At 40.9% G+C, this 288,358-nt stretch overlaps 1 protein-coding gene across 3 annotated transcripts; it reads right to left on the bottom strand.

Annotated features, from left to right (window-relative positions):
• Positions 1 to 70,787: 70,787 nt before the first annotated feature.
• ARAP2 (ArfGAP with RhoGAP domain, ankyrin repeat and PH domain 2) lies at positions 70,788 to 270,756 on the bottom strand. 3 transcript variants are annotated; one of them, XM_039541886.1, is made up of 33 exons: positions 270,441 to 270,756; positions 257,002 to 258,076; positions 237,768 to 237,853; positions 234,437 to 234,516; positions 229,980 to 230,068; positions 228,760 to 229,122; positions 221,876 to 221,945; positions 210,588 to 210,708; positions 206,205 to 206,371; positions 176,562 to 176,677; positions 175,123 to 175,322; positions 172,524 to 172,609; positions 169,601 to 169,783; positions 166,332 to 166,506; positions 164,743 to 164,877; positions 157,135 to 157,279; positions 154,066 to 154,168; positions 153,219 to 153,417; positions 151,039 to 151,102; positions 138,681 to 138,844; positions 136,008 to 136,220; positions 131,707 to 131,812; positions 126,130 to 126,277; positions 125,198 to 125,266; positions 116,594 to 116,668; positions 115,342 to 115,459; positions 109,496 to 109,624; positions 95,450 to 95,589; positions 93,183 to 93,265; positions 90,877 to 90,912; positions 90,282 to 90,345; positions 76,425 to 76,556; positions 70,788 to 71,571 (listed from the first exon to the last, which is right to left on the bottom strand). In XM_039541886.1, exons 2-33 carry the CDS (start codon positions 257,895 to 257,897, stop codon positions 71,224 to 71,226), a joined length of 5,103 nt encoding a protein of 1,700 aa, XP_039397820.1. In that variant the 5' UTR covers positions 257,898 to 258,076; positions 270,441 to 270,756; the 3' UTR covers positions 70,788 to 71,223. The 3 variants fall into 3 exon arrangements, with proteins under 3 accessions (XP_039397820.1, XP_039397821.1, XP_039397822.1); XM_039541887.1 differs by having other exon boundaries at positions 270,544 to 270,756; XM_039541888.1 differs by lacking the exons at positions 70,788 to 71,571; positions 76,425 to 76,556; positions 90,282 to 90,345; ... (1 more) ...; positions 93,183 to 93,265; positions 95,450 to 95,589 and adding an exon at positions 108,677 to 108,775.
• Between the last annotated feature and the right edge of the window lie 17,602 nt (positions 270,757 to 288,358).

Genomic DNA, 288,358 nt, shown 5'->3' with positions numbered 1-288,358 from the left:
CTAGAAAAGGTTCAGAAAAGAGCAACTAAAATGATTAGGGGTTTAGAGAGGGTCCCATATGAGGAAAGATTAAAGAGGCTAGGACTCTTCAGTTTGGAAAAGAGAAGACTAAGGGGGGACATGATAGAGGTATATAAAATCATGAGTGATGTTGAGAAAGTGGATAAGGAAAAGTTATTTACTTATTCCCATAATACAAGAACTAGGGGTCACCAAATGAAATTAATAGGCAGCAGGTTTAAAACAAATAAAAGGAAGTTCTTCTTCACGCAGCGCACAGTCAACTTGTGGAACTCCTTACCTGAGGAGGTTGTGAAGGCTAGGACTATAACAATGTTTAAAAGGGGACTGGATAAATTCATGGTGGCTAAGTCCATAAATGGCTATTAGCCAGGATGGATAAGAATGGTGTCCCTAGCCTCTGTTCGTCAGAGGATGGAGATGGATGGCAGGAGAGAGATCACTTGATCATTGCCTGTTAGATTCACTCCCTCAGGGGCACCTGGCATTGGCCACTGTCGGTAGACAGATACTGGGCTAGATGGACCTTTGGTCTGACCCGGTACGGCCTTTCTTATGTTCTTATGTTCTTATGTTCTTAAGATCTGCAGCACAGCCCCAGCTGGCCCAGGTCAGCTGACTCAGACTGTGGGCCTATGAAAATGCAGCTTAGGGCTGGAGCCTGGGCTCTGAGACTATGTCTACACAGGGATAAAAGACCTGCAGCTGACCCATGTCAGCTGACTTGAGCTGGTGGGGCTCAGGCACTGAAAAATCACTGTATAGGCATTCAAGCTTGGGCTGGAACCTGAGCAGAGGGTTGAAGGTCCCAGAACGTGGGCTCCAGCCCGAGTCTGTACAGTGATCTGTAGCCCCATAGTCTAAGCACCGTGAGCCTGGGCCAGCCATGACCATGACAGAGGTCTTTTATCCCTAAGGAGGTGTACCCGGATATTCTGTGAAGGAGAATGGCTTTTAGAGCCAAGGCTGCAGCCTAAGCCCAAACATCTACATTAATATTTTAATCCTGCATTCTGAGCCCTCCAAACCCAAGTCAGCTGACCCGGGCTCCGACACTCAATGCTGCAGGTGTTTTATCACAGTGTAGACATACATCTCCAAAAATCTCAATCTCTGAGGGTGAGGGAAAATAAACTTCAGTACAAAATCTAAGTCTTTGGGCAGTTTGTTTGTATTATATCCTCATATTCTATATGGTTGCTTTGAAAAAATTCCAGCAACATGTCAAGGAAGGTTTTATGACAGCTATGTTAAAAATATAACTTGATAGCAGAGTGAAAGAAATGCTTAAATTGGGGGCAGGTTTAAGGTGTATGTGGGGGGAAATACAGCACCAAAACCTATCTTCTATGGAATAGGGGTGTTACATCTACTTTTATATATGACCAAACAGTGATCTGTGCTCCTTCCTCTTCTGTATTCAGTATGTGTAAGTCTTCCTTCAACTCGGTGGAAATTAAAAAGAAATCTAGATGAGAAAGAGATTTAGCAGTCCAGGAGTGAATTGGCAGTAACAGAATTGTTGAGTTAATAAGTTTAAAATACACTATAGATAGGAGGGCCTGTTTACTGTGTCATATACTTAAGAATCTGTTTCTTCTACTTGTTGGAAAGGTTCTATGGAACAGTTTAGGAAGCAAGTGAAGTCATCACAGATTACATCCCATAAGTTTTAAAAAGACATATGCAAGAAATAGGAGTGGATGGTATGAGTGGAAATCTGCCAGAATCCAACTGTGGGAGTGTAAGACAGCCCCAGATTGGGGGGACACAAAAATTATTCATGTCAGAAACTGAAAATGCTGTGGGGCTCATTCAAATTGAATGAAAAATTATATTCAACAAGCACAGTGGGGGAATAGAAAATTTGGATGGAATATAGTTAATTATGGAGCTAGAAAGAGTGACCTTTTTTAAAACGAAGTATATTTGAGAGGTGTGACTAGTAGCATATTGCAGTTTAGTGAATCACACTTAGCTCTTTAGTGGTCCACCCCAGGGTTTCTTGTTGTGAACAGGTTATTTCTGCTTTGCTGATATTCCACAAAACTGTATCACTGAAAGGAGAATCAGGTCTTAGTTTTTTTACATCATTTTGTTTGCTTGCATATAAACATGCGGACTTCCCAGGCAAACGATATAGTCAGAAAACATACTTTACTGATATACTCAGTATGTGAAAAAAAATGACATCACAATTGTCAATAAGCATTTCTTTAGCATAACTGCCATATATTCAGATAAGCAGATCATAGAATGCTATCTGTAATCCAGCTGGCGACTTCCAATAAGGATAAGCTTTTTTACAATGATGAGCTTTTTACAGTTATAGAAATATGATCCTTTCATTGACACTGGAAAATCGGCAGAAGCATTTTTTTCCAAAATATTTTCCACACTGAGACCTTTACACACTCTCTCTCTCTCTCTCTCTCTCTCTCATTGTAAAGGGTACTTCCAGTAGCCCCCATCAATCTTATGTTATTGCTTCTGGATCAGTTTCCAGATCCTCCATTTTTCATTAACTTCTACTTCTCAGATTCTCCTGATAGCTCAGATTTTTATGAAACTGCAGCATTAGCTGATCCCAATGCCTTTTTTTCTAATATTGATCTTGTTGCAGTAGTAGAACACTTGAGTCTTACATCATTTTAAATCCATCTTCCCACACCACCCACATATACTGTAGCTATACAAACAGAACGTAATAATATTTCCAGTTACTGATTTCAAGGCTTTGAAAACCTCTTTACAGATTTTATATTTTTGATGTGTTTTCCAGTATTTCAGATATTGTCACACAATGCTAATATGGAGGGAACTGGTATATAATAGGAAACTATTTTTTAAAACTTCTTTCCCTCTGCTAAAAAGATACCCTAAAATATAGTAATTCAAACAGGATAACATACATGTATAATACTGCTCGTTGAACAAAGTTAGGGATTTTCCCCCCCTTTACAGTAGCTCATTCAGCTGCAGAATATTTTAAAGAAATAACTAATCTATTTCCAAAGCAGCAAAACAAATTTTAGTGTAAAATGCATAAATGATATAATAATTAGAATGTCACCGCCAACTCCTGAGTACTTAATGAAATCCAATTCATACTGAATTAGGCCACTTAAAGTAAGAATCAGATCCCTAATCATCCAGAGTACCTTTGTTTGACATCTGAATTTTAAAAGAAAAATAAACCACTTTTTCCTCTAACTGTAAAGTACACTTTATTCTTAAGAATCAGGGTAAGTTAGCATAATACATAAAGCGAGGATGGGGTGCTAAAGGGGAAAAAAAAAGATGGTCACCTTCCGGGCAAGCCTACTTGCTAAGGATTATTGGTGAAAAACAAATCAAACTAGCACCCCTTCTGGAGTGCACTGCTGGAACCAACCAGTCTATTCTCATCTATCAGAGGTGCATAGGAATTGCCATAGTGTACCATACTAAATTGGTGTGTTGACAGTGGTCAAGACTGGTTTCTTCAGAGGAAGATCTAAGCCTTTATAGTGCCTGACATAATGTAATACTATATTATAAAAGGAAATTTCCTATTGAGTTGGTATATTATACCAGCTAGTCATTATTTTATGCCCTATCTTATAACTTATGCCCTCCAGTGAAAATTAATAGTTTTTATAATAATTTTATTTTTTTTACTAACCTGTCTTACTGCATTTTTTTGTCCTTAGTCATTTAAATGTAGAATCTTTCTTTGACTCTTACTAAGATATTTCACTCAGTTATACCTTGCATCACTGATGCCCATGGGATAATAGTAAGCAGTAATGTTTAATGGTTAGTCCAATGGATGGAAAGACCTAGTTTGGGACTGGGTTTTTTTCCTAACCTGACACTAGATCCTTATATGAAGGTGAGTCACTTAACCTCTCTGTGCCTCCCTTTCCTAATCAATAACATTGGAATACTACTACTTACCCATGTTTGCAAAACATTTTGAGATACTCAGATTAAAGGCATAACATAGTATAAATTAATAATTATATATTGAAGAAAAGATATTTTTAATTTTATTCTTGCATAATAAAATGGCAGCACATTGTGTTCCTTCTATCTGCTATTATGTTATCTAATCTCTTCTCACATGCAATCTTCACAACCAACACACCAATACTTCTAAAGTTCTTATGACTGTAGTAGTAGAGTGCTCCTCAACATTGCTGTGATTTAGGAAACTACTAGCCTCATTTTACGCACAGAGAACTTGAAGCACAGGATAGATTGCCCAAAGTCACACAGGAAGTCTTATGTTGAGGCAGGTATTGTGCATTGGCTATGGACACTTGGGACTCTAAGCTAAGAAAACTGTTCCTCTTGCATTCAGAGAAGCAGGACTTTGTACATTCCTTGTAAATCAACAAGATTGCATCAAATACTAGACGCCATCAATTTCTGCTTCCAACTGGAACATCCCCAAGGTCCCCATCTTTGACTAGCCACTTGGATTTAAAAGTGGCAACAGTATTTAAAAATCATCAACCCATACAAAACTCAAAGCACAAAGTGTTGTCATGCATAGACGTTTGGAGAAAGGACAGGTCATGCTTGGAAAAATAGCCTATCAATTGTTGTAAGTCACTGTATTTAGATGAAATAAGTTATGTAACAAAAGACATTCATAATTTCAGAGGCTCGATAGCACTCCAGTTCACATGTATTTCCTAGTTCTAAACAAACTAGTGCAACTGTTCCAATGCCGCATTTGCTACCTTCTATTGTACATATAAAGTAGGAGTTCAGCCCCTATGTTTTTAGGTGAAAAACAAAGGATATCTGCCCAAAATTTTCACCATATAATCTGAGTAAAGTTTGAATTTTCTGGGGAGTTTCAAATAGATCTGTTATCTAATTTGAGTTGTAGTCAGTTACAACGTAAAGTTTAAAAAAGGATCATATTTTAAGTCTTATGATTTTTTGTGTTTGTTTCAAGCTTCAAAAAATGACCCATGTAGAAAATCAAACTTTTGTTCACAAGGTAGGATTATTTTGGTATTGGTTAATTATTTTTTTATTTAGCAGTATTCATTTTAAGTGAATCCTTATGTGCCATGGTTAACTGACAGGGTATGGAATGTATATCAGCCTCATTTGGTCTCCAACACAGTATGGGGAAGCCTTTATGAACACTTTAGGAGAGTAATACACCAAGCCTTTTGACACATGCCCCAAGGAATGTTCCCTACATCCAGGGGTGGCTCTAGACATTTTGCTGCCCCAAGCACGGAGGGTCCGCTGAAGCCGCGGGACCAGCGGACCCTCTGCAGGCACACCTGCGGGAGGTCCACCGAAGCCGCAGGACTAGCAGACCCTCTGCAGGCAAGCCGCCGAAGGCACCCTGCCTGCTGCCCTCTTGGCAACCGGCAGAGTGCCCCCAGTGGCTTGCCGCCCCAGGCACGCGCTTGGAGCACTGGTGCCTGGAGTCACTCCTGCCTACATCCAAAACTGGGAGCTAACTTGTTGCATGGGGAATGTACTTAGATACTTTAGAGGAAATGCAAAACTTTTTCTTCATGGTCATAAAGATTACAGTCAGTCTTATCACCATGTTTGCAATCTTCTTTCACTTGGATTTGTTTTTAACCTCCAAATATTTCAAAGGAAATCAACAGCATAAACAGCTGGTTAATGACTGTATCCTCTATTCTCCTTTCCGTTGAGCTAAAGTAAATCTTAGAATTATGTTGCATTATACTTATTTATGTAGTGCCCTTGATGCAGAGCACAGGGGAGAAGTAATAGAAGGACAGAGCAGTAAAAACAATCAACAATACAAATAAGTAAACTCCTCGTAGTTCTGATTCACACAAAACATTGCTCTTCAAAGAAGAATCAGCAAATCATTAGGAGTAGCATTAAAAAGAGCATAATTGTTATTTTGTGGCATCTCCATTACTGGACGTCTGAAACCATGGTAGCCAATTCTTTATGATTTTCTGCTCATCTCTTTGTGGATGAATAGATCTTTTTCTGCCTCATGTTCCTCTGCCATCAACTGTCACTTCCAGTGTCAGTAAACACATGTTGCCCATTAAACATCTTAAAATATGCCCTGCAAATAGAATTTCTCTGAATACATCAGAGATCTTCTGACTAACTTGAATAAATTCAAGTCAGCAAAGCCAGATGCTATTCACCCCAGAGTGCTGAAGGAATTAGCTGAAGAAATCTCAGAACCACTGGCAATAATATTTACAAACTCCTGTATGACAGGAGAGGTCCTGGAAGACAGGAAAAAGACTAACGTGGCACCCATCTTTAAAAAGGAGAAAAAAGGAGGAGCCGGGGAACTATAGACCCATCACCTTGACTTCAATACCTGAGAAGCTACTAGAACAATGTATAAAATGTTCAATTTGTGAATACCTAGAGGATGAAGGGGTGATCGCTAGCAGTCAGCATGGATTTACTAAGAACAAATCAAGCCAAACCAGCTTGATTTCTTTCTTTGACAAGATAAATGGTTTGGCGAATAGGGGGACTGCAGTGGACATAATCTACCCAGACATCAGTGAGGCTTTTGACACATTCCCACATGACAGTCTCATAAGTAAGTTGGAGAAATGCAGGTTCAATGGATTGAGTGGATAAATAATTGATTAAATAATTGCAAACAAAGAGTAACTATTAATGGACTGATGTCTGATTGGAGGGCGATCTCAAGTGGCTTCCACAGGGAGCTGTTCTGGGTCTGGTGTTATTTAACATCTTTATTAATGACCTGGATGTAGGTAGAAGAGCATACTGATCAAGTTTGCAGATGACAGAAAGCTGGGGAGGAGAGGTTGCCAATACTTTGGAGGATAGAGCTAAAATTCAGAGGGATCTTAATAAACTGGAGAACTGGGCTATCAGCAACAATATTAAATTTAACAAAGACAAATGTAAAGTGCTACACTTATGGAAGAAGAACCAAATGCACAAATACAGATTGGGGGAAATATTGGCTTGGCAGGAGCACTGCTGAGAAGCAACTGGGAGTTGTGGTGGACCACAACCTCAACATGAGTCAGCAATGTGATGCTGTTGCAAAAAAAAGCAAATGCAATTTTACATTGAATTAACAGAGAGATAGCATGCGAGTCATGGGAGGTGATAGTTCCACTCTACTCAGCACTGGTTAGGCCTCATCTGGAAAAACGTGTCCAATTTTGGTCACCAATGTATAGAAAGGATGCACAGAAACTGAAAGGATCCAGAGGCGCATGACAAAGATGATCAGAGGAATGGAATGCAAGCCCTATGAACAAATGCTGAAGGAACTGGGTACATTTAGTTTGGAAAAGAGGAGATTAAGGAGGGACATGATAGTGGTCTTTAAATACTTGAAAGGCTGCCATAAAAAATGGAGAAAAAATGTTCTCTCTTGCTACAGAGGGCAGGACAAGAGGCAATGGGTTCAAACCACAGCATAGCAGATTTAGATTAAATCTCAGGAAAAACTTCCTAACAGTTAGAACATTAGGACAATGGAACAAACTGCCTAGGGAAGTCATGGAAACTCCTTCTCTAGATGTTTTCAAAAAGAGGCTTGGTAGCCATCTGTTTTGGATGGTTTAGACCCAACAAATCCTACATCTTGGCAGGGGGTTAGACTAGATGACCCTTGCAGTCCCTTCTAAGCCTATGGTTCTAGAATTCTATCTCTGACTAGTGTTTGCTGAGTTTCAATGATCTCCAAAAAAAATTTCAGTGGTTACATAGTCTATCCATGATATTTTCATGTTTTTTGTATAAGGCCATAATCTGAACTTAGATTCTTTATTGAGTGTTTGAATGGCCATGTTTCACAGCCATAATTTAACACAGATGGGTGTTGTAAGAACCAGAATTTAGTCTTCATATTTTTGTCCTATCTAACCTGATGTTTATTCTTCCAGAATGTCTTCCACTCTTGTATTCAGTATAGCTATAGGTGTGTCAGTCCCAGGATATTAGAGAGACAAGGTGGATGAGATAATATCTTTTATTGGATCAACGTCTGTTGGTGAGAGAGACAAGCTCTGTGTGGCTCGAAAGTTTCTCTCTCTCACCAACAGACCTTGGTCCAATAAAAAGATATTATCTCACCCACCTTGTCTTTCACTGTTGTTATTCTGGTGCTGACTTTGGTATCCAATTTTCCATCTTCTCTAAGAGGTATAATATGGGGTTTAAAATTAAAAAAGAATAGGGGAAGGGTTTCAAAGATATGGAGATAGAAGGGGAAAGTAGAGTATTAAGAAGTGGCAAGAAAAAATGACAAGAAGATATACAAAAGGGGGCAAACAGGGAGGTAGGAAGTAATAAAAAAAAAAGATAGGTTACTGTCTATTTTCAGAGTTCAGTTTCTTAGTAAGCATGCACCCTGCAAAGCATAAGTAATTGTTCATAAAATGGAACAAAAACATGATGTAGTCATCAAGTTCATTGCACATTATAAAAGTGAGAACAATAGGAAGTGTACGACCATTCAAAATATTAGTCTACATACGATTCTGATTGGTTTCTAGGTGAAGTTTGAGAAACAGGTTTTATCTTAAATAGTTTGGTACCTAGTTATCCGAGGTGAGAGTTGGCCTCCCTCCACATATAGCATCACTATCCTCGTGATCACAGGGGCTGATCATGCTATCAGACTCCCAAGTTGAAAATTGAAAGAGTCAATGTTTTGTTTAAGGAGTGCTTGACTGTGAAATTTCATTCATTGGAGCCTGGAGTTGTTGACCTTCAGAGCATGCTGCAAAGCTCATCTATTTTTTTTTTCAGGCTTTTTCCTCGTATGGTGATTTGACGGATTTGGGCTGGCTGGTGGAGGAAGAGAGAGGGATTGTGTGGGGCAGGACAGATAAATCTATGTATTGTGGTTTTGTTGTAACAGAGCCTTGGTTAGAATGGAGCTTTATAAATAATAGTACAGAAGTATATCAAAATAAATAAAAAACTGAATACTATTGTATAACCATGTCTTCAATATATATTTTCTAATGAAGCCACTGTGTGATATTTGTATTCTACTGCAAAACACCATATCTTGCTCTTCTGATTTATGAGAATGGAAGAATCATTACCACTAAGAAATCAGGATACCCAACAAACTGGAACAGAAAGAAAAAAAATGCAGTTTTCAAGAATGGAAATGTCATGGAAGTCAATAAGGATTGATCTGGTAAATTAGCTACATTCTACTTTCTTTCATTCAAGGATGGTGAAGATGGCACAGAATACTCACAATGGGAAACATAGTTGGTAGTCTGTCAGAGTAAATGACTTCTCACCAGTTCTTCTGATACCTTAGGCTTCCCCCAGTTCAGGCTTCAAAGGAATTCAGTCAGCCATAATTCTGTCTGAAAACGTTTAATCTACTGTTATTAGTAGTAGTAAGAAAACCATAACTAGGATAGGGGAGAATGAAAAAATAGAGAAACAATTATTTTGTCCATTTATTAGCACTTTGTGTGTAGCCAATTTCACCGTTTCCCCCAAAGAGGGTGTCAGTTTCCTCTGTTGTTCCTATGAGTATTATACAACAGAAGAAAAAAAAAACATTCATAAAAATAGAATGTGTGATTGTAAAACCACAAAAATTAGAAGAGAGGCTTAGAGAAAGTTATAGTATCTATAAGTACTTTTCATTTTTTTTTTTAGCTGATTAGATTTCAAGTTGCTAAATGTGATCCAGAGACCTCTTGTTGCCAACCGGTAGAGGGCATATGGGGTGCATAAAAGTTGCAGGGATCAGCTGGGTCTAGTATTTACATTCTAGTTCATCAAAGAATGTCATAGAAGGTCTCTAATTTAAGTCTGTGTCATATTAGTCCTCTTAATCATTGTGAAATGTAGGTAGAGATGATATTTAAGAAGCTATGTATCTGTACAAAATTATGTTCTTAAACATGTATGTGACATGCCCTAGAAGGGTTCCATCAGACAGGAGGTAAGAAACATCTATTTCTCTGGCTACATGTAAATGAAGTACTGTAAGCTTTTCAGTGGAGGCCCATTTACATACCGACTTAAATGCTAATAGTGGGATGGGAAATCAACATCAAAGAAGCGCACAGAAAAGAAAAGAAAAGAAAAAGCTAAGGGGAGTTTATCCTGTTTGCAAATTAAAACAATGGGATAGGGAACTATTTCTAGAGATGAACCCTAGTTATTCCTTCCATATGTAGGACAAACTGCCAAACTGGTAGACTGTGGTATACTGCTCCTTTGGAACCAGAAGATCTGGGATTTCTGTGGGTGTCCAGTCATCATAAGCTGTATAACACAGGGGAACTCGGGGGCTGGGGTGCATCTGTTGTCAACCTGCAAGGTAAAGACAGCAGCCCAAATCAGAGTGCTTTAGTGGTGAACAGGCCAATAGTATTAGGGGCCTAACACCCAGCTAACACAGACAGGACTCCCTGGAGCTGGAGGCAGGTGGTAACAAGGTGACTCTCAGCCCAGGGTGCCCCACGAAACAGGGTTTGCAGTGTCAAGTGGTGGGACAAGATTCCCAATATCAAAATCCTTAATTATTGTTGGATGTCCAGCATTTAAAGCATGCTCATGAAAGCTCAGCTGCATGGGTCTAGACATCTTGTTTGTAGGGCCAACTTGAGAATACTCAAGGCCATATTTTATGGCCAGCTAAAACAAGACCACTACAAATGATAAAGACATACAGAAGTAAAAATTTAATGCATGTCTGGTTGACCCCAGCAAGTGGGAAGCAATAGCCCATAACAGAGCAAGGTGGCAGAAGATTTGTTATGTCACAGTTAACTGCTTTGAAGCAAGGCACATTAACACCTTATGTAAAAAGCATGAACAGTGCAAAGCAAGGGTACAAAAGAATGCAATGGCCATGGACAATCTTGTAACTGTTTGTGGTTCTTGCAGTGGTCTGACCTCACAAATATGCGTTCACCTATGGTGTTTTCTGAATCCTTGTATATCAACATGAGACTCGATCATTATCCGTTAACAGTAGAAAAAAAAGCTTTCAATTTTCCTTACACCAGAATCTGACGCTTTCTCTGTAGGAATCGTCAAATGGTTAAGAGAGCACCTGCTGTTCACAACAAGCGAAACATTTATACTGCCAAAGAAAGTATTCAGTACAAGGCCGCATGGATCAACAGTGGCACCCAGTGGACAATTGATTTGTCATAGAAGTACATTTACTAAAGCTGTATTTGCTAACAGTTCTATACATAATGCTTTCTGCATGAAAGAAACAACTCTTAAGCAAGTCTAGTTTAATAACCTGTAACCAAATATTGCATTTTCACTCATTAAGGTTTTGTAATACTATGTATAGTAGACAGCACAGCTGAGTTTGGGGCTTTGTACAACTCTAAGAGATGTTTATATTTGATGATGCTGTGGGTATTATGCATAGCCAAACTGACTGGCAAGTGAAGACAATTTAGAAAGTCATAATGTTGCTCAGATATTATGGTGATGGGTGTCCTAAACATACCACAGACAGCAGCTGAATTAGATAGCGTCGCAGTTTATATTAAGAAATGGGGAGGAGGGGAAGGGGAACAAACATTATGGAACCTATTACACTGATAAGATCCACACAAATTACTTGGGGCAACTACATGATCCCTCTGCCTTCTCCTCTCCCGCCCCTCCCAACCCCTTCTTTGTTAAACTCAGAATTTAGGTCATCTTGCAAACAAGTGGATTATATCACTAGGAACTAAATGAAAGTGGCCCAGCCTCATTTCAAAATGTTAGGCAGTGCTGAGGTTGGAGTAAAATCACCTCCACATGCTCAACCTGCAGAACCAGATTTTGTTCTCAGATTAATCTGCACTGTGATTCCCCTCCCACTCCCATGCAACATTACTCTATGAAGACAATGAAGCACTATTTGTTTCACGGTATAGATGAAAGGGGAGGATGAATTTAATCTCCTGTCCATCAGTGGACTGACAACATATAAGAAACAGTCCTATCCTCACAGATATTTTAATCTTTTGTTATTCCAAAAATGCACACAGTAGCCTACTTTGCCCACTCACGTATGCAATCAGTTACCTATGAGATATTTATTGTTCGCCTGTGTAGCTTTGAGAACAATTGATTAGAACTCATGTTTTAAAGTCCAGGAAGTTGAAATTCAGGATGAAGCCCTTGAACTGGCAGTGAAAGCAAATCTAACCACCTACAGAGCACACTGCAAACTCTTCCCTACTGATGAAGTATTTCCACCATATGCAACATGATGATAATTTCTTTTTAAAAAAATATCCCAACACAACCTCCTTCAACCAAGGCACAAAGAAGTGCAGAAATATCCAGGAAATTCACCAGGGATCTCACCATGCAGATTTAATTGACCTAGTAAGTTCTTGAATACTGTGGTGATGGACATTATATAAACTACAGTAAACAGACATCAATACATTTTACAAACATTATTTAGTTGCAATCTCACATTATGGTTGGGCAGTGGGTCCTTTGGTATTGTTTTGTGGGTGAGTGTATAAACTGAAATTTGTCTGACTAGAAACTTCAATTTAAATATTGTATTAATAAATTTTAGATGTTTAATGAGGCGCTTGACTTTTTGGGAGGAAATCATAGCTGTCAATAGGAGCCAGATAACCTAAAAGAATAAATAAAAATAATTAACTCTCTCCAAAAAACCATGTGAAGCAAGGCTTACATGCAGGGCCGCCCAGAGGGGGGAGCAAAGGGGGCAATTTGCCCCGGGCCCCGGGCTCCGCAGGGGCCCCCAAGAGAACAGCGGGGGCTCCCGCCTCCGCCCCTCTCCTGGAGCCTTAGCACATCAAGCGCTGTCCTCAGACAGCGCCGCAGCGTGTCTCCGCCGGGGCCCCTGAGCCCCGCACCGCTCAGAGCCGCGTCGTCAGGGGGCGGGGCTGGGAGCTCTGGGCTGAGCTCGGCGTGGAGCTCCCAGCCCCGCCCTCTCCCCACGCGGCTCTGAGCTGGACGGAGCTCAGGCCCCGCCGGCCACACGCTGCGGCTGTTCCGGCGAGGCGCTGAGGCTCCGGGTGAGGAGGGAGCCGGGGGTAAGAGGTTGGGGGCGGGGCGGGGGGGAAGCGGGAGCCGCCGCCGAAGCGCAGCCCGGTCTTGGCGGCACTGGCGGGGGGCCCCTTCCGTTCCGGGACCCGTCGCCCAAGTGCCCCGAAGACCCGCGGTGGGGGCCCCCTGCCGCCGAAGACCCGGGGCCCCCGGAATCCTCTGGGCGGCCCTGCTTACATGCTACACGGTTCTTCCACAAGTAGTTATTGGTTTTTGGCAGAAGACTAAACTGACAGAGGGCAAGCATCTTGCTTCAGCTTATACTGTAAATCAGGGTAATGCAGGAAGAGGGAAATAGGAGTCTTGACTCCCATTCCCATATTCTAACCACAGAAAAAACGCAATGATCTAAATAATCTTCCCTGGACTCTAGTTGAGTATAAACTAAAACAACAAAGTATGATATAGTTCAGAGCATAACTTTTTATTCCAACATTTCTTTTGTTCTAAATACTAAAAACTTTTCATGATACTGTGGGCTCTGAATCTTTTATTTATTTATTTATTTTTAATTTAATTTTCTGTAGGCTGCTTTGCATCATCACATTGTGATCCAGCAGAGCTCAGGCTCACAATGCTGAATAAGCCTCCCAGGCAAGCTTAAGTATTTTTTGTGTCTTAGCTTCAGTTGAAAAGGTTGCTGCATTAAAATTGTTGTCGTATGATGAGTTAAACACTTCTTCCTTCACTTTTAATGTTGGCACAAAATATTTAAGATCCTGAGAGTTGGCACTGAAAAATTCTGGAACCTGATCTTTTTAGTTATACTTTTTAAAAAAAACACAATAATAATATTTTCTACCCACAATGTTATCTTTTTAGTATTATTCTTAATATTATGTACTATATGCATATAGCCCTGTAAAGGATTGGGGGGCTACCTTACAGCATCCCCTTCCGAATGGACCCAGGCTTGTGCCTGCTGAGCCCGCTCCCTCCCTAGGGAAGGTCAGCCTGGAGCCCTCTCAGAATCCAGGGAAGGTAGTTTCCAGCCAGATTAATTGCTGTGGATTTTATTTCTGAATGAAAACAGTATCAATGCTTCACAGTATTTCCCCTCAAAGTCTGAACAGGTTAAGTCCCTTCCACCAAGTTTGCCCCTCACCCCACAAGTTCATCAACCCAAAAGTTCCTGGTTCTTACCTCAGAGCTTTTGGGATAACAGGACTGTCTCCAGTTTCCCTTCTGTCCATCTGTTTCTTAGAAGCATTCTTCCTGGCAGTTGCTCCAGGCTTTGGCAGGTATTGCAGCCTACCTTCCATTTCCTACTCCTCCTTTTATGGGGATCTCCCAATTAAATTGTTGGGTCTTTTCCCAGGTGCAGCAGGTGGGGCTAATTAGCCAGCCAGCCAGGCTGTGACCCTCATATCTTCACAATTCATACTATCCCTCACACCTTCACAATTCCAAACAAAAACGTTTCATTACCCTGGAGCTAGGGTTGAGAGTGTATATCAGTAACTAAAATGTAAAAATCCTCACTAGAATGTTGTAGTTAGCAGTGGGGGAAATTTAAACAGAGTTAAAGAGAGATGAGGTGGGTGAGGTAATATCTTTTATTGGACAAATTTCTGTTGATGAGAGAGACAAGTTTTCGAACTACACCAAGCTCTTCCTCAGGTCTGGCAAAGGTACTCTGTGTACTCTGAGTACCTTTCCCAGACCTGAAGAAGAGCTCAATGTAGCTCGAAAGCTTGTCTCTCTCACAACCAAAGTTGGTCAAATAAAAGATATTACCTCATTCCCCCCATCCTTCTCTCTCTCTCTCATGTCCTTGGACCAACATAGCTATAACAACGCCGCATATACAGAGTTAAAGAGAGTTATTCCAAGCCATGGGCACATTTGAAAGTATGGAAATTGATATTTAACATACTCAAACTTGTTTTTCTACATATTATATTGGATATGAGTCAATGTGCCCTTGTTGCCAAGAAGCCTAATGGCATTTGGGGCTGTATAAGTAGGGGCACTGCCAGCAGATTGAGGAACATGATCATTCCCCTCTATTCTGCATTGGTGAGGCCTCATTTGGAGTACTGTGTCCAGTTTAGGACACTATACTACAAGAAGGATGTGGAAAAATTGGAAAGAGTCCAGCGGAGGGTAACAAAAATGATTGGGGGCCTGGAGCACATGACTTATGAGGAGAGGCTGAGGGAACTGGGATTGTTTAGTTTGCAGAGGAGAAGAATGAGGCAGGATTTGATAGCTGCTTTCAGCTACCTGAAAGGGGGTTCCAAAGAGGATGGATCTAGACTGTTCTCAGTGATACCAGATGACAGAACAAGGAGTAATGGTCTCAAGTTGCAGAGGGGGAGGTTTAGGTTGGATATTAGGAAAAGCTTTTTCACTAGGAGGGTGGTGAAGCACTGGAATGGGTTACCTAGGGAGGTGGTGGAATCTCCTTCCTTAGAGGTTTTTAAGGTCAGGCTTGACAAAGCCCTGGCTGGGATGAATTAGTTGGGGACTGGTCCTCCTTTGAGCAGGGGGTTGGACTAGATGACCTCCTGAGGTCCCTTCCATCCCTGATATTCTATGATTAGGAATGACACAAGTTCCCATTATAAGCATATATGCTTCTGGCATTGCTTGGATAAAAACGGAATATCTATAACATATCACTGTTTTCCATAGAATTCCATATGATTAAAGTGAGTCTCAGCTCATACTATAAACCTTGAATGGGTTTGTTGCATACTTCTATTCTCTAATCATCTGCTTTTCAAATAAAAATGAAAGTCACAAATGGGAACCACCTTACTTCCTTGGTAGCAGTGGTTTCAAAGTATCCATTGCATTAAAAGTCCAGTGTTGGGAAGGAAAATATCAAAAGAATGTTTCATTTGTTAAAACAACAACAAAAAATTTCGAAAACTTCCTATATGGTTGCTCTGTATTTTCACTCCCATGTTCTTTGTTTTGCTGTCTGATTTCTGAAAAGCCAAACAATCCAATATCTTAGCACAAAGAGTTGTGACTGTAACAGCTTACTTAGGGCCTGATTCAAAGTCTAGTGAAGTCAAAAGAAAGACTTCCATTGATTTCATCAAGTTCTAGATCAGGAGTGAAATCCTGGCTCAGTTGAAGTCAATGGGAAAACTCCCATTGACTTGAGTGGAGACAGGATTTCAACTCAAGTCCTTAATACTCCCAGTTGTGCCCTGTGTGTGTGTAGGTGTAAAGTATATATTAAAGTTGTGCTTTGTCTATGCACTTATCACAAAGGAATTCATTGGGTAACAGATAATGACCATGTTTTCCATATAAACATGCAGTTTAAATAGCCTGGGTAGTATTTTAATATCTTCTGTGCTTGTATCACATTTTCTAAATCTAGTGTGGTAATTTGCAGCACCAGAAGTAATACCACATTAAAAAAATGATGATGATGGAATCCTTTCCATGATTACTTTTCTTGGTGTAAACATTTAGCTTTGGTTACTGCCCTCTGGGTTAAGAAAGAATGATGGAGCAGTCAGGAGGGCTTTTCCTTTAAAGCTCATCCAATTTAAAATGCTGGGCCTTTCTTGATTTCTCAGCATGGCTGAGCTTTGCTCAGCACTGGACTTGGAGACAGAGATAGGGAATGAGTGAATTTCAGGACACCTTCATGGCTTCCAAGTTCCAGGGCCTACTGGAGTATAATTCATGCTCTGCTGTAAGGTAGCCATTTGTGACAGAATTGCAACTCTCTGTAGTTATCTTTTGGGGACCATTATATGAAATTTCTGGATGGTTTATGTATGATTGTGTATTGCTCTCTGGGGGGAAGGTTACCACAGTTTCTCCAGCAACTGAAAACAGCAGAAAGTGATTAAAATTAGTTGCACAGAGTGTAAACAACAACTCCAGAGAGGTACCACATCCTGCTGTGGTTTGCATATATCCATTCAGACAACAGACAAAGAAAGGGTTTTGCTATAAAAGAAGTTTAAACAGGCAGGTGGTCTTCCTTTTGATTAAAAAAACTGGCATAGCCTTTGGTCCCAGGGGTACCCACAACCCTTGTTGGGTTTCGAAAGAGTGATAGCTACCAGAGCCCTATATTGGAGATGGTGGATGACTTCTGATAAGCTGCTAGTAAGCATGTAGAAACTTTTTAAAAATATATTTTTCTGTAATGTTTTTGCCCTAAGAATAATTGTGCTTGCTTTGGAAGTCCCGCATGATAACTTGTAACTGCAGGCAGTACAGAGGTCATTGCCCTTGGACAGTAAGCATAGCCCAGGTGCTGGCCAGTGTTCCCTCTAATTTTTCCCACACGTGTGAGGGATGAATTTTGTTATGTGCACCAATATGGAGGTGGTGTATGACACATCACTTTCATATTCATGCACATAACAAAATTCATGGGGTGGGGGTGGGGCTGAGGGGTTCAGAGTATGGGAGGGGGCTCAGAGGTGGGGCAGAGGTTTGGGGTGCAGGAATGTGAGGGCTCTGGGGTGGGTCGGTGATGAGGGGTTCAGGGCTGGGGCAGAGGGTTTCGGTGTGGGTGGGGTGAGGGCTCCAGCTGGGGGTGTGGGCTCTGAGGTGGGCCCGAGGATGAGAGGCTCAAGGCTGGGCAGAAGGTTGGGATGGGGGTGGGAGACAGCTCTGGCTGGGAGTGCAGGCTCTGGGTGGGGCTGGGGATGAGGGGTTTGGGGTGAAGGACTGTGTTCCCAGGGTTATGGCAGGGATAGAGGACTGCCTCCAGTTCTCTCTCCCTGCAGCAGCACCTGAACTGAGGGAGAGAGGCTCCTATCCCCATTGAGGCAGCTCCGGGGCTGGGGCCACAAGGTAGGCACCCCTCCCTTGGCCGCGGCTGGTCCAGGCCATGGCTGGGTTTGGGCTCCCCCTCCCCTGGCCATGGCAGGTCTGGGGCTGAGTTGGGGCTGGGAGAGGGGCACCCCCATAGGTGCCAACTACGTGGGTGCTCCAGGGCTGGAGCGCCCACAGAGAAAAATTAGTGGGTGGTGCTCAGCAGCACCCACTGGCAGCCAAGCTCTCCCCGCCCCCCCAGCGCCTCTCACCTACTGGCAGCCCTGCTGACCAACTCCTCCCTGTCCCTCCCAGCACCTCCCACCCACCACAAACAGCTGTCTCACCATGTGTAGGAAGCTCCAGGAGGGAGGGAGGGGATGGAGTGCTCTCAGGGGAGGAAGCAGGACAGTGCCAGAGCAGGAGCAGGAAGAGGCGGGGTGGGGATGAGGACTTGGGGGAAGGGGTGGAGTGGGGAGAGAGCTTGGGGCGGAGGTGCATGGGATCGAGCATCCCCTGGCTAGAGGGGAAGTCAGCATCTATGGCGTGCCCCTCCCCCAGCAGCGGCAAGTCAGCTGGGTGGGTTCCATGAGCGCCTTAGGTGCTGGCCTTTAGGCAGACTGGCTTACTGAGGATATCACAATATATGGCAAGAGGAAAGGCAGCCTTCAAACAGAATGGAGTAGGAGAAGGGTTCCTACCCAGAGACAGCTGATGGGTGGAGACCTGAGACCTGTGTACTTCTGGAGTAGACTATGGAGGGGGAATACAAGTGCAGTTACCCTGAAACTGTGATAGCTAGATCTGCTAACTTTGTGGCCTTTTTTCAGCAGCAGAGCAACAGAACAGAATTATAAGGGACCTGAGAATTGGGAACCCTGTGTTAGCCCTCAGGGCTGTAAATGGGCTGAGCCAAGCTAAACCTCTATGTTCTGGTTATAGGTTCACTGCGCTTTGCAAGGAAAACACAAACACTAACTTGTCCAAGATTATTACGTTTTAATATGCTGCTTCTTTATTTTCTAATATACTTTGTATTAAATATTAATTTGAAGAGAAAAGATAACACATACCATAAATACAGCTTAAAAAACAAACAAAAAAAACCAACCAGTGACTGAAAGCCAGAGATTGTGCCAGAAAAAGTTTAACAACTGTGCTCTGGTCACAGAAGCCTGGTGCTTAAAAAATAATTTATAGTTTAAAGCTGTTACTGGCAGCACCAGGAGTGTACAAAGCACATTTTCTCATTACCAGAACTGTTTTTAGAGTATAAAATCCAAATGCTCCAAGGTAAAGACAAGGAGGACTTTCAAATCTGTCTAAGATCTGAGAAATGTATAAAACTTCCAGGCCATGAAAAATAGATTCCCCAAAACAAATGAAGTGCTAGAAGGCAAAATAGAGAGTTTTTTAATTCCTGCTTTTTACAGCCATAAAAGGTATCCACTTCACAAAGAATGAGATCATGTTAATTTAATGAAAGACTAAGGCCTGGTCTACACTAGGAGTTTATGTCGAATTTAGCAGCGTTAATTAGATTTAACCGTGCAACCGTCCACACAAGGAAGCTAATTAGTTCGACATAGAGGGCTCTTTAGTTCAAATTCGGTACTCCACCCTGACGAGGGGAGTAGTGCTAAATTCGACATGGCTATGTCGAGTTAGCCTATGTGTGGAGGGAAATAGACCTTAGTAGCTCCAGGAGCTATCCCACAGTGCACCACTGTGTTGACGCTCTGGACAGCAGTCCGAGCTCAGATGTTCTGACCAGCCATACAGGAAAATCCCCGGGAAAATTTGAATTCCTTTTCCTGTCTGGCCAGTTTGAATCTCAATTCCTGGTTGGACATTGGGGCGAGCTCAGCAGCACCGGCAACGATGCAGAGCTCTCCAGCAGAGGGGTCCATGCAATCTCAGAGTAGAAAGAGGGCCCCAGCATGGACTGACCGGGAAGTCTTGGATCTGATCGCTGTGTGGGGCGATCAGTCTGTGCTTTTGGAGCTGCGCTCCAAAAAACGGAATGCAAAGACCTATGAGAAGGTCTCCAAAGCCATGGCACTCAGAGGATACAGCCGGGATGCAACGCAGTGCCGCGTGAAAATCAAGGACCTGAGACAAGGCTACCAAAAAATCAAAGCGGCAAATGGACGCTCCGGAGCCCAGCCCCAGACATGCCGCTTCTATGAGGCACTGCATGCCATTCTCGGTGGGTCTGCCACCACTGCCCCACCAGTGACCGTGGACTCTGAGGATGGGATAGTGTCGACGGGCAGTTTCTCGGCGATGTTCGTGGATGGGGAAGATGAGGAAGGGTTTGTGGAGGACGAGGCAGGCGACAGCGCTTACAATACTGATTTCCCCGACAGCCAGGATCTCTTCATCACCCTCACAGAGATCCCCTACCAACCATCCCCGGCCGTTAACCCGGACTCTGAATCAGGGGAAGGATCAGTCGGTAAGTGCTATAAACATGTAAACATTTATTTTTCAAAAAACAGGAATAAAAACTATATGAAAAGAAGGTCAATGCATATGGGGATAGAACAGAAATCCTCTTGGGAGAGTTTCATGAAGCTCTCGTACAGGTACTCGAAAAGCCTCCGCAGGAGGTTCCTGGGGAGAGGTGCCTTATTGGGTGCTCCGTGGAAGCACACTCTTCCGCGCCAGGCTATCCTCACGTACAGTGGGAGCATTGCCTCCACGAGCATGGCAGCATAGGGCCCTGGTTTGTGCAGGGTTTCACGCAGCATGCGCTCTCTCTGTGTCTTAGTGACCCGCCTCAGGGTGATCTCGCTCGGCGACTGCTGCATCTAATTAGGGGAATTAGTGTAATGTTACTATTGGGAATGCTTCACTTTTCCTTTGCATAACACTAAGTGTCGTTTAACAGCCACGTGGTGGAGGCTGCAGAGGGGAAGCATACAGGGATCTTTCCCGGGGACAGCCGCGAGGGGGTGGAACAGGGTCAGAGTTTATGCTTTCCGGATTGCCTGCAGCAGGAGGGCACTGCTATACATTAACTTTTAAGCAGCCTAAAGTTTACGGCTTACCAGGCCTGGCTGCTACACGGATTCTGCTGTCCTGCCCCGCTTGTCTTATCTCCAGTGCAAGACCCCAGGCAATGAAAGTGAATGCCGAAAATTCGAACTTGTCCTGAGAGCGCATGAGATAGGTGCCGTGTATGGTCTTGTTCACAGAGACAGACTAGACTGTGTTCAGTGTTCGCAAACATGTATCTTTGCAAGGAAATCACTTCCTTTTTCCCATCACACAGCTGCGGCTGTTTCCCGACCTGCCCAGGCATCCCCCTCCCAGAGGCTGGCACAGATTAGGCGGTGAAAGAAAAAGACTCGGGCCGAGATGTTCGCTGAAGTGATGGCCTGCTCCAGAACCGAGGCGGCCCAGCAGAGCCAGTGGAGGGAGACCCTCTCTCAGCAGCAGCGCTCACACAGCGAACAGGAGGACAGGTGGCGGCAGGAAGACCAGCAGTCGACTCAAACGCTGCTTGGCCTAATGAGGGAGCAAACGGACACGCTCCGGTGCCTTGTGGATGTTCTGCAGGACCACAGGCAGGAGCAGAGAGCCCCCCTGAACTGTATCTGCAACCGCCCTCCCCCGCCACAAAGTCCTGTCCACCCCTCACCCAAAATAACAAGAAGGAGGGGCGCTAGGGGCCGTGAAAACTGTCACTCCACCCCAGCAGAGCGCTCATGTACCAAACAGCTCTCATTCCCTAAAGTTTGAGAATTGCTTCCCTTCCTGGCTCACCCAATCCCAAATCCCAGTTTCATCCCCCAACTGTGTAGTTGAGTATTAAAAATAGTTTGCTGTTAATTCCTTTTTCTGTCATGTTTCTTTGCAGAAGACTTTGTGTGAAGGGCGGGGAGGGGTTTGTTAATTGCATAGGACAGCCACCATTAGCAGGGTACAGACAGGGGGGCAGGATCAACAGCAGGTCACACACAGAGTGCAGTCACTAGGCACCTGGGTCACTCTGGGAGGTGTCTGCTGCCCCAGGTCAGTCTGGGAGGTGTATGCTGCCCCAGGGTCCTAGCGCCTGGCATCCGGAAATGGCAAGGTCAGGCTGCCCTTACCATGCCCTTCCACCCTAGCCATGAGCCTCTCTGATGCCCTGTGCCCCAGCCAGAGCCCTCATCCCCCTACACCTACTCACCCTTCCCACACACCCCTCACCCCTTCCTGCAAACCCACCCCTTCCTGCACACCCTCCTGTAACCGTCCTCCCCCCAGAGACTGCTGTAGGAGCAGGAGCCTGTCATTCCTCGAGTGTAGAAGCGGTCTGTACATCACTGCACACCGTACCCACCACAGTCTGCGTCCCTGTTTGAACCTTTTAACGCGAATTCGTTAGTAAAGAAAACTTTGTTAATTAACAATGTTCCAATAACTTTAGTTTTAAACGTCTGTTGGAAGGGGGGAAACCTGGTGAACGGGGTATGTAACCGCTGAAAAAAGTCAATAGTAACTGAAACAGGGGCAGGTTCAGCTTCTCCGTAAAGAGAATGGACAGTCATAGGTTACCCTGCTCTCTGAGGAACCTAGCTTTCAAAGCCTCCCGGATGCACAGCACTTCCCGCTGGGCTCTTCTAATCGCACGGGTGTCTGGCTGAGTGTAATCAGCAGCCAGGCGATCTGCCTCAACCTCCCATCCCGCCATAAAGGTCTCCCCCTTGCTCTGACAGAGATTGCGGAGCACACAGCAAGCTGCAATAACAATGGGGATATTGGTTTCGCTGAGATCCGAGCGAGTCAGTAAGCTCCTCCATCTCCCCTTGAGACGTCCGAAAGCACACTCCACCACCATTCTGCACTTGCTCAGCCGGTAGTTGAAGAGTTCTTTGTCACTGTCCAGGGCACCTGTATAGGGCTTCATGAGCCAGGGCATTAGCGGGTAGGCTGGGTCCCCGAGGATCACTGTAGGCATCTCCACATCCCCAACAGTTATTTTGTGGTCCGGGAAGAAATGACCTTCCTGCAGGCGTCTAAACAGACAAGAGTTCCTGAAAACACGCGCGTCATGAACCTTGCCCGGCCACCCGACGTAGATGTTGGTAAAACGTCCCCTATGGTCCACCAGTGCTTGCAGCACCATTGAAAAGTAGCCCTTTCTGTTAATATACTGGCTGGCCTGGTGTGCTGGTCCCAGGATAGGGATGTGAGTCCCATCTATAGCCCCACCGCAGTTTGGGAATCCCATCGCGGCAAAGCCATCTATAATGACCTGGACGTTTCCCAGGGTCACTACCTTTGAGAGCAGTAGGTCAACGATTGCGTGGGCTACTTGCATCACAGCAACCCCCACGGTAGATTTGCCCACGCCAAAGTTGTTCGCTACTGACCGGTAGCTGTCTGGCGTTGCAAGTTTCCACAGGGCTATGGCCACTCGCTTCTGCACACTCAGGGCTGCTCGCATCCGGGTGTCCTGGCACTTCAGGGCAGGGGACAGCAAGACACACAGTTCAAGGAAAGTGCCCTTACGCATCCTGAAGTTTCGCAGCCACTGTGATTCATCCCAGACCTGCAGCACTATGCGATCCCACCAGTCCGTGCTTGTTTCCCGGGCTCAGAATCGCCGTTCCACAGCATGAACGTGACCCATTGCCACCATGATCTCCACGGCACGGGATCCCGTGCTTTGTGAGAGGTCTGTGCCACTCTGACACTTCATGTCCTCACCGCGCTGCCGGAGCCTCCTCGCCCGATTTCTCAGCAGCTGACTGTGGAAGAGGTAGACGATAAGGTGCGAGGAGTTGACAACGGCCATAAGTGCAGCGATGATCGCAGCGGGCTCCATGCTCGCAGTGCTGTGGCGTCCGCGCTGTCACTGACCAGAAAAGTGCGGTAACAGATTTTCCGCCGGCGCTTTCAGGGAGGGAGGGCGGGAGTGACGGTTGAATGACGACAGTTACCCAAAACCACCCTCGACACATTTTTCCCCCAGCAGGCATTGGGGGCTCTACCCAGCATTCCAATGGGAAGCAGGGACTGCGGGAACTGTGGGATAGCTGCCCAGAATGCACCGCTTCCAATGTCGATGCTTTCCCCGTTAGTGTGGACTCACAAAGTCGAATTAGTGTCCTTAGTGTGGATACACAAATTCGACTTCATAAGGTCGAATCCACAAATTCGACCTAAGTTAAATCAAACTACTCTTGTAGTGTAGACATATCCTGAGGCTACGTCTACACTACCTGCCGTATCGGCGGGTAGCGATCGATTTTTCAGGGATCGATATATCGCGTCTCATCTAGACGCGATATATCGATCCCCGAACGCGCTTCTATCGATTCCGTAACTCCACCGCCCCGAACGGCGGTGGCGGCGTCGACTTGGAGAGCCCCGGACATCGATCCCGTGCCGTGAGGACGGGTAAGTTATCGATATAAGATACTTCGACTTCAGCTACGTTATTCACGTAGCTGAAGTTGCGTATCTTATATCGATTTTTCCCCTTAGTGTAGACCAGCCCTAAGTGTGGTCTTGATCCCTCTCAAATTCAAGTAAAAGCAACATCTTCTAATGTCTTTGTTGCCACGCAAAAGAAAAAAATAAATGTTTACCTACTTTTCTGACTTACAACTATAATGCTACTTTTCATATTGCAAGGGGAAATACAAACACATTGGCAAAATCAGGCATTGGCCTAGAGTTGTACTCCTGCATACACTCACAAGCAGAGCAGAAAGACTTTATTGTACTCATCAAAGATCTCACCGTGTGTATAGGATCAGATAGTTTGTACTTTCATCTGTGATCTGAGAACTACTGAACAAGTCTGAACATTTTTGTCCAGCAGTGTCACTAATATTTTAATGGAGCCATTGAGAACCTTTTTATCTGTCCAGATACTATTATCTGTGCTACTTCCAACACCTCAGTGAATGAGTGTGATGATTTGAAGAGGCGAGATTACTTACTGCAGGAACACAGAGCACAAGAACCAAAATGTGAAAGATATTCTAATGATATCTAGTAAAGACTAATCTCTGATTGTTAATAGTATTCATTGTGCATCAAAAGCCAAAGATATTCACAAACTCTACAAGAAGAGACAAGGTCTCTAAGAGCTGGATAAATCATTCATAGCAAACAATTTCTGTGATAAGTTTTGCCCGTTTTGATGTATTGATTATTTGGACTTGTTTGACAAATAGCTTATGTAAATAAAAGTCATTCCGTGGGTTCATTAACTATTTACTTCAGTCATATGCTACTTATTAGTCATAATATCATTGGTCACCTAAGTAGTAAGGGATAGTTTCTGTTTCCTGATTGGATGATTCAAGCTTTTAAAATCTGAAAACAACAAATAATGAATAATCTTCTGGGGATACAAATTCACTTTTTTGCATGCACATACAGGTCTCCATCTGAAGAACAGTTATTGCCAATGGGAACAATATATTTGCATGAATATTTGTAAATAGCAGGTAAAAAGGGGGCAGGAATATGATCAAAGTGAACATCTGTTCAGAATTTGAATGAAATGTTTCCCAGCATTTAAACTAATAACTTTCATGGACCTGATTCTCCACTGCTTTTGGACCTTATGCAGTCATGTACACTTTTGCAAAGTGAACACAAAGAAGGAGTAAATTGCTACCAGATCAGAATTCTCCACCACATACACTGGTTGTAGTGTTGTACACCCAGACTTTATACCAGTGTAAATGACTACAATAAGAGAAAAGCAGAACCAGGCTCTAACCCTCCAGCCCCACTCCCAGCTGTTTACCTATGCTATTTAAGGTGAATGGAACTTATGCTAGAGAACAAGAACCAGCATTAGATCAATTAAATTAAGTAATTTACTGCTGGTGTTTTTGATAATCCATCATAATTAACGCACCCTAATTGTGGAGTGTTTGTACAAAGGAGGGTCCTCTAAGTGAAGGGTACAGCCACATCTGTCTCTGATCCCTGGTTTGGGGAACATTTCAACAGATCTATTTTTTTTAATTAAGGACATAAGAACGGTCATCAGGGTCAGACCAATGGTCCATCTAGCCCAGTATCCTGTCTTCTGACAGTGGCCGGTGCCAGGTGCTTCAGAAGGAATGACCAAAACAGACAGTCATGAAATGATCCATTCCCTGTCATCCAATCTCAGGTTCTGACAGTCAGAGGCTAGGGATACCCAGACCATGGAGTTGCACCCCTGCCCATCTTGGCTAAAAGCCATTAATGAACCTATCCTCCATGAACTTATCTCATTCTTTTTTGAACCCTGTTATCATTTTGAACCCTTCACAACATCCTCTGGCAACAAGCTCCACAGGTTGACTGTGCATTGTGTGAAGACATGTTGTTCTGTTTTAACTGCCTTTACTGAGAGTCCCTGTACCTTGATCCAATCCCTTGGAACTCCACTGTCAGGATTTTCCCTGCTGGGGGCTGTCCCAGGACTCCCCACAAAGGGAGGTTCTACAGTGCAAAGAAGAGCCACAAGGCTGCAGGAACATTTTCCTGGATTTGCAGCAGGGCTTGGGAAGGCCATTGAGTGCCATTCCCCCAAGCCGTGCAAGCAGGACTCACTTCCATCCTTTGCCTACTCCCTCTGTATTCATGGATCTCTGCCACAACAGAGAATGAGTGACAGTGCCACAAAAGTGGCTGGTCCCGCCCACACAACGGCCCAGGATGGGTACCCTCTACACACAAATCTCAGGGGCACAGTTAGACCCTAGATTTGGATTACTAAAAAAGATCAGAAACAACCCCACCCCCATATTAATTATAATAATTGTTATTATTTCCAGTTGCCTTAGCAAAATTTTCCTTCCACATCTTGTATGTGAATTTTACTTTGCACAACAGATGTCATGCACTCCTGTGCACCACTGAAGAACCACCTAAGTCTTATTTTGAAGATTTCATTGGTGCACAGACCTTGTGTCATTTCCCCACCCAAGTGTGAATTTCACCCACTATGCATGACTCCACATATAAGTGACCGAGGTTAAAAAAAGAACGTTAGGAATTATACAGACATGCTTGCCTGGCACTTGTATCTTGAAAGTAATAATGATACAAATAAGTGGCAGGTGTATATTTTCTCCTCCACCCTTAGAAGATAAGATTTTTAGCTGTTAAGCTTTAACCAAAGGCCAAAACTGGACAAAAAGGTGTCATTTTATTTCATGCTGTCTGAATTGCATCAAGCTTAATACCCATGCTGAGCACAATATAGATACTTATTAAAAAAATGCTGACATTGGCATAAAAATGCAATTACAGTATTGTGCCTCTTTTAATAATAAACTAGTCTGCTTCTCTATCTTAGAGGTGACTCAAAGCCTTAAATTAGAATTCTCAGCGTATTCCACATAGGCAAACTGCAGGATTTGAATGAGGAGATCTGCTTCCTCATCATGCTGCTTACTGCTAACTATAATTACAGTATTTATGAATTTAAACCTTAATGACAGGAAACACAGCAGCTCTGCTGCATTGTGCAACAAATGTCACTTTCATTTTTCTATAAATATCTTATTCAAAAATAGATGACCATTAGGACAGAATGGGGGAAGTGAGGGTGAGGGGGCAGGATTCAGATTTGTGTGTAGTTACAGAGACTGGACAGTCATTCTCAGCTAGACATTAAGGCATTACTGCAAAGCCAAGAAATCCTTCAACTTTCCTGGAGGATCACGAAGTAGCCTGTGGTAACAAATCCCATCACAAAATCTGGATGGAAATTGCAGGAGACACATTATCAATTCTCATCTGGTTTGCTTGACTGACTGACTTTTTAAAGCATTTTGTTTTTAACTATTATATCTATCAGTTATTATTCACTGCTTCTGTACATTTTGTGCAGCTGGTGACCCATACAACTAGTTCTTTTCACATCTGTTTTTCTTGGAACCTTGAACCATCTGTGATATTTTGATTTGGCTCAAAGCATAATAAATTATTTTCGAAAAAATAAATTAAAAAGAAATTGCAAGAGATCATGTAATAAATACAAAATACACATGGCTCACTAAAGCAACTCCTCCCTAACTGTATAGCATGCATACTGTGACAATAGCTGATCAGGTGCAGTGTATACCATATTCTGGATAGCACAGCCAATATTAATAGGGAAGGACTGATCATTCTTCCAACATTGTACATAATATCTGTTGTTTCAACCTGCTGGCTTTTTTCTCCAAATGGCCATTCCCTTAAGCCATCTCAATATCTCTTTCTAATTCCAGGCCACCCAATGGCAACTGCTTAGTATAGGCAAAGCCTAATCAATTTTGTCAGGTCGAAATCACAACCACTGACAATGAGGGAACCAAAATAATGCAACTCCCTGCTGCTGGAGCTGCATTTTCACCGTGGCATGTAGCTACACATATGGTGCCTGAACTCTACACGCTGCTGTAAATGTAGACATAGCCTAAACTACTGTCTGAAGAAAAGGGATCTCTCACTCAGCAATAAAACAATGACCTATTTGAGCAGTACTGTTTTCTCAGGTCAGAAGAGAAAGGAATGCTCGATACCATTTCTTTTCACTTGGGTTACTCTCCACCTTTGTCACACCCTTTCACTCCAAGTGGTTTTGTTTTCTCTCCCTCTTCTGTCATTAAACTACATTTAGGTCCCTTTCAGCAAGCACTTATGCAGATGTCTAAGGGCTTGGCTACATTTGAGACTTACAGCGCATTAAAGGAGCCCTGGATGCACTAGCTCACTACCTGTCCACACTGGCAAGGCACGTAGAGCGCTCTGACTCCACGACTAGAGTGCTTCTGGTACTCCACCTCGGCGGGTAGAATAACATTTGATGCGCCCCTGCTGGAGTGCCCCAGTGTCAGTGTGAACAAGGTGTTGCATTACTGCACTCTGATCAGCCTCCGGAAATGTCCCATAATCCCCTTAAGTCAAGTGGCCACTCTTGTCATTGTTTTGGATGCCCTTTGAAATCTCCGTTTGACAGCCGGCATGCTTATCTTCTCCAAGACAAAGCAACCATTACTGTGGAATGCTGTGTGAGAGAGAGAGAGGTAGAGGGGGTAGGTCTGCTGCTGTCTGAACTTACAAGACAGCATGCTGACATGCTCTCAGCCCCCCCAAAACCCACACTCTCTTCCCCCACATACACACAACATACTCCCTGTCACACTCCACCCCATCCCACCCCATTTGAAAAGCACATTGCAGCCACTTGCATGCTGGGATAGCTGCCACAATGCACTGCTCTCTGTGGCCATTGCAAGAGCTGCTAATGTGGCCATGCCAGTGTGCTGTCAGCTGTCAGTGTGGACATACTACAGCGCTTTCCCTACTGCGCTCTACAAAGGCTGGTTTAACTCAAAGCGCTCTACATCTGCAAGTGAAGCCATGCCCTAAATTTAAGCCCATGAGTAGTCTCATTGAAGTCAGTAGGCCTGTTCTTGTGCTTAAAGTTAGACTGTGACAGGGTCCTGTATTCACTCACCCCTTGCTATCTGGGTCCAGGCAGTCAGTAGCATAGGCCTAGGCATGGGAGATTCCACATAAGTCTACCCCTTTCAGGGCTGTCATAGTTCCCCCCAAATGCAAAGAAAACAAAACAAATTAATTAATGGAAGCTAGGAAATAGCGTCCCATCTGGCAAGGGGCCTCTGGCAATCAGTAATACAGTTCCGGCAAGTCACCCACAGGCCTTCTAATGCAAATGTTCAGGCCCACCTTCTACTCAGGATGCTCATACTGACCATTGTTACCCAAGCAATCTTTCTCCTCACCTACAGTACTCTCCAATAGCTGAGGATACTGAGATCCAACTTCTGCCCCCATATTGGCTAACTGCCCCCTTTGTATGGGTTAGTATATTCCATATCAAGCACTAGTTATAGGCATAGTATGAATGGAAACCCAGCCACATACAATGAAGATGTCCATAAGCTACAAAATCCCACAAAAATATTGCAACCAAAAGGATAAAGGGGTTTTCCCACATTTTCCCTTCATCCTGTCAATAATTCCAGACTGACTATATTATTAGAACTGGTCAATATTTTTTTAATTGGAAATTTCTGAAAATAGTAGTTTTCTTTCTCTCTCTATTTCTTAATTTTAATTTTTTTTTAATTAACTCCCCTCACCCAAACTGAGAAACTGGATTCTTTTTCTCAAAACCAGGTTTTAGTTTTCTCATCTTTTCTTTCTTTCCATTCCCTCCCTTCCACCCAGCCCCCACTTTTTTTTTTCCTTTTTCCACTCTTTTCCATTGAGGAAAAAAAGAAGAAAAGAGGAAATGGGGAAAGTGACAAATTGAAACAATATTTACCATTTTCCACCAGCCCCATATATTATTGTTAACATCACCTGACAAGACAAATAATGAATTTATACAAAGACCAATTTCCAAATTGTCTGATGTCTCTACTAGTCTACATATTGAAAGGTATTTATAAAGTATCGATTTCTTCACTTCACAGCCTTGCCTTACTTTGCATGCTGCAGTTTTCATATATTTTTGCCATTCCAGTACATAGCAGTATTACCATGATGTGAAAGAAAAAGTTCTGTAGATACCTTCAAGGCTACTTCATGGTTATCATTCCATCCTTTTCCCTTTTTCACATATGTTTGTCCAGATATCCCAGATGTGGTCAGCCCTGGGAAGGAATTTAGTGCAATTCTCATCTGCTAATGGGTAAAATTCAGTCAGAGTGAAATCCTGACCCTGTTGACATTAATGGGAGTTTTGCCATTGACTTCTTGGGACCAGGATTTTCACCCATGGAACCATGCCACCAGTGATTTTCAAGAGAACTTACAGAATGTCAAGAAGAACCTTAAAAAACTTCCCTTCATTTTCTATTCTGCCCCAAGAAAGCGTTTTCTCTGATGTCCCACCTAGCTATTTAGCTTTTCAGGGTTCAGAGGAATAGCTGGACCAGCTAGCTAAGCGACAGTTCTACAGAAAAGGACCGGAGGATTACAGTGGATCAGAGGCTGGATATGAGGCAACAGTGCACCCTTGTTGCCAAGAAGACTAACGGCATATTGGGCCGCATTAGTAGGAGCACTGGCAGCAGATCAAGAGAAGTGAATATTCCCCTCTTTTTGGCACTGGTTTGCCACATCTGGAGTTTACATCCAGTTTTGGGCCCCCCACTACAGAAACGATGTGGACAAATTGGAGAGAGTCCAGAAGAGGGCAATGAAAATGATTAGGGGGCTGGGGCACATGACTTATGAGGAGAGGCTGAGGGAACTGGGCTTATTTAGTCTGCAGAAGAGATGAGTGAGAGGGGATTTGATAGCAGCCTTCAACTACCTGAAGCAGGGTTCCACAGAGGATGGAGCTAGGCTGTTCTCAGTGGTGGCAGATGACAGAACAAGGAGCAATGGTCTCAAGTTGCAGTGTGGGAGGTCTAGGTTGGATATTAGGAAAAAACTATTTCACTAGGAGGGTGGTGAAACCCTGGAATGGGTTACCTCAGTAGGTGGTGGAATCTCCATCCTTAGAGGTTTTTAAGGTCCAGCTTGACAAAGCTCTGGCTGGGATGATTTAGTTGGGTTTTGAGCAGGGGGTTGCACTAGAGGACCTTTGGAGGTCTCTTCCAACCCTAATCTTCTATGATTCTAAGACCACTAATAAGGTGTTTATGGAATCCCAGATAAACTAAACAAACAGGAAGAAATAGAAATGATCCATTTGCATTCAGAGTAAAAGAAGGCAAACAGTAAATTCATCATATACTGTTACAAAACAAGTACTAAGACATTTGTAAGAAAAAAAAATCACAAAACTTGCTCTTTGATTAGTGACCTTCAGTTTTACTAATATGTGACTCATCATAATTCCATGTAGAATTAGCTATTTTTCTCCATCGTGTCATGAACTATCCACTCATTAGATGGCAATACTTTTGTAAAATATTTATTTAAGACAGTTAATATTTTCATGGATTCTGCTGGGAACACTTAATCTGAAAAGTTTACTTTGGAGAATACATCTTCAATCTAAAATGAAATCTAATTTCCCTAGTGACTTGATCAGCAGTCTATAGCACTGAATAGGAGTCTCTTCTATTTTTAATAGCCTAGTGTCCCCAAAACAAAAATATGTAAATAGCACATGAAAAATAAATAGGAAAGAGATGTATTTTCAGAATTGCTTTTGTTATATGATTTCTACGTATAATGATATTAGAAAGCGAAAAATACTATGTGATTTATATGGATAATTCTACTCTAATTTCATATCAGTCAGACATTTCCTTGTCTTTATTTTGCAATTTAACTGTTTTTTTTCCTTGTCAATATTGTGTATGCATCAAAACTTTCTCTTGCAACTTTTGCTAAAGTATTTTAATTAAAATGGGAGTGTTTATAGCACATTCATATTCCAGTAGACAAACATTTCACTAAATAATATTGAATAATTAAGAATAATACATTATTAATCAGTTATGAATAGTTTTCTACAAGATAAAACACTATTGTATTATTTGTATTTATTTATCTGTTATTTCAAAGTCAGGTTGATATTGGGAAATGAACTTTCTGATGTGTGTACATGTTCCCACAGACACACTGCAGCAAATTTTGAAATTGCTAGTATCACCTATTACTGAAAGCATAAAAATGAATATTATATTCTTGCTAATTTGTATTCCCCTAGCCCTCGACACATACAAAAAAGTAGGGGATAAAATGACACAAAGAAAAAAAAAAGAACTAGGGTTGAATTTGTTAACAACTATTTTGTTATCTTCTGGTTTCCTTTATCACCGGCCAGATGCTATTTGCATTATTCATCCTTAGAGAGCCTAATGGCACATGCCTGCAGTCCCATCTTTCTCTAAAAGTAAGTGGCCTATTGGTGTAGAATTTCACACAGGGTTAGTTTTTATGCCCTTTGAATTGTCTATGTAGTTGTTTGGTTTCTTTTCATAAAATTTTAACAGGAAGACTTTAAAATTCATCTGTGGCTGAAAGTTTTCCTTCGCAGTCTCTCTTTTCATTGTTCACTAATTGTGTTTAAAAATCACTATCTATCTACATAGCATTTGACAGGGAGGTGGATACTGAGTAGATCCTAGTAGGGTGGATTTTTTTGTTTTGTTTTTTGGAAAGGATTTAGAATAATTTTTTGCCTTTATTCAAGTTTTCACTGAAGGTGTATGGGCTGTGTACCCCAGCCTGATTGATTTCAGCATGCAAAGCTGAAAGTACTCCTGGTTCTGACTCATAAAACTGTCCATATGAGGACCTACACTTTTCTATCAGATGTTATCCACCAGGGCCGCCCAGAGAATTCCGGGGGCCCGGGGTCTTCGGCGGCGGGGGGCCCCCGCTCAGGCGCGTGGGGCGGCCCTTTCCCTGGGGGGCGGCATTTGGCTCCGGTTGAGCTCCCGCAGGCATGCCTGCGGCAGGTCGACCGGAGCCCGGGACGAGTGCCTGCGGCGGGTGCCGTGGTCCCGCGGCTCCGGTGGACCTGCCGCAGTCATGCCTGCGGGAGCTCAACCGGAGCCGCAGGGGCCCCGGAAAACACTCGTGGGGGCCCCTGCGGGACGCGGGGCCTGGGGCAACTTGCCCCTCTTGCCCCCCCCTCTGGGCGGCCCTGATTATCCACAACAGAGAAAGTTCATGCACAACTGCTGATGGATAAAACACTATCAGCTGCTGCACTTCTACATTCCACAGGTCTGACCCACCTGCCTTGTCAAATCCACCCCCAAATTAAACATTAAAAACCCAGAAAATTAATATGCAAAATGTGTTGTTGTGAAACAGTTGGGACTGTCACTCCCACTGTATACCTGACACAGAATAGGAAAATGAAAATTACGGCCACCTATCAGTATATATGCTCTCTTCCTCCATAAACTGTATCATTACAAACAATTAACATACATCATAGATGACAAACTGCAAATTTAACTCTGTCCTGCACATGTCCATTTACCAAACTACCTGTTTCAAGCACAACTACTCCACCAAATTTCTTTAGTTACTAATATTGGGGGGGAACTAATCTATGAAAGGTGTGTGAGCAGAAGGATGGAAGAGGAGCAGAGCCAAGGCTGTGATACACTGGATCAGTTCATCAGCTTCCCCAGTATAAATATTAAATAATAACGATAAATATCCCAGAGGGTAATGAGGAAAAGAGCAAGACTTTAATAACATGTAAAACTTGCAGAGTTCTTTCGCTAATCTCATTTCCCCTCTGTTATTTGCAATACACCCAGATTAGTTATATTGAAGGGGTATTGTAAAATAAGTGAGTATTTTATATTTAGACAACATCTTTGATCCCAACACACAAACTATATAGATACTGAACTGCTGAAATGAAGCCGCTTTTGGAGTATTGTGCAGCCAGCCAGATAATCAGTGTGCAACAGCTAGACCTGGAAAGATGAAAGACAACATTTTAACTTCATGAAGAACACAAGAGCAAAAACCCAACTACATACACCTCCAGGAACTGATATGACCTGCATCATACTAGTACATAAAGCCAGTAGTCCCACAAGTAAAAATTACAATGTTGGCTTGAACTCTCTTTTCCTTCGCTGACACCAGCTCTTACAAATCTGCCATAGGACTACATTCTGAGCGCAGAGGACCTCATTGTTTAAGAGGCTAGACAGCACAGGTAACTGCCAAGTATGCAATTTAGCTGCTTCTGGTGCTGAAATGAACATGCTAATGTTCTGTCATGGTAATTTGCTTCCTCTTCCCCTATTTTCTAGTCAGAAAAAAAAGTCACGTGAAGTTGCATGGGAAGGACTGAAAGTTCAGCTTTGGCTCAATGTGCGATACATTCTTCAGCCAAATTACAGATCAGATAAATATTTAAATCTGCTGATTATATTCAGTAACTATCCCATCAGAAATATGAATACATTACTAACATGCTAAGGTTGTTGTAGAATCTATGCGCTAAAATGACTTGCCACAGTTGATTGCTAATCAACAAATGCTAACCAGTAGCAAGTACCAAAATATAGAGAGGATGGACGGTTTTGTGATAAAGGTATTACACAGGGAAATCTGGGTTTAAATCCTGGCTCTGCCCCACACTTGGATATGACCTTGGGCAAGTCATGAACGGTATGTCTACATTGCACACTAAGCGTAGTGTCTGACTCAGGTTTGAGCCCAAACCCCCCTTTCACCCACACACAAATCAGTCTGACTCAAGTCAACAAGCACTCAGGACTCTGGTTCTAGAAGTGTGGGTCAGACCCCAAGTCCTGCTGGGACTTGGGTCCAAGCCCTGTACTTTTTCAGTGTGGATGCAGCTCAAGCCACAGGACAGAGTCAGGAGGTTTGTGCAGTGCAGTACAGATGCTGTGACAGGTTTATAGACCCCACAATAAGGCTGAGGCAAGGGAAGGTCTGCAGCATTACTGGGCTCAGAAGGCCCTGCCTCTAAGGCACTGCCAAGCATACTCCTGGGGAAAGGACCAGTATAAGGAAGCTCCAGCAGCCACAGAGACAGGGAAGAAAAGAGAGAAGAGATGTCCTAGAGGAAGACCGCTCTGCATCAGCAGAAGAAATCACTGCTAAGGGGGTCTAGCTGTAGGTCATAGAATCATAGAAACAGAGTTAGAAGGAACCACAAAGGTCATCTAGTCTAACACACTGACAAGATGCAGGATTTGTTGCTTCTAACCCCCTTCCCCTTTTGTGACACTACTCTAGAGGGAGAGGTAGAACCAGGGTCAAGGGTAGAACCAATTCAGAGGTCTCAGGCATTGGCCCTAGATTGTGAGGGCTGGAGGCAAGGAGAGTTATTCAGTTGTGGCCACACTCCAAACTGAGACACTGAGCGTGATAGGAAGTGTCCCAGGGGAACATGAACAAGGGTGTGCTGATCCCAGGTTATCCCATGCCGCTACACTTTCAGGGTCCTTGGCTGGGAACCAGTAGAGTAGGGCAATCCAGGTCCCCATACCCAGCCCAGAATCCTGACTCCTGGCCCCAAGAAGGGCAAGGCAAGGGGTTATCAGCAAAGAAGCCAGTCCAGCTGGGATCTTATCCAGAGAGTAAAGGAGATATTGAACTCAAATAAGGACAAAGATCAGAGGCCCAAAGCACTAGGCATGCTGACCGACCAAATCATCCCACTACAGATGCATTAGCATGGCTGAGAGACCTGGGTCCAGCAATTGTAAACCCAGGTTTACAATGCAGAGTGGATACTCAAGCCTGGGCTTGGAAACACCAAGTCTGCTAGGTCCCACAAAGCTGGGTTTATAATCTAGGGTAGACATACTCTTAGGTTTTGAACCTGCCCCCATATAATTCAATAGCAAAACTCCCACTGACCTCAATGATACAGTACTGAGCCCTTAATCTCTTTATGCATCAGCTCCTCACCTGTAAAATGGGAATAATAATACTTTACTTTCTGATTTGTAACTTCTTTGGGTCAAGAAGTGTCTCTTATTGTGTGGTTATACAGTGCCTAGCACAATGGGCTCTGGTCTTACAAATATTAAGTATAATAATAAATCAATAACAATAATGAATAAATAAATTCAAATAGAGATAAAAAGCCTACACTACAAAGATATTAATGTACAAAAAGTACTTATAGAAAAAAACAAAAATTATAACAAAACAGAAGTTGTTAATAGAGGTCAAAGGACAATACATTTTCTGGTTTTTATGCATACATATTATACAAGGTTTAAATAAAAATGTTTCTAAAGGAGCAATATAATATGCACACTATTTATTCTTTGCAAGGTAAGTTTTTCTGTCTTTGTGAAAATCAGGATTCCATCCAAAAGGTTAATTCTTTTTATAAAATTTTTTGTTGCCTTGGCATACATTAGAAAACTATTTTTTCTTTCTTACTTAAACATTCTGAATGACACACCAAACACAAATCAAACATTCATGATGTGTAGGTTTCAAAAGTGGTTATGTCCTTTCAAATTAGTCAACAGGTGATAAAATAGTGCAGTCTATAGGTCATGCAGATTTATTTCCAGGAAAGTACTTGATTTATTTTGTGAAACTCACTCAAGCATGAGTTTCCCTAACAACTTTATCTGTTTATACCAGGCTTTTTACTGCAGTGTTTAAGCGCTTTCAGAGATGGCAAGTTTCTGCAGTTGACAGCCATGGTATTTAGCAATTTGAGTATTCCTTTCATTTCCTCATTTGATTTCCTTTGTTTGATAGAAATTATTGGAATTTGATTTTCTTGCATTTAATGAGAATCATAAACAATATTTGTCATGATGGCACAGAGCATGTGAAATAATACAACCAGAAACATACACACACTCTGGACAATGAAATTTAGAAATAAGTTTTAACATGAAGAATAAACACTTAATTTACAGTGCTGATTACAATCTTACAAATTACAGGCATGTCAATCTACCCATTCTTTAAGGTTCTGATATTGGCAAAGAACCAGGGCCGGCTCCAGACCCCAGCGTGCCAAGCGCGCGCGTGGGGCGGCATTTTGCCAGCAGGGCGGTAGGCGGCTCCAGCGGACCTTCCGCAGTCATGCCTGCGGGAGGTCCACCGGAGCCGCCGGACCTCCCACAGGCATGACTGTGGAGGGTGCGCTGGTCCCGTCGGTCCGGTGGAGTAGCCACAGGCATGCCTGCAGGAGGTCTACCGGAGCCACGGGACCAGCGGACCCTCCGCAGGCACATCTGCAGGAGGTCCAGTGGAGCCGCAGGACCGGCGACCGCCAGAGCCCCCCCCATGGCGTGCCGCCCTGCTTGGGGCGGCGAAATTACTAGAGCCGCCTCTGCAAAGAACTATTAAAACAAAAGATGGGCAATCTTTTCACAAATGCAAAAATGGTTATAAATACCAGTCAAAACAAATATATTCATTTCTAGTGGAAGAAAATGTGTCAATGGACTGATATATCAGGGAATAATATTTCCTATTGTAACAATAGTTATAATTTTATTTTCGTTCCTGTAGATTCTCTAATACTTGAGAGAAGTCTAGAACTTCAGTGTTATACAAACGGGAATATTATGGATAGATTGGGCTACTGAGTGTAAAATTGACTGCAGAGAAAATCCTAAAGATTTTGAGCCAGTGAGTCTTTTTGTGCAAAAAAAAGATCATAAAAGTGTTTCTATTAAACTATTTGCAGGTGCTGGAAACATTATTACTCAGCTAGCAAGTGCTTTGAAGAATCAGATGTGAAAAATTCATTTTTAGTATCACAGGACCCACCACTGATATCATGTAAGTAAAAATTTATGTCTGAGGGGTTTCAGTTTCTGCAAAAATAATTTTACACATCAGAAAACCTGGAAAGCTCCTCATTAGGATTAGTTTGTAGATAAATGATCACGGTTTGCATGAAATATAAATGGAAATTCAGAAAAGAGGTGCATTCAAAGAGCTCAAAACTGATTTCACAGACATTGCAATGCCTTCTTTCCAAATAATTTATTTAAATCTTTTACTGTGGTCCACATCCTTCTCTAATTATGAATTAGAAACACATAGTTTAGGTATGTATTAGTAATATAGTGGAATATAGAATATTCAGTATAAAATTATAATGAAACAGTAGTAATTATAACCCTGATTCAATGGGGACTGGATAACTCAAGGTACTGGTAATAAACTATACAGTCTTTCATTTCTAGGCAGCCAATCTGAATCCTGCCAAGATTGGGAGCAACAAAGTTTTAGCATCTGGCCAAGATTTTCACAGAGAATGACCTACACACCTTTGAGATAAGGATGAAGTATGTTAGCAAGGATGCATGGTAGAAAAAACATAACTGTTCTGTGGATCGATTGGCATTCACCTCTCGGGTACCAATGTTTAGATACCATAATGCTGGGCAACATACAAAAAAAAAACCTAAGGCTCCAATCCTGAAAAGATTCACTCACACATGCTTAACTTTAAACACAAATCGTCCCATTGAAGCCAGGAATGCTAGGAATGAATTTGACTTAAAATGTCTCTAGACAGTGTAATGGAGCAAGGCCGGATGGCTACAGGAAAGTACTGAGGAGCAGGTATGTTAGCTCCAGGCTAAGCAAATCCCTAGTACCATGGGAACCAAAATGGCAGTTGCTCCAGGCTAATCAAGGCACCTGGGGCCAATTAAGAACTTTCTAGAAGGCACCGGAGAGAGCTACATTGATTGGAGCACCTGCAGCCAATCAGAACAGGCTAATCAAGGCACCTGGGGCCAATTAAGAACTTTCTAGAAGGCACCAGAGAGAGCTACATTGATTGGAGCACCTGCAGCCAATCAGGACAGGCTAATCAAGGCACCTGGTATAAAAAGGGGAGCTCACGCCAGTCTAGGGGGGAGGAGCCAGAGGAAGGAAGTGTGCATGAGCAAGAGACACAAGGAACTAAGAAGGGGTACTACTGGAGGATTGAGGAAAACACCATACAATCAAGCAGCATCAGACACCAGGAGGATCCTGTGGTGAGGATAAAGAAGGTGTTTGAAGGAGACTATGGGGAAGTAGCCCAGGGAGCTGTAGCGGTCAAGCAGCAGTTACAAGTAGCACTATAGAGACTGCTGCAATTCACAGGGCCCTGGGCTGGAACCTGGAGTAGAGGGCGGGCCTGGGTTCCCCCCTAGCTCTGCTACTCCTAATCAGACATAGGAGTAGTTGATCCAGACTAAGGGTTTCATCCAAGGGGAAAACCACTGAGGGGAAGAAATCCACCAATAAGCACAGGACCTACTAGAGGAGAGGAGGAACTTTGCCACAACAGACAGTAACTACATTTGTCACAGGGACAGCAAATGATTCATGATATTTTTAACTTTTTATAACTTACCCTCAATCAAAAAGTACTGCATGTTCATTCATCCTGAAAAGTGTTTTTAGAGTCTAGGAGGTCCCAGGGAATTATAGATCAGTGAGCCTATTTTCAGTACCTGGAAAGATACTCCTACAAGTTATGACATTTTTGCAACCAACAAATTGATTACTTGCTATGATAATATTTATTGTCTTTGCTTGCTTTTTTGATATGATAAACAAGCAGATCATAGCCACTGTTAGTAGTTTTTCAAGGCTAGGATCTATTCCCTGAAAGAGTCATCTTTTCTTCCATAATAGGAGAAAGGCAGACTAATTATAATCTAGTCATCACTCTGGTGCTTATCTGATCCTTAATACTGTAGTATCTGATTTTTAATTTCATCACAGGGCTCACTGAAGACATGTTAAAGGTGTATCATCCATCATTTCTGATGTTAGGTGTGTGGCAAATCTATTTGCAAGCCCTCAGAGGTGGCGATAAATGTGATATAAATACTTAAACAGATATAAATATAATTCTGTTTAAATTAATTGCTTCCATCATCACTATAATAATTTCAAAATTATTTTGACAGTCTTTTGTGGATATGATAGGACGAAGAATTAAAGAGAGCAATCTAATTAATGCCATATGAGTTTATGGAAAAATAGATCCTGTCAGACTAACTTGATATCTTTTTCTTTCAAAATGAGATACAGTTTGGTTGATAAAGGTAATAGTGTTGATATAATATACTTTGACTTCTGAAAGGTATTTGACTTGATGCCACATGACATTTTGATAAAAAATTAAAAAGATAAAATTAACAAATGACATGGATTAAAAGATGACTAACTGACAGGTCTCAAAATATAATTGTAAACAGTAAATCATCATTGAATAGATGTGTTTCAGTTAGGATTATGCAGGGATTAGTTCTTGGCCCTATGCTAATTAACATGTTTATTAATAACCCAGAAAAAAACACATCATCACTGATAAAGTTTACAGGTAACATAAAATTGGGGCAGCGGTAAATAATGAAGAAGACAAGTCACTGCTTTAGAGTGATCTGGATCACTTGGTAAGCTGTCTCAAGCAAACAATATGTGCTTTAATTTGGCTAAATGTATAATCTAGGAACAAAAGAATGTATGCAGTACTTACAGAATGGAGGACTCTATCCTGGGAAACAGTGACTCTTAAAAAGATTTGGGGGCTGTGGTAGTTAATGACTGTTGCTGTTAAAAAAAAAAATTACACCTCAGTTCTATTCTGAATTTGTCATGGGTGGTGGGTGAAACTTCCCCTGGGGGAGGCAAACTCCTTGTCCTGCCTCTTCTGCCCACAGCCCCGCTCATGCTCCACCATTGCTCTGCCCCACACAATGCCCCCACCCACCACTGACTCACCACTCACCTCTTCACCTCCCCCCCGAGATCCCCTCACCTGCCTGCCACTCGCCCAGCTGCTGCTTACCTCCTCACCCCCTGCTCTGACCAGACCCTTTCCCCGCCTGCCACAGGACCCCCACCCCCACCTGCTGTGCAGCTGGCTCACTGCCTCACATAAGAGCATAATATAAGAACAGCCATATTGAGTCAGACCAAAGGTCCATTCTGTCTTCTAACAGTGTCCAATGCCAGGTGCCACAGAGGGACTGAACAGAACAGGTAATTATCAAGTGATCCATCCCCTGTTGCCCATTCCCAGCTTCTGGCAAACAGAGGCTAGGGACACCATCCCTGTCCATCCTGGCTAATAGCCATTGATGGACCTATCCTCCATGAATTTATCTAGTTCTTTTTTGAACCCTGTTATAGTTACTCACCCTGCTGATGCTCCACCCCAAGATACCCTCTCCCCTTTTCACTTTAAAGCACTAACAACATTCCCCAAGGGAACTGAACAGGCAACAGGTATAGCCCCTTAATTGCCAGATAGATTATCGTCTGCCTGGCAGGGAGTTCAGTGTATGCTGTATATAGAGAGACAAAAAGCTAGGCTGCCTGCGCCAACCTGAAGCCTAATCTCTCCTTTTGAAAAAGTGCTCGTCATTGACAGCCTGCATTCAGGCAGTAGTTTAATCACCTTTCTTACACAGAATTCCCTGCCAGACTTGTTTACTTAAACTGGGTTTGAATAAAACATCTAGATCAATAAATACACTCACTGCCTATGTCAGCTCCTCCTTGAGCCAGGTTAGCAATTATTCTCCATACCCAGAAGCAGTAACTGAAGGGTCATTATTTGGAAATGGCATTTAACCCCAATAACACATTTTCCTACAATAGTAAAGCCAGCTGAATGTGGCCAAAGGCTTCCTGGGCATTGGCAGATGCCTGTTAAATGGCTTCATTGCCACTTTAATGGCTCTTTAACAGTTTCAGTGATCTTTGCTACTAGGTCTCTGGAAGGATTTTTCACTGTGTAGTTACTCAGGGATCCCCTCTGATCGCCGCCTCACTCCCCCTGTCTGCCACTGACTCCCCGCTCACATTCATGACACACACACACACACACACCCCACGCCCCATGGGGAGGGGTTGGTGAGGAGAGATGTGGCCTGCAGCTGTGGGGACCTCTGAGAGGGGAAGGGGATGGGGTTGAAGAGAGGAGAGGAGGAAGACTCATCCCAGGCAGCAGCAGCAAGCCCTGGGAGTCTTGGGGAAGGGTCAGAGTAGGGAGGGGAAGATGCAGGGGGGAGGGCACCATGGCCTAAGTGGCAGGGATGGCTGTGCTAGGGGAGGCAACACCTCTCCTTGCCAATTATACCCGTTGGCCATGGAATTTGTCTAGCTTCAACTTCCAGCCATTGGATCATGTATTACCTTTCTCTCCTACACTGAAGAGCCCAGTTTTAAATATTTGTCCCCCATGTAGGTACTTATAGACTATAATCAAATAACCCCTTAACCTTCTCTTTGTTAAGCTAAATTGTAACAGACAGGGGATCACCTGTCTGTGTATAAAGACAAAAGAGTGATTCAGTATAACGCAGGATGGAGAAAGACACTATGTATCCATTCACCGAAGAGACATCTTGTTGAGCACATGTGTTTCATGAAAGACCGGATCCTGGTTCCTCGGTAGCCAGCCAGCTCTGCAACAGACTGGACTTTGGGCAGAAAACTTACTCTATTGGATAGAAAAGATAATATAGAATTCACTTGAGCAGTGTTCTTGACCATTTTCTGTTCACTTTCCACAAATATTATAGTAAACAAGTTTGATGGTAGGAATGTTCAAGGATAAAGTGAATTTTATGCAAATATTAGGGAAAGTTTGAGGAATGCAAATGTTGAGGTTGGCATGGATAGTCTCACTGGAAACCTGATTCTAGGGGCTAACCTATTGTAATTAGAACATATAAACAATACAATGTGACTTATGTATCAAGTTAAAAACCAACCAAAACAGCTAGAATCTTGAATCCCAATGAACTACTCATAAACAAATTACAGGCAAAGAAAGATTTGAAGAAATAATTCAGCGTATAATTTCAAATAAGTGATAAGATGGAGAAAAGTGTATGCCGTACACAGACAAATCACAAAGTAAATAACTTACCTTCATTAAATACATTACTTACTATAAGCTATGCATGCAGCTCTACTGCCAACCCATACTTATAGTTGATTTTTTTTTTCATTACTCTCAGTTGTTTGTAAGCCAACCCTACTGTTCCTTATAGGCTCAAAAAATAACATGGACATGAACAACCATCAGGAAAAAAAAAGCAAATATTTATATTTTCCTCTGTATGTATGTGTATTTATGCCTAAGATGTGTTTACTTCTCTACAACTCAGCTTTGAGAATATGATATAGTAATCTTTTGCTCCTCTTGTGTTTGGTTGTTAACATGCGTTCTGGGTGTTACCATGAAGGACACCAAGCTTGACAAAGAAAACTGGCTATTTACAGAGATGCTGCAACTGCAGTTAGCTTTCCTGTCACGTGCCTACAGACTGAGTTGCTGGTGCCTCCTGAGTTGCTGTGCTCCTCCCTTCACATTCCATGCAGGTTGCGACAAACTGTAACCTGGTCCCCTGGAAAGCAGGGCAACCAAGGCTAAGCTGGTCCTACTTGCTCACACTCTTTGCACAGAGTCCAACATCTTTGTTCCTTTTCTTAATCAATCATATACAATAAACACTACATTTATGCCCCTGCCTCAGTTTTCTTACCACTCCAGGACAAACTTTGGGCTCTGGTCAGAAATCCCTTGGGTTGTCAAGAGTCTTTCTGCTTCAGTGCCTGGCTCATGGGTTGCCAAATGCTGGGTTGCTCCACCTTCAAGGACTGAAGGAAAACGGCCCCTGAGCAGAACTGCTTCTGCCCTTTTAAAACTTTGTCTCTCATATTTAAGTTTTTATCCACAGTGAAACAGTCAGTGGGCCAGAAAGAGAGAGTGAGAATGACTCTGTAACCCAGGGGTTAGTGCATCTGGTTGGAAAAACCCGTTGCTCCAATCACTCTTATGTTATCCACAGTGGAACAGCTTCAACAGGAGAGAGAGAAGGATCCTCACATCACATTAGCTCATAGATCAGAAGTTAGAGCATGCTCCTGAGAGATGTGGGAGACCTCTGTAAAAATCCTCCCTCTGCCTCTACCTCAGAGGGAAATTGAACCTGATTCTCCCACATCCAAGTTGAGGGCCCTAACCACTGTCTAAATGTTATAGTGGGTGTATCCCCATACTAAAACTTGTAAGGTGGATGGTTTTGACTATGACCTATCCAGTAGCTGGCATCTGAGCACACCTACTGGATTGTGCCAGGTCGAACAATACACACATCTTCCCCTGGTTTGTGAATAGCTCTGGGGCTTAGGCAGAAGATAGATATCCAGACTAGGCAGGCCATTCATTCAGTTATAAGCTAGACAGTTCTCTTTTTGGGTAGTTTGTTCCCTGTCTGGTACAGAGACAAAACCAGATGTGGTTTTCTCTCATATCAGACAGCGAATTCCATTTTTGAAGAGTGAACTACTCTGTCCACACTGGCAAGACCTTGCAGACACACCATGAGAAATCACAATGGTGGGGCAGAGAGAGTGGCACACCCTTCAAAATTGCATCTCCCCATGTGGCATAACCTCATGGGAGGGTGGGCCTAAACCACTCCTGGAAGTAACTAAATACCCAGCATTCTAGGAATGTGAGAGTGGGTACTCTAGTCTAGATGCCAATAGGGAAGCAGCAGTATGCATGCTCAGAGACAGAAGCATGGGTGTCTAGAATCCTGAAAATTTAGGCACTGAATGAGTTTAGGCACCTACAAAGGTTAGGCAGTAGTTCTGTGCATCACAGTGGAACCAAACCTGGGAATTAGGAGCCTAAAATAGAGACTTAGATGCCTAACTCCTTTTGCATATTGACCCTTGGAATAAGGTAGTATCTCCGACCTTAAATAGCTTGTGAAGCCTCTAGTGGTGCTCACTGTGTTCTATGCTTTAGAAGCTGCCAGAACCCAGTTAGAGAAGAAGCATGTATGTATCTAGGTCTGACATGTTTGCCCACCCTGCACCTTTAGCCAGGGACCAGGGTGCGTTGGCTAGCTGGCCAAATGAAGGGAACAGTGCTTTAATGGATGCTGGGGGTGGGAGGGAGGGGAGATGAAAACTGCGGCAAAAACAAAAAGGTGAGCGTGGTTGACAACTCATTGCCTGGGAATGCAAAGTTTAAAAGGGGCAGCTCGGTGCCTAAAGCCTCCCCTTTTACATTTACCAAGGCTGAAGCAGGACCCATCCTCCCTGCCTTTTAGGTGGTAAAATACCAGGTTTGGTCAACACCTGCTGTGGACATTACACTAGCCACCCCCTTTTTAGGGGGGCTGGCAAGGAATTTTTCCCTTACCACCATATTAGCTTGGTACTGTTAGGGGGGTTTTGGCCTTCCCCACAGTGGGTTTCAGGAAAGGCTCTATTCATGCATGGCATGGCATGATGGGAGGTAGGCCATATGTCACAATTCATTATTTAAGTGTAGGACAGGTGCAGGTAGTCCATAGGAAAGGTATACAGTGACCAGATAAATGGCTTGGAAAAGGACTTAAAAAGAAGTGTTCATTAAAGGAATGAACAGGGGGCAGTTGAGGACTCCTATGATTGGCACAGCAGGGAGCCAACTCCCCATTTTTAACCCCCCCCTTAACCCTCCTACGTGGACGGGGGTGGGGAAGGGGGATAATAAAGTCCTGGCAATGAATTTGCTGGAGGGACCTGGATGGAAAAAGATGGGGAGCTGGTGGAAGCCCCTGGCGTATGCTAAGGTCCTGGCAATGGATTTGCTGGAGGGACCTGGAAGGAAAAAGAAGGGGAGCTGGTAAAAGCCCCCCAGGTAATTATGGAATAGACATGGGATTACCTGCACTGTACACTTTTATCTGCCGGGTAGTCCCAGACATCTAATAATAAAATTGTGGCCCGATTAAACCCATGTCAAATATCTCCTGTCCTCCTTTTTGCATAGCCAGACAATGCGTATATTTAGTGAATAAGGTTATTTGGGCTCCAGTGTGCCTGTGTAGTTAGTGCACACAGTTAGTGTTTTGTAAAGAGCAAAAGATAAAACAAACCTATAACAAGAAAGCGATTCTAAGGCTGAAGTTAGACAAAAATAAACAGAAAGCACATACAGACAGGGCAGTGAGACCCCGAAGAAGAGACAGAGCACATTTAAATTAACCCAGTTATTTTATAACTTTCAAAAAGCATCATTTCCAGACTCGCATCTTTCACCTTGGACTTGTTTTTCTATACATTGCATCACATTTTGGCTTCTTAGGGTATTGTAAGGTCTGGCAGAATGTGTGTATCAGTGGGCAGAATTTGACCCAGTGAATGAAGCCAGCAGATGGAGGACTCTGGTAATTACTTAATTGCTCTGTCATGTCTGACCACCCGTTGGGAGGCACAACAACAGCTTTCACAGTTATTAGTGTAATTGCTAACTGCCATTTTTTGCATGCTTTTGTTTATCGTTTTGTTTCAGTGAAGTCTTATTTTTCTGAAATATCATTTTTCCCCTCCTTCTCCCCAGTCCCCCTGTCCAATAATACATTTTTCTGATGATGTGCTGATCTTTTAATGTTACCTGTATATTTGGGGAATGATTCCTCATATCTCTAGATAGCCATTAACCAAAGCACCATTGAATTTTGCTGATCCATGTTACTACATAAAACACAGACAATAAAAGTAGTCAAGGGATAGGAAATGAAAAGTGACGGTTAAGAAAATATGTGAAGCAATTTGCCTCTGAACTGTTTATTATACCCTGTAAAAATCCAAATGATGTAGCTCAGAACCATTCCAGATGATATTAAAGTACCAAAGATTTGCAAGTGATCACAATATCGACTTCTCTAACCCTAACTGTACCACGGGGGTACAAGAGATTTTGTACACCACTGCATACTAAAAGTCCCTGTGCTCCAGCAGAGAAATAAGACCATACATCTTGCAGACTCTATTCTCTCTTGTGAGTTTAGTTAATAACAAAGGAGAACTTTCTTTGGGTTTACCTGCCAGAGACGTGTTTCATATTTCAGTGAGTGGAATTTTTCTAACTCTCTCAGAAATGGTGGCTTCAGAAGGAATTACTTATCTCATTTCTTATTCATCACTCTCACCAAGACGTGTTAGAAGAAGCAAAATTTAAATCTCTTTATAACTAAATTAATCCAATTCTTCTTTTTCATTTCTCATCAGAATGACAAAGCTCTATTGTCAGCTGAACACACGTACCAAATGCTTGTCACTTGTGTGTGCTAAAAGAGCAAAGACTAAAAAGAGATAATTTCTTCTGATTAATACCTTTCAAAGCAGGAGAGTACTTTTTCCTCAAACAAATGTGCCCAAGCAAATTATTGATTTGTTTGCTTTATACCCAATAAAAACCCATAGCATGAGTGGTATACAGCAGAAGAACTATCATTATGTATTTATGAATGCAAAATAGCCATGGTTCCTGTTTTGCCTTCATTTAATCTTTATAACAAAGTGCACAAAATGTATGGTCTCATAGTGGCTGAATACTTGCCAAAATATTCCTATCAAAATGCAAATTTTGACCTTCCACCTAATATTAGCCATCAGCTTTTTCTCCCAAATTCCTTTGGGATGGACATACTTAATAAGAGGAGTAATATTCTTGATAGATTATGTTTGTTTTGTTTTATTTTTCTAGTCACTTGGCATTCAGAGAAGTGAAGTTTCTTGGAACTGAAAAAGAAACAGAAATCCAGTATGAATAGATTAACCACTATTGTGATCACAAGGAAAACAAATATTATACTATTTATCTGCACTTGTCAGGTAATAAAAACAATATATCAAATAGTATATCAAATAGTATACATTTATAAAGGTATTAGAAGCTCTTCCTATAAAATTACAGATAAGGTTTCCAATAACTTTCGTATGTGTAGCAATACATTAGGATTTGCATGTCTATTCTCATCCTGTTTTAAACTCATCTTGGTGCCAAACTCTGGCTCTGGGAAGTGTAAATGCATGCACATAAAGGCTGGTCCATTCAGACACACTCAACCTTGGCCTAATTTTGCTCCTATTGAAGTGAATGGTAAAACTGGCATTTATTTCAATAGGAGCAGAGTTAAGTCAATCCCACCCAAAATGCCAGAGCCTTAGAGAGGAGTGTGCTGTAGAAATATTCCACCCAGACTCCAGTTCCCCTCAGCCAGACGCAAACATTCACTAGAATCAATCATGGCCTCATTGTGCTAGACACTGTACAAGCATATACTAAGAGACAATCCCAGCTGTGAAGAACATACAATCTAAATAGACAAGAGAGGCATGGAGAAAAAGAAAAGAAGTAAACCTTGCATCCGGGCAAGCATTACCTCAGGAGTATGATTGTTGCCATTTATACACAAAGTACAGAGAGTTTCTGTGACTTGTCCAAGGTCACACAGACATTCCGTGTCAAAGCCAGGATTAGAAAAATCAGAACTTGCTCACACTCCTGGTTCTGACCACTATACTCTGCTGCCTCTCTAATTTTCACAAGGGTGGGGGTGGGGAATTGGGACCAACCAAAATAGGGGCTCACAATAACGTTTACTTTTGCAGAATTAGGACATGCCTGTTGTATTGGCCCAAAGTGTTTAAAATATTAGTAAATTGATATTCACTCAGTTGTTCTATTAGTGCTTGTAGCACCACTGTAGTGCTTAGTTACTCTATCTACTCTTGTACTGATGCACATTTTATATGAATACTTTTTTGTTGTGTGTGTGCACATTGCCTATAACAATTGGGCTGGGTCTTCTAGGCACAGCTACCAGACAATAATTAATAATAAATAGATCTCACTCGTAGGAAAAGAAGGTTAGGTGCATACAACAGAATAGAATATACCTGTTAATCCTAGTTTTCAGAGTCAAGTGCAAAAAGCATTTTACATTTTAAAACACAGTAAAATAAAATTTGGGGTCAAATTGGGTGTATGTGGATCAGAGATGGTGTTGTATTTTTAATCTGTAATTAAATGATATGTGAACCAGGCTGCACTTATAACAAAAAGAAAAAGAACACGTGATCTGTCCCCAATTTCAGATGTTTTGTGGTAATCCCTCCAAAGAAAGAAAGAAAGATTGATTGATTGATTATTTTTTTGGCAGTAAAACCATAAAGCAGACTATGCTCTTCTGGTTCTTAGAAAAGAATGATGGGAAATGGCGAAGATATTTAACTTTGAAAAATACTTGCTTAGTATTCAAAATGGTCAATAATATTTAAACGTCAAATGCATAAATACTATACTTTTGTGTAAAAAGAAAAACCCATTATGCCATTTACTTACATAGGAATGTGTGCTCCACACATAGCAGAAGGGAGGCCAAAATGGTTATGGTGGCTCCTCCCTCATCCCCTGCATCAGCTACAGGATGAGAGAATGAATGTACAGACGGCAGTGAGGGAGCTGGATACTGGGTGGTACAGAGGGTATTTAGGAGATTCCAATCCTAGATGTGGTGTGGTACATACTTGTCTGAAGTCACAAATTTGAACTGAAATTCATAATTTTGTGGGATTTCTCAAGCTTACCTCCAAGATCTGACTCTCTCTGGGGCCTGGTCTACACTACACGTTTAAACCGAATTTAGCAGCTTTAAACCGAATTAACCCTGCACCCGTCCACACAACGAAGCCCTTTATATCAATATAAAGGGCTCTTTAAACCGATTTCTGTACTCCTCCCCGACGAGGGGAGTAGCGCTGAAATCGGTATTGCCATGTCGGATTAGGGTTAGTGTGGCCGCAATTCGACGGTATTGGCCTCCGAGCGGTATCCCACACTGCACCATTGTGACCACTTTGGAAAGCAATCTGAACTCAGATGCACTGGCCAGGTAGACAGGAAAAGCCCCGCGAACTTTTGAATTTCATTTCCTGTTTGCCCAGCATGGAGCTCTGATCTGCACGGGTGGTGATGCAGTCCCAAATCCAAAAAGAGCTCCAGCATGGACCGTACGGGAGATACTGGATCTGATCGCTGTATGGGGAGACAAATCTGTTCTATCTGAGCTCCATTGCAGAAGACGAAATGACAAAGCATTTGAAAAAATCTCCAGGCTATGATAGACAGAGGCCACAGCAGGGACTCAGCACAGTGCTGCGTGACAAGCGTAACGGAAAGCCAAAGAATCAAATGGATGCTCATGGAGGGAGGGAGGGGATACTGAGGACTCCAGCTATCCCGCAGTCTCCAAAAAGCATTTGCATTCTTGGCTGAGCTTCCAATGCCTGAAGGGTCAAAAACATTTTCCCGGGTGTTCCAGGGTGTATGTCATCAATTTACACCCTTCCCCCCCCCCCGAAAGAAAAGGGAAAACAATCGTTTCTCGCCTTTTTTCAATGTTACCCTATGTCTACTGCATGCTGCTGGTAGACAGGATGCTGAAGCGCTGAACACCAGCATCCCCTTCCCGGTGGCAGACAGTGCAAAATGACTGGTATCCATCGTCATCATCAGCCCGTGAGTGCTCCTGGCTGGCCTCAGTGAGATCGGCCGGGGGCACCTAGGTAAAAATGGGAATGGACTCCCGGTCATTCCCGGCAGACGGTACAGAAGGCTTGGTAACCGTCCTCATCATAGCAACTGGAGGCTGAGCTCCATCATCCCCCCGCCCCCTTTCATGTCTAAAGAAGATTCTGTACTCCCTGGACTATCATAGCAGCCAGAGGCTGCGCTCCTCTTCCCCCACACCCTTTAATGTCCTGCCTGGACTATCATAGCAACTGGAGGCTGCCTCCCCCTCATTTTATCTCACTAAAAACTCAGTGTTTCTTATTCCTGCATTCTTTATTACTTCATTACACAAATGGGGGGACACTGCCACGGTAGCCCAGGAGGTTTGGGGGAGGAGGGAACAACGGGTGGCGTTGTTGCAGGGGGCATACAGCTCATCATTTCTGCAGGATCTCTGGTTCTCTAGTACACTTGCCCCATATTCTAGGCAGGACTGACTCTATTTTTAGACAAAACATAAAGAAGGGAATGACCCGGGGAGTCATTCCCATTTTTGTCCATGTGCCCCCGGCCGACCTCAGCGAGGCCAGCCAGGAGCACCCATGATGGCAGCATATGGTATAAAAGGATTGATAATCATTATCGCCAATTTCCAAATGCAAACGGTGCAAAATGACTGATAACCATCATCTCATTGCCAATTTACAATGGCAGACAGTGCAATAGGGATGGTAAACATCTCTTCTACCTTGCAAAGGCAAATGAATGCTGCTGTGTAGCACTGCAGTACCGCGTCTGTCAGCAGCATCCAGTACACATACGGTGACAGTGACAAAAGGCAAAACAGGCTCCATGGTTGCCATGCTATGGCGTCTGCCAGGGCAATCCAGGGAAAAAGGACACAAAATGATTGTCTGCCGTTGCTTTCACGGAGGAAGGAATGAGTGACGACATTTACCCAGAATTACCCACGACACTGTTTTTGCCCCATCATGCATTGGGATCTCAACCCAGAATTCCAATGGGCGGGGGAGACTGCGGGAACTATGGGATAGCTACGGGATAGCTACCCACAGTGCAACGCTCCGGAAATCGACGCTAGCCTCAGTACATGGACGCACACCGCCGAATTAATGTGCTTAGTGTGGCCGCGTGCACTCGACTTTATACAATCTGTTTTTAAAAAACGGTTTCTGTAAAATCGGAATAATCCCGTAGCGTAGACATACCCTGGGTAAAAGTAAAAGTGCATGCTACTATGCATAAGGGTTTCTGTTTAAGCTTTTTTCTTTTGTTTTGTTTTTCTTTTCCAAATAATGTAAATATGGATGTTCTCTTAGCAGACAAAATGCTTCTCATAGTAAAATCCTGGCCTCTATGATGTCTTGTGGCAGTGAGCTCCACATATCATCAGTCAGGCAAAAAAAACTATTTCTTTTAATCAGTTTTATATTTGCTGCATTTCAGTTCCATTGAATGGCCTTTTCTGATAGTTTGAGAATGAGCAAATAGGAGAACCTGATCTAATTTCTTCATGCTAGTCATTATTTTCTTGTTCCTTCATTATTATTTTCCTTCATCGCCTCTCTCAGCTAAACAGTCCCAATCTTTTCAATCTCCTTCATACGTCTAACACTTTTTTCACTCCTCTCTGAACACTATTTCTGCTAGGTCTTTTTTGGAGATAGGGTACCAGAACTGAACACCATATCCAAGTGAGGGAGAACCATCAATTTGTATAACAGCAATATAATATTTTCCATATTATTTTCTATTCCATTCTTTACACAAACTAACCTTTTGTTTGTTTTTTAACCATTGCCATCCATTGAACAAAGCTGACTCCACCTATACCAAGTCTATTTTCTGAGTGGTTACAGTTAATTCAGAAATAAAACCCAGGAACATGCATGAGTGATTCAAATTATTCATATCAATGTGAATCACCTTGCATTTGTTAACCTTAAATTTCATCTGCAATTTCGTCACTCCAAAATTCCACAAGGTCGTTACAAGTATTGATTAACTTAAATAATTCTTCATCATCTGCAAATTTTGCCACCTGAGTCTTCACCCTATTTCCCAGGTTATTAATAACTACATTAAACAAATTAAGGGTGTCTATTTTCAGACGAATCTTGGAGAGATAAGCCAAGGCAGGTTTCACAGTGGACTTCTCTTTACTCGAACTCACTGATACATAGAGCTTTCACATGTCTGCTGCTCTTTGAATGGTCTTTAATGATTATCTCTTATAAACTCAAGAAACAATAATATTATTCATCCAGTATACTGCTCAATATATAATAAACATGTGCCATACTCTCACTTAAAATAGCATAGAAAAAATGGAATCTGCAATCTGAAGCAGTAACAAATCCTTTCAAGATCATTAAGTAACAGCTAGTTACTGCAGACAGTTGCTCTCTGCATTCAGGAAATATATATTTGTACTCAATAAAACTTTCCCCCCAAAGACTTATAATTGACAATAACCTTAAAAAATATAAAAAGCCACTAGAGATCTCAGGCTTCAAAATAATAATACGTGAACATGATGTCAGATTGTTCAGCTAGTCACAAAGAAAAGCATTCAAAAGAGCCAGTCAGTATGACAACAACATGCATTTTCAAAACAAAAAATAATGACTTCCATGCCAGTGACAGGAGGTGATTCAACTAGCTGGCTGGCAGTAAAGGTTGTTTACCAGGTTCTGGATTCCTAATTGGGTGTCTAGCTTGCTAAGTAGCAGCTGGTCTTTAATTAGTTGAAAAATTATTACCACTAAAAGTTGCCGTAAAAAGAAAGAGAACAAAATAATTAAAATGTTAGAATCCATATGGTGGGACACTTATCTTCACTTGTCACTGTTTTTCCTCTCCGCCCCACTCAGCATTAATAAGTCAAAACTGTCCATTTGCCAAATAATTTCTTTGCTTTTAATTTATATTCAAAGAAACAGCAAATCTGAAGTGTGTTCCAAAATGGAAGTGCACTCAGAGACCAGCTCACAGTATAGCAATTCCCTTTGACCATGAAATTATCGAAGTTGTTATTTTCTGTGGGTCGAAGGCAGGATTGATGAGTCATTCTTGTCAGCATACCTAATTATGGCAGGACATCACAATCCCCCTTTGGTTTGTTACCTATAAAGTAAAAGTAGATCAAGTCTCTTAACATATTAAGCTTAGCAAACAACAGCATTCATCAATGTGTCGTATTAAATATGATCATAGCCTAAATGCATATTAGAACACCTGTAACTGAAAATTTACAAGCAGCTGTGTACAATTATATATCTTAATATATTATCTGCCTATATAATTTCTAAAGGGGGAGGGATAGCTCAGTGGCTTGAGCATTGGCCTGCTAAACCCAGGGTTGTGAATTCAATCCTTGAGGGGGCCACTTAGGGATCTGGGGCAAAAATCAGTATTTGGTCCTGCTAGTGAAGGCAGGGGGCTGGACTCAATGACCTTTCAAGGTCCCTTCCAGTTCTAGGAGATAAGCTTGGGAAGAATCTAAAAAAAAAATAAAATAATTGGAGACATGCCTAAGGAACATTTCACTTATCTATATAAGGAACAAAGGGTTTATCTATGAAGCTACATGGTTACTGTAGAACAAGTCCAGTTGTATTCGTAAGATCTTTGCAGCTTCCATCTTGTCCAACTAGTTTTTAGGTGAATTTTTTTTAACTATATTTGCACTGGTGGAAAAGCATTTAAGAGAAAAACAATGAACATCTTCCTTTGAGAAGTTTAAACAGTACATGACTTTGGAATACTTAATTGAGTCCCCCTGAACTTCAAATCTTGGCAGGGTTATCTTGTCCATTCGCCCTTTCAGGACAGGGTGTTTATTTTCAGACCACACCTCATGGAACAAGTTCCCTTTCTTCTGTGCTGGAGCAGATGGGCTGTGTCACAGACCTAAAAAAAATTTCTTTAGGCTGGAGTTAAAATTGAGACCACATGATCAGTACCTTTAAGTTCGAATACCTGAAAAGAGTATTGGTGTTAAACAAAACAAAACAAAACACAAAGCAATAGATGCCCAAGAAATTAAGCTTAAAAGAAACTCAAATATTTGAAAGTATAGAAATACACAGTAACAGCACCCAGCTAACTTTCATTCTGCCCCTGGAGCACTGACTTGAGAAATAAGTCAACTCAAACAATATTTTCCATTCATAATAAAATAGTTGATATTTGGGAGTGACCAAGAACACTAGAATTATTTCATCTTAATTGAATAATGGTAAGTAAATGGTAGCCTTCTTCATGACTATACATAGGCCACACAAGGGACACAGATTTTTACAAAATGTTCATTAAATAAGCAACTTACAATTATTCATTAGAATTTCATGTCTGCCTTGTTTTTTTCCTAAAGTGCCTATCTACAGCTAAATACCAATATAAGTGATGGGACATCAGTTATACAACTGTCAGTAAGTATTAGTATTTGCTATTTGCATTTCCATAGTGCCTGCAAGCGAAGTCATGGACCAGAACTTCTTTTACTAGGCATTGTACAAACAGAACAAAAAGACAGCTTGAATAAGGTGCTAATCTCTCTCTTTCTCTCTCGATATATATATATATATATATATATATATATATATATATATATATATATATATATGTGTGTGTATTATATACATGTATAATATACACACACACACACATATATATATATACACACACAGGGCCGGCTCCAGGCACCAGCATCCCAAGCAGGTGCTTGGGGCGACAATCTGCAAGGGGCGGCAGTCCGTGTGTTTTTGCCCCCAAGCAGCACGCCAAATTGCCGCCACAGACGGCGGGGGCAGTCCGTGTGCTGTTAGGGCGGCATGCGCGTTTCCGTGGTGGCGGCAATTCGGTGGCAGCTTCTATGTTCAGCTGTCTGCGGCGGCGCAGCTTCTGTCTTCTGGCTGAAGACAGAAGCTTTCTCCGAATTGCTGCTGCCACGGAAACGTGCATGCTGCCCTAATGGCACACGGACTGCCCCCGCCGTCTGCAGCGGCAATTCGGTGCGCTGCTTGGGGCGGCAAAAACAGTAGAGCCTGCCCTGTGTATATACATACACAATATATATATATATAGAGAGAGAGAGAGAGAGAATATAGATGTAAATTTCCTGTGTACAAGATCATAAAACTTACATGAAAAAGTAACAGTTACTGTGTTGACAAAGCATCACTCTTTAAAACTATACTCACACATACACGTCTGTACAAGTTGTAAAAGTACAGTCTCTTCTCTAGTTTAATATTTCTGCATTCACTGGCTGCCACCTTTTTCAATTCTTTATGAGAAAAGAGGATGAAAAGAGGATGGCAGAGTTATGGTCGCTGGTGTAGCAATACAGTGGCTTTTCCAAATGTAAGATGTCCAGAGTTCAAGTCTGTGAACTTCTTAAAGCTCAATGGGCATTATTTCATCAACCCATATTCACATGAGTAAGCATCAGGCCCTCAATATGAAAAGGTCAAAGAAAGGAAAATGGGAGGCTGATATCACCAAAAGGAAAAAGTTAAGCTTTGTCGGGTGCCTTTACTGTGTATTTCAATACTTTCAAATGTTTGAGTTTCTTTTAAACTAAAATTTAACTCTGAATGTCCCTTTCCCCTCCCACTTTTTATATTCACTTTAGTTTTCTTATACTCTTTTAACCCTTACATTACTGATATATAGTCTCAGGCATAAACCCAGCTTTGAGATTAACAACTGTCAAATTTCCATTTTTTAACATTTAAATGCAATTTTCTTCAAATATTTCCTGGGCACCAGTCTTCATGGCGATTTTAATTAATTGGAAGGTTTGAAGGTGCCTTAAGAAGATTTTTTTTTAAAGTTAAAGAGAACACCAAAGAAACTTTAAGGCCAGTTCCTCAGTTACGGCTAAGGAACACAGTGTTGGGGTAGAAAGGTGGTATAAAGTCTTGATCCTAGGCAGGGGCGGCTAGGGCACCAGCGGGCTGGCCGCCCGCGCGGGGCGTGCTCATGGGGGGGCGGCGCTTTTTGGGGGGTGGAGCTCCGCAGTCATGCCTGCCACCGGTCGAGGAGAGCGGGGGGCAGACCGCAGCCGCAGGCGGCGCGGGCGCGTCCGTCCCGGTTCGGCTCCCCGCCGCAGCTCATGCAGCGACTGGTCCGGCAGGTCCGCTCTCCCGGCTCCGCTGACCTGCGGGCCGGGCATGCGGAGGACCAGGACCCGCCGGGACGGCGACCGGGCGGCGCGCGCGCAGCGCCGCGCGCTGGGCTTGGCTTGGGCTGATCCTAGGTGTAAAGACTTTTAATGATTCCAAAGGCCAAAGTACCATCCCGGTCTGAATGCAGCTAAGGGTGTCCTGTAGCCAGTTTTTGACATATCAAACAGACCACAAAAAGGAAAAAGAGAAGCTCCCAATTCACAAATGCAACAGGAAAGTCTGATTAGTAAATTAACTGTTTCATAATCTCAAAACTCATCCATGCTTATAGATAGAAAACACCTTGTTTGCTGTATTATGAACTCATCAGTATAATTACATTGATATACATTATCTAATTATTAATATTAAATTGTCTATTTTATTTGTGTTCTCATCACATAGTGTTGTAAGTGATGCAAACAGCAAAAGTTTTGCACAGAAAGTGGGCAAGAAGATCCTGACCTTGCAAGGTACCTTTATTCATTAAAATCACAATTAGATTGGAATGATAGATGAGTAAGGAATACCACCCAGTGTTATGAGAAGAAAACAATACATAGAGCCAAAGAGAACCCCCCCACACACACAATTTACATAAATTGAAAAGTCAGTGGAATGTGAGTTTCTTTCAACAAAGTTAATATAGCAGATGTATGGTAAGCTGTTCACTAGCAACTAAATAAACTAGCCTAATATTTAATAGAAGGGCAAGACCAATTTGTGTGTTTAAGTGTGAGTGTGTGTGAACGAGTGTAAGTGTGACCATGTGAGAAAGTTAACAAGTAGCAAATTTTTCTAAGCCAAAATACACAAAGAGCTCAGATGCTTGGAGCACTTTACCCTTTCAGTGTTAAAACTTGTCTAGGGAAGGAAAGAGGATGAACCACCTGACAAGCCTGCGTTTAAACAACCAATGTTTGGATGCCACATATATTCAATCAAACAGAGATCTCCATATTTCCTCTTAAAAGGTAATACTCATTTTTTTCCTTGACTGAATCAACAGAATTTTCCATTAGCTCATCAGCTCCAGAAAACCAAACTCCTGGATCCTAGTAAAGCTTGGCTTTATCATATTGTAGGCAATGCAATGGGCAACTTGAAAATAAGGGGGGGGGGGGAAAAAAGGAGAAGACACTGAAAAGCACCCATAAAATAATTCTATATTATTTATTAACTAATTGACCTAGATGAACCGTAAGCAGACTTTGTCTAACTATATTTTATATTGTTCTTATTAGGGCCCCAGTTCAGTACAGCACTTGAGTATGTGCTTAATTTCAATTGGTTAAATTTCAAATGGTTAAAGACGAGCATTTGCTTAAGTGCTTGTTTGAATCATGGTCCAGATCCTCTTCAGCAGCCTGTGCCAAAGCTTTTCCTGGAACAATTTAAGATGACTGGGGAATGGTTCAGCTAAATTACACTAGCTTGTAACAGCAGTATATGGAGTCATTATGCCAGCCAGGGATCGCAGGAAGATTGCACTACAGGGAGGGGAAAGGATGAGATCAAGAAATAGCACTGATGGTGGTATAGTCCTGGTTACCCCCAAAATGAAGATCCTCCAGTTATTTCACCTTTAAGCCCCCTTTTTATCACCAGGGCAGCACAAAGTGGTTTCAGCATAGCCTAGGTGTGGACTTACCTGAGTGCTACTTGAAAATTGCTATAATTCATCAGACTATTCTGGTTTATAAATAAACCTGTCTAGTCATTTGCTTTTTAGAATCTCTTCAGTGTTTCTGTTGATGTACGTTCCAACACAGTCAGCTCTCCAGGGCTTCCATCCCATCGTGTTAATGCAAAGTTCTGAAACCAAGAACCTGAAGGGGCAAAAGTAAACAACACATAATAGCTTGTTTACATTATTCAGTATGTGGTCTATGAACAGAAAACATTTACAAGGTTCATTTTATATGCACATTAATTATGTGAAATTAGAGGCACTGAGAGTGGCCCATTAAGTGCTGATTAGACAATAATATCAGAATTTCTGGCAGCGCTGGTTATAAGGAACCTAAATTTACCTCCAAAGGGAAGAGATTTCATTAAAATTTTAATTTGTTTCTCAACAGTTCAATTATAACATGCTTAATGTGCTGGACATTAACTTTCAGAGGGGCTGAACAAAATTATAGGCCAGGCCAAAATTACCTTGCACTTTTTTGAAAACACAGTAGCAATTATTTTCAGATCTTTATTTGCTGTCAAGACTGTTAATGACAACACACTCTTTGTAAGTGGGTAAACTGACTTTGCCCCTTACTGAAACATAGTGGTTTTCTTGGTTAGCCCTCTCCTAGTACAGAGAAAGTGGAAGGACCTAATGGAGTCAGGATCATGGAAGTGAAAGGTCCCCAGAGCCAGTGGGGAAAAGCCAGCACTCAAAGTCAGCCAGACTGACAAGGTGGGCAGGCCAATGAGGGAGTTGAGAGCCCAGGGCCCATTCTCCATATCAGTTGGGGCTGCCATGGCAGCAGCATAAGTTGTGAGCTGAAAGTGAGCTGCCTAAAAGAAAGGAACTTGTCATTTTTCAAGAGTGTCCTGAGAGGGCAGGCAGGTGGGATTTACCCCTAGGTGTTCTTTTCACTAATGATACATCAGAGAAGGGAAAAGTGAGCAGCAATATCCAGAAAGCTGACAGGATTTATGAGAGCGGGTCACTTATTGTACCTCTGGAGGCAAACAGGGCATCTAGTCTGTCTTTAATTTTTATGACAGTGAAAAAAACAATGCAGAAGTGCAAGTTGACAGAGGACAGACAGGGTCAAAGGAGAGACTGATCCTGGATATTAAGTGAAACATCATAGAAGTAGAACAAGGCAAGTGGTAGTGGCCGTTAAAAGCAAAACTGCACTTAGATGATTTTGATAGTGGAGGTTGGAGTGGATGTAGCCTTCTGAGTCAATAGATGCATTATAGTAAACTCCTCTTGGACATGATTTTGAGTTGTAGTTAAGGGGGACACTGACCGCTCGCAGCAGCAGCACCAGCACCACAATCATAATCCCAGCCCAGCACCACAATCATAATCCCAGCCCAGTGTGGACAGACAACCCAGCAGGGTGGGACTGGGGATGAGAGCTGGAGAGCAAGCCTGCCCTGCACTCATCCCACAGTGGTGACTCCTGTGTCACAGGGCTGGGCCTGGCTTCTTACTTCAGGCATTGCAACCTGGCACACAGGGTCACAATGCAACTCAGGTTTGGCACCTTGGGTTTCATGATTTCAGTGGGTGCAAAGCCATGAGCTCCACATTAAAGCTACCCCTGGCAGCAGCAAACCCCAAATCCTGATGAAGTTGGTTGAAACTAAGTGGATGGGGGAGAAATGATAAGTGTAGACTTTCCATGCTTCTTTCAATTCAAGAGGTCCTATTTACATTAAATGAAGTTTCCATTTTTTATTATCCTTTTAACAGGCAGAATTAAGGTAAAGTAAGCCTACTCAAAACAAACTAAGGGAATGCTATCTGACACTAGCTTCGTACCACCATCTTTTGACTTCAGGGTGCAGTAATGTCTACTAAAAAGCCAGCCATAATGATAATCACCCATGCTTTGACAAAACTAGTATACAGTCAGAGAGTGATTTTTTTCATGCCTCTTTGGAGTCCAGACCTGTATAAGTGCCATAAGACAGCTTCCAAGGTGAATTCACTCTTCCTTTGCAAGCATAGAGTGAGTTTTTCAGCTAGTTTTTACCATTCCTTCCTTAGCCAAGGGCTTTTGACCCATGTTATCCATAAATTACAGAAAGTACAAGGTTAGATTAGGTCTAAGGTTGGGATTTTCAATATCACATAAAGGAGTTATTTGTCCAACTCTCACTGAAAGTCCAGTTTGAACTCCAAGTACAACTCTATTGACTCTCATAGGATTGCATGTACTTATGTCAGTAGGAGATTTCTATTTTATTCTGGTTCTTATTTTGTACCCATCACTATTGTATCCAAGTACCTTCCAGGGTTCAAAAACTAAATCAAGGGTCTGATCATAAATTCCATTCCCCAACTCCCTGCCCAGGGGCAAATTGTGGGAGAAGTGGGAAAGAAGTACTGAAACTCTGCCACTTGAGACACCACTCCTAATAGATTGTGTAGGTGTTCAGAATATGACTCTAAAGAAAAGAAGGAGAGAACAGAGCAGAATAAGGACAGAGGACTTAAAACTTCAACAAACTGGAGAGAACTGGTGGGAAGAAAAATCTAAGGGTAAAGGAGTTCAGGAGAGCTGGAACTTTCTTCAAGAGACAGTATCGAAAGACACAACAGCAAACTATCCCATTGTGAATGAAAGATCGGAAGCATAGTAAAAGGTCAATAGGCTGCATCTGGAGCTCTTTAACGAAAACCAAAAAGGAAGCCTAAAAATAGTTGAAACATGGGCAAATTGATAAGGATGGGTACAGAAGAATAGCATAAGCACGGAGGGATAAAATCAGAAAGGCTAAGGCACACAATGAGTAACACCTAGGGAGAGCTGTAACAGACAATAAGAAGTCCTTTAAATCCAATGGGGCAAGAAAAACACAAAAGAAGTGTGGGCCCACCATTTCACATGCAAGGAGAGCTAATCATCAACACCACCAAAGAGACTAAAAAGTGTCTAATGCCTATTTTGCTTCTGTTAAAAGGTTAATTATGGCCAGATGTTTAAACACAACTAATAATAACAACAAAGGGGAGGCTAGAATAGGGAAAGAATAGGTTAAAAGATATTAAGATAAGTTAGATGTATTCAAGTCAGCAGGGCCTGACAAATTTCATCCTAGAGTACATAAAGAATTAGCTGAAACAATCTCTGAACCATTAGCAATTATTTCCAAGAGCTCTTGTAGGATGGGTGAGGTCCCAGATGACTGGATAAGAGAAAGCATAGTACGTATCTTTACAGAGGGGAACAAAGAGGACCCCGGGAAATACAGACCAGTCACAGCTGAAGTTTGATACCTGGAAAGATACTGGGACAAATTATCAATCAATTTTTAAGCACCTAGGACAATGGGGTGACAAGTAATACCAACATGGATTTGTCAAAAATAAATCATGCAAACCAACCTAATTTGCTTCTTTGATGGGGGTACTGGTCTAGTGGTTGTGGGGGAAGCTATATACTTGATATATCTTAATTTTAGTAAGGCTTTTGATACAATCCCACATGACATTCTCATAAATTAGGGAAATGTGGTCTAGATGAAATTACTGTAAGATGGATAAACAAATAGCTAAAAGACCATGCACAATGAGTACTGTTTGCTGTCAAATTGGGAGGATATTTCCAGTGGGATCCCTTGGGGTCAGTCCTGGGTCTGGTACTATTCAAAATTGTCATTAACGATTTGGATAATGGAGTGGAGAATATACTTTAAAAAACTGCAGAGGACCCTAAGCTGGGTGGAATTGCAAACAATTTGGAGGACAGAATGAAAAGTCAAAAGGACAATTATCATCAAAGACTAGACAGGTGATAGCAAAGACATTGGTCACATATATGACCAAATCATAACATGCTTTCTAGAGACTAAACTTAACTAAGAGGTTAACTTCCTGTTTAAAGAAGTTTATCTTACCCAAAGTCCTCTTCAGCCTTTTCAACCAAAGCTAGCCAAGACCCCACTTTCATGAATGCAAACACACTGTCAGTTTACTTCCTAGGTACAGGATGCCAGGGTGCCTTCTTTGCCTTCTTGAAATACAATTGTCTTTACTCAGACAGGATAATCCCCCACCACTTGTTTTTTTACCTGTGTGCTCCTTTCCTGTTGAATTCACATCTCTTTCTTAACATTTGACTTTGTATTTCAATAGGCATCTACTGTGTTAATTTACAATGTTTAATATACATCCCAACAGAGAGCTAGGTGAACAAACACCTCGTCTGACAAAACAACTGTTTTTCACCTCTGCTGGTGATTAATACCTTGATACAGACTCCAAGAACATAATTTTCCATATATATACACATAACTCCTTACATAATATCTGTAACTACAATTCACAATTACATTAATAACCAGTATGACACTGGCTTTCATTTGAGATCTCACATCACATTCTTTGGTGAACCAGAATATACTTACCAGAATCAAGATATTCCTGTGACTCCCTTGTCAGCATTAATAGGTTCTTGCATCACAGTAAAGACATGTATTATCATAGGGAGGCCATTATCAGCCAGGTTCAGACGTATCTCCTAGGTAGAGAGAACTTCTCACAGATAAGAGCCAAGCATCAGCAAAGAGTCCAGAAAAAATACTAACTATAGACTGTAGATAATTTGTGGGCATGGATTCACCACCAGTGCAGCTGGGACCATGGCAGCAAGATTTCTAAAGTGTCCACAAGAGTGGAGGAAGAGCAGGAGGCTCCTGAGCTCCACCTGCCTGAGTACCTTTGGGCCTTATCATTTCTCTTTGCAATTACAATGTAAGTATTTAATGGAGCTGGAGACAGAGAATTGATCCTCATAGTCTTCTACAAGTGAAGGGTGCAATTTCTCATCACTACCATTTGAATTTAGAAGAAAGATGCAAGCCATTTTAAAAGTACTTCCTTGGACTCCTGTCCCCACTTCCAAGTGAGAACTATCTAAAGACCAACGGTATCAAATATTGCAAATAGTTCCAAGAATAAAAGAATTTGAGTCTGGATGTCACCCTCTGTTGTATTATAGCTCCTCCCTGCCCTGCCTGTCACTTTCTCATTTTTATTTTAGAGAGGCAGGAGACTTGCTGACACTTGCATGAACTATAAAGTAAATTGACTTTGATCATTTCCCTTTTCTGGGCCTGGTGAGCCAACATCTTAAATATAGACGAAAGGTAAGTAACCAATTTTTGCAGTTGACCAGTCTGTAACTGTGTTCTTTGAAGTAGACATGTATTCCATGTAGGTGTTCATATGCCCAGTGCACTGAAGCTGGAGCACTTTGCCTAGCAGTACCCCTTAGGGGCGGTGCTTGCGCCGTGTTGCCCTAGCCCCTCCCCTGGCTATATACGTTCCTCCACACTGAACATGAAGAGTACAGACTCTAATGCAAGGGGATGTTGGGTGGGTTGTGAAATACGTCTGCATCTCATCTTGGAGAACAAAGTTACAGTACAGGTAAGTAACCATTTTTTCTTCAAGTTGATACAGCTGTGTATTTCCTGTACGTCACTTACAAGCAGTACTCACAGGAGGTGGGCCTCAGAGTCTATTTAAACAAGGATTGCAGGATTGCCTTCCCAAAGTTTGCATCTGATCTAGATTCATCAGTAATGGCATAATGATTTGTAAATGTATGTACAGAGGACCAAGTGGCAGCCCTGCAATTATTCAACATAGGAACATCACTTAGAATTGCCATCGACATTTCCAGAGACTGCACAGAATGACCTCGCACCCTTTGAGAAAGCATACAAAGTAGCTCAGATTGCACTATCATGATACAGGAAGTAATCTACGTGGAGATCAGTTGTGACGAGACTGCATGGTCCTCCATTCAGTCCACATATGAAACAAATAGGTAAGATGAAGAAAAGAAAAGTTTAGTCCTATCCAGGTAAAAAGCTAAACATTGCCAGACATCCAACGTGTGAAGATACTGCTCATCTGGCATTGAATATGGCTTAGGGAAGAATGCTGGTAGATTTATGACTTGATTCAAGTGAAACTGAGAAACGACTTTAGGTAAAAACTTAGGGTGCAGCCACAGGGTTATTTTGTCTTTGGAAAATTGCATATAAGGAGAGTCTCCCATCAAAGCCTGCAACTCTCACACACTCCTTGCAGATGTTTTCTCTACAAGGACAGCAGTTTTCTGACATAGAAGGGAAAAAGAAGTTGCCAGAGGCTCTAATGGATGTCCCATAAGAGCCATTATGGCCATGCTGGAACAATGAGAATGAATGTGGTATGATCCAATTTCAGCTTGAGATGGACCTATGGGATGATTGGAATTGGAGGAAAAGCATACAGGAGAGTCAATTCCCAGCTCAAGTGAAAAGCGAAGTATTGGTCAAGGAGCCCTGACTGAGACCCCCTCGAGAGCAGAACATTTCTTGTTTTCACTCATGGAGAACAGGTCCATCATTGGAATGCCCCACACCATAAAGATGGACTGCAGGAAGCTGGGCTTCAGAGACCACTTGTGATTTGGGGAAAAAATTCTGCGGAGGCGATTCTCCAGATGATTCTGGAGCCTAGGGTAAGTGATCAGCCACAGGTTCAGGTTTTACCTGATGCAAAACTGCCAGAGCCTGATCGCCTCCTGACATAGCATATTAGTGTGTGCTTGGCCCATTTGTTCACATAATGCCTTGTCATGGTACTGTCAGTAAGGATGTGTACCGCTGAGTCCTTGGTGTGATCTTGAAAGGCCTGGTAGGCACTGCAGATGGCATGAAGCTGCAGGACACTGATAAGCAGAGATGATTTATGTTCCAACCACAGGAAGCCACATTTGAAGAGGACAAATGCACAACATATTAGACTACCTGGGTGCTTGCGGTCAAATGGCCTAACATCCTAAGGTATACTTAGGCAGTGGTTAAGGCTGCAGTTCCAGACATAGGTGGCAATTCCCATGGAATCAATCAGTCAGCAGAAATGCTTTCAAATTCATGGAGACTAGCAGGCTTCCAACCAACTTGATTCTTTGAGTTGGAACCAAAGTCAAGTTCCTGCTGTTTAGGATGAGACCTGAATGATCAAATAAGCTTAGCATGAATTGAACACGAGCAAGAACTTTGTCTCTGGATTGGGCCTTCAGTAACCAATCATCCAGATATGGGAAAACAAATTCCCTTCTGAGGTATTCTGTCACCACAATCATGCATTTGCTAAAAATCCAGGGAGCAGAAAACAGACTAAAAGAGAGCATAGTGTATGGATTGTGCTGGTCTGCCACAACAAACCGGAGAAGCCTCCTGTGGCTCCAGAGAATTGCTGTGTGGAAATAAGCATCCTGTAGATCCAGTGCAGCAAACCAGTCATGATTAACACAGGGAGAATAGTTGCTAGGATGACTATATAGAACCTCATGTATCTGCCATATCTGTTGAGATAATGGAGGTCAAGGATATGCCTCATCCCTCCCCCTTGGGCTTGGGAACCAGATAACACCAGGAATAGAACCCATCCCTGATGCTGCAGGGGAAACCTCCTCTACAGTTTCCAAAGCCAGTAGAGACTGAACCTGCTCAACAAGCAGGATATCATGACAGGGGTCCAGGAAGAGTGACAGAGTAAGGGGGTGGGATGGAGGAATGGAGAGGAACTGTATAGCACAGGGGTCGGCAACCTTTCAGAAGTGGTGTGCCGAGTCTTTATTTATTCACTCTAATTTAAGGTTTCGTGTGCCAGTAATACATTTAAACATTTTTAGAAGGTCTCTTTCTCTAAGTCTATAATATATAACTAAACTATTGTATGAAAAGTAAATAAGATTTTTAAAATGCTTAAGAACCTTCATTTAAAATTAAATTAAAATGCAGAGCCCCCCCTAGAATGGTGGCCAGGACCTGGGCAGTGTGAATGCCACTGAAAATCAGCTCACGTGCCGCCTTCAGCCTTACTATATTTTATATTTGGGACGTGAAAGTGTGGCTGTGCGTATAAGTACCCACAGCACTCACATAGGGAAGGCACTAGTAAGAAAAGTTGCCTAGGTTGAGACAATTTGTAGGGCTATTTAAAAGACCCTCACATTAAAATATGTTCTGCATTTAAGTCTTGAAAGGACTTGAAATTGTCATCTGTAATTTCTGAAAGAACTGCTAAATATCTACTTATCAGAGTATCCTGTTAAAGTCTGAATTATAATATCACTATTGGAGGGAGGGAAAACAATTAGCTACCATATAAGAATTGAAGTCTAAGAAGATTTAAGCATCTAAATGAAAGCAGCCTGAGTTTCTGAGGAACTGAACACCAGAAGCTTTCATTGGCCCCTATCTACCAAGGAGGTCAATGGGTCTGTCAATATGCTTAAAGTTATGCACATGGTGAAATATGTTACTGAACTGGGACCATTAAACAGGTGAGACTAGTCAGCACTGTGAAACCCAATACTTGGTAGGATGTGGTCCTTAGACGCTTTTACTGAGTGCAAAGTAGTATATTTATTTTATCTAGAACACTCAATCTTTCGTGATTAAAAAAGGTTCAGATGCAATCATTGATTTATTGTTTCTTAAAGCTGGAGAGACACCACACTCAAAATACAGACTGAACAAGCCCAAGATATTTTATATCATAATGGATTTGAATAATTAAAATGGCTAGCCTGAGCATGCAAATATCCTGCAAAGGGAGAATAAACAGCAAAAAAAGTTCAGTGCAGGACACCCAAGTGAAGATTGTTAAGCTATTGCAAAATTTAAATATGCACATATAAAGAAGAACTACTCAAACACCAACATCATTAGTTTTAATTAGTATGTATTGGAAATGAAGATAGGAAAGAAAATGACTAGTTATTAAATCTATTCATCTATATAGATAGCAAACCTCAAATTTATTCTAAATTGGTAGTTCCAAAGTAGTCTGCAGTACCGGATAGATCAATACTAACTGAGTTCTAAAAGAAAAAAAAAGGGGTTACTGTTTCTATAACCAAGGTATAATTTGCAAGGGAATGCATTCTGAAATACCAGGAACAGCACATATTATAAGGTCAGCCATGACTAGAAGTACCGTAAATCGTACAGCATAGAACATTTTTCTGATCTCAATGAAGAAAACGGTGTAAATTTTTAATGGTGAGAGTAACTAACCATTGGGACAATTTACCAAGGGTTGTGGTGGATTCTCCATTACTGACAAGTTTTAAATCAAAGTAGGATTTTTTCTAAAAAAATATGCTCTAGGAATTATTTTGGGGAAGTTTTATGACCTGTGCTATATAGGAGGTCAGACTAGATGATCACAGTGGTTCTTCTTGGCCTTAGAATCTATTAATATAAATGTTCATTTCCATAATAATTCCAAAGAGATTTATAAATTAAGATATGCAACACAAAGTATATTGAGAAGGCTGCTCTCCATATTACAACATACCTTCCGACATAGTCTTCATTTTCACTTCCTGGAAATGTAAGTTTGGTGATTATTCCTGGGATAGAACAGCATCTAGCTAACTCTTCAGTGGCTCTTTTAACTGATGAGCTAAAAGTATAAAAAGACTAAGGGGGGATATGATTTTATATACCTATGTCATGAGTGATGTAGAGAAAGTAAATAAGGAAAAGTTATTTACTTGTTCCCATAATACAAGAACTAGGGGCCACCAAATGAAAGTAATGGGCAGCAGGTTTAAAACACAAATAAAAGGAAGTTCTTCTTCACACAGTGCACAGTCAACTCGAAGAACTCCTTGCCTGAGGAGGTTGTGAAGGCCAGGACTACAACAGCCTTTAAAAGAGAACTGTATAAATTCATGTATAATAAGAGAACATGTATAAAACTGTATAATATTTATGGATATTAGCCAGGAGGGGTAAGGAATGGTGTCCCTGGCCTCTGTTTGTCAGAGGGTGGAGATGGATGGCAGGAGAGAGATCACTTGATCATTGCCTGTTGGGTTCACTCCCTCTGGGGCACCTGGCATTGGCCACTGTCAGTAGACAGGATACTGGGCTAGATGGACCTTTGGTCTGACCCAGTACGGCCATTCTTATGTATGTTCTTATTTTAAAAACATTTCTCAGTAGAGCTTGAAAATGTGCAGAGAACTGTGGAAAAACAGTATTGATATTTATTGGCTTTTCTAACTAGGGAGGCTGGAGGAATCTAATATAATAAAGGACCTGAGATTTACTAATTCCTAAATTTTAATCCCAGCTCTGACACGGTTATGATTTGTGCAAACTACTTATTTTAGTTGTGCCTTTCTTTCCTCATCTGTAAGGTGGGGATAACTAATTACTACCATACAAAGGTACTGCAAGGATTAGTAGCAAATGTATGGAGATATGTGTAGAAATAATTGCTACAATTATCATCACTGGCTTGATGATATTTTTTCTGAAGAGATTACACAACACAATTTAAAGAAAATATTTATTCTCTGGAAATTAGTTTCCTTCCCATTCCAGAATAGATGACATACAAAACACAGCAGTCATTACACTATTACAGATGACACACATTTATTCTTCAGTTCTTAGACCAGCCTCAGTGCTTAGTGAAATACTGATTGAACATCAGGTAATAATTTGAATCAAAATCAGAGACTCACAGGTAATGAATTTTAAATGAATTTAATCACACTTCCATTTTATTACAGAAGTTGTGTTTAAGTTAAACAGTGCCACGGTTCAAACAATATGTATTACACATGTAGAAAACACTGAAAGATTATTTATACTTTAGGTGAAATATTTTCACTGATAACCCAGTAGCCATAAATTCAGATAGTTTACCCATAATTGAAAAGTAAACAATAAAGTTTTAATTTTTTTCAAGTAAGCAACTTTTTTTTTTTAAACATTTTTAGTACCCTTTGCAGCAACTGTGCCTCAGACAGACAGTATAAGCACTGTGCTGAAATATCCTCCTTCCCACAAAGATAGGCCCTGATTCAGGAAAACATTTAAGAATGTATTTCACATTCAGCACTCTCTTAAGTAAATGGGACTTAAACCCATGCTACAAATTAAGACTAACAAAATAATCAAAAGTGCACTGGGGAAAATAAAAAAAAAATTACAAACTTGCTTTTAGATTTTACAGTTGATCAAACAGAACAAGTGCAAAGTGAATGAGGAACCCTTGCTACTGCTACATTCCAGCAAACTATTAAAAACAAAACATTATAAAAACCCATTAAATTGTAGCTTCTCTGTCCTTTCTTTTCAGAACATACAGATTACCAAGACACTTGTATTCAGATGGCAGCTTTCTCTTTCAGAATTAACTTCCTCCAGACTGATGTGTTCAGTGCTAACCATCATGAGACGTAACTGTGACATCACAATGACAGTTATGACATCCATTCATATCAGAAAATAGGAACAAGCTAATTACAGAGGACACTGCTTCTGTTCGCACAGAAATATGGCAACAGGGAAAAATCTGAAAATATGCTTGTTAATTAAATAAGGCCAATATTACACTTTATAAAGCTCGATGAAATATGGCACTTTCCCTCCTCAATATTAATGAATTTAGTGCTCCTGAAGGGTACTAGATTGGTAGAGCCTGAAGCCTCTCGTTATCCTCAGAAGAGCTATAGCACAAATTTCAGCCTCTGTCAATGTCTTGCTCCATCGTGATCTGGTGGGACCACCTCTAAGGGTGAAAGGATAATTTTGTCTCCATGCTCATTTCATTCCTGGCCATTCTGTGACAGGATGAGTTAGAGCCAGTTTGATGGGTGGTTTTGTGATTGGGCCATCTGTTCATAAGGAAATTCATTTTGCATGTGATTACTGAATAGCCATCAGATAACAACTTTGTCACTAGCAAGCTAGTCACATCCAAAAGAGGGATCTAAAGATGAAAGTTCTATCTCACATTCCTGATCATATGAGCGAGCCAGTCCCCTGGATACACTTTCTTTAAATCAATTTCAACCTGTTTAGCAGAGAGAAGATACTGCAAGATTTGTCAGTCATCAGATGAGATCATATGTTACTTATTCTTATATATTATTAGACAACTACAGTCAGGGGCGGCTCTACAAATCAGGCTGCCCCAAGCAGCGGCGCGCGCGCGCGCCCTTCCCAGTCCCCCCCCGGTCCTCTTCCCGCCTCCGGGCATCCTGGGGAGGGGAGGCGGTTGGTTGAGCTCTCCGCCGCGCGGCATGCCGCGGCAGCGCGGGGAGAGCGGACGGGCGATGCGCCAGCCGCCCGCGCGCGCCTGCGGAGCGCGGGAAGACGGGACGGACCGGGACCCGACGCAGCAGCATGCAGGTCGGCCTCGTCCCCCGGGCCGCACCGTAGCCGCACAGGCATGCCGAGAGCCTCCCCGCCACCAAATGCCAAATGAGGCCCCAGGATGCCGCGCCCGCCTGCGCTGCCCTGGCCCCGCCCCTGACTACAGTCTGTATGTGCACTTTGGTCTCTTTTTACAAGAAGATTTCTCCCATACTTAGAAAAGGATTCTGGACATACAGAGCATAAGCAAACTAAACCATTTAAACCATCTTTTTTAATTGAAGTACTCTGGTTAGAACACTAACAAAGTCTGCGATCAAAATGATGGGTGAAATCCTGGCCCCACTGAAGTCAATAGCAAAACTCCCACTGGCTTCAAAATCCAGGATTTCATACCAGGAATTTTATACACGTAAAGGTCTCTGTTTAATCTTAAATTATGTCATATTACCAGCACATACCTAATTGTCATTTAAAAATCAGCAGCTGTATATAAACACATTTCACAGTCTCTACACTGTACAAACTGTACACATACTTTAACAAACAAGCTATTTATTGCCTGGAATAATCAAGTTTTTTGACATCTGTCTTACAAATTCAGCTTTAGGTTTCTTCGTGGAGGGCTCTGTTTTTCTGCAGAACTGTATTTAGTTCCTGAATAACATTTGGCGGCAACTTATCAGATTCCAAATTAGATTTGTTTGTTTTGTTCTCATGTTTCTTCAGTGTCCTTGATTCTTTATAGGGACTTTGGTGTAAGTCAGCAATGTCAGCACCTGTGTCCTCAACACAGATCAAGCTTCGATGTTTTTTCACATGGTTTTTCACTTTCTCCTCCTTGCGCCCTAGGCATTGTGCTACGATATATGCTCTTTCTTTTAAATTCTTTTTTTCTTCCGCAATGTCATTTTCATCTTGTTCACTGAATGTCAGCTTTCCAGCTTTAATATGCTGAATAAAGACAAGAAATCAGAAACAGAATGGTTCAAATTAACACAATATTCAATAATATTGAGATTGTGAGTTTTGCTCATTATTTTACACAACAGCTTACAAGAAAAATCAATTTTGCTGAAGAGCTGGGGCAGCATAGCTAATAGCTCTGGCCACAGTAATGGTGTAGGAAGGCATGGCCAGGTCCAGCTCAGCATGCACACAGCCCTAAGGAGTGGAGCTGCCCCCACTGTGCCAACCAGGAACTGAGCGCATGGCCAGGCTCCATAGCAGCAGCACTTCTTCAAACTCAGCCCCTCCCCACATCCTGACTAGACAGACCCCTCTTGTCACACAGCCCCTAGCTACCTCCTGTCTGCATCCTGAATTACACCCCCGCCGGCACCCTGAGCTACCCCTGTCTCTGCACACAGCCCCTAGTTATTCCCTGCCTGCACCCTGAGCTGGCTGAAAGGCTGAAAAGTGAAGATGAGATCAGGTTGAGCCTCACTAACATATATCCCCAGCTGGAAAAACTGGGAGGAGAAGCAGGCACATCCATCCCATTAGAAAGACTCCTTGTCCATAAGTTATTTTATATTTTATTACAAAATTTGATCCTTTTCTAATTAGCTGAGGATAGTATTGGATCTTTACTTACACAGCAGAGAAACACATTTTACACTAAAAAAACTGAACACAATATAATGTTCAAAGTTGGACAACCATTTTGTTTTAAAATGAAATATGCATTTTTAACAAAATTGTTAACATTGTTGTGTTGCTTATTCAGTTTTGTAGAAAATCGTGTTTTCCTGTTTGAACACCACACATTTTGCTCTCAACATTTTTTTTTTTTTAAAGTGCAGCTTTACTAAAACTGTTTGGAGTCAAAGATCTTCAAGTATTTCTTTGAGTGCATATTGCTAGGGATTTCTATCATTACAATTGTTTACATTAAAATGAAAAATAAACTTGTACATTGTTTATTACAGTGTCACAGTTTATATGTATGTAATAATTAATAATTCTCCTCAAGAAGTGTTAATAATGAGCCACAGAGCCTACTGCAGTTACACAGATGGGCCTCAGGGAAAAACTTTGGGAACCCATGGTGTAGGGGATTTGAACATGCCACTGTCAACAGTACACAACTTGGTTGTCAGTGTTGCAGTAGTGCTAACCTGTCTAATAGCTGTGGACATTCTCATTTTCCATGTATATTAAGAATATAAAGTCTGAACAGTAATTCTGCAAACCTCTACAAACAAAATAGAGTTCAGTTAATAAGTATGATGACCCTGAATAAGAAAATCTTCGTAAGTACATATAAAATAACTTTTAGGTGTATTGCCTGGAGCTCTTTAATAAGGGGTTCGATTTTTATCTGAAGATGCAGTAACATGGCTGGAGGGATTTCTAACTGTCAGCAAGCCATGGTATTAAATTACTGCTTTAAAATTCAATCTGGAAGAATGCATTTTATTTACAACCCCTAGTAAAACCATGTTTCAATTGTGCATCTTCTAAGCAGCAAAATAGTGATTACATTTCTTAAAACCCAGTATAGCTCCTTGCTAAATTGGGTACGGTGAGCTCCCTTTTTCCTGACGTTCTCTCCCAAAATTGCTCTTACATGAAATTGGAAAAGGCCTAAAACAATTATCACTTTTGAAAAGTATCTTCTGTTTTGAAATAAACTACCAGATCAATAGATATTCCTTCTACTTAAAGTGGGGCATACCGCTCACATAGAGAACTTTTTCAGTGGCACTGGCATAGGCTCAGCACATGGATGATTTATAATTTGCACGTTGTATGAAACCCATGAAATTGATGAAACCAGCTGTACAAAGTAAACCACAATGTAAGACTATACAGAAGATACAGAGCTAAGCAATTTCCCATACCAGTAATGTGTCAAACACTACTCTAAAGTGACCTGTGATCAGAATTACCATATTGTTCTCCCAATGATTTCCATATCAAAATGTAACTTTTACAATAAAATGATATTTTCCCCTAACTGCCAGCTCTGCAAAAACAATATGGGTATAATTATGATAATCTGGAAGTCAAACTTTTTCCTTCTGCATATCACCAGTAACAAAGATTGGTCAGAGTAAATTATGTCCTCAGTTACATCTGTGCAATACTATTTCTGTCAATGGGATTGCAGAGATATACTTTTCAATTTAGTAATGATTCTGATAATGATGCACAAGAATGGACAAATCTATCTTACATTCTCTCTTTTACCTTTGTTGGCTTTTCAAAGCTAAAAAGACAAAAAACAATAAAAAACCCACCTTACTTTAATCTACCAAGTAAGTAGACACAATTCAGAATACATACAGAGAGCAGATTCTTTGACAAAGGTGGTACAATTTTTTACCATTTATGTGATACTGAGTATACTAAATATTAAGAGTGAAATTCTGGCTCTGCTGAAATTGATGAGAGTTTTGCTATCAACTAAAATGGAGACAGGATTTTCACCTATTTTTTTCCCTTTCGTACCCACAGCACTCATCCTTGACACAGCTGTCCAGATCCTGTTCTCATGCGGATATCATAGCTATTTTGCAACAGTGCTGGAACATGAATCTGGTTAATAATTGCTTAATGACTCTAAGTGGGCATATTTTGATTTTAGTTGATTTTAGTTATTATAAGTTAGTGCTTTCAGCACATACTGCTAAAGATGTTGAACATTGGTTAATTCTAGTTATCCATTACCTTTCACATTTTAAATTTAAACTTAACTAAATGTTTTTCAAACATTTAAAATACATATTTTATTTGTCCATGTACAGCAAAATTCCTTCAAATAGAAATCAGTGCAGAAAATTAGGTACCACAGTTTGTTTGGTATTCATTTTCCAAATACAGCCTCCTTTTTTATTTTTTTGATTGGTCTATGGGTCTCTTAGCAAATCACCTTTCTGCTACCTTTATACTACTATTAAATTAATTTCTTTTTTCAAGTACTTCAGTATCAGGAAGCCAGCCAAACTATCAATGGGGCCAGTGGACAATCAAGGTGCGAAAGGAGAACTCAAGGAAGACCAGGCTGCTGCAGAAAAGCTAAATGAATTCTTTGCATAAGTCTTCACTGCAAAGGGCGTGAGAGATATTTTCACCCCGAGCCATTCTATTTAGGTGACAAATCTGAGGAACTGTCCCAGACTGAAGTGTCCATAGAGGAGGTTTTTGAACAAATAGAATAAATTAAAACATTAATAAGTCACCAGGACTAGATGGCATTCACTCAAGAAGTTCTGAAGGAACTCGGACATGAAACTATAGAACTACTAACTGGGTTATCTAACTTATCATTTAAATCAGCCTCTGTACCAGATGACAAGGACAGCTCGTAAAGTCAATTTTTTTAAAAGGCTCCAGAGGTGATCCCGGCAATCACAGGTCAGTAAGTCTAACTTCAGTATCAGGCAAATTAGTTGAAGCTATAGTAAAGAACAGAATTATCAGACACATAGATGAACACGATATGTTGGGGAGGAGTCAACATGGCTTTTGTGAAGGGAAATCATGCCTCACCAATCAATTAGAATTCTTTGAGGGTCTCAACAAGCATGTGAATATAGTGTACTTGGACCTTCAGAAAGCCTTTGACAAGATTCTACACCAAAGGCTCAAAGTAAGCAGCCATGGGATAAGAGGCAAGATTCTCTCATGGCTCAGTAACTGGTTAAAAGATAGAAAACAAAAGGATAGGAATGGTCAGTTTTCAGAATGGAAAAAAAAAAAGGAGAGCTAAATAGCAGGGTGCCTCAACGATTTCTACTGTTCAACATATTCATAAAGATCTAGAAAGGGGGCAAACAGTGAGGTGGGAAAGTTTGTAGCTATTCTTTATACAGATCTGAGGACATTACCATCATGTGTTTAACAATCTATTGTATCAAAAGGAATGAAAATGTATGCCACCACTGAAATGGTTACCTCCATAAGTTTGGAATCAAATCCTCTGTTGGTTAAACTGAATCGTTATTTTTCCTCCTCCTCTTTTTGAACCATCTCAGTTACATACTTCTTCAGGACAAGACTAATTTGGATTCCAACAATATATGCAAAAAATGCTAGTTTACACTTTAAAATGCTTAGTTTTGTTCTAATTTTCTTAAGGTATTCAAACAGGATCTGTGTAGATCTATTTACATATATCAAGTTCAATTCTTTTTTATGGCAGAGTTAGTTATTAACATTAAGGTTTCACATCACTATGAGCACTAATTGCAAACCTTTTTCTAATATGACTGTCACGCGTTTGGCATGACATAATGGAGTTCTTGCCAACAGGGCACAACAAAATCAAGAAGGTCCTGGTAATGTTTAGATTCAAAATTATGCAGTTCAAGAAAGATAGGTAAAATCTTTACTACCAAGAAATGCTCTTAACTTAATTTGCAAATGGAGCTCGTTGCTACTAATATTGTAGGATAGCTACCTAAAAGTTCAAGACTGCTTTGGAGATAGGAAAAGATATGGTACAATATGCACACAAAGCTATATCATCAAGGACTTTATTTAATAAAAACACCCTTATTATAATGTCTAGTAACATTCATGGCAAAACTCCCATTTAATTCAAATGGGTGGCTCTTACTAAAAAAAACCCCAGTGTTAATTTATCAACTTGCCACAGGACTAGCTCATTATGCATGTAATTATATTGTCCTAACTATTCCTTTACTGGCAGAACAATACAAAGGACACTAATATTAGAAGCATCTACATCTCACATTTATGCAACTCCAGAGAGATAATTGCTCCTGGACTATATAAAAAGGACAACAAAATATAGCATTGTAATTAAAGTTCAACACCAACGTTAACCACTAGCTTACCTCTGCATTTCCTCTGGTTTTAGAAGTATTTTTCTCCTGCTGAATGGGAATTAGAGGTAAGCCTCCAATCTTTGGATTTTTAGTGATAGACTGTTTTCTTGCTTTTCCGGCTGGTGGCCATATATCACTATGCTGTAGAAACAAAATTTCTTATTCTTGGCATGCAATTTTATTATGATATATATATTGCTTTTTACATACAAAATTGCCTCAGTAAGACTATATACTATGCTCTATCATCGCTCCACATAAAACTATGACTTGTTTTTAAGATAACAGGGGCACGCTTTTTATAATTATGTTGATGCTTCTACAAAGTATTGCCGGAGGACTGCAAGATGCTAAGTAAATAGAGCTTTAAGGTCTCAGTACACTGTCTATGTTCCAGAGGTGTTCCCTCCACACTATATATCAGAATATCAAAACATATCTATTGGCAATAGAACAAAATTCAATATTTAGGAAATCAAATGTATCTATTTGTTTTTTAGCTCCAAAATTCTACATAAATTGTATCTATAATTGCAATTATCTGACCCAATATGAAAAATAAATGTTTAAACATAAGGGAACATTTATACTACTAATTTATTACTGTAAGTTAGTTATCATAACAGTTATGGTTCAGACTTCCAAGGAAGTTCAGGGGATTTAGTCATACATCTTCCCCCCATCCCAAAGGGTTAAATGTACTCAGTAGAAAATCTTTAAAAATCTTAACCTACAACAGGTAATCGCCTCATAGTTGAAACATAAAACAGGTAGACAGCAAGTACAACACACCACTTCTTTGGGTGAAGGGATAAATTACATTTAACTGTAAAGAATTATGGGTGGGATTCACAAGGGACCCTTAAGCAGTCCAACACTCACCTGGTTTCAGACCTCTCCTGATGAAGCTTTTCCACTGTGCAGAAATAATCACTGAGACAAGAGGACTAGAGTCTCTCACCTCTTAGGTATGTACCCTAACAATTGGGCTATAGAGTCACACTTATTTTCTTGGGTGACCAATGAATATTTAATTATTTAAACAAAGTGAGACAACTTTAATGAGAGAGATTGAGGGAGACCCACCCCAACATGGCTAATAGCCCAGTGGTTAGTGTCCATGCCCAGGAGGTGGGAAACCCCATTTCAAATCCCTGCTCCAAATCAGTCCAACAGAGATTTCAATCCAGGTCTCCCATATCCTGAGTGCTCTAAGCATTGGGCTAACGGACACACAACTCTTCCTCCTGCTTTGTGTGGGTTTAGGCATACTTTGCACATGTCTACTGGAACGGGCCCCAAAAGCAAGACAGGCGTGGGGAGAAATGCCTATTTTGTGAATTGCTGAGAGTTAGGCACTGGGCAGTGGCAGGAGTTAGATGGCTGTGTGCATGCCCAACCAGTGACTTTAAGGTGGTCAGGTGGAGCCTGAAGTGCTTAAGTCCCCCTTGTGAATCCACCCTGTGTGTCTGTAACAGTTTTAATTGAATGGTAAATAATATATTATGAATATTTGCAACTCATAAGGCAAAATTAAAATTTACTTATTCATAGTTCTGGCTCATCTAGGTGGTTCTTGTCAACAGAAATATATCAAAACATCTTTGTCTTTTCAGAAGCGAACATATATCAAGTCCATTTTGTAAATATTATTCAAGAGTGAAGAGTCTGTAGACTGGTCTTGCAAAGCACAAAGTGACGTGTAGAGTATGTGTATGCTGCCATTAGTGCATGGCCTCTAAATTCAGGGGGGCAAGATATGTTTATCACTCAGGCTTATAACTTGGAGATCATCTTTGACTCTTCCTTATTGGCATGCCCAAATTTTGCAGCGTCTTCCTCCACAGTATATCATAACTAAAGAACTGTAACCATTCCTCAGTTATGCCATTAGTTCCTGATGGATTCAATGAGGTGGAAGGTCTCTGGGAAAGTTGAGCTCAGAGAAATAGTCAGTGTTTGCACTGCATTTATCCAAGAAAGACTGCTGTCATGATGGATGTAAAATGTTTTTTCAAAGCAACTGAACAGAGAATTTTTATTGCTCAACTTACAGTGATTTCTGAAATTCTTTAAGAGTTTTCTAAACATTTTAAAATTCTCCATGAAATATACTGCAAGAATTCTGCATGTATTTATTTACTTTAAAAGAGTCACAAATTCAACTGGCTTTCATAAAGAGGTCTGTGGATAAGAACCCTTAAACCACTCCAAATAACAAAATTTTCTTTTTAAGCAAAGAAACAAGGCTCCCTTAATTGAAGTATTAAGCAGAAGAATTATTGCCCATGTACTTGAAGGTGTATCTTCATCTCGGTGCTAATTTTGGCTTTACTTGTCTGCCCCATGATGTGCTCAGAGGAATACATGCACACAGATATTAGAATTGGAAAAGATCATTTTTGCTCATCTTCCCATCAATACCATATTTCCTAGATAGCTTCAATTAAGTGCTTTTTGTCCAGACTAATTTTATTGAATTCAAGACTGGGCTTGAACCATATCCCATAGGATGACCATACCCCATACATAAAGAAAACAATGATCCTATTTTAGGCATATTTTTACTGTTTACCAATCAAAATACAAAATGAATAATCTCAATACTAACCCAACTTTCTCTAATTGAAGCCAGAGAACTAGAATAATTAGGTTATACAGACGCCTCCCGGGTTATGCAAACCCGACTTATGCAAATCCACACTTCCGGAAAAAGTTCCGTAAGCTAGAAATATATATATATAATTGGCATAATGGTCGGGTATACGTTTCCACTTTATGCAAAATTCGAGTTACGCAAGGCGTTCCGGAACGGAATGCTTGCGTAAGTTGGGGAGCGTCTGTAGTGGGATAAAATTTACAACACTATGATACCTACCTCATCAGAGGAGGGAAAAAGAAATGGATTAATACCACACTGTTCAGCTAAACACAAAAAGTTTCTAGGAGTAAAAGAAAATGGGTCTCCATCACCAAGTTAGGCTTCTTCCACTTCTAACTGCAAAGACTCTACCTTTGGGTAATGTAATGCATCTTGACACCTATATGCCGTCTTTACATTCATCTTGCAGTTCAAATCTAGGTTGATCACATCATTCAAACAAATGAAACCTACTGTCTAAAATTCTATCCACAGAAATGTGTTCAGATACCATGCCAATGAGTCTTGTATAAGAACAGAAAGCATAATAATTTTAAACATGGTCATCATTGAAATGCTGATTCAGGATAACAAATCCAGCTTACATACTTACAATGTTTTTTTCTAATCTGTAGTGGTGATGAGGATTAACTTCATACCAGAGACAAACACTTGCATGTACAAAGCATTCTGAGAGTTTACATCTTCAAGTACTGATTTTATTGCAAATAATACTTTGCCATGGAAAAATAGATCAGTTGTGTCTTAACCACCTAATGGCACAAATAATTAATGGTGTTGCTACATCTGCTAAAGACTGGAATGCTGAATAAAATTGTTTCCTTAATACAGCCTGTTAATATTGTTAATTTATATACTGCGCATCATGAGCAAGGCTGCAATTTAGTCATGGAGGTCATGGAATCCGTGACTTTCAAAGACCTCTGTGACTTCAGCCAGTGCCTGCTGGGAGCTGCAGGGTCCCCTGCTGCCTGTAGGTGGGCAGCAGGGGGGACCTCAAGAGCTCCTGACCGCTGTGAGTGGTTGGGGGAGCTCCCGCAGCTCCTAGCTGCTGCAGAAGGCAAGGGAGGGAACCTCCCTCAGCTCAGAGCAGCCAGCAGAGAGGGACCCTGGAGCTCCAGTCCCCAGGCATGGTGGGGGCCCCTGGAGCTCCCAGCCTGCCCACAGCTGATCAGGCTCCCCATTTTGTCATCGATATTTTTAGTAAAAGTCAAGGACAGGTCACAGGCTTCTGTGATTTTTCATTATTGCCTGTGCCCTATCTATTACTTTTACTAAAAATATCTGTGACAAAATCTTAGCCTTAATCATGAGTAATGAGATGACAGTTTTCAAAGAAAAATAATTGAGGAATATACTGAAGTTGGAAAAAAAAATTGCAACGTGCATTCTTCTGTTTAAACAATCCCCCAAAAGATATGAACTGCTTCTATAAGTCTTCATTCCAGATTGATTAATCAAATACGTTTCACTCCATACTTGCTGGTCAGAGTTGTAACATTATCTTTCTTGTGATCTTGCATCAACAGGACTTGAACAGAGTTACTAAGCTTTGGATGAGTTGTTTTTAAGCAACCTATGTCAAAAACCTGTGAACCTATTTATTGAGACACTACCCTTGTTATCCCCATGAGATGTATTTCCGATTTGGTAGTTGTTTCCATGGAAACCACTATAGTTACTTCGCTTGGAGGAGCTGAATAAGACAAAGGTTTTAAAAAGTCTGTTGCTTCCGAGATGTGCATTACACATCTCACTTCCACTATTTACAAAGGTCAAAGACAGACTCTCCCTCAAAGTCTATGATTATAAATTATGTATTGCAAAATCATGTGTGTATTCTGTATTATATACTCAGAACACATGCAGGATAATCACATATATTTAATTTTTATAAAAGAAGGTACATTAACAATTAAATAATATTTTAATAGAATGGCAGCCTGTGAGGGCTGCTAAGTATTACATTCTCAACTTTAATATTGCCATAAGTGCACTCAAGACAGTGAATTCTAAACAACTTATGACTCTCTCTGCAATTATATCTCCTTGAATATACTGCATTATATTTTTTAGAATATGGAGATATACCTATCTCATAGAGCTGCAAAGGTCCCTGAAAGGTCATCGAGTCCAGCCCCCTGCCTTCACTAGCAGGACCAACTACCGTCCCCGACAGATTTTTGTCCCAGATACCTAAATGGCCCCCTCAAGGATTGAACTCATAACCCTGGGTTTAGCAGGCCAACACTCAAACCACTGAGCTATCTCTCGCCATATTGTTTGATATGGCTGTATAACAACTTCCACACAAAGAAAAAGGAAGCCAAATTTAACAGCAACGTCTACTTCCACATTTGTCACATGTTTATTTTCTCATCTTCGCCCCACAGGAGCAGTGGAATGTTTTGGTTTGGAATTTATATACACACACACACACACACAGCCATATATTTATATTAGAAAAGGAAAGGTCAAAGAAATGTGCCTTGCATTTAGAGGGGAAGGTGGTGAGGTTTGTGATGGTCCTTACTTCCTGTGAGAGTTCATGCTCCATTCTTGGGTCAGCTCCTGAGAAAGCGCTGCACAGACAAAGCTTTACCCTTGTTACAGAAAGTCCCAAAGACCATCTTCAGGTTAAAAAAAGAAACACCTTTGATCAAATAGAAAACATGAGAGAAGTCGGTTACCTTTTCTGTAACTGGTGTTCTTCCAGATGTGTTGCTCATGTCTATTCCACAAAAGGTGTGCGTGTTTGCCATGTGCACCGGTGTCGGAAGTTTCTCCTCTAGCAGTACCCGTAGGGGAGCACCCCAGCGACCCCTGGAGTGGTGACTTCATGGTGCAGTATAAGGGGCACAGCACGCTCCTCCCACCCTCAGTTCCTTCTTGCCAGACAACTCCAACAGAGGGGAAGGAGGGCGGGATGTGGAATAGACATGAGCAACACATCTTGAAAAACACCAGTTACAGAAAAGGTAACTGTCTTTTTTCTTCACCTATTGTGGAATACACATGAGCAATCATTTGATTCCAAGCTATATCTGTTGGAGGTGAGAAGGAGTTCACAAACTCTTGGGACGGAGAATGGCCCTTCCGAACCCAGCATCCTCCCTGGTCTGAGAGACAATCGCATAATGCGAGGTGAACATGTGAACTGAAGATCATGTGGCAGCCCTACAAATGTTCTGAATGGGAACACAGGCCAAAACGGCAGCCAATGAGGCCTGCGTCAGAGTCAAGTGCGCCCTCACAATTGGCAGCAGAAAGATTCCCGCCAGGTCATAACAGATACGGATGCACGAGATGATCCAGTTGGAGAGCCGCTGAGTGGAGATTGGCCAACCTTTCATGCGCTTGGCCAAGGCAATGAACAGTTGTGAGGACTTTCTGAACAGCTTAGTCCGCTCCAGGTAGAAAGCCAGAGTCAGTCTCATATCCAACGTGTGGAGGCGGCCCTCCTCACTGGACGCATGGGGCTTGGAGCAGAGGACTAGCAGAGAAATGTCCTGACCCATGTGATAGGTGGAGACCACCTTCAGGAGGAACAAAGGGTGTGGGCAGAGCTGGATCTTATCTTTATGAAACACCATGTACAGGGGCTCGGAGGTCAGGGCGTAGAAGACATGACTGCAATTAGGAAGGCCACCTTCCACGAAAGATGTGACCTGGAGCACATGGCTAGTGGCTCAAATAGGGGCCCCGTGAGATGGGCCAACACCAGATTTAGGCTCCACTGTGGGACAGGGGGCCTAACATACAGGAAGAGGTGATCTAACCTCTTAAGGAATCAGCCAGTCATAGCATGGGAGAATACCGTGTGGCCCTGCACCGCCAGATGGAAGGCCGATATGGCCACCAGGTGCATCTTGACTGACAAGGGCGCCAGGCCCTGGGCTCTACGGTGAAGGAGGTAGTCCAGAATAAGCTGTATCAGGGCGGCCACTGTGGAAACGCCCCGCTTGTCCACCCATCTGGAAAACCAAGACCACTTTGCCAAGTAGGCTCAGCATATGGAGGGCCACCTGCTTTCTAGGAGGATTCACTGAACCCCTTCCATGCATCTCCTTTCCTCCCTACCTAACCATTGAACAGCCACGCCATGAGGTGGAGTGCCACTAGGCTGGGGTGGAGGAGGCAGCCGTGGTCCTGGGTGAGTAGGTCCGAGTGGGATGGCAACGGCCATGGCAAGGGGACTGCCAGGCCCGTGAGGATCCCGTACCAATGCTGCCTGGGCTATGCCGGGGCAATCAGAAGGACCCGGGCCTTGTCCATCTTTATCTTTTCCAGGACTTTGCCAATCAGTGGGAATGGGGGAAAGGCATAGAGAAACTGGATTGACCAGGACAGGAGGAAGGCATCGGAGATAGAGCCCCATCCCAGCCCCACCCCTGGAGCAGAACCCAGAACAGCGACGGTTCTGCTGAGTTGCGAACTGGTCCACCTGGGGAGTTTCCTACACTTGGAAAAGTCTGTGCACCACCTCTGGGTGGAGAGACCACTTGTGCTGAGAGGAGAAGTCCCTGCTCAAGCAATCCGCCTGCGCATTCTGGGCGCCCGGTAGATGGAAGGCCTGTAGGCAGATGTCATAGGCTATACAAAAGTCCCACAGCCTGAGGGCTTCGTGGCACAGGATTGGGCCCTGCCTTGCCTGTTGATGTAGAACATCGAGGCCATGTTGTCCGTGAGGACCCTGACCACCAGGTGCGAGCGGAAGGCCATGCATACCAGCTGTACCGCCCTGAGCTCCTTGACGTTTATGTGGAGGGTCAGATCCTAAGCTGACCACAGACCTTGGGTCTGAACGTTCCCCACATGGGCCCCCCATCCCAGGTCCAACGCTTCGGACACCAGTTCCAGTGATGGGGCCCTGCCCCGAACGGAACCCCTTGGAGCATGTTTCTCGTGGAGGACCACCACTATAGGGAGGTGATCACTGGCTTGGGCACCATGAGGACTTTGTCCGTCCTGGCCCTGGCCTGGGAGAACTCCGAGGCCAACCAGAGCTGGAGTGGCCTCATCTTGAGTCTGGCGTGATGGACCACACACGTGCATGCCAACATGTGACCCAAGAGCTGGAGGCACATTCTGGCGGTTGTTACCGGAAATCTCGTGACTGTGTCGATGAGTCCCTTCAGGGTCTCGAACCTGTCTGGTGGGAGGGAGGCTCTGGACAACAAGGCATCCAGGACCGCCCCGATAAACTCTATGCATTGTACCAGGACTAACGTAGACTTGGTGTTGTTTACCAACAAGCCAAAAGTGGTGCATGTGGACAGAAGGAGCGCCACGTGATCCCACATCTGCAACCAGGAGCTGCCCTTGACCAACCAGTCGTCCTGATAGGGGAAGATCTGGACCCACCACCACCGACATACATTTTGTGAATAACTTGGGGGCAGTGGACAGGACAAACGGAAGGACCATAAATTGGTAGTGTTCCTGCCCCACTGTGAAACGGAGGAAGCGTCTATGCCCCTTGAATATATGAATGTGGAAGTATGCAACCTGCAGATCGAGGGCGGCGTACCAGCCTCTGGGATTCAGGGAGGGGATGATGGAGGCCAGGGAGACCACGTGGAACTTGAGCTTCACCATGCATTTGTTCAGGCCTCGCAGGTCCAAGATGGGCCTGAGCCCCCCTTTGGCCTTCGGGATAAGGAAATAGTGGGAGTAGTACTCTTTGCCTTTGAACTCCCCCGATACCACTTCCACCGCTCCTAGGCCCAGGAGCCACCCCACCTCCTGCTTGAGCAGAGCCTCATGCAAGGGGTCCTCCAGGAGGGATGGCGGAGGCAGTGGTTGGGTTTGTGTGTGGGAGTAAACTGGCGGGTGTAGCCCTGGGAGATGGTGTTGAGGACCTATTGGTTGGAGGTCAGCTGTGACCACTCTGGGAGGAAAGCACACAACCCATTGGAGAAGGGAAGCTTTATTGAGGGTGGATCCCTGATAAGAACTGGCAGGGTGCCCCTCGGCATCCCATCAAAACCGCCTTTTCCCCACTTCCTTGCCCTTGGAGAACCCAGGTTGGGGGGGCAGGCCAAGACTGCCTCTATGGGCACCTCTTATAGTTCCGCAACTTCTTATAAGCGGTCTTGTATTTTGACTGGGTGGCCTGAGTGGGAGTCTACTGTGGCTTGAACTTAGGTGTAGCCGGAGCCGGAACATAGAGACCCAGAGTTTGGAGAGTCATGCAGGAGTCTTTCAGGCCATGCAGCTTTGTATCCATTTGTTCTGCAAACAGAGCTTTGCCGTCAAACAAGAGGTCCTGCAGGGAGGTCTGCGCCTCACTGGACAGCCCCAAGAGCAGGAGCCATGGTGCCCTTCTCATGGACACCGCGGAGGCCATGGACCGCGCGGCCATGCCCCCTGCATCCGAAGCTGCCTGCAGGGTTGCTCTGGCAGCCGCTGTGCCCTCCTCCACCAGCGCTTTGAACTCTTTCCTGTCATGCTCCTGGAGGAAGTCCTCAAACTTGGGCAGAAAGCCCCACAGATTGAACTCATACCAGCCCAGCAGAGCCTGGTGGTTCACCACCCTTAATTGGATGAATAAATTTTTCTTCCAAATGAGTCCAGCCTCCTTGAATCTTTATTTTTCAGAGTAGGGGCAGGTTGGCCCTGCCATTCCCTGTGGTTGACCAACTCGACTACCAGGGACTTAGGAGCAGGGTGGGTGTATAAGTATTCATGCCCCTTAGCAGGTACAAAATACTTGCATTCCACTCTCTAAGAGATGGGGGCTCAATGAGGCTGGGGTTTGCCACAAGGTATTTGAAATTTTCGCCAACCATTCGTGAAGAAGCAAGGCCACCTGGCCCACTGCCAAGGAAGACAGCACATTGAACAGGGAGGAGCCCTCGGACTCCTCCATCTCCTCTGCTTGGAGGTGGAGGCTTGATGCCACCCTTTTTAAGAGTTCTTGGTGGGTCCTAAAGTCCTCCTGTGCGACAGAGGGAGGAGGGGTGACAATAGCCTCATCCAGGGAGGGCGAGGAGGCCAGTGAGGTACTGTATGTGCCCACTAGCATCAGAGGGTCCACCACCTCATCGGTCTCCGGGCACAGTGCTGAGGATGTACATCCTCGAAAGTCTGGAGAGGGAGGCCAATGGTCCTTCTGAGGCTCTGACCACCAAGCGAGTCTCCACTGGGGGCTGCGTCAGGGGCCACGGTGCCCACTGGTACCATTGGACCGGCCACGGGGCCCAGTGCCACTGCACTTTCTGTGGCACTGGCGGAGCTGGCTATTCGGCCTGGCTGGCCCGGCCTATCAATGGACGACTACCAAGGGAGGCTGGGCTGACATACGACCTGCCAATGTCCCTGGACCAGGAGGTGTGGTGGCGTCGGGCGCGATGCCAACCATGGGACCACAATCCCAAAGTGGAGGACAGGTACTGTTGGTAACAAATGCTCTGTGATCAGCTCCGGCAGGTGGACCCATGACAGCGAGATGCCGGTGATTAGCGCCCGGGGTTGTGGAGGCAGTGCCGTGGCAGCGTCCTGGAGTGGGACACCGAACAGAACGATGTTGACGTTCATGCCGTGATGAGCTGTGATAGCCCCTCCAAGACGAGGACTTTTGGTCCCATCAGTGTTTGCTCCTTGAGGCGGAGTGGTGCCAAGAGTTTCAGTCAGATGGAACCCAACCAGACAGCCTAGTGGGTGTCGAAGGCGATCCACATGGACTTTGCCCTGAACGATCGCTGGGCAGCGAACGGCATCGGGAATGTTCCCTCAAACGAGACCTGTACCGAGCCAGGGGCGACTGCAGAGATCCCAGCACCGGCTTGTCTCTGGAGTTAGGGGCCCAACATTGGCAGTGCTCCTGGTACCGGCATGGACATAACATCCTGGGCCGCCTGCAGGGCCTCCAGTGTGGAGGGCATCTGGACATCCGGAGAGGCCTGCTCTGAATGGGCTGGGCTACTCCGCTTGACTTGAGTATGGGGCCTAGAGGCTGGTGGGGATTGAGGACTGCCTGACATGGGTCTAGCCTCCGTCCTGGGTTTACTACGGTGCTGCGGTGAAGAAGGCCTCTTCCTAGCCTTCTTGGCATTCCCTGTGGACAGGGAGCTGACTCGTTGATGGCGCCGAAGGGTTGCCATGCACTGACACCACGGTGCCGACTCAGAGCGGCGCGCCGGGGTCAGCGCTGACTCCATCAGAATAGCCTGGAGCCTAATGTCCCTTTCTCTCTTGTTCCGAGGCTTAAACGACTTGCAAATCTTGCAGCGATCACCGAGATGGGTTTCCCCAAAACAGCGTATGCAGTCCATGTGCGGATCACTCAGTGGCATAGATCCCCTACAAGTGTCACACAACTTAAAACCTGGGGCCCGAGGCATGCCACGGCCTGGGCACTCTAGCTAAACTTAACTAACTAACTAACTACAGGTACCATACACTGAACTAACAGGCAGTTTTGGGGGCAAGCCACAGCAAAGCTGGAGCAGAGCAGTTCCGAAGCACCTTCACTGGCGGCAAGAAAGAACTGAGGGTGGGGAGAGGGCACAGTGCCCCTCATACCGCACCATGGAGGCAGGGCTGGCTTTATGAATGGCAGGGACCGATTCGAATACCCGGCGGTGGTCCGGGTCTTCGGCAGCACTTCATTGGCGGGGGGTCCGCTCCAGGTCTTCCGCGGCACCGAAGGACCCCCCACCGCCGAAATGCCACCGAAGACCTGGAGCGAACCCCCACCCACTCGCCGCTGGGTGAGTAAAAAAATTTTACAAAATTAAAAAGACGCCTAAGGTGCAGGGCCCTCATAGGCGTGGGGCCTGATTCCGGGGAACCGGGGGAATCGGCCTAAAGCTGGCCCTGCATGGAGGCGCCACTCCAGGGGTCGCTGGGGTGCTCCCCTACAGGTACTGCTAGGGGCAAAACTTTCGGCACCGGTGCACGTGGCAAGCAAACACATCTATTGTGGAAGACGTATGAGCAATCACTCGAAGAAGAAATGTCGCATCCTAAAGTTTATTAGCTGTGAAAATCTCCTCTTCTCCTGTTCAGCCATGGTGTGGGTAGTGAGAGGGTGTTTGTCAGTATTGGCAGGGGATGGGCCATCTCATGTGGGGTTGGGGACAGTAGGAAATACCTACCAGAAATCCCACTTAGTGGTGTAAGGACATAACTGGGTATGAAAATATCCCAGATGTAAGTGGCCATTTCTGTACCTACTTCCTGTCCACATGCCATTTATCCCTTGGCTATGCACTGGTTTGCTGCTGATGATGTGTCTCTTTTCAGTGCTTTATGTTCAGTTGGTGCCCTTTTTACAAAGTCAGGAAGGGTTTTTTTCTGTCCCTCCAACTGGTGAGCAGAATGTGGGTTTTTAGCCTCCCTTCACACCCAAAGAATCTTGGGAAAATTAGCTAGAGAGAGTGTTTATTTTGTCCAATTTTATTTATCTTATTACAATTGCATGGCAGGTGTCCAGTGTGGGTTCTTTGGGGAGTGGGGACCAGAGCTGCCATTGCAATCCAGAGTGGGAGATGGGCTACATCTGGCTGGTGGGCCTGCTGCGCAAGCTGGGGGCGGGTGTGGGGGGGGGAGAGAGAAAGAGCTTCAGCGTCTTACACAGAAAGAGGCACCTCACCATCTCTCACATAAGGAAAGAGCAGAGAAGGATTTGGCAGTTTGGGTGCCAGATCTCTGGGGTGGTTCCACGTAAGGTGCCTCTTAAGCATTTGGCATGCCCTCCATGGCCACAGCTTGGTGAAATGCCCTGGACGTAAGCCACTGGACAGTTTTACTTAAAGTGGTGTAGGGGAAAATCCACTTGAAATCCTCTCCTGGTTGCATTGCAACCATGTTATGCAAGTTGTAGAGGCTTTAGCTAAAATCCTGGATGTGGTGTGATAACTGTTATGCTGGTGTGACTGCTGCTTCTGTTTCAATACTTTCTTAAAAAAAGAAAATGGGCATTTTGCTCTAACTAGCATTACAACAGCCCTCAGCAAAACAGGCAGCATTTTCTCCCCCCCCATATAGTGATGGTGCACCAGACTGGAAGCCAGGAAGTCTCAAGTTCTATACCCATCAATTAATTGGGGATATGAAGATATTTAGCATCGGTGAAATCTGAAAACAGACAGAATTTAAAACACTGGCTGCCACAGGCTTTGGACTTAGAGTTCTAAGTGCTTACATCTCTTGAACATGTGACTTAGGCACTTTTGAAGATTTTACATTAGGAAAATAAAGCTGAGAAAGGCTAAGGATAACATTTTCAAATCTGCCTGCTTAAAGTTTTCTATTTCTGAAAAATAGCTAAATTTTTAGAAGTGCTGAACACACGCTACTCCCAATATTCGGCACTTCTGGAGATCAAAAACAACTAGCTGCCCAAATATGGATACAGGCACCCAAATTTAAATGTTGTCTGATATTTCCGAGCCTCAGTGACCTAATCTGTAAAATTTAATACTTCCTTTGAGGGAATCACAAAAGTCAACATTTGTCAATTGTTACCCGCAGTGACTTTGCCAAGAAACATCCTGAATCCTCATGGAAAAAAGTAGAAGCAAATCTGATGCAAACATAGCACCATTTTCAAGATTCCTGCTAACTGGCTGAGTGTACAGCTCTCCACTCTGGGTGAAATTTTCCACCATCTCTTTTAGTCCCTCTCACCACTACCCAAGCACATTAAAATCCTTTTGTATGGATGTGTTCTTGAGCTGCCACTCAAAACCTTACCCCACCTTCCCTACAACCTAGTAGCAGGTATCTCGCTATTTGACTTAAGAGAATGGGTGAAATCCTGGCCTCACTGAAGCCACTGGGGCCAGGATTTCACCCAGTATGTTTACTGGTGATGGGCAAGTGGGTTGCCTCTCTTTGTCCAGATTCTCTGCAACACAAAAGAAAACCCAGGAGAACTCTATGAACTCCTCCAAAAAACCTACAGCTCAAATGTGAAGCAGTTACTACCCATCACTCTGAGCACCTGAGCTATAGCCCATAGATGGGCTAAGTCCACATCTTCTTGTTGTATGACCTCAAGCATTTCAGTAACATTACTGGCTTAATGGCATTATTCTTTTTGCTACAATATATGGTTCATTCAGAACATCCATCCATACATTTGTTTAATTGTTTTGCAGATAAGTACAAATTACTGGTGAAACTCAGTGATTCACCGCTAAATATGAAATGTAGAGAATTTTTTAAAATTGTATTTCCTCTAGCCAAAGTATTACCTGTGCATTGAAAATACTGGTCATCCACTCCATCTGTGTATCTTGTCCATCACAACACATGTGCCTACAATACAATATGGGGTATCATTAAAATAAACAATAGATTAATGAAGTATCTAATTGTAATTGTCACATACCACAGAAGCAGTTCTTGTTTTGACATTCAAAACCTATTTGGATTTCTCTTAATTATTTAATGTTGTTAGTATTTTATTATTTACATTTTACACATAAGAACTTCTAAAACATATATTAAATACATATTATGAAAAGACTGAGGGCAATGTACATAGGATCCAATCCAGGAATCCGTCCATATTCTACAAAAACTGAAGCACCTGTTTAACTTTAAGCATGTGCTTAGTTCCTGGGATTTCAAATCACAGTTTTAAGCCTGTGCTTTGGGGCTTTGCTGAACAGGGATCTTAGCAAGGATATGAAACTAACAGCTGCAACAAATCAACCAATAATTTTTGTTAATGGGTAAAAATCAAAAGAAAACAAGAAAAACACACACATTAGGTTTCAAGCACACTATTTAAAAAATGTTGACATTAAACAGGCAAACACACATTTGTTGGTGTTGGTTACTTACCAGTGGTGCTTTTCAGAATATACTGTAAGACCCCAGCTGAAAAAAAATAAAACTCCACATTAAAAATAAATATTTATTTATTTACCAGAAACCAAAGCCAAAACAGAAAATTGAATGCTAACTTCTGGGTGCTTGCCAAATATTCCATAGGGAAGTTAATTTTACATGGAGATTACACCTCAAAAGCTATTGCAACAAGTTTAACGTGTGGTTCTAATCTGAAAAGCATTTTCATTTAAAATGGCCTTATGGGGTTCCATGTTTATTGTCTCAATGCTTTTGATATCAACTATGCTCTATTTACAAGTTTTGACAGGACCTTTTCATCTAACTAGCAGGTCTGCTGACTCAGTCAAGCTAGGCTCCTTACACCTCATGAATCATCAAAAGAGCAACAAAGTTTAATAGATCAAATTATGCTCTCAGTTATTTCTGTGCTACCCCATACATTTTATAGTTTCAGTAACGTCTATGCAACCTCATGGAGTATGCTTGGGTAATTTGTTAGAACTAATTTAACTTATTAGGAATTCTTTGATGATATACAAAATGGAATAGCATCCAGCTCATTCGGCCTTAGCTGTGTAGGTTCTGCAGGGCTGCTGTGAGTTTAAAAAAAGCATTTTTGTCACTAAAGTAGGAAAAGCTAGGACTGAATACACAGAAGAAACACAACTGAGACAAGAGATGTCATTTTTACATGTTCACTTTCAAGAGGAACACTGATATTTAGTCCTCTAGAAACACAAATGAATGACTTTGAGATCCTTTGATGAAGGTGCTATAACAGGCCAAAGTATTCCTACTAGCAGTGATAGGCAGGGGCGGCTCCAGGCACCAGCGTAGCAAGCGCGTGCCTGGGGCTGCAAACCACAGTGGGCGGCGTACCGGTCGCCATTAGGGCGGCAGGCAGGCATGCCTGCGGGAGGTCCACCATTCCCGCTGCTTTGGCGGCAATTCAGCGGTGGGTACGAAGGCATAGGACCGGCAGATCACCCGCAGAAATGCCGTCGAATCTGCATGACCAGTGGACCGCCCGCAGGTGTGCCACCGAAGGCCGCCTGACTGCCGTGTTTGGGGTGGCAAAAAACAGAGCCGCCCCTGGTGATAGGGACATGGATTTGAAGCAGGTGGGGCAACTAGTGAGGGCAGTCAAGTGAAGACTTGGTTTCTAGAATAAAGTCAGGCAATATAATCTAATATATGGCACTGCCCCATTTCCAGTGGTGTGAGAGACAAGATCAATCAGCTGAGAGTTTGTAAGTGACCTGGGGTAGGCTGTGGTAAGAAAAATAAATCACAGAATGGAATCAAAAAAGAAAGGAGAAATGGGACCAGAGAATAAGATGGCAGAATGAGCAAAAAAACAGAAGGAAAGACAAGTCAGTGAGAACAAGCGAGCGCATGCACACACTGACCCACACAATAGGGCAGAAAAGTAAGAGGACAATCATATGGATCTTTGAAAATGAACAGCTCTGCAGTGAGAGACCTTGGTTTGATGCCAGCTTCTGTCACCTCTGAGGCCTGGGTGTGCCCTAAGGGACAGAGTGCTCTGCCTTTGAAGACAGGAGACCTACTAGTCTGCAGCAACTAACCTGACTCAGTCAAGAGTGCCACTGACTGGCTCAGATACAAAGAAAAGTCACAGCAATGTGGAACCTGGAAAAGGAAAATCCTTCATTGAGGACCCAGGGACTGGCATCAAAGGTCAGGACTAATAATCTTTTTTGGCACACTAAAGGTGTGCTCACCATTGGAATGCAAGATACATGCTACAAGACTAAATTGAGCTAGTAACAATTATAGCCACAACAGAAAACACACTTCAGATTAAGAAAACCAATCAATAAAGTAATTTTCTAAGACAGAAGAGTTAACACGGAACACAGGACCAGACAGCATCAGAACAAGTAATATTATGGAGTGCAATTCCATTCAGAAAAGGGACAGACTTCACTTGACTTCCTGATTTTGTGTGCATGTCTGCAGGGGCGGCTCTAGCAATTTCGCCGCCCCAAGCACGGCGGCATGCGGCGGGGGGCACTCTGGTGGTCGCCAGTCCCGCGGCTCCGGTGGCCCTCCACAGGCACGCCTGCAGGAGGTCCACCGGACCCGCCTGTCGCCTTCCTGGCGACCGGTGGAGCGCCCCCTGCGGCATGCCACCCCAAGCACACGCTTGGCGTGCTGGGGCCTGGAGCCAGCCCTGCGTGTCTGTGTCTGTGCATGTGTCTGTGTGGTGTTCCATCACAAAACTCTAGTATTTTGCTATACAGAACATAACCCCATTTCTTTTCTAATCTTACTTCGTTGGTGGCTTCATTTTCTTCTTCACTCCAAGATAAAGTTTCAGTGAACTGAGGGGCAGCACTTTTTCGGGTTTGCTACTCTGTGAATGAACATAAGTTTCTAATTACTGCATGAGAAATTTACAAAACAGAATGGTTTATAAATGCCCAGTCCCCTTTTCTCTTCCTTTGGGGGTTCTCTATTCTTCTCTTTTCATTATGGGTCACTATTTCTAATTTTTCTACATCCCCCTAATCACCTTTGGGGAAATAATCAACTACCTCTTACAGACCTAGTATAATTATATATGTGTATAAGGTATATGAGTTTCACAGGTCCAGCTTGAGGCTAAGAGATTGAAGTGAAGTTGACAAATTCTCCAGTAGGGAAAAAAAGAAGCGAATTTCAGTGTCTCATACATGGAGCATAAAGCCACATTGATTTAGTATTTGTCGTTCAGCACTTTTAGGCCTCTATTCAGCACAAGCTTAAGTCCATGTGCTTACAGTTAAATACGTGTATTTGCTGAACCAGGGTCTTAATTTTTCTCCACCATACAAATGCTTTCAGTCTCTCACCCTCAACCCTGGGGGGAGCAGAAATAGAACAGTCAGATTTTAAAGAACACGGTTGATTATACAAAGGAACTTCCATTCAAAATTGTAAATATGCAGAAAGTTAAGAATCAATTGTTATTTCTTTCTCTGAATAGGCGAAGTGATAAACTTTACATACAGGCAAGGCCAATTTAGCGCATATCCCTACCTTCACCTACTGCCTGAAACAACTAAGTAATAGAGATTCCCTGAGCCTATTTTTCCTAAATCTATAATTCCAATATGGCAGCTGAATGAATAAGCACCTGTACAAAATATATTTCGAATCTAGCTCCATTGCAGTGCAATTTGAATGAGCATTTCCTCTTAAAGAAAAGCATGCATCTCCAGCAATAAACTTAATTTGTTGTTAATAAGCATTCATAAATAATATTTAATTAGTACATGCTCTCCACTTGCAAATACCAACCCCCTCAACTATTCTTTTCTAAACAGCACTTAAAATTGAGTTATAATAATTACAAGCGCAAAGACAACTATCAAATGACAGCCAAAGACAAATAGATTCAGGTATTCTGTCAGAACAGTTTTTCCACAATTTACTAATTTTTTTAACTTAAATTCTATAAAGCCATTTAAAGCTCATGCAGTATTTTACCACTTAATAGAAAACTTCATCTGAGTTTAGAAATATATTAAAAAAACAAACCTAAAAACAAAGAGAAAAAAATATGTCTTTTTTTTATGAATCCTTAGATATATTTCTTAAGTAGAATGACCACAGGATGTCAGAAAGTGCCTAAATACTTAGTGCTAAAAACTGAAATTGGCACATATGTGAGCATTAATTAATACTCCTAAAACCTTACTTAGCACCTTGCAATTTATACTAATCCTATCAAACTCTTGCCAAGGTGCTAAGCTATTAATGTTAAAATGAATCAAATAAAACTAATCATAAATACCATACTTAGTTTCATAATTTTGTATAAATTGCACACATTCAAAAGGATTCTACAAAGCACTAAAAAACTTCTGATACATTATGGACCCAAAGTGGACTGGGCCTAAACCAATAATATAGGTTTAATTTTTCTGTTTTTATTATTAAAAAGTTAAGTAAAAATTTCATACTTTTTTCAGAAGGGGCAGGGGAGGGGAGGGGAATAGGGACGAGAGGGAAAGAAGATAACATTCACAAAACAGTACACAGAAAAGAAAGAAGATACTATAGTGAAAGATGTTATTTTCCAAAACTCTTCTATCATTACATTTTTAACAAAAATAATTTTTAAAAGTTATTGTGCTTTTGTACTTTGTCTTTTCTAAAAGCCTTGAAATTTGCAGGGCAAACAAATAAGCAGCTATTGGAGCTTTATAATATTTGCAACACCCCAGTCTTTAAACAAGCTCTGTACATAAAAGATAGATTCTATACTGGCTTCTAAACTATACTAGTTTCTAAAAGTTGTTTTAATTAAAACAAAGTTTATCATAATACATAAACTTAGCTAAATGAGCTCTTATATTTTCTCAGTTTATTCCACTTTAACAACTCTAACATAAGCAAAAAATCTCTCTGCTTATTTTAATCCCTGAATTGCGTAGGCAAGCATAACAATTGCTGATTTGCCTGTCAACCTGTATTCATTTTTTTCATATGTAAAGGAAAGGAGTTTAAAGCTTAACTGCTCATGATTAGAAGGGTGCAGAGTATGTGTTTATACCTTCATATCCTTGTAAAGAAGCAGATTTCCTTCCCGTAATACGAAATAACGCTCCTGAAATTTATTTCCAGACAGTAATTTTGATGGTTCTTCTTTGTATTTCAGATAGCCTGCTTTCACATTACCTTTTGCATTCTTCTCTGTCAAGATGAAAAGCATTTGGTTACAGTATTTTTAAATATTGGAAATCACCAAGTACTGAATTTTAATGTGCTTAACATTATTATGTACCAACACAATGATACCAGAATTGTATTGTTCTAAACTTTCTTATTTAAAAGTTTATGATGAATATATTGGTGGTGAAAGATGTCCTATTCACAGCACAGACAGAAACCATGTAAGCTGTCTACACTGTGTCATCAACGTACTTCAATATGAACATGGAGAGACTAAAGTAAATTTCTAGGAAAGAATATCCCAAAGCTTATTTAGATCTTAGTTTCTTCAATGAGTCTAATACTAACTGATACCTTTTGTTGAATAATGTATTTTGTCATGCTGGCACTGGACTGTGGTAGTCAACTTATTTCTACAGCTGGTCAACAATTTTTGAATGTAATGTGGCGTGGGTAAAAACCTGCCTTTCCTGAAAAAAGTTTTGCAAATATGTTGGCTTTAGGAATTTCTTTTTTTGTGTGTGTGAAAATCTGAGACTTTAAAAATCCAAAACACGGTCAAAAATTTTCACTGCCAAAAATTGGGTGTTGTGTCAATTCAGTTATGTTTTTGAAAAACTGATTAAAAAGTGCTTTAAAAAGGGGGGCGGGGGAAGATAGGTATATCTCAAACCCTGTGCAAGGGAAACAACTTTAAAAGTTTGACATTTTTGCAAGTATCTTTTATTTATTTAACCTGTTCTACTCATTTCAGGTAAGTCAAATGTCAGCTGGCAATGAGTTTTTGTCACTAATGTCTAGGCTAAATTTGAATGAAACTTTGCTAAATAAATTCCATTGGGACTGATATTTTCTAAGTAAAAAAGCAATTACAAAAAATGCCAGTGGGTTGAAGAGAGATGTAAAGTGGGAATCTAGAATGTAACTCTGTAGGTGCTACAGGCTGCCACAGCAACAAATTTGAATCTGGGGGAGCAAGACAACAGTGAACATTGTGGCTAGTCATGTTTAGATGAACAAAGGGTACTCTGCCTTTTATCTGAAAACTACTGTGAATGCACTGTACAGCAAACCTAGGTTCCTGTGACTGGGACACTGCTGGAGTTGGCATTCCTTTTTAAAGTTACTGCCACAAGTCACTGAAAAGATACAGAAGCCAGCAGCATACGGGTGACTTATGGGTGACCAGTAGTTAAAGCAGATTGCCAAGAAGGAAGGAGAGTAATCAGGGAGAGGATGGGTAGCAGTGCTCACACTTCAGCCCCTGTAGGGAGTCATATCCTGGTAACAGAGCTAATAATTCCATTATCCTCAAATACCACTATTCTATAAACTGAGTCAAGTTTTGCAGAGAGTTATTTTTTTTCTGTTTAATTTACACATTTCTTAGATGCTTTTAGTTATTTAGAAAACATGTCTGCTGTTGTTTACCACCTGTAGAACTATACTGTCAATTGTTTTTTCCACTGAAAACATTAGGTTATGTTTTTACATTATTGACTTGTTTTCAATAAAATTGATTTTATGTTTTGCAAAGTTGATACACAAATTGCAACTTATCAACAAGTGACACAGAATAATATAGCTGTAAAATATAAGGGGAAAGGACATAATATTTGAAATAAATTCTCAAAAAATTTTAAGCAAATCATTCATGAAAGTTAATCAGGAATACAGCAAAGAGAACTAATTCATATGTAGATACCGTTTAGTTACAAAGATGGTGATACTTAAAAAGAACAATGTCTCACAGCAAATTACACACTTAATTGTATTTGAGAACTAGTGATTCCTACATTATATCATGATCAGAATCATCAAATTCTTCTATATACATACATTCCTTTGTACAAGTAATCATGATATCAGAGTATGACACAAAATGTATAAATTTGGTATTACAACTGATAAGCCAGAATTAGGAATCTACTTATAATATTGAAGGAGGCAGTAAAACGCATGGTCCAATACAATTTCTAATAATATAGAGAAATTACTGCACCATTACATTTCTTCAACATTCCCCAGTAATCCCCAAATTACTATAATTTCCTAATTTGGCAATATTTTTAGTAACTCAATCATGTGACAAAGAAATGTCTATCTTTTATTAATATTTCAACAGGAGCTTTCAGAGTGTATATTCGTCTCTCATACTCACTGCTTATAAGACTATTTTTACATTAAAATGAGTCAAGTCTGGCATGCCTGATCCAATACATTAAAACATACTAAAAAAACTGGAATTGTTGGTAAAACAGAAGCTAATGGGTACTTAGGTTGGACTGTTAGAAAGAGAAAATAATTTACAGTCTTAATATATAACAATCAGTGCTGTTATACGTATGATGGGGAGTGCAGAAAAATGTAATTCCTCATTTTTGCCTCTTGTTTGTATATGTTGCAGCAGTGCTCATAACTATACAGTTTTCAATGTCTGTTCTCTTTTTTATGTTCTTTGCCCTGTTTTTAAGGGTCCTTTAAAAATTTATTCCATATATTAATAAATGAAGAAAATTGTTTCCGTAAGTAAAACCTTCAAACTAATTAATATTACCTGTCTAATTTTATATACACATACATACATATATACATATATATATATACACACACACACATATATACACATAGACCCACACACACACAGAGCACACACATATATACATATACACACACACGCGCTGGGGCAAGCGATTAAAAAAATTAATCGTGATTAATCATGCTGTTAAACAATAATAGAATACCATTTATTTAATTATTTGTAGAAGTTTTCTATATTTTCAAAGATATTGATTTCAATTACAGCACAGAATACAAAGTATCCCTGAAGTAAAATCCACTCTCCCTTCCAAACAAGGGCTCACTCAACTGAATGGAGCCCACCCACCTAGTAAAAGGAGGTGAGCCTAGCAAGCCCAGTACCAGAAACAATCCTTCCAGAAGCAGCAGCAAGACACTTTCCTCACCTTCCTCCTGCACAAGTTATTGCTTGCTCCTCCCCATTGTCACCCCAGTCCTTCCATGCCCTCCTCCTGCACAAGTCACTGCTTACTTCCCCTCTCCCCTGTCCTCCCTCAACATTGAATGCTTGTTTGTCTGAGTGATTGGCTGAACAAGTAGTAAGACTGAGTGGACTTGTAGGCTCTAAAGTTTTAGATTGTTTTAGTCTTAAGTGCAGTTATTCTTTTATACATAATTCTACATTTGTAAGTTAAACTTCCATGATAAAAGAGATTGCATTACAGTACTTCAATGAAGTAAACTGAAGTTTCTCTTTTACAGTGAAAATGTTTGCAATCAAAAATAAAGTGAGCACTTACACTTTGTATTCTGTGCCATAAATGAAATCAATATATTTGAAAATGTAGAAAACATCCAAAAATATTTAAATAAATGGTATTCTATTATTTTTAATCGCTTGACAACTACACACACACACACACACACACACAGTAATTGGGTCCATATGGATGGACTTCAGGCTTACGTGAATCTCCATCAACTTCACTGGGGCTTAGTATGAGTATATAAGGGTTCAGGATCTGACCTTGTCTGGGAGTGCAGGTTTTGGTGGGGCCAGAAATTAAGGGTTCAGGATGCGGTAGAGGACTCCAGGCTGGGGCAGAGGGTTTGGGTGTGGGGGGGGGGGGGGTGAGGACTCCAGCTGAGTGTGCAGGTTCTGGGGTGGAGCTGGGGATGAAGTGTTTGGGGTGCAAGAGGGGGCTCCGGCCTGGGGCCAAGGGCTTTGGAGTGTGGGAGGGGGTGCGGGCTCTGTCTGAGGATGTGGGCTCTGGGGTGGGGCCAGGGATGATGTGTTTGGAGTGCAGGAGGGGTCTGGGGTAAATGGTTGGGATGTTAGGGGGTGGGCTCCGGGAAGGAGTTTGGGTGTGGGAAAGGACTCCGGGCTGGAGTCCCTGCAGCTCCCAGGAAGCAGCCACCATGTCTCTGAGGCCCCCTTGATGCATGGGTGGCCCAGGAGGCTCCGTGCAGTCTCCTCTCACCCACAGGTTGCAGTTCCTGGCCAATGGAAGCTGCAGAGCTGGCCCTCAGGGCGGGAGCAATGTGCATAGCCTCACTAGCTGCCCATGTGTCTAGAGGCTGCAGGGACCTGGCAGCTGCTTTTGGAAGCCATACAGCACTAGGGCAGGCAGGGAGCCTGCCTTACTCCCAATCCCAAAATGCACCACCGACCGGACTTTTAATGGCCCAGTCAGCGGTGCCAACTGGAGCCGCCAGAGTCCCTTTTCAACTGGGCATTCTGGTTGAAAACCAGACACCTGGCAACCCTGGGAATAAACAGGAATTCAGTCCTCACTCTTCCAATCCAAATGGAATTGACAAATTATTACAATTATATTCATAACATTGGGATTCAACAATAACTTAAATCCCCTCACCCATCAGCTCAAATTGAGAGAAAATAAAGTCACAATTATATCAATAATAAATAATAGGAATCATAGGACTCGAAGGGACCTCAAGAGGTCATCTAGTCCAGTCCTTGCACTTAAGGCAGGAGGTGACTATCTAACCTGCTCTTTAAAATCTCCAATGATGGAGATCCCACAACCTCCCTAGGCAATTTATTCCAGTTCTTACCCACCTTGATAGTTGGGAAGTTTTTCCTAATGTCCAACCTAAATTGCCCTTGCTGCAATGTAAGCCCATTGCTTCTTGTCCTCTCCTCAGAGGTCAACAAGAACAATTTTTCTTCTTCTCCTTGTAACAACCTTTTATATACTTGAAAACTTATTTCCTCCTTCATTCTTTTCTTCTCCAGACTAAACAAACCCATTTCCCCCCCCAATCTTCCCTCATAGATCATGTTTTCTAGACCTTTAATCATTTTTGTTGCTCTTCTCTGGACTTTCTCCAATTTTTCTGAAATGTGTGACCTAGAACTGGACTCAATACTCCAGTTGAGGCCTAATCAGCACAGAGTAGAGTAGAAGAAATTACTTCTTGTGTCTTGCTTACTATGACCCCCAGATCCCTTTCCCCAGTACTCCTTCCTAGACAGTCATTTCCAATTTTGTATGTGTGCAACTGATTGTTCCTTCTTAAGTGGTGTACTTTGCATTTGTCCTTATTGAATTTCATCTTATTTACTTCAGATCAGTTTGTCCAGATCATTTTGAGTTTTAATCCCATCCTCCAAACCCCTTGCAACTCTTCCCAGCTTGGCATTGTCTACAAACTTTATAAGTGTACACTCTACATCACTATCTAAATCTTTGAATATAGAGGATACCCAACTCCCTCCATAGCAAGAGGATTTAAATTAATTATCACAACTGTTTCATGATCATAACTTAACCACAAAAAATAGACAGATACTAGGTCGCTAGTCTGCTGTGACTGCTGCCTATCACCAATCCAAGGAAACAATGAGACCATATTGTACTCCTTTTCTGCCTGTATCCACTTATTGTCTCTTGTCTTATACTTATATTGTAAGCGCCTTAGGGCAGGGATCAGCTTTTTGTTCTGTGTTTGTACAGCGCCTAACACAATGGGGTCCTAGTCCATGACTAGTGCTTCTAGGCACAAAAGTAATACAAACAATAAATCATAATAATCAGGATTATTTCTTTGTTCTGAAGTTAGTCTTTAAACTGATCAAACCACTTGTTCTAAAATCAGTAACCCTCTCGCCATAACAAACCTGTCAAAATCTTTCTCTCAGTTCTATCAACTGATTGACACATGGAGCTTTTTATCCAAATCTTAGGGGAAATTGCTTCAATTCTGTACCACATAATTTATCCTCAAACTGACTATTTTCTATATTCTTTGCCTGCCACTAATTGGGTGGCTGATGCTGAAATTAAACCAAAAATAATTTCAGCTTTTGTCTTAATATGGGAAATTCTCATTTTAGAGGAAGAAATAAAGATTTATTAAATACAAGTGAGCGTTACTGATTATCTCATCATAAAAAAAAAATACTTAAAACACACAATTGGTTTTCTTCTTGCTACTTGAAAGACCTGGATCATCTCTTGTTACAGACCTCATCCTTCTGCTGTCTAAATTTATTACTCATGCTAACGGAGAAGGAAAAACTAATGGTCACCAAAGACATTACTATATAGCCACAATTAAAATCTCCAGTGGGTTCCATGTATAAAAATCTGAGGACATTATACAGATATTTGCTTCTGTCTTTATAGTCTGAACAAATGAAAATCCTGAATGGCCCAATCAGCAAACAAGATATAAAGGAGGCTAGTCATCACAAAAAAGGAAAATTAAATGATAAAGCCTCCATATAAAATGATTTTGGCACATATTGATAAACATAACTTTTAAATTAACCTCTTTCAAATGTATCAAGCAGCTTTTGATAAGTAATTTCCTGGATCTTTCAATATTATCAATTTCTATTATATATAAAAAAATGCTGTATCTAAAAACCTCACCCCTCTCTTTGGTAATGCAAACTTTTGGTGACATGGCTTGGGGCGGCAAAAACGCTGGAGCTGGCCCTGTCATGGAATAGTTTTTTTGAATCCCTGTGATGAAAAACATCTGGGTATTCAGACCCTCCATGCCACTGTAATAATCTTTACACAAAATCTGCCTTGAGAAGTACCATCGCAAACAATTTATTGGTTTTCAAATGGTACCTCATATATATACACATACATATTTACATGTAAGTGGTAAACAGGATTCTCGATAAAGCAGGGGGAGGAGATGGCAGAAAACAGAACAATTTATATTTTAGCAAACACAAGTAGGGAAAGGAAGAACATGGATCATCCTTCATGGGGCAGGGTTCACTTGCTAAGGAGTGGGTGGATCGGCTTATGTGGCCTGCATCTTGCAGGAGGTCAGACTAGATGATCATAATGGTCCCTTCTGATCTTGAATTCTATGATTCTATCACCAGACTCCATGTCACCTTCCTCACTTTTTGGAAAAATTTTGCTTGAGAAGTAACCTTCAGAAGAATCCACTTCAAAGGTTCACTGGAATATAAAAGAAAGGGGCAGAAAATCCCAGTTCTCTCTTTCTCCTAAGAAGACAAAGCATCAGCACCTCTGGCCCTCTCTGACCAAAGAAAGGGTCAATAACTATCTTTCTGGAAGACTGTAGGTGAGAAAGGCCAATTTAAATGATGCCTAGCTAGATTGTGGGCTTGGCTACACTTGCAGATGTGCAGCGCTGGGAGTTACAGGTGTGTTCGTACAGCTGTGTAGGGAAAGCTCTGGTGTGTGGCCACACTCACAGCTACCAGCGCTGCAGTGTGGCCACATTTGCAGCATTTGCAGTGCTGTTGGGAGTGGTGTATTATGGGCAGCTATCCCAGCGTTCAAGTGGCAGCAACATGCTTTTCAAAAGAGTGGGGTGGGGTGGAGTGTGACAGGGAGCGGGGGAGAGAGAGAGAGAGTGGATTTTTGGAGCCGACACTTCAGCTCCCTGCCTTGCAAAATCTGAAAATTTCCTCGACCCCTCATTTACTCTTAACTGCAAATAGCCTGCAGACCAGATAAGCAGCTGCTCCAAGGGACTCCCTTTCTCCCCCTCCCCCCGCTGTTTCTCTCCTCAAGCAAACACTCGTCCCCCTGCCTGCCTCATTCACAGCAAGGTAGTGGGTTATCTCAATTGATTGTTCACAGTCAGTTACAGATTGATCACAGCAAACAAGAGCTGTGTTTGTTTTTTAGATAAGCAGCTCCCGGAGCCCCGAGTTCACAACAAAACAAAGAGAGTAATTTAGTTAAAAGCATTCTGGGATATCTCCTAATACCCTGGAGGCCAATAACAGCGCTGGTGTGTGGCCACACTTGACGAGCAGCCCTGCATCACCAGCGCTGCACTCGTTATACCCCAAGCAGACCAGGTGTACAGCTAGCGCTGCAGCCAGGGAGTTGCAGCGCTGGATGTGCCTTGCAGGTGTGGACAGTTACTAAGTTGCAGCGCTGTAAAGCCTCCACCAGCGCTGCAACTCTCCAGTGTAGCCAAGCCCTGAGTTTTAGAGTTTTAGATGTGTGTTTTCACTTTAATTTGCTTGTAGCCATTTCTAACTTTATCCCTTATACTTTAATTTACTTAAAATCCTACCTTGTTTTGTTAATAAATGTTTGATTTTTAGTGTAATCCAGTGCAGTGTTCAGAATTAACTGTTTGTTAACTGCAGTTAAATTAAGAAACTGCTGAATACTGATTCCTTATGGGGGCAAGGAATCTTAATAACCAGGGGCGGCTCTAGAAATTAGGCCGCCCCAGGCAGCGCAGAGCGCTGCGCCGCCCTTCCTCGGTCCCGCGGCGGGTCCCGTCTTCCCGCGGCAGGTCCACCGGAGCCCCGGGACGAGTGGACCTGCCGCAGGCATGACTGCGGGAGCTCCACCGGAGCCGCGGGAACAGCGAACCTCCCGCGGGCACGGCTGCGGACGGTTCGCGGGTCCGGCGGCTCCGCTTGAGCTGCCGCAGTCATGCCTGCGGGAGGTCCAGCCGAGCCGCGGGACGAGCCCCCCTCCGCAGTCGTGCCTGCGGCAGGTCCGGTCGTCCGCGGCTCCGGCGGACCTCCCGCAGGCATGACTGCGGCAGGTCCACCGGCCCAGCCTGCCGCCCCCTAGATTTGGCCGCCCTAGGCAACAGCTTGCTTTGCTGGTGCCTAGAGCCACCCCTGTTAATAACCCAACTGTCCAGTCGAGGGCTGGACTTTGCAGAACACACTTTTGGGGGGAAAATCTGGGACTCGGAGTGTGTTGGGGTCACTCTGTTAATAGTAACCAAGGATTCTGGAAGCCTGAGTGTGACTGGTGTGTTGCTGGCAAGCTGCTGGGGTCAGAGCTACTGGACCAGGGTTGTCACTATACAGACACTCAGGATGTGACTTGCATGCTGGTAGGCTGTTTACGAGAGACCCAGGTTGGCAGCTACAGCAGCAAAGCATCGTGAGACACCCAAGATTACAGCAGTGACAACCTTTTACTGATCTGGACTGCACTCCATTGACAAGCCCTTTGTATGTTTGCTGTTGGTGGTAACTTTGCACAATGGATCCAAATTCTGAGTTCTGCTCCCAAAGGACTTGTCTCAGTTAATAACTAAAATTCCCCTGGTTTGGTTATTCGGGAAAAGATACTAAGCCCACTCTCCATTTTATTTTTGTTCTACAGAACCAGTGGCTGTATATTTTCCCCTGTTTAATGATGCCTAGGTGTGAAGAGGCCACTCACATGATTTCTCTATATGTTGCTTTCCACCCTCGTCTTTGAAAATTAGTTGGGACTAAAAATAATGTATAAGTGTAGGATTCATTACTATACTCTTTGCTAGAAGAAGTGGGGAACCTTCTCTGCTTTGAATCACACTCACATTAGGGAAACTCTTTGAAGATGTACAAGTATGCTATTTTTGTTGGCTTTTTAAAGGGAACTAAATTGACTTAAGTTCTCATCATTTCAGAACCAGTATTTATACTCTCATGTCCATATCATTTAGTGCTGATGCTATATCAAAGTTTCATCAGACCAGTTATAACCAATTGCCAAAGAAATGGAAATGAAGTTTAGCCAAGCTACAGCATTAAGGGCAATTAACAGAGCCAATTAGAAGGTCTGAGCTTTGCTAGGAACATCACTGCTACAAATGCCAAAAATAAAGGCACACAGTACAGAAACTGCAAATAAAAAAATGAAATCCCTCCTTGAGTACAAAGTGGTTGAAAGAAATTGGAGCCAGATGAGGATGAAACACTGGGTGCTTGATCAGGACACACCAGAAAATAAAACAGATTCAGTAATAATGTTAAAGTGAAGGCTTCAACTTTGTTAACTGTAAGCAGAGAAGGAGGAGGGAGTGAGAGAAAAGAAGACATATGTCCACTGAAAATACCTGGCATTTATTTGGGCCCAACACAAATAAATGGCCTCATGTCAAATATCAAATAGTTAGGGTTGCCCCCCACCCTTCAGCATAATTGCTAGAATCTAATCCATAACCATTAATGAAAGTACACATGAATGGTACCTTAATCTGCAAAGACATAAGGTCTCTCCTTCGTCCTCCAGGCTAATAGGATCCCACCAGTTATCTCCTCCTTCCCTGCCCAGCAACAATCTCCCTGCACATTCTTGGTAGGAAAGGCGCAGAGAAGCCAAGCCAGCCCCTCCCTTCTGCACTCCTCTCAGGATTCCACAGGGTGGCTTTCCCTTGCTGGTCTAATCAAATATTCCTCCCTTCCCTGCAAAGGGACATTGGGGGATGAATCAGAACCATTACCTGGGCTCCCAAAATTTGTTTTTGTAATTTACCAATATGTATATGTCACTGTGTCACCCCCACTCTGAACTTTAGGGTACAGATGTGGGGACCTGCATGAGATAACCCCTAAGCTTATTTACCAGCTTAGATCTAGTAGCTGCCACCACCAAATAGTTTAAACAAACATTTATGGGAGAGTCATTTAGAAACTCTGTCTTCCTTCCAAATATTTCCCCAGTCTTTAACCCTCTTTTCCTGGCAGGATTGAGACTGATTCACCTCCCACCAGATCCAAAAAACCCTTGGATCTTAAAACAAGGAAAAATCAATCAGGTTCTTAAAAGAAGACTTTTAATTAAAGAAAAAGAGTGAAAGGAATACTTCTGTGAGATTAGCATGCAGGCTACTCTCACAAACAGATTCAAAACACAGTGAGCCTCTGGGCAAAAACCTTAGTTAGACAAAGAAACTCAATTTGATTCTCCCTGTATGCAAAAACAAAGTCACAAAAGAAAACAAACAATTTAATACATTCCTTCTCTAAACACTTACTACTTTTAAGAAATGTTAGATGGCTGATTCCTGGATCCTTCACTCTGGCACAAAACTTTTCTGAATAGACAAAAGACTGATTTCCCTCCTCCTCCTTTGAAAACATCTTGTCCCCGCATTGGTTTCTCTGGTCAAGTGTCAGCTAGGCTATGTGAATTTCTTAATCCTTTACAGGTAAAAGAGGAATTAACCCTTAACTGTCTGTTTATGATAGTATACATGGATTTACACATAAGATTAGAAACAGAAGTGTTATGTGTGTAAATGGCAACAGTGCATAAACATCAACACACATTCCACATTTAAGAAGCTTTAAACCCCTTCAAATTATTAATTAAAAATATATACTTTTTTATTTGCTGATATTTTAATTACTATTTGTTTTATGGCAGTTAATATTTACACATTTAAAGAGAAATGTTATCGTCTCTCTATTGCTTTTATTGTTAATGTTTCTGGTAAAAATTAAGGATTACAAGAAGACTTATTAAAACTCTTGCAAAATGAAACTTATTTAAAGCAGTGTTTATTTTTAACATCCTACTGCTTAACTTCTTTACTTTTATTAAAATAAAACCTAGTTACAGTTGATTTTGCTTGTATCATTGACTCTGCTTCATTATTAAGACAAAGCAAGAAAAGCACAGAAATATTCCTTAGCGTTTTTCAGTTTTTACAATGAATAGCAAAAAGTGAGTATTTCTGAAATGACGACTGTTGTGCTGGTAACAAATTGACATTAAATCACGTTTGATTTACTTTCATTATTTCCTTTTTAGATCCCACTGTTAAGGTGTATCGGATGTAATGAATGTAGCAGTAGTGCTGGAGTTGGTAGTCATTGTGATTGATTTGGAAGACATTTGTTCAGACAGAGACAAAGTAAACTGACTATCTAGCTACCCCAAATCTATCACCAAGTACACTCCACATAAGTAGTATTTACAAGTTGGTTGCTGCAAGATACAATTAAGGAGAGAGAGAGGAAAAAAACAACCTCAGGGTTTTAGTCACTAAAATGTATTCACCATGGAAAAGCTTCTTAAAATGGCAATCCTAAATTCAAGAACAAATCCAGCAGTAATTCAAGAGATTATTTAGCTGTGATAATATTGCCATGATTAAGGCTACAATTTGCAACATTGCAGAAATATTCTGAATCCAAATGAAGCAAGAGCACTCACTAAATCTGCTTCTTAAATACACTTTTATTACTTTAACAGCTAAACTACTTTGAATAGCCTGTAAGCATCTAAATACAGTACCATTAAATCAATATGCAGCATTAAAATAAAATGAAGACCTGAACCAACAAGCATTATACCCACAAAACCAATGTATCTGGCCCAAGTCAAAATGCATAGCTCTGAGGCAAACTACCCTATCAGATAACGGAGATCCATTCCAATTGAACATACAGAGACGAGCAAAGAGGAGTTATATAACCCACACACCACCTGGGTGCAGAGCTCTGTCCCATTTAGTGGCACTGAGACCACTTAGAGATTAATGAGTCTGCATCAGCCTTAGCTAACAGCCACAGGGCTATTTGCTCATGCAGTAGAGACTCGTGCATTTAGCTCCAGAAGTCCCAGGTTTGATTCTGCCCGCTGACAACCGGGGTTTGTTGGTGTGAGAGTAGCACACACAAAAAGGTATCAAAATAAATAAAAAATAAGGATAGTTCTTCTGAAGTAAGTGCAAATTGCAACCTCCAGGTTAAATTACTGCAATGACCTATATTTGGAAATGAACCCTCAGACACTGAAGAAATTCTATTAGATAAAGGACACAGTGGTTCACCTGATGACCAACAAAGGCAGATGAAAGCACCTTCTTCTCACGCTTCATTCACTTAACTGGTTACGCATCAAACACTAACTGGGGATAAAGGTCTTTGTCTTCATATTCTAAACTCTCAACCAGGCCTGGGCCCAGCTAACTTCTCCCTTCTTCCTCTCTATTCACTAGCAACTATATAAATTACTACTCTCATGGATGGTGGTACTGAAGAATAAAATTAGCTAAAGTAGTGGACAATGTGTTCTTAGTGGTGGCGCTTCCCTCCAAAAAGAACCAAGGATGACAAGAAAAGTTTGCCACCTTAAGGACAACATGCATCTGACCTTTCTTTGTCATCCTTGATTCTTTTTGGAAGGAAGCTCCACCACTGAGACAGATAGATGAAAGATTAACGTATTTGTATAACTGGAAGTGACAGAAAAGAAAAAGCATATTTACATGGATATGTTGATAGGTAGTTTTAATATTTCATCAAGTCTATCAGAAAAAAAAATCAGCACTAGGTTTGATTGCCACAAACACCACTCTCATACAACTTGAATTCATAATGTACTGGTTTTCAATCTTCTTTTGTTGTAAAACATGCAACATAGATATTCCCATCATGAATCCACCTTCCAATCCCCCATTTTCCCTGAAACAGATATAGTAAAAAATTAACTTAACGCATGAGATGGCTGTGGCTGCAACTGTTAGATCACATCTCATTTTACATCTGGGCTATGTTTACTCCTTGGGTGTCAGACCTAATTTTCTCTTCTTACCTGTGACTTCCACTGCCCTACTCTCTTGTGCAGTTTGCTCCTGTTGTCCTATGTTTGCTCTTGTGCTCCATTTTGGTGTAATCAGGATACACAGTCAATGTTTTTACACCAAAAGGACATTACCCAAGGTAGGTGGCTCTATGTTGTTTTTATTGGTCAAAAATATCACCAGAAACATCTGGTTAGGCCTTGACTGGGCTATGAAAAATCTGGATAGACCTTAACTGCGCTACAATTATCAGCAAGCAACACATGGACTATTTAGCAGTGCTCTGTGAGCCAACAGTGGTATGCAGACCACAGTTTCTGAACTGCTGCCACAGAGTTTTCCTTGGATGTTTTCATATACTCAAACAGTGGATTTTATAGTTAGGGAAAAAAAGAACACCTATACATCCACTTGTTTAGAGAAATTCAGTGGAACCATTGATAGAGCTCTGATTTTTGTACTGTGTAGTACCAGAGACTTTCTCAGATATTTCAATGGTACTTTACACACACAGAACAATCACTGAAACAGTTAACAAGTTTATGCCATGTTGGTACTTTGACATAAAACGTCTAATTTTTCAAAAAATAATAGTACATACCATTGTAGAGTTTTACTGCATCTGCTGTTAGAAACTTCTTTATTACAAGATGTGCAGAGCCAGGCTCAGGTAATGAACTCCAATGAAGAACTTGTTCCAACACATTCTCTGTGTAGTGTAGAGGGCGCTCTAAAAATGTCAAAAGTGTAAAAAAGAAAACTTAACAGAGAAGAAACAACAAAAACAAAACCACAGGTCCTGGTAGGTTACATAAGCCTAAGTATTAACATGGATCTCTTTAGAACATGGAACCTTACCTCGTCGGTTGTTCAAGTGAATGCTACAATTAAGCATTTAACTGTTGATCCTCTACCCCAATACTTTGGCTGCTATGTTCCAAATAAGTTTCAATTTCAAGCAATGCATACCCAGATGAACATCAGCAAAGTGTTTAAAAGAACTCATTATACTGAACTCTTAATGGACCCTTCTGAAAGGACATAAAATACATAACTGTACTACATACTATCTAATTCAAAAGTTGGATTTAAACATAATTTAATATTTATATTATGGTAACACCTATGGTGCCAGCCCAGTTGGGCGAGGCACTGTACAAAGTGACATTCCCTGCCCCCAAAAGTTTGCAATCTAAACTATAAATGTAAAATTTCAGTTATGGCAAATAATTTCCTCTTTCCCATCATCACAATCTGCAGTAATTTATTGGCATAAATTAAATTATCCATTAAAAAGGACACAAACAGATATTGGTCCAAATTCTTGGCCCCACTCCGTTCCCTTTGCAAAATAGTTATACAGTGCTGGCTTATCAAACCAGGAAATCCACAGCCCCTGGCACAGGAGATATAGCCCAATAAAAGAGGGTGTGGGCACAGTGTCAATGCATTTCAGTAATCTTTGAAGGCAGAAACGCACTTTAGGGGCATCAACAGTTGCAAAATAGAGCAAACTGCTTTAAGTTATACACAGAGTCATTATGGCTCTGGCCAACCCAAGGATCATGGAACTGCAAAGGTGAAAACACAAATTGTGCCACTGCTCCCTAGGATACTAATTCAATGCAACTTGGGCTGATGGGCCCAATAGCTACATGTGTATTCACACACAGACCCAGACATACCTGCCGACCAAAGTTCAGCTGAATTTCATGGGGACAAATATGCTATTTCCTTAGCCCCAGGGCTTCCCCCTGCCAAATATCAAACACCTGCTGCAAACAATGGAGGCATGAGACCTCATTAAAACAAAACGAAGTCACAGGAATACCCTATAATAAAGAATGTTAGACATTGTAACTACAGGGGTCCCTACCAGCTCCTCCTATAATAATTTAAATATTTTCTGTTGTTTTGTAAAATTCTGGGCTGTTTATTGCATTATTTCAGTATACAGGCTTGACATTCTGAATGATTAATCAAATTCACTCATTTGTAAACATTTTGAATTTTAGAAAATCATCAACTTGAGTAATCCCTTCAAAAATATTTAACAATACCATTTTATTAAAGTTTCAACTGTTCTATATTGACTATGGTAGGTCCCAAAGGCCTCCCCCCAGCTCTCAATCAAGACTGGCACCAAATTGTTATAGATACTGCAGAAATGCAGGAGTAGTTAAGGACACAACACAAAATCTTACAAATGGTGCTTGTTGCAGGATTAGAGATTAAGAATGCCCCCTCTCCCCTTGGTAGGAGACATTTATTTGATCCAAGTGTCAGGACTTCCTTCTCAGAATACTGATCAGAGGGCATGCCCTTGGGCACGCCCTTGGGCGCCACAGCCCCCCTTCTCTAACCTCTCCCTGGCTGAGAATGCAAATGGAAAACATAGGTGGGGTAGGAGCTTGTGCTGAGGAGGCAGATCCCCTGCCCATCCACTGGCCAATTCAGATGGTGTGTGGGAGCTGGCGGCCTCCAGCAAACCCTCCTCTCTTATGTGTTTAAACATTCTTGGGCATACAGCAGCCTTTTCTTGCTGCTGAAAGTTGTCTCATCCACTCCACCCTATAGATGATGTCGTTATCACACCTGGGTTTCCAGGCTTCCTATGGGCCTAATCAAGTTATCTTTAGGGGTCAGGAAAGAATTTACCCTCTGAGAAGACTGGGAAGGTGTCTGTTTTTTTTGTTTTTTGTTTTGTTTTTGTTTTTTAACCTTCTTAAAAAATGCTATAGGCCCGGTAGGTGGAGATCATAAAAATAAGGGATAGTAACCCACTTCCAAAAAAGGAGGAGGTAATAAAAGTTAGTAAGTGCCACTGTAACTTGGAGTCAGTGTCCCGAGTGACTAAGAGGATTCAAGAGGCCAGATCCTGGGATAAACCTGAGCATGGGACTCAGAAATTATAGAGCCTCTGAAGCCCTCCCCTCGCTCCCGAGACTCTGTCTTCACAGTCTGAGCTCCCTTTCATCTGTGCCTTCAACCCTCTGGCACAAAGGTGGTACAATTCAACAACTGGCTAACTGATGAATTTGGTAGTGGGTATTTAACTAAGGGGAAAAGCTTCATTCTTTGATTGTATGTTGTGATTTAACCCCATACTGGACCCAATTAAATGTCTGGTAGTTTTTTAGAAGGAGGAAGGTCAGCACCCCATTTAATATTAAAAATAATAAAGCTGAAGCCTAGCGTTCTAAATCCTTCATATTCCTCCTAGCATTGACAGGTTTCCATGATCCTAGGTGCCTAATCAATATAGGTATATTTTTTATAAAAATGCCTAGGTGACTTAGAAGACATTTTGAAAATATTTTAATATATTGAGACATTTTGAGAAAGGCATTTTCATAAACATTTCTTAAATTTAATATTAATCTGAATGTATAATGTTATCCTACTTTATATAAACTAAATTACAGCAACCTTACTGTTTGCATTGTCACAACAATTTAAACAAATAAATATAATGTGACTCAATGGAATGTAGGCTCAGTAGGCTGAGCTGTGTGGGAAAAGAACAACATGGCACTCTTTAAACAACGTGTTCAGGAGTCATTAAGGCCAGAATTTTGAAGAGCTCGGTGCCCACAACTGAAACCAGATTTTCAAAAAAGTGCTTAGCTCCCATTAAGGCACCAAAAAAAGCAGTCAGATTTTCAGAAGAATTGAGTGGGTGCATATTGGGCATTGAACTCTTTTGAAACCCAGGTTTTGAAACTCAGGAAACAATTGGGGCCAGAAAGTTCAGCCCTGCATCTCTAAAAGGCCTCTGGCTCCAAGACAGCGAGGGAGAAGCATGGAACCTAGAAGGTCTTGCTACCCCTGTTAAAAAAAGAACAGGAGTATTCTATGCAAGCACAGGCAGCCAGACACGCATATGGACACATCATTGCAGTAACCCGCTAGGGGTTGGTAAGTACTGCAAACTGCACTAGTAGAACCTCTTTTCTTGCACAATGGTGCACTGGGAGAGAGGTATGATGACATCTCCTTTACTCACTAGCACAGTGCAGTGGGAGGCATAATTTAGCTTTGCATAAGAAATGACTTACTTATAGGCATATTAACCCAGTTATTAAGCTTTTTTGTAGTTGTTCAGAAACAATGATTATGGGGCAGATTAGCAATAGTCTTCTATGGTCAGTAATTCAATAATCCCTTTAAAACTGCCTGTACAAGAACTTTTATTGAAGTAATCCTACTTTCCTCACTTAAAAGAAAGAGATTTAGAAGTGGGGTGGCCCTATAAATGTAATAACATTAAACCAACTCATTTCCTTTGTATAAGAGTCAAAATCCACCCTAAAGCAAAACTAAAAAAAACCAAAAAAAGGCAAGATGAATCTGGCACATCACCACATTTTCCTAGACTATAAATGCTCCCAATGTAAACACCTACTCTTTTATTTATAGCTACATTTAAGACCACCTGTCATAATGAATTATATGGTACATAAATCATCATGCTAAAATGCATTAGCTATTTTGCTGGCAACATACCTCCTTTACAAGCTATCCATCTCACAAATATTATTAACAATGACATTGATCCTATTTGATAATATGGTACTATGAGTTCTCTGCAAAAGGCCAGATAATTTTACCAATTATTTCAACTGTTCTATATGTAAATAATTTAGTTGATTTTTAATATTGTAATTTCAGTATTTCTAACATCAAATGGTCAACATACACTTCCAATTACCCTGTTACTAAAGTCATTATGCATTTGAAGGTAAATATCCAAAACAAGTTATTTTGGTCTGAAACAGCAATAATGAGAAAGAAATAACATTTCAGATAATACAAGATGTTAATTTTCTTGACTTCTGGGGGTTCATTTTCAGCATGGTGCCCAAGAAATTGTTTGACAATACACAAAGAAGTGCAGCTCCCCAGAGACTGCAGGGTAGACTCTAATGAACGGAATCTCCCGATGCTCTGGACAGGTGCCAATAGACAAGTACAATGATACATGCTTAAAAATACTTTATCTCTGTACTGATGTGTCTGAAAGAAGTTGTGATCATCAGCATGATTTGAAGCAAAACAAGCAAATCTTATCATCTGGTTCTCCCAGTCTCTTCTCTTATTTGTGTCTTTTAGACTTAAGCTCCTTGGGACAGGGACTGCATAGTCCACAGCATGACAAACAAATGTATTAAATAATAACATTAACAAAGGCAACTTGGAGGAGACAAAATATATTTTGTTGGCTCTTATCTCCCCAGTTTGGGTCCAGAAGTAAAGCGTGTCTAAACTGTAGTATTATATATATTAGCCCAATTAATTTTTATATATATTTCAGACAAAGAATTAGAGAAGTGAAGATAATGGGATCTGAGCCTTTGAGGTCATTATGGGAGTCAATGGGAGTCTTTCCATTAATTTTAATGGAAGTTGGGTCAGGCCTTATCTAGAGCTGTGATGTGAACTTCTAAAACAAGGATTAATCCTGAGAGGCACTGAGTATCCACCTACCCCTATACCAGGATTAGGCCATAGTTAAATTCATGGCAAACTAGCTTTCATGAGTTTAAGGCCAGAAGGGACCATTAGATATGACTTCCTGTATTTTACAGGCCTTTACATTTCACCCAGTTACCATTGTATTGAGCCAAATAACCTGTGTTTAGCTAAAGTGTATCCGTGAGAAAGGCATCCAATCTTGATTTGAAGCACCTCTCTACAACCATTGTTATTTTTTCAATAAATGTTCTTATGTTTAGTTTGGGTTAGATGTTTATGTCTGCACCTATCTAGAATCAAGGTATTTGGGCATTACGTCTCTGAATCTCCTGGCACATGCCATACAGGGGTTCTGACTAAGGCCATATGGCAGTGTGACAGGGTGCTGTCATCCTGGGAGGTGAATTGGAGCTGGGTAGACCATCTGTCCCTGATCAGGGAAGCTTGAAAAGCTGCTGCCTCATTAGGCTGGGGCTGGATAAGAGCCCCAGGGGAAGGAAGTCAGGGTGGGAGCTGGAAAGAGGAAAGGTGCAGTAGAGGAAAAACATAGAGATAGCTTGCCCCCTCTCTCCTGCTGGTGGACTGCAGGAAGGGGACTACTTGTATGGTGGAAAGGTGGTGGGAATACAGCCTGTAAATAAAAGCACCAGGTGGGTACTGCACCTAAAAGTCTCTGGGTGACTCTCTCAGCCCAGCGGGGGGAGGGATGCTGTTACAGGCAGTAACAGGGAACCAGAGACGCATTGACCCACCTGAAATATTATACCCTCATCTCTGAGCACAAGGGGACACTGCTAAGGAAAACTTCCAGACTTAGATGCCTGGTGCACATCCAAACCCATGTATGGAATACATGTAGGGACCATCAATCGAAGAAGAACTATAGAGTTTTGATTTGGTTAACTTTCCAAAATAAACCAATAATAATGTGGTAAGAAAACACAGAAATATTGTTGAAAAAAAGTCACTAACCTAGCTCTCCATTTTCAATCACTTCAAAAGCAGCCCAGATCTCATCCTTGTTGGGAATGATGTTTTTTATTCCTAATACATCATTAGTTAATTCTTCTGCCTCTGTCAAAGGCGATACCTGTGATACAGATTGTAGCAGTTCAAAATTTAATAAATAGTTTCTGAAGTACTAATGGCTTCTGACTTGTGAAGACATTTTATACTTTTGTGATGGAAAAACAGTCCAACTTTTTCTTTTTAAGCACAATCACAGAAATACCAAGTTTGTGAATCCAATAATTATTACTCAAATTGCTGGCCAGTACATTTTCATCAATTTTGTTGCATCAGATTGGAAGTTATCCAGCTAAAAACTGTAACTTCAAACCTTTTCCTTTATCTTCACCCCTTCCTTCCCCAAAACTAAAGCACTACAGCTCAGTTCCATGTGAAACAGAAAGAAAGAGCATGCTGTGATCTAAAAGGTAACTATTACTACAGACACACTATGTTTTTTGGTACAGTTCTCCCTCCCTGCCTCTCTCCCATCCCAGTCAATGATACGGAATTTTTTGGTCTTTAAAAACAAAAACAAAAATCCAGGGTTTTTTTGGTTGATATGTCCCATGCAGCATAAAATGATAATGAAATGGAACTAGACAACCCTAACAAGGTTAATAGGTATCTTGCTAAAATTGCTTTTCTAATCATATCCACCCTTCATTATTGCAGAAATTTAATGTTCTCCTTTACACTTGAACATTAGAGCAGTACTGCTTAGAGCCCAGTACTTTTCAGGAGTGCTATTAGACCCGAGGCTGGAAATCTCAATTATAGTGAGTGGGGAGGTTGGGCTTCTCTGCACTTAAGCAAGGCAGACTGCCTCTGGCAGAAAGAGACATCAGGAGGAAGGCCTTCTAAATAACCTTGTGCTGCTAAATAAACTGCAGAAATCACTAGGCAATTGTTAGTCAGCGGTGTCGCTGTGAGTATCAATACTGCTGTACCCTGCCATAAAACTGAAAGTGGAGGTCTCTGCTTTAAAATTATGCTATAGCCTTCTGCTTAAAAGTACAAGAGAAATACTATTTACAGATTTTAATTAAGCCACAGCTTGAATGTAAAAAGAAAAATTAAATAAAGATGGGAAAAGACATGAACTAATAAACACAAATGTAACAACAGACATGTAAAACTACATATAAAGAAAACAAATTAGTTTCACTCCTTAAAAAAAGTTTATCTATAAGTTATAACAATTTTACATACTAACCCTGATTATAATACTACAGTCTGGCTCTTTTCTTTCCACATAAACTTCAATTAACAAATCTCCCGCTTGGGAAACCTAAAACAAAACACATACGTTACAAAAATTAAAATGCATTAAAATGTATACAGCTTTTTTCATAACTGGGAAAATATAATCATTATTTCACAGCATTAATAGAATCTTTTCAATACACAAACCTTCCATTTTCTAAGCTGCAGAAAGCACCAGGCACTGACTCTGGGAGAAGCCATTCTGCTCCATCTGATCAATCATAAATAGGGCTCTGTGTCTGTCTTGGAGGTTGCAGAAAACATGGACTTTCCATGACCTCTGACTTCTGCAGCAGTCAGTGTGGCTGTCCCCAGGTCCGCCCAAACAGCTGGCTCTGGGGTCAGCCACTGCTCAGGCGGCCCTGGGCAGTGTTCCCCAGGGCGGCCGGAGCAGCCACTGGCCCTGCTCCCCTATCCACCAGCAGCGACTCCCCTCTCTCCCCCCAAGATTTAGTCAGGGGTATTTATAGTATGAATTATGGACAGGTCACAGGTCATGAATTTTTGTTTATTGCCTGTGACCTGTCCATGACTTTTACTAAAAATACCCATTACTAAATCGTAGCCTTAATCATAGGAAGTCTCTACCGTAGGGTTGGCAACTGATTCAGGAAGAAATCTTAACTTGACTAATGCAGACATGATCATATCTATCAAAATGCATATAAATTTTGAAGTATAGGTTCAGTAACAGGAATTCTAGCTATACCAGTCATGGGTGAACATTATCGGGAAAACAGTCTGTGCTTCAGAGATCCACCTCCAGAGTGCAAGTCAGAGGAGATCTGTGTTTAGTTGTCCAAGCTTGGAAATTCAATCTGTTGTATTAGCCAAACTGTATGGTCAGAATTTGATTTCAAATTTACCTGATTCATTCACCAACATAAACCCATTTCACAACTATGATAAAAGAACTTGGGGTAGGGAGAATTTGTAAAGCTCCTAATGCCCTTTGCATGGCAAAAGTTATATTTCTCAGAGATTTTAAACTCTTCATCCACAACCACAAACCAGACAGGAGTTAATGCAACTCACCCTGGCAGCACAGCCAGCTCATATTGTCATATGGTCCCCTGTTGCTGCAGAACAACTGATGTTCCTGAGCATGATTCCTGGCAAAGTCAATGGAACTGAAATTAAACTTCTCTGCCTTAATATGACAGTGGGAAGTTAATGATGGTCCATCTGCAGCTTCTAGGTTGTTTTCCTAGGGTATTAAGCTGCCTGGAGCATCTGCTCTCCAGCATTGTACCTTTGCTATCTACATCACAAATTACTGCTGAAGAAGAACTTGTATGGGCTTTGGAGAAGACATAGCATACATGCTACTATAACACTTCAATATGATTCTTTTTTCCTTTCAGCTTAGTTCATCATTCATTTGCTTCCCCTCACAGGATGAAGGAGAATATATAGCTCTTTATATGAGAAAGCCAATGGTTTGGATTTTGGGGATGGTGGTGGGACAAACTTTAATAAGAAACAAGGAAACAATTAATTAGAAATTAATTGATCATTAACTAAAATAGTTTAAAAACAACATTTAAAGTTCAATCCTCCCTAGTGCTCGCACACACTTTTTTGCTTTGTTAATTATTTCATGAAAGAATATGATCATCAAAATTTCTATTTACAGTGGACACCAATAAAAATAGGATATGTATCATCTTCAGTATTTACATTAAATGTGGGTTTGTGTTGTTTGCAATGAAAAGTATAGCGAATACTGCAAATTCCTGATAACGATAAAGACTGGTGATCAGTAAAAGTTAATGGTACCTATATAACCTTGTACGGGGATATATTTTAGAAATATGTATGACTTTAGTAAGTGGTCAGTGAAAATAATGGCACATAAATGTACAGAAAAACAAAAGGAAATTTCTACATGCAATGTGTAATCGTTTTGTGGAATTCACTGTTCCAAAAGTCAAAGTTTTAAGATAAAATGAAGATCTTTTAAAAAAAAATATCTGTGATCATTAATAGCATTTGCGGTTTTGCATACTAAGTGTAACCAAACCATCTGCTTCCAATCAGAAATAAAACAAGGATTCTGCCCCCCACACATTTACACTCTCCATGGACAACTTCAGGCAATCGGCTAAAGGCTTCAAGGATATTTTTTTTCACTCCCATCTAGACATCAGATATTAGCCAACACAGAAAATAGGATGCTTAGTTTAAAGGGCCAGTGGTCTGGCAAATATTGTGCTAATAAGTAGAATTTTTTTATGATAAGATTAAACAAACTGATTTTATGTTGACTACATATTAGTTCATATATCCAGAAATACAAATTGTAACATTCTTGGTAACTCAGACCTTTACTAAGGACTTGATGATTATGGAAGTAAAGTGAAAACAGAATTTAATGATGACCAAGTGGAATATATAAAAAACTCCAAACAACTATTACTTTTTTTTTAAATGAATAGATAGTGAATCTGGCTTGCTCATTCATAACCATAAAGCCATCTAAGTACTGAGGCTAGGTGCAGAACCTACACTCTTAAGAAGATAGTCATATGCCAATTTAAAGGGGCATAATTTGAAATTCTGTGATTGTGTACGCAGTAGCAGGAGTTCCAGGAAGATATAATATGAAAGAGAATGAAAAGAGTGTGGGGAAAGGGGGAGGTTAATAGTTAATTTGAAAAAAACTGGACCTTTCATATTTGATCCAATATCAAGACTAGCATCCAAATGATGGTAAGTACAATAATTTGGGTCACAATTCTGAGACACAGACACACAATCATGCTATACAACGCACACTTACATGCATATATATGGGTTAAAACCTGAGGAGGCTGACCAGGGTGAACAGATTCAAGCTTAATAGTGTACGTAAGAGGATATTGAGTAGAATAATGAGGTAGCAAGGGAAGCTATGAAAAAAAATTGATTAGTTTACAGAGACTGAAAAGTAAATACACTGCATCACTCAGTTTCTACAAACATTGACATAATGGAGAAATTGTGACTTTACAGTTAGTTTAGCCCCTGAGAATAGAACACTAATGGAAGCATTTGTGAGGGAAAACATTATGAAGCTACTTTGAAGAAAGCTTCTTAATTACAGTGGCACAGACTCTGAAAATCTTATTTCCTGGTAAAGTTTGCTTTTTAGATATTACGAAATAGGGTTGCAAGAAAAAATGAAGTTGACATTTGATTTCTATTGGGCTTATGTAAACAACTGTACATAAACAAAATGTGCTGAAAATTACAAATAGCTGGCAAAATGTTTGGCAGATAGAACACAAAGAGTGGTTAATGAACTGGCAACTGGAATGGAAAACGAGATCATCATAAGTGACATTTCAGACATGAGACCTTTCTTGGGTTGCAAAAGAAATCTGGGCATGTTAGCTTTTCCATACAGTTTTCTATATCAGCAGCACAGAGAAAACGATATAAGTCTAACCTCCCCTTTAAGTTTGTTCATTTTAAGTACCTGCATTATTTACTCTCCCTGCTCTAGCTCCTACATGCATGTATTATGATGGAACAGCAACTATATTTCCAGAGAGCAGTGTTTTGACTCTCAGACATTAATTGCAATAAGATTCTCACTCAGGCTACACCTACACTTGGAGTGTGATTTCCAGCTTGCATAGACATGCTAGTTCTTATACAACTAATGCATGACAAACAGGGCCGGCACCAACTTATCAAGCAGGTGCTTGGGGCGGCAACTCCGGAGCAGGGCGGCACTTTAAGGTATTCAGCGGCAATTCGGTGGAGCGAATGACCTCCCACTGAATTGCCACAGATCGCGATCGCAGCTTTTTTTTTTTTTTTTGGCTGCTTGGGGCGGCAAAACCCCTGGAGCCGGCCCTGATGACAAATAGTAGTATGGCTGTGGAAACATAGGCTACTGACTCTGCAGAAGTAGCTGCCTCCCTCTCCAACTGACCTGATACAGCAATGAAGTGGGAGAGTTTTCCTAAATTGCTTGTCTAATTAAACTGTGGTGATAGAAGCATGGGGGATTTTGCTGCCTTTCTTGATCTATCACCTCCCCTTTCTCTGTATAAGGGTTGGGGGAGAGGGTGAAGAGAGCTGCTTCCCTCGCCTTTGAGATCCTATATACAGTACACAGGTAAGCACACAGACGCTGCTGCTGCAGGTGCGGTGCGGATGCAGATAAAAGATAGAGTGCAGATCGTGAGTCAGATACAAGTGGATTCTTGCGGATGAAGATCGGATGCAGACCCGTATTTTTGTATCCAAGCAGGGTTCTACCTATGGTTATGTATGCAGGGCAGCTAATCCATGCTGTTGTTTGCTGCTCCCGTGCTCCCGCGGCTACACTACTATTTATAGCATGCTAGCTCTAGCAGAGCCAGTGCATGGTTGTCATGAGATGAGAATCACACACGCCTCTGGTACCAAGTTTAGATGTAGCCAAAATTTCAAAGGACTAGATGACTGTGTACCTTATGCAGTATCACTTGGCAGCCAGCTGCAATTCACTTTCATAACACTAAAGAGGAAGGTTGAGGTTTTTAAAAGCACTCAGTATTGGCCTAACTCTCCTCCCAGTGAAGTCCATGGTAATACCCACTAATTTCAATAGAACATAACAACCACCATACTGGACCAGACTAATGGTCCATCTAGCCCAGTATTCTGTCTTCTGACAGTGGCCAGTGCCAGATGCTTCAGAGGGAATGAACAGAACAGGCAATCATTGAGTGATTCCCCTGTCATCCATTCATAGCTTCTGGCAGTCAGCACAGGGAAACCCAGAACATGGTGTTGCATCCATGACAGTCTTGGCTATAGCCACTGATGGATGGACCTATCCTCCAGGAATTTATCTAATTATTTTTTAAAGCCCATTATAACAGTTTTGGCCTTCACAAAATCCTCTGGCAATGAGTTCCATAGGTTGACTGTGAGAAGTAGTTAGGCCAGTGCTGTGTGCTTTTGAAAATCCCACTTAGAATATCTAGCAGGTAGGATAGAAGCACAGTACCCTAGAGGAAGTTTCTGGAGCCACTGTGCTTTAGGCAGGCAGGCAGAACACCCCATGGAGAGGATTCAGTCTATATACCTTGTCCTCCATGCACAAAATAGCTCTCAGAGGAGTGCACGAATACACCAGTGTATTTACATATGCATGAGATACATATAGCAAGTTTCAAAAAGGTTCACTTTAAAGCTGAGACATCACAGTAATACATTAGAAGCGTCTGATCCAGCAAAAAATACTCTTTTCAGTTGCTGACACATAGAAGTTCCACAAGACTCAGTTGCTGCTTGGCCACAGAAACTAATCCTAATTCAGAAGGGAAAATGTATTAATTTTGACAACCGAATTGCCACATATGGCCATCAAAGTCTTGGGAACAATATCAGAGGGACTTCAAATGAAACGGACATAGGAGCACTCCTGACATTTTAACATGGCATCAGGTTATTTCCTGCCTTACTAAAACCAAATGTAAGGACAGCGCTGGTAAAGGAGAAAGGGGCAGGGATACACTACTTTATTTGAGAAGATTTTCCTGCTCAGAACAACTCCAAACTCAAACCCAAATTAACTCCTGGGACACACAAATTTTCAGAAGTTTTTAATCTGATCTTTAAAATAAAAATGCCCACAGTCAAGCTTTCAAAATGAAGCAATAAAATCAGCCATTGGTGAGCATTTGCAGTCTATGTTTTACAAAGAATGAGAAGACTGTATTTTCAAGTGGGAATGCTTAACTTCATGCAGGTGAGAAACAAAGTTAGAACCTGTGCACTTGTCTGCTGAAGTTAAACTTCCACATAAATATGGCAGGATCAGGCCTTACTTTGTTCTTTTATTTTAACCAAAATAAAATATGTTGTAGCAGCTCAGTGTCTATTAACTATGAATAATAAATATACCATGTATTACATTTTAAGTAGTTTCTCCTCTATTAATACTTATTTTTAGAAAATATAAATGAGATTGGAGAAAGTTTTGAAAGAGATTTCTATGGTGGTGAGTTTGACTGTTCTGGAGAATAGGGCTATTATCCCCACCTTTGTTTAAGAACCTCTCTACCAGTCAAATTCTCAGTTGTTGTGTAGGTTACTGTAAGTTATTGCCCAGACTCTCAACACATACATAATTAGAAACTATGAAATTTCACGCAAATATGAATAGTGACTCGAATATTCTTTAAAATAAATAAAAAGGAAGAGAATTTGACAATTGAATACATAATTAAATGGAAGCATTTTCACTACTACTTTCAAAAGTCTAAATATCACATTACACCACAAATCATCACTCTTCAGCTGCGAGCTGGAAATTTCTGGTTGAATATGTTTGTTTGTGTTAAGGTTGAAATAAAAGTGCTTTTTGTTGGAAGAATTTAAACTCGGCTATCGATAGGCTGATGAGACTCAAGCCAGGGGCTATAAAATGCAGTGGGTTGAACAATCACATATGAACTCTGATTATGAATAGAGCAGAATTTGTTGCAAGCAAAGTGAAAACAAATAGTCAGAAACACAATTCAGGCTTCTCACAATTCTTCTTCCCAGTAACTACTAAAGTCCCCACATACTGGTCAATCAGCCACAAGAGTCTGTCCCACTTTGGTTTTACTGTGGAAAAATTAGGTGTATCATAATTGATTCTTTTTTTAAATGACATCAAATGACTGCAGGAAGCTTAACCTTCAATTTTAAAAATGAGAAAGTAAGTCTCTAGCCTCTTTCCTTTTGGAAATAGCCTTCAGAACAAGAACCAGTTCCTAAGGAAAGTGCCATAGTGATCTTTTCACAAAAAAACATGGAACATCACATCTGCCTCTTCCTAGCATTCTGCTTTGTCCAGAACTGTAGTTTTGGTTGAATACACTCAGCTATCAGCAACCAGAGCTCCCAAACTGGTCACCCGTGCCAAACACTTTCTATTTCCCTTTTCCACCAACTCCAAACACATGGAAGTACCAGTGGAATCTTCACTCCCAAGGCACTTCTCTCATTTATGCTCTTAGCTTCAGTGGCTGTACCTATAGCGACACCAGGAGAAACTGCAAATAGCACCATAGCCACTGGAGCTTCCCCCGTTACTTCCTACGGGGATGAAATCCTATGAAAGGGAGTGTTCATTGCAGGCATTTCTTGGTGCTAAGTCTCCAGGAAATGACACAATTAGAAGGTACAAAAATTATCTTTCCTCCAACTTTCTATGTGCCTAGATCTTAGGCATCAAGACTTTATTCCTCCCAGCAAAGGTCTTCTCTCAATAGCATCACCACTCAAAAGCAATAGAGATGAGATGTTGCTGTATTTCTTTTTTAATGTACATTTCAGTCTCTTGCCAGCAGGAGGCATGTGGTGGTATTATATTTAGCCCTTTGCACTGGCAAGTCAGGTGCACACATTGCATGAACGAGGCCAGTGGCAACACAATCTTCACACGAGGCAGAATTTACACACACACACACACACACACACACACACACACAGAGCAAGAGAGAGGCATTCAAGTTTTCATACATGCACATCTACAAAAGGGCCATACAACAGCACCTTTCCCCAGGGCAATGAAATTTGACATCCATGGCAGAAGGGGAGGAGACAAAGCAATACAGCACAGCAGAAATACAGAGAATCGTGGAACATGCGACTTCCATGAGCACCATAACAAACTTACTTTTATTGATGAATTAAGGTACTTTGAGATTTACTATGTGTTACGCCACACACATAACCGAGAAGGGGAGCCACCAATACTGACTCATAGTTTGATCACATTAACTCCTGAAGTACTACTAAATTACTAAACTTCCCAGGTCTTCTCCCCAACCTTATTTCAGATCTCCTAAATAGATCACAAGTTTCATAGGTTTCCTTTTGTCATGGTTAATTCAGCTGCCCATCTGATCAACAGCTTCCCAAGGTTCAGCTCCTGTCTTAGAATCACTGCCATGTGCTCTAATTGAGACCACTCGTGTACACCACTCAAACCTTAGCTAATGAAGCATGTAGCTACTCACTTAACAGTTCTTCTTGCAGAGAGTATAGCATACAACAGCTTCCTAATAACGTCACAGAGCAATTCAAAGCAGGTTTGTTTTTTAAAAAAAATAAACGTTATGGTTTGAAGCCTCCCTGCATTGAAAATGGCCTCTTTTGTGCGTTCTGTTTGAACACTAAGATAATCAGAGGTGCCCAAGCTCACACCATGCCATTATCTATTGACAAGCCTGTTCTATAACTCCAATACATACAGAGAATTATATCCTAAAGATAGGAGCTCAAAATGTTTTCCTAACGCCGATCACTACTTCCTAGAGTTTATAAAACATATGGAAGTAAATACATCTAAAGTTGAAATCTCAATGAGATATATAAGATATAGTCCCATTATGTGTTAGATCATAATTTCATGGGACTAACGCTGCATAGACACAGTTGTTTCACTTTGCTGTTTTATGTCTCTTTTCAAAATGGGTACATGATGCAAATGACCATAAAGAAATACAAAACTGCTACATGACAACAAAATATTCTTTTGTTATGATCAATCCCAAATCAATTGAGTTTCACCACTTACTTGAGTGTCTTTCCACTTGGTAATAAAGCGGTTCTCTGTATCCATTTGTTTGACCTGATCTTCATTTATCTGTTAAAAATGGATATTTCGGTGAGTTAGAAGGAAACTAACATAACACTTTATCATCCTTAGTGGATTCTTTATAATGGCTAACAACACTAAGAAAATCAAGTAGGATCATTATACCCTTAGGAGTAATTACACTTACAGTGTATTTCATCTGATTGAGAGATTTTTCCTAGTATCAAAGAGGAGGCACTTTTTTTTTTATCAAATGTAAATCTAAAGAGAGAATTTTTCCATAAAATCCATCATACCACCGAGCTGTTTATATCAACACATTTCCTCTATGACCCAAGATAAAAAAGAAGAATGCTGCATAATGGGTCACAATGATTAGGTCACTAGTAATGAATAAATTCAGTTGGATTCAGTTCTTCTGCAAAGAGCTTTGGAAGAAAACAGTATCTCTCTGAAGTGCTCATCATTAACTGTGTCAAAAGTCTGGGAATAAACTATCATACCTTAGCTGTAACACAAGAACCATAAAGGGTGAACAAACATACCACTTTCAAAGATCACAATCTTGGAATTCATTAAAAACTATGCCATCTTCATGCCAGTGAGAAGAGTTGTGTGCACTCATTTGGAAAAGACTGATTCACAGCAACTCTATAAACACAGCTTTTTCTCTTCAGTCTAGACTAGTTCAGAATTAATGTCTAAAAGCAGCCAAATAAAAAGCAAAGGCCACAGAGCTAAAGCATCAGAGAATCTTGCACACTGTGAAGCAGTGTAACCAACATTGCACAAAAAAAACATTTGTGAAGACAACATCTTTGTGCAAGATCATGAAATGCAGAGATTTTCACACATTTTACAAAATTCTATTACCAGAGCACTTAGCCCACTATGTTATGTAAGATACTTACATCGAAGAGTTGTACGTAATTTTTAATTAGATCTTCTATTACATTGACTTCTTCGCTGGTATGTCCTTTAGTTTGAAATAAACATGATGAAAATGCCATGGCTAGATTGTGCGGGTTCATATAATTGATTTCTGAACATTTATGCACCCTGTTTGAAGAAGAATAAATCCATTTAGAATACTCCATTGTTCTTGACACTGTTCAAGGCTCGACTCAAGGACACAGAGTGCTTTTCCAACAGCCATATTTTCAAGAGTATAGTTTAATTAAATGAAATTATTAACCTATTTTTATCTAGTCTTTTACATGTATGTAATGATTTAATGTACTTTTACACAAACATTAATTAATGCTTTCTTTCTGCCTCTGATCTATGGTAGTGAGTGGTGTCATGTCAATAATCGTTTTCATACTACTACTACATTTTGTGATCTGTGTAAGTTGGATATGGTCAGAAAATGGGGGAAGAGATAATGAAACTCTTAAAACATTTTTGTTTCTATAGTGCTATTAAAATTTTCTAACTAATTGTACTAGGATTTTTTTTCTACCGATTCCAAGTCAGAAGTGACCATTGTGATCATCCAGTCTGAACTCCTGTATAACACAGGCCACAGAACTTCCCCAAACTAATTCCTAGAGCATCTCTTTTAGAAAAAACATCCAGTCTTGATTTAAGAATTGTCAGTGATGGAGAACCCATCACAACCTTTTGGCCACAGCATCATATTGGGAGCTCATGTTCAGCTGATTATGCTTCCACCACAATCTCCAAATCCTTTTCAGAGTCACTGCTATACGTGCATATACATGCTTAAGCACGTTATGCTCTATATGATTCTTTAAGAAACAACCATTTCTTTCAAATACCACAGGGCACTAGGTGCCAACTTTTGCCATGTCTGCTTAAAGTGAGTGCAACACCGACAGGCGGGTTCAAACCTGGGATCTCTAGAACTAAATGCATAAGCCTCTACTGCATGAGCTAAAAGTCACATGGCTCTTAGCTAAGGCTGTAGCAGACTGATTAATCTCTAAGTGGTTTAGGTGCCACTAAAGGGGATAGAGCACCACCCCCAGGTGTGGGGTTACATGGGCACCTTAAAAACTCACAATTTTCTGATTTTAACCTTATTTCCTGCATTTCCTATACTTGGAAGAGGAGGTTACTTACCTTGTACTTGTGGAGCTTAGGCTCTGTGGGGAAATGTATTCTCAGTGTAAGGTTTTAGGAGTGACACAAGGAATACAGGGCGGTCCCTAAGGGACTGAGGGAACTGAAGCTCAAATGTTACTAAGTTGATATAATACAGGCCAAGGAACTGGTGGCCTAGTTTCTGAGAGGGTCTGTCTGTGCAGAGGTGTTCTGTAAAAAGCCATACCTTTTGTCCCACAGTGTAAGCCAGGCCTTGTTGCTATTAATATTGAAAATATCTTGGTAGACTCTGGGGGCAGTTGCTATCCCAAAAGCAAGTTCTCTGTATTGAAAATGGTTGAAGCACACCATGAATCTTAGAGAGTGATGAATGTCTATGTGAAAGTATGCACCCTTCATATTAAGAGCCATGGACCACATGGACTTTTCTACAGATGGAATTATCACTCCTAATGTGACCATGCAAAATCTGAATTTGTGAATGAAACAGTTGAGATGGCAGACGTCCAGGACTGGTCTCCAAGTGCCCTTCTTTTTGGATATTAGGAAGTAGGTAGAGTTAAACCCTCTCCTTTGGTCTTGAGGGGGGCATGGTTCTATTGCTCCTCGCTGGAATAAGGAGTTCACTTCTTGAGAATACTCTCACATGAGAGTTTTCCACAGGGCCAGGAGGTGGTTTCTGGAGGAGATAGTGTTGCAAAATGTATTGTATAGCCAGAGCAGATGATGCTTAGCATCAACTTCTCCATTGTCATCACGCTCTAGGGGTTAAAAAAGACTTCCAGATGACCCCCAAATAGTGTGGGGCGGGGGGCAGGAGGTGTTGGGCTTAGGGTTTTGTGGCTCTTGAGCTCCCATCAAAAATAATGTTTAGCCGGGGACTGAGATTGAGATGCCAATCCTATTGCTGAGGGTGTAAGGAAGTGGGACTTTTGAACCCTTGGTCTCTTATGTATTGGTTCATAGGTGCTCTGATAGAAAAATTGTTGAGCCATAAATCTAGATCTCAAGTATCAGAAGGGTAGCCGTGTTAGTCTGGATCTGTAAAAGCAGCAAAGAGTCCTGTGGCACCTTATAGACCTTATTCACCCACGAAAGCTCATGCTCCAATACGTCTGTTAGCCTATAAGGTGCCACAGGACTCTTTGCTGCTTTTATAAATCTAGATGTGACCTGTGGGCGGTGAAACTTCCTTTTAGTGACAGGCATATCCACAGCAAGTGGAGGGTAACCCTGGAATCCTTCGGGGTATGGAAGGACTTGTCCGCCTTCTGATTGAAGAGCTGCTATTCATCAAGGAGGAGGTCTTCAATGGTATTCTGGAACTCCTTAGCGAACCCTGACACATGGAGCCATGACTCCTTGTGCACGATAATGGCAGTAGCTATAGCTCTAGAGGCAGCATCGACTACAGATTGGAGGGTGGTCCTGGCTACCAGTTTGCCATTGTCTATCAGAGCTTGAAAAAGAGCTGTCTTGATACGGAAGGCTGTCAAACTTCACAAACTTGGTGTAATTCAGGAAAATGTATTAAGCCAGTAATGCTTGGTATTTGGCTATCCTGAACCGGAGGCTGGATGATGAGAAGACCTTTCCTCCAAGCAGATCCAGGCATTTTCCCTCTTTGTCAGCAGGAGTAGATGGGGGATGCTGCTTTCTAGCCCTTTCAGAAAAGGCATGGACCACCAGTGAACTGGGAAAGGGGAGTGAAAACAAAAATTCTTGGCCAGCACGTAATAATGCTTCTCAGCCTCTTTGGTGGTAGGAGTGTGTCAAACTGTCCTAGCAGGCACCAGTATGGCTTCATTAACAGGGAGAGCTATTTTGTTGGTTCCAGAAGCATGCAAGATGTCTAAGAGTTTGTGCTGGGAGTCCTGGATCTCTTCAAGAGAAATTTGGAACTTTCCAGGAACTCGGCAGAGAAGGTCCTGGAACTGTCTGAAGTCATCAGGAGGCAGGGGGGCTAGGTCATCCAGGGATGACGATGGCAGCCTTGCTGGTTCCAGTGGAACCACAAGATCAGGAGTGTAATGTTTCCTCCTCCTTTGTCATATCCGGGAGCAGATCTGAGCATCCTCTTAGCGGAGAGGCAAGGGGTGTCTCCCTGGCAGATCAGATCAACTCTTCAGGGGAAGTAGACAGTAGGAGTGGTTGATAGGTGGTCACAGGGGCCCCCAGGGCATGGGGTAGCAGAAGATCAAAGTTAGATGAGGCAGAGGTTGTTCCCAAGTCAGTGAGGGTCTTTTGAGTGGTGGAGGACACACACAATAAGGGAAGAGCAGTTCAATAGATGACTCAATCTCCTGATGAGGAGAAGGCTGATTCCTGTGCCAGTGGTGGTACTGTCAGTGCCGTTGGAGGGGAGATGTATTCTGCAGATGGGTCAGATGATAAGCTCCTTCCAGCAGTTGATTCTCCCGGAGGTGGTGATATGTCCCTGGAAATGGAGGGGCCCAATGGAGAAGGAGATTCCGGATCTGAGAGAGCAAAAATGTCCTGTGGGGCAAGCAACAGATACAGATCTCCCTGGTGTGAGAAGGGTTCTGCTTGTCCAGGCCACCAGAGCCTATGAGGAGGGTGGTATCCATAGTTGGCAGTGATCTGACTTTGTCAGCCCTGGTGGATCCTGGGGTTTGGAAGAAGCCAGGAAGGATGGTACTGACGGAACACAGTCTGGTACAGGTGGAGTCCACTGCTTATGGGCTTTCTTGTCGTACCTCTGGGACTTAGGACATACTAAATCCTCATAGGTCAAGCCAATGGGGTTGTTTACAGCTGAGTCTGACTTCTATGAAGTGGACTTACAGGAAGATTTAGTCTCATGCTTCTGACAGTGCTTCCTAGCTTCCCGACAAGACCCTGCCGTGGGGTCTTTCGGGGTAGATTCTCCTGCATCAGCGTCGGACTTTGAAGCAGGACGTGCACTTTTTGCTGAATCAGGCTAATGTACCGGGGTGTTCCCCTGCCTGGGTCCTCCATGAGATATTTGCATAGATGAAGTTCCCGCCTCTCTCAGATACAGCTGGGGAACAATCAGCAGATACTGCACCACACTGCAATGAGAGATTCCCCAAGGAAGTACAAACAGCGTTGTGGTCATTGCTGCCCGAGAAGGATCATGGGTAGGAAGCACTGAGTTTGAAGCCTGGAGTCCTGGGCATAGTCCAGTTCCCGAACAGGGAACAAGGCAGTGGGAAGGTCCCCCTGGGAAACTAATCTAATACTAAACTGTAACAACTATTAAAACTGTTAAGAATCATCTAGTTTGAAAAGTTTTATTTTATAGAACAAAGCCAAAGCTGAGGACACTAAAGTAACTGACCCAGACCATGTGGCAGCAGTGAGAAGGAACTAAAGAGGCAGTTGGTCTGCCCCGACCTTTATCCTCTTCATCATGGGCACGAGATGAGCCAGGACACATGCACAGACCAGCGGACACTGCTTTCAAATTATCCAGCTGCGGGAGCAGGGTGCTCATGCATAACCCACAATGTAAGACAATAGGGACCATCACTCGAAGAAGAATGAAGAATTATTACCAAAGACTTAAATTATTCTATCAGTATAAATAACAATTTATTGCTATCCTGTTATAGCTTTATTCCTCAACTCAGTATATTGTACTGAAGCAGGCATTCCAGAACCCCCACTTCAGATATTCAGCTAGTTTATGACAAATATCAGCGGAATGTATTCAGTTGCTACTACCAAAAAACCACAACAACTATTTAACAACAATTAACACTGATCCATCTAATTCAGCCTGACTTCTGCAGGAGCATTCAAGCTGTACAATTCTGATACACTCTTCACAGCTTACTCTGTCTTAGAAAGAGATATGGGTTTTGCTGTGTGTTTCAGTCTACGGTTTCAAATATTCCCCCAGGCTGTTACACTTGCAAAATTAAAAAGTAATGAAACATAGCTAGGAAAATTAATTCTTAAAGCCATCATACATATTAGACTCTCCCTCAGAGCTTTCTCTTCTCAGGAACTGCTATGCATGATAGAGTTTATGAGAAAGGGCTTTTAAAAATCTTTTAAAACTCCCTAGGTCCTTCTGCCCCATCTCTTTTGGAGGATGACAAATTCAGGTAGGATGGTCTTAATAGACTCATTTAATATTCACTAAATATCTGCAGCTTCCTGCCAGTGCAAGATTGTTCTGTAAAGTGTGTTGGTATCTGTAGTTAAAATTAAAATGTAAGAAAAATAGTTTATAGTTTACAAATTAATGCAAATCCTATTAATCCTATTTATGAATCAGTAAAATTAGCCATGACTAGTTGAATAGCTCTGAATGGTACTTAGTGATATAGGAAGTGTTAATGACATTTCAGTCATGCCAGTGAAGTGAAAAATGCTTATTGAGTGTTCTCTACTATGGTGCGAAATTTGAATCGATCTGCTGACACACTGACCTGTAAAGGTGTTCAATTAAAGCTGCCAAAGTTGCCCTATTGACGGGTGGAAGGCTCTGAATAAAAGTTCCATACTTCCTCACTCGTTCCTTTTCATTCTGTGTATCTAATGGAGGAGGAAACAAAAAGTCACTGGACACTCACCACAATGCATGTCCCAAAACAAGAACAATACTGATCAACTACAATGGCAACGTCTAGTCCAGGGGTTGGCAACCTTTCAGAAGTGGTGTGCCAAGTCTTCATTTATTTATTCTTATTTAAGGTTTCGCGTGCCAGTAATACATTTAAATGTTTTTACAAGGTCTCTTTCTATAAATCTATAATATATAATTAAACGATTGTTGTATGTAAAGTAAATAAGGTTTTCAAAATGTTTAAGAAGCTTCATTTAAAATTAAATTAAAATGCAGAGCCCCCCGGACCAGTGGCCAGGACCCAGGCAGTGTGAGTGCCACTGAATCAGCTCACGTGACGACTTCGGCACGCGTGCCAAAGATTGCCTACACTGATCTAGTCATTTAAAATTACAATTTAACCAGAAAGCACTAAATTGTTTTTCATCAAAGAATGCCTTAATATGTAGAGAGTGCATGTAGTTTGTAAATTGCTTTGATTTGGGAGAGAATATCCTTTTTTTTGCACCTTATTATTATAGTAGTATGTAGAAGCCCCAACTGGGATTAAAACACACAGTGCTCCAAATAGTTTACAATCTAAACAGACAAGAGAGATGAATGGCGAAATGAGAAGCAGAGGCTCACTGAGGTGAAGTTACTTGCCCATGATCAGACAGGAGGTCAGTGGAAGAGCCAGTGATTGAATCCAGTCTCCCGCATCCAGTGTGTTATCCATAGATCTACTCTACTCTCTACGTGCATCTACCTTGACTCTCTACAATGTACCTAAAGCTGAACGTGCTGCCTATCTTGCCAGGTTCGGGAATAAAACCACTAACTCGTATCATGCTTTTCTTCCCTTCCTCTTTTTTTCTGCCTCAAATCTTGTTTTGCAATTTTTCTGTTCTCTCCAGCTAATAACTAACCATCTCTATTAAGTGTTTAGCAAGATGGTGTATTAAGAATACTACATAAAATATAATGCACTGTTGCATATATTGTTTTCACTACCTGGAAAATATAAAAAACTGATTTAAATTTCTGTTCCACATATATCTCGTGTGCCTATTTTCTCCCACTTACAGTTATTTATAACTGTCACACAAGTACCCCTGGTAATATTTAGCTACAACAGGAGTCTCTGCTGCAAAGCTGGAACAGAGTTCTAGTCACATGCACTAGTCAGGATGTTAGTCAATGAGACTTCATTATGGACCTTCCCTGAAAAAACTAATTAAAAATGTTGCTCATGAAACTTTTTCTGACTGCTGATTCAATGACAGAAATCTAAGTTTCAAAATTCAGTCCTACACTTTGTCTTAGTTGAGGTCAAAGGCCAGTTACTGGTACTAAGCCGTGCTATTGTTGCCATGTCGGTCTCAGGATATTAGAGACATAAGGTGGGTGAGGTAATAGCTTTTATTGGACCAGCTTCTGTTGGTGAGAGAGACTAGCTCTTAAGCGACACAGTGCTCTTCATCAGGTCTGGGAAAGATAATCCCATCTTCACAGCAAAATACAAGGATGAACAGATTGTTCAACATAAGTAGTTAGCACATAGTATAAGGGACCATTCAAGATATAGTGGCCCATTAACACCTCTGCAGTCATAGGAGAAAAAGAGGGGGTTAGTGGTTTACAGATTGTTGATTTATGGCTTATTACAAAAATCTGTAACCTACTAACTCCTCCTTTTTGAATGGTCTCCCACAATATGTGCTAGTGCCTAACCCACATTGTCTCTCTAAGTTACTGGTGCTAACTTTCTCAAGTTCTCAAATGGCCAATACTCAAACTTCTATGTTTACCTTCATCTTTTGCAAAGTTAGAGAGCAATTAATGCTGTTATATACTTTTTAAATTCAATATTTTATTCTTAAAATGAAACTGGAGATACATGGCACAATTTTATTGACTATAAATATTGTAAGTGGTATCAATCTTATGTGCGTCATTACTATAGTTCCTGAGCAGCTCACAATATTTAATGTATTTATATTAACAACATCCCTGTGAGGCAGCAAAGTGCTAGCATCCCCATTTTACAGATGAGACACTGAGGCACTGAAAGACTAAGCTACTTGACCAAGGCACACACGGAATCTGTGGCAGATAAAGGAATTGAATCTGTCTCTCCCAAGTCCAAGGCTAGCAATGTAACCATTTGGGCCATCTTTCTTCTGAAAGGAATCTACAATTCCAGTATCGTACTTGGGGGAAAAAAACCTCAGAAGTTTAAACTGCCAGGGTGTCAATATTTATGTTATCATAATCCTTAATTATATTTACTCACTTTTATTTGTAAACAATATCAAGATTTATTGCCCCTACAGGTAAACATAATTTATTTTCATTTCAGTCAATATTTATCTCCAAGGTCAATAAACCCGGATGTTGACCTCAACAAAAGTCAAGGTCATAATAGTAAAATCTTCACCTCCTATAATTATACCAGGAGGCGTAATGCTAGCACTGTTTACAGAGTAGATAAATGTGTGTTTATGTTTTTCCTAACTAAGGACCCCAAAAAACCTTTCAACCAACCACTCGAATTTTAAACTCAGTTAACATGTGACTATCGACTTGATCCTGATCTCTATTAGGTGAAGACACATATTCTTGGGCTTCTAAAATAAGATGAAGTTGGGTTTAGGTTGAAGTCTCACAGTTTTCTTTCAGGGTTAAGTTTGTTTTATTTGTACTTCTTAAAGAGAGGCATATATAAGTAACAAATTACTCAACAGCACAAGTACAGATTTAGTAACACATACATCCATATTAATGTGTATATATACACATATAGAACTACTTAAGCCAAAGGATCTTTAACGACTGCAGGAGTCAAGAGCTTGATTTATGCCTCATGCAGAATATGGCAAGGGTGGCCAAACTGTGGCTCGTGAGCCGCATGCGGCTCTTTTACAGTTGAAGTGCAGCTCCGGGCCCCAGAGCCTCCCACAGCCCCCATTCTCCGCCTACCAGGCTGGGAGGCAGGAGCTCGGGGTTTCTGCCATTCAGTGGGGTGGTGGTGGAGCTAAGGGCTTCTGCCAGAGACGACTGGCGCCTGCTGTGAGTTGGGGGGAGGAGTGCACAATTTAAAGGTTTGGCCCCTCCAACAGGCTTGCATCAACCCCCCCTAGGAATGCCTCCCCTCTCACCCTCAGTGCCTCCTCCCTGCAGCTCCCAGGTGTTAGCTTCATATGGAGAGGCAGCAAACAGATGGGAGCTACAGGGAGGGGCTTCTGCTTTAGCTCCTTGGGGAGAGGCAGCAGCAAAAGCAGTGGCTGTCCCTGCAGCTCCCAGCTGTTTGCCACTGCCTCTACCCAAGGCGCAGCTCTCAGCTTGCCAGCTCCTGCAGCTGCTGTGCAGGGAGGGGGCCCAGTGGTACCATGTGACCAAGCAGGGCCAGCAAACCCTGGCAAAAATCTGGGAGGGCACATGACCCCATGTGCCCCCCCTCACACATTGCCTCTGGCTTTTGCCCAATGGGGAGGACGGTCTTGGGGCTTCAGCTCTAAGTCCTTGCAGACACGCCCTGACTCTCGAACTTCTGAAGATTGTTTTATGTGGCTCAGAGTGTCAGTAAGTTTGGCAACCCCTGGAATATTGCATCACTAGTGTCATGCCCCTTAACCACCAGGGCTCTTCAGTATGTACTCAGAGGAAGAAGCATCACCTACTAAATACATGGCCTCTATTGGAACTCCAATGCCACTTTCTCCAGCACGTGTGTGTTACTTGCAAACCTCACATCCAGCTATTGACTAACCTTACTTAGCTTGGGAGATCTTACTGGAACACAACACAAGATTGTATATTTGCAAGCAGTAGACAGAGAGGACCAGGCAAAGAACATTATTTACAGGTCTGAGTGTACAAATTTATGCTTTTGCTACTGACTTCAGTGGAGCTGGGATTTCACCCATAATTTCTCAAAGTGATTTTTTAATCATATATATAGAATCCTTGTATTGATTATTCAATAATCTGATGTTTGCTGTGTGTGTGTGTGTGTGTGTGTGTGTGTGTGTGTGTGTGTGTGTGTGTGTGTGTGTGTGTGTGTGTATAATACAATATTTTGTATTCAAAATTTTAATGAGTTCACATTTACATGTTCTTTTCCTAAAGATCACTTCTGAGCTATGAAGAAGACTTTTATTTATTTTGCCCTGCATTTATTACCTAGTGCAGAGATCCAAAATGGATAAAGCTCTTTAGTGAGAAGTGCATCATCTATTTGAGACAGGAAACATTTCAGTACATCAGTCACATCTTCCAGCTGATGCGTTCCAGCTCTCAGTTTAACACTTCTTGCATCTTTTTTGAAGCTCTCTAGGAGCTCACTCACATGGGAAGGATCGCCATTCTTTGAGTAGATATGTTTGCTACCTAAACCTTAAATACAGGAACACAAGGGAAAAATCAAGTGTTATCTTAAAATCAAAACATTATTCCTTACACAACATTGACCAGCACCACCAAACCCAGTTACAGTTAACATAGGCCTCTTTCTAGTGGATTTTTAGTAATGTCAAACAGTTCTAAGAGCACTACTTCGGGAAGAGTTTAAAATTACAAATTCCAACAATCATTTATACACTTCTTATAATCATCATAAAAGAGGCGATAAAGGGAAAGGGCATTGCCTCTTTATATAAGGTGATTTCTTTCCGGTTTAATATATCTGCACTTCTGTCCCTCCCCCAGTGACCCTTCAGGACTAATTCAAAGGTATTATTTTAATGTGTGTGGTCGTTCTGAGATGTTTGACTCCTGAGGCCTTAATGACAGCACTGCTGATTCTCTCTCTCATTTTCAGGTGGACAAGTTCCAGACACCACAAGGGAGCCACTGGCAGTTCCACTGTTCCTGTGGGTGGACTGGAAGCTTAAAGTGACGCTGCCAATTTAAAATATAACATACCTAAAAATATGTTATGAACGTCACCGTTGACTACTACAGATAAGTAAAGCCTTTTATATTAAGTTTGTTAAATGTGTGCATTTGACAGCACTGTGTGCGTAGTCAGTTTAATTGTTTCTCTTTGTTGAGGCTGCTTTTCCCTTGCTTCTCCTTAAAAATGCTGCTAACCATGCCAGCTCTGCTGCCAGCTAGTTCATGTTTCCAACAAACGCATCCCTGCTTTTTTCCATGGCACCCTTTATGTATGGAGAGGAACTGTCAAAATCCATGAAAATCACCAGCTTACATTCTCCTTCAAACTCACCTCTACTGTGTTATCTAAAAGCACTATCATTGTTCCGCATTGTTAACCTTGGTGTGGGGCCTGGTAAATTCATTTATGGCAATTTGTTCCTTTTCAGGCATATTTTAAGTATAAAGCACTATGCTAGCAAGAAAGAAGCATCTGATAAGTGTCTCAGCTGAGTACACTTTATTTCTCCCACACTCAGAATACTAATTATTATCATAATCATCCCATTAAAAAGGACACCATATACCTCTGAGCTAAGAACAAGCATTTTAACTCTGAGGCTAATTTTTGAAAAGGACGTTAAAAATGTCTGAAAACCAGGGGTTAGTCTATACGTGCCTTCTCCTTCATAACTACAGCATCACACTTCCCCTGCTTCAGTAACAATTCAACACATACAACTAGATTATGATACTTGGGAGAATAAAATGTTATTTATAAAAATTCTTCAGCTTGCAAATGAATCAAAAAATAATTAAGCAAACACTTGTTCTTGGTTTCAGCCAAGAACACCACACCTTGGGATACCACAGTTTACCATAAGACAGCATTACCATATTCAAAACAAAAATTATTCAGCTAGACAAAGCATCAGTGTCAATATATGTATGTATGGAGCATGCTTCATTAAACATATTCCATGCTGATAGAGGCCATGGACACTCTAATGTTCTGGAAGCATGTCTTTATAGGGTTAATATGTATATAGTACTTCAGAACACTAGGCTTGATTAATTCTCAATGGTGCAAAGGGTGAAGGCAGTTTGCACACACCCTCTATAGGAAACTGTGCTCCAGAGAGATTTACTTTAGTAGAGGATAGATGCCCCTGTCCTCCTTTGGCTGTTCTGTCAGGTGGTGAAAGAGGTCAGAGAGGGAGCAGTAGCTTTAAACAGGGCCAGCTCCAGGCACCAGCTCAGCAAGCAGGTGCTTGGGACGGCCAAGGGGAAGGGGCGGCACGTCGGGCTCTTCGGCAGCAGGTCCCTCAGTCCCTCTCAGAGGGAAGGACCTGCCGCCAAATTGCCGCTGAAGAAGAAAGCAGCACAGTGGGGCTGCTGCCAATCATGATCGTGGCTCTTCCCCCCCGCTGCTTGGGGCGGCAAAAACCCTGGAGCCGACCCTGGCTTTAAAAATACAGTATGGGATCCCAGTTTGAGGCGGTCTCTCAGGACATATGCTCAGCCTGCTCTTTCTTCCTGGTTGACTTTATTCACTTTCTGGGCTCAGCTGACCAGCTCTGGGTGCCCAGGTGCAAAGAGGGTTGCAGAGAGCTTGCACAACCGCATGTAGCAGATTTCCTGCGATATGGGGCTTAAAGCATGGGCTTAACCATGCAGTGACTCAAACTCCACAACATAAAATTATAAAGGGGACGCATGCATTGCCAGCCACGTTCAAGTTGCATTTCCGAAAGTTTCACTTATAATCAGATACGTTGCACTGTACATCTCTAACACATCAAAAACTACTGCAATACAAAGCACCTGCTAAAAGCAGTGACAGGGTTAATAAACGAGTATGGGTTTTATCTACAGTAGCACATAAATGCATTCAATGCAATCAGATAGAGATGCTTCTTAAGTATTATACGAATGATCCTAGGAGATCAGAGAGTTGAATAAAATCTCTACTCCACTTACCATACTGTGTAACAAATGCTATACAGCTGTTCACTATAATAGGAACGTCATTTTTGCTGAGCTGCTGATCTTGTAAGGCATTACCATCTGTACTTGCTGCTTTTTCAATTGCAGTATGCCAGACCGTGAAATCCAACTTCGTATGACCATGGATGTATAATGTTCTGCAAAGTTGGAAAATATTTTGAAACAGTAATAAGGGAAAGAAGATAGAAAACTTCTCACTTCTCCAAAGCAGCACAGTAGTTCTCATGAAAAATGAATACACGCAAATAGATTCAAAGGCTCAAGGTAATATTTGGAATAAGGCATCGGAGCACCTGACTTAAATATACTGCAGGAGGTTGTTGTAATGGCCTATTCTACTTTTAGTGCCTTCATTTTTCACCAAAATATTATCCACAGTAGTACAAGTATTATATACTGGTGTCAGTATGTGTTATAATACATGGAGGGAGGACTAACTCAATGGTTTGAGCATTGGCCTGCTAAACCCAGGGTTGTGAGCAGGGGCGGGTCCAGGCCCCAGCACGCCAAGCGCGTGCTTGGGGTGGCATGCTGCGGGGGGCGCTCTGCCGGTCGCCGGGAGGGCAGCAGGCAAGGCTCCGGTGGACCTCCCGCAGGCATGCCTGCGGAGGGTCCGCTGGACCCGCGGCTTCGGTGACCCTCCACAGGCGTGCCTGCGGGAAGTCCACCGAAGCCGCGGGACCAGTGGAACCTCTGCAGGCACACCTGCGGGAGGTCCACCGGAGCCGCGGGACTGGCGACTGGCAGAGCGCCCCCCGTGGCATGCCGCCGTGCTTGGGGCAGTGAAATGTCTAGAGCCGCCCCTGGTTGTGAGCTCAATCCTTGAGGGGGCCATTTAGGGATCTGGGGAAAAAAATCTGTCAGGGACAGTACTTGGTCCTACTGTAAAGCCAGGTGACTGGATTCAATGACCTTTCAAGGTCACTTCTATGATTCTACAGTAGAGACAGAACAGAATCCATGGACCTTGACACAAGATTTGGGAGGGGCCTTTATTAATGCTTTATTCTTCTTGCTCTTATGCACCCACTCTTGGAGTGCACACTCAGGACCAAGTCACAGTTCAGTAGAGACCACAGCCTCACTCCCACCTTAATAAGATGAATTAACAGTATCCTTCTCTTTTCTGTTTTCTCCCCAAGATCCAGAACTGGAGACAATCTAAGTGAAGGGTGTGGATGGAGGAAGTCCCAGTGGGGAAGCTGAGCTACCTAAACTAATTCCCTTCCCCCATCCTCTCTGCTGCACAGGGCAGTGATTGTCCAGGAATTTTATAGATCTGGGTTCGGGAAGCAGAGCGGGGAGAAGAAACTCTGAGCACCACGGAAAAGTAACTTAGCCAGTTTCTTTATTCATTTCCTTACCATGAGCCATTCACTTTGGCTGTTATTTAAGCTGACTGTAAAAATCCTCACTCTGTTTGCCTGTACTTAGCTTTGGCTCCTGTGAGGCAGCTCCAAGACTTGTTTAATGGTCTACATATACCAAAAGTGTTCAGTTATCTAATGACCTTTCCCAGATTCATTCCTTTTCAAGCAGGAGGAGAATAAGAACCAGATTTATTGTGATTGTTTAGCACAGAACTCTATGAATTAGTAACATTTTATTTATTTACAATATTTTGTGCCAAGTTCATTCATAGCAGGTTGCAGCACAGCCAAGTGATGCCTCAGGTGCCTTCAGGCCTGCCAGGTCCTGTGGCAGGATCAGAGGTGCAAAACACAGCAGGCACTGAAACAGCCCTGCATTTGAAGACCTTTTTCAAATATGTACCCAGACAATAGACGTGCTCTTATTTGGCCTGATTTTAAATCTCCCTATATGCTCCAATAGGGATTATGAAAATACAAATCATTTTGGGGCTGCGGAAAGGTGAGCAGCTATAGTCACCGTTCTCTGAGAATTTGGCTCCCAGTACCACTCGTTCAGAAGTACTGCTTCACCACCTGTCCTTATCCGATAGCACACATTGTACCATATGGCAAACGATTAGGCTGCTCTGTCTCACGCTGGGCACAAAGAGAGGGAGAGCTTTGCAGGGGCCGTGCTCTCAGACTCTGGGGGCAGAGGTTGACAGGAGATAATGCACTGCTCCCAAGCACTTTTTGGCAGCCATTCAGAATGCTAGTGAAGAGGGGGAGGATCTTTTCAGTTCCCTTCCAATATGATGGGCACAGCATTCTCTGCAAAGTCACACATGCATTATTCATTCTTTTTGCTGCTGAAAAATACCAGGATTTATCTTGTGGTTGAATATCGCTCAAAGGAAGTGAATGGAAACCTCAATAAATTCTTCTCTACTACCCACAGATTCTAATACACATAGGAAAGCAGGATACTGTAGGTACAAATATCTTCAACGTCTTCCAGTTATTCCACTCAGCTCAGAGTCACCAAGTGGCATACCAAAATATATTGTAACTTGATAATTTACCTTATTTTCTAAAATTTGAAAGCTGTCATAATAGATCCTAATTCTAATAAAGGAGCGAACGTGGCATTGGCTTCCTTGTAACAAAGAAGGAAGAAATGGAGAGCTATATTTTGATGACAGCCCTGTGGTTTCCAGGATTCCATGGCTTGAAAATTCTGCTACTATAGCAGAACTTAGCTACAATTGCTGGACAAGGCATTGGGCTATGTTATGCAGGAGGTGCCTTCTGGCCTTATGAAAGTTGGTATTCAAACTTCTCTCCAAAATATAGCATTGACCCTACCTCAAACTCCAGAGCACAGACAGCCAAGCAGGCAGGAGTAGCTGGAGAAGCAGTTTTAGCATGTATAGCAGCACCAAACAGGGAGAGAGGGAAAACGAAATCCAGCCATGGCTACTACCACTCCTCCACCCCCAAAAAAATCACTGGACTCTAATCCTTCTCCAGGTCACAACTATTCCCTGAGCAAATATATTAAAGTTGTATTTAAATTAGACCTGAGCACGTAATTGATTTTTCAGTCCTGTGGGCGAACTGAAAAAAATGCAGTTTGTTTTGAACCAAAATTATTCCCCCCCAGTTTTTCATTTCATTTTGATCAAACAACGTTTTGGAACCAAAGCGTCAATTCAAAATGACATTTTGTTTAGAAAAATCTCAATTCAAAATGAGATGTTGAAACTGAAACATTTTGAGGTTTACAAAATTACAATTATTATTTTTATGATGATTATTTTTTCAGTTTTTTTCCCCCATCAAAACTATTCACCAAATTAGCAAATCGTTTTGGTTCACTGAAAAAAAATGTATTTTTCAACTAATTTACTTACTTGAATTACAAACTCTTTTGTTGCCCAGCTCTAATCTAAATCTTATAAAACAGTCAAAATGTGCGTTCAGCTAACAGTGTTATCTATGTATTTTTTTTTAAAAAAACCAACCAGTTACCTACCTTTTTGTAACTGTTGTTCTTTGAGATGTGTTGTTCATGTCCATTCCATTCTAGGTGTGTGCGCGCCCACGTGCAGTCGTTAGAGATTTTTGCCTTAGTGGTATTGGTAGGGTAAGCTACAGCACCCCCCTTGACTGCTGTGCTCATGCGTTGGTATATTAGGTGCTGCAGACCCTACACCCTCTCAATTCCTTCTTGCTGGCAACTCTGACAGATGGGTAGGAGGGTGGGTAATGGAATGGACATGAGGAACATCTTGGAAAGGTAGGTAACCATTTTTTTTTCTTCGAGTGCTTGCTCATGTCGATTCCATTCTAGGTGACTCTCAAGCAATATCCTTGGAGGTGGGCTCAGAGTTCACAGCCTAGCGGCTTGCAGTACTGCTCTATTGAAGCCAGCATCACCCAGGGCCTGCTCGGTAAGTGTGTAATGGTATGTGAACGTGTGGACGGACAACCAGGTGGCAAATGGGCTGGGAAAGCTGTCAAAGAGACTTGCACCCTGGATGAATAAACGGTTATGATCGTCGGACGCGGCACCTTTGCCTGATTGTAGCAGTAGCGAATGCAGGCGGTTATCCAAGAAGAAATTCTATGAGCGGACATTGGACAACCTTTCATTATGTCGGTCACTGAAAGAAACAATTGAGTTGACTTGCGGAATAGCTTGGTCCTTTCAATGTAGAAGGTGAGCGCCCTCCTGATATCTAGGGAATGCAATCTACATTCCTCCTTCGACTAACATGGCTTTGGAAAAAGGAAGGTAAGTAAATGTCCTGGCTCATATGAAACTGAGACCACCTTGGGCAGGAAAGCCAGGTGCGGCCGCAGCTGGACCTTGTCTTTGTAAAAGACTGTATAGGGTGGTTTTGAGGTAAGCACCCTAATCTCAGTTACCCGGCGGGTGAATGTTATCACAACTAGGAACATGACCTTCCAGGAGAGGAGAAGGAGAGAGCAGGAAGCCAGAGGCTCGAAGGGGGTCCTGTGAGCCATGACAACACAAGATTTAACTCCCATGGCAGAACAGGGTACCTGATGTGCGGGTAGAGATGCTCAAGGCCCTTGAGAAACTTGGCAGTCATGTTCTGGGTGAAAACTGACTTACCCTCGAGCGGCAGACAGAAGGCTGAAATAGTGGCCAAATGGACCTTGGTAGATGAAAGGGGCAGGCCTTGGAGCTTGAGATGTGGAAGGTAGTCCAGGATCAACTGAGCGAGTTTCGCTCAAGCCAAATACCTTTATCCAAGGTTCAACAAGCGAACCGCTCCCATTTGGCAATGTAAGTCGCTCTGGTGGAGGGATTTCTGCTGCCCAACAGGACCTGCTGGACAGCAGCCAAGCACTTCTGCTTCTCCACATTTAACCATGCAGTAGCCAAGCCATCAGATGCAGCGCTGTCAGGTTCAGATGCAGAAGACTGACGTGGTTTTGGGACAGCAGGTCCCACCTGAGTGGTAGCTGTAATAGAGTAGCCACCGAGAGGCCCAACAGCATGACAAACCAGTGCTAATGTGGCCAAGCTGGCACTATGAGGATCACCTTCGCCCTGTACTGCTTGATTTTCATGAGGACCCTGTGAATCAGCAGCACTGGAGGGAAGGCGTACAAGAGAGCCTCCTACCACGGGAGCAGAAAAGCATCTGAAAGGGAGCCTCTGTTGATCCCCCGAATCAAGCAGAAAAAGTGGCATTTCCTGTTCTGCCAGGCTTGGAACTGAGCCTCGGGGAGGAAGGCTCTGGCCTGAGTAGAGTAGAGTCGAGTCGAGTTCATTGTTTAACTCTGTGAGTTGTACTGAAATTAAGATTGATTTTTTTCTTGTTTATTAACAGCCCCAGGTTGCAACAGCTGGATAAAATCAGATTGAGATGCCGTTGCACCTGATCCTGGGACCAGTCTTTTATAAGCCAGCCATCGAGGTACAAATATATTTGCACCCCTTGGGGCCTCCGGTAAGCTGCCATTGGAGCTATGCATTTTGTAAACATTTGAGGCTGCCAAGAGCCTGAATGGCAGCACTGTGAATTGAAAATGGTGGTGGCCCAACATAAAACAGAGGAAATGTCTGTGCCCCGGGAAAATGGAAACGTGTGTCCTTCAAGTCAAGGGCAGTTTACCAGTCTCCCAGATCCAGGGAGGGAATAATGTAAAATTTTAATTCTTGAGAGACTTGTAGAGGCGGAGCAGGTCCAGAATGGGTCTGAGGCCCCTTTTGCTTTTGGGATTGGGAAGTAGCGGGAATAGAACCCTTACCCCTTCAAGTCTGGGGGGACCTCCTCTATTGCCCCTGGGAGTTCTCTACCTCCTGCATGAGGAGTTGCCCATGAGAAGGGTCCCTGAAGAGGGATGGGGAAAGGGGGGGGGGACTGAGGGTCGTTCACAAATTGCAGATATTACGTTGAGCACCCAACAGTCTGAGGTCAGTCACAACCAGGCCAACCGGAAGGGGCGTAGGCAGTTGAGGAAAGAGCAGGGGGGTGGGTCCCGGGAAGTGACTGGGGCACCATCCTTGGGCGTATCCTCAAAATGCCTGCTTCTTGCTTTCTTCACCCCTGGAAGAACCAGGCTGGGCAGAGGAATGGAAAGATGAAGGGTGACGGTATTTAAATCCTTTGTGTCTGTCCTTCTTCCAGTAGGAGCTGTACCAGGGAACACCCAGGACCTCGACGGAGGCAGAGACGGTGAGGGACGCAACAACTTTCTAGCCTGCAGAGGAGTGTGTAGGCCCAAGAAATGGAGGGTAGCACAGGAGTCTTTAAGGCCATGGAGCAATGCATCAGTCAGCTCTGAAAAGAGCCCTGCTCCCTCAAACAGGAGGTACTGAAGGGTAGTCTGCATCTCCTGGGACAGCCCAGAAGACTGTAACCAGGAGGTGTACCTCATGACCACCACTGCAGTGACTACCCAAGCCGCTGAGTCCATAGCGTCCCAGGCCACCTGGAGGGTGCCTCTCACCACTGCTTTGCCCTCTGCCACCAAGGCAGCAAACTCCCGGGCTTGGTCCTGTGGGAGACTCACCTTGAACTTGCTGATGGAGTCCCACAGGTTGAAATTGTTCCTGCCTAGCAATAAAGAGTCCTGTGGTACCTTATAGACTAACGGACATATTGGAGTATAAGCTTTCGTGGGTGAATACCCACTTCGTCAGATGAATGTAGTGGAAATTTGCAGAAGCAGGTATAAATATGCAAGCAAGAATCAGTCTAGAGATAATGAGGTTAGTTCAATCAGGGAGGATGAGGCCCTCTTCTAGCAGTTGAGGTGTGAGGCCTAGCAGGGGCTGATGGTTAGAAACCCAAAATTACAGACTGGTTGTCGAATAAATTTTCTTGCCAAACCAGTCCATCCTGTTGGCATCTTTATTTTTTGGTGTGCTACTCGTCTGGTCCTTTCACTGACAGCGGACATGATCTGGGACCCCACTGGGACTCTAACCCCTAAACTACTATGCTAACAGTTAACTTAAAGGCCTAGGTCTAGCTAAATACCTATCAACTAACAATAAAAAAGACAGAACAATGGACTGTAAGAACCGCTAATGCTCTTGCGATGCAAGACAAGGCACTCCGACCAATCGCCACAGGCTGTATGAAGGAACTGAAAGGGTGTAGGTTTGGCAGCGCCAAATATACCAATGCATGAGCGTGGCACTCAAGGGGGCACTACAGCCAACCCTATTACTATCGCTAAGGCAAAAATCTCTGACAACTGTGCACATGGGCACTTACACACCTAGAATGGAATCAACATGAGTAAGCGCTCGAATAAGATTTAATTTACCCTTTCCTGATAAATCAGAGGAGACATTTTACTAACCCTAAGCCATTTTTGGTATGTTTGTCTGTAAGAATGTGATGTTACAAACCAACGGCAAGGTGGTATGAAGAGGAAAGGGGGCGGGGGGAATGGTTTCTGAAGCATTTCCTAGTATGTGGGAATAAGTGTAATACAGTTTACAAGATTTTCTGTAGTACTATATATATTTGGGGGGACAGCTTTGCAGCTCTAGCATCATCTATTGATGTCACTTTCATCTCTTTGCCCACACATTTTTCAGCAAACAGCAGCAAAAAAGCAACAAAACCCATTACTAGAGAGAGAGAGAGAGAGAGACACAGACATCCAGTCACAGCTTAAGACAAAGTAAATCAGCAAACAGTAAAAGGGGCTGGTGTTTCATTCTGCTCAGGATTGAATCACCTGTCAATAACACTCTCAGATGGACTTTATTATTTCTTTTATAAATTTCAATCTTTGAAAACAAATCCTTTTTCTATTATGTTTATAAATGTCTGCCTTCATACAAACTGACAATTATTTTGCACAGCAGCTTCGATATGAAATGTTCTCCAAATGTTTTATACTGTATACAAACATTTTAAAGTACAGTTATGAAAATATACTATCAAAATGGCAGATTTGCAATAAGCGTTTAAAAAGCTAACTCAAAAAATACCATATATACTCGTTCATAAGCTGAATATTTTTGGTAAAAATATCAGAGGGGTAGCCGTGTTAGTCTGGTTCTGTAGAAGCAGCAAAGAATCCTGTGGCACCTTATAGACTAAAATGTAAATTATAGGTAAAAATGTGACGCATCAAGCCCGAGGGTCAGCTTATATATGGGTCTACACCAAAATTTCATGATTTTAAACTCTATGGAATCATTTAATTGGATATCTAAATACAGGGATCAGCACCCTGGCGGGCCGGGCCGGTTTGTTTACCTGCCGAATCCTCAGGTTCGGCCAATCGCGGCTCCCACTGGCCGCGGTTCACCGCTCCAGGCCAATGGAGGTGGCAGGAAGCAGCGGCCAGCACATCCCTCGGTTAAACCCTCCCCTCATCCTTTCTTTGCCAGTGTTACTTGTTCATTTGAATGATTTAGATTTTCATAAGTGATGAAATTCTGGTCCATCAAAGTCAAAGGCAAAACTCCTGTTGACTTCATTGGAGCCAGGATTTCGCAAAATGTATTTTTGTTACTTGCCCCAACTGTATTTGGAAAAAAAAAAAAAAAAAAAAGAGGAGGCAGGAGATCTGCCATCTTGAGTCATTCACTGATGCAAAGAAATTTTAAGTGTTTTGTTCACTTTCAAAGTTCTAATAGCTCTGTAACAAACTTTTCTCATCTTGTCTCGTTCCCATTAGCTATTTATTGATACTTTGGACTGTGCAGTTTTTCTCTAAATGACTTATGAAGTAATACCAAGGATTTCAATATAGCAGAATATAGATTTATCATGCCTAGAAGCCCGTGGAACTCCATTTAGAAAATTGTACACTACAAAAACATGACCACAAGTTCATGGACATAATATGAAAGTCTGGAGGCTTTGCTGTTTCATCACCACCACACATTTGGTCAATACTAACTAATATTGAAGAATTCCATATAGATGTACTAATGGGTTAATCTGCTGTCTTCACATATCAAAGCTGAATAGAAACCATACTAAAGTAGTATTTTTAACTCTTCAAAATCATGCCACAATAAATTGCTTATCACTATCAGATACGATATCTGGCAGGCATGCTGAAAACCTGGATAATTATGGAGTAATATCCTAAGAAACTATTACTATGCCAAAGCTCTTATATCCATATGGCTTTTAATGGTTCAGATAATGTGAACACTATGCATTTAAATGAAGTCTGCCACACTAAAGTGGAGAAAAATTCAACATATTCACGCTCACCATAAAAAAAATCAGTTGATGCCCCTGCTGGAATTACTTCCAAATAGTTCAGAATTTCCATTAAACTATCAAATCAGTTCAGGGAAAACTTCTCTGCTTGACAGAAATATTATAATGAAAGCAATAATAAAATCTGACTTAGAACTAGAAGCTTTTCCGAGCACGGATATCTCTGAAATTATATATTATATATATTAGTATAATCTGTTGGACTATGGTTGAATAGCATACCCACTGCCCCTAGTTGGGCTGTGTGTTTTATCACTGAACCTTTCAATATGTGTCTTTAAAAAAAAGGCTCAGGGAAAGGTGTTAGTTTTCCATCTGTGTTGCCATATTCAGTTATGTTGTGCAATACATTTTTAGGAAATTAAAAAGTGCTTATGAGAGAATTAAAATACTGGAGACACAGATGAGTTAATAATTTACTTGGGACATAGATGTAGGTATGTAGTATGTAAGGTCTTGGAAAAATTTTTGAAGGAGAAAGTAGTTAAGGACATTGAGGTCAATGGTAATTGGGACAAAATACAACATGGTTTTACAAAACCAACCTGATCTTCTTCTTTGAGAAGGTAACAGATTTTCTAGACAAAGGAAACGCAGTGGATCTAATTTACCTCGATTTTAGTAAGGCATTTGACACGGTTCCACATGGGGAATTATTAGTTAAATTGGAAAAGATAGGGATCAATATGAAAATTGAAAGGTGGATAAGGAACTGGTTAAAGGGGAGACTACAACGGGTCGTACTGAAAGGTTAACTGTCAGGCTGGAAGGAAGTTACTATTTGAGTTCCTCAGGGATCAGTTTTGGGGCCAGTCTTATTTAACCTTTTTATTACTGACCTTGGCACAAAAAGCGGGAATGTGCTAATAAAGTCTGCGGATGATACAAAGCTGGGAGGTATTGCTAACACAGAGAAGGACCGGGATATCATACAGGAAGATCTGGATGACCTTGTAAACTGGAGTAATAATTTAATAGTGAAAAGTGCAAGGTCATGCATTTAGGGATTAATAACAAGAATTTTAGTTATAAATTGGGGACGCATCAGTTGGAAGTAACAGAGGAGGAGAAAGACCTCGGAGTATTGGTTGATCACAGGATGACTATGAGACGCCAATGTAATATGGCCATTAAAAAAGCTAATGCAGTTTTAGGATGCATCAGGTGAGGTATTTCCAGCAAAGATAAGGAGGTGTTAGTACCGTTATACAAGGCACTGGTGAGACCTCATCTGGAATACTGTGTGCAGTTCTGGTCTCCCATGTTTAAGAAGGATGAATTCAAACTGGAACAGGTTCAGAGAAGGGCTACTAGGATGATCCGAGGAATGGAAAACCTGTCTTATGAAAGGAAACTCAAAGAGCTTGGCTTGTTTAGCCTAACCAAAAGGCTGAGGGGGGATATGATAGCTCTTTATAAATATATCAGAGGGATTAATATTAGGGAGGGAGAGGAATTATTTAAGATTAGTACCAATGTGGACACAAGAACAAATGGATATAAACTGGACACTAGGAAGTTTAGACTTGAAATTAGACGAAGGTTTCTAACCATCAGATGAGTGAAGTTCTGGAACAGCCTTCCAAGGGGAGTAGTGGGGGCAAAAGACATATCTGGCTTTAAGACTAAACTTGATATGTTTATGGAGGGGATGATACGATGGGATAGCCTAATTTTTCAAAGATCAATTGCCAAATTATCAGCAGGTAAGTATGCCCAGTGGTCTGTAATGGGATGTTAGATGGGATGGGATCTGAGTTACTACAGAGAATTCTGTCCTGGGTGCTGGCTGGTGAGTCTTGCCCACATGCTCAGGGTTTAACTGATCGCCATATTTGGGGCTGGGAAGGAATTTTCCTCTAGGGCAGATTGGCAGAGGCCCTGGAGGTTTTTCGCCTCCCTCTGCAGCATGGGGCACGGGTCACTTATTGGAGGATTCTCTGCAGCTTGAGGTCTTCAAACCACAATTTGAGGACTTCAATAACTCAGACATAGGTTAGGGGTTTGTTATAGAAGTGGATGGGTGAGATTGTATGGCCTGCATTGTGATGATCATAATGGTCCCTTCTGACCTTAAAGTCTATGAGTAACAGGTATTTATGATATTGGAGGTTTGCTATAAATGACAATCAAATCATTCATAAATGCAACTCTGCAATTGTTGTCTCCTCCCACATGCAAAAGAAAGAGAAAACAACCTATCTTCTGCCATCACCAGATGTCCAAATGGTCCACTAGTCCGAGTACCATTGTTTTCTGTACTTACCTGCATATCGTTCACTCCCTCAATATCATATAATTATCAACAGTCACATTATCAGATGAGGGTTTTTCCCCTTAATCTGAGAATGTCTTTAGACTTCCAACACAGTGCTGTTTTCCTAAGGTCTGAACCTTGCATGAAAAAAAAAAAGAGTCTTTCATTTTCACACCCCTTATCACTATCTTGTCAGTTTTGTTTTCATCATGCTTGCTTTCCTTCAGCTATCTTGCTGGCAGGAAATTGCTAATGGCTTGGGTAAGCCATTCTTCACTTAGTTTTATCCAACTAAACCATAGCTAAAGAATGTGCAAGCTTTTCATCTTAATTCTAGAAAGGTTTCACATCAGTCAAGAAGTAGCTTTCACCAGTTATTGAGCATAATTGTCCTTGTCTGTACAAGGAAAATTGCACAGTTTAGATATCAAAACTACAAAATTCTACTTTGAAATAGACATTGCTTCACTAACATTCCCTTGCACCTAGTATCAAAAAGTCCTTTTTCTACGTTTCTATGTTACTGATTAAAGTCATGCATTAAATAAAGAATAAAAAGGATGAACCACACATACCACTTTCTGCTCTTACTTCTAAGTTGATTTAAATAATGAACCTGGGATATAGTAGTCAAGTAAAGACAGAAGCAGTGTGAAATTTTTAGAAGGGTTCTCATTCTTTTTGTCTACTTGGGAAAGAAAACTAGGGCTTTCTGAAGAGGCCTAGATATGAGTGATGGAATATCTCTCAATATGAAAATTTTACTTACTTAAAATGCACTGTTAGCATTTTCTGACACAAACTTAAGATTTACTTAATAAACAGAGCAATTTTTTTCTTTTAAAAGGCCACAGTTTACTTAGAAACCATAACTGCAAAAATATGACAGATAAGCAAGAATCCTAAAACCCAATCAGCCTAAAAATCAGACCACATCTACTATAGTTTTAAAATTGATAATATACAAATGAACACCTTACCTTCCTTTTTCAACAAGCAGCAGGACATCTATTTTTTCTCCATTTTGAATCACACTGCTGATTGCTGCAAACAAAACATAATGACATTTTCCTCTTGGAAATATGTATAACAAATTTTAAATGACCAAAGAAACATGAAGTTCATCAAAATGTTTTAAATTTAGCATGTATTTTGAAAAAGTGAACATACGGCAAATTATTAAAGCATAAAAACAAACTCCAATAGATCCAAAAGTATATCAGGAAAAACAACCTGGATAATAACCAAGTAAAAATAAGCAGATTTTTAATGTAAAGCACACTTCACTGTTTTGCTGCATCAAATTAACCTTAACCTGGAAAAAAAGCATGTTACAGTACTGTACAGGGGCATAAGTAAACTGGATTCTGGAACCTGTCAGCTTGCTTGCATTCCAATGGCTGTGAATATTTACAATATCATATTATGGAGGAAAACTCACTAGTGTAGTGTGAAGACCATTTCCACTTTTGATTATGTTGATTTATATTGTGTGTGTCTATATAGATATACATAAGTATCCATACGTAGATAGACACCCCCCTATATAAAAGTATACATATCGAGTATGTGCAACATACTCCACTATATTTTTATAAGCAGCATTATCTAATCAGTAAAAGGTTTGAAAGGTAAAACTCAGTTGAAGCATTTTTGTGTCTATCTACAAACTGGGCTCTCTGAATAGGTAATCTCTTGCAAAGGGTCTGTGGAACATCTTCATGTTGCCACCTACCTCAAGAGACAGCAAAATCTTGAATTTCAATCAAGTTCAATAAGCGTATCCTGGTGCATGTATCAAATGCCAGTAGCTTCCATTTTTCCATTGTGTCACATATACACAATACCTCATTTAAATTCACTATTGCTTGAACACATGGAAGATGGGAGAAAAAGTGGCGAGTGACTCTGAAGAGTCATTATTTTGCAAACTTCACTGACCAGTATATAATTCAATTTCCTCAGTAGTGCGAAAGACCCTTACTTTTTGGCAATTGAAAAGTCAGAATCTAAGGAGGATGGACAGTCTGGGTACCCTAGGATTTCAGAAGAAATTATATGACTAGTATTACAAGATGTCCATTCCATCATCAGAATCGAAGCAATACTACTTGCCGAAGGACCAATATTAAAAAAGTAGGCCTTCATGCATCCTTGCACAGTCAATTGCAAAAAACCCTGAAATTCTGAATTCGCATATAACTAATCCCAATGCAATTGTTTCAGATTTTGATGTCCACAGACCTGACAACTGTAAGTCAAGCTCGGAAAGTATTCCAAAGATTAAACGAGAGCCAGAGGTACTGATGGGGAAATTAAAGGAGGCCAAGAGGTCTGCTGTCTTTTAAGTTAGTTCTTGCTTGAAGTGGAAAACAGTCTCAGATATAATAGCTGTGCAGGTGGATAGAGCTACAAATAGATAAGAAGAATAGCATGTATGAAGAACTATATATAAAGAGATAATAAAATTTATGAGAAGCATAATTACTAACCTTTCCCACCCCCCTCCCTATATTCCATGCTGCCCTGCTATGTATAATTATATTATAAAACTAAAGAGGGCTCCAAAATCTAATTACTCTATTATGGAGCACAGTGTAATATACTATAGAACGTATTAAATAAATATATTCCTATCTTCCTCGCATCATGAAATTGAGCAAAGGAAAATTTGATACTAAAGTAACAGATGAGTGAAAAACACTAGATGGTGAAATAGTTTTCCAAGAAGACTATTATTTTCCAGTAAATTTGCATACTTCAAAACTAGACCAGTCAATCGTCTCAAGAATACACATTGAATGTTTCTGCATTGACAGGAAAAAAAACAACAGACCCAATAGGTCATATATTATTCTATGATCCTGCACTCTTGTAAGAAAGATACCACTATAACTAGACCAGACTTGGTTTACTAACTATGATGCTATGAAAATAGCTTTAATCTGGGCAACAATGGTAAAAGAGAAACAAATATAGATACAGACAGCACAGTATGAGAGTGGATGGGGATGGCATTTGGTGCATGCAATGGGATGTGTGCATTGAATTCCTTGACATTCATGATTTTAATGTTATACAGATATTCCCAAAAGCGGGGATCAGAATAAGTTTCTTAGAACACACGCTAAAACATTTCCAATATTCTCTGAAATCTTACTTAGCTCCTGCAGTCTCCTTAGATGTATTGAATCCTCTTGAGCATTCTCCATTTCAAGACAAAAATGTAGACTTGACTTATCTATAGCAAACCAGCCTTTTCTCCACTGATCAAGATTATGGCAATCTTTGTAGTACAGCTGGCCAATCAGATCGTAGTCTCTCTTTAACAAACATTCAGCCACAAAGGGAACAAAATGCTGCCAAGAAAAATGAGAAAAAATAAGCCACTGCAAATACCAAAGTTATACATACACAAAATAATAACGCCTATGTATTAAATGGGGATGAGGTGACAATATAGATAGATATTGCACCCCTTAATAAGGATATAAAGTAAATACAGACGTTAAATCCTAAAACCAAATGTAAAATCAGGAATAGTACATTTTTCCAATTCTGGTCTCTAAGCTTGCAAAGTCAGTGATCTATTTTTATTATAAGTAATGTAACCTTTAGGTACTTTGATTTAATTCAGTAGCAAATATGTGAAAAGCATAATTGTAGCCATACTGCTCAGTTGATGTAAGCTCCTATTGCATGGATCAGTATCCATTGATACTAACACCTACTGAGACACTAGCACATATACAACCGCATTCTTAAGGTCAGTGTTAGAATACTGCATACCAATTCTCCTTGTGTTTCATTGCATTATCTCAATACACATCTACATTACAGTAGATATTTTCTTCTGCTGCACAGAAAGCCTTTGCACTCCAGATAGATCAGTATTCATCAACCTACATTAAAGAACGGTTTCCCAGACGATTCTAAGCTAACAATGCCACTTTATATCTTATGTAAAGGCTCTTGGCCTAACTTGCACAGATAATTATCAGCATTACCTTGGCTATTGCCCAGGTCCATTTTCTCTGTGAATGTGCAGTTTCAGCACCAAATAGAAAAACACGTTCTGACAGTAAGTAGATTTCAAAGGTAAAAATGGCCCTAAAGCAAGCAAGAGAATAAAAAAAGCAGTTGTATTTAGGATAATATGAAATAGCCAATAGCTCAATTTTTCTCTCTCTCATATACTCTCATTCCTATGGAAATTCATCTGCATTTTTCTTTTAATGTTACATTATATAAAGTAGCTAATACCATAAAACAGTTTATATTATACAGTCATAGCAGGATGGTTACAGTACTTTTTAGGTCAATACATTTTGTGAAGGCATTGCATATTGAGCTTTGAATTAAGTTTAAATGAAAATTTCATTGAAAGAGTATTATTTGATCTTGAAATTTTATGTAAGTTCAGGTCAAATCATTGTCACAATACATTTAAAACATATTATGCTTGTTGAATATAAGCAGACTGTACCCACTGAAAAGGACGTTGCAAATGATTCCTTACTAATATTAAAAAGTACCTAATATTTTAAAGGTTGGCTAATCAAAATTCACATTTTGCTAATACTAACATAAAAATAATGATGCTGCCATTATCAAAGAAAATCAGGCTGAATTCCTAGCCAAGATTTTCTCTCTTTGACCTCTTCCCCTAGCCTGACACATTTGGGTTGTGTCTCTTTCTTGCAAATACTGGAGGTAGTTCAGATTTGTCTACAAGCTTTCCATATTGTTCATGCCCCTCCACCCTCATTCCAAGTGAGCACTTCCAAAGTTATATGGAAATTCTTATTAGTAGTAGGCTAAGCCTCTCAACAGTAACAGCTTATTCCATTCCATTAAGAACAGATATGAAATTAAATAGGCCATCATATAGTCACCCAACAAACTTCTCAGGTTGGGTGGACTGGAGGAAATATCATTCCCAGAAAGGAAATGAGGCAAGAAGTTTTCAACTCTAGACCTTCGACCCAGGCAGATACAATTGGTAAGGTAGAATTAATTAGGGAGAGATTAGTAGTAGTATTTATTTATTTTGGGCGCCGTAGAGCACCTTCCTGCCAAACAATGCTTTTGCAAAGAAATGAAGGCCAAGCCAGTTGAAATTCATGAATGTGTTCATGCATCAGCAGGTGTCAGCTTTATAGATTTCCTTTGTGGGTGTCAATGTCCTTTCCACTTCAGGATACTTCCATCCTGAAACTTGCTAAATGGGTTTTGATTCTTTTTGGAATCAGTGTCTCTGTGGCTTCACATAATACAATACTACTGGCACTTCCTCCGGAGGTTTTGGATGCAAATAGATAAAGATGATATGAGGGAGTTTTTCTTGCTTTGTTAAGGTATCCTTTAACTTCTCTTCACACATCTAAGGTGACATTCTGGCACCAATGAAGTCCACGGCTGTTATGCCATTGATTTCAATGAAGCCAAGATTTCACTGTATTGCATGACGTGTTTTTTTCCTGTGTGTTAAGGCTTTGGGCAAAATGAGGGAAGAATGATTTCCTAAGATCTAGGGCAAGAAGAGTTAAAGTTCTGTGGTGAAAGAAAGACTCTGGAGTACAATGGACTACCTTTTCTATCCCTGTCAGTCAAAAAGTAGGGAAAAAATTTCTCCCCTCCCCCCAACCTTTGAAATGATTTCGACCAGTTCTACTGTCAATCTAGATACATGTATGTTCCCGTCACTGTGCTTTCTAAAAATCTCAAAAACAGAAGCAGGGCAGAAATATCATCCTTATTCACTAGGATGGGAACCAAATTGCACAAGATGTCTGTGACAAAGCTGGGAAGTGCATATGTATTCCCCAAATCCAAGTTTAGAGCCTTAAAGAGTTCATTTAGTCCATCCATTATGCTAACACTCAGCTCTTATCGAGTCCTTTCCATCTGTAGATCTCAAAGTGTTTTACAACAGAGTTCAGCATCATTAGCTTCATTTTACAGATGAGGAAACTGAAGCACAGAGAAGAAAAGTGACTTGCCTAAGCTCACCCAGCAGACCAGTAGCAGAGCCAGGAACAGAGCCCACATCTCTCAAGTCCAAGTCAAGGGCTCTATCCACTAGGCAACAGAGTCTCCCAGTAAAGGTCGCGTTTTCTAAGACACAGATTTTGAAGACACTTTTTGCAAATGCAGTTGTGACCAGGAAGCAGGGCTTTAGGAAAAGGAATTAAGGGATTTATATATATGCCATTGATTTGAATGGATGGTTCATGTCAACTTGTAGCACTGTGAGTAGATCCAAAGTAGGGAAGTTAGGCCTGATTGTTCATTTGAATATGTGTTTCCTTAAGAAAACCCAATATCGTGGAGACATTTACCAGAGATTTAGATGAGCCTGCATTCATGACGGTGTTTGACACAGAGATGTGTCGATACGTAGTTTTAACCTACGGCATAAGAAATCCAGAAGATCAAGAATGCCTGGCTTTCTAGGCCATTCGCTCTCTGAGTTGACACCTGAAGGAGATGTGTGTCCAGACTCTTGCATAAATCAATAGAGTGGAAGTCTTGTATGTGGCTAGGACAGTATCTATTATCCTGGAAAGTACATCCTCTTCAGAAATTACTTAACTCTTCAATAGTCATGCTGTGAGGTACAGTTCAGAAGAAGAAGTGAGCCCTGGGCTGGAAGATACATGATCAAACCCTAGAGACTGTTGGACATCTCTGAACTGGCCTCCTTTTTTTGCAGAAAGAGAGGCACAACCCAAATGTTTTGGCCTGGGGGAGAAGTCAGTCTCCGAAATGAATGTTCCAATTTATCATCATTTAGCAATTTGTATATTAAGGATAAATTCCTTCTACAGAAAATGTGGACTTCCTTACTTTAATTTATGCTGCCCTTTCAAAGTTACCCTGCATAACATTTTTATTGTCTACTAATAAAAACAATTGCCAAAGACTATTTAGTTATTTCTGGTCACCCACATAAAACAGCTCGACTCTTTTGTAAAAGTCCAGGAACATGTGACGCAAGAGTGAACACGTCACTTCTTAGGACAAAAGCTAGAAAATGTCTTCATTTATTTTGAATGACTAATTTTGGAACCTACCCTGTATTTAAAAAGGAGTCTTCTTTGTGCACCACAAGACAGATAACTTCACTGATGTCAATCATACCATTAGGAGTGGTTGTTTTATCATTTTCATAGTAACTCAAGAAGCCACTTTCCAAAGTACACCACCTTTTATTGCAGTCTGTGGTTAAAAAGACATTCAGTATGTCACAGGATACTACAATTATTAATATTATATAAGATACATAGCTATAGTAATTACTTCTCCCACTGACTTTAATGGGGCTGGGATTTCACCTGTAGCGCTCATACGGCAATACCTATACCTAATATAGCAAAACCCTAAAGAAAGAATATTAATGTATGGTACTTCAACCAGATATCTGTGAGCATAATGCACTCATTTTAAATGAGTATTAGAAGTACAGATATCAAGTTGCTTTACAAGTTTCCCGTTGCTACTTTACACAGCTTGATGGGAGGTAGAAAATTTAATACTGAATTTGGTTTGTTCACTGTTACAGAACCATAAGATACAGAATTAAAAAACCCACAAAACTCCAAAGTTAGAAATATTGAAATTTGCAGGAACAATGTATCTTGACAACAGTGGATTACAAAATGAACAGCTGAATCATAGCATACAACAGAGAAAAGGTGTTACTATTTTTTTCATGAACACTGGAAATAGAGGCCAACACAGAGTCAATCCATTTTCCACTGTAAGGTGATGCTACAGTGCCCACTCAATGTCATAAGGCTAAGGAAAACAATCTAAACCTTTCAAAGATTCTAGGGAAAACATGAAAGGTCGTACTGTCCAGAACTTATACGCATTGCAGACTACAGAACACAACAAGAAAAACAGTGTCAAAAGTTTTATTATTGTAAGTGATCTTGAAAACATGAAAAATTTGCTCTCAGAAGACTAGCAACTCATGCTGTCAAATCAGAGAACACACGAAGGATTGTTTCATTAATCTAATACAATTTTTAGTTTGGTTTGTGTTTTAGGAGGACAGGAACGAGAGTGGGTTGTGTATTATAAGCCCGATTCTCTAGTCGCTCACAACAGTGAAACTCCATGGAATTCAACGGAGTTATTTACAGTGGGGTATATTGTATATATACTGTAACTATGCTGGTGTCTAGAAGACCTCATGTTCAACAGTTCTTTAATAAATACAATATTGAAGAGGTTTTAAATGTCACAGACAAATGTTTATGTCTGGAGGATAAATGTACTAGGAACAGTTTCTGGCTGAGGTTAGATGATATTTATGTGCATACAATGCTGTGAACATTGGCAATATAGTAATGTTAACAATACATAGCATTTATAAGAGGTTGAGTTAATCCACATTTTATCCTGAATTAATTATCAATGAGAGACACCAAATCATAGATAGGAATACCCACAAGCTACCATATACATTTATATATTAAATAGATCACTTAAGCAACTTACAGCATTATTGGAAACATTTATTAAAATTGGATGTTTCCTACCTTTCAGAAACCTAAAAACCATACACTGTTTAAGAGAACATATTATAAACTTTCTAGGTAAATCTTAGGTTAGGAATGCTTCTTAAGTTCCACTAGGAGAGTTAAAGGCACTCAGTATTGCACAGGATCAGGTCCTAAGAGATGATAAGCCATATTGCTGGATTTGAAGAACCTTCTCAGCCTTGTAATTTTGCACATAGACTGTAGGAAAAAATAACCCTGTTCTTGGATTGTTCCATTTCATAAACTGGCTCTGCCAACAACTGTGATCCAATTGGCTAATGAGGATTTATGTTCAGGTAATTTTCTCCAGTGGGCACAGACATCATGACATACAATAGCTTTATGTTTTAATTAATGTTTGTACAGTGTTTGAATAGGTAAAGCAAGAATTTGTTATTATTAGGCTCAGCAGTCCTATCTAGGACAAGCTATAAATGAGAAACACTAAAATGTAGACAGAAGTATAAAAATAATCTGCCGGTGAGAGCTGAGCATATTTAGCTCCTCATAGGACTTGGTTTTAAGTGCTTCGCAATGAACATATGTCCACACCACAAACTATTCCATTTAACTAGCCCTAGAATAGGAATGTTTATACAGGGCATGGCTGACATACGTATAAGATAACTGAGGGGGGAAAAAAACATCACTTCACTAGCCTACAGTTCAGTGCTCAATCCTTAGAGGATAAGAGTCTGTTACAGCTTCTGCTATAGGAATTGGCTCTTCAGCTTTGGAGGTCCCTGGTTCAATCCCTAGGGTGTTGGCCAAAATAGCAGCCATCACATCGGTATTTGCATTTTAGAATTAAAAGTGACACTTAATATAATTCAGTATTGGAAATACCTGGAATTCTTTGATAAAAGCTTTCAAACTGCTTTAGTGCCAACGCCAAAAATATTACAATATGATTCAGAATCCCAAAAACTCAGAAATATATATTTTTAAAAAAGCATCAGTGATAGAATTTTGTCTGTCTTCTGTTTTTTTTAACTCCCCCTGCACACTTCACAATGTGCAACTACAAATTGAAAATTTAACCTTATATACATAAATAAAATGTTCTATGCAGTCAGGGGCGGCTCTAGGCACCAGCGCGCCAAGCAGGCGCTTGGGGCGGCCGTTTCCCTGGGGGGCGGCATTTGGCTCCTGGGAGCTCGCTGCCGCGGCACTGCCGCAGGCCCGGGAGATGGACCGGCGGACCTGCTGACGCGCGCATGACTGGCCCGTCCGTCCCGCCCTCCGGCTCGTTGAGCTCTCGCAGCGCGCGCAGGTGCCCGGCCCGGGCTCGTGGCTCCGGTGGACCCGCCGGGCCGGGACCCGCGCCGAGACCGGACCGAGAGGGGACCCGAGACCGGGGGGGGGACCCGGGCGCCGGCGCTGCGGCTGGGCAAGCAGCACAGGCCGCCCCCCTGTATGCAGTGTTATAGCTATGTCAGTCCCAAGATATTAGACAAAGTGGGTGACGAAATTCAACTTCTGTTGGTGAGAAAGACAAGCTTTTGAGCTCACACAGAGCTCTTCTTCAGGCCTGCAAAACTTTCTCTGAGTATCACAGCTAAATGTAAGATGGAACAGATTGCTCAGCCAAACCATGGGGACAGCAACAGGTACTAGGATGGCTCCCCAGTATGCCAACCTCTTCATGGACCAACTTGAAGAAGAATTTCTCAGCAAATGCACCACAAAACCAATAATATATTTGAGATACATTGATGATATTTCCATCCTCTGGACAGATGACTCTCTCTGCAACATTCCCACACCAGCATCAACTTCCTGGACACTATGATCAGCTTCAGCAATGGAAACCTACAGACAACTATATATAAGAAAACCATGGATCACCACACCTACCTTCATAGATTCAGTAACCACCCCAAACACACCAAGAAATCTGTTATCTACAGCCAGGCATTCAGATACCACAGAATATGCTCCAAGGAGAAAATCCAGGATATACACCTTAACACACTTAACATCATGTTCACCAAACAAGGGGACTCCACCAGAGAAGTGGGATAACTGTTAGTCTGGATCTGTAAAAAGTGACAAAGAGTCCTGTGGCACCTTATAGACTAACAGACATATTGGAGCATAAACTTTTGTGTGTGAATACCCACTTTGACAGACACATGTAGTGGAAATTTCCAGAGGCAGGTATAAATATGCACACAAGAATCAGACTAGAGATAACGAGGTTAGTTCAATCAGGGAGGATGAGGCCCTCTTCTGGCAGCTGAGGTGTGAACACCAAGGGAGGAGGCTGCCAAACAACTCTCCAGTACCAAATTCTACAGGCCACTCTCCTCAGATCCCACTGAGGAATATACTAAGAAACTGCACTATCTACTCAGGACACTCCCTACACTAACACAGGAACAAATCAACATACCTTTAGAGCCCCGAACGGGGTTATTCTATCTACTACCCAAGATCCACAAACCTGGAAACTTTGGACACTCCATCATCTCTGGAATTGGCACTCTCAGTGAAGGACTGTCCAGATATGTGGACTCTCTATTCAGACCCTACACCACCAGCATTCACAGTTATCTCTGTGACACCACTGATTTCCTGAGAAAACTACAATGCGTTGGTGATGTTCCAGAAAACACCATCCTAGCCACCATGGACATGGAGGCTCTCTACACAAACATCCCAAACACAGATGGAATACAAGCTGTCAGGAACAGTATCCCTGATGATGCCACAGCACAACTGGTTGCTGAGTTCTATGACTTTATCCTCAAGCACAATTATTTCAAATTTGGTGACAATATATACCTCCAGACCAGTGGCATCCGCATGGCCCCACAATATGCCAACATTTTTATGGCTGACCTGGAACAACGCTTCCTCAGCTCTTGTCCACTCACACACCCCTTCTCTACCTATGCTACATTGATGACATCATCATCTGGACCCATGGGAAGGAGACTCTGGAAGAATTCCACCACAACTTCAACAGCTTCCACCCCACCATCAACCTCAGCCTGGACCAATCTACATGGGAGGTCCATTTCCTAGACAACACAGTACAAATAAGTGATGGTCACATTAACACCACCCTATACCGAAAACCCACCGACCACTGTGCCTACCTTCATGCCTTCAGCTTCCATCCTGGACATACCACACGATCCATCATCTACAGCCAAGTGCTGAGGTACAACCACATTTGCTCCAACCAACACCTATAGACAGAGACCAACACCTACAAGATCTTCACCAAGCATTCTCAAAACTACAATACCCGCACGAGGAAATAAGGAAACAAATCAAAAGGGCCAGACGTGTACCCAGAAGCCTCCTACTGCAAGACAAACCCAAGAAAGAAACCAACAGAACTCCATTGGCCATCACCTACAGTCCTCAGCTAAAACCTCTCCAATGCATTATCAATGATCTGCAACCCATCCTGGACAACGATCCCTCGCTTTCACAGGCCAGGGGAGGCAGCCCAGTCCTCACTCGCAGACAACCCGCCAACCTTAAGCATATTCTCACCAGCAATCACACACCGCACCATAGTAACTCTAACTCAGGAACCAATCCATGCAACAAATCTTGATGCCAGCTCTGCCCACATATCTACACCAGTGACACCATCACAGGACCTAACCAGACCAGCTACAACATCACCGGTTCATTCACCTGCACGTCCACCAATGTTATATAGGCCATCATGTGCCAGCAATGCTCCTCTGCTATGTACATCGGCCAAACTGGACAGTCCCTACGTTAAAGGATAAATGGACACAAGTCAGATATTAGGAATGGCAATATACAAAAACCTGTAGGAGAACATTTCAACATCCCTGGACACACAATAGCAGATTTAAAGGTAGCCATCCTACAGCAAAAAAAACTTCAGGACCAGACTTCAAAGAGAAACTGCTGAGGTTCAGTTCATCTGCAAATTTGACACCATCAGCTCAGGATTAAACAAAGACTGTGAATGGCTAGCCAACTACAAAAGCAGTTTCTCCTCCCTTTGTGTTCACACCTCAGCTGCTAGAATAGGGCCTCATCCTCCGACTGAACTAACCTCGTTATCTCTAGACTGATTCTTGCCTGCATATTTATACCTGCCTCTGGAAGTTTCCACTACATGCATCTGACGAAGTGGGTATTCACCCACAAAAGCTTATGCTACAATACGTCTGTTAGTCCTGTGGCACCTTATAGACTCTTTGTCACCCCTTCCACCAGAGAAGTAGATAGTATCCTGGAATGGACTACCCAAATAACTTGATAAAATCAGCAGAAATAAATTCTGTTATAAACGCACATCCTTAGCTGTCACATAGCACCCCACACTGCAGCCTATACGGGTATCATCAAACAAGTACAACTCGTACTCAATGGGGATCCAACCTGAAAGAAATCTTTCTGAACACCCTCTTCTAGTTTTCAAACAACCCAAACCCCTCAACCTCTTCAAGCTTATCATCAGAAGCAAGCTCCCCAGAGACCAGGACACATCAACTCAATGCGGCACCAGACCCTGCCAGGACAGCAAATGCAAAACCTGCAGCCATAGCTTCACTGCTACAATGATCAGCCCCCACAACACACCTTTCAAGATCCATGGGTCTTACTGTTCAAAAGCCCAGCCTAGCAGCTTAAATTCATTACTCTGCTAGACACCAAAAATCATAGACTAAACAGAGACACAAGATTTATGGCTCATTACAACAATCTATAACCCACTAACAACTCCCTCAGATGCTTCCCGCCCCTTTCCTCCCCTCTCACTGGAAGGGTATCAATGGACCTCTTCACCTTGAATGGTCGCTTAAACATGTGTTAACTAGTTATGTTAAACAATCTTTTCCCTCTTGAATTTAGCTGGGACACTCTAAGTCTCCCAGACCCAAAGGGGGGAGCTGTGTAAGCTCAAAAGCTTGTCTCTCTCACCAACTTCCGTTGGTCCAAAAAAAGATATTACCTCACCCATCTTCTCTCTGAATAAAATGATCACATACCAAAAAAATGTAGCCCCTGGGTCCATGACTCCCCTCCATCCCACTGTTCAGAGGTTTCCCCAGCTCCCTCAGCCTCCAATTTCTGGAAGGCTCCGGCAGCTCCCAGTCACCAACTCTCAATTCTATCCAGCTAGGTAGCAAATTTCCCTTGGGCTACTGCCTCCATTTACTCCCCCTCACTGTTCTGTGGAGGGCTGGGATAAGGATGCTGTTGCTGCCAAACTTGGAGAGGGGATGGCTCCACTGTGCTGAAACTGCACAGTGCTCTCGGTGCACAAAGAGCATAGGGATGCCCCAGTACTGTGACAGCCATTAAGGCTGTATGCAGCACATTGACTTTCTAGAGGTTAAGAGGGAAAATTGCAGCAACTCAAGCAATATTCCTGAACTGCCTGTAATCTCACTGGATTTGAAACAGTTGAACACTAGGCATATTTGGATGCAATCTGAATGCTGAGGCTTGGACCTAAGCTGTTTTTTATTCCTTTTCTTAGCTCGTGATGTACTGGTGATTTTAACTCAGAAAACTAGAAACCTGAAATTCAGGATTTCTCAGTGATTGTTGAAATGCAAGACCAATTACACTGTTAATGAACAGCCATATTTCTGCCCTCCCTCTCCCCTCTCCTCCCCCCTCCCCTTTTATGGAGCTAAAAGACTAACTTTTAGCAAAACCTTTGTATGAAGTCCATTAAAGATGCAGTGGTTGGGGATTGGGACGCCAGTCTTTCCCTCTGGTGACCTAAATGTTCTTCCCACCTTTTTACTTTTCAGATATTTATTTGTCTTTTTCCTTTTCTTCTCCAGCAACTTTTGACCAGAGAGAGATGTGTGGTTACTAGGGTGACCAGATGTCCTGATTTTATAGGGACAATCCCGATTTTTGGGTCTTTTCTTGTATAGTCTCCTATAACCCCCCACACCTGTCCCGATTTTTCACACTTGCTGTCTGGTCACCCTAGCGGTTACTGTGATTTTCTTTGAGTGAATACTAACTTCTTTTGCTTCTTTAAACACTGCTGTCATTTTAGAGATGTAGTTTGTCCTTACAGAGCTTTTAAAAATCTATTGTTAGAACTTAAGACACTAAACTCATCCATTGTACAGAATCAATCAAGTACAGAAAGTAAAAGATATTTACCTTCTTTCAATTTCCTGTCTGAAAATAGCTTAGCAGCATTATAAGAAACTTTGTATAAAAATTCACAAAGAAAAGTAGAATGTGAAGCATCTTGAGAGAAGCCACTTTCAAAATCAGTATCATAGTTTGGGAAATCTATGAAGAGAACAAAGCCAATAAACACCACACAGAATTTCCATTATTAACATTTACAGCCATTTGACCTCCTGCATCTCATTTCTTGAATACATAACTGATAGTGTACGCAGTTTTCTTCACCTCATGCTATGCATTATTTAAATTATATTCCTATTATTTTATATATTATTCTAATTGAGTTATTTCTTGCATATATTAAGTAAAATAATGAAGTGTGAATTAAAATACTTACATTAGTTACGATGTTACTGTAATCGAGCAAGGATAAATGTAAAGTATCATATATATATATATAAAAGTAAACTAGTTGCTTTACTAAACTTAATATACTTAAACAAAGAATTTGTTTCCTGAAGTCTCAATCATGGCTTTGCTGCAAGCTCAGAGCAAAGAGCAAAACGAGACTGACAGTCACCGTCAGCTTTCCAGTTTTCCCCTTACTCTGAGGAAGGAAGGGCCTTGTGCCAAGCACACTACATAGCTATCCTGGTTTGAGCACTGCGGGGAAGAGAGACATAGAGCAGATTGAAAGACTCCTATCTTGACTATCTGAAGCCTTAAGATCATTGCACCACTTGCTTCGAATGGAATATGGCTGCTTCTTAAGTGAGAGTGTGCATTACACAAGGCACTAGAGTTTGCACTGGCTTCTGATTAGTGTCTGGGTGAATATAAGGAATACAAAGCCCTAAATAATTTGGGAACTCACTGCCTGAGACCACATCTCAGAGCTAATATTGTCCTGATCTAAGACAGAAGGTGTTAATGGCAGTGTTTCCCAGAATCCTTGAACTCTCTCCTCTCCCTGATCAGTCCAGAGTTGTTGACTTTCAAGGCATGCTCTAAGGTTTCTCTCTTTTCTCTGAGCTACAAGAGAAGGCATGAGAGGAGGGAACCAGGATTGGTTTGGTGGGAGTAATGCTGTTATTTTATGCTGACTTGATTAAAAGGATGAGCTATATTTTGGAAGACAGATTTGTGAAAGATGGATAAGTCTGTGTGTGGCAGATACTGTTAATGATTCAAAGGCTTGTAGTAAGCACCAACAGCCTCAGAAACGTGCTTTGAACAAATTAAATGGATACTTAAGTAAAAGTCCCACAATCATCATCATCATTATATGGTCTCTCCAGGTTCTCTCTGGGATTTATACAAAGGCTCTTGATTTCCACCAACAAGCATGCAAGTTACACGTGACTTTTTCTCAATTAAGGGAGACCTTAAGCATCATGTTTTAGCAAAGGAAGTGGCGTCAAAACACAATTGTATTTCAGCAAAAATGAAATTTAACTAATTCCACCACCCCACATTCCTACACCATGCCAAGCACATTTGTCAAAGACTTATACTTTTTCAACCCAGTACTGATGTTCTAGATTTTTCCTCCATTAGCTCGTTACATAAAGAGAGTTTCACTAAAAACATGAAAAGGAAATAATAAAACTCTATACCTGAGAATTTATTGTGGTAGAGGAATTCCATTTGCAGCCTTTGTCCTGCTTTCTTGGCTAGTAAGTAAGGAGTACTGTAAACAGGATCTCCAGTGGCACACATAACATCAGCTCCACTAAATAGCAATGTCATTGTTTCCAACACATCTTGTTTAACTACTGCAGCACACAGGGCCTGGTCATGTAGGGGGGAAATGACAAGTCAGTTTAAAACTGAAAATGAATGGGAGTAAGTATTATTATATTTTTATTTAGATGCAAATTCCGTTGTCCCTGAACTAAACCCCCACACCCTCATTCACAGATCTGCATACAGTGGAAAGTAGTAGGAGGGAAGACCCTGCAGTGGGGTCTGAATCCTCCATGTTCTGCAGAGAAAAGGCTGTGTGAAATTATTACAAAGGGATGGCTGGCTTTAGTCAACAGATATGCTTGTAGAGGTAGCATACTGCACTAACCCTCTCCCTCCATAGCCTTAAGACAATTTCTCTCTCTCACATCTAAACTTCTACAGAAAGCTCTTGTTGTCAAGTCCCTGGTATTTGGAGTTGACTGAAAGGACAAAATTTGGTCCCAAAACTCTATGCTATTAAAAAGTTAAGTGAAATTAATAGATTGTATTTTGAAAATCATGTCTTTGATTGGTAAAGTGATTAATGATTCTGAGGCGCCTCAATTTTAGGGTACCCAATTTGAGATAACTTAAAAGAGGCCGGATTTTCAGAGGGTGGGTACTTAGCACTTCCTGAAAATGAGGGCCCTTTAACAAGTGTGAACTTGGGTGACATCAATCATTAGTCAAATCAAATCTCTCTTGAAAATATTGGTACACATCTTTAAATCAAGAGAAATTATGGTACACGATTTCTGCACTCTGCACCAGTTTAAGTTCCGTGATTTAGTGTGCATTTAATATAAATGTATTTGAACTATTTAATAAACAGGTTTCTCTGAAATGAAAGACAACATACTCTTGTTGCATTGAGCAATTCTATCATGCCAGTTACCTAAGTCAACATGTGTTTATCTAGTATACATGAAAGGACTTTATGTTACTATAAAAGAGTGAAAATGACCCATAGAACCGAGGGACTGGAAGTGACCGCAAAAAGGTCATCTAATCCAGTCTCCAGTACTGAGGCAGGACTAAGTATTATCTAGCTGATTTATTTTTCTGAATACTGATACAGTGAACTTTTAACTGACATTTAACCCAATCGCCCCCCCCCAAAACAACTAAACTATAAATAAAATCACTCTCTCCATATATATTTTATATTTTTCTGATTAAAAGATTGGGGTCGATTTAAAAGAGATTATACTACAACTCTATTTTACAAGGCATGTATAACCCAATAGTGGCTTAGATGACCTATTGAGGTTCTTTCCAGTCCTACACTTCTATGATTCTATAATTACTTGGCAATAGCTAAGTAACTACAAAATAATGTCATGTCTCTGCAGAGCACTTGATAATTGCATCTGAAGTTATCCAGTAGTTAAGTGATTAACATACACCAATTATAGGCTTTAGTAGTTAGAAAAATCAAGTTTATAAAACAGAAATAACCAATTACAACTTTTCTCTATTGTTCACAGTTACCATATGGCCACTGATTTATTACATGGTTATTACAGACAAGTTACACAATGAAAATAGAATGCTCTATTTTCCTAAGCAGCTTTGGGTGAAATTCACTCGTCTCCACATGAAGCATAAGGAATCAGTTTTTGTTGTGGTGAAGTCAGAGGATTTGTGATAGAAGTCAAGCCCATGGCAAACAGTAAGGTTACACTGTGGGTGGGCTGGATACCTTTGACTGTCTTTGAAAGAAATGACTATGCATTTGTTGCAAATTCTCATGGCTACAGGACTATCAAATATAGCTATTTTTTCAATACAGTGACAGGTTCTCCTTTCAATAAGTGGGCTCCTCTCTTTCCAGTTGGGAGCAAACTCTTATTTGCTAAATTCAACCCACCCCTCCCACTCCCCCACTTCATAGAATAGTGTGTATGTACACACATTTTCCAAGTCTGACTAAGAAGTAATCAAATATGCAATCTGTCCAATCTCTGTGTATTTTAACCCTGACCACACCACTTCTTCCCTATCCATGGACCTCAGTACATGTGACTATGCACTCAAATCATCAATGGAAAGCACAGGTCTCCTTTATGAGACAGAATACTGGATATCAAGAAAGCTATACAAAAATTAAGTTAATCTTAAATTTGCCATCTAATAATTGATAATCTATTTGTGTAAAAAGGAATACTGAGAGCTCTAGATTTCTCATTTCATTTGTTCCAGCTTGCTTCTCTTCTAATGGGGTACAATCTACCATATAAGAGAGTGCGCATGAGTTATTTTCACACTTGATAACACTCCATGATTTAATGTAGTAGAATTATGTTACATGTCAGATGCATTATATACTACATCGGCTGTAGTAGAAGAAACAAACCACTGAAGTGGGAATTTCAATCTACCAAGTATGTACTTGAAAATTAGAAATCCATGATTTAATGTATGGTTGTGAATAGGCATATTAACAGGAGATACCATCACCTTTTACAAATACAAAGAAACAGATTGAAAAAGCAGCAACAAAAATAACATGGGGCATAGTTTTAAGAACTATTAACAGACATTATACATATTGAAAATATTTCAGACGATCAAAAAGTATGAAATATATCGAGGTCATTTAAGAGTAATTATACTGTATGCTATATGATTTGTTGCATGCAAGAGCATAATCCAAACAACAGTATCTAACAACATGACCTGCACCTAAAATGCAAGGTGAACAGGCTTAATTTAACACAATATATTGAGCAGTTTTTATTAAAGGTCTCTCAAGATACTTGTGTGTAGAGGCAGCATATACTAAGTGCTACCAGTTAACTCCACAGCCTTCAGAAGATCAACCAGAGATCACAATAGATCATTCAATCATTTCTAACCCCAAATAATGTCTAAATGCTATGGAATTAGAATTTGGGGACTTTTTATGATGAAAGTATTTTACTACTTGAGTAAGCAAAGAGCTACATACTGATAATGCAGGGGACTATACAGATAAAAAGTATCTGTCATTATTGACTCTAATAGCTCACATGTAGCCTTGGACAATAACACTATTGGTGGCAGTATGTTAGCCAGGACATTGTCTCCTACCAGGTAGAGAGATTAGGAGGGATCTCTAACTACACATTCACACTCACAAATAATGAGGGCGAGACTTAGTTTACCACAATATTACCTTATTTAATTCTTCTTTGGTTTTGTAGCCCATAGGAGTTTTCCTGAATCTTCCTTCTTTGTATTTTTGTGTAATAAATGTTATCCTTTTTTCTAGAGGGGAGTCCATATGCAATTCCTCTTCTGGTTGAAGTTTTCCTGCCCAAAAACTGTTTGCCCTTTTATTTCCAATGACAATAAAAAGCTGCCAAAGAAAAAGAACAGGCAATTCAATGCAAAAGATATTGAGGTAAACTACAAAATCTTTTAATCTGCTAAAAAGTGAAAGATGATTAGAGAAAATGGAGTTGACTCTGGGGAAAAACAATGGAAGCCTCTACAGAATCATTGCTTATGCTGTCCTGTTAAATGGTGGATGAATAATGAAAGAGTCCAGAGCTCTATGTCCATGATTAATCACCAGTAACAATGGAGGCTTAACAATGCTACTCAGATACAGTATTTCGAAAGGAACTGGGCAAGATCTGTAGAAAGGTTAGCAACAAAGGATAGGCAAATATGTACAGACACACAGTGTACCAGCCTAGTGCTCCTTACAAACTTGGAAGGAAACACCAACTTTTACCTGTCAAAGCAACCAACTAATTTCCCACAGCAAAAGGGAGATGTGAGGTGATGAAGAGGGATCTCACTGTAGAGAACAGACACAGTTACTCTTAAAAAAATGTCTTCCATTTTCAAAAGGTTTTATTGTTGGATAAATATTCCCTGGCAGTAAAAGGGGGAAACATTGCTGTATGTCTCTCAAAACAAAATAATATTTTAAGCACCACTACTGCAGGAAATTCTCAGGAAGATTATTCTAGAGAGAATAGATATAACTTGGAAGCTTTAAAATTTCACTCACTCCTTTTCTTGAACTGAACTGAATTTTTCCTACAAGTGTGTAATAGGGTGGAGTCCAATTTAGGGCCCATTAAGCACACTTCCAATGAAGTCATGGCAAAGCAATGCTCCCTCACTGGGTGGATTGCATTCAGTTAATGTTAGCAGGGAGCCGTCACTGCTGGATAATGGATTGCATTCTGGAGGGTGGACTACAGTTGTACTGATTCTCAGTATGGGGATACAAGAGTGTGTGTGTGGTGGAAGAAGAAGATTATTAGTGCCCACACCGCCTTGCACACCACTGTAGAGACCAGTTACTGTCTGGCTTTGCATATCTAGTTTATAGATAAATTATCAAAAACATTTATGCAACATTAAGAAGTATTTAAAGCAGTATTGCCAATTTATGATTGTATTGCTAATCTCAGGATAATATTTAATGTATTTCTTAAACCCCAGCTCCTGGAGTCATGCAACTTTCTGTTAAAAAATGTATTGAGGGGAGAGGGGAAAATATTTCAGCCCTCATGGTTACAGAAAGGAAATAAAAGTAATTCAGGCTGTCAAGCAATTAAAAAAATTAATCATGATTAATTGCACTATTAATAATAGAATACCATTTATTTACATATTTTTGGATGTTTTCTACATTTTCAAATATATTGATTTCAATTACAATACAGAATACAAAGTGTACAGTGCTTACTTTATATTTATTTTTATTACAAATATTTATGCTGTAAAAAGCAAAAGAAATAGTATTTTTGCATTCACCTCATAAAGAGATTGCTTTACAATACTTGTATCATAAAAGTTGAACTTACAAATGTAGAATTATCTACAAAAAAAATAACTGCATTCAAAAATAAAGAAGTAAAACTTTAGAGCATACAAGTCTACTCAGTCCTACTTCTTGTTCAGCCAGTTACTCAGACAAACAAGTTTGTTTACATTTGCAGGAGATAATGCTGCCCACTTCTTGTTTACGTCACTTGAAAGTGAGAACCGACATTTGCATGAAACTGTTGTAGCCAGCGTTGCAAGATATGTATGTGTCAGATGCACTAAAGAGTCACAGGTCCCTTCATCTTCAACCACCATTCCAGAGGACATGCGCCCATGCTGATGACGGGATCTGCTTGATAATGATCCAAAGCAGTGAAGACCGACGCATGTTCATTTTCATCATCTGAGTCAGATGCCACCAGCAGAAGGTTCCACGTCCACTGGAATAGCGGCTGAAGCATGAAGGGGCATATGAATGTTTAGCATATCTGGCATGTAAATACCTTGCAATGCCAGCTACAAAAGTGCCATGCGAACGCCTGTTCTCGCTTTCACGTGACATTGTAAATAAAAAGCCGTCAACATTATCTCCCATAAATGTAAACAAACTTGTTTGTCTTAGCGATTGGCTGAATAAGAAGTAGGACTGAGTGGATTGTAGGCTGTAAAGTTTTACATTCTTTTGTTTTTGAGTGCAGGTATGTAACAAAAAAATATACATTTTAAAGTTGCACTTTCACAATAAAGAGATTGCATTATGGTACTCGTATGAGGTGAATTGAAAAATACTTTTTCTTTTGTTTATCATTTTTACAGTGCAAATATTGTAATAAATATAATAATGTAGAGTGAGCTCTGTACACTTTGTATTCTGTGTTGTAATTTAAATCAATATATTTGAAAATGTAGAAAAACATCCATAAATAGTTAATACATTTCAATTTGTATTCTATTGTTTAACGTGATTAAAACTGCGATTAATCATGATTAATTTTTTTTAAATTATTGAGTTAATCACATGAGTTAACTGTGATTAACTGACAGCCCTAAAAGTAACCCAATAATAATTATTTCTTAAAATTAAATGACTGTTCAACCAATCTCATGAATTGGACGGGGGCCGGGGGGTGAATACTTGGGTTGGCAATTCTGTTAAAGAGTAAACACATTATCCAAGAATAGGGCTTATACATTTATTTTAATGAGCTGAGCCTTTAAATACAAATAAGAAAGCAACTTTTATACCAAAAATCACATAGATCTAACATTTTTCACAGTATCTCAAGAAGTTAAGTTATCACATAACCTACCTCAATCAGCTCATTACTCCAAATGCTGGCATCCATTTTTAGGCTCCGGACCTTTGAATCTCTGGGCCCTAAAGATCTGTGCTGCCCTTAATAAAAATAAATAAATTAAAAATATTATTTAATTTCAACTGAGCCTCTTGTGTTAAAAAAATAACAAAAACATGCCTTTAATAAAGACAGTAGTTATTATGCTGATTGTTTTCAACACAGACTGGTCATATGCAAGAAGTTTGAAATTTTTAGATAATTACAATATTGTGCAATTCACAATATACTGAAAGCAGCACCCTAAATTATGAAGAGATTGTAAATTCTTTGGAATAGGAATGATGTATTTTCCATGTTATGTAAATACAGGTTGAACATCTCTAATCTAGCACTCCCTGGTCCGGCAATATACGTGGTCCGGCATAGGCACTGACTCCGTGGGTGCTCCAGGGCTGGGAAAAATTAGTGGGTGCAAAGCATCCACTGCCGTCAAACTCCCCCTTCTGCCCCCCTCACCCCGTGCCTCTCATGCTGGCGGCCCTGCGCTTACCAACTTCTCCTCCTCCTCCTCCTCCCTCCCAGTTCTTCTGGAGCACCACGAACAGCTGATTCACAGGGTGGGGGGACCATGCTGAGCACAAAGCCTGGGGGTTCTGCACTACCCCCCACACCCTTACTTCCTGCGCCTATGGAGACCTGCTGGCACTCTGCATTGACCTCCCATGGTTCAGCAAATTATCTGTTTCGACACCAGTCAGATCCTGAGGGTGCCGAGCTACATGAGGTTCAACCTTTACTGTTTACCTTTATGCAATTCTTTAAATATTTAATATATCACTGATTTTTTTCTGATACAGGGGACATTTAGAGATTTTTTTTGTTAAACTACTTGGAATTTTTATCCCTCCTTTCCCTCCCCCCCACCATACACACTTACTGCAAATGTAAAAATCCTTTTTTTACCTGCCATTTTAAAGTAGGTTTCTAATAACATCTCAAAAATGTTTCCTTGGTAACCATAAAATATGTACTGAAGTTCTGCAGAATAATTTCTGAAATGTTTACTCTGCAATGTCTACTCGTAAGGTTTTTTAAAAGGAGCACTCAAGAGAAGGCCACTGTAGAGAAACTAAATGAATTCTTTGCATTGGTCTTCACTGCAGAGGATGTAGAGATACACACATCAGAGCTTTTCTTTTTGGCTGACAACTCTGAAGTTCTGTCCCAATTTGATGTATCAGTAAAAGAGGTTTTAGAACAAACTGAGAAGGTAAACTGTAATAAGTCACCAGGACTAGATGGTATTCATCCAAGAGTTCTAAAAGAACTCAAATAAGGAATTGCAGAACTATTAATTGTAGTATGTAACCTAATACGGACATCAACCTCTGTACCAGACAACTGGAATAGGCAATTCTTTGGAATTTAGAATTATTTGAGGGAGTCAACAAGCAAGTGGATAAAGGTGATCTAGTCGATATAATATATGCCGATTTTCAGAAATCCTTTGACAAGGTCAAAGGAAAAAATAATCCCAACTACACATATACAATGATGGGTTCTAAATTAGCTGTTTCCACGCAAGAAAGATATTGAGGTCACTGTGGATAGCTTTCTGAACACTTCTACTCAATGAGCAGCAGCAGTCAAAAAGGTGAACAGTATGTTAGGAACTATTAGGAAAGGGATAGAAAATAAGACAGAAAATATAAATCCCTCATGCATTCACACCACGAATACTGTGTCCAGTTCTGGTTGCTGCATCTCACTTTCATATGAGGAGAGACTAAAATGATTAGGGCTGTTCATCTTAGAAAAGAGACTATTAAGGGGAGATATAATAGAGTTCAGTAAAGTCATAAATGGTGTGGGGGGAAATGAACAGAAATGTTATTTACCCTTTCACACAATACAAAAACTAGGGGTCACTGATGAAATTCATAGGTAGCAGGTTTAATACAAACAAGAGGAAGTACATTTTCACACAATGCACAACTAGCCTGTGGAATTCACTGCCATGGGATATTGTAATGGCCAAAAGTATAACTGGTTCAACAGAAATAGGTGCATCAATGGCTATTAGGCAAGATGATCAGGGCCACATTATGCTCAGGGAGACCCTATACTTCTGGCTACCAGAAGCCGCGAGTGAAAGAGGGTGGATCACTCCAAAATTGCCCTGTTCTGTACACTCCCCTGTAGCTCTAGTACAGACCACTGTAGACAGGATAGTAGACAGAATGGACCATGGTCAGACCCAGTATGGCAGCTCCTATGTCCTTATTCATATGGATACAAGGTACCCAGTGCCTCTACAGCGACACTAAGGAGCCTTAACTTCCACTGATCACAATGAATTACTCATTTCAAGGGCACTGAACAACTTAGAGGATTGGACACATTCATACATGGAAGTGGTTTAGAATAATGAAATATATCTATACTTCAATTTAAAAATATCACAAACGTCCATTAATTTCTGTTCCTCAAAACTTTTGCAAGGATATGTTATAAATGGCACTTTAAGCAAAACAAAAACAATGCAAGGACATACACAGGTATGCAAATGACATCCTGGGGAACCACCACGGCCTATTTTTAATTACTCTACCTGCACATTTCTTACAAATGACAACACAGAGATTGATGGATGCCCAGTCGGGATCTGGAGCTTTACAATCAGCACAGCTCCTGTTTGACTCATTGAACCATATCTTCTCAGCTACTTCATAATCAGAGAGAGTTTCTGCTATCGATTGCTGTAATGCTTCAATCCACTCTTGTTTCTCTCCTTCCGACTCTGCTGTAAAGCTGAAACAATTGACTTTTCTGCATTATTGATCTTTATTTTAAATCTCAATTAAACAGGGTCTACAGTTCCTCTTATGCATTTAATCTACAAATGAAATTGCCGTTCAAAAATCTGACTTCCCTAGATATTTAAATATCAAGACAAGATATATTCTTTCATTTTGTTGCTTAATGAAAATTCCCTTAACATTCCAACATATAATTTATTTATAAGCTAAATTAATTAAATGCAATAGTAGTTTTTGGCACACTCAACTTTCGTTCCAGAGTTGCTTTCAATCTTTTTACTCAATATAAATCAGATTTGAAACTTGAGTTTAAGCCACAGTATCACAAATGACTAAGGGAGACATAGCCAAAGGAGCTATTAGAATTTACTAAGCAGTAGAGATGGACTATCCCATGGGTAATAGCTCTAAATAGGATATTCCTTTACACAGACCATCTAATGTTGTTGGTTTAGTGTAAGTAAAATACTCACTATCTGACCCAGTTAGCCACAGACTCAAGTCATTGATCATGACCAGTCTACCTGCAGTTCTATGCTGCTAGAAATGAGACTCAGACAGGTCACCAATGAAACTGAAAATTATGCTTGCTTTTCAGTCTCCTGGCCCAAGGTTAAGATCCAGAAATCCAAGGAAAGGAATAGGAAAAGGAGCAAATCATTTTTTCTACATTACTGCAGTTTCATTTAAAGTACAATCGTTTACTATGACATTCCATAAAATGTACATCTTTATTAGTATTCATGTTTTTGTTTCCAATCATTCACCATGGAACATAATGAACTTGCAACTAGCTTCAATGGGAGGTTCTTAAAAGGAATGCATACGATCCTTTCTTAGAATAATTGAAAACTAATTACATGGACAAAGTACTATTTTTGGTACCTTTTTTACCTGACATTTTTATTTATTTATTTTAAAGAAAAAGACTTAACAGTGAACTCTCCTTTTCCTTTACCCTTCCTTAGAATGAAACCACACACTGAAACTCAATTCATCCTTATATTATAAAAATAAGAATTTGCAAGGCCTGGAAAGGGATGTAATAGATTAACAAGACAACCAAAGAAATAACATCTTACAACTATATAAAAACACTGAATAATCATATTTAAATTACTGCAATTTTTACCAAAAGTGAGTAAGGTAAATTTTAATGTCAAGCAAACATTTCTAGAATTTACTACCAGCACTGAAAATTTTTATACATAAAAATGTGAACAGCTCTTACCTAAAGCTTTTATAGGGAGTGATTATTTCAAAAGACTGTTTTGCTGTCCTGTCCACTTGTTTTACATTCGCCACATTCATAGGGATTATAGTGATACCAAACCCAGTCTTAAAATCCTAGGCAGAAAAAAAAGGGGAAAAAATTAAGGTTTCATTCTTCATTAATCAGAAGATGCAAAATTATTAAATCAGCTGTTAATAAGCTTTTCTTGAGTGCATTGAGAGAGGCTAAAAATACATTAAATACTATCTTAATATTACTTTTCTATGTAAGCAATTCCTCTAGTTTCTAGAGGGATGTTATTTGATCACAAGTGGGCGGGTAAATGTTCTATGCAATTGAATGGGAGGTAAAGTGGTCTAAGAGAAAACTCTGTTTTAAAACATGATCCACTGGATTAAATCATACTTCAGTTTTTGCTAACCTCGGTTTCTACAGTGCAACTATATATCTAGATCTAGATCTTTGTAGATATAAATATGGGCATTTCTAATACTAAGACAATGCTTTCATAACATTTATAAAATTCTAGTTCTTGAACATTTGACTGGTTTTTCCACTGATCCGCTGATTAAATTTGGACAAGTCATTTTACCTCTCTGTGCCTCAGCTTCCCAATCTATAAACTGGGGACAGTAATACTTGCCTTTGAAATGACTTTTGGATAAAAAAAAAACAACAACACACTATACAAATGTTTAATAGTATCATCTGTGTTCTTGTTAGAGATGCTGAACGTGGGCTTGCTTCCATTTTTAAAAACAAAATTGAGCAAGAAAATGAAAATTTATAACATAATAATAATAATAATAATAATAATAATAAATTCATATCTGTGTATCATAAATGTTAAGTAATAATTGCATCACAGTAGGAACAAAGGGCTTAGCACTGTAGACACATATAGTAACAGAGTCCCTACCCCCCAAAAATGTATAATCTTCATTTTAGAGCAGAACCTAAAACAGTATGGAGGCATTGAGACTCCATTTCAATTAAAGTTACTTAATTGATTGGGGGGTGGGGAGACTGTTTATGATTTCCTGCAAGTCTGACGCACCAAAACCACCCCTTAAAGTTGTTCTGTTTAATTTTTTAAAGTTAGATTTCAAGTACATCCACAACAAAACTGAAGCTACCAAAAACCGTAGTGGCAATTAATACTCAAACTAAGAATTTCACTATATGTCTTTAAAACCTGCCAAACTCTTTCTAATGCAAGTTTTTCATCTTTTAGATTTAGCCATTTCCCCCCTCCCTTTACTTTAATTCTATGCCTCTAACGTGTTTGCATTTATTTTTCTTCACTTTCAGCCACTTCCTGACATGCTCTTCTAACTCAATGACTTTGATCCTGATGTACCTTTTCTAGAGAAGACCAAAAGCTCTGAGGAACCTACACAGTGTTTAATTCACCCTCTCTGATTAGTTCTATGGCACAGAATGAAGAGTATAATCACTTCTGAGCATAGACTTGACAGCATGTTCTATAGCAATGAAGTATTCTTAAAGTCCAACTTCACTGGTGAAATTAACAGAAGCCTGATGCATAAAAGTAAAAAACAAAACCAAAAACCATTGTGTCTGAAAAAAGCAAATATTTAGTTTTGAGCTACCGTGACTATAATGGGTTAAGTCACATGGGAAGAACAAGATAGAAAGATAGCCAACAAGAAACTAAAGGCTGTCATTTCTTCACTACTTTACTTTTAAGCAAACTGAATGATGCTTCAATTAGTTGCTTATAACAACCCATAAGAAGGCAGAGCTGAGTGAACAAACGGCACCACACCTGAAGAATTGTGCACAAATCTGGTTGCTAAATAGAGACTGAATATTGAGTGACTGGAGGAAGTATGAGAAATAGGATTTCAGAGGATATAACCTGGGGTCCTGACTGGAGGGTAACTGTGCTTTACCCACACTACTTATACTGCCAATGGGGGGGGGGGGGAAGAGGGAGGGAGTGAGGGGCAGGAGAATGGGGAAGGATTAAGGTGGAAAAGCAAAGTCGGGGGGAGATCAACTTATCCCCTCCCCAGCCCGTTTGGATAATTACTTCTCCCCTTCTCGTAAATTTGGCCACTGTAATTAATATGGCCCATATTACCAAAGGCAACAACACAAGTTTCAAATATGAAGCCACTCAAAAGGAATCAGAAAGGCACAGGGTTCAATTCCCTTCTCCACCACAGATTTCCTATATAACCTTGGACAGGTCACTTAGGCTCAGGTCCTCAAAGGAATTTAGGCATGTCACTTCTGGTTCTGCCTCAGTTCTCCGGCTGTAAAATGGGGATAATAGCATTGCCCAACCTCACAGGTGCGTTGTGAGGATAGATTCATTAAAGATTGTGTGATGTTCTGATAATTTGTAGTTGGGGGGCAGATAAGTACTATAGATCATAGATAGAAGGAAATAAATATAAATATGAAAGGGACATGATTTCCTCTTTTGTTCTTATGCTTTCACCACCTCACAAAAGACACTCTTGCTTAAACAGTAGATATTGTAAAAGTTGGGCACTTCGCAGCACTAGGATGAATATCACAAAAGGTTCCTTACCAAAACACTCTTGGATTTATTTATGGTATTTCATTTCACATTAGATACCATGAAACTTTCTTATAAGTGTGAACGTTTTCATCTCCCTTCCCATTTATTTCACCACCTGTTAAGTTTTGTCTTAAAAAAAAAAGATTGCAAGCTCTTCAGAGGAAGAACTCTCTTATTGTTTATTTGCACAGCATCTAGCAAAGTGGAACTACAGTCCAGGTGAGGCCTCTAGATCCTATTTTAATATAAAACTGTAAGGCATCTACAAGTCAAATAAATGATAGAAGTAATTTCGAACATTTACCCACTCAGGCCCTCATCCTCCACTTACATACAGAATAGCCCTTGTGCATTAAGTTAGAATGTCCATAAACATTTGCAGAAATGGATTTTAGTAAGAGGATCTTTAGAAAGCTGCAGCAACTGGGGAGTCAGTAACACCCTTCTTATTCTAATCTGAAAAGTATAACATAACACACTATCCAATCAGTTACTCCATGCCTTACTACTGTAAGACAGCACCCCATCTGGTAACTATACAGCATTCAGCAGTTAGTATAAACCAAGTTTTGTGCGTGACACACACAGCAGAATCAAGGTTCAGAAATTAAAGGCTGTTTTGATTGCAGTATTGTTCTCTCCTTCACTACTGGAAGTTTGAACTCGATGTAGGGAGGGAAAGGAGCGCTCCACTTAGAAAGATAAATTAATTCATTTTAAGAGCATGAGAGGACAATAGGGCCATTCAAGCACCAGTCAGAATGCACAGACAGCGAAGATCAAGCATCTCCTCTCTGGAATAAGAATTGTTTTACCCCTACAGATTGAAAGCTCATTGTTCAGGACAGATTAAGCCAGTACATTAGACTTTTTGAGCAATGGAAGAAAAAGCTTAAGAACATTTAAAATATAGAGGGAAAGTGGAGTTTCTTAATCAGAAAAGTCTATATGATACATTTGTATTTTGGGGTATATATTTTGAGGAGAATAAAAAAGGCGGATCCTGGACAAGAGCTTTTTTTAAAATAGGATACACTGGGAGAAGAAAAATATCAAAAAATAAATCTCAATTACACGCTCATGACTTTAGGAAAAGGGAGCTATCCATGAAATAAGACAATGGGAACCTAGCATATTTGCTGTAGTAAGCGGTAATTTTCCTGCAGCAGGAATCATTAGAACATATGATCCCAACTGACATTGCTACAGAAGTCTGTAACACAACCTACAAAAAAAGTCCTTCCCCCCATATCTAAACCAGTACATCATCATACACAATAAAAAATAGAAAAATATATTTCATAAGTCTGCCAAATTGCTTTCTGTCCTGTCTGCAACTTTTCATAGGGGAAAGTTACTATTCTGCAAATCTAGGTGGTGCATCCAGAATTCTTTGCACTTACATTCTAACCAAGAATCACAGTGTGTTATAGTTGGTTTAGTTTCATAACACCTCTGTAATGTATATTTACATCTGTAAACTGGGAATAGACTGAGAGTTTAAGGGTAACATTTACAAATTTAGTAAAGTCAGGACCCTACATCCATATTTAGACATCTAACTAAGATGTCTTATTTTGAGAAGCATTGAACATTCACAGCTCTCAGAAAATAGGCAACCAAGGGCCTGAGGTCATGCAAGAAACCTAAAGCATATTTGTGACTAGAGGAAAAGTCTTGCGGCTCCAAGTTAAATATATGTTCTACCCACAAAACCATTCTTCCTCTCAAGGGGAGTACAGTCAGTCATATACAACCTTATATTTCATTCACTTTTATCATCATTTCTGGTCACCAGCTCAGTTCCCCTTCCAGACCAAATTTTGCCTGAGCCCACCAACTCCAGATTTGTGGTTGTTTAAACTTTGCAAGTGGTTTTGTAAGATTATTTAAAAGTTATAAATAGCCGTGTCCTGGTGTGCTCTACTTTTTACTGAATATATCGTTATTGCTGTGTGGTGTAGTCTGTTGAAAGACTTATAAGAGACAGTTAAATTGCACAGCAAAAAATCCCCAGAACGTGTGCCCTTTATTGATTCTTTATGAATATGATGACAACCTCAAACATTTATTCTAAAGAATCAAAACAACTCTACTTGGTAATTTTTGCATTAGAAATATCAGACCTCAGACCTCTGCTTTTTGCTGGAGGACAAGATGTTTAATGACGACACCACTGAAAACTGAACAGCAGCTTTACTGAGAGAAGAGGGGAATGTTTAGATTGGAGGGTTACAGCAGAATGAGAATAAAAGCAAATTTTTTTCGGGTTTTTGTTCTAGCCTGCTTTACTCAAAGTCATGACAAAATGGAGTGGGGGGCGGGGTACGGGCTCTCTGAAAAGATTCAACATCCCTTCCACTGGCAGCAGAAGACTGGGAATGCTGCAGCTCAGGTTTCAGTCTGTTGTGATACTGCTATCCTGATCAAGTTGTTCAATCCTGAAGTCCAGTAAAAACCTGGAATTCAACACTTGATATTTAAAAGGTTAAAAATACATACTGTAGTTAAAAAAATACCAGGGGAAAAAATCTTCAAAGCCCTTTTGACATTGTAAAAGAGCACCAAAGGGTACAAATAAAACTATTCTCGCGATTGCAGTTCACCTTTTTGACAGTCCTGCAAACCAGTCTAAAATATGGTCTTCTAGACTTGTGAAACCATTCTAGTTCCAATTTTCCTTTCCCAGTAGAGTGTGAGACCTTTAATCTTCTTTAATCAATTCATTGCTTCAAAAGTATGATCTTACATGTTTCCTTAGATTTACCTTTGCTTTTTGGAGTAGCTCATTTGAGGTTTGCTTTATGCAAGTTGTCACAAGGTTTGTGGAATTTACAGCAAGGCTTCCTTCTGAAAACTAAGAAGTCCCTTAGCAATTTAACATGATTTAGACCTTCCCGCCTATACTAGGCCCACATCATTTGATTTTCTAGCAGCCAAATAATTTCAAATAGATTAAAAACTCTCTTATTTTTTAGGTAGCGTGTAGTTTAGTATTTTCACCTGGAGCAGAGCGGTTATTTCCACCATGTAGAGATTGAGAAATTTGTTTCCATATTAATGGAATGAAAGAAAATTAAGATATGTATCACCAGAATTTGAAAAATATAATTGTTCAGTAGTCTAGGAACCACTTTGATTATATTATTTTTTCTCCACAAAGCTATACTGAATTGTCTCCTTTTAAAAGGTATCCTTTGCTTTAGTCTCTCCAGTTGTCTTTCATCAGCCTTTAAGATTTCCAAGCCTTTAAGATTTATGCCTATTCAGATTTCAGCCTAAAATCTTTTAAACCTAGCTTTTAAGTGAGCACTGACAGAACACATAGACGCACTTTCTTATACCCTTTTATTGCTGGTGTTTTAGAATGTCAACAAGGCACATGGTATACGTATAAATACTACACATGCAAAAAGGAAGTTAAAAAGAATATTTTCAAGGTTTAAAAGTCAAGCATTCAAAAGTTAGGAAATACCAGAATAAAGGCTACCTGTGCAACCTTAAATCATCCCCATAGTGTGTATGCATTATGATGCCATCTTTAACCACATGATCACATACTCGGTCCCCTCCAAAAAGGATCCCACATTCAAAGAACAAAAGGGACCTGCTCTGGGGATGAATCAGGGTTGTGTAGTAAAGGAGATTATTGTTTCCAGGATCCCTGCTTTATTTGTTGCAGAAAATGGAAGGTGTTTAGTGAATGAGAGAGAGGATGACAGGAAGAGAAAGAATATACTCATGGTTTAGACAGTTGACCATTGCCCTGGAAAACTGGATTCTATTCCTATCTCTGCAGCAGAATCATAGAATATCAGGGTTGAAAGGGACTTCAGGAGGTTATCTGGTCCAAGCCCCTGCTCAAAGCAGGACCAATCCTCAACTAAATCATCCCAGCCATGGCTTTGTCAAGCCTGACCTTAAAAACACCTAAGGAAGGAGATTCCACCACCTACCTAGGTAACCCATTCCAGTGCTTCACCACCCTCCTAGTGAAAAAGTTTTTCCTAATATCCAACTTAAACCTCCCTCACTGCAACTTGAGACCATTACTCCTTGTTCTATCATCTGCTACCACTGAGAACAGTCTAGATTCATCCTCTTTGGAACCCCCTTTCAAGTAGTTAAAAGCAGCTATCGAATTCCCCCTCATTCTTCTCTTCTGCAGACTAAACAATCCCAGTTCCCGCAGCCTCTCCTCATAAGTCATGTGCTCCAGCCCCCTAATCATTTTTATTGTCCTCTGCTGGACTCTTTCCAATTTTTCCACATCCTTCTTGTAGTGTGGGGCCCAAAACTGGACACAGTACTCCAGATGAGGCCTCACCAATGTCGAATAGAGGGGAATGATCACGTCCCTCGATCTGCTGGCAACGCCCCTACTTATACAGCCCCAAATGCCATTAGTCTTCTTGGCAACAAGGCATACTATCGACTCATATCCAGCTTCTCGTCCACTGTAACCCCTAGGTCCTTTTCTGCAGAACTGCTGCCTACCCATTCGGTCCCTAGTCTGTAGCCGTGCATGGGATTCTTCCGTCCTAAGTGCAGAACTCTGTACTTGACCTTGTTGAACCTCATCAGATTTCTTTTGGCCCAATCCTCTAATTTATCTAGGTCCCTCTGTATCCTATCCCTACTCTCCAGCGTATGTACCACTCCTCCCAGTTTAGTGTCATCTGCAAACTTGCTGAGGTGCAGTCCAGAGTTCATGTGTGATGTTAGGCAAGTCACTTACACCGCATTTTTCTGGGTGCCTGACTTGAGGCCAATTGCAGAAGCATTAAGCACTCACAACTGCAACTATATGCTTGGGAACTCTGCTCTGAACATATTAAATGTTATATAACAGTATGTACTTCAACATCAGGTCCTAGGTGTCTTCCCTTGGGCACCGAAAACTAGTAGATACTTCAGATCTTTATGTCTCTGTGCCTCAATTCACCATCTGCAAAATGGGGATAAAATCTACTCATCTCACCGGGGTGCTGTGAAAAATAAATGAATGTTTGTGAAACAGGTACTATAGGGATGAGTGCCATAGAAAAGCCCATGAGGAAATTAATAATTCTGCCCTTAGAGCAAGGTCTGAACACCCCAAACTAAATCAGACCTGGGGTTCCACATTGAAGAACGAGGATAAAAAATACTGAACAGCTGCTCACTAAGTAATCAACATCCATCCTGTGTCCTGAAAGGGCCAGGAGTCCTTTGGGAAAAAATAGTACGTGAGCATGTAATTAAGGACTATCATAAAGGTATCAAACTAAGGTTGCTTAGACATTTCCTAATCTCCAAATGCTTGATTTTGCAATCTTAATAATGTTCTTTTAATGTAGTTTGTGTGAGAGATTTCCTAGGTTTTAAAAAAAGCAAATTGAAAAAAAAAATCCATCTTACTGACACCCACGTGGGTCATCACCAGGGTTGGAACCTTCAGATCTACCAAACAGACCTCCACTACTTGATCTAACAGAGTAACTGATAGGCATAGGAGGTTGCAATTCTCTATGTAGACCAGCACTAGATGATGAGAGATGATGCCAAAGACTAACAGATATTTGCTGACAACAGAAGAATAGTGAGTGTCAGGATTCCTGGGTTCCAAGAATGACCCTAAACACATATCACTATGTTGTACACAACTCCAGTCATGTGTCTCACTTATTTTTAAGACGCTACTCAGGTGAATTTCATTAGCTTATTAGCTTACACCCAAGATATTCAACAGTTAACTTCAACCCAGTCTGTCTACTAGAAAAGAGTAACCCATCAAAACCAACATTTAACAAGATACTGAATCATTGTGGAAACAGATTACTTAATAAAGCAATGTGGGGAAAGTTAGATAATAGCCTCTCTTGGAACTAAGGTGACCAGATGTCCCGATTTTATAGGGACAATCCCGATTTTTGGGTCTTTTTCTTATATAGGCTCCTATTACCCCCGCACTCCCGTCCTGATTTTTCACATTTGCTGTCTGGTCACCCTACCAGGAACCTTGCCTAAAAGGGGGAAAAAAAAAAAAAAAAAAAAAAAAAAACCTTGACCAAAGCACATAAGTAAGGATCCATTAACAAACAAACATCTATGATTATATCTGAAAAGCATTTTAACAGTTGTAGTTTTTATCCTTGGGGGTTGAGATGGTGTAGCTCTTGTTTCAGTGGAGTCTAATGCTACCAAGTAAAATAGAAAATGTGAGATATAGTCTAATAATGATTACCAGGAGCCATAGAAATTTACTATCCTTGCAACACAAACACAAACCACTTTGGATCAACTTCTTTTTGCTCAGTTTCCAACAAGTCATCACACTTGGGTATGATAAAATTAAGAAGTGTTCTAATAAAGGCCTTCAACCTATGATGTAGCAATTACAAATCATGCAGTTATTACAAGAAGCTGTTTACACAGGTAGCAAAGAGTCTTGATAAAAGCCAATATGGGGAGGAGACAATGCTACAGTCATTTAATGATGACCCATTCATTTCTCTTTTGTACATATGCTGTTTAAGTAAGCACTGTATGAAATGCAAATACTCATATAATAAGCAATAGTGTGGTAATCTCTCTCTGAAAGCAATCAGAAGCTATTAGTAAAATACTAAGTTTGGGAGTTAAAGAAAAGTGTTCCTGGGATTAACTGTGTGTGATGTTTTCTGGAAAGTCCTGAAGGGGCACGATCCTGCCTTGTACTTCATGATGAGTTAGACTGAAGGGGAGTCAGGGGGAGGTTGCTAATAATTATACATAGTAGTTGGTAGTAACTATAGATAGTAGTTGCCCAAACATTCCAGCCACACTTGCTCTCTACCACTTTTCACTCTCTCTCTGCCAGGCACCAGGAAAGCAAAACAGCCTAACACCATCTGGGTGCCATGAATGAGAGACAGAGCTGTATGTCAAAGGCAGACTGATGGCACCGCAGACCAAACCATCGTAGTATCTCCCCAGTTTTACATAAATGGTGAACGGGGTGGAGACGAAATAGATCCTTGTGGCACCCTGCATGACAGAAACATTGGCAGCAGATGAACAATTCCAATTTGTACAATTATTGTAATTCCCTTCCAGAAGGGCTTCCTCCTACCATGTCAAGTATCAGAGGGGTAGCCATGTTAGTCGGGATCTGTAAAAGCAGCAAAGAGTCCTGTGGCACCTTATAGACTAACAGACGTATTGGAGCATGAGCTTTCGTGGGTGAATACCCACTTCGTCGGATGCATGTAGTGGAAATTTCCAGAGGCAGGTATAAATATGCAAGCCAGAATAAGTCTGGAGATAATGAGGTTAGTTCAATCAGAGAGGATGAGGCCCTCTTCTAGCAGTTGAGGTGTGAACACCAAGGGAGGAGAAACTGCTTTTGTAGTTGGCTAGCCATTCACAGTCTTTGTTTAATCCTGAGCTGATGGTGTCAAATTTGCAGATAAACTGAAGATCAGCGGTTTCTCTTTGAAGTCTGGTCCTGAAGTTTTTTTGCTGCAGGATGGCTACCTTTAAATCTGCTATCGTGTGTCCAGGGAGATTGAAGTGTTCTCCTACAGATTTTTATATATTGCTTGTGGCATGTTCTGAATTCAGCAACACATTAGCTAATGGGCATGAGCAACTGTGATTATATTATGCCTGTCCTAGCTAGTGAAACAAAATAAAAATAAAAATATAAAAAGCCTTTAAGAGAGAAAGCCCAGGATATATTAAAGACATTCAACATTTGGCTCAGCCCAAAGGGTGTTCACTCTGACACTATCCACTGTTTAAGAAATCTTGTCATCATGTATCAGGTCACAGATAGTGCTAACACGGGTCTTATGATGTGGAACTTGCTCCCATTTAACATCCATCTCAGCTCCTCACTTTAAATATTTTCCCTTCAAAGAGCATTTTTATTATGACCACTCTTCAACACTTAACTAATATCTGGAAATTCATTTATCATCTCTGCCTTTAGTTTCACCTTGTATTAGTGCTCTTCCATGTATTTCTTGATTATCTACTTTTATATCCCATATAATAACCATCTTGGAGTGTTCAGCATCCTGAACTCCTTGGCATGCAAGGGAATTTACAAATATCATTGTTACTATTAAAATTTTAAGTAGCCATCTGGACTTCTTGAGAACAGAAGCGAAGATAGAACCTAGAATTTTGCATATATATTTATCAAGCCCATTTTCTTGAGACCACTTTTAAAAGGTATTGAGCTCTATCATGATTTCCTAAGTTCTCTTATGTGTTTTAACTGACTCAGGCTTACGGGACTTGTGCTACAGAGCTAAATATAGCAGACCAGACATTCCTGCTTGGGCTGGAGACTGGACTCTAAAACTCAGAAGTAGTACTGAAAAACTAAGAGGACCTTCAAGTAGGAAAATTATATTCCCAAATTACTGGCTAATTTGCTTTTTATGGTTTGGTTAAGACAGCACAAACACTGGGTTCCTTTGCTTTACTCACTGACAAGATGATGACAAAACACTACACATAAATTTCCAATCTCTACCTCTCTCTCTTTGACTTCTCCAGTTTGAATCCCTCCGATCTCAAAGGTATCGCTACATATAAACTAGTATTTTGTCAAAGCCTGAGACTGAAGAGTATGGTAGAGTGGGAGTCTTTGCCAAGCCAACAGGAAGAGAGTTAGGAAAACTAATAAGAACATACGAATGGCCATACTGGGTCAGACCAATGGTCCATCTAGCCCCATATCCTGTCTTCCAACAGTGACCAATACCAAGTGCTTCAGAGTTCCTTCAGAACTCTTAGGTGAATACCATCTGGTCCTGAGGACTTTTACTGTTTAATTTATCAATTTGTTCCAAAATGACCTCTAATGACCTCTCAATCTGGGACAGTTCCTCAGATTTGTCACCTAAAAAGAATGGCTCAGGTTTGGGAATCTCCCTCATATCCTCAGCCGTGAAGAGTGATGCAAATAATTCATTTAGTTTATCCTTAATGGCCTTGAGTGCTCCTTTAGCAGTGGCCCCACTGGCTGTTTAGCAGGTTTCCTGCTTCTGATATACTTTAAAAAAAATTGCTGTTACTTTTTGAGTCTTTGGCTAGTTGCTCTTCAAATTCTTTTTCTGGCCTGTCTAATTATACTTTTACACTTGACTTGCGAGAGTTTATTCTTTCTAATTTTCCTCTATGGATTTAAATTTTTAAAGAATGCCTTTTGCCTCTAACCAGTTCTTTTACTTTGTTGATTAGCCACAGTGGCACTTTCTTGGTCATCTATTATTATTATTATTTAATTGGAGTGTACATTTAATTTGAGCCTCTATTCTGGTGTTTTTTTTAAAAAGTTTCCATGCAGCTTGCAAAGATTTCACTTTGGGGACTGTACCTTTTAATTTCTGTTTAACTAACTTCCTCATTTTTGTGTAGTTCCCCTTTCTGAAATTAAATGCTACGGTGTTGGGCTTCTTTAATATTTCCCCCCCTACAGGGATATTAATTTTTTTATTATGGTCACCATTAGCAAGCGGTTCAGCTGTATTTGCAGCTATTGGCATTCTTTAGCTCAGTTCAGGTTGAACTAGAAGAGTGAGTGGGGAAAAGGGAACTTCTGAAAAGACAGTGTCTCAGAAACCCTCTTTTAAGTATTCGGTGACCAAGGGTTCCGTCCACAGATGCACAGCTGATAGCGTGTACCATAAAAGACTGCAGGGAATACCAAAAGGTAGCTTTGCAAAGTTTATCCACATATTCTTCTCCCGTCCAGCCCAGGGGGGGACTTGGGCTTTAGTAAAGTGACTGCATCAAGACACATTGAAAAGAGAACTTCGATGGCCTTATAAGTCTCCTGAACCTCTAGAGATGCCTCTTTGAACTCAAAATGATTTTAAAAGGGGAATCCATTACCCTGAAGATTTTTGACCTAAGTACACTGGATAGCCTCTCTGAGGATCAAGTTAGATAACAGACAAATTATTATATTAAAAGTATATTGTGATTCTTCAAAAAGATTGGCAAATACGTTGGTTCTCACTTTTTATCCTAACTGCTCTCTGATAGTTTATGGGATTACATATAAAAGAGAAAAGCACAATGTAAGTTTCTCAAATCTAAGTGATTTACCATTAAGCCATAATACAAAGTTTTGATTTATACCCAGCACATTATGGGTTCATATAATTTTAGTGAAATGTCACCATTTCCATCCTATATATTCTATTTTTCCATGGGTTCATAAAAGCACAACTATTTGCTCTTAGCACAAGCTTATATATTTTCATAGTGGAAGTGGTTTTTAAAATTTCAAAGTTGTTGTTGTTGTCTTAACAATAAAGTTTGACCAAAAAGTGGAAGAAAGTGAATAACTTCCATAGTAGAACAGCTAATATCAAGGATTTGCAGTGAAAAAAAATCCAACAATAAAATATGGGTCCAATGCTGAACAGGCCAACCTCAAAACTTCAGAACTGCACCTTAAATTAATGCAGCATTACTGAACTGAACCAATTGGGCTGCAGTTGATAGATCAATATTTTTTTGTTTGTTTTGAATGGTTTCCTTAAACTCTTCAAATCAACTCATTTCAAATCAAGTCAAATTAGGTATGAGTAATATTTTACCCAATGAAAAACCAAAAAATCAGACATAGGGGAACTGAAACGCATTCATTTCCTGCTGTGGACAAAGATGATAAAATATCCAATGGAAAATATATATATGCAGTACATATACAATACGCTTACTCCTGAAGTATGAGATGTTATTCCCTTTATTTTTAAAATATTACAACATTTCTAAAAATCAAACTAGCAAGACTTTTTTTTCCAAAATCTACTGTGGGAAGGTAGTCAGTAATTGGAATTGAACAATCTGATTAAACAGTGAATGAAGGAGTATTCCTTTTTTGTTGTTGTTGTTGGTTCTACATTTATCTACCACTAATTTCATGACTTCCCCCTTGTCATTTTATGAATAGGGACACAGGAAAGATTTGCAGAACCCAGGATAAGCTACAGAACTGTGCCCCTCTTGAAGCATAACAATTCTACCTGTCTCCTAGTTCTTTTAACTTCTCAATGCTTTCTCCCCAGCTGCTTTCACAAAGGGAGGTGGGAATCAAAAACTTGCTTATTTGAATTTCCAAAAAGACAAGAAAAGTTGCCAATGTTACCTCTTCTTTGGTGCATATAGTATGTGGTATTTTTTATCACTAATTAGATTCCTTTAAGAACATTCATACGAACTGTTTAATGTAGTGAATGGAAGTGTAACTTTTGCATTTTTCAACTTTTCAAATTTACCACTTGACACAAAATGGCTCTTGGAGCATTGAGGGCTTCGCTAGTGACCTGGGAAGATGGTAGAGGAGGGAAGCAGGGAAGGGGTCTGGGTTTGCCCCTCACTCTGAGCCCTACCCCCACTCAACCCCTGCAGATGTCTTAACCTCTTCCCCCTTGTGTAGAGTTACCCTTGGTCCTTGACACTGGGGGAGGGAGTCTCTCTGCTCTGCTGGGGCAGGGTCTCTCTTCCTGCAGTTCTCTGGCCTTTCAATTCTCAACAACACACCTCCAAATTCCAATCCTCCCTCCTTCCTCATGCCACACTGTCTGCCTGAAACAGGTGGGGGGTATATTAGGTTCCTGACAGGGCCTTAATTGGCTACAGGTGCTCCAATTAACCTGTAGTAACCCTCCCTAGTCTACAGGGAACCACACCTTAATTAGCCTAGGGCTTATATATCTCCCCTCCACCACTCTTCCTGCTCCTGCTGTATCACACACCTTAATATTTATTAACGTGGGTAGGTAAACAATTTTAATGCACTTGACATTGTTTTCAAAATATACCACTCAGTATTTGTGCCAAGATAGTTCAAGGTACTTTACACAACAGCGTGCTTTAATAAACTAATAGACTACAATGCCAAGTTGCAGTCAGCAACAGCCAAATGATAAAGTCTTCTGTTTTGATTTAGAGACAAATAGCGGCATCACCCTGATATCTCTGGATACCAAACAGAATGAGTTAAACAAAGCAACACCTCTCCTGCATGCCACGGTTAGGTACTATACAAAATATTATTATCATCACCTTCTTTTAAGACTTGGGGTACAACACATCACCATGTTAGACAGACAAGCTACTTGACCAAAACTGTGAAGGTTTTACAGATCAAAAAGATCACCTTAAAGAGATCATCTTGCAAGTGGTGATGCTGAGCCAGAATTAGTTATATGACTGGGTATTCAGAATCCCAGCAACAGCATTTTGTAGCAACTGGCAGAGAGAGGTTATCAAAAGTGTTACAATGATGTTAGAGAACTGGAAAGAGATTCTTCAGGATCAGGAAGACCTGACAGATGCACTCTGTAAACATAGTCAAGAGGCAGGCAATATACTTTGCACAGTAGAGTCCTGTCATTTCAAATGCTGAACTGACCTAGAATCTGGGGATGAATTCATGGCCCCACTGAAGTCAATGGCAAAGCCTCCCCCCTCCCTCCACTCCAATCCTACAAAACTCCATTCAGGCTGCATTGTGCATACAGGAACTATGTAGATCCTCAACCGTTCACAGTCAGAAGGGCAAGCAGTTAATACAGAAATAACCCTAATAAACCTTGTGCTAATTTTTAAGCAAATCTCCATGCACTAGTATCCGTAAATCAATAGATGACAGAACTGTACAACTAAAACACTTGAATAGCTAGAACCATAGAATCATGCAGAACTGTGATGTGATAACATCTTCTGGTTTTGTGGCAAAGATGCACTCTACTAACCTTTTATTTTTTCTCTCTCTAAATTCCAGTAGAGTTGCTCCTGAATGTATGAGGAGACATATTTCTGACATACTATACCTTGGTATGAATCTAAGAATGAACATGAATAGTATAATGAATACTCAACAATAGAGTTTGTGCTAATGTAACACCTTTTGTTCCAACATTAGCATTTAGCAGCAAGAACTCCAGTGAAGCCATTCAAGTTTCATACAATTTATTTCTGTGAGTTTTCTCCAGGAGTTCTTGGTTGCTAGCGCCAACTATAAACACAGGTAATTTCTTTTTAAGATCATCCTGAAATAATATTTGAAAGGCTGGTGTATTGGACATTATTAATAGACATTATTAATAGATGCCAATACACCAGCCTTTCACTATAGATGCCAATAGTGAAAATGGACTAAACAAGTAGGTGGACCATATACTACAATATTTGTCCCTTTACTCCATTAACTTTAAGAGGAAGAGGGGAAATTGGAAGTTTGGAAAACAATGGAAAGATGACAGATTAACAGGCACCTGGCATTGGCCACTGCTGGAAGACAGGATACTGGTCTAGATGGAACTTTGGTCTGACCCAGTATGGCCGTTCTTATGTTCTTAAAAGGGTAAGTTGGTGTACTTACTAAGAGCCATAACATCCTTTTGCATATGAAGACATGCAGAAGAGAACATAACACAGCTAAAATGGTGACCTGTCCAAGGTACTAGTTTTTTTCCTTACAGAAGCATAGCGACACCAATAACATGGAAAAATATTGGGTAGTCTGACTTTCATGCATCTGTGGTCTGTGCTATTCTCTGCACCAGCGGTATGACTGGCTACCCCTAGCTTCTCCCTCTCATCATGCGTGCGCTCACATGAATTTAATGCTGCTTCAAGTGGCATTAAAAACTTTGCATATGTTTCAGCCAGTTATACTAACTGAACAGGGAAAGACGTGCCAGAGTAGCTGTTCAACTACTCCCCTTTCCTGACCTTTTCCTCATGGTATATTTTTAACTCAATCATGAATTCATCACCATGGTGCAACTATTTCCATCTCACCATTTGGAAGCACCTCTCATGGCTGTTTAGGTCTAATTAAATATAATAGAACTTATTTTGCCACAATCTCATCAGCTAGAGAACTGGAAGGAAATTCTTCAGTATCAGGAAGACCTGGCAGATACAGTCTGTAGCCACAGTCTCATCAGTACTGAGCCACAGCCACTGAAGAACAATCCTTATTTAAAATATCCTGAGCTGTGCTTAAAAAGAGTTGTAATACTCTAATTATGCAATGACATTAAATAATGGATGATCCTGTGATCCTTAAAACGGTTGATTATAGGCTAAAATATCAAAAGTAAAAAAGGTATCATTGTGAGTATAGTTAATTAGCTAACCATTACATTCTTTAGGTTAAAATTTAAAAAAAAAAGATCTATGGCCACTTTTACTTTACATTCTCTGGAATTATAAAGTACAACTGGTTATGCAAGCTAAAGGATAACACATACAAGTTATGAATGCTAAAGATAGCACTACATTATGAGCAAAAATATTAAGAGACATTTAATTTAAGTAATAGTGGTAGTACAGCAGTGTTTTATGAGGCAATCATTCAGTTTGAGCTGATAAAGTTCATAGAATCATAGAATCATAGAATTCAAGATCAGAAGGGACCATTATGATCAAGATCGTTGCTGAAGCAGTTTACTAGCCAGAGCCCTGGATTATTGCTGAGAAAGCACAGTATGGTACTCCCTTTATTGTTAGTATGCTGTATATCTTAAATATCCCCTCCACAAGCAGCAAGAGTGCTTTATTTATTTAGCATGAAGTGTGGACATTGGAAGAAACATCCACTCTAGAAAATATGACATAATAATAATTATATACTGTAAGTTATCAACTGGAACAGCATCTTACCATATAAAATACATGTGAGTAAAGAGACAGCAGTGACAATCAACGAATCATGTATAGAAGTTCAAAAGATAAAAACAACATCCGTTAAATCATTCAGTGATTAATGTTCATAGTAGTTTAAATAAATAAAAATCCAAAAATCTTCCTCCAAGTAGACCAAATCTTAGGTGATGGAAACTCAAATGGCCTAGTCTTTAAGGCATTTCAGGAAAAGGATCATCCTTTTCCCCATTGCTTTCCCATCAGTCCAACAGCACCACCAATCTTAAAAAAACCAGCTCTCCCAGCGCTGTCCGTACTCCACCTCCCTGTGGGGAATAACGGACAGCGCTGGGAGCCGCGCTCCCAGCGCTGGGGCTTTGACCACACTGGCGCTTTGCAGCACCGCAATTTGCAGCGCTGGAGAGGGTGTGTTTTCACACCCTGCTGCAGTGCTGCAAATTTGTAAGTGTAGCCAAGCCCTGAGTCCTTGGCTTAAAAGCCTTACAGATCTTGCAGCGTTCTGTCTGATGCAATTCCCCCAGGCAATGGAGACACGAGTCATGGGAGTCACTAATCGGCATAGGCTTGCAGCACGTGGTGCAAGCCTTAAAGCCTTGGGCCTGCGGCATGCCCCACAGCCCAGGGCTGGTGCTGGAGACAACTTCCAACACCTAAACAAAGAAAGCTTAACTATCTATTATTAAGAAGTGCTAACTAACTACTGATAACTTAACCGCTGATAACTATGCTAAGGGACACTTGCAAGAAAAAGAGAGCGCTGTTCCAATGCTGCCACGGATGGTAAGAAGGAACTGAAGGGGAGTCGGGTCGGCAGGGGTATATATGCACCAGCATGAGGCGCCACTGTGGCGGGGCTCCGCTGCCGCCCCAACGGGAGCCACTAAGGGAAAAAGTTTCCAATGTCTGTGCACGCGGCACATGCACACCTAATGTGTCACAGACGTGAACAATCACTCGAAGAAAAAATGGTTACTAGATAATTAATGGGAGTATGAAGAGCTCTGTGTAAGCTCAAAAGCTTGTCTCTATCACCAACAGAAGTTGGTCCAATAAAAAAATAATACTTCACCAACTTTGTGTCTCTAATTAATGGGTGTGTCAGAACTAAGTAAAAAAGCAAAATTCCAGTCATGTAGTCTGGTCCACATGGGGAGACTTGTTCGTCCACACAACTTCATATGATTCTCTGTATGGACACAGGACGCCTATTGTAGGATCAGGAACTAAAGAGTAGGGTCAAATCCCTGAGGTCTCATGTCCACTAAGTGCATTCTTTTTAGTTGAAAACTAAATGTCCTACAGATTTTTGTATAGCGCTTGGAAGAGCTAAAGTGCAAAGTAGAATTAATAGCCTAAACAAAAACTGCATTCTAAAACTCTTCACAAATGGCAGTTAAATAATAGAAGATATATTTTAAATAACCAAAACTTGTAATAACATGACACTCTTAGATGTATTTCCTTCCCAGGACAAAGCAGTCAATATAAAAAGAAATTTGTTCCTCCTTTGTCTTTTTAAAAATTAAAATATGTGCAGAGAATGTTTCCTAGAGACATGGTATGTTGTAGTAATCCTCAAAACAAAAGCCCTACTCTCAATTCTCATAGAGAATGAATTTTGAGATTAAGGCAAATTCACATAAGGCATTAGATGAGTGTTTCTGATAGGAAAAACAGTTTCATACCTGAGAAAAAGCATACAGAGGGAAGGATTGGTGTAATTTCTTTGGTACCTCAAAAAAAGCTACTTCTTTATTTGAAGTTGGGCAAATCTGTTCTGAATTACCTCTAATTTGATAAAAACCCAAACAATTTATTGAAGTTTACAAACACTCCTCTCCTATGAAGGTTGACATCACCATGATTAGCTGGAATTGACTAAGGGTTTGACTACACTTGCAGCTGTACAGCACTGGGAGTTAAAGCTGTCTTCGTACAGCTGTGTAGGGAAAGCGCTGCAGTCTGTCCACACTGACAGCTACCAGCGCTGCAGTGTGGCCACATTTGCAGCGGTGTTGGGAGTGGTGCATTATGGGCAGCTATCCCAGCGTTCAAGTGGCTGCAACGTGCTTTTCAAAAGAGGGGGGTGGGGTGGAGTGTGACAGGGAGTGCGGGGGAGAGAGAGTGGATTTTTGGAGCCGACACTGTGTTAGCAGCTGCCTTGCAAATTCCGGCCACTTCCCCCACCTCTCTCTCATTCACTCTTAAATGCAAATAGCCTTCAGACCAGATAAGCAGCCACTCCGAGGGACTCCCTCTCCCCGCCCCCCGCCGTGCTGTTTCTCTCCTCAAGCAAACACTAGCTGTGGACATTCCCTGCCTGCCTCTGCTCGAGCAAACAAGCAGCTGTGTTTGTTTTTTAGATAAGCAGCTCCGGGAGCCCCGAGTTCACAAAAAAACAAAGAGAGGCATCATAACAAAACAAAGAGAGTTCTTTAGTTAAAAGCATTATGGGAAAATTCTGGAGGTCAGTTACAGCTTAGTAAGATTTATCACTGTTTACACTGGCACTCCAGCGCTGCAGCACCAGCGCTGTTCTCTTTATTCCTCTCGTCCATGTGGAGTACGGCCAGCGCTGTAGCCAGGGAGATACAGCGCTGTATGTGCCTTGCCAGTGTGGACGGGAGTAAGTTGCAGCGCTGTAAAGCCACTACCAGCGCTGTAACTCTCAAGTGTATCCAAGGCCTAAGGTACCAATGCAGTTCTACTTAAATTTCATATGCTCTCCTGTATGTAGAACAGATTAAAAATGGTGCTGTCTCACTAGTCTGAAAAAAGAAAGTGATTTTTTTAATTCTTGTAGTTTTAAAACTGGTTGTTAGATAGTCAAATATAAAATAAAACCATGCATACATGTGAATATTAAAGGATTGTATAACCCATAATGGATAACTAGATGTGAAACTGTCTGGTTTGTACAATCAGAAAATAAACTTAAGGGTAGAAATGCAGATGTGTTCTGTCCTTCGCACTATGGCAGATAAAAATGCACATACTAGTGCAGTGCTGATTATTCCTAGGACTCTGGATTTCAATGCTTTATTTTAAAATAGGATGTTTGATGCAAAACCACTGGTTTCTGCAAAGCAACACTTATTTATTTTTTAAAAACCCAAATATATGGCCCAGGATTTTGTTTTTGTGTGGATCCAATTCTCGTTAGAGAGAGTATAGATTGAGATGGTAGCACCATCTACCCTGTCAAGTTGTTCTGAAACCCCCTATAATTATTTTTGTAAATTTAGTGCCTCTCCATAGAGTCCCTTAGGGTATGTCTACACTACATCTGGGAGCAAGCCACGTGCTAGCATATTAAAAAAAAAAATAGTTGTGTTGATGTTGTAGGAGGCCCCACGCCTTCCCTAGTTTTGAGAGCCTAAGCACAAAGCCACAGCGTCAGAGCAACATCTACACAGCTGTTTTTAGCCACATAGTGTGAACTCTACTAGCACATGTCTGTGGACCCGGATGAGATGCTTGCTTCCAGATGCAATGTAAACATAGTCTTATGGGGTATTATGTTTGATCAGAGTCATCCTTCTGCTCATTGAAATTTTTAACATGATCATGGTAGTTAGATGCAAACATACAGAAAGTCTACCTGAGAGTTCCACAGAATGCCATTAGAAAGCTGGGGATTCAATCTTTCTTTTTTTGATCAATTCATCATGAGACCTTTAATTATAGTGGAAGAGTTTTTGAACTTCCATAACAAACTCTAGGATTGTGTCAGGTGTTCCTTTTTTTCCCAATGAAATCCTAATAGGATCGCACCATGAGTCAGAAGTTTAGGATGCCTGCACCTGAGAGCATTCATCTTTTTCATTTAATTTTTGTTGTCTGAGCAAATGATGGGACCTCCTTGTCATATGTTTCTCTGTACTCTTGGATGACATCTTCAGCAACTTGGATACAACATTCTGCAACATTATTTTCAGGTGTAGAAAATATTAAATAGTATTAAGTATTAAATAGGACTATTTCTTCCCATGAGGATGTTTATAGTCACTATGTCATTTCTCACGCTCAGCAATTGTATAATATTAATATTAATTCTTTTAGCTTTTCTTTTCAGCCTTATTTTTGGCACTCGCAGTATATAGTTTAAATCTGCATGGAGCACTTTCATTCAGGGCAAAGCACTTCAATCATTTCTTTTCATGTATCATTCTGTGCTATGCTGTTAGTAAAAAGAAAGTTTGTAACTTTCTTACTGAATTCAAGAATACACCTTTGAGTTTTTAATTGCATAAACACCGATTGATTTAAGAGCAATCTCTATTCGTCTTGAATACCCAAAACATGGCAAAAATCAATCTGATGCTGAGGAGTTGCTGGAAGACCACAAGCACAGATTTAATTTATCCTCACAGCTACATTTTGATAGCAACACTGTCACTTAAACTGTCTCCCTGGTTGGATCACATTTGATGTTTGGTGCTTCCACTTCAATAGAACAAGTTCCAGTCAATGGCACATTTGACCTTAAAGAATGCAAAGGAACAGATTTTCTGGACTTTTTGAGATGAGCACAAATTATATCTTGCTACAGACTTGAATAATTTTAAAATAAAGTCCAAAGATTGAATGAACTAAAACAAAACAGTCACTTAATTTCATACCACTTCCTTCACACTTATGGCATATTAAATTAGATAAATTCATACACTGATATTTGGTAGTGACTTATTTATATGTTTATAGTATTGACCACCAACAAAGTTGTTCTTTTCTTTCAGACCTAGACCTTTTCCATGATCCATGTGCCACCTCAGAAACTCTAGCACAAGATCTCCAAAACCACACACATGCTATCCAGTAAAAAAAATTATCTTCCCTCTACCACAATCCTAATGATAATTTGCCCTACTTCTCCCCAATTTCCCTTTTACTATCTGCTTCTATCACTTCTCTTTATCTCTCACCTCATACCTACAACCTATCCCCTGATCTCAATTCCTCCCACTCCCTGTCCTTTCTCATTCTATCTCTCATCCCCTCTCTCTCCCTTATCTAGTCTTATTTACAACCTGAAATACAGCACTAAAGAATTCCTCTCCATTCCTAGTGTTTCCAGTATCTGTTGATTCACATTCCCCCTTAATCATCATGCTGTCAAACTATGGAGAGAAGTCTAAAGGAACTAAGTAAGAGTCAATGCCCTCCACCCTCTTATCATGTTTGTTGTGCTCTTTGAACTTCCCCATATCTGTTAACAGCAAAGTGGTTCCCAGAAATGAATACAATATCCCAGGTGTGGATGAACCAGAATCACACAGAAAGGGATCGTGACCTCCTTCATTCATTAGGTCTTATCTTTTCCTATGTTAGTCATCCTTTCCCCATTACTCTACTGCTAAAACCCTCATCTATACTTGCTAAATTGTCACTAAGCATAATAATCATAGAATCATAGAATCTCAGGGTTGGAAGGGACCTCAGGAGGTCATCTAGTCCAACCCCCAATCCTTCTCCTTTCTGGGTTCCTTTTGTTTTTTTACATCTCACCTCATAGTCTAATTGATTAAAAACATAGCTGCCAAAGTAGTCATCTTCTATTACTCCTTTGATGAATTTTATATGGTTTCCCTTTCTCCTGTTACATCAAATGCAGGCTTCTCACCTTCAAGGCCTTGTTCAAACTCACTTCTACTTGCACCTTTATCCGTTTCTTCTTACTCTCTACAAGTAATACTACTGGGTATTTGTACTGGCTCTAAATAGATGATGAACAGTTTTCATTGCCATTTTTGCTAACTCATCAAAAACATTTGTTTCATATGCAACATTTAACCATTTCTCTTACAACATTTAAGCCATAATGGGAAAATTAAAGCAGAGGTACAAGTTGTTACGCACAAACCCAAGGAATCAACATGAAAAGTTTTTAATAAAAAAAACCTGATAAAGCATCTTGAACTCAAAGAGAGAAGTTCAGACATTAAGCTGAAGACGTTAATCTGAAGTCCATCATGGGACACACACACTGTTCCACAATCCCTGTGAGTGTAGGAAAAAAGTGTTCCACAAACCTCACAAGTCACCAATCGCAGGACCATAGTCTGGAATCATTTGAGGCAGTGATAAAAGGTGGAAAAACCCCCCACTAAACTCTCTTTCTCAAAGCCACTGACAATGACCTTCACCACACAGATACATCTGGAGGCTCTCCTTGACAGAGCCAATTGTCCAAGTGTCTCCCAGAATCTTTTCCTACAGCTCAGTGGAGAGAAGGGGTCATCAACACTACAATCACAGCAGACTGACATTACAAACACAGATTTAAGCCATCCTAAAGGATCAAGCACACCACCAATTCGTGCATGACCGGTTTTAAAATAGAAATGGAAATTTCAGTAAGTTATGGGCTGAGTAAATTGATTCTGTATGTTCTATTTTTCACTTTTGCTCCACTGAGGAAGTTTAAGAAATCCACACTACATACGCAGTCTAAGAAATTGATGGTTTCATAGTAGCAGTATATCACTGCCAGAAGCTCTAGCTAAACCAATCACTTTTTAACGAGAAATAGACCTGAGACATGAAGTTCTGATCTCAATCTGAACTTCACAAAGTTCATGATGGTTATGTTAGGATCTGGCATTTTGGCTCATACTGTTCTCTACTTTTAAAAAACAAGGAAAAATCCTGTAAAGTGCCACTGGACTTTTCTCTATCAAGTTTAATAGAAATCAATAAATCAGCTAGATCTGCTCTCATTGCAAGATAGTAAGATGTCTAAATAGCTTCTTTTAGCACTGCAGTTATAATAAACCCCTGTGAGTCATTGTGGGTGTAGTTCTAGTATGGATGTGAGTTCTATGATACGAGGACATCCCTGAGCATATTTGCCTGGCAATTATTGGGTAAAATACTGTCTCTTTCAAAAGAGACAGATTTGTAGAACACTAGAGCACTCTACTGGTTTCAAAGCTGTATTATTTATTTTCCTCTTCAATTAAATGCTGCAAGAAAAGTAATGAAGAATCACTTGTGTTTGAACTTCAAACTAAATCAAAATGGAAGGATTACTTGTAAAGGAAGAAGTACAAAAAAGAAAAGTAGTATGTTTAAAGAGGGAAGCCATCCTTCTTGATTTCCAAATACCCAAGAAACATTAGAATAGAGGGACAGTCTTTCAAAGCAACTACAAAAGACTTTCTTCACATTAAATTCTTAATAACTAAAATGACTGAAATAGGCCATATGCTCAACCTGGTTTTGCATTGCATATTTCCCAAGCTTTTTCTTAATTCTGGACTCAAGAATACTAGAGTGCATGTGACAGATTGAGGACATATTTGCTTCTGTGTTAAAATTGTGTCATTTTGTTTTGTAAACCCCATTTTGTTTCAGAGGCTCTACTTTGTATTGCAGCTTTCACGTTGCATCGCAGCTTCCTTTGTGGATTAAAGCATCCATTTTGCCGCAGACGCTTGATGCCTAGTGGAGGAAAGACTATGGCTGAGAAGCTATGACGCAACCACAGTGTTCAATGACACTCTCCTACTGGAGCAACAGGTTTGCTATCAGTAGGGCCAATAACTTGTAATGACTCTACACAGAAGCCAGCTGGGGGCGCAGGGCCGGCTCCAGGCACCAGCAAAGGAAGCAGGTGCCTGGGGTGGCCAATAGAAAGGGGCAGCACATCTGGGTCTTTGGCAGCAAGTCCTTCAGTCCCTCTCTTCCTCTTCAGTGGCACTTCGGCGGCAGCTCAATCGGGTTTTCCTTTTTTTTTTTTTCTTCGCCGCTTGGGGCAGCAAAAAAGGTGGAGCCAGCCCTGTGGGGGCGGGAGTAAGTGCCCAGAATCACTGGCCTGAAGCACATGGGCAAAAGGGTTGCAGAGACTGTTTTTAAAAGAGGGAAGCTTCCATCCACCACCACATGCAAGTAGAGCAGGCTAAGGAGGGAAAAGGCAAGAATGTCTGCCTAGTGACTATGGTTGTTGATGAAATCCAGGACTCACAGGAGGGGTGAGATCAGAGTCAGAGGAAGAGTATGTAGGACTGTTTGTTGTTTTTCAACAATCTGTATGTTTTAGTGCTATTTAAGAGTAGAGTGCCTCAGGGCCGCCCAGAGAATTCCGGGGGCCCGGGGTCTTCGGCGGCGGGGGGCCCCCGCTCAGGGGCGGCTCTAGACCCCAGCGCGCCGAAGACCTGGGGGACGGCATTTGGCTCCGGTTGAGCTCCCGCAGGCATGCCTGCGGCAGGTCGACCGGAGCCCGGGACGACTGACTGCGGCGGGTGCCGTGGTCCCGCGGCTCCGCTTCACCTGCCGCAGTCATGCCTGCGGGAGGTCCAGCCGAGCCGCGGGACGAGCGCCCCCTCCGCAGTCATGCCGGCGGCAGGTCCACTCGTCCCGGGCTCCGGTGGACCTGCCGCAGGCATGCCTGCGGGAGCTCAACCGGAACCGCAGGGGCCCCAGAAAACACTCGTGGGGGCCCCTGCGGGATGCGGGGCCTGGGGCAAATTGCCCTTCTTGCCCCCCCCCTCTGGGCGGCCCTGGAGTGCCTGGGGTTGAGCAATTCCCTTGCTAGGCCATTATTTTTTTGCTTATCTGCCCAAATGTCCCTGAAAGCTTTAATTGCAAAGCTCAAGGCACCCAAGATGATATGGAACTCAGAGTCTATATAAGCAACTGCAGGCTAAGGAAGGTTGTTGCACTGGTTCCAAGATCTCAGGTGGGTAGGCTGTGGGGGGAATTCACTGCCCAAGGTTTCAAATGCAGGATCTGCACCTGGGAGTATGCCTTAGAGACCCAGATCTAGAAACAGTGACAAATCACTATCCAGATTCAGGGGCTTAGAAACTCATGGAATCTAGCATTTAGATCCAACTGAACAGATTGGTGTCCTGTGAGAGGACGATTCAGTCAGCTTGTGACACCAAGAAATTCCAGATGAAGATAGCCATGTTCCATCCAACCATTTAACTTCTTCTAGTTAAGTCATTTATTTTCCTTATTCTTGTATATAATGCACTATATTCATGGAATCCCCTCACTCTCTCTATTCCTTAAAACAATTTCCTTCCCTGTGATGCCAAAGAGGGAACTGTCTTGCCACTGAAAAATATAATAAGAAAAAGAAACAGCACAACAACTTGTTTTCACACTATTTCAAATGACTTTTAGCTGATGGGAAAAAAACAAGAGAAGAAAAAAATAAAAATAAGTTATATAAGAAAGAAAGAAAGAAAGAAAGAAAGAAAGATTAAATACGTAAGAGAATGTAGTAAACAGAAGGAATGAGAAAAGAGGGAAGAAAAAAAAGCATAAAAAAATCAGTCAAGCAAAGAAACAGCATAAAAAAAATCTAGGAAAATGAGGTGATCTAAAGGAAATCTGAAAAAGAATATTATAGCCACAAACAGGAAAAAAAATACCCAAAAGAACAGTAAGCTAGAGCATGAATAAAACATAATGGCTAGAAAAATGTTTTCTGAAAACTCATTCTTGATATTCTAAATAAATTTAACAGAGGGTTTTGAGGCTTTGTATATTCTCCTATCCTTAATAGAAAACTAGTGAAGAACAAGTTGTAGAAGGGGGATCAAACCAGGACTCCAGTGTTGGTGGCATAATCAACTGCAGATGCAAACAGGGTTACAACATCTAGGACCAGATTTTCAAAAGAGCTCAGCAACCAAGAGCTTCCGCTGTTCTCAGTGTGAGCCACTGAGTCCTGAACACTTTCAAAAATCTGACCCAAATTGTGGGGGCTACACTATTTTCAAAGTCTGGCCTCAAATTTGTACAATTTGCCTTTGTAAATGTATCAGCAGCTTTGTGCTTGAAGGTTCAAAGTTAGATACTTTTAAAAAAATTTGGCTGTTTCTCTTTAGTAAAAACAACTCAGTTCCAAATAAAAAGGCAGAGCTACAGTCACAAGCATTTTGAAAATTGCTTAATGTTTTAACTCTAAGTAACAGTTTATCCTGGAGGTATAAGTGATGATGGCTCCAAACTTCTATTTGTTCCTCATTTCAATGTAGTTATGGCTTATCCTCGCTTTATAATAATAATAATAATAGGAGATATACCTATCTCCTAGAACTGGAAGGGACCTTGAAAGGTCATTGAGTCCAGCCCCCTGCCTTCACTAGCAGGACCAAGTACTGATTTTTGTCCCAGATCCCTAAGTGGCCCCCTCAAGGGCTGAGCTCACAACCCTGGGTTTAGCAGGCCAATGCTCAAACCACTGAGCTATCCCTCCCCGCAAGCTTTCTACTTAAAAGCTTGGGGGAAGAGGCTAGTAGAACACCAGTGCCACTCACTCTGAAAGACATGCCCCCAACATTATCTGGATAATAAAACAGGATGTTAGGTTGATGACAATACAGTAGGTATAGTGGGCAAAGTGCTACAAAAGTGTATGTATTTGACTGTAAAAGCAGCAAAGAGTCCTGTGGCACCTTATAGACTAACAGACTATTGGAGCATGAGCTTTCGTGGGTGAATACCCACTTCGTCTACATGCATCCGACAAAGTGGGTATTCACCCACAAAAGGTCATGCTCCAATACGTCTGTTAGTCTATAAGGTGTCACAGGACTCTTTGCTGCTTTTACAGATCCAGACTAACATGGCTACCCCTCTATATTTGACTGAAAACTAGAGTACAAAAAAATATAGTTTCTCAACAGCTGGTGTTGCTGTTGCTTTAGCTAAAGACATTGCTTGGACTATTACCGTTGTAGACGGGCACGGGACTCATGAGAGGCCCCAGTCCTGCAACTTGTTTCATTCAGGCAGATCTCATACCCACATGGAACCACCCTGAAGATCATGGATATAAAAAAGTTGCAGAATTGGGACCTAAAACATCTTTTCTGCTGGGGGAAATGAAGACAATCAAGATGAAATACATTTCCATTGCTACTTGGTAGACTGACTAATTTTTGTATTTAACTGACCACTGACCTTAACCTTTTTTGAAATAAACATATCAAGTTACAGGGCACCAAACTAGGTACTGTGGTCATGACTGAATCATGATGGAGGCCCTAAATGCCCCACAGGGCACCTACAAGACCCTTTCCTCTTCAGTGCACCCTTTAGGACAAACCTTCTCTCTAGCAAAAATAAATACCAAACTTAAAAATAAGATGTAGCTACCACTCATTATCTCAGCCACAATATGGTTTAGCACTGGGATAAGCCTAAGTAAGGTAAAAACAAATGAACGGGGCCACAATTTGTGCCCAGATCAATTAGTTTTGATAGCTGACCACACAAAATGCACCCGGTGAGTCTCAGACCTCCTTACATACAAAATACCCTCAAGCACTGCACATGGGTCAAGAGAGGGAAATTCCTTCTCGACTCTCAATGGGCAGCCATATCCTGGGAAAGAATGGTGGGACCCAATCCCAAACACGTGATAGGCCCCAGCACAAATCTAGATAGCTTTACAGAGCAGAAGGCCTAGCTGAAGGCAATGAGGGCAAATTACAGACTGATCAACCTTATTGACTGTCCCAATTCCTATTTGAAACATGGAAGTTTGAGTGGGAAAATAGATTTTAACCGGTAAAAGAGCAGGTATTGTATCTCTCTCAAGTCTGTGCATATGAGGCTCTCTCTGACACCATGTCTGGTTTAGCATGGTTTAGCATGCATTACCAAAGTGAAAGAGTGGGTTGGAGGGATTGAAAGAGAACAAAAGTGTCAGATTGTGACAGTACAAAGGCACCACCCTGGGAGTAGGGGCTGCAGGGAAGAAGGGAAAAAAACCAAAACAACAACAACAAAAACTTGTTTGTCTATGTTTTCCCCTTCCCCTTGGGACTTTCCTAACAATTCCAGCTAGCAAGATCTCTGTGTGACGTGGGAACTCCATTTTTCCTTACTAATATTATGCTAGGAAATATCTGTAGATAAATCACTGGATTTTATGAGCAGAATTAAAGTGTCAAGTTAGTATTTTGTTATTTTACATTGTTTATTTAAAATTTTGTAGTGCACCAGGAGCAACATTGATGAAGTCAAACTTCTTAAAATACAAACATTTCTTTAAAATTTAGTGGAGATACTATTTAAATACTACAGATAATCAAAAGTACTTACTATTCATACTGTACTGTTTAAAAGTCTGAATAACTAAGCCATTGCATACAATACATCCTCTGTCTTTATGATTACTCTACATGTGTATATTGTAAACAATCTACTAAATTAACCCCATCTCTCCCACTGACCTATAGAGATATCTGGAGCTTATCACTAGTTTGTTTTTCCCTGTTGTACAATGGAGGTGGCGACACATATTTTGCTTTTAAAATCCCTTTTAGAACTACAACAATGATGTGTGATAACAAAGAGCTAAAATGTGACCATCCAATAAGTGGCATAATTTTCTAACTCACTAGTTTAATCATTTTTACAAGCATTATTTCACAAAAATGTATGACAAAATTTACCTGTTCACTTTTGCAGAGCCACACATTGTTCCCCAGAAGTAAAGTAAAGATTTTGGCTTTGTATCCTTTTAGTTCAAGGTATCCACTTTTCTCAGGAGTGACAGCAGCTCGAGTTTGAGGTGATTTCAAAGCACTGAGCATTGTATTAATCCAGTCAATCCTTTCATCTAAGGAGAAGGAAAAGGAAATTAGACAAGTGCAGCATGTTCCTGGAATGTTGCAGCTTCCCCACTGTCTTCACATACATGCCCATGAAGGTGCTCCAGTTCTTTTGACTAAGCTACCGTGTTGCATAGGAAATGTCATGCCAGATCAGACCAGCAGTCTACCTAACCTGGTATTCTGTCTTTGGCAATGGTCTATATTAGATGATTGAGAGTAAGTGCTAGAATCACTATTCTAGACAATTCTAGGACAGAGGGGAAGTGTTTTTTCTAACCCTATTAGATAGTGGTTGGCATGAACGTTTATGTTCCTGGGTGGGTGGGTGTTATCCTAATTTAACTGTGGATATTTCCATGAGGGAAGGGAATGAAAAAGAATAAGCATGAACATATATCAGGTAAAGACTTAAGACAGAATCTGCACTTCAGTAACTCCCATTGTCAACATGCAACTTCTCCAAGAACACAGTACTTTTATCACCTACATTTTCAAATGTGACTAAACAGTGGTATTGTAGCTGCGTTGGTCCCAGGATATTAGCAAGACAAGGTGGGTGAGGTAATATCTTTTACTACAGTGTTTTTCAACAGCCAGTCCGTGGACTCGTGCCAGTCCCTGAGATCTCCCTGACACAGTTTAGAAAGGCAGCATGCCAGTCACTTGTATCAAAAAGCTTGAGAAACACTTCTTAACTGGAAAAACCTGAAGAAGAGCTCTGCCTAAGATTGACAGCATGTCTCATTCATCAACACAGATTGGTCCAATAGAAGATATTACCTCCAACATGACTAGTGATTTTTGGGTGGCCAGCTTGAAATAACTTAAAAGGGCCTGATTTTCTGAAAGTGCTGAGAATCCAAACTATGGAAATATGGTCGAAGTAAGATATCTCAAGTTCAGCATCCAAAAACTGGGGAATTCAAAATCAGCAGGAATTTCTGAAAATTTAAGCCTATATAATACTGATAATATAGCTAATGTTAATATGCAAAAATATTTTGCAATTTACAGTCTATTACATTAAGGTATACCTTGTAAAAGTCTGCATTATCCAAGGAATTTAGGAAATGCCTGTTTGAATACCCTTTGCATGCATTATTAATTTAACAGCTTACAAGAGCAAGTATTTGAAGTAATACAATTCTATTCGGTCCTTCACTCATCCACTCTGTCCAGTTATTACACAGGACCAAGATCAAGATATATGTTGTTAATGAATATTATGAGAGTTATTATTAGACTTGCCCCCACTTGTGGCAGGACTATGATGAAAGCTTTAACTCCATTTGCTTTGGGAGATTTAATTCACAGAATAAGTTATGAAACAGTAGGAAACTGATTATTCTTTTTTCAGGAAAAAATTTCAATGTTGAATTTTCAATTTTTTAATCAACTCTACTATGTTACAGCACCTAAAAAAGTATAATAAGTCTAGATTACAGGCAAACAGACATTATCCGTATCCCAAAGAATGCAAAGAGACCAGGGTGACAAAATAACAAGGTGCAGACATGGGAGGCAGAACAAGGATTACAGCAAAAAAATAAGCAAAAAGTTGTTACTCAGCAAAAGGTATGTGCACAGCAAGGTGGGGCATGGATGTCTGTTCAACTTCATTCTTATAAACATCATCTTAGAAGGGGGTGTCATGGAGGGATCTTAAAGAAAAGAGAACAACAGCTTGACAGATCACCTCAGGAAAGGTGTTTCAAGCACATCTCTTAGAGTGGATAGTTCAAAAGATCAATAGGTGCATAAAAAAAGTATTTCAACATGTATGTCATTGATGGAGCTGAGTTAATATAAAAAAAGTTTTCCACAAACATTGGTGAATTCTAATCAAATCATATTCAGATTTCAAAATGGAGTGGGACATTGCTTATTAATATAACTGTGGATATGTCTACACTGAAGCTGGGCGTCCCAGCACAAGTAGACAGATATGCGCTAGCTGTGCTGAAGCTAGCACGCTCAACATAGACGTGTAGCTGGATGTAGCGTGGGTGGCAGCTTGAGCTGCCATCCAAGCACAAACCTGCCTGGAATCCTGTCATACTTGGACAGCAAGCCCGAGCCGCTGCCCATGTTACACCCAGCCACACAGCTATTTGGAGCATTCTATCTCAAGCAGAGCTAGTGCACATGTCTAACCATGCACTGCAGTGTACATTTACCATATGAGACAGTTGTCTTAAACCTCCTGTCCCAGTACTAAGACTGTTAAGTCTTCACAATTAGTACTGCTCACATACAAACTTTGTGCATCTGGAACAAGAAAAAAAATATATGCAAAGTCTACTGTAAGCAGCTCACAAAAAACTTATTTCACAGTTAGTTTCTCCTCCCCTCATTTTTAAATCCAGTTTTCTTCTTTCCCCAAAAAAACCTGGGATCCATGTCTGCCAGAGCATAATACTTCTGTGGAAAGCAGGTAAGGAAAATATTTTAAAATACCCTCAGTGCCCTATGCCTCCTTACGTCTTCATAGAGTAACTCTTCAGGAAATGCTCCTAACCTCCCTGGGAATTGTCTATCCAACTAACTTTAACTAAAGTGCAGCAAAACCTGTTTAGACAAGCCATGAGAGAATCAGAGAACTGTGATTTATTTAGACCCACTTTCTATTTATCAAGCGTTGTGGTCTACCAATCCAGAAACAGAAACAACAACATGCAACTTAGGTGATCAAAAACAAAGTTCATTCGTGCTCTGATATTCTTACAGTGAAGCGTTCACAAGCAAGCCTCAGACTGAAATATATTTGAAAAATCTTGCTCTTGAATTCTTTATGCAAAACTACAAATGGCAGGAACCCTTGGAAACATCCCCTGAATATTTTTCAGCCGTGATCAAATTCATGCAAGTTGAGATTGGTTCAAGAATAGTTTGTGCCTACACAGGAAAGGGAATTTGGGTGTATAAATTACTGAATACTTCAAATGGCTCTAGTTATTGGTACGGACCATTTGATTTGTCCCAAACCTACTTAGAACAGTAAATCAACAGCTGCCTAAGCAGGCTGTTCTGTCAAGGGAGGGTTGCATATTTAAGAAAAATACAATTTGTAACCCATATAAAAAGTTCGTCATAGGGCACACAGAGGAACACTTTAAAAAAATTATAAATAAAAAATAGTTGATGCTGTTTTCTCATTATCCAAAGGCATTAGTACATAATACAGATTATGGCCCTACAAAATTTCATGTTACAATGAAAATATTTTTGAGCAACAGTAAAAACACAAACAAACAAAAAATCTTTAAAAAAATTGCAGATCTATTTTGAAGCCAGCCAACAATGTAAAAATGCCTGAAATGATTTGAGCCAAACCTGATAAGGCTGGGATACCACAAGCTAGGATACTGCACTCAAAGTTATAGCCTGGAGCAAATGTTTATAGCCAAGCTATAACCCCATAAAAAATGGAGTTGATAATGGAAATGCTGACAGACTTTTAACTATAATGGTGCTAGTATACACTGCTGTAAATAAATAAATATATTCTAGTTAATATTCCATTTTTATTGGACTTTTCATAAATAACTCAAGCTGTACACAATTTTTGGTATTGATTTTGCATAATACACTCTACAGGTTGATAAAAAAAATTTACAAGAAATTTCTATGGCTTCTAGTTTAATTTAACCTAATTCACTATCAAAAACTTCATTGGAAACACCGCACATTTGACATTAAATATAAGCCACCAGAAAACCCACGCCAGATTTTGTCGATCTCCACATCCAAGCCATCAACTTCACCTTGCTCTTTGTCATTTTTATACTGAACAGTAACTCAGAGCAGATGGCTGAAAGTACAGGGATTATAAGTAGCTCTAATAAATGTTAAAGAATACCCAGAAAAAAATTGCTTTATGCCATCTCAAAAACACACACACACCACAACCTTGCAGGAAAATACTTTTTTTTCCTAACCAATACAGTACTCAATGACTTGGCCTTTAGACTAACTTTGGAATCATAAGACTGTTGATAACAGTCTCTCCTCTAGTTGGGAGGTAACCTATCCAGGGAGTATGGAATAAAGTTCTCTCACAAAAACCTACAACATTTGAGCCCAAGAAAGCTGGATCCCAGTGACCCCTTGCTGGAAGTGTGACAACATGCATACAAAAACACTGATTTTAGGAATGTTATTTACCTATAGCCACCAATACAATCTGCTAGCAGATGTCATTTAAATATGTGCTCTGCTTACCTTCCTTTTCCACTCGGAAGACAAAAGTCCTATGAGCTGTGACAACTTCAAATTTATTTTCCCCATGGACTCGGACTGTAACTATCGCGGAGAGCAGGATTATTCCCTTAGAGTAAACTTCCTATATAAAAAACAATAGAAATAGTTAATACGACTTCTATTGATAAGTCATACTGATTACCAAAGTACTTCTGCTCCCTCAGAATTTGCTACATAACACCAGTTTCACCCTTATGTAGCTATCCACAGCTGCTCCTTTCTTAGAAGGAGTTTGACTCAATACAGGTACATTATCCAATATACAGTAAAACCACATTTTATAAACTCCAATTACATGAAACTCTGTATTCCAAAATGCCACTGTCAGCCTGACAGTAGACAAATGTAATTTACCCTAGTTTTACCACAGTCTTGGGTATCTCTACGACTTCAGGAAACATCAGCTACACAGATAAACCTGACTCATTGAACAGTGTCAGGGAAGCACCAAGTCAGCTTCCCCCTGCCCCAGACATCATAACACCAGGAAGGTATTTTCCACATAGTTGGTCAGTGAGAACAGGAGATGCATAGATTTTACCTTTAGTCTGGGATTGGAATGGAGACAGAGATAGAGGGGACCATACAGCAGAACAGTAACAAAAAAATTAAGAACCAGGGAACCTCCCTCCAACCTCAGATGTTCTCTTCTCCCTAACATGGCAAAATGTCTGGGAGTCCTAATACTTCTGATTTGGTGGGGGTGGCGGTCTCTGGCTCCAAAACAGCATTTGGGATAAGAAAGCCCAAAATAGAGCGGGGGGTGGAGAAAGCTTACCACAGTTTAGCACAACTCTAGTTTTTTTGTTTGCTTTTTTAAAACAAAAAGGTCAAGCCATCCCTTACACCAATGGGAGCACACATCACAGGTATTCAAGTTTGTGTGTGAGTGGGGGGGGGGTATGCAGGAAAATCAGATAGGATAGTAGTATCTAGAAGAGGGGTGGGTAAACTTTTTGACCCGAGGGACACATTTGGGAATAGAAATTGTATGGCGGGCAAAATTTGGGGTTGGGTGCGGGAGAGGGTGAAGGCTCTGTCTGGGGGTGCGGGCTCCGGGTGTGACCAGAAATGAGGGCGGAAGGGAGCTCTGGGCTGGGGCAGGGGGAGTGGGGTGAAAGCTCCAGCTGGGGGTGCAGGCTGGGGTGTGGCTGGAGATGAGGGGTTTGGAGTATAGGAGGGTACTCTGGGCTGGGCCGGAGAGGTTCGGAGGGCAGGAGAAGAGTCAGGGATATGGCCGGGGGTTCGGGTGCCAGAAGGGGTGCAGGCTGCGGCTGGGAATGCAGGCTCTGGGGTGGGGCTGAGGATGCAGGGTTTGGGGTGCAGGAGAGTGCTCTGGCCAGTGATTGAGGGGTTCGGAGGCAGGAGAGGGTTCAGGGCTGAGGCAGTGGGTTGAGGTGTGGGGAAAGGCTCGGGGTGCAGGCTCCGGGTGGTGATTACCTCAAGTGGCTCCCGGTAGTAGTGGCATGTCCCTTCTCCGTTGGAGTGCTGGAGGGGGCCAATGGAGCGCATAGGAGCTGGAGGGGAGCCATGCCGCAGCTTCTGGGAGCTGCGTGGAGCAGCCCTCGACTCTGTTCCCCAGCTGCAGTGCTGGAGCGGGGCCATGTGGCTGCCTCCACGAGCCACATGGAGCAACCCCTGACCCTGCTCCCCGGCTAGAGCGGGGCGAGCCCCAGACTCTGCTTCCCAGCAGAAGCTCGAGGGCCAGATTAAAACAGCTGGTGGGCTGGATGTGGCCCATAGTTTGCCCTCCCCTGATCTAGAATGCACTTCTGAAAACCAGCTTGGCTTCAGAGCTGGGGTTTTTCTAACCCCTCTAGGTTTAGATCAATCTGCTTTCTGATTAGAACCCAAATATGCTACTGGGATTTAGCAAGTGAGAAAGCAAGATATTTCTGACTGGAAAGGGTTCAATCCGTTTCCCACAAAAAAAAATCCTAGTTACAATAATTTTCCACCTAGATCTTTTTATAATACAATTATCCTGTGTGTTTGTACTCAATGTATCATTTTTAAGGTTAAATGCTGAGCGCCCACTGGATATATTTTCTATTTATTCACTGTATTACTGATTTATGTAAAGACAGCCTACATGTCTCATGTTTTTCCCTTTTAAATACACATATATTCAATGAAGGCTGTTCGGACAATTGCAATATATTGAAAATATAATGATGCAATAAAAATGACTCATTTTATTTCAAGCAAACACTTGTACAATTTTGTGAAGCACTACTGTTTTGGTAATTTAATCTTAGTGTGTCAGCACAATGAAATAAAGGATTACACACAAACACATCATTAAGGCTATATTTTCTTTGAAAAGGGATTTTAACACAGTAGCTATTCATTTGTCAGAAAAAATTGGGTGCCGCGTTAAAGTTTTTTTTTTTTTTTTTACAGTTCACAAAATAGAATCATAAGGTAACAAATTCCAGTAGCAGATCCCCTTTCTAAAGGCACTCAGATATAATTATTTTCTGGTGTTTGCAGGCATCTACTGGCTATGTTCGGTACTGTAGCAGCATTACTCTATCAGATTGCTAATATGACCAACAACTATTCTTATTTCATAGTATTTGCTAAAAAATAATTTTTCTTTGTACTTTGTTTCTCTCCTCTCCCGGTAACACATTTTGGACATTGGGAGCAAGAAACACAAATGCATTTTGCTGAAATTGAAAATATACACCCCTTCAGGGCAGAGAACAGACCGGGCAAATTTTAATGAAGGTCAAGTTTTAGGAACTTCTGAGCAACTTGGAACAGGAATTTATAAATGGAAAGACTTTGGTAACTCTAGTTACCAGAACTGATGCTGTAGCTATGACTAGCTACACAGCTGCTATAAAACCATGTGTTTTTTACTGGCAGATTAGAGATGGCACTTCTATTCCTATTGACTTTGGAACTGAAAGTTCTTGTACTTCATCCAAACACAAGAAAAGACAGGCTGATGATGGAAAGAGTTTTGCAATTAGAAATTGCTAAAATGTTACATTTCCTCTTACCACCGTAGCTCATGGTTTAAACCATTCCCTCCAACTAGACATAAAATAAAATAAAATAAAAACGTTCATCCCATCCTTTATGTTCAAATTAGTTATTTTGTTGGTAACCTTAGATGAGTTTTATCTAAGCTGTCCTAAGACACTCTCCCCCATGTGCCATGTTGCCAGTATTGCAATCAACAATGGCTTTCATACTACAGTCCCCTCAAAATAAAAAAATAAAGAAGCAGGGAAGTGGTAGAATGTTCTCCATCAGGGACCTTCTACTTTGGAAAGTTCCCCCTCCTTTACCTAAAAAGAGTCCAGGTCTTTTGACAGATGGGGCATACTACAAGGAGTATCTATTTACTCAGACTTTAGGGTATATCTACACTGCATTGTAAACCCAGATTCAGGTTTGAGCCCAACCAGTGGTGAGCTGCAGCTGGTTCACGTGAACCGGTTGTTAAATTTTGAAGCAGTTTTAGAACCGGTTGTTAACCCGCTTCCCTGCGAGGCGGAGCTGCGGCTTTGATGGTCTCTGGCCAGGAAGTGATGGAATTCTTCCTCTGGCTGCCGGGAGCGCTGCGCTGCGGGAGCCATGTGGGCCGCTACCTGGCCCTGGGCACGGGCCTTGTTGCTGCTGCTGCTCCCCCCGACCCCTGGAGCTCCTGCTGCTGCCTGGTGGGTCCCCAGCTGCTCTGCTGGGCCTGGGCTGCGTCCTGCTGCTCGGGCTGCTCCGAGCCACTCTCCCCGTGAGTACCCGGCTTTTTTCCTGCTTTTTTTCCCCCCTCTTCGGCAGCACTCCGGCTCGGCTTTTTTTTTTTTTTTTTGCTTTGGCGGTGCTCCGGACCTGCCCCCCCATGTGTCCCGATATTTTGTTCATGTAATCTGGTCAACCTAGGACAGGGAGGGGGTGTGGCAGGGGGTGGCTGCAGGCAGTGCAGGGGGTGTGGCAGGGGCTGGCTGCAGGCAGGGTGGTGGGTACTTACTAAAATTCCTCCCGGGAAAATACAGACGCATGGTAACCCTATTGGTACAAAAAATACATACTGTGGCACATCCCTTAAATCAGAACTTTTTATAAAAAAAGTTTTGTTAAGATTTTGGCAGCTCGTCACTGAGCCCAACCCCCTCTACCATCCACACATGTCTGATTCAGCTCAGCAAGCACTCAAGACTAAGGGCCTAATCTCCTACTGGCAGGTGGGTCTGAGTCCAAGGCCTTGCATCCCAGCCCTATCACTTTGTAGCAAGGGCATAGCTCAAGCCTCAGAACTAAATCAAAAGGTCTGGCTAGTTCAGCATTTGCACGGCTGAGACACCCAGGCCCAGCAATTGTAAGCCCAGGTTTACAATGCAGAGTGGACACTAAAGCATGGGCTTGGACATCCTGAGTCCAGAAGCACAGGTCACACAGATCCAGGTTTACCCTTAGTGAGGAGCGCAGAGGAAGGGATCCCAAAGGACAGCATTGGGAGTAGAGAGACTTTGTAGGCCTAGTTGTGTTGGGGCTCTTGGTGGGGTTGGCTACTACTCTCAGTTTATTTTTATTTTTTTGGTATTTTATGTCAAAGGCACTGGAGTGCCATGCAGATGTCTTACTGTATAACTTTTATAAATCAAAAGATTGTTAATCTATTGAGTTGCATAACAGAAATGTACATATGCAGGACAATATACAAATGCTGCTGAAATCTATCACTCCAAATATTTATATGGACCTCGCTACCATAATTTCAGAATGCCTCACAATCTGTGTTGGATTTTATCATCACAAAACCCTGCGACTTTGGGAAATATAATCCCCACTTTTAAATATGGGGAAATGAACACAGAGTAGATAAAGAAGCGGCTTGCCCAAGGAAGTCTGTGACTGAGCCAGGAACTGACCCCATAACTTTAGAATCCCAGTCCAGTGCCCTATGCACTAAACCATTCTTTTTATGCACACTTACATAGGTCTTACACTGTTATGTTTCCCCAGGCCTTTATGCCTCATTGGCATAACCAGCCCTTTTTTCACCTCAAGACATTTGGAACATACAGCTACTAGGTGTTTGCAGGTAGAGATGGACAAATGTGAGCAGCAGAAACACAACCAATAGCAAACTAACATTGTACAGATGCTTCTTTTCTCTCTGCCACAAGTTACCTAGAACACCCCTCTCACTTATGACTCCTGAGGCTTAGATGTGATACAAGATTATATCACGCAAAGCACCTGAGCTGCATTTACCACCTTCACCTCCACTTCCACCCTCAACCTTATGCTATTTCCTCTCATGAGTTGAAATAGACTACCACAGTTGAAAGGTAAACATGCACACTCACATGGTCATGACACTGAATTTAGACTTGTTATGCTTGGGTTTTTATCTATTCACCTGAATTTGAGGCAGCAGAAAGAGCAAATGACTAACTTTAACATAGTCTCACCCAATACAGGAATAATATCCCAAAATTAAAGTTACTGCAGACTGCCTCGGCTGAAAACTCACCTCCACTCTTTCACTAGAAGATCGATGCATTTAACAAAACCTGATATGGTGTTTTTAAATCTCTAAGGAAGTTCAAGTAATTGCTGTTACACTAACTATTACATCTGAGAGGAAGAGACCCTCTGGTATAGCATAAGAACCTACACAAGGAGACTGAAAGTCCACAATGAACTGAGGGAATTGAGCTTGCTCATCTGGCTTCTAGATAGGAGAATGCAAACTATGTTTTAGGGTGGGTAAACACAAATGACAGATTCTGAGCATGTATCAGCTGATAGAAAAGTGAAAAGTAAAGCTTTAGCATGGTGCAAAATCAACACAACTTAACATCCAGCGGCATTCTGTACATATTGTAAATGCAATGAAACTGCAATAGTTTATCAATTATTTGTCAAAAGCTACTTCTCATGCACAGGAAATAAACGCCTAGTATTAAAAAAATTCTTTTCTGATCAGGACAATTTTCGAGCCATTCAGAAACCTTTCTAGATAAGCGATCAAATGAGAAAGATTCAGCTATTTCCTTCCCCACCAGAAGAACCCATATTAATATTACAACCGGTCAGAAGTTCTCAGATGGAAGGGTTTTCTGTCAGAGAGGGCAGATTCATCAAAATCTAGCCTTTTTGAGGAGGTGGTTTGATTTTGATTTAGGTCTGACAGAACCCAGACACAGCTCTGAGAGAACCTTCCCTGGTTCCCTGACAGCTTGCCTGGCCGGCTCCTAAGCAGCCAGCCTGGAGAACTGCTGGGGGCCCTGGCTTCCAGGCTCCTGGCACTTTGGCAGCCCAGACTCTGAAAGCAATGTCTGAGCCAGGAGCCAGTTCTCCCAGCTCTCCTTCAGCTCAGTAGGCAGAATTTTGTTTCAAAACAAACCATTTTGACTTTTCAATAACAACAACAACAACAATCTGCATTCTGTTTTACATATATTTTTTACATTTTTTGTTTTCATTCCAAATCAGAATGAAATTCAGATTCTGAAATCATACACAAGACGGATTTACCATTTTCAATACAGCTCTAATTAATATGTCCCAGCTCCTCACACTTTTGAAATAACCTTACCATACCAACATTTTTGCTTTACTATAATTTAGGTTTTGTGGAATTGTAGTTCCTTCCGTCAAAAACAGACAGCACATTGAGACAAAAAAACATGCAGATTTGGTAGTTGAAAAGCAGCCTCAGATTGCATTTTCCTTTTATAAAACTCTCTCCGCTTAACCACACTCAGCTAAGGATGTAACCACACAGGATGTTGCTCTCACCACACTAGCTTGCTCAATCATATGTACATATAAGAAATGAGCAGCATCAGTGGCTCAGTGAAGAACAGTATCAAGGTCAATGACTGCTTGCAGGAAATTGGACATTTTTCTTCATATATTATATTTGGGTATGAGAGAAAGAAAAATGTGTACTTATTAAAAGATAACCACTCTACTGGTTTGTTATTGCTGAACAAGGTCAGAGAAAATGGTTCAGAAAACTAGATAAGACCCTCCTGCTTAGAAGGACTGAGTATAAGTGTGTGGGGGTGTCACACATACAACGCCCTCACTCCACCCACCCCTTAATTTTTCTTTTAACTTATTTGCCATTTGGCAAACTTCTCCTTCTCACTCTGTCACCTTCTGCAAGTTTTCAATTAAAGTGAAGCAGACAAGGCAATTTAGCATATGTAGTGTTCCAAGATAAAATATAGAAATAGTTTTAAACTTCTCAGCATCTACCCAGCATTAGTATATATCTGTGAATGCTGCTTGTAGTTAAAAGCTGCCAAGGACTAGCAGTAGCTACATAAAACTGGTTAGTTTGGCACCTCACAATATGGATTTGCTTATTATTAATTTGTGTTAGTATTTGTGAAAACAGTATGAAACTAAACATTTAAAATAGAGAAAACATTCTCTGTCAGAGTATTTCTGAAGATGTTGCACAGAGGAGCACACTGAACACTTGTCTTCACTGCAGTGTTGGTTCCAGGTATAACTCGTGTGTTTCCCCAAACCCAACACCCATCAAAAATCTCTAGCTCAAGTTAAGTGGTACTTTAAACTTGAGCAAGCTGCCCTGTCAGGAGTATGGGTTAAAGTTCAAGTGCTCTGGACCGAGAAATGCAGCTACTCTGTGCAGCTAATAAAATTCACACTGTGTTTCTTGAGTGTTGTTTTGAGTGTGACTGTTCTCAACCGATCTATGTTAACTTGGGAGGTGTTAGTTTGAGTTATCCACACTCTAGTTAGCACCACCATGAAGATAAGACTCTATATATACATAGACTCTTTAGATCAATTTTAAAATAAAGGAATAACTATTAAAAGTGACTTTTGGGCTTACAGGCAATAAAACACTGCATTTTATCTCTGTTATCCTCAGCCTGCAGTTAAATCTCAAAACAAAACCCTACAAGAAACACTGCACACACAATTCTCTCCCTGGTGAGAGGTTGAAATACTCATACAGATTTTAGTCATGATGCTCAACACACTACTGGAAAGAACCCGGATACTACAGTGCAGAGGGGTATTGCTGGCACATGATAGCATATATCACATTAGTAGATGGGCAGGTCAGGAAGTGAGGAAACAGACTGACAGAACGAGATGGGTACCCAGAAGTCACCTACTACAGGACAGGCCTAACAAGGAACATAACAGAACACCATTGGCCATCATGTATAGCCCCAAGCTAACACCTCTCCAGCGCATAATCAACGATCTACAACCTATTCTGGAAAATTATCCCTCACTCTGACAGACCTTGGGAGACAGGCAAGTCCTCGCTTACAGACAGCCCCCCCACGTGAAGCAAATACTGACCAGCAACTACACACCACACCACAGAAACACTAACTCAGGAACCAATTCCTGTAACAAATCCCGTTGCCTATTCTGTCCCCATATCTACCTTAACAACACTATCAGAGGACCAAACCACATCAGCCACACCACCAGGGGCTCATTGACCTGAACATCTACCAATGTGATATATGCCATCATGTGCCAGCAATGCTCCTCTGCTATGTACATTGGCCAAACCGGACAGTGTCTACGTAAAAGACTAAATGGACACAAATCAGACATCACGAATGGTAACATACAAAAGCCAGTAGGAGAACACTTCAATCTCCCTGAACATCCAACAACAGATTTAAAAGTAGCCATCCTGCAACAACAACAAAATTCAAAAACAAACTTCAAAGAGAAACTACAGAGTTACAATTCATTTGCAAATTGAACACCATTAATTTGGGCTTGATTAGGGACTAAGACTGGCTGGCTCACTACAAAAACAATTTTCCCTCTCTTGGTATTGACGCCTCCTCATCACTTATTGGGAGTGGACTACCTCCACCCTGACTGAATTGGCCTTGTTAACGCTGGTTCTCCATTTGTAAGGTAACTCCCTTCTCTTCATGTGCCAGTATATTTATGCTTGCATCTGTAATTTTCACTCCATGCATCTGAAGAAGTGGGGGGTTTTTACCCACGAAAGCTTAAGCCCAAATAAATCTGTTAGTCTTGAAGGTGCCACCAGACTCCTCATTGTCAAGATATTTAGTGTAGTTAGAGATCTACAGGCTCTGCAATTATCTGCATAAGTATGACTATGTCACGTGGTCAGTTTGCATATGTATCCAGCAAAAACATGCTTTTCTAATCCAAGGGTGAGAAGAATTGAGGGCTAAGGAGATGTTAAGTCAGACTTTTATAGGCTCCTTATTGCCTTGTTCCCCAAAACACATTCCCACCTATGCTGGGGTTTATGAGGGATCCTCAGAAGGCATCCTTATGGCTGGCTTCTCCCATTCCTGCACCAAATGTAGTAAAGGCTGAGGTGGCAGGGAGGCTCTCATCCCAAGTGTTTATCTTCAGTTATCTTTTTGATTGTTTTACCTAGTATAGATGTATGGCTCAATAATTGATAATAAAGTCAGTTTTAGCACCTTTTCTCTTCAACACATTAGTTACAATGGTGACCATGCTTCAGTTAAATGCTGAATTCTCTATATTGTTAGGGGCTTTACTTTGTTAGTGGCTTTACTTTGTTGAGTGAATGTCATCTAGGACTAGTGATTCACTGTCATCTGAATCTTGAAATTATTCTATCACTTTCTCCATCCCCCTGATCATGCCTTACTTTTACATGGAGTGTAAAAGAGTAATCTTGGGTAGGCCTTCTCCCTTACCCCCAATTAATTTACATGGTGACGATTCATGAAAAGAAATCATTCAGCTTTTGTCTAATCTCCTTATCCCCTTCAGTGTCGTTCTTATGCCCTGGTGGTATATCAGACCATTCTGTGCTATAAATTTCTCATTTGTTCTTAAGGATCTAAATAAAGTCCCTACAGGAGTTTTGATTATTGGTCTCCACCATAGCTTTCAGAAAAGTCACAGCCTTTGCAAACAGAGATGGACTTGGTCACTGGTGTTTTGTTTTAGCCAGGCACTCCTATTGTTTCTTTGCCAGAAAATGCTCTTGGTGTTTCAAATTAACTCACATCCATACATTCTCAGCCCCACCACACACACACAGATGTGTGTCTTGATCTGGAGTTTAGTTCAGTTCATTTTCTTCTACTTAAAAGAAGCTCAGGATCTTGCCATAGGGTAAGAGGTAGTCCTCTTGTGGGTGAATACTGCTTGAGAGATAGGAAGCAAAGAACAGGAATAAATGGCCAACTTTCAGCATCAAATTATCTATGTACCCAGGGGATGAGTCCTGGAACTGATAGTGTTCGATATATTTAGCAGTGATCTAGAAGAGTAGTAGAGAGAAACGTTACATAAAACTCCTATATAACCAGTTTTCAACAAGGAACAAGAAGTCTTTTGATGAAAAGCTGATGCAACTAATTTAAAATGGGTAAAAAGTTATTTTGTACAACATATATCAAAAGATAAATTTACCTATGGAATTCACAGTTGCCAAGACAAATAGTTTAATAAGATTTTTCAACACAAGACAACACACACATACACAGGACAGTAGTGGGAGTAACAAGAGCTGCTTCATTTACACTAACTGTGGCAAAAGTTTAGCAGCCATCAATTCTCAGGTTTGGAAGTATAAGCCAATAGCCAGTGAGGGTCGGGAAGAAATTCTTTCCACTCCCCAATTCCATAGCACTATACAGCTTAGAATACTGTTGGCTTTATATACAAGCCAATTGAGATAAAAGCTAGTCAGTCTTGTCCAATATGGTGATTCCCAGAAGAAAGTTAAAATCAGGAACAGAAACCACACACTGATTAATGAAAAAAAATGTGTGCCAAATTCAATCCCTTTTTCAAGCTTATCAGTGCTGATCCATCATGCTCAGCTTGCCATGACAAGCCAGGACAAAAGTCACTACCATCAGCTAAATAGAATTTGATCCCTGCAGTGTGGTTTGCATGATCTTGTTCAGTTTTGCAGATTTTTTGCAGTACACGTCTCCTGATTATTTTGTAGAAGTTCTGAGAATACATCTCTGGAAAGGTCAGGAAGGGGATCAGAAAAAAGGAAATATTAGCGAAGATCCCAACAGTATCTTCAAACATTTAATATAGTGTCACATCCTAATATTTTGCAAGTGAAAATACTATTTAGAAACAAGTTATAAACAAATACTAAGTTATATTCATTTTTTTATTCTTTTAAGTTACAGTAAGCATAGCTCATCTGCACTTTACCTTTCCAGTTAAACGGTAGGAAACCAAACCATACTTATTTAAACAGACACACAGACACACACAGAGGTGCTTACCTTATCATTATTGTAATAAGAAATAGTGTCTCCATCAAACTTAACCCAGCGCTTCTGAAACATACGTTTTCTGTAAATTAAAAATTAAATATTTGTAAATTATTATAAAAAGCAACTTAGTACCACATTGAAAAGTTCCCAGTAGCAAATAGAGAACAATAGGAAGAGTGGAAGTATTTAGTATTTAGGCCTAAACATTTACAAAATTAGAACAGTCTCATTTTTCAGTTCAGCCACATTATCTTTTCAATATTTTCAAATATTGGTTTCAGATACAAGAAAAAAGAATGATCACTACCATTAGGTGCAGTGTTGCCAATTTATTTATGATATATTTCATATTTTTATCAACATTATAATCTTCCCTATCACAACCACCTTTTTTGGTTATATTGATAATATTAACAAATAAAAACTGAAGCACTTTTAGTAATTTACTTTAACAACTTAGTAGGCAATGAATTTTAAACCACATGGGGGATCTGGAAGAAGCAAGAGGTTTTCTCTCACATTCCATCTCCCTATCCCTGCAGACAAAGTCTACTTGTACTTCCATGTCAGTACATCCCACTAGTGGGACAGGAAGTGAAGGCCTGGTCTACTCAATGGGGTTAGGTCGAATTTAGCCACGTTAGGTCAATTTAAAAATGACTGCGTCCACACAACCAACCCTGTTCCGTCGACCTAAAGGGCTCTTAAAATCAACTTCTGTACTACTCCCTGGCAAGGGGAGTAGTGCTAAAATTGACTTTGCTGGGTCGAATTTGGGGTAGTGTGGATGCAAATCGACGGTGTTGGCCTCCAGGAGCTATCCCAGAGTGCTCCATTGTGACCGCTCTGGACAGCACTTTGAACTCTGATGCACTAGCCAGGTACACAGGAAAAGCGCTGGGAACTTTTGAATTTCATTTCCTGTTTGGTCAGTGTGGCGAACTCAGCAGCACAGGTGACCATGCAGTCCCCGCAGAATCGTAGAGCGTAGAATGTTTCTATGCTCCCCCTATCATCTCCATCCATGAGGTTATCACAGATTAGAAGGCAAAAAAAATGCACTCATGACGACATGTTTTCTGAGCACATGCAGTCCTCTTGCAGTGATAGGACACAGCTTAATGCTGTGGCATTCAGTGGCAGAGGCCAAGAAAGAATTAAGTGAGCATGAAGAGCAGAGGCAGGATGTGATGCTGAGGCTAATCGGGGAGCAAACAGACATGATGAATCGTCTGTTGGAGCCGCAGGAAAGCCAACAAGAGCACAGACCCCTGATACATTCACTGTATAACCGCCTACACTCCTCCCCATGTTCCATAGCCTCCTCACCCAGATGCCCAAGAACACCGGGGGGGAGGCTCCGGGAACCCAGTCACTCCACTGCAGAGGATTGCCCAAGCAACAGAAGGCTGTCATTCAAACAGTTTGATTTTTAGTGTGGCTACAATAAGCAATGTGGCCTTGTCCTGCCCTCCTCCCACACCCCATCCGGGCTACCTTGTCCGTTATTAATTTTTTTAAAAAAGAGAAAGAAAGAATGCATGGTTTCAAAACAATAGTTACTTTATTTCAAAATGGGGAGGGTGGTTGGCTTGCAGGGAATTAAAATCAACAAAGGGGGCAGGTTTGCATCAAGGAGAAACACACACAACTGTCACACCAAAGCCTGGCCAGTCATGAAACTGGTTTTCAAAGCCTCTCTGATGTGCAGCGTGCCTTGCTGTGCTCTTCTAATCGCCCTGGTGTCTGGCGCGAAACGACTGTCTGCCGTTGCTTTCATGGAGGGAGGGGCGACTGATGACATGTACCCAAAACTGCCGGCAACAATGTTTTTGCCCCATCAGGCATTGGGAGCTTAACTCAGAATTCCAATGGGCAGCAGAGACTGCGGGATTTGTGGGATAGCTACCCACAGTGCACTGCTCCGTAAGTCGATGCTAGCCATGGTAGTGAGGACACACTCCGCCGACCTAACGCGCTTAGTATTGACATACACAATCGACTGTATAAAATCGATTTATAGAAGTCGATTTTTAGAAAATCGACCTAATTTCGTAGTGTAGATATACCCTAAAAGAAACCACCACTCAACAGCATAAGCCACACTCTACCACAGCTCAGAGGTACTGATAAAATACTCCCAGACTGTTTACCACCATCTTCAGCTGGCCAAGAGACCATAATCCTTCCTCTGCAACATGGACTCTGCCAAAGTAATTTTGCCTCCATCACTTCCAGTCTGAATCTACCATTTAAGATACCTCAAAAACTAGGACTGATGCAAAACACAGTTGCCTACTAATCATGTGGAAAAGGCTGACATAAATGTCTCTGGTTCAGTTCAAACTTGTTGATCATCTACAAAGCCTTAAATGGCCTGGGACATTGATGTTTAACACTATTTATCTCCTTATGATCAGTCACGATGGTTCTGATCAGCTAAAATATTTTGTTGTTGGTCCCCAGGTGAACTTCAGAGAATGAGTGGCAAGTCATTCTTTATCGGAGGGATCTGACAACCAATATCTGTCTGTAAATTCAATCTCTGCTGTTTATAAACAGCAATAATAGACTGCAAGGGTTAATGAGAAACTATCCAGTTTATCTTCAGTAATTTAAAAAAAAAAGCTGTTAAAATCATTCTACTTCTGAAACTCTGCAGTTTTACAGCCACATTTTCTTGCTTTTTAAAACGACAAACTCCTGACCCATTGAAATAAATGGGATTTTGCCATCGACCTCAATGGAATCAGGATTTCACCCTACATCTTTTTATCATCCATGCTGCTGTTTCGACACACACAAATGGGGAAACTAACCATCTAAACAGGACAAACAGTGTAATTCAATATACAGTGTTCAAGTGCAAAAAATAAGCAAATTGAAGAAACAACAATTTCTCCCAAAACTGTTCTAGAGAAACTTAGGCATTTGTAACAGAAGAATTTCAGATAGGTGTGTGTTTCTTTATGTTGATAACATCCCTTTAAAAGCCTGCCCCCCTCCGGCACCCACCACAAGATGAACCCCTTTGATGAATTATTACTCAAATCAATTGTACATTTTATAGAATTATTATTGCACATAAAGCTATATGTGTACATGCCAAAGCCACAGAAGTCTCTGAAAACATCCAATACTCCTTTATTCAATCTCTCATCAAAATGTTTGCTATCATCCAAAGAATGCTAAATCAGATTCTTAATCTAAAGAAAAATGGGAGCTCACCATGAGAAGTGTTGCAAAGTAATCAGAGACAGTGGAAAGAAAACCTCTCAGATGAGAACCACAGGAAGAAATAGTTGGAATAATAATATACTAGGACTCCTGAAAAAGTTCTGAAGTCCAGGTGGGCTCAGGAACTAGTGCAGGCAATCATGTTTTCAGGTCCATGCCAATTATTTGCACCTTTGTCCCTTCAGTCCTCTATAATGAGGCATACACTCCTTCCTGGGAATCTCTCAGCAAAAGTGAGAATGTTCCCTGATTCGGTTTGCTGCTGTCCCATCTTCAATGTTCCCAGAAGTCATAAGGAAAAGGAACACAGGATCCACAGGTACAGGGGATCAAGGATTGGCTGCTCCTCATAGAGACAGAGTTAAGATTTTAGGTGCCTTGGAGCCAGGGTTGAAAGTAACTTAAAGGACTTACCAGTACACTGGAGTCCTGAACAGGGGGCAAGGCCTCAAACCACAAGAGGCGGGGCCTTTAAATCTCAATTTAAGGAGCCTGGGGCTCCGGCTGCAGTAGCGGCGGCTGGGAGCCCTGGGACCTTTAAATCACCTCCGGAGGCCCATGGTAGCGGTAGCTATGGCGACGGCCAGAAGCCCCAGGGCTTGGGCAGCGATTTAAAGGGTCTGGGGCTCCAGCCACTGCTTTGAGCCCTGGTCCCTTTAAATCACCGCCCAAGCCCCAGGGCTCCTGGCCAACGCCGCTATCCCGGGGCTCTGGCAGTGATTTAAAGGGCCCGGGGCACCAGGTGCTGCCGGGAGCTCCAGGCCCTTTAAATCACTGGCCGGGGGAAGCTGCTCCCTGCCAGTATGGTCGGCTGTGAACTGGCTCTTGCCGGTACGCTGGACCAGACCGGCCTACTTTCACCTCTGCTTGGAGCCCCAAGAGAGAAGTTTGAGAACCTGTAGCAACTGGCTCATTGCCATCTAGGGTGACCAGATAGTAAATGTGAAAAATCAGGACGGGGTGGGGGGTAATAGGTATCTATATAAGAAAAAGCCCCAAATATCAGGATCGTCCCTATAAAATCAGGACATCTGGTCACCCTATTGCCATCCCCCCAAAAGGGCACTTCAGGATACAGTTTGCATGACCAACAAGCCATTTACCATCCACACCCCTATTCCCAGAGTTTGCACCTACTCAAGGCCATGGACTACCAAGTCCAATATCAAACAAAATTCCATTTTAAAAAATATATGCATTATTAACTGCAGTGATTTAACATGATGTGTATTTTTTATTTAGTTGGGGATTGGTCCTCCGGAGGTCCCTTTCAACCCTGATATTCTATGATTATTAAGAGCAAATGGAGATGATAAACTCTATATAAATTTTAAAAAAATTTCATGAACCTGAAATAGTCCATTCTGTTCATTAAAAATGTTGATGGCCCATTAGTTATCTGTATATGAGTTTCAATTCTAAAACCTATTAAACAGTTAATTAAGCAAGAATGAGACCCCTCTCTAAAATCTCTTTTCCCAACATTATTTCCCTTCCTGCTAAATGTGTCTTCTGCTTTAAGATTAGTAGACTGTGAGAGTTTATCAAAACTTTAATTAAACAGCAGCAGCTCTGGTTTAATTAACTAACATGTATTTTATGACAATAATAAATCATAACTGTTCTCAACCTGAAAAGGCCAGTGTAAAATCCAGTTTCCATTAAAAATGTCAGTAAATCGTACAAGTACTACCTCAACATGCTGCGCAGAGGAAAAAGGAAATTCAGTTTTATATACCAAGTAAACTGAGTGGCTTTATAATTTTTAGAGAATTAAGTGGAGAGAGAAAAATTGTGCTCTAATTTTAAGTACCAGATTTGCAATGAACATAAAATAGAATTCTCAGGGTACAAGTTCTATTTAGTATCTTGTTACACAGCTTTTCTTAAGGAAGTAGGGGACACATACTTGGAGTTTAAATAGAGCACATGACTCAGTTCATTGGTACATGAATTACAACGTAAGTGTTCTGAGCGGCTCTGGTAACTATTTAATGTTATGCCAGTTTGATATCTTTTGCAAATAGTAAATTCAGAGGAGAGCCCTGAGAATGATTAAAGGATTAGAAAACATGTTTTATAGATAGATTCTTGATAGACTCAAGGATCTCAATTTAGCTTATCAAAGAGAAGGTAAAGTGGAAACTTGATTACAGACTATAAGTACCTACCTGGGGAACAAATATTTGATAGTCAGCTCTTCAATCTAGCAGAGAAAGGTATAACAGGATCCAATGATTGGAAGTTGAAGTTAGACAAATTTACACTAGAAATAAGGCATGAGTTTTTAAAACAGTGAGGGTAATTAACCATAGGAACAATTTTCCAGGGTTGTGGTGGATTCCACTGACAATTTTAAAAATCAAAATTGGATGTTTTTTCCTTTAAAAAACAAAATGTGCTGCAAGGATTTTTTGGGAGAAGTTCTGTGGCCTGTGTTATACAAGAGGTCAGATTAGATTATTTCAATGGCCCCTTCTGGCCTTGGAATCTATGAATTAGTGTCAAGTATCAGAGGGGTAGCCGTGTTAGTCTGGATCTGTAAAAGCAGCAAAGTGTCTTGCGGCACCTTATAGAGGTTTTGGAGCAAGACTCTTTGCTGCTTTTATGAATTAGTGGAATATCGTGTCCCATTCAGGTGCCCACACTTCAAAAAATGTGTGAACAAATTGAAAGAAAGTTCAGAAGAGAGAGACAAGAATGATCAGAGGTCTGGAAAACCTGCCTTAAAGTGAAAAACTAAAGAAGTTTAATGTATTTAGTTTACTGAAGATAAGGTTAAGAAGTGACCTGATTACAATCTACAAGTCCATACATGGGAAAGATGACTCTTTAATATAGTACAAGAAGGTAAAAAGGAAAGTGATTCAATTATTAAAAAAATAAACCTAGTCAAATTCATATTATAAAAAGCTGCACATTTTAACAGGGTAATTAACTATTAGAACAATTTAACTAGGATATAGTGGATTCTCCAGCCTTTGTGGTCTTTAAATCAAGACTAGATGTCTTTCTAAAAAACATACTGTAGCTCAAAAAAGTTATGGGCTTCAGGTGATGGATGATGTTCTTTTGTGCATGCTTTGCAGAAGGTTAGACCAGAAAATAAATTGTGCCTCCTGAACTTAAAAAAAAAAAAAAAAAAAATCTATGAATCAGATCAGAAGACAGGGCAGCAGTGGAACCAAAAAGCCTGAGAAACAGCAATGCTTCCAATCTAGGAAGCGATTTTTACATGTACCTACAACAAGTCTGGTAAATGGAATCTTACAACACCAGAGTCCATTGTATTTCTGATTGTGGAAGAAGAACTTTTCTAAAAAGTTTCAGGATAAGACACAATAACAATTTATCGCAGAATTCACAAGCTGTAATTCGTAAGTGCTTGCTAACTGGTTCATTAAAAACTTATCTTTCCTTAAGTGTGCCTATTAATCAATCTGTGGAATGAGCAACATTATTTCAAAATTTGAAAAGAATTCAAAAGAAAAAACTACACCATATTTATTACTAATGTTCACATCTGTTCCCCAATAAACCCTACTTTTTCCCAAAAGAAAACAATTACCCCCTATTTGGACTATAGATTAATATAACTCATTTTCATAACATGCAAACATAAGATGTATTAAATAATAATAGAAAATACTACATACCCCTGAGGTGATAGTTTATCCAACCACCCTGCTTTAACCTTCTTTACCGACGATCCATAAAAACAGGCATAGGGTGTTATTGAATCGTTCGGGGTGATAGTTTGTTTATCATCAAATGGCAGAAAATAAATTGATTCTTTAACAGAGTGTTCCAGATTTCTGCTTCGGTTCTTAGTAGGGAATGAAGAATACTTTTGGGCTTTATGGTTTTTTGTTCTTAAATACGGAGAACATTCTTCCACAGTAGTATATTCAGATTCACTAGCAAGTTGTTCTGGTAACATAAATGTATCCTCTTGAGATATCAATTCATTTTTCACATGGTCCTCAGATGATGCTTTCCCTTTCTGGATATTAAATACACTAGAAGAAAACAACAGAATTTTACTCTTGGTTTATTAAATAAGTACATTGCATAAATAAACAAAACTGTAATAATAATAATTATTGTAAACAGTCATTCTAAATTGCTATGAGGTTAGAGACCTTACACTGAAACAAACCACATTTATTTTAATAGTGACCAAGAGTGAATCCTACCATGCCCAATCACAGTAACACAATACTTATTGGTTCATTAGGAGGTTGGAATGACTTCCTGGTGTCTCTTCCCACTGCAATCTTCTATGATTCTATGTATTTTGCAGAACTTCAAAGGGAATTCATTGTCCTCATCATACTGGACCCCAGTCATGTCTTTGGGGTTGTGGCCTGGTCTCTGTTTCCAAGTGAGACCAGGTCAACCTTTTAAAATCTTCAGTGGGCAAATTGGCATCAGTTGACAGCTCCCATATGTTGTAGATTGGGGCTGGAGCATCAGGTAAGTATCACAGCCCCACCCCAAAAATAAGTATTGGCGTTGTTGGGGAGAAGGGAAGATGAAGGTAACATGTAGGCAATGGACCCCTAGAAAATATCTAAGATAAAGTTCACAATTTCCCTGCTTTCATGGGAGGGACCACCAGCAGAACAAGGTAATTCAAACTACATCAACGTAAGTCTGAACAAAGTTCAGGAACCGGGGAGCAGATGTTCCCAGATTGTCATAGAATACAAACTCAGATTGATTTTGGGGAGGGGTCAGATCTCCATAAACATATTATGCCATCCTGATTGTGATCCCAGAGGTGCAAGTCAACCATTTTTACTGTATTTCAATAAAGAAGTTGATGACAGGTGTGACAATAGGTTTAAACTTGTCCTTAATTCATAAGTAATACCATGATTTATCATGAAGACAATGCTCTCCAGTCACTTCTTTATCTTCAAATTTTTCTTCAAAAGCCAAGAATTCATTTCTGCAGATTTCCTGGAAAGAAGAAATCAATTATAGAGACATGCATTTGGTTTGGATTGCTACATTACCTCAACGTTTTTGCAAATATAAAATCAGGAACGCGACACCCCACAGTAGTAAAGGTGCCACTATGACATTTAAGCACTTCTTCTTTGCATACAAGGACAGGTGATCTCAAATGCTTCCAAATAAATACCAAATTATTTAAAGGTAAGTATTTCACAAATTTTCACTTTTCCCTATTTAAAAAATAAACTTCAGCTAACTATTTATTGGGCAGCCTCCAGAGACAATAAATTAAATCCACATGCATAAGAGAAAAAATGCAATACCAAAAAATAGACAACAAAATTGATTACCTTGAAATATAACCAACAATATCTTTTCTACAATAACATTTTCTATGGTTAATGTCACAAGTTTAACTGTTATGCACTGCACCTTAACTGTGTGTAAGATTTAGTATCTTTGGCCTATCTTTCATGACAGAAGTTATGTACATGCAAAAATTGCATTAGTGTACTGTCAAGGAGAGGCTCCTCAGTTAAAGAAAGAAAGGGAGGGAATGCTATTTTCCGATTCTTGCAGTGATACTGAACTCAGCTATACTACATACACCTAGCGTTTTCCCTCTAATTTTTTCTTGTTAAATGTTTAGTTTATTACTGTTTGTTGTAAAAAGTATACCACAAAACATTCAAGGTGTACAACATGTGAGCATTAACATTGCTCTAGGAACATTTGCATTTCCAAAAGTTGATCTGACAACTTTATTACATTAGCATAGCTTTAACATTCAGTTTTCTTGTGTTTCCCCCACCCTTTGGAACACAAAAAAACCCAAACCCCACAATATGCTCCTGTTTTATGATGGAAGCATCTAAATGAACCCATTTAAGCTTTGAATTGCACTCATATCCAGCTAAATGGCGGTAGAAAGGAAAGGTTTAGTTTCCAGCATTATTGTTGCTGGGGTGGGGGGGGTGAACATCAAACTTAAATTTGAAGGTTGTATCTCGACAACAGAAAGACAGGCCAACCATAAACTGAGCATGTGCAGAGTGAGCCAGCATACATATATACATATACCTACATATATATTATATATATATATATATATATATATATATATATATATACATACACATATATTATATATATATATATATATATATATATATATATATATATATAAATAAATATCTGATTCCTCAGATTGGACGTCTTTTAAAAGTAGCTTCTAAAACAAGATTGTTTGACTTTTACTATAGTTTAAATCAATACATAAAACCATTTCTTGCTCAGGCAGCTCCTCAGACGTCTCCACTCCAATCTGCTGCCTTCCCTCCTGGTTTAACTCAGGCAGGTTTCCAGTCAATCTTCAGTACAGATAACCACTTGAATTCCCAGCTCCCTCATGTTGATTCATCTCTCAGCTGTAACTCCTTAGTGACTGATTAATGGTTTCCCCAGACATTGCCCATATAAACTGCAGCCTATTCTTCCCAGCTGCTCCCTTGACATCTTTCCTGTCCCAGTGGTGCAACATCTAACACCCAGCCACTTAGAATATACAATGATCAGGCTTTAACTAGTCCAGAATACTAGTTCGCTACATTTTATATACATATACACACACACACGAGTTACACAGACTTTGATAATTAAACTTTTCTTAAGAACTTACATAGTATTTTCTTATGCATTCCTAGGATATTTGGACTCTCTACAGCGTTTTCTGATTTTTTCAGTAAATTTTAGTACCTTTCTTTTCCCACCACAAACCATATTCTGATGCAGTTGAACATTAGTAGTATGTGTTACCTTTAACAACTTGGAAATTTTGATTATCTACACTAAGAGAATACCAGCTTATTTTTGGTCTGTAGAAAGTCTCAACATTATTCATGTTTATATTGTGAACAGTTGTATTTAATGAGATCTGAGTTTGTAAAGAAATAGCAATTCCATTCTATTAGGCAGATAATCCAATGCACATGGCCTGTTTAATGGTAGAATATTTTTACATGTAGTGCCTTTATAAAAAGAAGGAGATTGTTGATAACCATCTTATGTTTTGTATTCTATTTTGTAACTATTCTAACCAGGGTAAGTAGCATTACCGATAAGTTTCAACGTTCCCAATACTGCAAAAGCATAACTTAGCAGATGAAAAAGACTTCTAGCCTAAATACAAGTATAGAAGATGCATTTTGTTCATTTTTAAAGTATTTTAAACCTCAAGCACAAAATTAAATAATCAGTGTTAGCAAGACATTCAGCACCAAATTGGAAGCTCATGTTCCGTTGCTTGTCCACTATGCGCCTAAATCCTTTTCAAAGTTACTACTTTCCAAGACACAGTAGCCATTCTGTAGGTGTGGTCTGCATTCCTTGTTCTTAGCTATATAACTTTACATTTGGTTGTACTAAGGCAGATCTTGTTTGAATTGGCCCAGTTTACCAGGAGATCCACACTGCCCTTTGTAGGACAGTATTCTTCACTGCAAGGCCTGTTAGCCAATGGCAGCTCCCATCGACCTTAAGTGTGGCTTGCTAAGTTCCCTCTACGCTGCGTAGCCATGCATCAGGCTATAAATAGCCACACAGCAGCTCTAAAGAGCCATGCAGCAGGGACCTGGAGAGGATAGAGGTAGGAGGTGGGTAGGAACTGGGGAGGGGAGCGAGTTGGGGCTTGCAGGGCTGCTGTGGGCCTCTCCCCTAACCCCAGAACTCCCTGCTGCCAGAGGGGGCCTCTTCACCCGGAGCTCCTGTGCTGCCTGCCAGCAGGTGGGAGAAACAGCCCCTTCCCCAGAACTCCATGCTGCCTGCCGGCAGGGAGGAGAAAGAGCCTCTTCCCCAGAACTCCATGCTGCCTGCCAGCAGGGAGGAGAAAGAGCCTCTTCCCCCAGAGCTAGCTGCTGCTGGCAGGGAGAGGACTGGGGGGAGTCCTCTGGCCCCAGCCCCGGGCAGCCTGCCTGCACCCCAAACTCCTCATCCCCAGCCCCACCACAGAGCCCACATCCCCAGCCAGAGCCCTCCACCCAACATCTCAACCTTCTGTCCCAGCCCTGAGCCTCTTCCCACACTCCAAACCCTTCATCCTCAGCTCCACCCACAAGAGTGAAAAGAAAACAGAGAAACAAATTGACCAACCAACATTTGGACTCCCTTACTAGGATTGCGATGACAGATTACAAATACTCCATGAACAAAGTCAAGGAGGAACAGGCACATGTTCGCTCATCCAGTTTTTAAAGTAAGGTTTGCATTATTCTACTCTTAAAAAGTTTACTCGCATAGGTGCCTTTTTAATTCCATATATTTTCCTGGTTGTTATTTTATAAAAGGAGTATCGTTTTGTTGTACAAGTAAACTTTGTTTTAGTTACACGAGTGGCTCTGTAACATTAATCATTAAGGAATAGTAAGCAATGTGTTAATTTAGTAGTTGATGTGGCTCTCACATTGAAGGGTTTTTGCCAAAGTGGCCCCCAATTCAAAAATAGTGAAGAGCACTGATGTAGGATGTCATCATTATTTACCACTCCACCAATCTTTGCCTCACCTGCAAATTTTATCAGCAGTAATTTTATATTTCTAGATCATTGTTGAAAATGTTGAACAGATTGGCGCCTAGTCTAAACTCTGCAGAACCCCACCTGAAATACCTCCATTCAATGAGGATTCTCCATTGACAACAACAACATTTGACTCCCCTATGAGAAGACACAGAGGAATAAGAGTGGACACGATAGAAGTATAAGGAAAAATTAATTCAGAGAAGGGAATTCAGATGCTACTATTTATCCTTTTGCATATTACAAGAACAGAAAGTGAAAAATAAAAAAAACAAACAAGTTTTAATACTAATACAAGGAAATATTTTTATATAACACAGTTGATCAGTGGACCTCATTCCCACAATATATCACTGAAGACAAGAGCATCCAAAGAAGGATTAGACATTTGATAATGAGAATACCTATAGTTCCATTAGATACTAGGACAGCTTCACACTTGAATGTGTATGCCAACTGGTTGGGATGAGTTAGAAACTTCTGTTGGGGCAGGTTATTCTATAAATGTCTGTTGCCAGATTTCTTGCATCTTCCTCTAAAGCATTTGGTACTGGCAACAGAGAATAGATTAGATAAATCACCAGCCTGATCTGGTATAGCTTTACTTCATGCAAGGCCTACTACTGCTGAAAGACAAAGTGCATCTCACTCTTCACTATATCAAAGTTACTAGTCCATTAAATATTTGTAGTACAAGTAATTCATGAAACAGTGTGTGTGCACACATTCATACAGTAGGGAGTGTGGACAACAAATAACATACTGCACTATACTATTTACACCAAGACCTTTCAATTTACCTTGGCATCTGCAAGGCTGTTGAAAAGAAAAGTTTCCCCATATGGAAAGATGACAGATGGCATTTCCTCACTGGAGGTTTCTTTAAAGAAAAAAGGAAAGTTATATCAATAAGAAAACTGTATTTTTAATCTGTATGGGATAGTGCTGTATCTTCAATATGTTTGCTGTTTACACTGCAGCAAATAAAAAGCAAATTTTACTCTTGAATGGATTGGTCCTACGTGCAAATTTGCACTGATCTGTTTTTTAAATCGATTTAGTTGTTTCAGTGCAAGTCTTTCTGTGGACACTCACACCTATTCATAATAAAAATAGCTAAAGTAAACGTAGCTAAGATTAGTTTATTACTGACTTTAGCCCAGTCAATTTTAGTCATTTTATTCTGAAGAAGGGGAGAGTTTCCATACACTGACTCACACTGAACAATTAAGTCAGCTTTAAAACACATGTTTTGTTATTCAAAGCAGGTCTGTGTGTTGACCTGCTTTATGTTGCATTCTGGACTAAGGTATCTGAAAATTAGGGTGAAGGCAATGTTCAATTTGCTGCACTACACTCTGCAGTCTCTTCTCACCCAATCCCCACAATCGGATAGGGGATTTTCTTGGGGGAAAAAAGGTTAAAAGATTTTAAGCAACTTAAAACTAAAAAGGTTTTTAGGAACTTAACAATTTCTACTTGTGCTAAATTTAAAAAACACAACAAAAAATATACAAAAGTTTGTGTGTTCTACCCAGAATTTATAATAGTTTATGTTTTACAGAAAAAGGGAATGAAGATGCTGCATTTCAATAGACGTTCTATCCTACAGACTATCCGTTAATTGCTCTAAAGAATGAGAACATTTTTCCTGCCCCTTGTTGAAATCCAGAATCTTAATTATTTTTCTCCAAGTTATTTCTGTCTTTATTATCTTCCTCTGACTTATTCTACTGTCTCACTATCAATGACATTTGGACATATTGGTTTTAAATTATCTGTCAAACTGCCTTTGGACTCTTTAGTTTTCAATCAGTAGCCCTTTTTGCCGCTCCCTCATTTTCTGGCAAAGGCACATTTCAGCACAATGTTTAGGTTCCAGTTCAGTGTGATCTATTTGCTTGACATGAATACGTCTGAACTTGAACAGGAATTGTTTTCAGTGAGTTAAATTAACTTGTTTATAAGCGACTGAGCAGCATTGCTAACCTGTTCCTGTGTCACTGTGGAACACTAGAAATTCTTCTTGTTCTTATTTCCTCATGATCCTACAGAACTTAATAACTAATTAAATGGTATTAGGTTATTTGGGTTAGATGTGAACCCTTTGCATACATTTTTCATCTAAGATAATTTCCGCTTACAAATACCCACTTGACTGTTTAGTATAAAATATATTGAACTCCAAGGATTAGGCAAGTAAAAGTGGATGGAGGAATGGGGGGGCGGGGGGGGAGAAGGAAGAAAGAAAGAAAACTTCCTAACTTCCCTTTATTTAAAAACTGAGAATAGTTTATAAACAATTACATAAAACTAGGGCTATCAAGAGATTAAAGAAATTAATCGTGATTAATCACACTGTTAAACAATAATAGAATACCAATTATTTAAATATTTTGGATGTTTTCTACATTTTCAAATATATTGATTTCCAATTACAACACAGAATACAAAGTGTACAGTGCTCACTTTATATTTATTTTTATTAAAATATTTGCACTGTAAAAAACAAAAGAAATAGTATATTTCAACTCACCTAATACAAGTATTGTAGTGCAATCTCTTTATAATGAAAGTTGAAATCATGGCACCAGGGCAGCTGCTCCTTTTGTCCCTCCCCCTGGAGGCAGCCCAGGCAGGGGGGAGAAAAGGGGCAATGACATTAAAGCACTGCCGCGGAAGTGCTTTAAGCAGGCTCCTTTGCCACGGCCGCGCTTTAACGTCAGCTGAGTACAGGCCGGTACCGGTGGCCACTTTTTATCAGTACGATGTAACGGCCTATACTGGCTTACTTTCACCCCTGGCTAGAGATTCATATGTCCCTTCATGCTTCAACCACCATTCCAGAAGACATGCGTCCATGCTGATGACAAGTTCTGCTTGATAACAATCGAAAGCAGTGCAGACCAATGCATGTTCATTTTCATCATCTGAGTTGGATGCCACCAGCAGAAGGTTGATTTTATTTTTGGTGGTTCGGGTTCTGTAGTTTCCGCATTGGAGTGTTGCTCTTTTAAGACATCTGAAAGCATGCTCCACACCACGCTCCTCTCAGATTTTGGAAGGCACTTCAGATTCTTAAACCTTGGGTTGAGTGCCCTATCTATTTTTAGAAATCTCACATTGGTACCTTCTTTGCGTTTTGTCAAATCTGCAGTGAAAGTGTTCTTAAAACGAACATTTGCTGGGTCATTATCTGAGATGGCTGTAACATGAAATACATGGCAGAATGCAAGTAAAACAGAAGAGGAGACATACATTCTCCCCCCAAGGAGTTCAGTCACAAATTTTATTAATGTGGTTTTTTTTTTAAAAAAAAAAACAAGCATCATCAGCATGGAAACATGTCCTCTGGAATGGTGGCCAAAGCATGAAGGGGCATAAGAATGTTTAGCATATCTGGCACATAAATACCTTGCAATGCCTGCTACTAAAGTGCCATATAAACACCTGTTCCCACTTTTAGGTGATATTGTAAATAAGAAGCAGTCAGCATTATTTCCCATAAAGGTAAACAAACTTGTTTGTCTTAGTGATTGGCTGAATATGAAGTACGACTGAGTGGACTTGTAGGCTCTAAAGTTTTACATTGTTTTCTTTTTGAGTGCAGTTATGTAACAAAAAAAATCTACATTTGTAAGTTACATTTCCATGAAAAAGAGACTACACTACAGTGCTTGTATGAGGTGAATTGAAAAATACTATTTCCTTTATTATTTTTACAGTGCAAATATTTGTAATAAAAACAATAATATAAAGTGAGCACTGTACACTTTGTAGTCTGTGTTGTAATAGAAATCAATATATTTCAAAATGTAGAAAAACATCCAAAAATATTTAATACATTTTCATTGTTATTCTATTGTTTAACAGTATGATTAATCACGATTCATTTTTTTAATCACAGTTAATTTTTTGAGTTGATTAATTGTAGTTAACTTACATGTTCAACAGCCCTACATAAAACATATGGTAACATATAGATATGGTTACTTGCTTGGTATTATACTTATCTTTCCTTCCCAGCTTACCAGATTTTTCTATAATAGTTCAATATCAATTTCTGGTAAGTTATTTAAATGGGCTCTGTTCTCTCAATTTAAAATATAAACATAACTGCATTCAACTCACTTTTCTGTGAAGTTGGGCTCCCAGTACAAGAAGTTGAGCTCCCAGAAATATTTAAAACATCCACATTTCTTCTTTCCTGCAGAGAACTTGAAACAAACAAACAAAGTTGAGTAATGTTTGTCAGAGAGTGTACATAACTTTCATGTAGCAACATAACATGCAGGTTAAAACAACTACTTAAAACATGCCAGCCACTTATGTGTTCTTAATTCTAATTCTAAGTCTGGGGAGTGGGGGAGAATAACCAGAACAATATAAAAATTAAAGAACTCAGACTCCCTTCTCTGTACATATCATACTGAATATTTTATTGAGCCTAGCATAAGCCTTACTTTTTTCAATTTGGCCTAATTACATTGTCTAGTTAGAATTCTGTACCTTTTTCAGATATTGACTAAGTAATAGTGTATTAGGGTCCTCATCCTGTACCATTACAGTCTATGGAAGCTTTGTCATGGATCAAGCCCAAGAAGAGAGCGGCATCTCCAGGCAGGTATTTTTCAGAGAAAGACTAACAAACAACTTAGCCTTAAATAAAAATCAAATGGGCATTGAATGATACAGAGAAAGTAGGATCCCATGCTCTGAGCTGCTGAAAGGATTTTGCTCAAAATGTCCTGAGTTAAAAAGGTAATTTTCTTTTCCAGGAAGATTTGCATTTGAAGACAGAGTTATAAATTAAACTGTTTTGCAATCAAAAGATAGCAATAGCTATCAGTAACCACTATAATATAATGCTCGTGACTGCCACTTCAGGTTTCCTAGATGGCAAACAAGATTATAGTTTCATATTTATTCTACATTACTGTATACAGTAATATTTACTACTATGCTGTCCTTGAATGCAGATTTTTAGATGTGAGTATATAGTCATCTTTGTACGGCTAAAGCCATGCATTTTCAATATTACTGAATTCTCTGTATGAATGCCATTAATCCTCATTATAATTTACACAACACTATGATTTTGAATTTGCTAAGGGGCAGCTTCTGAAAAACCCTGCATTAGAAAACTATGGTTGTTCTTTCATATTGGTGAAGAAGGAAGCTCTCCAATAGCACTGCAATCTCTACCACTAATTTGCTGTGACACCTTGTAAAAATCAGTGTCTGTCCTTTTATTTCCTCATCTGTAAAAATGATAATATGGATCCTTATTTAGCCTTTTTAAAGTGCTCTCAGAGCGCTACACAAAATTTAAGCATTACACTAACAATTCTCAGACCAGCATCTTTCACCCCAAAGCCATAAAGATCAATATTTTTACCAAGTATGCCAAAACAGGAAATTCCTGGTTTACAGCTCTCCACCACATTTATTCAAGTTTTACTAGTCATGCTGTCTACATTCATAACTTCCACAATGTTGCTTCATCAAGAAGTCAAAGTTCAATTATTTCCTCTTACAAGCCAACTGCTAACTGTGACTCAGATGATATGTTTATCAAATTTTGAACTCTATTTTGTATTGTGTGTTGAGAACACATGTCTAAACTTGCCTAATGTAAGACTATTGAATTCCATTCTATACTACAGCCTCACCCAGGAATAGTGCTTGACACCTCATTGACGGACTACCATCAAGAAACCACCAAGATGGCAATCTGAAACTATGGACTTTGACTCACACACCTACTGGTCCACCTCCAAAGGGTTTCTATGCAGCTGGTGCCAGCATGGGAGGAGGGGGGACATCTCAGGAGGAACGGATGTCAAGCAAACAGACTATTTAAGAGTAACATGATGCTTTATGCTGGGGGCCAATCATCACCCCCTGTAAACATGATGCATAGGAGAGAGAACATAAGAGGGCCTCTGTACAGCCTGGAATGCTGACAAACTTTGGACTCACAAAGGAATGAGATCAGACAGACATGCGGAAGGGACATCTCAGGACTTTTGGTATTTTTGAAAGAGCTGTAAAAGTTACTGTGGTTAAGAAATTCCTTTGCTAAGCCTAAATTCCTTGCTTTCCTGCCACATTGTCCCTGAAAAGATTAAACTAGAAGCACAGAGCACCCACAGACTCAGTGGAGCTCTTGGGCTCTCAAAGTCTGAGGCATTGGTTTAACTTCTAGGGCGGCAGTCTCATGTTGCAAACAAGGGGGTTTGAGCTTGCAGTCTGCCTGACAAGCTCAGAGCTAAGAACAGTGACTAGACTCTGCCTAGCAGCTATAGAAGCATATGGAAACCTGTAATTGCAAGAGATTGCAGCTGCCATACAGTGGGATACTGGACCTGGATGTAACACTATCATCCACCTTTGAACACTAATGTGTCAAAATGATAGTCTATCCCAAATTCTTATATCCTTTTAAATTTTCAAAATAAGACCTTCGAGATTTTCATGTTGAAAAGGCAGCCCCATCATGCAGAAGTGTCAAAACATTTAGCTGCAGTCATAAGACCCAATGAGACTTGGCATGCCTTGGAAATGGCTAGTAATTTTGTCGTTAATTTACTCTACTAAAAAGCTCTCCATTATAGTTCTTTACAGACTCTTCCTTTTTAGGGCAGATAACCTTATGTTGAAATTAGTTCATTCTATCAAAAGCTTTATCTAGTATAGTAAGTCATTTTCAATATATTGATCTCAGTTCCTTGTCCTCAGGTGATTTATGATGAATAAATCATGACTGACTAATCTAACTGCCTTCTATGACGAGATAACTGGCTCTGTGGATGAGGGGGGAAGCAGTGGACATGTTATTCCTTGACTGTAGCAAAGCTTTTGATACAGTCTCCCACAGTTTTCTTGCTGGCAAGTTAAAGAAGTATGGACTGGATAAATGGACTATAAGATGGATAGAAAGCTGGCTAGATTGTTGGGCTCAAAGGGTAGTGATCAATGGCTCCATGTCTAGTTAGCAGCCGGTTTCAAGCGGAGTGCCGCAAGGGTCGGTCCTGGGGCCAGTTTTGTTCAATATCTTCATTAATGATCTGGAGAATGGCGTGGACTGCACCCTCAGCAAGTCTGCAGATGACACTAAACTGGGAGGAGTGGTAGATACATTGGAGGGTAGCGATAGAATACAGAGAGACCTAGACAAATTAGAGGATTGGGCCAAAAGAAACCTGATGAGGTTCAAGAAGGACAAGTGCAAAGTCCTGTACTTAGGAATGAAGAATCCCATGTGCTGCTACAGATTAAGGACCGAATGACTAGGCAGCAGTTCTGCAGAAAAGGACCTAGGGGTTACAGTGGATGAGAAGTTGGATATGAGTCAACAATGTGCCCTTGTTGCCCAGAAGGTTAATGGCATTTGGGGCTGTATAAGTAGGGGCATTGCCAGCAGATCGAGGGATGTGATCATTCCCCTCTATTCAGCACTGGTGAGGCCTCATCTGGAGTACTGTGTCCAGTTTTGGGCCCCACACTACAAGAAGGATGTGGAAAAATTGGAAAGAGGCCAGTGGAGGGCAAAAAAAAATGATTAGGGGGCTGGAGCACATATCTTATGAGGAGAGGCTGAGGGAACTGGGATTGTTTAGTCTACAGAAGAGATGAATGAGGGGGAATTTGATAGCTGCTTTTAACTACCTGAAAGGGGGTTCCAAAGAGGATGCATTATACAGCCCCATCTAGTTCTCAGTGGTACTCGATGACAGAACAAGAAGTAACGGTCTCAAGTTGCAGTGGAGGAGGTTTAGATTGGATATTAGGAAAAACTTTTTCACTAGGAGAGTGGTGAAGCACAGGAATGGGTTACTTAGGGAGGTGGTGGAACCTCTTTCCTTATAGGTTTTTAAGGTCAGGCTTGACAAAGCCCTGGCTGCGATGATTCAATTGGGGACTGGTCCTGCTTTGAGCAGGGGGTTGGACTAGATGACCTCCCGAGGTCCCTTCCAACCCTGATATTCTAAGAATGGCTGAGAGTAGCTAATTGTTGTAGACTGGAACATAAGTTACAAAATGAAAAGGACCAAACAATGTCACAGTTCTACTAAATCATCCCTATATTTCATAGTTTTGAAAAAGAAAGATATGGAGAGCAAAATACCAGAAATCCCAGGCTCAGAGTTTAAATTCTAACAATCAAACAGGGACAAGGGGAGGAACACGGTAAGGAAAGATAAGGACACAGCCTAATGGCATGTTTACACTGCACACTTTTTACAGTGATGTGTGGAGTACGTATACAAATTCCTCCCTTCTGCCCCCCTGAACAGGTATCAATAGCAGTATAGATGGTGAGGCACAGCTTAGGCAAATAGAGTAAAGTGTTTGTATATACCAACATGGCTCTCTACTCACCCAAGCAATGCCTCCCCTCTCTACACTGCTATTTTTAGCAGTTTAGCATCCCACTGCTGGAATCTTTCCGTGCCACAGGGAAAGGTTCTGCCACCAGGGAGCCACTGAAGTCTTTCCCCCCTACCTCCCCCCACCAAAGCCTTTCAGTGCCACATGTAGCTACATACCACAGTGTGGACGCAGCTCGTTTTTTGCTGCAGCATGTATCTACACAAGCCCTATACACCGCCACCACTAGTGTGCAGTGTAGACTCAACCTACTGGTCTTCTCAGTCCACCTATCCCATATGCTGAGCAATGCTCTTAATACCATGCAGTACTTTGCTTCAGTTCTATGTCAATATTTATTTCTTTGGGAATTAGTCTGCTCATCAGCCTGGACTACCATAACATTTTGTTCCTGTTGCTCTGGAATAAGAAACTTCTTATCAATTTTTAAGACTAACTTTCTTCTATTAAAAATGTTAGCATTATATTCCCAAGCCTAGAAAAATTTAAAAAGGAAAACAAATTTGTAAAATTTAGGCCCAAAAATTATATTTAGTAAAAACAAGGTTTAATAAAATCGAAGGTCAATTTTATACTTGTTAAATACTGAATTCAATCTTACCTTAGTATTTTCCAGGTATACAATTTAAAGTGATCACCCACTCTTCTAATTTTTTTAAAAAAGCTAATAAGAATCTGTGCATTTCTTCTATCCTTTACCACTAAAATACTGTAGGGATATTAAAGAAGGTTTATATTAAACATGGTTTATATGAGAAATGATTTATTGATTTATTGTTAATTGATACTTTATAACTTAAGGTTTATGTTAGAAGTAAATTTGTGATTCCCAACATTTAGCCAACCTGCAAGCCACCAGCTGTGTCTGTGTGAAGCCTGCTCAAACTTGTTAAGCTCAAAGAAATACTTTGTATAAAACTTGCTAAACATTAATTAACTCTTAAGTAAGCCAAAACAGTAGCTGTTATAGTGTATAGATAGAGACCCCCACCCTCTGTAAGTTTTCATCTCACTTTATCTTTGCTTGTTAAAAGACAGGGAGTCTCACATAAATTGGTAACACCCCAAAAGGTAAAAAGACAGTGAAATAGATGTGATTAAGATAGAAAATGTATGTGAATGAATGGTTAGGGAGGTACCAGCCTGAAAAATTCAGTGTCGGCTGAAGAAGGTGTCAAGTGGGATCAACCAGATGACCCCCGGAGGGCAAACTGGAATCCACCCACCACACCTCAAAGGAAGGAAAAACAAAGCATCTGACAACATGGAGCCAGCCACCTGCTGATTGATTTAGCAACAGCAAAATGAAGCAACTCTCATGAACTGACATAGGAATAAATTCCTATAAAACTGGACTCTAAAGACTGAGGACTTTGAGTCTATGGTTCTGCTGCCAGCCTCCAGGAGCATCAGATGCATCTGACACAGACTCAGCTCCATCCTCATGACCAAGATACCTGGCCAGTAACTTGGCATGAGCAACGTCTAGGCTGGTAACTATAACATCTATACAGAACCTGAATGAATGATTGTGTGAATGATTGTGTGAGTGTGAGTGTGTAAGGAATAAGTAGTGATAGAAATAAGTAGTAAAACAACGTTGTTTGCTTTTGTCTTTTGCTGTCTTTTGTTTTCTTATGGTATTTACAATAAATGTGGCATCTTTGCCTTATCCCTCTTAATAAGATCCTGCTGGTTTTTATTATATTGGTATAACAATACAAGATCTCTCTGGTAAATTTTGGTAAATTGTTTGTTCTGGTACAGCTTACACTGTATCAAGGTAACAGTGTTGTACTGAAAACTATGTTAGAATTGTAAGCTGTCGCTTGAAATTTCAAGGGGGTTGCTGGTCCTGCTAGCATCTAGCGGCCTATACAGGAAAATATGTGGTCTGGATCTTGTGTAGTCGGTCTGCAAACAGTAAGCCCATATTAAGGTGGCTTTTCTATTTAAAGGAGCAACCTGCTTTGTGTCTCTCTGTTTTGAGGTTTTTCTGTGTTATTCTGAATTCTAAGAAATAACCGTTACCCTTCCAGGAAGATTCTTTATGCTTTCATCTAACTTCTCTCTGTATATTCCATGAACATAACAGTAACAGACAAAAACCTTTAAGCCTTACAGTAGATTGGTTTAAAAAAACCCTAATATGAACCTCTCATCAACACATTTCCCTCACAACTTAAGACTGCAAAACGTACATGGTTTAGTCTGAATTTAAGTGTTACTGATATCCACACTGATTAAATGGAAATAGATAAAACGCTCTTCTGAACTGAAAGTCATTTCTCTACAATGTCTAAAACAGTGAGTCACTGGTTTGACTTGAGAGAGGGAAGGAGGAAAGATTTAGAAATGAGCAAGTAAACACTCAGCAATGGCAATGACTCACTGTTCCTACCTACATTTAGTTGTTACTGGCACCCTATCATATTAAAAATATAGTTTCCTTTACTTGAATTTCTTTCTATGGCAGGAAATGGATGCAAAATGTCTCCAAAATCTTTTTTGATTGTTTACCAGTGGGTGTTCTTATCTGAAACAAACAATGGGCCTTTAGTCAAGTATCAGAAATAAGATTTGGAAATAGAATCTTGAAAATCTCCCTTTATATCAAGTAAGAATTATCTCAAGAATGTCTAACTAGTGCCAGAACAAATATATTTATTTACTCTGACTGAATGAATACCTGTTTGACAAATAACTTGGAAACAGATGTGATATGAAACACTAGAAGTTTGCCAATACACAATTACTATTTGAAATGCATTCTAGAACTGGGAAGGCAAAACACTGCAGCCTGTTGAGAACTCTTATTTTAGAATTTAATTCTACTTCCTCTGAATAATTAAGGTACTGACTCTCCAGACAGACTGGTGCTTTTTCTGACTGGCAGATTACTTGAGTTACCTTCTCAAAGACAGATGACTGCAAACCTCTCCCCAATGCTGTTGCACCAGTTTCACTTTGGTTTAACTGGTTTAAGTGGCACTGCATTGGTGCATCATTGTAGCACATCAGGTACAATAGCTTCCAATATCAAGAAATACAAGACATAATTCGGGGTGCCTGTTCTTCCCCAGTCTCCTTCCCCTGCACACAGACAGGCTGAAAAAACAACAGCTGGGCTGGACTTCTTGCGAGCAGTGTTGTTTACCTGGGTGCACGCCAATGGCATCAAGCCCTTCCCAACTAACTATAGCCCACCTCTGGCTCTAATGATGTTTGGATAGGAAGGAGCTGCCCTGCCCCTTAATCAGAGGAAGGAGTAAAGGGATATTCTGTCTCTCCTGCTGCAGCCTGCAACATTATTCGCCCTGGGAGAGCAGTGATCCCCAAACTGTGGGGCACATGGAAGTGCAGAGGAACATTTGAGGGGGTACGCAGTGGGACCTGGGCCAGACTCCATGCGGATTAGGGACAGAGCACCACTCAGTTCTGCGCCACCCCAAGCCCAGCTCCGCTCCATCCCCAGCCCAGCTCCAGACCCAGCCTCAGCTTCACTCTGCCCCCTGCTCTGCCCCCCATCCCAGCTCTGACATCATTTAGCTCCGCCTCTAGCCCAAGCCCCTTTCCCATCCCAGTACTGTCCCCAGCTCCATCTTCAGCCCAAGCTCCTCTGCTGAGTCAACTGTAGTAATGATGAGGGGGAGAGAGAAGAACACGGACACATTCCATTATGGGGGGAGGGGCGCAACAGGAAAAGTTTGGGCACCACTGGGTTAGAGCAAATGGTCACTCCTTATCTTTGTATATTGGCATGTATTTGCCGAATGCCTTACATTAACTAAATTGTATTTCCTTTTCTGTAGGGTCAAGACAACATAATGGAACAATTTGAGGGCCAACATACTGTTTGCAGGGGTTAGGAGTATATGGCTGTCGGGGCAGGAAAGTTAAGTACCTCAAGGTAACTACCCCACAACCGGACAGTCTCCACATAAAAGAATAAATGGACACAAGTCAGACATCAGGAATGGTAACATACAAAAACCAATAGGAGAACACATCAATCTCCCTGAACATTCAATAATAGATTTAAAAATAGCCATCCTGCAACAAAAAAATCTTCAAGAACAGACTTCAAAGAGAAACTGCAGAGCTACAATTCATTTGCAAACTTAACACCATTAATTTGGGCTTGAATGGGGACTGGGAGTGGCTGGCTCACTACAAAAGCAATTTTCTCTCTCTTGGTATTGACACCTCTTCATCAATTATTGGGAGTGGACCACATCCACCCTGATTGAATTGGCCTTGTCCTCACTGATTCTCCATTTGTAAGGTAACTCCCTTCTCCTCATGTGCCAGTATATTTATGCTTGTATCTGTAATTTTCACTCCATGCATCTGAAGAAGTGTATTTTACCGACAAAAGCTTATGCCCAATAAATCTGTTAGTCTTTAAGGTGCCATTGGACTCCTCGTTGTTTTTGTAGATACAGACTAACACGGCCACTCCTCTGATACTTGACAGAATTGTTTAATTCACTACATACCTGGGAATAAAACCTTTATACTAAACACCATCTAAAAACCGAAATGCACTATATATTTATAAAAGCAACAAAGAATTCTGTGGCACCTTATAGACTAACAGACGTTTTGCAGCATGAGCTTTCGTGGGTGAATACCCACTTCTTCGGATGCAAGATTTATATAGGCCCCCTTACAACCACAGTCCTAGGATATGTACTTCTGAGGAACAGGAAAACTATAACATTTAAAACTTCTAAAACTTGTCATGTTGTGGTAAAGACCAATACATTGTTTTGTGGCAGAGGAGAGCCAGGAGCACAGAGAATCACATGTAATTGCAATGGAGGTAAGTGCTTTATTAGTAATAACAAGGTATGACACAGTCACAGCACTTCTGCTGGATGTCAGGATAACCACAATATTAACTTTTTGTGCTGGAAGGCACTTAAGAGAGCCTAAAATAGCTCTTCTGTCCATACAAATTTCGTGACTGAAGTCTGCCCAGGTCTAGAAGCAAGTGCTGAGTCTCCCAGGGGAAAGCTGGATTTCTACCCATGTGTGAAAACCCTACAGGATGCAATAAGGACAAAGCCAATACCATTCAATAGCAATTAGGAGGGAATGCTTTTTTATAACATTCCAAGGAGAGATATGAACTCCATTAAACTTAAGATTGCATCCAGTTGCCATTTTAATCATCGAATTACTTTGGCTTTAAAAGTTGCTGAGCAAAGGAAAATGGTTCTGTGAAGTTTGATGTCTGTTTTAAAATTTGGACTTAACATTTGTCTCCCTCCAAAACAGCTTATTACTACCCCTTCATGATTTTCACAGTTATAAACTGGTACATGCGATTTTAGGGAGATCAATTTGAAGAAACTTAGGCTATGGCTAAGCAAATAAAAATTGTTGGTAATGCAGCGTCTAATTTGGGGCTCAATCCTACATCAATGGAAGGTTGTGCTTTGGGAAGGCAGGGGTGACTTTAGTATGAGCATGATGGGGCACTACATGTGCAATATGTTCCCTTCCATTATTGCAGGTGAGAGTCAGGAACTGGTTGTAGCTTAGAGAGGGGACAAGGGTATTTTTATAATAGACAGTTCTCTCTCTTTTCCTCAATACCCCCACGTTTGGAGCTGAAACACCAGATTCCCGTCTCAGCTCTGCAGGAGCGTTTTATCATCATGGAGTGGGAACAACTATTCCAAAAGTTAAGATTAACATAAAAAAATACCCATTTTGAATTTGATTCTCTTAAAACCTTGAGCACACACTTTTTATAATGTAAAGCCTAAATTTCCACAACCTAAAATATTTTAATATTTTTAAAAGATATGAGTGGAATTCCTTTTGTTTAATTAATACATAAAAGTAGCTCTTTGGTATAATTTGATACAAAGTATCAAATGTTTCTTTGAGTCTCAGTCTACCCAGTGACACCACATTTCATAAAAATAGCCATACTGGGTCAGACCAATGGTCCATTTAGTCCAGAAACCCATCTTCCAACAGTGCCCAATGCCAGCTGCTTCAGAGGGAATGAACAGAACAGGTAATCATCAAGTGATCCATCCCATGTCACCAGCTTCAGGCAAACAGAGGCTAGGGACACCATCCCTGCCCATCCTGGCTAATAGCCATTGATGGACCTATTCTCCATGAACTTATCTAGTTCTTTTTTGAACCCAGTTATAGTTCTGGCCTTCACAACATCCTCTGGCATAGAGTTCAACAGGTTGACTATGTGTTGTGTGAAGAACAGGGGTGGCTCTAGCAATTTCGCCGCCCCAAGCAAGGCGGCACACCGCGGGAGGCGCTCTGGCGGTCGCCGGTCCCGCGGCTCCGGTGGACCTCCTGCAGACGTGCCTGTGGAGGGTCCGCTGGTCCCGCGGCTCCAGTGGAGCATCCGCAGGCACGCCTGCGGGAGGTCCACCCGAGCCGCGGGACCAGCGGACCCTCCGCAGGCATGCCTGCGGGAGGTCCACCGCAGCCGCCTGCTGCCCTCCCGCGGCATGCCGCCCCAAGCGTGCGCTTGGCACGCTGGGGTCTAGAGCTGGCCCTGGTGAAGAAATACTTTTGTTTATTTTAAACCTGATGCCTATTAATTTCATTTGGTCACCCCTAGTCCTTGTATAATGAGAAGGAGTAAATAATACTTCCTTATTTACTTTCTCCACACCTGCCATGATTTTATAGACCTCTATCATATCACCCCTTAGTCGTCTTTCTTTTTCCAAGCTGAAAAGTCCCTGTCTTATTAACCTCTCCTCATTATGGAAGCTGTTCCATACCCCTAATCATTTTTGGTTGCCCTTCTCTGTACCTTTTCCAATTCCAATATATCTTTTTTGGGATGGAGTGACCTATTCTGCACACAGCATTCAAGATGGAGTGTACCATGAATTTATATAAAGGCAATACAATATTTTCTGTCTTATTATCTATCCCTTTCTTAACGATTCCCAACATTCTGTTAAAGCTTTTTTGACTGCTGCTGCATACTGAATGGATGTTTTCAGAGAACTATCCACAGTGACTCCAAGATCTCTTTCTTGAGTGGTAACAGCTAATTTAGACCCCATCATTTTATATGTATAGTTGGGATTGTGTTTTCCAAGGTGCATTACTTTGCATTTATCAACATTGAATTTCATCTGCCATTTTGTTGCCAAGTCACCCAGTTTTGTAAGGTCCCTTTGTAGCTCTTCACAGTCTGCTTTGGACTTAGCTATGTTGAACAGGTTTGTGTCATCTGCAAATGTTGCCACCCCACTGTTTACCTGTTTTCCAGATCATTTATGAATGTTGACAGTACTGGTCCCAGTACAGACCCATGGGGGACACCACTATTTACCTCTCTCCATTATGAAAACCGACCATTTATTCCTACCCTTTGTTTCCTATATTTTAACCAGTTACTGATCCAGGAGAGGCCCTTCCCTCTTATCCCATGACAGCTTACTTTACTTAAGAGCCTTTGGTGAGGAACCTTGTCAAAGGCCTTCTGAAAATCTAAGTACACTATATCCACTGGATCCCCCTTGTCCACATGCATATTGACCCCCTCGAAAGAATTCTAGTAGATTGATGAGGCATGATTTCCCTTTATAAAAAACATGTTGACTCTTCCTCAACAAATCATGTTCATTTATGTGTCTGATAATTCTGTTCTTTTACTACAGTTTCAACCAATTTTCTCGGTACTGAAATTAGGCTTACTGGCCTCTAATTGTCGAGACTGACTCTGAAGCCTTTTTAAAAAAATTGGCATCACATTAGCTATCCTCCAGTCATGTGGTACAGAAGCTGATTTAAATGATATGTTACAGACTACATATAGTAGTTCTACAGTTTCACATTTGAGTTCCTTTAGAACTCGTGGGTGAATACCATCTGTTACTGGGACTTATTACTGTTTAATTTATCAATTTGTTCCAAAACCTCCTCTAATAACACCTCAATCTGGGTTAGTTCCTCAGATTTGTCACCTACAAAGAATGGCTCGGGTTTGGGAATTTCCCTCACATCCTCAGCCATGAAGACGGATGCAAAGAATTCATTTAGTTTTCCGCAATGGCCTTATCCCTTTTGAGTGCTCCTTTAGCATCTCAGTCATCCAGGGGCCCCACTGGTTGAGAAGCAGGAAGCCTGCTGAAGATGTACTTAAAAAAAAAAAGTGCTGTTATTCTTTTAAGTCTTGGTCTAGCTGCTCTTCAAATTCTTTTTTGGCCTTCCTAATTATATTTTTGCACTTCACTTGCCAGAGTTTATGCTCCTTTCTATTTCCCTCAATAGGATTTAAACTTCCACTTTTTAAAGGATGCCTTTTTGCCTCTAACTGCTTCTTTTACTTTGTTGTTTAGCCAGGGTGGCACTTTTTTATTCCTCTTACTATGATTTTTTTTAATTAGAGATATATATTCAATTTGAGCCTCTACTGGGGGGGGGGGCGGTCTTTCAAAAAGTTGCCATACCCTTTTGGCACTGTGCCTTTTAATTTGACTAACAAACTTCCTAATTTTTGTGTAATTCCCTTTTCTGAAATTAAATGCTACCGTGGTGGTCTGCTCTTGGGCGCCCCCGCCCCCACCCACAAACACACACGGATGTATTATGGTGATTATTACCAAGCGATTCAGCTATATTCACCTCTTGGACTAGATCCTGTGTTCCATTTAGGACTAAATCAAGAACTGCCTCTTCTCTTGTGGGTTCAAGGACTAGCTGCTTCAAGAAGCAGTCATTTAAGGTGTCAAGAAACTTTATCTCTGCATCCCATCCTGAGGTGGCATGTACCACGGGATAGCTGAATCCCTCCCCAGCCCCCATTATAGACTCATAGACTTTAAGGTCAGAAGGGACCATTATGATCATCTAGTCTGACCTCCTGCACAATGCAGGCCACAAAATCTCACCCATCCACTTCTATAACAAACCCCTAACCTATGTCTATTAACCTATGAGTTATTGAAGTCCTCAAATTGTGGTTTGAAGACCTCAAGCTGCAGAGAATCCTCCCGCAAGTGACCCGTGCCCCATGTTGCAGAGGAAGGCAAAAAACCTCCAGGGCCTCTGCCAATCTGCTCTGGAGGAAAATTCCTTCCTGACCCCAATATAGCTATCAGATAAACCCTGGTTATTATTGAGGTTTTTTATTTTTATAGCCTCTCTAATCTCCATGAACGTTTCACAGTCATGATTACCATCCTGGTCAGGTGGTTAGTAGTATATACTGCTATATTCTTATTATTAGAGCATGAATTACTATCCATGGAGATTCTATGGTACAGTTTGATTCATTTAAGATTTTTACTTCATTTGACTCTAGGCTTTCTTTCACATACAGTGCCACTTCCGTAACAGCACAATCTACTTTGTTCTTCCAATATATTTTGTACTCTGGTATTACTGTGTCCCATTGATTATACTTATTGCACCAAGTTTCTGCGATGCCTATTATATCAATACCCTCATTTAATAGAAGGCACTCTAGTTCACCCACCTTATTATTTAGACTGCTAGTATTTGTACATAAGCACTTAAAATCATCACTTTTTAGCTGTCTGCCATTATGTGATGTAATTGAATGGGACTCTTTCATTTGACTGTTTCTCATCAGATCCTACCCATATGTTATCATCTTCCATCCTCTTCTCTTTACTAGGATATAGAAAATCTCCATTAATAGATCCTCCCCTAAGGGATATCTCTGTCTGAACCACTGCACCTGTCAGCTTTCCCCCAGCCCTTAGTTTAAAAACTGCTCTATGAACTTTTTAATTTTACGTGCCAGCAATTCAGTTCCATTTTGGTTTAGGTGGAGACCATCCTTCCTGTATAGGATTCCCCTTTCCCAAAAGTTTCCCCAGTTTCTAATAAATCTAAACCCCTCCTACCTACGCCATTGTCTCATCCATGCATTCAGACCCTACAGGTTCAGCCTCTCTAACTGGCCCTATATGTGGAACTGGAAGCATTTCAGAGAATGCTACCAAGGAGGTCCTGGACTTCAATCTCTTACCTAGCAGCCTAAATTTGGCCTTCAGGACCTCTCTCCTGTCCTTGGTACCTACATGTACCACGACCACTGGCTCCTCCCCAGCACTACACATAAAAAAGTCTGCCTAGATGCCTTGAGAGACACGCAACCTTTGCACCCGGCAGGCAAGTCACCATGTGGTTCTCCAGGTGATCGCAAACCCACTTATGTTTCTAATGACTGAATCGCCCATTACTAATACCTGTCTCTTCCTAATAACTGGAGCTCCCTCCCATGGAAATGGTATCCTCTTGCACTGACGATACCTTTCATTGCCATATGTTTAAAAACAAGTATTAGCTCAATAAGCTCAACATTGGCTCAATAAGCCAGATGCAGTTTAAGGACAGGAATATTAAATTATTTTTAAAAAATAAATCTGTACTCAGGCCAACTGTGAATGAGATAATGCTCTCCCACTTTTGTAACCTGCTTTGAGACATACAACACAAAAGCACTAGATAAGTGCTAAATATAATTAGGCACATTTGACAGATGGGGTAACTAGAGGACAGAGAGGTTCAGATATATGGCAGGGAGATAACATGGCCTTAGCTAAGTGTAGGCCTTGACTATCAAACCACTAGCTTTTCGAAATCAGGACAAATTTGTAGAAACACTATTTTTAACAGAGCAGTTAGCTGACATGCTGATAACACAACTCTATGATTGCTAGAAATGAAGACGACACTGACAAGCTAATAACCCCAACTGTAGTCAGCCTTGTCCTTGTTTACACGGGCCATAAACCTGGGCTCAACAGCATACTGGTAACCATATCGTTAAAAAGAGAGTGTTGAAATCAGATTTTCATAACGTAGACAAACCTCAAGGGATTAAGGTTCTGGGCTTGGGTTTGATCTTCAATTTGCTATTGCCTTTTAGCAAAAACAACAATACTTTTTATTACATGAAACTAAATACAATTCTTTTACCAACAGAGTCAAAATATGAACTCAACACAGCCATTTTGAAAGATGAAACTTATCTATGCACATTTATAAACTGACTCAAATGCAAGTTCCCCTATCTTATACCATCAGAAGTGGTTTTTCCTACTAAACTGCATACAATTCTGTTTCTTGAGAATATGGTATATGGAGAGCTGATACTGTAATGCCAACAGACCCCAGTCATCAGCAGATGGGACTGAAGCAGGATGTGTGTGGGTTACAGTAGCAACATCTATATTTAGGTTGCCTAACACTTTGCATTATGAAGACACTTGCAGACTTTGAGAAACTCACACCTCTATTGTTTGCAACAGGCTTTTGAAATTTGGCACTGGGGAAGACCTAAGAACATAAGAACATAAGAAAGGCCGTACCGGATCAGACCAAAGGTCCATCTAGCCCAGTATCTGTCTACCGACAGTGGCCAATGCCAGGTGCCCCTGAGGGAGTGAACCTAACAGGCAAAGATCAAGTGATCTCTCTCCTGCCATCCATCTCCATCCTCTGACAAACAGAGGCTAGGGACACCATTCTTACCCATCCTGGCTAATAGCCATTTATGGACTTAGCCACCATGAATTTATCCAGTCCCCTTTTAAACATTGTTATAGTCCTAGCCTTCACAACCTCCTCAGGTAAGGAGTTCCACAAGTTGACTGTGCGCTGCGTGAAGAAGAACTTCCTTTTATTTGTTTTAAACCTGCTGCCTATTAATTTCATTTGGTGACCCCTAGTTCTTGTATTATGGGAATAAGTAAATAACTTTTCCTTATCCGCTTTCTCAACATCACTCATGATTTTATATACCTCTATCATGTCCCCCCTTAGTCTTCTCTTTTCCAAACTGAAGAGTCCTAGCCTCTTTAATCTTTCCTCATACGGGACCCTCTCTAAACCCCTAATCATTTTAGTTGCTCTTTTCTGAACCTTTTCTAGTGCTAGAATATCTTTTTTGAGGTGAGGAGACCACATCTGTACACAGTATTCGAGATGTGGGCGTACCATGGATTTATATAAGGGCAATAATATATTCTCAGTCTTATTCTCTATCCCCTTTTTAATGATTCCTAACATCCTGTTTGCTTTTTTGACTGCCTCTGCACACTGCGTGGACATCTTCAGAGAACTATCCACGATAACGCCAAGATCTTTTTCCTGACTCGTTGTAGCTAAATAAGCCCCCCATCATGTTGTATGTATAGTTGGGGTTATTTTTTCCAATGTGCATTACTTTACATTTATCCACATTAAATTTCATTTGCCATTTTGTTGCCCAATCACTTAGTTTTGTGAGATCTTTTTGAAGTTCTTCACAATCTGCTTTGGTCTTAACTATCTTTAGCAGTTTAGTATCATCTGCAAACTTTGCCACCTTACTGTTTACCCCTTTCTCCAGATCATTTATGAATAAATTGAATAGGATTGGTCCTAGGACTGACCCTTGGGGAACACCACTAGTCACCCCTCTCCATTCTGAGAATTTACCATTTATTCCTACCCTTTGTTCCCTGTCCTTTAACCAGTTCTCAATCCATGAAAGGACCTTTCCTTTTATCCCATGACAGCATAATTTACGTAAGAGCCTTTGGTGAGGGACCTTGTCAAGGGCTTTCTGGAAATCTAAGTACACTACGTCCACCGGATCCCCCTTGTCCACATGTTTGTTGACCCCTTCAAAGAACTCTAATAGATTAGTAAGACACGATTTCCCTTTACAGAAACCATGTTGACTATTGCTCAAGAGTTTATGTTTTTCTATGTGTCTGACAATTTTATTCTTTATTATTGTTTCAACTAATTTGCCCGGTACTGACGTTAGACTTACTGGTCTGTAATTGCCGGGATCACCCCTAGAGCCCTTTTTAAATATTGGCGTTACATTAGCTAACTTCCAGTCATTGGGTACCGAAGCCGATTTAAAGGACAGGTTACAAATCTTAGTTAATAGTTCCGCAACTTCACATTTGAGTTCTTTCAGAACTCTTGGGTGAATGCCATCTGGTCCCGGTGACTTGTTAATGTTGAGTTTATCAATTAATTCCAAAACCTCCTCTAGTGATACTTCAATCTGTGACAGTTCCTCAGATTTGTCACCTACAAAAGCCAGCTCAGGTTTGGGAATCTCCCTAACATCCTCAGCCGTGAAGACTGAAGCAAAGAATCCATTTAGTTTCTCCGCAATGACTTTATCATCTTTAAGCGCTCCTTTTGTATTTTCATCGTCAAGGGGCCCCACTGGTTGTTTAGCAGGCTTCCTGCTTCTGATGTACTTAAAAAACATTTTGTTATTACCTTTGGAGTTTTCTAACCTCTGGTTAGAAAAGTGCCTTTTCTTTGTCCAGTGAAATTCTATTCAGGGTTTGGTGAGAAACTGTTAGAAAAGAGTCACTTCCCCTTCTCTCACTTGCCTTCCACAGGAAAAAATTGGTAGAATGCCAAAATAGTAACAAACAAACAAACACTCAAAAAAACCAGAGCCCATACCACCACTAAAGCAGCTGCTACCACTGCCATCACTGTGCTGAGAATGGCTGGGGTCTACCAGAGCAACTTGGGTGGGTGGAGAGGCACACCAGGCCAGGCTCCCCCAAATACTTTCTCAGATGCAGCACATGGCCTCAGCAGCCTATTTACCTCTCACCAATAACAAAAATTTGTTTTTAACCTTTAACACTCTTCATTCCCTAGGAAATTTCATACCAAAACAAGTTAGCAGAATGTTATTTAGGTTACAGATCCAAGCATTATACAATTAGGAAATCCCACATTTAAGGTGCCCATGAAACTTAATTTTGCCCCCATGAGCATATGCATTATGCTACAGCATTTAATTACATGATCGCATACTTCCCCCACCCCTCCCACACACACACAGGACTCCTACCTCATTCAAAGCACAGGAAGGCCTTGCCTGATCTTTGAGTGCTCAACTTTGCAATCTATACAACACTCTTTTAATGTAGCTTGTTGGTGTAATTTCCTTGGTTTTGTATCATAATGTATACTCTATTATAATATAGTAACTGATATTTTCCATTAGCACTATCCCTTAAAAGCATTAAAATCAAGATACTAAAAGTAACACATTAAAATAAAACTCAACCTATAAGTCAGAGTTACAATTGTGGTGAAATATGGATTTATACTCAATGAATGAAAACTTGGCCATACTGAAATCAAGGGTAAAATTCCCACTGTCTTCAATAGGGTCAGAATGGCACCCATACATTTATTGCATCATTATTTCTTTGCTTCTAAGTGCCTGAGTTTGAAAGTGAGAGGATCAAGAAGTAGTAACAATGTAGTTAATAATTTATTTTAAGAAGTCTGTTATGTACATACACCAGCAGATAGTAGAAATATAAAAATCACAAAAAAGAAACACACTATAATATAGAACCAATTTCAAGACTGCTTGCAGCTAGTAGCATAGCCATTATTAAATTCATATACTTAAAAAGGAAGCCATAAAAATTAGTAAGTCTAAAAAATAGATACTTTATGTTAATTCTTACTATGAGTAATTCATGTATTTATTTCTTTTTGTAAAATAGTAAAAACTCTTAAAAAATATTATCTTAAGTTAAATGTGGTGTATATGTGTTCTGATTCTTGTAGTGAGAATGTACCAATTTTACACTGAGTTGCATGAGGAGGATGAGATAATATATTTTATTGGACCAACTAGGGTTGGTGAAAGACAAGCTTTCAAGGGTACACAGAGCTTACTTCAGACTTAAAGATATACAAAAAGATATTATTTCACCCACCTTGTCTCTCCAATATCCTGGCACCAACATGGCTACACTGCCACTGCAAACAACTGAACTGCAAAGCAGTTAAACAAAAAAACAAAAATGCACCCCCACATACCACATTTAGTCCAGAAGTCTATGAACTGTTCAAGAAGAATACTTACACATACTGCCACCTGACAAAGCTGGACCAATTTTAAATGTTACAGTATCAGTCTCACAATTTGTTTTTCAATTATTACCTGGGTGAAGCTGCAATTTTAGATGAACCTGGGATTTCTGGAACAGGCCGATGTCTTAACATAAATGACCGAGTTGTTCTGGGAACGACTTTCATACAGCTTTGCTTACAAGGACCATACAAGTCATTATCCACCATTTCACCTTTAAATTCAAAGAACGGAGAATCTGGTACGACATTTGGTGAGATTTCCACCTGTGAGAATGTTAGATGCTCATTCTCACTGGACTTGGCTTCAGATGAGTTAGCAAAAGAAGACTGAGAACTTGGATCTTCGACGTATAATGCAGAATGGCTGTCGAAGTGCAAGTTACCTTGTTGTTCCTTTGATTTTTCCAGTGCAACATCCATATTAGGTATGTTTTGAAAGTTAGTACTTTTCTCAATGTTTCCACTAAGGCTGACAGCATCTCCTGAACAATCTGATTTCTGGTATGATGAACTAGAAGATTCCAAATCTGAAAAGCTACCATCTTTCACTTCTAATAACTCATGTTCAGTAAATTCACTCTTTTCTTTACTAAAAAGTCTTGCTGGCAATGCTACAAATTCTGGACTAGCTTTAGCAACCCCGTTGGAACTTAAATTGGATATTTTAGAAACCTGGGCATAGCACAAAGAATGACTTTCCCCTAATTCCTCCAAGTCCTTGTGTTTCAGATTTTCAGATGAGACAGATTTTTCTTGCATTTTTGAAAATGTGATCTCTAACTGCTTAAGAATCCTTTTGCGGTGTCCAGTAGGTGATATTCCAATTTGCTGGAGCACATTATTATTTATTTCTATGCAGTCTGACACAGCGTTATAGCCAGCTTCTTTGAAGTAAGGAAGATACTGCACCAAGTTGATGTTGGCCAAGAATTCTTTGATATCAACATTCCTGTCTCTAGATGACATGATGGCAGCTTCATTCCTGATGTAGGCTCTCAACAATACAGAAGCACAGTCTCTACATGCGCTTATTCTCCAGCGTAAAGTAAGTAAGCAAACTCCAGAAGTAAACTCTTCTTCAGTCACTCTAGAGAGAATGAAATTTCTTCCAAAAGTAGCAATTCTGCATAGGCCAAGGATGTAAACTGTAAACCCAGAAAAAAAAATGTTAAGAAATGGTATTTTTCCCCACTGAATGTAGTGCTTGCGTTCACAATCTAAGCCAAAATGTTGAAGCATCTCTCTACATCCATTTTGGAATTTACTTAAAACATGAACATATCAAACAGATAAACAATGTACAATCTTGAGCTACTTAAGGGGAATAGCGAAATTTAGGTTTTTAAAATTCAGAACAAATACTGTTATATTGTTTCCTTTGGAAATGTGGTTCACAAAAGGGTTCTGTTATACTCTACAGTCTACACCACCCTCTGTATTGGGCAAGGTTGAGAAAGGCAAGCCCACAATCATGCATGGTTGCTTATAGAGTGGCTAGACAGAATGTCTCCCAGGTGCACTAGATGTTCTTAACTAATGTGCTGAAGAGTACACCTTGGACTGAGAGAGCATGTCAGGTCTGCTACTAGCATGCACAAATCAGCCCTAAAATAAACACGCATATTGGGTCTCCTTGAGCAACAGCGATGGCTCCAGGCACCAGTGGTCCAAGCATGTGCCTGGGGCAGCAAGCCGCGGGGGGCAGCCTGCCGTTCGCTGTGAGGGCAGCAGTCAGGCTGCCTTCGGCGGCGCGCCTGCGGGAGGTCCTCCGGTTCCGCAGATTTGGCGGCAGTTATGCCGAAGCCGTGGGACTAGCAGACCTCCCGCAGGTGCGCTGCCGAAGGCTGCCTGACTGCCATGCTTGGGGCGGCAAAAAAGCTAGAGCTGCCCCTGTTGGGAAAGAAATAGAGAAAGAGCAAAAAAGCTGCCCAGTTCATTGAGCTGTCCTGACTCATGGACGCTGACTCTGCTCTGACAGGATCTCTAATGAATAAGAAGCTACTTGTAGCAACACATCTTCCCCTCACTTTATGTTGTTTGGAGGTAAAAGGTAGGATTTATCCTATAGGCATCTAGAAATCATTTCACCCTGTTTAATAATATCCAACAAGACCACACAAGAAGTGGTGAAAGATGCTAAATCCATTTGAAGCAACGGGGGAAGTTTAGGCAGGGGCGGCTCTAGGAATCCCGCCGCCCCAAGCAGGGCGGCACGCTGCGGGGCGTGCTCTGGCGGTCGCCGGACCCGCGGCTCCGCGGGACCTCCTGCGGACGTGCCTGCGAAGGTTTCACTGTTCCCGCGGCTCCGGTGGAGCATCCGCAGGCATGCCTGCGGGAGGTCCACCCAAGCCGCGGGACCGGCACACCCTCCACAGTCATGCCTGCGGGAGGTCCGCTGGTCCCACGGCTCCAGTCGACCTCCCGCAGGCATGACTGCGGAAGGTCTGCCGGAGCTGCCTGCCACCCTGCAGGCAAAATGCCACCCTACGCGCGCGCTTGGCGCGCTGGGGTCTGGAGCCAGCCCTGAGTTTAGGTAGGCAAAATAATTATCCAAACCAGAAATTTAGCCAGGGAAAAATAGATTACTTCTTGTCAAAACTGTCTCAAGATATTTTAATGACCATTAATGCTCAGGTTATCAGTCATACATATTTGAAGATGAGACATTAATGAAGTCAATTGGTACACAATGTCAATTGCGTACAATAAAGGGGGTGTGGAGGGGAGGGAAGATGTACTTCTGCCAAGATGTTCATGATTCAGACAACCCAGTGTCATTCCAGTGATGTGGCTGGTCTCAAGAAGGGTGTAACTTCGGCAGCCACACAATATGTCAGTAGGGAAAAGCAATGGGGAAGTAAAGCAACTAATCAGACTAAGATGTTTTTCTGGAGACCAGTAAAGTTTATGAACTCTGACAGATATGAATCATTCTTCACTGCTGAGCAAACTATAGCATTTTAGTCATGAGTTTTGAAACTAATGAAGTCTAAAATACCCCAAGAATCCTTGAATATTATGGTAACATTACAAGAAGCCATAACTTCATTTTCTTTTTCAGATAAACAGAAGTCAAACATAAGAGTACTTCAAGGTATCTTTCCAACAACTTACATGAAGAAATATTAGAGAGACATTAATATGGGCCAAAATTAAGGTTTATTTATTTTAATTCCATTGGAAACATTAAAACAAATCCACTGTTGTGTTTGCAACCCAAATACTATACACTAGCACAATGCAGCGAGACCAGAAAATGAAATAGACTATACTGAGGTTTGGCAGAATTCAATTTTTTATAATGTTTACAAATATTTATGTTTATTTCTAAACTTTATTTACCTATTCACATTTTCATAGCTGTGAAAAATGTATTTCTGTTGATTTATATTTTTACAGTTGTGAGAAGTCATGGGGGTCAGACAATTTTTAATGACAGTGCACAATGAGAATCAAAAAGTTAAAGCTTTATAAGTGTTAAAACACATTGTCAACATTTCATGTCAAAATATTTTAAGTAGATATGCTTATATCAAACTCTAATTAGTTCTTAAGCAGCATTTTTCTTACTTTGCCTATCTGTACATTTTGATTATCGATAGAAATATTTTTTCATGGTTTTGTATGTGCATCATTAAATCAACATTTAACAACATTTATTAATAAAATTCTAATCTTTCCAACACTAACAAAAAAACCCAAACCTGTCTAACCTATATTCATTGTCCAAGCTGATACAATAAAAAAATTAGAATGCACATTTAAGATTCAGTTTAAATTATCTAAAATGATATGATAAAAATAGTTTAAGACACTTATTATCCAGTAGTAGCCCTTTAGGAAGGAAGGAACATATTCCACTTATAGTATTAGATATACAAATCAACTGTGCCTAAACATTTCAAATTCCTTCAGTCTGTGTGTATGGTTAAAGTATATCTACTATTTTTGGCCAATTACTTAAGATCCAGAAAGTATGCTGTAAATAATCTTACAGTATGATAGAAATTCTGTCCTAAATGACATTTCTTGAGAGCTATTAAATAATAAAATAAAATAAATAAAAATGCTCCACCTGAACAAATTTAAGTCATTTAATTTTTCATGCTTTTTAAAGAAATTCTATTGGAGTGGGGGAAGGGAAGTATTCTAACAACTAAAGTGTATAAATATAGGTTACTGTTAATCAGAGACTGATCTCACGGGTGTGCTGTGGAAGACTCAGGGCATGTCTACACTTACCAGGGATTGACGCTGCGGAGATTGACGTACCGGGGGGGTCGATTTAGGGGTCTAGTGAAGACCCGCTAAATCAACCACAGATCACTCACCCATCGACTCCGGTACTCCACCAGAATGAGAAGCATAAGGGAAGTTGATGGGACACACTCTCCTGTCGACCCAGCGCGATGCAAACACCGCAATAAGTCGATTTATCCCCATAGTGTAGACAAGGCCTCAGACATGTGAATTACCGTACGCTCCTGGGCAGATCCATAGCTACTGTATTCATTGTCCAAGCTAACACAATAGCTACTGCAAATGGTCACAGCTCCACTGAAGGTAATGAACCTACAAGTATTTACATCAGCTGGAAAGCTGCCCTGTAGTCCACATGAATTTGGACAGTAACACTGTTTTTTATATGCTCTCGGTAAGAGTCAGGTAGTACTGACAGCAACTGTCGTGAAAGTCATATAACCCTTTATCTTGCTCTTATGACTGTCTTCCACAGCTATGTGACCACAGACACTTCTATATTTGGGATCCAATTGCAAAGAACTCTCCATCTCCTGCAACTACCTTCAAACCTGCAGTAAAAATGTGGGGTTTCAAAAAAAAGAAAGTTTTAAAATTAGGTAATGATTTATTTCAACAAAATGGGAAAGGCAGCAGATAGAAAAAGCAAGGTTACAAAAACACACACTCCACTCTGAAAGGAGTTGTTTTATACCACCTATGGCATGGGTGCCGAAGGCGGCACTCACACTGCCTGGGTCATGGCCACTGGTCCGGGGGGGATCTGTATTTTATTTAATTTTAAATGAAGCTTCTTGAACATTTTAAAAACTTTATTTACTTTACATACCACAATAGTTTAGTTATATATTATATAGACTTCTAAAAAGAGACCTTCTAAGAACGTTAAAATGTATTACTGGCACGCAAAACCCTAAATTACAGTCAATAAGTGAAGACTCAGCACACCACTTCTGAAAGGTTGCCGACCCCTGTTTTATACCTTTCCTTTTCACACTTCTTCCACTCTGTCTTTTAGGGTCTGTCTACACTGGATAGATAACCTGGGTCTGTTGGACTCGGCCTGTGGACTCAGTGTTTCCAAGCACATGCTCAGGCATCCACAATGCATTGCAAATGTGGGTATACAATTACTGGACCCAGCTCTGACAGCCATGCTAATGCATCCATACTGCACTACATGGGCCTTCTGACTCCCATCTGTAACTTGACCTGCATTCACACTCCAGAATGACAGGGCTTGGACCAGAGTCTCAGTGGGACTTGGGCTCTCACCCATCCCCACCAGCAGGTCCTGAATGCTTGCTGAAGAGAGTCAAACTCACTTGTGTGTGGATGAAAGGGTGGGTTTGGGCTCAAACCAAATCAGAGCTCAAGCGTGCAGTGTGACGTACCCTTAGATTCCAGTCGAGCTAACATATACACACACATACACACACAAGTTCAATGGGGCATCTCAGATGTTTAAGAATTTTCAGGATTAAGGTCTGAAATTCCTTGTAAGCAAGAGAACTACCTTGCACACATTAAGCCTTCAACAAACTGCACAAGCCATTAATTGCAGGATTGGGGCTTTAGACCACCCCCCTCGACCCCCACTCCAAGCTCTTTAAGATTCAAACCATCTCTTTCCTGTTTGGAAAGTACACTGCACATCGTGGGTGCCCATGGCCACCTACTAGCCCATCACTCAAGACTCCTTACCCCATGCGCTTATGAGAGCCAAAAAAACAGAAAGCATCTAAAACTGCCCTCAAGCAGTTCCAAAGCAGATTCATGCAGTACCGTATATCTTTATCAAAGTTTTAACATCTGCAGACAGTAGATTTCCCTTCTCTTTCCTCCTTTATAAAGTGCAATCTGGCCTTGGGGAAGCCTGATAACTTCTTCTATTCTGTAGCAGCTGCTCTAGCACGCAGGTGCTAGCCTGAAGTTCCCTACAAGAGGAATAACAATGTAGGTTGAACAGCATAGGATATATGTGCCAATCTGACAAAAATGGAAATGATACACCCTGAATAAATCCTGAGTAATAGGCAAGTGATTCCTATGTACAGTATAGAATTTGTAAGTGTCTTTAGAATCCTTCTAGATGAGAGGGCAATACATATAATTAAGTAGTGATGTTTTGTTTTGGTTCTTTTAAAGTAGCTCAGAGCAGATTTTTGTTCCCTATGGGGGAAAAAATATGTCATGCAGAGTAGCACAGCATTGTTTATATTTCTTGAGCTTCACTGTGATTGAGATGGCATTTTAACAATTACTAAAAGTCTTCTTGTAAAGTTTTGTAGTGGTCTTTATTACACCATCTTCAAAATGAAACACCTCAAAAAATAAGCCTTTTTGCACCACTCAGGATTCACTCTGTTGGAGAGGTGTGGGGAAAGGTGAATATATTTGCACAGGTGATATAATGTATATAAATGTTTTCAATGTATATGATGTATACAAATGCCAGAAGTATGAGGAACAAGCAGGATGAACTGCAAGTCATGATATATGAAGAAAATTATGACTTTATTGGCATCACAGAGACTTGGTGGCACAACTCCCATGATTGGAGAACCAGCATTGAGGGACATACCTTGTTCTGAAAAGAGGAGGTGGTGTTGCTTTTCATCAAGAATGTATGCTCTTGCTCCAAGGTCCAAGGGGAAGTGAGTGACAGACTTACTGAGTGTCTCCGGGTGAGGATAACAAGAGAAAAGAACAGTACCAATGTGATGGGGGATGTCTATTATAGACCACCAAATCAAGAAGAGGAAGTTGATGATTCATTCTACAAACAGGTTACAAATTAGCCAACACACAAGTGAGCTAGTATTAATGGGAGATTTTAACTTCCCTGATATCTGTTGGAAGACTATTGAAGCAAATCATAATACATCCCGCAAATTCTTAGCATATGTAGGGGACATCTTTCTGATTCAAAAAATTGAGGAAACACCCAGGAGGGCATCCATTTTGGATCTTGTTTTGCCCAACAGGGATGATTAGCTGCAAACGTGAGCATGGTCGGGAATTTGGGAGGAAGTGGTCATGATCTGATAGAATTCAAGATCCTATGGAAAACAGGACCTAAGAACAGTAAAACAAGAACACTGGACTTCAGAAAGGCGGATTTCAACCAACTCAGAATTAGTAGGCAAGGTCCTATGGAAAAACCAATTAGGAAGAAAAGGAGTTGAAGGGGGTTGGCAGTTCTTAAAAAGATATAATACTAGAGGCTCAACATCAAGATACTCCAACACAAAGGAACGATTAGAAGAGCCACAGGAGGCCAATGTGTCCACACAAGGAGCTGTTTATCCATTTTGGTTTTTAGATAGCTACATATAGGAAATGGAAGGAGGGGCATGTCCCCAAGGAACCATACATGGGAATAGCATGAACATACAGGGACAAAATCAGGAAAGCCAAAGCAAAGAATGAATTGCAGCTGGCAAGGAATGTTAAAGACACCAAGAAGGGGTTCTTCAAATATGTCAGAAAAAAAGGAAAGATCAAGGATGGTGTGGGCTCCGCTGCTCAATGGAGAAGGTAAGCTGATAAAAGAAAATGCTAGGAAGGTAGATCTGCTCGATGTCTACTTTGCATCAGTTTTCTCACAAAAAATAACATGTGACCGGATGACTAGCAAACTTACCACAGACAATAAAGGGGGAAAGGATGCAGATTGAGGTAAGTAAAGAATATGTCAGAGATCTTTTGACCAATTTTAATGAATTCAAACCAGTGGAGCCGGATGCTATTCACCCAAGGATATTGAAGGAATTATCTGAAGAAATCTCAGTGCCACTGGCAATAATATTTACAAACTCATGGATGACAAGAGAAGACCCAGAAGACAGGAGAAAGGCTAACGTAGCACCGATCTTTAAAAGGCGGAAAAGGAGAAGCTGGGGAACTATACATCCATCAGCCTGAATTCGATACCTGGGAAGCTACTAGAGCAACGCATAAAACATTGAATTTTTAAATACCTGGAGGATGAAGGGGTAATCACTGGCAGCCAGCATGGATTTACCAAGAACAAATCATGCCAAACCAGGTACCCTTCTTTGACAAGGTAACTGATTTGGATAGGGAGAAATACAGTGGACATCATATACCTGGACTTCAGCAAGGCTTTTGACTTAGTCCCACATGACATTCTATAAGTAAGCTGGAGAAATGCAGGCTAGACAGACCGACCATTAAGTGGATACATAATTGGTTAAACAACCACAAACAAAAAGTAAATATTAATGGAATGATGTCAGATTGGAGGGAGGTCTCAGGTGGGGCTCCACAGGGATCTCTTCTGGGTCCAGTGTTGTTTAACATCTTGTTTAACATCTGGATGTAGGTAGAGAGAGCATACTGATCAAGTTTGCAGCTGACAGAAAGCTGAGGAGGAGAGGTTGCCAATACTTTGGAGGATAGAGCTAAAATTCAGAGGGATCTTGATAAATTGGAGAACTAGGCTATCAACAACAAAATTAATTTTAACAGAGACAAATGTAAGGTGTTACACTTAGGGAAGAAAAACCAAATGCACAAATGCATATTGGGGGGGGAAAACTGGCTTGGTAGCAGCACTGCTGGGAAGGATCTGGGAGCTGTGGTGGATCACAATCTCAACACGAGTCAGCAATATGATGCTGTTGCAAAAAAAGCAAATGCAATTTTAGGTTGTATTAACAGAAGCATAGCATGCAAGTCACAGGAGGTGATAGTACCACTCTACTAGGCAGTAGTTAGGCCTTACCTTGAGTACTGTGTACAATTTTAGTCAACAATATATAGAAAGGATGTGGAGAAAGTGGAACAGATTCAAAGGTACATGACAAAGGTGATCAAAACGATGGAATGCAAGCCATATGAGCAAAGGCTGAACGAACTGGGTATGTTTAGTTTTGAGAAGAGGAGATTAAGGAGAGACATGATAGCAGTTTTCAAATACCTGAAAGGCTGCCATAGAAAAGATGGAGAAAAATTGTTCTCTTTTACCACAAAGTGGAGGCCAAGAGGCAATGGGTTCAAACTACAGTGTAGCAGATTTAGATTAAATCTCAGGAAAAACTTCCCAACTCTAAGAACAGTAGGACAATGGAACAGACTGCTTCAGGAGGTTGTGGAAGCTTCTTCACTAAAGATTTTCAAGAGGCAGTTAGATAGCCATCTATCTTGGATGATTTAGATACAACTCCTCCTCCCGCATCTTGGCAAGGGATTACTCTAGATGACTGCTGTCGTCCCGTCAAACCCTATGATTCTGTGGTGGTGGCATCCAGGAATTAGATGGTTTTCAGATGAAATTATCAGAGATTCATCTAACAGCAAAATGCCAGCTTCCCAGAGATCCCCTGACCTGCTTACTTAATGCTTCAGTGAAGGATCTACATTTTAAACAGGACAGCAAATTAATTGCTTTATTGTTAGCAGCACAGACTTTGTATTGCATATTATCAGAAAAAATGTGAGTTTTCCACCTGTGAATTTGTGGTATAGTAAAATGTGGACTATCCTTGTCATGTGACAAGCTTTCACACCAAGTGCATACAAAAGACAAGTGCCAAAAAGAGGAGAGGTATTTAGAAAATTTCGGTCACCCCTTTTAGCATACTCAGGGCGGGGGAGGGGGGCTCCCCAGCCAGCATCTTTAGCCAGGTTCTTGGAATATGAATTTGATCCTGAACCCACTACATTGTGTATTACTTAATGTTTTATTGTAACTTTGTCTTAATAAAAAGTTTTTAAAAAATGAATAAACTTGCTTATAGTCATCACATCACAGACTGTTACAAGAAAAAAGCATCAACATACTTGCATTGTAGCAAAACTGGCAAAGATCACTGTAACAAATGTGCTATAACATTTCCATTTAAAATACTGTTTGCAGTTGCTCATTGCTTTCTGAAACTTCATCTTTGGAAATAAATTTTTCCAGCCCTGGTGTCTATCCAAGATGTGTTTATTTAAAGTCTGAGCAAAAGTAGTTTAGTAATTTAACTATGAGAAGAGTACGATTATTTACAAAAACTAAAATTGGCAGGGATCAGGGCCGGCTCCAGGTTTTTTGCCACCCCAAGCAAAAAAAAAAAAAAAGCCACCCCTTGAAAAGTGCCGCCCCAAGCACATGCTTCAGACGCTGGTGCCTAGAGCTGGCCTTGGCAGGGATGCAGCAGGGGTAAGGTGATAAGAACACTTTACCTGAGGCTGGGAGCAGGTGATAAGAACAAAGCTGCAGCCAGGGCCCAAGTCTGGGGTCAGGCCAAAAGTGGAGCTTCAGCTGGGCAACGGCGGGAGCCAGTAGCCAGGCGCAGAACCAAGGCTGGGGACGGGAGCTGGGGCCGCAGCTGGGGACGAGGCTGGGTGCTGCTTTTTCCCTGCCTCCCATGGGGGCTGGCCCAGGCCCCACGGTGCCCCCCTGAATGTTCCTCTGTGGCGGGCCGCACCGCACAGTATTGGAACCTTTGATCTACATTGTACTTTCCTAGTTTGTTTATGAGAATGTCATCCGAGACAGGATCAAAAGTCTTACTAAAGTCAAGATATACCACATTGACTCCTTCCCCCATCCACAAGGCTCGTTACCCTGTCAAAGAAAGCTATTCGGTTGGTTTGACATGATTTGCTCATGACAAATCCATGCTCACTGTTATTTATCACCTGATTATCTTATGGGTGTTTGCAAATTGATTGCTTAATTATTTGCTCCATTATCTTTCCAGGTACTGAAGTTAAGCTCACTGGTCTGTAATTCCCCGGGTTGTGCTTATTTCCCTATTAATAGATGGGCACTTTTCCAGTCCTCTGAAATTTCTCCCATCTTTCATGACTTTTCAAAGATAGTCACTGATGGCTCAGATATCTCCTCAGACCTTGAGTATTCTAGGATGTATTTCATCAAGACCTGGTGACTTAAAGACATCTAACTTGTTTAAGTAATTTGTAACTTGTTCTTTCCCTATTTTAGCCTCTGATCCTTCCTCATTTTCACTGGCATTCACTATATTAGACATCCAATCACTACTAACTTTTTTTGGTGAAAACCGAAACAAAAAAGTCAGTTAGCGCTTCTACCATTTCCACATTTTCTGTTATTGTTCTCCCCCTCCCACTGAGTAATGGGCCTACCCTGTCCTTTGTCTTCCTCTTGCTTCTAAGGTATCTGTAGAATGTTTTCTTGTTACTCTTTATGTCTCTAGCTAGTTTAAACTCATTTTGTGCCTTGGCCTTTCTAATTTTATTCTGACATTCTCATGTTATTTGTTTATATTAATCCTTCATAATTTGATCTAGTTTCCACTTTTTGTAGGGCTCTTTTGTGAGTTTCAGATCCTTGAAGGTGTCCTAGTTAGCCAGGGTGGTCTCTTGTCAGACTTCCTATCTTCCTATACAGTGGGATAGTTTGCTTAATAATGTCTCTGAGAAACTGCTAACTCTCTTGAACTGTTTTTCCCCTTCGACTTGCTTCCCATGGGATCTTACCTACCAACTCTCTAAGTTTGCTAAAATCTGCCGTCTTGAAATCCATTATTTGTATTGTGCTTTTCTCCCTCCTACCATTCCTCAGAATCACGAACTCTACCATTTCATAATCACTTTTACCTAAGCTGTCTTACACTTTCAAATTCTCAACCAGTTCTTCCCTATTTGTCAAAATCAAATCTAGAACAGCCTAGGAGATACTTCTGTAAGGAACTTTAAGGGGGAAGGAGTAGAAAGACCAAGCGTGATATTAACTGAAACAGATTTCTGACTTTTTAAAAGTCCACAGCTAAAGAGTCATTCTAAGCATACTCTAAAAAATGACCCGTTGCACAAATATTAGTAGGTTCTGGTGCTGAAGCATGGTGCTGAAGCACTGTATTCAGATCCATGTAAACAGAGTAAAAGATGATCAAGATAGGACATATTAACTATTGTTAGATTTTATTGTTTCATTATCTATGTTTTCCATTGTGAGTACAATCCAAGATATATTGCCAACGCTAACAGGCCTAGAAATTGATCTATATTATTCGCAATGCGTTTTTCTTTATTAGAAATACTTAAGTGATCTTTTAAAAGTTCTAATTGCTCTACTCTCAGCAACAAATGTGAACAAGAAAGCAGTGAGCAGGAAACAAAATTAATTTAAATCTATTTCTGCGTCAAGATTCAGAGGGGCAGTTAGGAGAAGTAAGAACATTTGAGAATTATGAAATATTCATAAAAGAGTATCTTGTGACAAACTATTGCTCAATATTTACTCTTTCTGTTACAAAATGCTCATCTTTTAGAGTCAAATTCTTCCATCTTTACTCCTTTTGAGTAGTACCTCTGCCGGCAAGAAATCCCAATAGAACTACTTGAGGAATAAGGCTCCTTGGAGTAAGCAACTACGTAGCCTGAATAAGCAGAATATGACCCCAAGTAATTCACTTCAAGGGTAGAATTAGTTCAATGAGGTTTGCCTAGCTGCTGCAACAGCATTTGTGCATAGTTACACACAGTGTGTCTTGCCTAGTGCTTTAAAAAGGGTCATAATTACTATACGGGTTTTTCAAAAACTAAAGTTCATTCATCATCTGCTAATACTTCCACAGATGCATGGATTGTTTAGAAGTCTGTATAAATCTGTCCAAACTTCTGAAAATAATTCCCCATTAAGGAAGCAAATAGAAAACAAAACATAGCATTCAAGAAAAAAACAACAATTCTTTTAAGAAGGAAAAAAAAGCGCACACACCGATTCCAACTTCCTACCTGGCTGCTCAAATAAAACTAACAGTTCTAAAAGATTACAAAACAGGAAATCGGATTCGATATGCCCACTAATTTAGACTCTATTTAACATCAACTGTAAACAATTTGTTAACCACAAAATATGAACTGCCTATTTGTCAATCCAAGCCTTATAGTGCTACTGGTGTATTATATTACAGACAAGAACGAATATAATATAAATGAGTTAATGGTGATAGTTTTCCTAGATTTCCGTAACTCGTCCATTAGTTATCTTTATCTGATCTGATAGACGTTAAAGAAACAAATCAGCTGAATAAGAAAATCCTCAGACAGCACTGGGGACTGGGGCTGGTTTCCTCTCCGAGACGCCCACGCATCAGACGCTCTTGAAACTAAACACGAAATTAACAAAAACAGTGGCAGGCCGGAGCCGAACACATTGTACTTTGGGGAGTTACAGACGGGGGGAGAATCACCCAAATCCTTGCAAGTAATGAAACTTGCAAGCTCCCTTCCTCCCCTTGGACTTACCTCTGTGCTTTGGAAGAGACAGAGCTGGAGGGAGGAGGAAGAAAGTAGCACTTTAAATTCCCCTTTTGTCTATCCCACTTTCTCTTCCTTGTCCCCTCCTCACCTTCCGCCTCCCTCTACCCTCTGATTTGCCCTAGAAGGCGGCGCGCTCGCGGGGTCCCATCGGGGTTCGGCACCGGGCGCCTGCCTGGGCAGGGAACTCCAGAGAGGCGTTGCTCGCAGCACCAGGTGAGGCAGGGAGCGGCCATGCCGGAAGAGCCTCCTGCTCAGCACCTGGGACAGGAGAGCAGCCAGCCACCAGGCCCGGCGCCGGGGAGTAACCCTACGCGCAGAGCCCTAGTGGGGGCGGATGCTCCGGGCTTGCTGGCTTGGCAGCGTCTTTGCGAGCGTGCAGGAGGAAGCGAACTTGCAGTCACAAGCTTTTGCTTTGTGAAAGTTTCCTGCTGCTGCAGCTAATTCCCGGTGGCTTCACGCATGCCTGGGTGCTGAGACACTTCCAATGCAGCAGTAGCAGCAGCATCCTGAAAAATGTCAGGCTGTTAACACTTAGATCCCCCTTCTCCAGGGGAGCCTGCTCCTTACACCTTATGGGATGCGTTTGCTACTTACCAGCAGCCCTTTGGCTGCAGCTGACATGGATGGAGGTATTTTCAAACCCCACCTCCATGCCCATGTTACTGTCATGTGCGCACATAACCCAACTGATAAACAAGAAACTGTTTCCTTTTACCAACCTGAAGAGCCTTTAATTCTTGGCTTGAAGCTCCAGGGAGAGTGCAGACAGGAACTGCATTTGGCCCTTAGCAAACACGGTGTGCATCACTGTGTCATACAGATCCTTGCTTTCTGGACGTTAAAGCTATCGTTGGCCACAGGTTTGTTACACCGGTAGTTGAGCTATCTACAACCAACATCACACTTGTCTACTGCACACTGTGAAACCGCCCTGTAGCAGCAGCAGCTCAGGAATAAAATTCCCCTAGTGTAGTGGTTTTTCAAATTTTTTAAGTTGTCTACCCCTTTCCAAATAATGTAGTTTACCTTATAGCCCTCCCCCCCCATCTGAGATAGGGTCATAATATACCTATGAAAACGGTGGGGGAGGGAGGTCTGTTGTTCACCATGACAGTATTTTTCTCACATACCCCCTGATGAGCGCTCATGTACCCTAGAGGTACACATATCCCAGTTTGAAAACCACTGCCCTATTGCAAAAGTCCAGAGCACTACAACTTGAGCTAAAGAACAATTAATCTCCATTGGTATAAGTAGTGTATTACCTAGGACACAGAGTTTAGCAGTCCTTATAGCACCCACAGCGCTGGCTCTAGGCACCAGCAAATCAAGCACGGGCTTGGGGCAGCAGAATTCCAGGGGTGGCATTCGGGTTTTTTTATTTTATTTTATTTTGCTTCGGCAGTTGCCCTGAGCACCCAGTAGAAGGCAGTGGTTCATATGCATACCCAGCCATTAATTACACTACTAGGTTGTGGTTTGCAGTATTACTTGCTAAAGATAAGTGTTACAAAACAGTTCATACACACTGCACCTTCCTTCTACACTTCCAGGAACATAACTGTAACATTCCTAGAAGTGGAGAAGAAAGCTGCAGCCTCCCTTAGATGTATTTAGTTTCACATTCATTGATGTATATCATTACCTGCCTTTTCCATCAGCTCCAAATTAATTCATGCAAAAGAATCTAAACAAGCATAAGGGAGTCTGAGTTGATGTTGATGTACTTGTCAGTCATTGTGAACAGAAGTGACCACTGTATCAAGAAAAGCAAACACAAGGAAGGCACAGGAATATGTAAAATAAAGCTGAAATTCCCATAACTTGCATATTCTTACAACTTAGTCTGGCTCATCAGGATGTATGTTAGACTAAATTAGACTCCCTTACATATGAATCAGCAGGTGAGATTAAATTCAAGGGAATCCAATGAATGACTGCAAGGGAGTACAAATGTTCATCATTTCTGCATTTGGCCCCTTGAATTTAGCTGAGTACAGGCGTTAAATAAACTTTTAAACAAGCGCAAACTGTCCTTGGGAGTTACAGCTTTAAATCTCATATTTTCTTACCATTACTTTGGTCAGCACTATTTTTAGAAAGAAGGAGGAAAAGAAAGTGCTCCTTTTTCAGACCATTGTGGTTTAGTTTCTAATACCACACAGGATACTATAATTTAATATTTGATTGTTTTAATCAGGGATCAAGTTGGGGGGAAATGAAAATACTGTCCTAAGCTACACAGTTTCCCTGCTCCAGCTTCCATCCCATCCATGTTTCTGTACAGAATCTTTATCTACAGTTCTACTCCCCTCTCCACAGCTTCCTGGCCCAGGAGACATTTCCCCAGTCATATCCATTTACACCCTCCTGTGTTTGGCTTCCTGAACTAAGGGTCTTTGCCCCAGTTCCATTACTATTACCATTCCTCTGCATGTGCATCTCCCTAACTCCCACAGGACAGGTGGCTTGGGCTATGCCGGATGGAGGCAGATCCTGCTAACATGAGTGGGTCAGCAACAGCAGTTCCTTCTAGTAGAAAAAGTGCTACAGCCATCTGAGAATGGGATTTTGGCCTGGTCTACACTAGGCGTTTAAATCGGTTTTAGGAGCTTAAAACCGATTTAACGCCAAAACCGTCCACACTAGGAGGCACCTTATATCGATTTTAATGGCTCTTTAAACTGGCTGTCTGCCTCTCTCCCAAGGAGGAGGTAACGCCAGTCGGTATTAATATATCGGATTAGGTTAGTGTGGACGCTGATCGACGGTATTGGCCCTCCGGAGCTATCCCTACCCTGCACAGACCGCGCCTGACCCAATCTGAACTTCGATGATGCAGGATGCAGTGAAAAAGTAAAAGCCCAAGCTTTTTTTTTTTGTATTTCCTGTTTGCCCAGCGGCGCTCAGCGAGGCATGTGTGGCAGAGCAAAAATGCAAAAAAAAAGCAAAAGCATGGACCATGCGCGGATGTGGGATGTGATCCAAGGGCAGGCAGGCCCGTCGTTAATCCGTTAGAAATTCAGAAAGAGAATCCTAAATTCAGAATCCAGACAAAAAATCAGACAACAGCGCACTGCAGCGTGACAAGTGTAACGGAGAGTAAAAAGAAAAGCATGGACAAAACTGGTGAGGAGGACTGGAGACCTAGTGCTATGAAACTGTCTTGCAACCCTGGCTGAGCTCCAAATGCTTGCTTCTTTGGCCAAATGCAAACACAGTGTCAATACAGTCAATCATGAGTCACCCAACCCCACCCAGCCCCCCTCCCCACCCCCACCCCCCCCACCCCTCTGAGCCTAAATCTTCTTTCTCACCTGACTCTATCATGCACAGCTGCCAGAGAGAGATGCAGCAGTCAGCAGCAGTGCACCAACACATCCTGCCATGATCCGATGGGGATGATGGAAATCTGATGGAAACATATCAAATCAATCAGCATCTCATGATCAGCATCAAAGCATCCATCCTCATCATGAAAAAGCTTCAAATCATGATCATGACTGGTAACCGTCCTAAAATCATCCGGCTGGCTTAATTTTTTTGTTTTTTGGGGGATGGGGTGTGCAATGTAACCATGGATCATCAACCATCATCAGGGCCCAGAAGGCATCACATCCTCCCCCAGCCCCCTTCAAGAGTAAGCCCAGTTTTCATTCCTAAGCCCCTGGACTGGGGCTTCCTGCACTTCTCTCCTGTCTGTGTCTGCCTACATCTGCTGCTGAGGCTGCTCTCAGCTACATTGCCTTCAACCTCACATTTCCTAATATTCCTGTTGTGTCTTTTATTCATCTTCTTCAACAATGGGAGGGGGGGGGCAGGGGGAAGTGGCAGAAGGGGAGAAAAGAAAAAAGAAGGGGCTGATAGCCAGGCAGGTTGTAGGTCTGCCTGTGCAGAGTGGTTCTACTGATAACTGACAGAGCATCTGGTGTTTCTGCTGTGCAGAGCAGCTGGTTCTCTTTTGGCTATCTAGCACACTTTCAGCAATTCTTCAGCACTGATTAGGCATTTTTAGATCTAAAAGGTTCCTTAAAATCAAATTCTACTATCCGTACAGAATCCCTTTTAGAGAATCCTTTAAAAATCCTTCCTCGACGACACGAGCAGCCAAGGGACACAGTAACGTCAGCAAACTGTGACATCAAGCGAAGCCAAAGAAGCAAGAGGAAATGGACAAGGGACTGCTGTCTATCCAAAGCTTGGCAGCTCTCCTGAAAGTTCTCCCCTTCTTTAACTGCATCAAAAATTCTTACTCACAAGCACACAAACCACCCCACCCAGCACCCCACCCCAACCCCTTGGCACCCACCCACCCCCCCACCCCCCCCCTTTACTGAAACAATTACTCCTCTCTGCACATAGCAACATCCTTGTCAACACCCTTGCAGATGCAGATGGGCATCGCATGTGGCAGGCATCCCCATGAGCTGACATCCATCACATGTGGATCCTGGGTCCTCTGAATCACAATCATCATCATCATCATCATCATGCCATCATCTCAGCTGCATGGAAGCACATCCCCATGACATAACTGCATGGATCATCATGGTACTGGGCTGGATTTTTTCTGGTCCCTGGATGGTGCCTATGCTAGGTAATTTTGGTGGATGGAGCAACAGCAACATACACCATCAGCCCCCCTCATCAGCAAAAGGGGCATCAGTCCCCCAGCCCCCTGACTTCATGTGTAGCTGCCCTAGCTGCCATGCTGGCTGATGTCCTGTCACCCTGGACACTCTCTGGAGGCTGCTTCTCACTGCATCTTATGATAGGTGTATTGTGCTGGCTATGCTGTCATTTCTTCATCATTCACACACAAGGAAGGCTCTGGGGTAAGTTCAAGCAACAAGTGGTGACAAAAGACAGCAATCAACAACAGGGGCCACAGAATAGCTTGCAAAGGGTGAATAGCTGCAGTCTGCAGCTGGTGACAGGAGCACACAGCTCTCTCTTCAGCATCTGGATAGTCAGCACTCTCTCTACTTGCCTATATTATAACAGCACATCTGTTATTTTTTAGATATGAAAAAATCTATCAGGCTATTTTATATCCCTATTATCGCTCTCAAAGGTATCTCCAAAATCTTCCAGACAGACAGCATCTATCCAGCGCATCAGCGCACTGTTGACAAATTTTACACGGGAAGCCAAAAGCCAAAAAATCAGCGCATGAGCGCACTGACTGAATGCAAATGGATCCAAAGCTGACTGAGGCTCCGCATGTTGCATTCTTGGCTGAAATCCCAACAGTTCCAGCAGCAAACACAGTCACAGCCTCAGGGGCCCCCACTGCACCCACTCACCCACCCCCCCCCCACCCCCCACTGACAAACAGCAATGTCACCCTATCACACCCCCCACCCTCACCCCCTTTACTGCAGATAGCAGCACTGGTGACTGCTGCAGCAGACCCCACTTTTATCCTGCATATGGGCAAAAACGCGTGATTGCAGCAAAAAGCAGGCATCCATGCTTGATCGCAAAATGATGGAAATCCATCCCATGAAAATCATCCATCCCATCCCAATCATGGAAATCTCTGAAAAATGATGAAATCAGCTGAAGGACAGCCATCTGGCTGGTGGCCTTAAGGTGGATGGCTGGGGCCCCCCCAATATCCTTGGATGGATCAGCCCTCCATCAGCCCAGGGGATGGATCCAGGAAACCCCTCTCAATCCTCAAAATTCAGTGGTTGCCCTGGACAGCAGGCACACTGCTGCTGGTCTCTGTCACATTCTGCCCCTACTGGAGGCTGAATGTCATGCAGCAGCTGGAGGCTGCCTTCACACATTTCTTCCTAACAAGTCAGTGTTCCAAGATTCAGGCTGCATTCCACTATTTCTTCATCTGGGGATCACACAAGTGTTCTGAATAAAGAAGAAGGCACAGACAGGCATGTGGGGCACAGCCAGGAGGTGCAAGGGAAGCAGAAAAAGAACAGAATCAACAGGTGGCACAGCAGCAGGAAGCAGCCCCTGTGAATATTATAAGGGCTCAGCACAGATTTAGACAGACTTCTTAGCACACTCTCCCAAGGGAAGCAGCATTCAGGGCATTTTTTTAGATTACCCCATACAGCCAGGGGGGCAATTTGGCCAGCAGCCAATGGCACAAATTTTTTGGCTATTACAGCAGGGCTGGGGCAAACAGCCTATGGCTTGCAACGATGGGGGGTGGTGCACTGGGGGTAGCACATATGGCTGGCAACCCAATTTATGGAAGGAAAGGCTCTGAACCATGAAGGGGCAAATGCAAATGGTAATAATGTGGTTAGGATGGCATGCTAAGGCTAGTAACCAAAACTGCTGCAATGCAAAGCAGTGCATGGCAAGCGCAATGAGTACTGATACCAAAAAGCTCTGCCATGCTGTAAGCATAATATGAGCAAGGCAATCTCTGATGCATGGGCATCTGCCAGGGCAATCCAAAACAAAGCAAGGAAGCATGCATGCTGGCCATGATTGGCATCTCCCAGAGTGACTGCCCAGGCAAATTTTGCCCCCACAGTTTCTGGGATGCCAACCCGAACCACAAGATCCGGGGGAACAAACCCAGAGGCATGATTTGAAGGGGGAGGCCATGGGCTGTGGAATAGGCACCCACAGTGCAGACTTGTTTACGCTTAGCTAATCGAGGCTAGCCACTATGTGTTACACAAATGTTATTTTATAAAATCTGTTTTACAAACCGGTTTTTTTGTTTGACCTTAATTTGTTATAGCTTTGACTGCCTCTGGATTGGCCAGTATCATCAACATTAGTCCTGGGGAAATGGCTAGGAAAACAGAAAACAAATGTAGTCTTCATATCAGTGAGGTGGGTATGTTGGGATTTCCTCCAATACCTCTTTCCACTTGGCTTCCTAAGAACTCAGTTTGGCTCCAGACTTGGTCCCTCACGTATCTGTATTTGGTATACAGCAATGCTACACTGAGCAGACTGAAACCCAGGGGGTGGATGCAGGGTACATCACCGATCCAAAGTTACGCAGAAACCCTCTCCTTTTATATACATTTACACATCTCATTGCACATACTATACATTGCATCACAGATTTTGGGATTGGCTTGGTTACTCTGTAGGAACCAATACCTGTACAGCATGCTCTGTCCATGTTCCACCCACTCTTTACCTTATCTTTACATTCCCGACTATCTGGTCCATTGTTATCTTGTTCTTCATAAATGGTTCCCTGGGTGTTCCCTCCCCTTATCTTAGCTAGTTCAGACATTCTGTCTCTTAGCTCCCTGACCCATTTACCTGTCTTTTAGTTATCACAAACATTTCTGTTTTCAGTGTTTAACTCCCTAATCCTGTCTTCCAAGAAATGAGGCCTTTCCCTTGTTTCATTACTCATGTCAAGCCAGGCCTACAGGATAGACTCTATATATTCACATACACCCACAATTTCAGCTCTGGGAACAGAATGTTAAAGGTATTTGCATGCCTAAAGATTCAGATGCACAGTGGGATTTTCAAAAATGCCTAGATGTCTAAATCATATTTGAAATCAATGGGAGGGTGCCCAGGTGCTTTGAAAAATCGTAATAGGTGCCATTCCGAATCTTTAAGTGCCTAAATACCATTAAAAATCTGCCCCCAGGTTTAAAAAACACAATTTAATTCTGTTTCCTAAATCTCCACCATGCAAGCAATTTTGGTACAAGAAAATATCACTTAGCCACATGCTGTGCCCTTTGCTATCTTTTATAATGTATAAAGATTACCTTGGAAATGTATTCATTATTTTGCTTTGACATTTTTCATTAAAATTTTTCTTGCTGTTAGTTGCAACCTAGTCCTGTATCCCATTGTACAGTCATCAGTGTCTTGCGAGTGGACCCAGTCACTGGGTCTCATGTGGTTCCATGCCACCCTCTCCAGTCTGATTTTACCCCTTCTTGTGAGTCCAAGGTTCATCAGTATTTCAAACTGGGTAGAGTCCCTCCTACCCACTCTCTCTTTGAAGTCCTTCTTAGGTGTGCCAATGGTCTGGTTCCTTTCACAGAGGAATCTTGTTCTTAAGTATAATCTCTGTCCCTCTACCATGTGCGACACCTCCTTCCCACAAGTCCCTGTATGGAAAAACCACTGGTCCTGGGGAGGGCCAGCAGTTAAGAGAAAACCCAAGTCAAGGATCCCAGATCACAGCCTTGATGGCTTCTCAGTGATAGTCCTTTCTTGGGCAGAGTAGTTGTCTGGAATACATTACCACAGCAAGTTTAGACCTGTGCAGTCACAGTGCTAATATCTTCACTCACAGTACAACATAGGTTCATAAATTGATACTAGATATCAAGAGAAGAGAGGTTGATGTTATTTGGTCACAGTACATATTTTTCTTTCTTTTTTTTGGTAGGTGTAAACTCTCCAATCTCTGCTCTGTCCTACTTAGTTGAATACCCGTGTCTGCATAAACTGAATGTACAGTAAGATCACAGCATACTCTAGAGTATATCTACCCATGCCTGCACTTAATTTTTTTCTGACTCAACCTCATGCCTCCCCATTAATATCAGACAACCTGAAGTTGTTCTGCACTTACATTCTATATATTTTGTCATTTATATGCCATACACAATTTGCTATAAAGTTAATTTGTATGTGTGGGGAATGTGTGTTATTTTATGACTTAAGCCCTACATCATTTTTTCTTCTTTTTAATAGAAGTGAAAAAGCTAAGTTTATCAGATTCTAGGATCTCTCTCGATTGGATGACTAAAGAATATTGTAAGTTCTCTGTCATTATGATAAAGCAGAGCTAAAAAAAATCTTTACAAAAATCAAAAAGGAAGTTGCATTCCACTAACTTGATGCAATTCAGATATGATGTAAGGGACAACACTATTTTAAGAGCTGACAGGCTTGAAAACTCCAGCGATTTTATTATCTGATAATATCCCCTTCCCTTGAGTTTCTATGCTACTATCAAAATTATTTGTGAGGTAGTGGTTTTTTTTTTAAGTATATGGAGGTAAAATTGTCAGTTTAGAAATTAATTCTATGCAGAAGTTGCAAGGCTTTTACTGCTTCACTAGCAGTTGTTGATTTGCATATTTTATACATTGAGCAAACAAACCAAACATTTTAAAAAAAAATAGAGGGAGCAAGCAGGGAGATATTGGGGCTGTTCCAGCCTAAAATATAAACAGAGCTTTAAAGAAGGTTATGCATGATGAATATACAGATGTTTGCCACTAAAAGCAACTATACTCACTAATTTAGCCCTTAAAACACCTTCCTTTCTCAATAATTGGCAACAAGCATGATTTGTTTTGCACACTATCTAGTCCATAAGAGTGGCCCACCCAAACCTATGTTTAAGTAACTAGTAAATATTGACATCTAAAATACACAGGGGCAGATCCTCCTCTGGTGTAAATGGTCATGGCTCCATCACCTGAGGTTCTGCCCCAGACTTCCTCCATCAGAGGTTTGCCCTAGGATTTGAGAGATTATTAAACTAGCATTACATTACTCTAGTTTGTTCAGTCAGTTTATAACACTGAGAAAAATCTTCCAATACACATATATTTGCTTAAAACCACACCCAGAGAAAAACAGGTTATAAATGTCTATGTCCTGCCTATTTCATTTAAGAACATCCCCAAAATTGATTAAATACACTAACAATTAGCTCCAGTTATAATTTAGGGGAAACAATTACCTCTCCTGTTATTGTACCCACAGATCTGATACGCTAAACTAGGGCTGCCACCTGTTTCCAATTTACAGGGGGATCAAAGTTTTTTGTAGCTTTATTATCATTACGATTATTATAAAGTCAGTATGGTCTGGAGGACTGCACACAGAGCTCAATACCAATCCTGGGTCTGCCACTGTGTCTTTAGGGAAGTTAGATCGCCTTTCAGGGTACGTTTCTCCATCTTTAAATTTGGGATAATAATACTTACCAACATACTTAATAAGGATGTTTTGAAGATTAGTTACTGTCTATACAGTTTTTGGAATGCATCAAGCAGTATAAAATTACTATTATCAATGTTTCAAACAACCAGCAGATACAATTTAGATAATGCTTTCCCAGCCAGAAGGGTCTTTTGTGATTCTGATATAATTCTGATATAATTGTGGTCTTTTGTGATTCTGATATTAACCAGTATATCATGGTTAATCAAATATTAACCATATTAATATTTAGAAATAAACTGACCATGGAAATTAAATAATCTAGCACCATTTTAACAGGAAATATTATAGCATCATGTGATTGTGAGGAAAAAAAAAGTGAAAAGATTTTGCCCCTCAGGAAACATACAGGCAATTGAGTAACCTTAGCATGGAAATGAAAGATAGTGTTGTGACACTGGTCTGGGACAGGAGTGCTGGGATCAGGTTCTGGCTTTGCTACAGACTTTCTGGGTGACCTTGGACATGTCACTTAGGGACAAATTACCAAAGGCATTTGAACACCTAAAGGTCCAGGTATGTATCTAGTGGGATTTTCAAAAGTGCCTATGCTGGTTAGATGCCAAACTCTCCTGGGTTGCTTTTGTAAATCCCACTAGGCGCCTATCTGCAGCTTTGTGCTTAAATACCTTTGAAAATCTGCCCCACAATCTACTATGCCTCCATTTCCTACCTGCAAAATGGGGCTAATAATACTTCCTTTCCCTCACATATACCTTTGTCTTGTCTATGTAAGTTCTTAAGGACAGAAACTGGCTCTTTTAAATGTGTTTGTGCAACACCACAATAGGCCCTGATCTAAACTGGGGCCTCTAAATGCTATGTAGTATTAATAAATAAATAAAAATAAATAAATAATACAGTGGAACAATTTACCAAGGGTCATAGTAAATTCTCCTTCACTGAATTTTTAAAATTGGGAGTGGATGTTTTTCTAAAAGATCTGCTCTAGGAATTATTTGGAGAGGTTCTATGGCCTGTGTAGGAGGCCATAATAGATTGTCACAATGGTTCCTTGTGGCTTTAGAATCTATGAAGCTTTTGTTATTAATCTGTCTTTCCTTTTCTAGACGACTGATTCTGCAGAAACAGAATATAACTGTCTTTAGCTTGTTGACACTATCCTTTGTAAAAATCCCTCCTTTAGTAAGCATCTATCCCCTCCAGTCTGAGACTCTGCTCTCACATGTCCCTCAATCTGGAAGCATCCTCATTTTATCATTTTACCCCCATGTTATCTGTGTTTCACACTAATTTGGAGTTCCCTTTCTTTTTCTGGTGAATATTATTATTTTTCAGTAACAGAGTCATGAAGGTGAGGTTATAGAGAGATACTGGCAATTTAAAAAATGAATCCTAAGGTATTATATATGTTTTCTCCTTTTTGGTCTTTGTCACACATTGAGCTGTGGCAGACTGAAAAGCATGCTCTGACAAGATCCAAAACATCCTGCCAGGGAACAAAATAGAAGCCTCCATTGACATGAGAATGTTCATGAATACACTACAATTTTGAAAAGTAACTTTCCTTTTCCCATGTTGGGCTTGTTTTTTTCTGTGCCCTCCATATGTTAAGCAGATCAGTGCAATTTCACAGAGCATCTGATCATGAGAGCACACTTCTTCATCTCATGGAAACTCCACTCTGTTAGTGCTTCAAAGCCACCATGCATTAAGGGAAGGGCTGTGAATTAGAAGTCTCTCTTGTGTTCCAGATTGTTGTGAAAAAATTGTACACAGTGTATGATTCTAGTGCTCATACCACTGGACAAAAGAGGAGCCTCAGAAAAGCCACAAGCTACTTTAAGCAAAAAAAATCTAGTGGATTTACTCCAAATTGTGGGCACTCGTGAATCAGGCTGTCTGCAGCCCATAGTGGACCCATCAGTTATTTAGTTGGATTGCTTCTCATCATTTTTTGTAAGGAGATTAAGCAGATGAGGAATAATATGTGGTATCTATGGCAGAGCAGAAGGGGCTGATCAGCCTTCCCCTGTAGGTGTTTCAAACTCACTTGTTGCCATTGAGCTGTAAAAGATCGATAAGGAGGCAGTGAATACATTGGCTCCCTGCACTATAAGAACTATAGTATGACCTGCACCCAAAATAACATCCTTGGGCAATAAGCTCTTAGTGAATCACAGGGTTTTATTTATTTTTTTTTTATGTGATGATTATGGAGAATGTTCCATCACTCCCAGTTGGCTCAGATTTTTTAATTGTACAATGTTCAAGCTGATTTCTAGATAGCATAATATGGTCCCCATTATAAAAGTGAACATGTTTAGGGAAAAACTGTCACTTCATGATCATCTCTCTGGGGTAGGATGACATAGCAGCTCTATGTTATACCCCCTTCCAACATTGCTTAGATGTGCAAACCATCCCATGACTTGATTCTAACTTGCTATATTTGCTTCCTATGTGTATTCAGAACCAATACTACCACCCCATTACACCATCTTTATACCAATGTAACTATTGAAATCAATGACAAAATTGGTCTAACCTAGTAGAGAACTAGGATAGGTATTTACTGTTTTTCTTTCTCCTAATGATCCTGGAAACCTAAAACAGCTCTGGGACAATGAACTGGGTTATCTTCTGGTTTATACATTAGCAGAATTATTAACCAAATACCAACTGAAGAAACTGTTTTTGAATTGCACAGTGTTGTTGTTGTCATGTTGGTGCCAGGGTATCAGAGACACAAGGTGGATGAGAATATCTTTTATTGGAAGAGCTCTGTATGAGCTTGAAAGCTTGTCTCTCTCACCAACAGAATCTGGTCCGATACAAGATATTACCTCACTCACCTTGTCTCTAAATTAAACTCAGAGTTACCCCTCTGAAGGCAATAGGGTTACTTAGGTGTGACCAAGTACCTACGCTGAGGGTAAAGGGTTACATAGATATAACTGAGGAGCAACAGATGACTTACTGATTTTTTTTTTAAACCACAGATTGCTGCTGATACATGAGTCAGTAAGAACCCAGCTTGACCTTCAGGTCTGAAAGAAAGGCTGCAGGGCTGGCAAGTAGAAACAAATCCCCATCTTATTTGTTGACTGAGCAAACTTTGTATAGAACGGTTTGAGACACAGTAAACATAGAAACTTGTAATACCAGTTTTAAAGAAATGCTTTCCAAAGTATAATGCTTATAATTAGTCTTATAATAGCCTTTTTTTCTTTATAGACTGTATTTGGTAGAATCCAGGATACATCACCCCCTACCCATCCCTTTCACCTTCACAGAAGAACCTCATGAAAGCAAAGGATGATGTTTCTATTCAAGGGGATAGATAGGAAGTTTGCTGTATACCCCAGTTATCCTTTACTATTAGTTTCATATTTTAAAAACTCTCTGCCCATGAATAGCTATTGGAGAGGCAGCGGCTGGGTTTAAAGCAGCTGGTCTTAAAGATTGTGAGATTCTAAAAAGGAACTAAGTGAGAAGAACCCAGTCCACCTGAGAAGGACAGCTGGAGGCAAGCATGAGAGGCCGATGCCACAACAGGGTATAGGCAATCATGTTGCTTTTGAAGTCTGTTCTGCTAATGGGGGGGGGGAAGCCATTTTCAGTCTTGAGTATTAGGAACAAACTAAAGGAAGCCATTTTAGTCAAAGAGCAGCTATGATTTTTTTGCTTCTGATTGCAGCTGAGTTATGCTAACATTTAAGAAATCCTGATTATCCTCAGGTGAGGTGTTTCAAATTTATTAGGACCAGACCCTCAGCTGGCAGAAGTTACTAAAGCTCAACCAAAATTTTGCCGAGCTACACCAGTTGACAAGTTCAGGATCTGGCCTCTCATCTCTTCTTCAACCTCACCACACATATTAAGAGTCAAGTTTTCCTCCCACATTGTGTTCTACTAAGGTATCAGATACTAACAATAAGGGCTAAATTCCATTTTTGATGACAATAGCATCGCTGCAAGCAGAATTTGGCCTGTAGACATTGCACTTAAAAAAAGAAAAGAGGTGCTGACAAATTGAAAACAGAGCTCTTTCATAGCAGGCTTCCACAGCCTCTCCCATTGCAAAATTTAATTAAATACATAATTAAATAAGCACTACACTAATAACTGGGTAGAAAAGGGCAATGTTTTTCTTACATAGTCAAATGATGCAACACGAACATCAGTCATGCTTAACTAGAAAATATTACCACTCATCAAAAAGGTAAACCTTGATCCATCAGGAATAAGTCTATTCCAAAATAACATAATATTGTACCTACTCTAAGAAAGAGAACCAAATGTGAACAAAGAAATCTCATTCCTATATGGGAATAACAATGCTCTCCAGTTAAATAGATAGGAAAGTAAGGCACTTGACTATTTTTACAGTTGTGCTATCCATCTTTCTTTAAGTGAGAACAGGAGATCTGATTTGTCAAACTCTGTCCTAATTCAGCAAAAATCATTTTTTATAAATAAAGGCATGGGTAGAACCTCTCCATTCCCCTTGCACCACTGATCCCTCCTTAAAATGCACTTTTGATGCCTGAAAGAAACTACCCATTGGAATGGAAGCAAGAGTACAGTGATGCATATTTATTTTATTTTAAAAAAGTGTGTACAGGTGCTCAGGTAGATATGGGCTAGGTATTATGTAGGACGCCAAGTAGGACAGCATAATATAAGGTTTATTTTTTTTAAAAAGTACATATTTTGATTTTATCTTCTTCCTTCACTCTTCTTGTGTTGCTTGTCTTAGGCCCAGATCCTGCTGTGAACTCCATTGTAACTGCTCAGAGCCACTGGAGTCAATGGGGCTCCATACAGGTCCCTGCAGAGCTTACTGGAGCACTGGAAATCCAACTAAGCTTGTAGGGGCAGAAAATGCATCTTTGGACAGGACTGAACACAACATAATACTACAATAGCTAACAATAGTTAACAATAAGCTATGGTTACGCTAGCTAGAATAGAAATGCAAAAGGAATATAAATCATCATACTTCAGAACATAAACTGACCACTGCCTGGCGTTAGAAAGAAGTTTCCTCTTTGCCATATTATTGGACAATTGCCCATTATGGGGGTTTTATGGCTTCCTTTGAAATATCTAGTACTGCCCACTGTCAGATACACAATGGTGGGTTGAATGGACTACTGGTCTGATGAAGTATTTTAATTGCTATGTAATACCTTTATATGAAGGTTTCTGCTCGTCTCTCATTGTGCTACTATGAACTGCTCTCATATAGCAGAGAGCATTTTAACACCAGAGACAGAAAAGTCCTTACAAATATACTCAGATACAAATGGAACTATGAACTCAACAGAATGCATTTCTTTACAATCAAGCACTGAACTTTGCATTTAAAAGATGCAGTATAAACATAAATCCTTGTCTCTCCATAGCATGCTGTAACCTACCATTCAACCAGCACAAAGTCCACTTCCTTTATGATCAGCAATGCTTTAATGTTAAGGTATTCTGAAAGGAATGTGTATCTTCTAAATGCTAGTACCTTGGTCTAGCAATCTATTTTGATCCCTACATTTAAAAAAATGATTTTATTTTTAATTCCTCAGATACAAGTTGACATGAATGTCCGTTTACATATTCACTTGAATATCCACTGCTATTCACTCTGACGAATATTTGATCTGTTTAAACTTCATACAGTTTATGAAAATTAAGTTTGGGGTGAATTCTGAATGAGAAATATCCAGCTAAACATGTTATTTCAAAAGGAAAACAAAGACACAAAGGAGCTGATTGCCTACTCCGTTACACCAATTCGGCACTGGTGCAGATTCATAGAAATCAGAGTTGCAATACTGTAAAACTGCCAAAATGGAATAGAGAACTAGGTTCTAAGGGTGAAACCCTGGCCCCATAGAAGTCAATTAATGAGTTACAGAGAAATATACTAGCAAAAATTACCATTTTAAAGAGCAATCCCCTATCTACTTCAGTGTTCATTCTTGCACTGCTTTGATTTTTCAAATGGGACAGTATCACTGGGTATCATGGTGGTGCTTGAGTCAGCAGTGTTTGATGTCTGTAGTAAGACCGAGAGGCCATCTACAGATTAAAACACCATACAATCAGTTCCATACTTACATAGGACTACATTTTTCAGATTAGCAGATTTTATAACTAAAACAAAAATATTTTCTAAGTACATATTCAGCATTTATCATTATTTTTAACTGCTAGTCTCTCAGGATGAAAACCTCCCACCAAATCAGATGTAAAGGAATAGGCCAGTTCTGCTCTTTTGAGGTGGCTATTTTAGCAACTGGACTTCAGGCATCTTGCCCATTATTGTACAGCCCTTTCATGGGAGGTCTTTAACGATTATTATTAGTTAGCACCCACTATATTCATGTAAAGACAGCATGGTCATATCCTTATCCCACTCCCCAATCCCAGCTGTCACATGCAGAGGGTGCAGAATCCCCTCTGCATCTACTTCAGGGCTGCCCACGCTAGGCAATTTCCCTGAATAAATTTCCCCTTGTGCAATCCACCCCAATATGTTACTCAGGATTTTTAAGAACTGGTCTGAAATTAACACAGTTAAATTCAATAAATACTACACTTAAGAAGGAAAAAACAAATACACAACTACAAGAAGAGGAATAAATGACTAGGTAATAGTATTGCTGAAAAACATCTGGGGGTTATAATGGTTCACAAACTAACATGAGTCATCAATGTGATGCAGTTGTGAAAGGCTCATATGCTGGGGCATATGAACAAGAAAGTCAATCATCCTGCTTTACTTGGCGTTAGTGAGGCCTCAGTTGCTGTATACTATGTAAGAGTAGAATATTCAACGAGCTGACTGAGTAGATATCTGCTTATCTTCGAAAAGTCATGGAAGATGGGAGAAGAAAAGGGCAACTATAGTGCCAATCTATAAAAAGGACAACCTGGGGAATTACAGACCAGTCATCTTAACTTCAATACCCGGAAAGATAATGGAGCAAATAATTAAGCAATTAATTTGCAAACATCTAGAAGATAATAAGGTGATAAGTAACAGTCAGCATGGATTTGTCACGAACAAATCATGTCAAACCAACAAAATAGCTTTCTTTGACAGGGTAACAACCCTTGTGGATGGGAGAGGGGGATGCAGTAGATGTGGTATATCTAGACATTAGTAAGGCTTTTTATACTGTCTTGCATGACCTTCTTCTAAACTAGAGAAATACAACCTAGATAGAGCTACTGTAAGGCTGGTGAATAACTGGTTGGAAAACTGTTCCTAGAGACTAATTATCAGTGATTCACAGTCAAGCTGGAAGGGCATATCGAGTGGAGTCCCACAGAGATCAGTTCTGGGTCTAGTTTTATTCCATATCTTCATCAGTGATTTAGAGAATAGCCTAGAGAGTACACTTAGAAAGTTTTCAGATCATACCAAGCTGGGAAGGGTCACAAGGCGTCCTTTGGGGGATAGGATTAAAATTCAAAATTATCTGGACAAACTGGAGAAATGGTCTGAAGTAAATAGGATGAAACTAAATAAGGACAAATGCAAAGTACTCCACTTAGGAAGGAACAATCAGTTGCAACATACAAAATGGGAAATGACTGTCTAGGAAGAAGTATCATGGAAAGGGATGTGGGGGTCATAGAGGATCACAAGCTAAACATGAGTCAAAAGTGTAACACTATTGCAAAAAACCCAGATATTCTGGGATGTATTAGCAAGAGTGTTGTAAGCAAGACACAAGTAGTAATTCTTCCACTCTACTGTGTGCTGATAAGGCCTCAGCTGAAGTATTGTGTCCAGTTCTGGGTGCTACATTTCAGGAAAGATGTGTACAAATAGGAGAAAGTCCAGAGAAGAGCGTTAAAAATGTTTAAAGGTCTAGAAAACATGACTTGAACATGAAGGAAAATTTAAAAAAAAATTGGTTCATTTAGTCTGGAGAAGAGAAGTCTGGGGAATGGAGGGCATGATAACAATTACATAAAAGGTTGTTACAAAGAGGAGG

The sequence above is a fragment of the Mauremys reevesii genome, linkage group 5, assembly GCF_016161935.1.
Source record: "Mauremys reevesii isolate NIE-2019 linkage group 5, ASM1616193v1, whole genome shotgun sequence".
Lineage (NCBI taxonomy): Eukaryota > Metazoa > Chordata > Testudines > Geoemydidae > Mauremys > Mauremys reevesii.
Note: the sequence above shows the minus strand (reverse complement) of the source record. Positions and strands in the feature narration are given on the sequence as shown.

What these genes read in the sequence shown, in the direction of transcription:
- ARAP2 (XM_039541886.1), bottom strand. Translation starts at nt 257,897, where the DNA reads ATGTCATCTAGAGACAGGAATGTTGATATCAAAGAATTCTTGGCCAAC. An exon ending in AAAATTGCAGCTTCACCCAG is followed by an intron (nt 237,854 to 257,001) that starts GTAATAATTGAA and finishes GTTTGTTTCAAG; the next exon opens with TTCTCTGCAGGAAAGAAGAA. An exon ending in CCAAGTGGAAAGACACTCAA is followed by an intron (nt 116,669 to 125,197) that starts GTAAGTGGTGAA and finishes GTTTTGTTTTAG; the next exon opens with GTTTCCCAAGCGGGAGATTT.